Raw genomic sequence first — 243,793 nt, 5'->3', positions numbered from 1 at the left:
TTCCAGGGCTGGAATGTGTGTAAAGGGCCCAGGACTTGGGAGGGTGGTTTGGTCTGGGATATTAGCATCTTTTAAAAAAACAACACTACGCTTATAAATCATCAGTTAAAGGCCTCGCGGGGCAGTGCCGCAGGCTTGTGACTTTTACTTCTGAAGCAAGTGGGTGCGCTGATCTTTGACAACATCTACTAATGAGAATAGTGCAGTGGCCGTGCTGCTAAATGAGAGGGTGGTGATGAGTCCTCCCGCACATCCTGGCTCTCTACCTTCGCGTAAGCTGTTCCCTCTGCCGCGAGGCCCTCACCAGCTGTCGAAATCCTAGTCATCCATTCCGGCTGGCGCGGAACCGCCTCCCCGCAGTGCGAATTGCTCACTCCCTCTTCGGGGCCCTCCTGACATTTTGTCTTTTACAATGTTTACTTTGTTCCTTCTCTCCCGAAATGTAGCTGAATATGTGACCATTCCCTGTCACACGCCCCGGGGAGGACTGTGTCCTGGCTGTCGATGTCTTCCCCACAGCTCCGTTCTCGGTCAATATTTGTCGAATTAAACTTTTTTTTTTTTTTTTTTTAAGAGGATTGGTTTGCAGACAATAAAGACCCTGCACTGGGGTCTTGTTTGGTAAAAGTCATCACACACTCAGATATTTTATTTTATAGTTTTTGAATTTTGCCTCAGAGTCTAGACATAATTGCACTGGATTTAGAATTAATGAAATTGAAAATATAATTTGAAGGACACGTGGTTTTATTTTATTGCAGTTCTGATATATACACGGTAGACATAATGTCTCTCTGGTTAGGAAGTCCTTTGTTTGGGGAGAGCATTTGCAGGGGCCGAGGTGGGCTGTGGGAAATTTGTCTTTCTTGTGAAAATTCCTGGCACCTAATTGATGGAGGGCGGTGGCACTCTAGGAACGACTCCCTGTGGTGGTTTCTGGGGAGGGTATGGTGGCACTCAAAGCTGAGCGTGGAAGGAACACTTGATTCTTATGAATAATTCAAAGGCGTCCGAAATGCAGCCCCTGTAATGGACATGTTCAAGGGCGTGGCGATCTGAGAGTCTAGCTGTGTGTTCAGATAAACAAGCTCTCAAACAGAAATCACACACTCCCGGCTGGTGGGACGCGGCTGGGCGTCGTCCTGTGCACGAAGGTGGCTGCTTCGATTCACGGTCAAAGCACCTGCCCAGGTTGTGAGCTCGATCCCCGTGGGGGGCTGCAGGAGGCAGCCAAGCAATGTTTCTCTCCCTCTCCCTTCCTTTCTCTCTTTAAAAAAATAAATAAATAAATAAATGAAATATATATATATTACACACACACAAAATTACAGACCTTGGCGTGAAATAGGGAGGCTGTGTTGGCACAGAGCCTGGGTGGCTCTCACAGGAAGGTGGGCACTCGTGCCCTTTCCTCCGCCTCCATGCGCCCCAGGAGACACAGGTGCTGAGGCGCGAGGCAGACCAGGGTGTAGATACCAACCTGCAGTGGTCTCGCGTCTGAGTTCCCTCATCTGTAAAGTGTAAGGGGGGCCATGGTGCTCTGGTGAGTTGCTCAGCAACAGCATCTGGCAGGGGTAAGCGTGTTAGTCCTTCCGCGTGGCCTGGGACGTTTCCCCTCCTCTCCCGCCCGCCCATGTGTGCTACCCTTTCTTCCCGTTGAGGCTTATTGGGTTTAGCAAATGAAAATAGGCCATGCTCCGTTGAATTTGAATTCAGATAAACAATGGCTACTTTTGGGGTATGAGTACCTCCTATGCAATACTTGGGACCTATTTCTACTAAAAAGGTAGTTGTTGCTTACCTGAAAGTCCAGTTCAACGGGGAGCGCTGTCGTTGATCTAACCACTCAATGCCAAGTTCTGCTTCCTTCTCAGCTTAGCGGCAGCTCCACCCTCTGACTCTTGCAGCGCTTCAGGACTTGGACACTTGTGTGCCACCCAGGGCACAGCCCCCCTTTCACTTGTGTGAGTACCAGGCACGGGGGAGCGTAGAGGCCTGGACTCACAGGGTCGCCCCAAGGCCGACATCAGTGTCCTCATCGAGGCCCAGGAGGGCCCGTGCCCCCCGGGGGGCGCACAGTGGCATCGGGCTGCGGACTCCCACGTGCGAGACTGGACTCTGAACCCCACGCTGCTGTTCCTGGGGGGCGGGGCCCGGGGCCCGGCCCACGTGGGATCTGCCCGGGTTTGCTGCCCTGGAGAGCGACGTTCCAAAGTCGCGGCACCACCGTGGAAACGGATTTGGGGACCGTGGGGTTGTGATCTGCTTTCTGAGTCCTAAACATTGTGACCAAGACATGGGTCTTCAGACAAGAAAGTTTGTTAGCTCCTAGAACTTTCCAAAGTGCTGCTGGCTTTGATGTGTGGATAACTCCAGCCGTGTTGCTGGAAGTGCTGTGAAACTCCTCCCTGGGCAAAGGGCCCTCTGACATGGCCTGTGACGTGACGGGGTGCGGGGCCTCGGTGTAGGCGCGTGGCGGGTGGCGGAGCGGGCAGGCCAGGCCCACGGACATCCATCCATTTGTGGCCTTTTCCTGCTTTACGTTTGGAAATCAGCTAAAAGCAGCTGTGGTCCATCTTGGAGAACATGTTAGGCACATCTAAGCAGTCCCTTCTGATGGGTCTATGGTCCCCCAGTGAAAATGCAGCTCCTTCTGGTGTTCGGGCCTCAGTTGCTACAGGAATCTTTCTTCCTCGCTGTGCACCGGAGTCAGACAAGTGCATGGTGGGCAAGCACGCTCGTCCCGGGACAGGAGGAAGTGCCCTCGGAGCGGGGATGGGCATCGCTGTGAATGTCCAGGCCTGGGGTGGGCCTTGCCCCTGACCAGCTGGCTGCCTCCTTTCTTCCCACCCGCACCTTCTCGTCTATTTTTATTCCCATCCTAGCGTATGTGCTTTTAGAAGAGGGTGGGGGGTGTGCAGGCAGCGGTCGCTCCTCCTGGTAACCAAGTAGCGGTATCATCTCCACCCCGGAGTGGGCCCGGAGTGGGGATGGGGAGAGGGGGACTAAAGGCCTGTCCAGGCTCCCAAACCTGTAAATAGCAGAGCAGGGACTTGAACTCGGGTCTGTCTGGTTTTGAATCTTTAGCTCTTTCCATGGTGACGCTCAAACCCTATCCTTCCAGAGACTCGGGGAAGCCTGGGGGTTCATTACACGTGTCTGTTTCTCAAAACCGCGTACACATGCCTGTAAAGCATCACAGAAGAGGAGGATGGACCTGGCCGGTTTGGCTCAGTGGATAAAGGCGTCGGCCTGGGGACTGAAGGGTCCCGGGTTCGATTCCGATCAAGGGCATGTACCTTGGTTGCGGGCACCTCCCCAGTAGGGAGTGTCAGGAGGCAGCTGGTCGATGCTTCTCTCTCATCGATGTTTCTAACTCTCTATCCCTCTCCCTTCCTCTCTGTAAAAAATCAATAAAATATATTTTTTTAAAAAAGAGGAGGAGAGCCTCCTAAGGAGGAGAAGAGCCACGTTACGGGAGAGGCTTCGGACAGGTGGAGGCGGGACCGCAGGGGAGGAGTGGCGATGGGTTTCTTCAGAGGAAGAAGCTCTGAGGAGGTGCCCGCAGACGGAAGTCTCGCCAAAAGTCCGTCTGTTGGCTCCCAGGACCCAGGAGGGCTCAGGATTTGGGAAGAGCGAGGTATCTCTCAGGCAGCATGTGCCCAGGACTGGAGTGGGGACAGGACTGGGGAAGGGGGACCCAGAGCAGTTAGGCCCCAGGCCTTCCCTGCACCCCCAGAAGCTAGGCAACTACACCCCTGTCCACTGCCAGGGAGGGCGCCCCCTGTGTGTCCACCTGCACTCCCCCTGCCCCTCCTCAGGTGGTGTTTGCTCGGCCTCCCTGTGGGTTTACTCACAGGAGACTCCCCACCTGCCCGAGTGCCTGAGCCCTGCTGTGAGCACCGTCCGATGAGGACTGGCAGGTGTGTGTCTAGCCTAGGGGTGGGCAAACTTTTTGACTCGAGGGCCACAACGGGTTCTTACACTGGACCGGAGGGCCGGAACAAAAGCATGGATGGAGCGTTTGTGTGAACTAATATAAATTCAAAGTAAACATCATTACATAAAAGGGTACGGTCTTTTTTTTTTTAAGTTTTATTCATTTCAAACGGGCCGGATGGCCCGCGGGCCGTAGTTTGCCCACGGCTGGTCTAGCCCCTGTCTCACCTCATCCACACACTACAGATCCACTGCCCACTGGGCATCCCTGCCAGGAAGCCCCACTGCACCACACTCACCACTGCCCAGCGCACTCTGGATTCCACCCAAAGCCAATCCTCAGGAAATGCCCGACCAAAACAGGAGTCGCCTTGACTGTCCTTCCTCTCCCGCAGCGTCCAAGCCCCATCCTGTATCCCGCTCCCACGTCCGCCTCTCCCCCGGCTGGGCCATCCTCACCTCCCACCTGGGCTGAGCTCCCCGTGTTTTACACAACAGCCAAGAGCTCCTCTTACCTGTAGATGTGACCCTGGGACCCCTTACTGAACGCTCCAGTGGCTCCCGGTCACACTTCCGTCACATTCCGGGGCCGACTGTGCCTTCCAGGCCCTACCTGATCTGGCCCTTCACTCCCCCACCAACCTGACCTCACACTATGTTCTTCTTGCTCACATTCTCCAGCCACACTGGCCTTCGCCATGCTCCTTAACCTCCCAGCTCTGCTCTAGGGTCAGGGAATGTATCCTTCAAGCCTCAGACTGAACCCTCTTCCCCAGGGTACACGCTTGACTCATTCAAATGTCACCTCTATCGAGAAGTCCTTTCTGATGACTAGCACACGCGAGCGAGCTCATACACGCACTCCTGTCCTTCTCAGAAAGCTTCTATTGCTTTATTTTCCTGCAGAGCACTTGTCACTACCTGACATACCAGTATCTCTCTATCTCTCTCTATATCTGTATGTGTGTGTGTATACCTGTATGTATGTGTGTATAGATCTGTATGTGTATGTATGTGTGTGTATATCTGTATGTATGTGTGTGTATATCTGTATGTATGTATGTGTGTATAGATCTGTATGTACGTGTGCAGATATATACAGATATATTTTGTCTATTTTATGTTTCTCTCCAGTAGGTCATAAGCTTCATGGGGCATGGACTGTGTTCCTCGCTGTGGAGAATGGTGCCAGGCACATGGTAGGATTGTGAAAATAGGAAGGGCATGATCCAGCCTCGGAAACACCAAACAAGATAGGGGAGACCCCTGGCCCTTTTTGGGGAGATCCCTGCCTCCTGAAAGCCAGGTTGGCCTCCCACGAAGGAGACTGGAAGACTCTTCTGCGAAAAGTCCCAGAGGATGGCCTCCGAGAACAGGCCAGCATTTAGAATAGAAAAGAGGAAAAAGCCATACGGTGTCCTTTCACGTCTCCCTTCCCTCCTTCCCTCCCTCCCTCCCTCCCTCCCTCCCTCCCTCCTTCCCTCCCTCCCTCCCTCCCTTCCCTCCCTCCCTCCCTTCCTCCCTCCCCTCCCTCCCTCCCTCCTTCCCTCCCTCCCTCCTTCCCTCCCTCCCTCCCTCCCTCCCTTCCCTCCCTCCTTCCCTCCCTCCCTCCCTCCCTCCCTTCCCTCCCTCCCTCCCTCCCTCCCTCCCTCCCTCCTTCCCACAAGTATTTGTTAAGCACCTACTATGGGCCAGACAATATTCCCGGAGCTTGGATTCTGTCTGTGAACAAACTGACAAAGATCTTTGTCTTGAAGAGATGACACTCCAGCGGGTGCAACCACAAGCCCAACCTGTGCATAGTTACCCAACAGCGCCTTTGTGCCTCGTGCCGAAGGATGGCTATAGTCAAGGATCAGCAGGCATTTAGGAAGCTCCCAATGGGAAAAAGACAGAGATAAAGCACCCAGGGGAAAAGAAATCACAAGAAAATAGGAATAATGCAGGGAGTAGAAGGAATCAGGAAAAAAAGTAAAAATGGTAACTGATACAGAAACTTCCTAAGAAGGGAAGGTTTAGAATGAGAGTGATCACGATTTCCATTCAGACAAAGGCTCAGGCATCAGCCGAGTCTTAGATTTCTCAGTAGCAACAGTAGAAGCGAGGAGACCTGAAGAAATAGAGACCTCGAAATCCGAGGGAAAATGTTTCTAACGTAAAATTATACCCCAGCCAAGCTAGCAATGCAGAGTGGGGTTCAGATAAAGAGCATCTGAGTCACTCAGTGACACAATACCCGCCCCCCCCCCCCGCCCCCCTCCGCCTGCGGTGTGTAGTGTTTTTCAGGAAGCTCTTGGAAGTTTGCCTGCAAAAAGGGGAAACAGAAAGAAAGGAGACAGGGCATCCAGGAAACAGGGCTCTGGCACAGGAAAGGGGACGGGAATTCCCAGACGGGTGGGTAAGAAAGCTCCCAGGTAGCAGCTGCGCACCTGAACTAAACACCCACCCAGCCCTGGCCGCTGGGGCTCAGTTGGTTGGAGCTTCCTCTCATGCACCTAAGGGTCTTGGGTTCGAATCCCAGTGGGGGCACATATGAGAGGCAGCTGATCAATGGTGAAACATCGATGTTTCTCTCTCTCTAAAATCAATAAAAACCCATCCTCAGGTGGGATTAAAAAAAAAAAAAATAGACCAACCAACCGAGATTAGAGCAGAGGAGTGAAGGCCTCCAGGAAGAGCCTCCCCGAGAAAAAGGGCCCAGGCCACCCGCTGCGTCTGCCCATGCGGAGAGGGGGGACTGAGCAGAGAGTTCGAGGACAGGTTAGCAATAAGGAAAATAAACGAATAAAATATATTTTATATTTAAATCCGTTTTTGAATAGGTAATACGTTCACATGGTTGAAAAATCAAAATGATATAAAAAGCAAAATAACTGACTCACGCACCCACCCGTCTCCCTCCAGACAGGTAACCATTTCTGTTAGTAGCTTCCAAGGTTTTTTTAAAAAATATATTTTATTGATTTTTTACAGAGAGGAAGGGAGAGGGATAGAGAGTTAGAAACATCGATGAGAAAGAAACACCGATCAGCTGCCTCCTGCACACCCCCTTCTGGTATGTGCCCGCAACCAAGGTACATGCCCTTGACCAGAATCGAACCTGGGACCCTTCAGTCCGCAGGCCCACGCTCTATCCACTGAGCCAAACCGGTCAGGGCTTTTTTTAATAATTGTGATAAAAAGCACATAACATAGAATTTACTATTGCAACCATGTGTACGGGTACAGTTCACGAGTGTCGACCACATTTCACACCGTTGTTTTCCAGTGTTTTCTTAATAAGGTCCACGTACATAGGAATACATTCTCTTATTGTTCTTGCATTCTATACACACTGTTCTATTCGCTGTTTCCTCTTTACATTATATCCTGGGGCTCTTTCCACGGAGGACTTCCCCAGTCTTTTGTCTAGTGGCTTAGTGTTCCATTGTGTGGACGTACAGTAGTTTATTTGACCAGCTCTCTATAGAAAGACACTTGGGTTCATTCCAACACTTTACTACGGTAACAGAATGCCACAATGAGCGGCTGTATACAACATTGTTTCAAATGGGTACAGATACAGCTGCAGGACAGATTCCCAGAAGCGGGATTTCTGGGTTAAAGGGTAAATGCATTTGCAGTTTTGCTTGATGCCTCCAGACCTCCCTTCACCTGAGCTGCTCTTTTCGCCTTCCCACTGCAATATCGGTGAGAACGCCTGCTCCCCGAAGCCCCATCAACAGCCTGGGTTGGAAACGTTGGGAATGTTGCCAAGCTGATAAGTGCAAAATGCCATCTTAATGTAGTTTTGCTTTTCATTTATCTTGTGTGTGAGATTGAGCATGTTTTTTACAAATTTAAAACCATTCCCACCTCTTTTCTTTTCATGAGGCGATGATAAATTATGTATTTCAAGCCTATAGCGGACAATCAAAATGGTCACTTTCTTCCTAATACACTAACAAAATTGTAACAAATTCTGCTCCATGTCCTGGCCAGTGTGGCTCAGTGGTTGAGCATTGACCTATGAATCAGGAGGTCAAAGTTCGATTCCCAGTCGGGGCACATGCCCGGGTGGCGGGCTCGATCCCCAGTGTTCAGGAAGCAGCTGATTGACTGATTCTCTCTCATCATTGATGTTTCTGTCTCTCTCCCCCCTCTCCTTTCCTCTCTAAAATCAATTTTAAAAATATTGCTTGAGGTTGTGTGCACTGTTTTTCCTGTTTTCCTGACATGGTTATAAATTTTAAAAAAGTGCAGATGTTCAGGTTCTCTTTTCTCTCCCATGACTGTGTTTCATCCTTTTGTTAGGTTGTTCTTATTGTTCCTTTTATGCTATTGTGTGTTTTTTAAAAATATATTTTTATTGATTTCAGGGAGGAAGGGAGAGGGAGCGATAGAAACATCAGCGATGAGAGAGAATCATTGACCGGCTGCCTCCTGCATGCTGCCTACTGGGGATCGAGCCCGCACCCCAGGCATGTACCCTGACCAGGAATTGAACCATGACCTCCTGGTTCATAGGTTGACCCTCAACCACTGAGCCACACCGGCTGGGCCCAATTAGGGCTTTTTAAAAAATATATATTTTATTTTACAGAGAGGAAGGGAGAGGGATAGAGAGTTAGAAGCATCGATGAGAGAGAAACATCGATCAGCTGCCTCCTGCACAGCCCCCACTGGGGATGTGCCCGAAACCAACGTACATGCCCTTGACCGGAATCGAACCTGGGACCCTGCAGTCCGCAGGCCAACACTCTAGCCACTGAGCCAAACTGGTCATGGCCAATTAGGGCTTTTTGAAAAGCAAACTAATCATGTTTGCAGAGAAATCTCTTCCAAAATCATAGGCCAACTTTGGATTCTGGCCATGATGGCATATCAGGGACCACCATCCTCTACCCTACTGTATTAAACAACACAAAAAAAGGGCAGACTAGCCCTGGCTGGTTTGGTTCAGTGCATAGAGTGTTGTTCAGTTCTGGTCAAGGGCACATGCCTGGGTTGTGGGCTTGATCCCCAGCAAGGGGTGTGCAGGAGGCAGCCGATCCATGATTCTTTCTCACCATTGATGTTTCTCTCTCTCCCTTCCTCTCTGAAATCAGTAAAAAAAATATATTTTTAAAAAGAAAATTTTATATAAGTGCTTCAAGTGAAGAAAAATGATACCAGATGGAAATCGCCATCTATACAAAAAAACCACAAAGGGCACCAGAAATGGTAAATAAAAGACTTTTTTCTTATCTAAAATTCTCTTTAAACGACAGTTGAGGGATCAAAGCAAAAATAATAATGTGTGTGTGGGATCCATAGAATACATAGAAATAAAATGCAGGACGTCAATCGCACAAAGGCTGGGAGGCGGGACATAGAAGCGAGGGTTTACACTCTAAGTAAAGTGGTGGAATATTGAAGCAGGTCGACTATGATACGTGAAGGTGCATCCTGTACTCCTGGAGGAACCAGTAAGAAAGTTCAAGTCCAGCTTCATCAGCGAATAAAGGAGCTAAAAAGGAGTCCCGGAGCCGAAACCGGTTTGGCTCAGTGGATAGAGCGTCGGCCTGCGGACTGAAAGGTCCCAGGTTCGATTCCGGTCAAGGGCATGTACCTTGGTTGCGGGCACATCCCCAGTAGGAGGTGTGCAGGAGGCAGCTGATCGATGTTTCTCTCTCATCGATGTTTCTAACTCTCTATCTCTCTCCCTTCCTCTCTGTAAAAAATCAATAAAATATATAAAAAAAAATAAAAATAAAAAGGAGTCCCGGAGGCGGGCACTCGCGGGGCCCCACTCTGCAGACAGAGCGCGTGGGTGGGGCCGCCCGGGGCCCTGCAGAGCTCCAGACGTTCGGAGTAAGCAGGGTCCTTACTCAGACTGGACCGGACCGTCGTCAGAAAAAAAGCTTCCTCTCCTGCCACCTTCTGGCAGTAAACACAGCCTATTTTTTTTTTTTTAAAACCATTTAATCACCTTTATTTATTTGTTTGTTGTTTGTTTGTTGTTGTTAATCCTCACCCAAGGATATTTTTCCATTGATTTTTAGAGAATAGAAGAGAGAAGGAGAGACAGAGAAACATCGATGTGAGAGAAACACATCAATTGGTTTGCCTCCTGCAGGAGCCCTGACCAGGGCCCGGGGCCAGGGAGGAGCCTGCAACCAAGGTACATGCCCTTGACCGGAGTCGAACCCGGGACCCTTTGGTCCGCAGGCTGATCCTCTATCCACTGAGCCAAACCGGCTAGGGCCATACAGCCTATTTTTAACTCAGGCCCCTGTTTAAGTGCTTTTGGCTAAAAGAGAACCCGTCCCTTCTGAGCCCCCAGGGCCGCCGCAGTCTCCCCGGCTTCCCTGCTCTCCCAGCCTCGGAAGACTCAGAAGATGCTCCTGGACCAGAAGAAGAGGCCCACTGGCCCCCGACGGTAGCCCTCAGCCCGCGCAGGTGCGCGAGAGAACCGCTAGAGGGCGCCATGCGCGGAGACGCCGTGGGAAGGGTGCCTGCAGGCTTGTGCTGGGAGGACAGGGCGCCGCGGACCGCGCATAAAGGCGCCTGTGTGGACAGGGTGTGAATGTTTGCGTGGCTGCTGATGTTATGAAACATAAACATAACAGCCTCTGACCTTCTGGTCATGCCCGCCCCCCCCCCCCCCAAAGGCCTGTCTACCCTCCCACTCGCCCCAGGCAACACCCACACCCCAGCTGGCAATCTGCCAACCATCGCTTCAGCCTCTCCTCTCTCCAAAAGCCTCCCCGGACAGACTGCTCTGCCCACAGGCCCAGCCAAGTGGCCCTTTTATTCCGGGCGGCACACCGGGGCCTGGGGGGCTGTGCCGCGTGGGGGGAAGGAGATGTGGGGCAGGCCCTGTTGGTCTGTCCCTGGGTCCCTCCCCCAGGCTCAGGGTCTGGCGTCTGTGTGCACATACACACACACACACACACACACACACACGTGTGCAAGCATGCCTGTGGTGTGGCGAGAGGGGTCTCTGGTCCCAAGCTCCCTCCTTCATTGAACCTCCTTCACCAGCACATGGGGGTGGGGGTGGGAGGGGTGCGCAGGGACCTGGGGGGAGCTGGTGGATGGTCTCTAACAGACCCTGGCAGGCAGGGCCCATGTCTCTGTGTCATGTGACATGAGTGAGAAGCCCTGGCTCGCTGTGTTAGTGGCCGTGTCTGGGTACATCCTTGGGGTCCTAGGAGTAGTTTCTGTGTCCCGTGTGGTTGTTGACATGACCTGTAGGTTTCCAGGGGTGTGGGGTGCGGTACTGCTCTCCTCACACCCCTCCCTCTCCCTCCCTAGCCGTTCCTGGACTCCAGACTTTGTCCCTCGGTTGGGCGGCTGCCCTTCCTGGCATGAAACGCAGTCTGTTTCCTTGGGGCTGTCAGCATGGTCTGCGTTGGCGTCTGTTGGTTGCCAGCCCTTAAGTGTATCCTCATCCCGTGTCGCCCTGGATGCCAGTGTGGCTCGGGGTGCCCGCGAGCCCCTCCACTGAGTATGTTAGCTGGTGCGACATTCCTGTGTGTGCCTGAGGCAGGGGAAGGGTGTGAGTGTGGCTTTGAGGTTTGTGGGACACGCATGCCTGAAAGTGTGCAGAAGTGCGGGGAGCATGTGTCAGCGTCCCGGCCTGCGGTGGGGAGTGAAGGTGGCCTGTGTGCCTGAGGCGGCTGCTCCCTCTGGCCTGGGAGGCCCCTCCCCCGTCAGCTGTGTAAACAAAGCCCCTGCCTTCCTTTCTGAGGCCCCTTTAGGGTTGTCTTCCCCTCCCTCTCCCCTCCCCTGCCCTCAGCAGTGGGCTTGATTGACTGTGTGGGGTTGAAAGGTTGTGAGGTTATATAACTGGGTGTGAACTGAAGGGTGCCCGAGGGTCCCTGGCCAACACCAGCCTCTGGGGGGAGGCCGGGGGCCGGTTGGGGACCCCAGGCCCTTGCATAGAGCTCTCCCAGGTGCCTGGGCGGTTCACCCACCCTTTTATAGCCAGGCTTGGCGGCAGCCCTGTAATTAGCCTGGGCCAGACACTGTGGTGAAAGCTAAGAATTTGGCAGCTGACCCTTCAGGGGAGGGGCAGGCTCTGCACCCCCTGCCCTGCCCAAGTCAGAGGTCAGATGCCCCAGGGTCAGACCCCAGGCCGGCCAACCCAACCCGGGTTCTGCCTGAAGCTGCTCCTCCTGCTCCAGGCCCAGGTGTCTCTGGCTGGCCTGGCCCCAGCACATCTGGACCTTTCCCCGCGTCAGCACCACACTTCCCTGCCCCTCGTCCAGGGGCTGAGCTCCCCGCCTGTGTGGCCCCACCACTTCCCACCGGTGTCTTTCATGCCAGCCTGTCCCCCCCGCCGCCCCAGCCCATGTCCTTCATCCCCACCTGTGTCCCTGTGTCCCAGCCTGTCTCCTGGTCCTAGTTCATGTTCCTTCATTCCAAACCGTCTGCTTCCAGCCATGTCGCCATCACATCCAGCCCATGACCATGTCCCTCCAGCCCAGCCCAGGCCTGAGTTTGCCAACTGGGCAGAGAAAAGAGGCTGAGGCTTTGGGGCTGAGTAACTCCAAAGGGCTGGTCAGGTGTGAACTGGGCCCAAGTCCACTCCCAACCCCTTCAGTCTCTAGAACTAGAGGGAGGGCCAGAGGGGGAAGGGGAAGAGAAATGCTAAGATGGGGGGTGGGCTGGGACCTCCCCTTCCTGCCCCAGGCCTGAGAATGGTCTTAGCCTAGCACTTCCTCCAACACAGCCCCCTGCTCCCCTCAAGGGCCAACACCTGCCCCTGTGCACTCCTGTTGACTCAAGAAACATCCAAACCTGTAGATGGTTTTTAAAAATAATTTTATTTTTAATTACAGTTGACATACAATATTATATTAGTTTCAGGTGTACACCCCAGTGATCAGACATTATAAAACGCATTAAGTGATCATCCCAAAGAACCTCATTCCTATCTGACACCATACATAGTTATTAGAATATTACAGACTGTATTCTCTAGCTGTACTTTATACCCCCACGACTACACTATAACTACTAATTTGTACTGCTAAATCCCTTCACCTTTCCACCCATTCCCTCAACCCCCTCCCATCTGGCTACTGTCAAAAAATATTCTCTGTATTTATGAGACTGTTTCTGTTCTGCTTGTTCATTTATTTTGATTTTTAGATTCAATTGTTGACAGGTATGTATTTATTGCCATTTTATTCATATTTTTTATCTTTTTCTTTTTCTTCTTCTTAAAGAAAACCCTTTAACACTTCATGTAATATTGGTTTTGTGGTGATGAATTCCTTTAGATTCTTCTTGTCTGTGAAGCTCTTTATCTGACCTTCAGGTCTAAATGATAGCTTTGCTGGGTAGAGTCATCTTGGTTGTAGGTTCTTGCTATTCATCACTTTGAATATTTCTTGCCTCTCCCTTCTGGCCTGCAAAGTTTCTGTTGAGAAATCAGCTGACAGTCCTAAGGGCGCTCCCTTGTAGGTAACTGACTGCTTTTCTCTTGCTGCTTTTAAGATTCTCTCTTTGTCCTTAACCCTTGGCATTTTAATTATGATGTGTCTTGGTGTGGGCCTCTTTGGATTTATCTTGTTAGGGGCATTCTGCACTTTCTGGACTTGTATGTCTATTTCTTTCATCAGGTAAGGGAAATTTTCTGTCATTCTTTTTTCAGATAGGTTTTTAATTTCTTGTTCCCTCTCTTCTCCTTCCAGCACCTCCCAGATGCAAATTTTGGTACACTTGAAGTTGTCCCAGAGGCTCTGCTTACACTATTTTATATTTTTCATTCTTTTTCCTATTTGCTGTTCTGATTGGGTGTTTTTTGCTCCCAAATCACTGGTAAGATTCTAGCTGTCCTCTACTGTTGTTTCCCTGTAAAATATCATTTCAGATCGTGTACCCTTCATTCCTGACGGGCCCTTGTTTATGTTGCTGATGTACTCACTAAGCTCCTTGAGCATCCTTGTCAGCATTGTTTTGAACTCTGTATCTGGCCGTTTGCTTGCTTCCATTTCATTTAGTTCTTTTTCTTTTCTGGGGATTTCTTCTGTTCTTTCACTTACGACATGTTCCTTTGTCTCCACATTTTGGTTGCTTCTCTGTGTTTGTTTTCTGTAGTAAGTAGAGCTGCTATGTTTCCTGGACTTGGTAGAGTGGTCTAAGGTGGTAGCTGTCCTGTAGGGCCCAGTGGCTCAGCCTCCCCAGTCACTGAGCTGGGCACTCCAGGTGCGCCTCTGTGTGGGCTGTGTGTACTGTCCTGCTGTCGTTGAGCCTTGATTGCTGTTGGTGTCACTGGGAGGGATCGACCTCCAGGCCAATCAGCTGTGAGGACCAGCTGCGACTACAGTGGGAGAGCTGCTGTGCGGGAGCCAGCCCAGGCTCCATGTGGCTTCTTTAATTCCCTGGTGATAGGACTTCCATTCAGCTAGATTCCAGGTGGTTCTGGACGATGGTGGTTCTGTATTTCCATGGTAATTGTGGTGAGGCTGTGGGAGGGGGCGAATACTGCATTTACCTACACCGCCATCTCGACCAATCTTCCAAATCACTGATAAGATTCTCGCTGTCCTCTACTCTACTGTTGTTTCCCTGTAAAATATCATTTCAGATTGTGTACCCTTCATTCCTGACGGGTCCTTGTTTATGTTGCTGATGGTCTCACTAAGCTCCTTGAGAGAATTTTTATAAGAGTTTGCTTGCGTCAAACTGAAGACATATACCAGGGAGCAAGCTCTTGAATGCTCCCGAGAATAATAGTTTTGAAACGTCTTTTATGCGTTTGAGGGTGAGGAGGAAACATGAGAAAGATTACACGGAGGTGGGGAAGGCAAGGTGGGGATTGGATTACAGGATGCTTAACAAGATTATCCACTCTCTTGAGGGTGGTTATGGCTTATTTCAAAGGTGTGTTAACCTAGATACTCGAGAGCAATGGACAGGGCTGGCTTAAGGCAGAGATAAACCATTTACTAAGGAAGTTATATGTGATGGAAACAAATAATTTTTAAAAAAAGAACTTATATGCCTGGGGCATGACTACCTACCGAGAACTGCCCAGTTAGAAGTTTCGATCACATGGCCCCGTGAAGTTACTTCCATGGAACCCCTTTTGCCCGCGCCCCCAGCCCAGGGGACAAGGCTTGAACCCAAACTGAAATGCAGATGTCCCTGCTCTTTTACCCGACCCACGGCAAGGCGAGGGTGGCCTCCCCCGGAAGAGGAGGGCCTGGTGCTGAGCCTGACTCCTCAAGCCAACATCTGTGCTCGGTGTTTGTTGTTGCTGTTTTTAAAAATATATATATTTTTATTGATTTTAGAGAGGAAGGGAGAGAGAGATAGAAACATCAATGAGGAGAATCATTGATTGGCTGCCTCCTACATGCCCCCATTAGGGATCAAGCCCGCAACCTGGGTGTATGCCCTGACCGGGATCGAACCTAGGACCCCTCAGTCCGCAGGCTGACACTCCATCCGCTGAGCCAAACCAGCCAGGGCGTTGCTGTTGTTTTTTACCCTGGGGAGGGCAGCAGGGGGCGGGGTCCCTGTGAAAGCCTCTGGGAGTGCCAGCCTGTGTTGCTCTGAGGCCCTTGTGGAGGCGGCCAGAGGAGACACAACAAGGAGGAGGACAGGCCTGCTCAGGGTGGGCAGGAGGCCCTCCTGGGGCACAGCTCACTGACCTTCCCTTGCCTGAGGGCCCTGGGCTTCCGGGTGGGGACAGCACAACCACACAGTGCCCAGGCGCTGGGATACCACCCGGCATCAGCGGACTCTCAGGGCACCTGGCTCAGGTGTGTGGGAGCAGGAAGGAGGTGGCCGAGCCTGGCCTTTCCCTTCCCTGTCCTGTCCTGTCGCCATCTGCCTCCCTCCCCGCGATATCCCACTCAGCCGCACAGCCAACGCTATTCTATTTTGTTCCGGTCTATCCCCCCTGCCCTGGCCTATCGTCAGTAGGCACTGAGTCTGCACTGTGGGCCCTGCCTTACCCTCCCCCCACCCCCAGGCCCTGCCACTGGTGTTATCTCACGTCTGCCTTGGCCAGGACACCGGGCTGTGCAGACTTTGGTTCCAGGGCTCAAGGTCGCTGGTCTCTGTCTACCTACGGGCTGACCCCTCACCCCAGTCTGTCTATCGAAATGCTCCCCTCACCTCACTTGCCTTCGTGCTCTGAGGCCTGAAGCCTTGTCTGAGGGGAGATCCCAGCAGGACCCGAGCTTCCTGAAGCCCCAGCCTCACAGCAAATGAACAGGGATCTCCGGTAGGTGGTGCCTCCTCCTTAACGGTGAGGTTTCAAACATCAGCCCCTGGTTCCTGGGAAGGTGCATCACAGGATGGAAAAAAAAGGTGGGGGTCACGACCCCGCGTCCCAGTCCTGGCTCTGCCACGAACGTCTGTCCCATCCACACTCGTCTATGAGGTCGACCCCTTCCAACTCTCCCATCCACACTCGTCTATCTGAAACAAGTATACAAGACGAGTGTGGATGGGAGGGTTGGAAGGGGTCAACCTCAGCGAACGTACCTCTATCAGATTGAGGACGTTTTTAGCAAAGGCCAGCTTAGGAATACCCTAATTAAGTTAATAACAGTGTACCTACCTATATAGTTTAAGTTTAAAAAACTTGGCTCTCAAAAGAGATTTCAATCGTTGTACTGTTGATATTTGGCTCTGTTGACTAATGAGTTTGCCGACCACTGGCCTAGGCCCACTGCTGTGGCTCCTTCATGGGACAAACCCCCCTCCTCAGCCTTCAGGCCCTCAAGACTCTACCCTGTGGTGCCCCGGTTGCGTGTGCCGCCTCCTCCCGGCAGCCGCCTCCCTGTGTCCCCAGGTGAGAGTGTCCTGCAGCCTCTGGCGTTTCACCGCGTTGCCCCTGGTTACACGGTCACACGTGTGTTACTCCTCCCATCAGCACACGCTCAATGATGAGCGCACTCGAGGGTGGAGACCCTGTTCTCTGGGTCCCCACCACCCAGCGTAGAGCCTGCGCTCAGCAGGTGCCCCACCAATGCCCACCATCGATTGGACGAATGGGCCTCCCTTTGATGTCTTGTCTCATCTGGTGCACTGGCTGGCCCAGGTTCTTTCCCCATCTGTCCTCCCATCCTCACTCCTCCCTGCTCTGCCCGTGGGAGACCTACTCACCCTCCAGGGTCCGGCTGAAATTTAATTTCCCATGAGTACCGAGGAGGAGAGAGAGGACCTGTGCCCAGGGACTCCCACAGTGCTGCTGGCAAGAGCCCCCGGGGCACCCAGGAGGGCACTCACCCAGGACCCACAGTGACAATTAGAGAGCCTGGCTGGGATGGAGTCCCCAGGGTGCACAGCTTGGCACTGAGGAAAAGGCACCCCCTCTCCCTGGGCCAGCAAAGGCTCGATAGACGTTGGTCCCTATCAGCACGCCCCACGCAGTGCCCACCTGCACACCGGGCCTCACGCAGCCTGGCCAGGGCAGCAGCGCCTCCGAAGCAGCCGTGGGCTTCTTCCCCCTCCCCTCCTGTCCCCACTCACAGGCTGACCGGTGCGTGCGGCCCGAGCACCAGCAAACTCTCAGCCCTTTGGCCACATCTTAAACAAATAAAATAAATTTACAAAGGAAACCAATTATATTGAAACAGTTATCAAAGCATTTACTTGTTTTGGCATAGTAATATATAGGTTTTTATTAACACGGTAAAAACAAGGAAGGTCTAATAACTAACTACCTTGTCATTTCAAAGTAGTGTGGAGAGTAAATGCTATTTTGAGATATCTCCAAAAACTATAATGCAGTCGGAAAACATCTATGATTTCTGTTGGTTATGAAGTCACAGGCACTGTTAACTATTGTGGCTTGTTGCCCGAGCACATAAGAGAAGGTTAAATTTTAGCTACAGGTGAGTAAAAATAAAGATATAATTTCCTTCCTATCTAGGTTCACACCCTGAAGTGGAAAGGAGAAATTCGTCATCGATTGAGCCTTATACTCCTGCATTTAATCCTTACACTAACCCGGAGATAGATGTATTATAACCCAGGTTTTCTTTTTAATTGATTTTTTTTTTCTTGAGAAAGAAACATAGATTTGTTGTTCCACTTATTTATGAATTCATTGGTTGATTCTTGTACGTGCCCTGACGGGGGACTGAACCCGGAAGCGTGGTGTATCTAACAGTGGAGCTCCCCGGCCAGGGCTGTACCCAGGATTTTCTCATGAGATACTCGAGGCTCACAGACGTTGCCCAAAGCCATCCAGGCCCAGCTGGGCAGCCCCTGTTGCTCCTTCCACACAGAGCTGCCTCCTCAAGGTAAGTTACAGAACACGGTGAGCAGTGGTCCCACTGGCCCTCCAATACCCTCCCCCACAAAGGCCCTGTGTCTAGTGTACAGAAGGCTCATGAGCCCTGGAAGCCACACACACGTATTTTTATCTCCAGTTTATTTTTTTAGACTAAGAGCAAGAGTATGAAAGTCACAGCCAAAGCACTTGAAAAAGGCCCAGGAGGGTGGGTGGGGACCACAGAGGATGGACAGAGTAAGGTCCTGGGAGCTGGGTCCTGGCTCAGGGCTGGAGGGGGAGGGCGTTGTTGTCTCACGGTCTCCAAAAGTGTCTGTGCGTTGCATAGGTCTTGTCTTCACAGAAGACACAAGAGGGGCCAGGGGGTCCCCCAGTGGGGGGCCTAGCCTGGTGGGGAAGGGGTCTGAAGTTGGAAGGGGAAGTCAAGGAAGGTCAGGGGGGTGAGGAGGGGAGGGACTCTGTCTGTCTGTACATATATATAGAGATATAGAGCTGTACATGCCTGCCTGGCACCCCAGTGCCCACCCCTTGTCACCCTTTTCCACTGCCCACCCCCCCAGGGGTGTCTACTTGTAAACTTGGATTCCATCCAAACCACAATCCTGGGAGTGGGAGTGGGGGGGGGAGGAGGAGGACGTGCTTATTGCTGTAAACAGGGTAAGGGGGCAGCGGGCGATGCCACCCCCCTCGCCCAGCGAGTCCCCTCCCTGTGTTCTGCCCCTGGGAGAGAGGGGTGGGGTGTCTCCCACGCTTCAATTTGCTCTCTTTGGGGCATATGTGTCTGTCTGGGGGGACAAAAGAGGAGGGCACCAGGGGTCAGGGAGTCCTGAGCACTACCTTTTATGGCCCCCCAGTTTGGTACCAAACCTTACCCAAGCCATAAGGCCACTGGGACCCATGGCCTCCCTGTGCCTGGTCCACTACAGTGACACGTGGAGGGAGGGGGCAGAAGGGATGGGCACAGATGTATGGTGCAGACCCCACTTTCAGCCACTGGAGGAGGGTCTAGGCCTCTGGGCTAGGCTTCCCTTGGAGAGGCCAGCGTCTCCCTATCTGGGCCGCCCCTGCCCCATCGCCCCCCATCAAGGGAGGGAGCAGAGCTAGGAGGCCAAGAGTGTCATGAGGAAGAAGGCGATGCCCACCGCGAGGGGCAGGTGTTCCCGCTTGGGGCTGGTCCCGCTGATGCTCTTCTCAAGCTTGGGCACCTGGGGGTTCTCTCCCTCAAAGTCTTCTGTGGAGAGATGAAGAGACAGACAGATAAGGGCTGGGCTGCGCGCCGAGGCGGGGGCACGCGGCAGCGGCGGCGGCGGCAGCAGCAGCAGGAGGGGAGCAGGGGACGTGACCACCCACGGTGGTAGGAGGGATGGGTGTCCCCAGGGGGAAGTCATGCGAGGTGAGCAGGCACCGGGGAGGGGACTGCGGTTCCAGCAGTGGCCACCAGAGGGCGCTGCGAACTCACCCAGCACGTTGATCTTCACATTGGGGCCCATGGTGAACTGGGGGAGAGTGGGGACCGGCTTCTCCCCGGAATGCGATGCTGCGGGGTAGGGTGTGGGTGGGGAAAGAGGAGGGGAGAGTCAGGGCCAGGGATCCCCTCCCCCTGCTACAGCTGGGGAGCGAGTCCCCCTCTCCTGTGCCCTCCGCCCTCATCCCCAGGAAGCCGGGGGAGCCCCAAAGCAGGGGAGCTGAGGGTGGGGTGGCGGCTGGGAGCCGCTTATACTCACTGGAGGCGCAGCAGACGAACACCTTCATCCTCAGACACTTCCAGTGCAGGTTGTGGGTGGGCGTGGCTGGGGAGGACACGGAGCCTGAGCGGCCTTTCCCGGTTTGCACCAGGGCCCTCACTCAGAAACTCGCCCTCTCGCCCCTCCCGGGGAGTCCCCTCCAGTGGCTCCCGGGCACCATGGACACTGGTCACGAGGCTCAGCTGTCAGCGCCAGCAGCCCCTCGGTTCCGGGACCTCAAGTAACCCAGACCCCTGAGGCCCCACCCCTGGAATGTTGGGCAGAGAAAGTGGCTACGACCCACACTGAGGCCGCACCAAACGCCTCCCCGCCTCACTGCACTGTCTGGGAACTGAGGTCCCGAGGCCCCCGGCCCCGAGCCCCAGATCGGGGGTCACGCCCAGCGACCCGAGGCCAGCCCGCCCGCCCGGACCGGCCGGCACTCACAGATGTAGTAGTACTCGTGGCCGGCGTGGAACTCGTAGCCCAGAGAGAAGGCGCTGTAGCGCTGGAACTTCTCCGAGAACTTGATGGGGCTGTGGGACGCGTGCGGCCGGTTGCACTCCCAGCGCTTGAAGCCCTGGCTGGCGTTGCAGGAGCGGTAGCCGGCGCGGCTCACCATGTACAGCACGTACTGCTCCGCCCCGCCGCCCGGCCCCGAGCTGTTGTAGTGCGGGCAGTAGATGTCCAGGTAGTCGTTCACGTTGACCTGCACCGTGTAGCCCTCTCGCCGCAGGCTGCGGGGAACCGGGGGACCGGCAGCGGGTCAGAGAGAAGCAGCGCCAGGCCACCCGCTCTCTACCGCACCCTTCTCCAGGGTCCTCGAGCTCCCCGGCTCCTCGGAGCCCCCTCCCCGTCCCTGCCTTCCCCAGGACCCGGTGCCGCCAGGGCCCGCGCTGGACTTCCGGCCCGTTTCTGGTTCTGTCCTCCTGTGGCCACCAGAGGGCAGAAAAGGCGCAGGGAAGCCCCGCCGGCCTCCGAGGAAAGGAGGCGGAGAGAAAGGTGGAGGGAAGTAGGGAACGCCGGCTTGGTTACCACAGAAACGGCGCAGGCCCCTGCGATTCCGATTCCCAGACCCAGACCCGGATTTCCTCCTTCCACTCCCCATAATTCACCAGCGGGGCGGGGGGATGGAGGCAGGGAGAATAGTGACCGTGGGAGGAATCCCTTCGGATAGATCAGCGCCCTCCATCCCATCTCCCCACATGCTTTCCCGCGGCTGCCGGTCCCATAGGACCTGCCCTCACACAAGCATGTATGCAGGCTTCATGTATGTACATGCAGAGTTCTAGGGCGCACACACACATGTCTACCACCCACTCGCCGGCGGCAGACACATGGAAAGGCTCGGTTGTATGTGCGCTGAACTTGCACACCAGTATTGGTTGACCTCCGCAACCTCAAACTCTCTCCCTGCTCGCTCGCGCGCGCTCGCTCTCTCTCTCTCTCTCTCTCACACACACACACACACACACACAGGCACATGCTTTCTCTACAGTAACACTGGTCTCTGTACCTTGAGTCCCACTGACCTCCACCCTGAGGCCATGGGCATTCGGTCCCCCATGTGACAATACATCAGGGAGTTAAAGAGCTCAGTATCAAGGCCCCACATGGTATCATACCAACCAGCCCAAACTTTCGTATCTATACGTCTCCCTCCGTCCTCAACCTGGCACCACTGTCCCTTACAGATGCTGGGCAGAACCGTGGGCCTAGCGCCTGGACAAGATGGCTGTTCCTCGTACTTCCCTGAGCCCCCTATGGGACCGAGAAGCAGCTGCTGGGTCCCTTGTAATCCCCACCTGCCTTATTAGCCATCATCAAAGCACTGGTCTTAACACTGTCCATATGGAGATGGGGGAAACATGAGTGGAGAGAAAAACTCAGAAAACGAGGCAGGAATCTCCCCTCCTTTCCTTGGGGTAGGAATCATGCATCTCGGCGGTGAGAGGGAGAGTGGTGGACACGAGAAGGCACAGATCCTTGGCAAAATGTCAAACCACCGGAGTCCCTGAGAACTCCCTGAGGGGAAGGACTGGCTCCCCATGTCGCCAGGCACCTCCCAGTTCCACCAACAGTAATTAGATCTCGTAGGGAAAGGTGTTCGGAGGCTCTGCATGGGGAAGGGCCTGGAGGGTCCCTGCCCAGCTTACCCGACGTCCTCGGCCTTGCCTGTGCCACCCTTTCCCTACACATCCCCTTCCAGGCCTGGCAGTAAGCAGATAGGTGGGCACTGGTGTGCGGGCACCCAGTAAGAATGGGCACAGCTCCCCTGAGTCATCAGGAATGCTACCAGCCCCACTCAGTTCCCACGGAGTGATGGGTCACTCAGGCCACTCCCTGGCTCTCAGGTGGGCTGGAGTACTGGCCTGGGGCACTGGGAGCAGGAAAACGGGTTAGACCTGGCCTGGCTCCCAGCTGCCACCCTAGGTTTGCCTCTATCTCCAGCCCCAAAGTCTTCGAGGAGGAGGCCGCCCGTGGTAGGGGGCCACATCGGGAACAGCTACGTGGCCACACTGGGGCCTCTGTCCTTGAGCCTCACCCGGGTTCCCAGCCCTGCTCTGAAGCGGCCGCTCCCTGGGGGGCCTTCTCGGTTCCCCCTTCCCAGCAGGGAGTAAGCCGAAGCCAGAGCTACTCCTATTGGTACCTCCGTTTCCCAAGTGGGGTTGCTGGGTGACCACAGACGAAGAGAAACCATCTCTTACCTATCCCAGGGTTGGGCTGAAATGCCCCCAAAGCTGGGCACGTGGGAGGAAAAGACCTACTTGTGGAATGGCTGTGCCCAGCCGGAATCTGTCCGGCTGGGGGCAGAAGGGCCGGGTGCCAGCAAGCCCAGCCACACTGCTAGAAGGCCCGGGGGCCTGCTTGGCCTGGGCGCTCTCTTTACCCCTGTCACCCTCCCTGTCTTGAGAGTGAAGAAGAAGGTGACACTAGGCCCGAGAAGCTCACTGCTAACCCCTCCTCCAGGGCTGTACCTCCCCAGCTCAGAGCCCCGCCCCCGGTAGGGGGTGGGGCGAGCTGGGATCTGGGGACTGGGTGGTACCTGCCCCTTCAAACAGTTCTCCATTCTTCCATCATCCCCCACTAGCCTCCCACGTCTCTCAAATAAAGGCGAGTGTCCACTCACCCCACCTGGAGGGGGCGGCGCCTCACCCGTTATTTCGTCTCTCCTGGCCCTCACCGCCTCCGGTGCGCCCTACTCTCAGCGTTCTGTCTGCTGGAACCTGCCGGGTGGGCGGCGGGAGAGCGGGAAGAAGCAAACCTCTACCCCCACCCCGCGGGGCAATTTGGAGGCGTTAACCAGGGTGTCTAAACCATCAGGGAGCAGGGGAAAGACCCTACAGGGCCCTGATCTTGTCCAATCCCCGCCCCCACCCCTAGATGTGGGAATGCCGAGCTGAGGAAGTGGAGGAAGGCTGTGAAGACACCGGCCGGTCTCCTCCCCTCCAGCGCGCGCTCCCGAGGCCTCGTGCAGCTCGCTCCTGCAGGCGAGGCCAGACCACGTGTGCGCAACGTGGGGCCCGCGCGCCCGGCTGGGGGTGGGTGGGTGGGTGGGTGGGTGGCGGGAACGCTCGCGGGTTGGCGGGTGCCCACGGACACCCCAGCGCCCTTCTGGCTCACAGGGCCTTGGAACTCCCGCCCCGCCCGGTCAGGCTCCGAGCTTCACGGCCGGCGTGGAGGGGAGAGGATCCGCGCGCGCCACGCATCCCTGCCCCTCCTCCCTGCGACAGCGGCGGCGGCGAAGGTTTATTGATCTGCAGCGGCGGAGAAGCGCGAGAGCCCCGCGGAAAGCGACGCACGGAAGCCGAGCGAGACGCCCACCACGGGGGAGAGGAACAGAGACTGGGTCCCCGGGAACGGGAGTCAGGCACAGAGACAGAGGGGGCCCTGAAACCGAGAAAGAGAAAGAGGGGAGAGTGAAAACCCAGAGGCCCGGAGAACGGGAGCGACACGGAGGCTGGGCCAGAGGGGCCCCCACACGGCAGAGACTGAGACTGAGACGCGAGGGAGGTTACCAGCGGCAAGGAGGGGGCGCAAGGCACCCTCAGGGACAGGGACAGGGAGGAAAGAGAGACCAACGTGGATGCAGCAGAGCCTCAATAAACACTTGTTAATAAATGTACAGATGAAGGCCGATCAGAACGAAACATGTCAGAGACGGAGAGGCAGGGAGAGAGGGAGACAGGAGAAGGATGTCCCCGGGCTTCTGGCGCAGGGCGGACACCGCACACCTGCTCGCATGTACAGATCGGGGCGCAGGCCAGGGCGCAGACATCCGGCCCCTCGGTTCGCGCCCTCCCCCCGCGCCCATTCAATTCCAGGCTGGGGGCCCCTGAACCTCACACTCATCCTTCTCCCCGGTGCAGCCCTCCCAGCCCCAGTTTCTGGTCTAGGTTGGAACGGGTCTGACTCCTCCAGGGGACCAAGCGGACGGGCTGGGGTTGGGGGGGGCAGCGGGCGGGAGCTCGACCTCACCGAGGGCGCAGCCCCCAGGTCTGTCAAACCAGGCCCCGCACGTGTCCCACCGGCACCCGCCCACGTGACCCCAGGAGGAGGGGTCGCTAGACCCCCTCCACGTGACCCCAGGGGGCAGAGACCCTCCGCCGGTGACGGGGTGGGAGCCGGCAGCCGCGCTCACGTGACCCGGGCAGGGGCGCGGGAGCCTGTGGCTCGGCCCGGCCCCGCCCCCCGCTCCCCGGCCTCTCCGCTCCCGGCCCGGAGCACGTCGCTCTCACGATTTATGGGGCCGCGGCTGCCGCAGTGAGGGAGCCGGGGAGCCCGGGCGCAGCGGCAACAAAGGCCGAGGATGTGAGGCGGGGGTGGCGGCGGCCTCCGGGCCGGGGTGCACCCCTCCCACCGCTGCCGGCCCAGACCTGGGGGGAGCGGGAAAGGCAGAGAGGCGGCTGCCGGAGCCCGGGTCCCCGTCCCCTCCCAGGGCTTTCACCTGAGCCCAGGTGTGTGCGGGGAGGGGAGCCCGATCAACACCACCCCCCGCCCGCACCCTCCCCCCCCCCCCCCCCCCCCCGCCTCCCGCATCCCTCTGGCTCCGGCTTCCGCGGGGAAACTGGGGATGCCCGAGGCGGCGGGGAGCCGGGCCCCTCACCTGAACGCTCTCCGCTCCCTGCCAGACTCCGGCGGGGCAGAGGGCGGACGTGTGGGTCTGGGGGAGGGGGGCACGCTCATGGAACTGGGGAGTGGGCCCCCAGCACCCCCGGAGTTCTCCGAATTCCACGCCGCGGGGGAGGGGCCGCACCCCCACCGGGAGGTTTCCATGGGAAGCGGGAGGGGGGCGCCGTGGGCTCGTCCCTACCCCCAGTCTGACACTCGGGCGCGAGGTGGGAGAGGGGGAGGCGCGGAGCCCCAAACAACAAAGAGCTGAGCGGCGAGCGCAGCCCCTCCCCCGGGAGCCTGGGGTCGCAGCCGCCGGCCCTGCCGGCACCCGCCTCCGGGGTGGGAGCCAGAGGCAGTGCCGCCGCCTGGGCAGGTGTGACAGTGACCCCCGCGTCCCCAGGGGTCTCCCCAACACACAGACACACTCGGGGTGATGCACACAGCAGCTCGGCCGGGAGGAGAAGACAAGGACAGCCAGGACCGAGCAGAGAGAACCTGGCCCCGCACCGGCACCAGCCGGCACCCCGCCGCCGCCGCGCCACACGCCCGGGAAACCACAGGGCCGCCCCGACACCCGCCCCGACCGCGGCGGCGCCGACAGCCCCCGAGCCCAGACGTGGCCGGCCACGCGGACGGCGACCGCAGCCCCCGCCCCGGCCGGCCGCCCGCTCCCACCCTCACCGAACGCCGACGCAGACACACAAATCACACACTCAGACAAACACGCGCCCTGACAGCCGCGCACGCCCGCTCACACTCGGAGCCACACGCCATCCCGGCCCGGGTGTGTGTGCGCGCGCGCGTGTGACAAGCCATCCCCCCGCTGCCTTCCCTCTCACCGCGACCCCGCGTCCCCATCCTCGCCAACCGGCGCCCCGGTGCCCCCCGACGCTGAGACCCAGCCCCAGCTCACCCCGCCGGGCTGATCCACACCACCCGGCCGCCCCTCCGCCTCGGTTCCGGGGAGGTGTCAGCCGGACGCCCTGCCCGGGCTCCGGGCCCCACTTCTCAAAGCAGGAGTCCGAGACAGAACCCCTGAAACGCGCACCGCTGAAAACAGGTCATCCCTGCCCCCCACCAAAAACGGTCGGCCTGCCCCCGGCACACGGGTGCTCCCCAGCCCCAGCCCGGCGAAGGCAGTGACGCTGGGGGCACGGTGGGGTGGGGGGGTGGAGAAAAGCCAAGGTGGGGTGGGGGTCCCCGAGCAGCCTCCTCTGGACGGCCCGAGCCCTCCTTACTCAGACGCCCCCCCGAGTTTCACAGGCGCCCAGAGAGCGTGCCCCCCTCTCCGTCGCCTCCCAGCACCCAGCTGTGCTCCCGCAGGACTCCCACCTCGGCTCCCGCAGGACTCCCGCGCCCACCCGCTTCCCCTCCACCGCCGCGGGACGCACGAGCTCCCGGCCCCGGACTCACTGCTGGTTGGAGCTGTTCCAGTACACCGTGTGCCGGTTTCCCAGCGCCCCCCCGGGGCCCGGGGCCAGCAGCGGCAGCAGCGGCACCGGCACGAGCAGCAACAGCAGCAGCAGCAGCAGCGCAGCCGCCGCCATCCCCCGAGCCGCCGCCGCCGCCCCCCAACTGAGCCCCGCGCTCCGGGCTTCTGGCTTCCCAGCTCCCCGCTGCCGCGGCCGCCGGCCCAGGAGCCGTAGGCCACGCCCCCCGCCTTCCCTCCGCCCGGCGCGCTCCCGAAGCCCCGCCCTGGGCGCGCTCCCGCCGGCCCCGCGCCGTGTGGGCCTGGAGTGCGCGGCGCGTGGGAGGTTGGAGCCGTGCAACCCGCGCGCTCCTCGCCTCTCCCTCCGAGGTTTAATTTGCTACCGCCGGTCCTAGGTTTTCTGCTCCCTAGTCTGGAGTTCCCAAGACAGGGATCGCCATCTGGAGTGAGCACACTAATTTCTGGGATGGGGTAGAGACTTGAAAAGAAGGTGGGGATCCAGGACCTCTTCATCAGTAGCACTAGACCCCCTCCTTTTTGAACGGTCTGGCCCTCTGCTCCTTCCACTGCCCCTCTTCCCCTGTGAATGGAGAGTCGGGGGGGGGGGGGGGCTAGAGGCTGTGGACAAGCCCTCAACTGGCACCAACACCTGACAGCTGTTGACCTGAAGCTCCCACCTGAGCAGGAGGCTTATTTTTCGTGGGGGTGGGGTAGAGGAGCTCAGCCCCCAAGAATGTCAGTCCTGGGTGATGGGAGGGCCCCCGGCATTCCAGGGCCGAGGTGGAGGAGGGACCCAGGAGAGTCAGCTGGAGCAAACCAGGCTTTCCTTTGACACACACACACACACACACATCCTCACATACTCTGGCAGGCCCCCTCCCAGTGCAGGGATGTCCTCAGGTATTCTCAGGCCTACTCTCATCAACACTGACAAGAGGGCAGAGGGCAGAGCACTCTGGGTCCCCGCTCTCACCACAGTCATTGTCCTACAGGGACACCCAAGCTCAACATTACACACACACAGTCAGGAAAAAGCAGACACCCAGAAGCTGACACCAATTTATAGACACACACATGCCCCCTGCACGTGCGCGCATGCACACACACTCACAGGTAAAGGTAATTTCAGATAACTAGAGATCTGTAGAAACACAGACACTTAGATATACAGGGACAGGGGAGCATACATCAGACACATGCACACACGCACCTCATACACAGACCTACATGCACCCTCTACGCACGCGTAGCTCCGTGCTCTCCTTTCTTTTCCTAGGACGGAGAAGTTGAGCGAAAGGGTCTACAATCCTGTTCGCCTCCCATCTCTTCTCTTTTGGAGAGGTTCAGACTGAGTGACCAGGAGAACCAGGCCTCCAACCAGGTTCTCAGAACTCAAGCCAACCACCTGTGTGCAGGGGAACAGGCATAATGTTCCTTCCGTCTTTTCCGCAGGAGAGAGAACACACAGGCACCCTTTATCCACAAGTCCTGACCACAAGCCCACCTTGGTGCTGGGCTTGGGGGAAGGGCAGTGTCATCCAGAACAGGCCCCATGTCTAGTGCTGCTCTGTGCTCCCTCAGCTCCTCTCCACCCCAGGAGATCTCCTCTCCTTTCTCAGGAGCCAGAAAATAAATTGGGCCCCTTGGGCTGGAAAGGGAGACTGCAAACAGCTCTCCCGCCCCCGAGACTCCTATCCCCGAGGAGATGTGTTTCACCTGAGTGATGCTAACCTGCCTACTCCAGGTGCCACAGATCCCAGCCCCTTCCCTGCCTCCCACACGCCCTGCTCTGCAAAGGGAGGCTTCTCTCTGTGGGGCTCACAGTTGTCCATAATCACCGGGAGTCGGAGCTTGTTGGCTGAGGACCTTAGGTTTGATTTTAGAAGCTCTAGATCCCTGTTGGTAGAGTCTGGATCCCACTTACGGCTGGATCCTCACTCTCACATCCACCCTCCAAGAACTGAGCCCCTTTCTCTAGCATCTGGAGCTCTCTTGATAGGATTTAAGCCTCTGGATCTGGATACTCTCTGTAGGACCTAGGCCTGTGTCTATACAAGGCCCAGAAATCAGGATTTTAAAAAGATTCCCAGGTGATTCTAATGTGCAGCCAAGGTTGAGAACCCCTGGTCTAGAGGATCCGGTGCGTTGCCTGTTTGGGCCTCTATCCAAATCAGCTGATGGCTGACCTGACCTTTTGTGTGAATTAGAAACAGCACCCCTCTATGCAGACCCAGTCCTTAGGGGGCATCTCTGGGCAAATGGTGCCTATGTGCAAAAACAAAGGTGCCACTTCCTCCAGCAGAAGGTGGCCCTATGTGTCTCCCTACCTTGGGCTCATGTCAGCCTGGACTCCCGCTGAGGTCGCTTCTTCGTGCCAGGCTCAAACCACACGACTGTACGTATCAGTTCTGACTACAGGGCATACACTTCCAGCTATAATGCCTAGGCTGTCTATAGGCCTCTACTCAAGGGTTCTGGATTCTCTAAGGATTGGCTCTCTGTGTGTAAGATCTGGGCCACTGTCTACATGCCTGGGATCTGACCTGATGCAGGCCTGTTTCCATGGCTTCTGGGCTGCCATCAATGGGGTCTAGGCCTCTGTTTATAACCGTGACTCAAATTTTTCCTGATTGTGTATTTTGCATTTGCAATATAGTAAACACAAACACACACATTCACGTATAACTGGAACAGTAACTTTTATGAAACAACACTTACCTTTACTACTTACCTTTACTACAGAGGATACACTTGGATATTTTTCTTCTATTCTTTAAAAATTTTTTCAAATATGGCCCTGGCTGGTGTGGCTCAGCTGGTTGAGCATCGTCCGAGGCACTAAGATGTCACTCCGGTCAGGGCACATGCCTGGGTCTCGGGCTGATTCCCCCGTACGGGGTGTGCAGGAGGTAGTCAATCAATGTTTCTCTCTCTCCCGCTCCCTCCTTCTCTCTCTAAAATCAATAATAATTAAAAAACACATTAAAATGTTTTAAATAAAAGGCTGATTGAAATCCATAAAATTGATTTCTTGATTTTACCACCTCTAATGGGTTACAAGCTATCGTCTGAAACACTGGTGCCTAAGGCCTGGGCCCAGATCAACACTTCTCTGTAGGGTGAGGGCCTCTGTGGAGCCGGGCTTCTCTCCCAGGACTGGGTCTCTCTCTAGGGCCGTGGTCGGCAAACCGCGGCTCGTGAGCCACATGCAGCTCTTTGGCCCCTTGAGTGTGGCTCTTCCACAAAATAGCACGTGCGGGCACGCACGTACAGTGCTATTGAAACTTCGTGGCCCACGCGCAGAAGTTGGTATTTTGTGGAAGAGCCACACTCAAGGGGCCAAAGAGCTGATGTGGCTCGTGAGCCGCGGTTTGCCGAGCCTCAGTTTGCCGACCACTGCTCTAGGGCAGTGGTTCTCAACCTCGGCTGCACATTAGAATCACCTGGGAATCTTTTTAAAATCCTGATTTCTGGGCCTCATCCTCCGGAAATTCTGTTTCTTTGTTATGGGGTGGGGCCACAACATTAGTAACAAAGAAACAGAATTTCCGGAGGATGAGGCCCAGAAATCAGGATTTTAAGAAGATCCCCAGGTGATTCTAATGTGCAGCCAAGGTTGAGAACCACTGCCCTAGGGTCTCAGGCCTCTTTTTCCTCTCCTGCAGGCTTTGCCTTCATTTCCTTCTGACCCTCAGGCTTTCCAGTACACGGCTAGCTGCCCTGTTCTCTCCAGGAGGCAGGGAACTCAGGCTCTTGGGAGCTCTCCGAGCATGGTACCTCACCCCTCTGCCCCTGAGGCCTAGGAAGCAGGGAGTTGAACAGGTCAAGGGCAGAGCGAGTACTCAGGCTGTGTGGCTCAAGATGGCTCCCAGGACATCGGGTGGTAATCAGGGAGCTCAGCTGAGCTGTGTTCAATAAATCATGGAAGCTCGGGCCTGAGGGAGAGGGAGGCCAGGAGGGAAGGCGGGGGGGGGCATGAATAAATAATTAATTTAAACAATGAAGAAGGAGCCTGGCTGGCACGGCTCAGCACAGTGCACCAAGGGGCTGCGGGTTTGATTTCCAGTCAAGGGCACATACCTGGGTTGCAGGTTCAATTCCCACCTGGGTCAGTGTGGCACATGTGGGAAATGACCAATCAATGTTTCTCTCTCTCTCTCTGTCTCTCTCTCTCCCTCTTTCTCCCTTCCTCCATTCCAGTCTCTCTGAAAATCAAGGGAAAAAATATCACCCAATATTAACACAAATCAATCAATCGATAAAAATAAAAAAATAAATAAACAAGGAGCCTGTGAGAAGGGGGCTCGGACAGGTGTGTGAATGGGAGAAGCAGCTGCCACCCCCAGACATAAAATATTCACAGGTTTTCCACCTAGCACAGGGCCCATGTATGTGCCCAGTGCTGGCAGAGGGTTTGTGTGGTTCTAACATGGGAACCTGGGTGCTAACAAGGAAGGCCATGCATGGGTCTTCTGACTTCCAAATGTATGTGTCAGCACGGTCCTCTAATGTCCATGAGTTGACATGGAGCTATACCCGTGACTGGCAGTAGGGAACACAGTGCTCTGCTGTGTGGTCCAGGACACAGGAAATGAGGATGCAGGGCAGGTAGGTGGGGTCGGGGTGTAACAATCTCTCATCCTAGTCATGCCCTGATCCCTCTAATGAGCCTGGCAAGCTGAGGAGCCTGAATCGGGAGGCGTCTCGGGCGTTAGACTGGGGGTGTGTGACTCTTCTGAGGGCGCTTAAAGCAAGCTGAGAGGGAGGCAGCCTGGCTTAGCAGTTACCAGGATGGACTTGGGGTCGAATTCCAGTCCTACCACTCATTGGCTGTGTTAGTCACTTCACTCCGCTGAGACGGTAAAGTGGGGCTAGTCACACTCTGCCTGGAGGAGCTGGCTGTTGTGAGGATTAAGATTCATGTCTGGGAAGCCCTGAGCACAGGGTTTAGGACCTACAGAGCCTGATTAATGGAGGCCTCCTTGTCATTATTATGACGAGCTTATCTCTTGAGGTCCACCTACCTAGACTAGCCTCAGCCTCCTTTTCCATTTGTTCCTCCCCATCTCCAAGCTTCTCTAATAGCTATCATAGTGGGAGAGGTGGCCTAGGGCTTGGGGAGAAGGGGTGGGTGGGAAAAGATTAGATAGCATCAGGGGGAGGAGAAATTACAGCCAAAAATGGAGGCCCCATCCTTGACAGAGTGGAAGGAGGGCTCCTTGACCTTCTCCTCAGACCCCAGAGCCTCTCCTTAACCCCTCAAATTTCCCTGGAGACTCTCTTCTTTTTCCTGCCACCACAAATATAGCTTTCTAGCAAGTGGCTGCAAGAAGACAGAGGGGATTGGGGTAGAGGCCTCTGAATATAGAGACCATCCCAACTCCCTCTCACTGCCATGCCCGTCCTCACTGCCTGAGCTCTAGCTACCAACCTCCGCCTACAGCAGCCAAAGGCTTCCCTGGCAAAGATGGCTCTGTCTGGGCAAAACCCAGAGAAATGGCATCCCAGAGTGGGTGGGGAGGATCCTGGCTGGAGAGAGCCGGAGAGGGCCAGGGTGGAGGACCTGGGCCTCCCAGTAGGCCCCAGCATTCCCCAGCCCTCTCGTGTACCCTGGAAAGGATCCGTTCCCTTCGGGAGAAAACAGCAGACAGGTCTGAGCTGGCCTGCTCCTCAGAAGACAGAAGAACAGGCTGGGGGAGGGGGCCTGAGATCTTAGTGGAGTGGTGGCTGTAACCCTCATGGCTCCTCTGGGGAGCCAGGAGCAGAGGGAGTATGGCCCAGGCACACCCTACCATAGCCTGGGGCTCAGCCCTTTGCCCCCCTTGGCCAGACTTCTGCCACTTGGAGAGCCGGGTGTCTGGGCCCCTACAGGGGGAAGACGGTGCCTGCTCACCCCTTCCCGAAGAGCCAACATCGGTTCTTCACTTCCCCTCCCCTGGGCTGGGCAGGTTCGGGCTAATCTTCGCAAGAGCTTCACAGCAAACATTGATCTGTAATAAAACCACAACGTGTGTTCAGGAGAAGGGATTCCAGACACAGAGAGATCCAGACAACACACAGACACACTCACACACACAGACACACACACAGCTCTGGGAGGCAGACGCCAGCGGTCCTGAAAACACAGCTAGGCATGGACTCACACTGAGTCGAAGGCACATCCCCTCCCTACCATAAACGTTGTCCTTCAAAACCCAAGCCTGCTCTGACAGCCTATTTCCCTGTGTTATCGTAGCACTTGGTACATAGCTCTGTAATAGACTTGCACTTGGCATTATAATTATTTGTTAGCCAGTTTGTCTTCTCCAGTAATCTGAAGGTTTCCTAAGGGAAGAAATCTTGTCTTGTGCAAGTGTTTTCCTCAGCATCTAAGCATGCAGCTTGGTATTTAGTTAGTAGGAGTAGGGGAGGTGCTTAATGAATAATTGCTGAATTGATGAACAGAGGAATAAATGCATCCAGACGGTGGTATCTCCCCCCCCCCCCCCAGAACCCCTCGGAAGCACAGAGGATACCAAGTGCATGCTACTCAGGCCTCTGGCCCCACCTTCTTGTCTCTTAGTCCCCTGATCTTACTGCCTCTCTGCTTCCTCAAACGCCCCTTCTTTCTCCCTCTGCATTCAATGCAAGACCATGAATTTGAGTTCGGCCGAGGGCTGGCAGGCGAGGTAAGGGTTAATGACACCTCATTAGGGTTTAATTGGAGGAAGGAAGCTGCCCTGGCACCAGACCGGTGGGCAGGCCTGCCCCTGGCTGGAAGCAGGCATCCCCTGTTCCAGCGCCCTGCCAGGTGTGTGCATTATTTGGCCCTGGAGATCCTCAACCCAGTCGGGGGCACCTCCCCCCACCATTTGCTTTGCCAATTTAGTCTCTAGGCAGTACAGACCAGTCCTCCCCATCTGTCACCGAACATTCAGAGGGGGAGTCAGGCTTCTTGTCCTTTCTCCTTTAGCTAGGCTGTGCCCCCTCCCACTTCAGGAGACGCCGGAGGCTGGGAAGAGGGGTCGGGTAAGGAACTGGACAAGTGAGAGAGAACACAGAAGGGGTGGATTTGGGATACAGACAGCGACAGAGAAATACAGCCACGGGGCTCAGAACTCGGAGATGTCTGCCCAATTTGACCTTAAATGAAGAGAATGCAAATGAGATGCAGACGATATGCAGATGAACAGAGGATCTCAGAATTAACATTCCCAGTGGCAGCAGCTCTGCACCCAGGACCCCAGCGCTGTTGCCAGTACCCTCTCCTAATCTCCCTGGCTGAAGGGGCACTGACCATCACTTTGAGTGAGAAAAAGGACCTCCAGGAAGATGAGAGCTTGGTTGGGCTAGAGCCGCAGGACCCGGGAAGCTGGGCTCCACCCCTGTCTCCCCGCCCCCAACCCGAGCACCACCAAGATGCCAATGGAACTCCAGCACTAACCACTCTCCAGGTTGTGCTCGGACGCCCCGTCGGTTGCTATGGGGACCCCTCCCACGTCCAGGCCTGAACCAATGGGCGTCACTGCTGATGACCTCATGCCCCAGGCCCCCGAATTCTATTGGTTATTTGGAAGCCATAGTGCCCCTCTCCAGCTGCGTCAGGGCTGGGGATCCCCCATGACTGGTGTGGCCTACAGAAAGAAGGGCGTGCTGGGAGCTCACAATTTGCCGAATGAATGAAAAACGGGGAAAAAAGGGATGGGTCACAAAAAGGCCTGAAAGGGTTTTGCCTGAGGGAGATTTGCACCCCCCCCCCCCCCCCCATAAAGAATGGAGCGGATCCGGTCGCAGAGACTCGGCTTCCAGGCTATTCCGGGCAGAGAGAGAGTGAGCAATGAGTGGAGTTTTCGCATGTTTGGGAGAGAGTAGGGCAGGCCCAGCAAATTGAGGGCCTCACCCTCTGCCGTCTAGCGCCGCTGAGTTTAGGGGAGATCGGTGACGCCCCAAAACTTGCAGAGCTGCCCAAGCCTCCTGGAACCGCGCCCGGAACACGCCTGGAGGACTTCTCATGGGGAGGGCGGGAGGGTTGTACCGGAAGACCGCCCGCGCCTTCAGCCCCGCTCGGCCCCGGGAGCGGACTTAGCTCTGGCTTTCCGTGGGGACTGGCCCCGGGACTGAATCCGGGCCGGCTGGGCGGACAGTGAGCGGCGGGAGGCTGGCTTGGCTGGAGGCCTGCGGCCGACGGGCCTGAGTTTGCGACTCCGCCCCCCGCACCCCCCACAAGTGCACAGCTGCCGAGGTGTCGCCCTCGCACCTGCAGGGCGTTGGGCGGCCGGCGAGGGCGTGTGTCTGTGTCAAGTGTGAGAGGGAGGGCGGGGAGGAGGGAGGTCAGAGCCGGCTGGGCCGGGGTCTCTCTCGCACCTGCGTCCTTATCGCGAGCCAGCGCGCCCGGCTCGGTCTGCTAAGAGGGGGTGTCCCTCGGCCTGCTAAGAGGGGGTGTCCCTCGGCCTGCTAAGAGGGGGTGTCCGGGACAGTTGGCAGCTGAGCGAGACCCCTCAGTTCTCAGGGCAGGGCAGGGGCTACTAACCAGTTGCCCCGCCTGCCCCACCCATGGTTTCCCCGGAGAGGGTGGAGGTAGTACAGTCAGATGACGTGGCGACATATAGACATACATTCTGGATGACAGTAGACGGAACTCGAACCCAGAATCACAAGACAGCCTTCAGCCCAGATTGCATATCCGCAGGCCCCCCCCCCCCCCAAAAGATGGTTTAAGATGAGGCCCTGACACTGCTTACCCAGGCACTCGCACCCACAGACAGGCATTTTCTGAAAGGGGCCTCCAGTGGGGGAAGGGGTGGACTGGCGTCTGCTCCCAGGCGCTGCCCTCCTCCATCCCAGGCCTCAGCCAGAGCAATGGAATGAACCGAGAGGGACCGGGTCTGACCTAGGTACTCAGGGGGGTGGGGGAGGGATTCGCAATCCCCAGCATTTCAATCTGTCAGTCTCTGGCCCCCCAGCATCCCCACCCCACCCCACCCCACCCCACCCCGGTGTTCACACTCTGCCTCTCGCTGCCGCAGCCTCGGAGCTAATGAGCACAACATCCACCTATCGATCTGGGCTCAGTGCCAGGCGGGCCGGGGAGGCTGTGGGGCAGGGGGCGGTAGAACACAGCTTGGGGGGGTGGTCCTTTCCCCTGGCGCCACCCAGGACATCATTCAGAAAGAGCACCCCGGATGGGTTTGGGGGGACCACAGCCTTGTCTGCAGAGGCAGGAGAGTGTGGGGCTGAGAGCAAAGGGGGCCCTCCCTCCTTGGCCCACCCCCTCCCTCCTTATAAAAGCGAAGAACAAAGAGGCCGCTGGGGATGGAGGCTTTGATCCGACCCCACCTTCCCAGTTCTAGGCCAGGCACCGCCCAGGCTGCCCTTGGGAGGGAGAGAGACGCTCAGCTCTCAGGGACCCAAGCGCTGAAACCCACGGTGCCGGTGCCTCTTCCTGTGGCACGGCCTGGTGCTGCCGCAGTTTGGGCAGTGCCCCAAGTGGGTGGGCTGTCGGGAGCATCCACCCTCTCCTCAGCACAGGAAGCCGGCTCAGGGGGGTGGGCGAGGGTGCCAAGCTCCACAGCTGCTGCTGGCGCCCACTCCACACTGCCCAGAGGGGTGCCCACCGAGGCCTGGCATGGATGGCCTGAGCACAGCTGGCAGGGAGGTCAGGCCAAGCCATGCTGAGAGCAGAGGCCGCAGGGAGTCCTGGTGTCAAGGAAGGGGCCAGGGGGCAGAAGGTTGAGGGGAGCAAAAAAAGGATGGGTGGTTTATTGAGGGTTTGGTCCAGAAACTTATAAAAATACAAACTGGTACGAAATTCAGCCTTGTGGCAAGTCTGTCTTCACGGAAGACGAGTGAGTGGCCCCCTGGAAGGGAAAGGCGCTGCCCTCGGGCAGGGTCCACAGGGCACTGGGCACAGATGGCAGGTCTGGGCGGCTTCCTTGCCCTGGTCCTTCAGTCCGCCTGCCCCAGCTCTTCGTCTTGGCCCCCAGCGGGCCCAAGGCTTCAATCCACCAAATTCCAGTCTTCCTGGGAGATGAAAAGGCCCTCAAAGCAGCTGAGGAGACCTGGGCTCAGCTGGCCTTGGCTCCAGATGCCCAAGGCGGCCGGCAGCTCCCCCGTGGCTCCTCTTCAGCCTGGCACGAGGGGGCCAGCATGCAGGGGTCACCTCGGACCCTCTGGCTTCCCTCCTCACGCCTCCACCTTGTCTGTCGGGTGTGGCACTCCTAGCTCGGGTGGCAGGGCTCCTCCTCCAGGGCGTCTTGGGGGGGGCTCTGGCTCCTGGGGTAGCAGGAAGGGTCCACTTGGCTCAGAGAACTCGAAGGAGACGAAGGATTGGGAGCAGCAGCAGCGGCAAGAGGCAGAGGGGGCTGGGCGTGCCCCCGCCTTGCCACCCCGATGTGCCACTCTCTCCAGGGCTCCCAACAGGATGAGCTGACTCAGGCTCTGTGAGGGGGAGGGTAGCACCGATGTGTCCTCCATTCCAGCAGCCTCCTTTCCCTCTCCCCGTTAGCTGTTCGCTCCCATCCTGTTCTCCAGGACCTTTCCAATCAGCCACTCCCTCCCCATAATGGACCACCTTGTCCTCCCTAAAGCCCAGCTTCCGAGTCTCCCCCAAACTGCCAGTGCAGACCACCAGCTCAGCTAAAGCTTTCGAAGGCCTGGCCCCCGGAGATGTGATTTCTGCTGGCCCAGCACACAGACTGCAGTGGGAGCTCCCACAGGCTGCACAGGGGAGCGGGGCCAGAGCTTACAGCCCTCCCTGGACCCCTCGAAGTCTCCCAGGCTCTCCCCAGGCCTTCCCTCCTTCCCAAGAAGGGCCCCCACCGCGGCCCGGAGGGCTGCTCCCCGTGCCGCAACCCACTTACTGCTCTCCTTGCAGCAGACAGACACCTGGAGCCTCAAACACTGGCCAGAACTCCCGGGCGTCGGCACCGCTGGTTGGTGGGAGGAAAAAGTTAGCACAGGCTGGCTTGCAGACCCTTTCAGACCCTCCCAAGTTCTCTTCTCTGCAGTTCCTGGAAAACGTTACCTTCCCTTTGGGCCCCATCCAGGTGCCAGGCCCCATTCATGGCTGCTCCTCGTCCCCTCAGCCCCTTTCCTAGCTCTTCCTCCTCCTCCTCCTCCTCCTCCTCTCTATAGACTCACTCTAGATGCCCCCTCAGTCCTGGACTCAGGGCCCCTCCAGCCCCCCCCCTGACCACAGCCCCTCCTGCCTCCCCCGTCCCAGGTCTGGTCTTCATTCCGTCCTATCCCTCCTCCACACCTTAGGCTCTCTGCCTTGACTGGTGGCAGTCAGGTACCCCTTCCACCTCCCCCAAGAGGCGGCAGTGTGCCCTTCCTCACTCACAGATGTAGTAGTAGGTCTCTCCAGGCAAAAATTCGAAGCCAAGGGAGAAGGGTGTGAAGCGCTGAATCTTCTCCGAGAATTTAACGGGGCCAAAGGGAGCGAAGGGGAGGGAGCACTCCCAGCGCTTGAAGGCGCCTGGCCCTTGTGCCTGGCAGGCCTCATAGCCCGACCAGTCCACCATGTACAGAGCGAACGTCTCAGGGCCCTCGGGGGGCCCCGGGCCCTCATAGTGAGGGCAGAAGATGTCCAGGTAGTCGTTGAGGCCCAGCTCCACCACAGCGTCTCCTCGAAGCAGCCTGCAGACACAAGGTAGGTGTGGGCTGAGGGGGTCATGGTGGGGCACAGGGGTCAGGTGGGGCACAGGGGTCAGGGACATCCTTTCCAAGGGTCTCTGCCAGCCTCTGCCCTGCCGTCTGGAGAGGCCGGAGCTCTCCAGACTGACAACTTCTGAGGGAAAGAGAGTGCGAGCCATAGATGAGCAACAGGCTCCCAGGTGCAGAGGTTAAGGGCTGCAGTGCTCACAACCATGCGGCTCCAACGTGAGAAGGCCTCTCACCACACCCTGCCTTTGGTGTTGGAGCTGCCACCATCTCTCCAGCCCCGTGCCCAGCCAGGACCTGGCCCAGCACCTGTGCCTCATAACTGTTAGCTGGGTGGCTGCTGCGAAGGAGCTGGAACAGAGGCAAGGGGTAGAGGTCGGGCCCACAGGGCAGCCACAGGGAGGGAGACTGGGGGCAGTATCCCCTTTAAAAGATGCACAGCGAGGAAGACTGTCCTTGAGCTCTCAACCCAATGCCGAGAAGAACGCCATTGGCGGAGTGGATGGTGGGTGCCTCCCTCTTTTTTTTTTTTTTGCCAGGACAAGGAGGTGCCAGACATGGAGGGGAGCCCCCTGCACATATCACCCAATCTTCAGCCTCCTCAGGACTCCCTTCTCCACCTCTTGGGAGCTGCCTGGGGGAGCCAGTGCAGGTGGGAAGGACTGGGACATACCACCCCCCCCCCCCCCCACAGCATCCAATACAGCACGAACCACGCCCCCTCCCGACCACACTGACACACAACCCAGCTTGGTGTAGGAAAGGCCTCCAGCTGCCCCTCAGTGGGTGGTCCAAGCACCTCCAGGACCAGGAGTTCTGACTAGAAATGCAGGTTCCTGGGCTCAGCGCAGACCCACTGGAGCACATCAGGCCTGTGTGTGTTTCCTTTCACCGGGTCCTGAGTGCCTGGAGAAGTGTCCTGCACACGGACGGCGCTCGATAGATATTTGTGAATTGAGTGAAGGAGCCAGAAACCTCAGCGTTGGGGGCTCGGACCCTGGATTTTTAACACGTCCTCTAAGCGGCTCAGAGGCACCGGTCTGGAACCAGAGAGAGGAATTCCGAGTTGGAAGACAACAATAGCGCTTATCATATGGTATTGGCATTAGATGACCTGTCGTGGCGCCTGCCCTCCCCAGGGGGTCTTTGGGCTCTGGGAGGGCAGAGTCTCGGTCTTCTCATCTTCCTAATCCCTGGCCCCCGAGCCCAGGTCCCCGCACACAGTAGGCTCCTAGTAAATGTTAGTGAGTGAATGAATACAGAGTCACAATTTGTCTCAAGCAGACGGAGAGAGCGGAGAGAGGCAGGGGGATCTGGGGAGGGGTATGGACGCAGGGATTCACCCAAAGGCGACTCGGCTAGAAGGGCAGGGCCGAGACTGGAGGGAACTCGGAGGGATAAGGACGGAGATGAAAGCAGAGATGCCACAGGAGAGGTCAGGATTCAGAGAGAGCTGCGGAGGGCAGGCCCAGCGAGCCGGAGAGTAACCCACACTCTCTCTCCAGAGGAAGGAAAGCCCCCTTCCAGGCTGGAGGGGGGCCGGGGAGTCCCCAGAAGAGCAGCGAGGGGGGCGGGGCCCGGAGAACAGGCCAAGGCCCCTCAGCCCGGCCCCAGGAGCCTCCCTACCGTTATTGGGGCCGGGGTTCTCTGCGCGTCCCCCCACACGTGCGGGTCGGGGGAGACCCGGGGCACGCCTCGCCCCTCCCCCCTCCCCCGTCGACTCAAACAAAGGAGTCCCGGCGCGCGGCCGGGTGCGGGCGGCGCGGCGCGGCGCGCAGGGCGAGTCGGGCGGACGCGCGCCCAGCCCCGGAGCGCCCGGCCCGGCGGCGCTGCCCGGGTTCGGCCCGGCTACCTGGGGTTGCTGGAGTTCCAGTAGAAGTCGTGGCGGAGGCCGGAGCCCCCGGGCAGCGGGGAGCCGAGCAGCGCGGCCCAGAGGACAGCCTGCAGCAGGGGCAGCAGCCGCATCGCCCCCCGCGGTCCGGTCTGGTCTGGTTCGGCCCGGCCCACTTCGCTCCGGCCGCCAGAAAGGTACAAAGTGGAGGGGCGGGGGGGATGCGGGCCTCACAGGCCACGCCCCTGCACAACTTTCCACCAATGGGAGCGCGTCTCCGCCTCTGCGCTCAGCGCCAGCTCCGGTTAACCCCCTGCGAGCCCGTTACCAGCGCCAGGTTAGCCGGGCTCCTGCGGAGGCTGGACCGCACGGCGAGGGGGCGGAGGGGCGCCTCCCACCACCCGGGAGGTTATCTAGGAGGCCGGGTCCTTCGGGTCCGCGTTAGTGCCAGGCAGAAGGCGTTATCGGGAGTTTGGAGATTTGAACAGGAGCACACGCCCTCTGCCCAGAAAGTAAAGGGAGGCCTGAGCCAGGACCCGCGAAGCCTGTCCAGCCACCTCACCCATCGCCCCGTGTTCTTTGCACACGTAGGGATAGCGCCGGGGGAAGGGGCAGACCGCCTGCCCCCCACCAGCTTTCAGGGGTGAGCTCGGTGCCCACCTGGGCGTGGGCGCCCGTCCCTTCCCGCCCCACACCTTCCTTCTGGGCCGAGGGCCCACGCAGCCCCGGTCCCCAAGACGAATTAACGAGGTGGTTGCGGCTTGTACAAAGCACCTTTGTTCCCGAGCCCTCAGGTGGGGGCGGGGGAGGAGGCAGGTGCGTGGCCTTGGGATCGTGGGAGCCGGGCTCCACCCCGGCTCCAGGGCGCTGAGCACACCAGCCAGAGCCACTTTTCCCAGCCACCAGTCCGAGGGTGGAGACGGCAGGTTCCGCCGCTTGGCTGGTTGGTCGGATGGTCGCCCCCAGGCGCCGGGGGCAAGGGCTTGGCGACTGGGGATAGCGAAGGGCGTACGGTTCTCTTTGGCAATAGATTGTGCAGAGAGCCGCCCCAGGCTGGGCAGCAACAAGCCGCGGGCACCCGGGGGACGCCAGCTGCTCCAGCCTGGGACTCTCGTCCTCTCCATCCAGTCTTCGTCCGAGGCGACAGCGTCCCCTGGCGGCCAGACGAACCGCAGCGGGGGCGACCCGGACTTCCCTGAGCAGACAAACTCCGAGGCGAGCTCCTAAAATCTTCCGTTTATTACAACCGAGCAGAGACTGTGCGCACCTCCCTCAGCCAGGCCCAGCGCCCAGATCTGCGTAACCCCCATCTGCAACTGCGTGCGCAGGTCCCCAGGGTACAGCTCGACAGCTCGTGGGGTGTCTTAAGAGGCCTGCTCCTTGGCATCCAGGCTCTGGCTCCTTCCATCACCGCAGGGTGTGTGGAGGGTACTGCAGGGGACCGGCCCACGCCTCTTTAAGTCCTAAGCTGGGTTGGAGGCAGGTGGAACTTCAGAAGAGGTCAGAGGTAGAGGGAGGACACAGCTGGGGGCGGCGGTGCAGGCCTGGGGTGCCGGAAGCAGAGAAACAAGGTCAGAGGTCCCCTTTTCCCAGACCACTGGCCCTGCCCACCCCCCCATTTTCAGCGACCCTCCTTGCCCACCTGGAAGGTACCACTAGGGGCGGGATTCCAGCTCCTGGACCAGGCTGGTCACTTGAAGGACACAGGCCCTGGGGGTCTGCAGGGAGTGGCTTCCTCGGGGGTGGGGGCTTGGCAGGCCCCTGAGACTGAGAAAGAGAAGGTAGGACACAGGCTTGGGAGGGGCTGTCGTGTTGGCATCCCCCCCCCCCCCCATGTACTGGTGCTGGGGAACACCAGCTGTTGGGGGGGGGGAGCACCAGAGGTCATCTCTGTTTCCATCCGTCACCATAAGAGTACCAGTGGGGTGTGTGCCTCAGCACAGAGGGGAGATCTCGCCACGGCCACAACCAACACAGCCCGGATGGTGGCAAAGGCTGTGACCTCTCCCCCCACTGTTACCTTCGGGTGCCTCACCACCGGGTCAGCGGGCAGAGGGCGGGTGGGGGGATTAGGTCGGTCAGCCAGCGCAGCCTGAACAGAGAGAGGGGCAGTGACTGTGAGAGCACATCGAGGGGCAGTGAGCATGCAGAGGTGCTCCCATGGGGTTCAGATCGACATGCACAACAGCCAGAGGGCAGGAGCATCGGGACATGCGCACGGGGCTCGGGGCATGCCAGCAGATGTCTGGGGAGGAAGGTATGGTCACCGTGCTGTCCCTGGCCCGCTGCAGTCCCGCCACTAACCACCAGATGGTGGTAGAAACCAAGGCAGGAGGCTCACCCTTTGCTGCTTCTGGGGCTCAGAGTGTCTGAAGGCTGAGGGGCACCCGGGTCCCCTAATGAAGAGCACCACTGGCAGGGAACAGGGAGGAGAACTGCAGTTGGGCACCAAGCCTCCCGCCTGCCCTGAGCCAGGGCAGGGCCTGGCCCAGATTTACCTGGAGTTTCTTGGGCACAGGGTCAGGAGGCAGTGGCCTTGAAGGGGGTGCCGGGAAGCCAAGAGCACTAGCCTGCTGAGATAGCAGGAGGAGCAAACAGGCAGAGTGGGGAGGAGAGGGAGCAGAGAGAGAGAGATGTGGGCAGAGAGGGTTAGTGCCCAGGGAGGGGCAGCTAGGACCCCCGGGACAATGGGGGTTTGCATGCCGTTATTCATTTGCATGCAGAGGGGGTGACCAGTGGTAGAGTGGGCACGGAGACCACCTCCACACACATACTTCTATCATCAGATGCAGAGGGCTCAGGGCAAGGGCACTCACCAGCCCTCTCCACATGGTGGACACTGAAGGCCATCCTGGGTCCCACCCTCCCTTTCCTTCCAGGGACCCCAGCTTGGTCTCAAAGCCACCAGCGTGGTTAGCTCAGAGGTCAGCAGACCCTTCTCTAGGCGACTGCCCACCCCGCTCCAGGCTGGGCTTTGTTTCTCAGCCTGCAACCAGGAGGGAGGAAAGGGCTGGCCCTAACTCCTCTGATGGACTCTTGGGCGCTGTGAGTCTTTCTCTGGGCCCACCCCAGGGCCCAAGCTGGATGCCGGGCCAAAATGGGGCCCTCTCTCCTCTGGCATTCAGGACTCACCTTGACACCTGGCATCAGCAGGGCCCTCTGCGGGGGTCCTGGGCGTTCTGGGGGACCAGGCTGAGCTGCCCTAAGCATGGAGAAAGGGCTCAGCCTCAGACCCTGTTCTCCACCCATACGCCACTCTTGAGTGGGGTTAACCCTTTGCAGCCCCTTGAGAGGAACATGTGTGGGGCTTAGGCCCAATGGGTGGGGGCGGAAGCTGATGAACCCCAATTCCCCAGCACAGGGCCTCCGGGGGGAGGTGATCCTAGCATCCCAGCTCACCCACGCAGTTCTACCCGTCTATGTGGGAGGTGAAGAGTTCCAGGGAACATGGAGGGAAGGGAGGTGCGTGGGGTGTGGCCCAAGGGGCTTGGGGTCAGAGCCAGGTGGCAGGGGCTGCAGAGGGGGTAGGGGCAGGGCTCCAGGCTGTTGTCCTCAAAAGAGCTGTGGAGGGAGCTGGGAGCAGGGAGGCTGGTACCTGTACTGGCAGCTGGGTCCCTTGAGCTGGCAGAGTCGCTGTCGCAGGCGGGCACGGTACCAGTAGCTGGCACCAAGCAGCACCAAGATCAGCAGCAACAGGAGGCTGAGGAGCAGCCCTGTGGTCAGGGACCTGGAGGCTGTGGGGTGAAGGCAGGTTTGAAGGTGAGCAGGGCTGAGAACTCCACACCCAGGAAGGGGTAGGGGGCAGGGAGTAAAGTCAGGTGCTGAGAAAGTGAGGGGGTCAGGGGTCACAGAGAGTCGGGGAGCCAGCAGTGAAGGGGTGGGGAAAAGAGAGGGGTAAAGGATGAGCCACTCTGCCCTCCGGCTGCCCCTGTCCCCAGGCCTTGCTACCTCGGATCCGGGCACGGCAGTCAGGGGGTGCCCAGCCCTCCTCACAGTGGCAGAGCCTGTTGCTGTCGCAGACCTAGGAGGAACAGGTTGAACAATGAGGGGCTCTGCACTCTGGGGCCCTGTGTCCCTGTCCCCAGCTTTTCAAGATCCCAGATATCCACAGCTGGCAGGTGAGCTGGAGGTGAACGGGGGCAGAGAGCCAGCACGCTGGGAGTCTTCATGCTGGAGGACATTAGATCGACTACCACTGTGAGTGCCTTCTAGATGCTGGACACCAAGTCACAAGCTTTCAGACTCCTCTCTTGTCCCTCAGGAAGTGGGTACTATTACTCTGCCCATTGGACAGACGAGGACACTGAGCTCAGAGAGGTGAGTAACCTGCCCCTGGTCATGCAGCTAGGCAGTGGTGGAGCAAGGATTAGAACCAGGGATGTCTGTTGCCAAAGGCCTGGAGGCTCCCTGCTCCCCTTTCTCATTCCCACGCCAGCTCACCCCGTGCCCATTGCACTTGCTTCGGCATTCCTGTGCTCCCAGGAGAGCCAGAGGCTGGCATCGACGGTCAATGCACACCTGCCCAGTGGGGAAGAAGAGCAAGGATCACATTCTTGCAGAACTTACCAGCACTGGAAGCCAACATGGCTAAGGCCGCACCCTGCTTTTTCAGATGGGAAGACCAAGGCTCAGAGGATGACAGGACTTGGCTCAGTCACAAGAATGTGAACTCCCCTCAGATCTGTGCCTTTTACACGGGTGGACGGTGAGGCCTGGGCTGCTCACCATGGTCCAGATATCCCTCCCCACTTAGTGTGGCTCACCCAGGCTGCTCACCAGGCCAGGGCCACAGGCTGTGCCAGGTAGAGTCAGGAGGGGCTGGGCCACGTCGTTGCCCAGGTCCAGGTGTACCCAGCTGCAATTCAGGTGGGTCCCGTTGGCTTCTAGTATCTCCCAGTGCAGATCCCGGGCTGAGCCCAGCAGAGGCTGGGCCACGCCCCCCTGGCACTGGAGCTGCCCGCAAATGGCATCTCTGGAGTGAGGAAGGAGGCACGGGGTGTGGGAGTGGGGCCACGGCTCCCACAAACCTAGGGGAGGAGCTATTGATTTCCTCACTTACCTAGGGTCACAGGACAGGTAGCTGCCAGTAGGACTGCGCCCACAGCTCCCAAAGGCATCCCCCCCGAGTATTGGCAGTGAGGAGGCAAGGGGGTGCGGCGGGCTGGGCCCCAGGCCCCCAGAGAGCCTGGCACTGTTGGGCATAGGAAGCACAACGCCCTCGCATGCACACAGCCTGTCCACCATCGCACGGCTCGCCATCCCCCAGACTGGTATCAGGAGGGCACTGGGAGCTGTCTCCTGGGCAGAATTCGGGCAAGTCACAGTCACCTCTCTTCGGGCGGCACTGCCAGCCAGCCGGGCGCAGCTGTGGAGGGCGAGTGAGTATCAGTGTGGGTGCCGGGCAAATCCAGCCAGGCCCTGGAGGTCAGAATGACTCTCTCCACCCCGGCCCCTGGCAAATGAGCTCTAGAAGACGAGTCCAGTCTGTGCCCACCTGGCAGTTGTGACAACAGGGTCCGTCGGAGGCACACTGTGCCCCTGGCCTCAGCTGGCAGGTGAAGTAATCACAGCAGGGATCGGTGCAGTCCTGTGGGCCAGGGCACAGAGGGGCTGGGCGTCAGAGCAGGCTGGGCTGAGCTACCTCCAGTTCCTCCCAGAGCCTGAACCCAAAGGACGCCCACAGCCAGTGACAGCTACAGCCCAACAATTCACATGCTGCCCTGCAGACAGGGAGGTGGGAGAGGGGTGAGAGGGCCCTTCGGAACCAGAGAGGGCTCAGGAGGCTTGGAGGGAGCCCTTGAGCCAGGGCAAGGGCACCAAAGTGAGTGGGGCAAGGCTTTGGGTGAGGGGCTCACATCTGGGAAGTCACAGTTGTACTGCTTGCTCAGCTCCACAATCTTATTTCCACGGACAGTAGCCATGGAGCGCAGGCGGGGCAGTTGTTCAAAGAGGCAGCTGCCCATCCCATCCAGGAGGGCTTTCTCCAGGGCCTGGCGGCTGCAGTTGCTGAAGTTCAGGCCGGGCAGGAAGCTGGGAAGGGCGGCAAGGAAGGTTGGGGCTGTAGACCACTCCCTGACCCCTGCCCATCCCCTCTTTACATCCTGCAGTTACTCACTCTGTGGAGGCCTCCATGATGCAGCTCTTGGCCGGGGCTGGGCCTGGACAGGGGCAGCTGTTCCCAGGTGGGTCATGGTCCAGGCCCAGGCTGTGGCCCAACTCATGGGCTATGGAGGAGGCAACTCCCAGGATGCTTATGGAGTGGTCCTATGGGGAAGGGGTACCCAGGTCCACCACCAGCCTAAACGTCCTGTTCTCTCCTCAGCTGACCTCTTGGGCACTCAGCAAGCGCTGCCTCTCTCCTTAGTTGCTTCTAAAGTAGGAGGAGTGCCGAAACCGGTTTGGCTCAGTGGATAGAGCGTTGGCCTGCGGACTGAAAGGTCCCAGGTTCGATTCCGGTCAAGGGCATGTACCTGGGTTGCGGGCACATCCCCAGTAGGAGATGTGCAGGAGGCAGCTGATCGATGTTTCTCTCTCATCGATGTTTCTAACTCTCTATCTCTCTCCCTTTCTCTCTGTAAAAAATCAATAAAATATATTTAAAAAAAAAAAAAAAAAAAGTAGGAGGAGAGCCAGGCCAGCGTGGCTCAGTGGTTGAGCACTGACCTATGAACCAGGAGGTCACGGTTCAATTCCCAGTCAGGGCATATGCTCGGGTTGCTGGCTCAGTCCCCAGTGCGGGGTGTGCAGGAGGCAGCCAATCAATGATTCTCTCTCACCATTGATGTTTCTATCTCTCCCACTCCCTTCCTCTCTGAAATCAATAAAAATATGTTACGAATGAATGAATGAATAAGTAAGTAAGTAAGTAAATAAATAAAGTAGTAGGAGAGCCCAGGTCTGGGGGGTGGGAAACATGGGTTCTAGCTCAGCTCTGTTCTCCCTCCCTCACTGTGTGGTCCTGGGAGATCACCTCTGTTCTGTGGGCCTCAGCTACCCCCCCAAAATGGGAAAACCTCCTAGGTGAAGACTGTACACTGATGAGCTGGCCATCAGTGAGGGTGCCCTGACTGCAGAAGCCACATGATGCACCCCTGCTCTCTATACCTATCACTTGGCGTTGGGTAACTTTGTAGTGGGTTTCAGTGAATAAATGGTACCCCCAAGAGGTACTTAATTGGGAATGGGCAAGAGACCTGGGAACAGCTCACCATGTTCACACCTCCCGAGTAGTCAGGAGAACAGATGGAGTTCTGAATGGCCATGCCCACCATGGGCCCAGAGAATGAAGTAGCTCTGTGGAATTGAGAAGCCAAAGGTCAAGGCCAAACACCAGGGGAGGCCAGAGCTTCAGGGCCTCAGGTAGGGAGCTGGGCTGTACAACTGGCCAGGTCAGGGCAGAGCTGGCCCCATGGACTGAGCCTGGGGATCTTACGTCACCAGCTGGGCACTGTCGTGGGGCAAACGAGGCAGTAAGTTGGTCCGGCGCCAGTGGAGGAAGTTGTCTAGCGTGACACCTGGGTCTTGGCTTATCTCTATCAGGTCTTGATGCGTCCAAGCCTCCAGGCCCACTAGCGCCACTCGTACATTCAGGGGCCGGAAGAACTGAAAAAGAGCTGGGGCTCAGGAGAGGGGTTCTCACAATTAGGGGGCCGCAAGGATGCCATCAGCCTGACACTCACCGTGTCCAGGAGGTGGACCGCTTCCAGTGTGCGGTTCAGCAGGTACTGGAAGTCTGGGTACCTCTGGACCTGTGGGTTAAGAGAGGTTCCCGTGAAAGGTGGCAGGGCAGGTGGGGGTCAGGGCAGGACAAGCAGGGGCCAGCAAGCTCACCTCCGAATGATCAGCTACAATCATTAGCTCAATAATCTTGGTCTCTGTCACCACATCCCGCCTCCACTGTAGACAAGAAGGAGCCTCAGGCACACGCTCCGCTCACTGCCAGCAGCTGCAGGGCTGACCACGCTGTGTCCACTCCCACCCGGAGGACAGTGAAGAGCCCCTCTTACAGAGGAACCACTGAGAGCCTGAGAGGCTAGGGACTTGCCCAAGGTAGGCCAGGAAGTAGGTTAGGAAGCTGGGAGCAGAGCCCTGCTTTTCTGGCTCCAAATTCAATGTTTTTTTCCAAATTAAAATAATAATAATAATAATAATAATAGCCAATACCATCAAATACCATATGTCAGGCACAGTTCTAAGCACTTTACTTACATATTGAGTCACTTAATTTTCATAGCAACCCTGTAAGATCCGTAGTTTTATTATCTCCATTTTACAAATTAGGAAACTCAGTTTTGATTGCTTTATTATTGGTAACTATGTATTTTCTATATCCAAGGGAGCTCTCCACATATGGGATCATAAGTCATGAGGAGTTGGAGCCTAGTACATACATCTAAATCCTTGATATACCACTTATTAGTTGAATGGCCTTGGGCAAGTCATTTAATCTCTCACGAAAATAGAGCTATCAACAGCACCCACCTCCCAGGGCTGCCGGGAAGAGTAAAGGAGATAATGTTCATAAAGTGCCTGGCACGTGGAAATTGCTCCATTAGCAGGAGCTGTTGTTACTGTGGACAAATTGCTCTGAGGGTCCCGGGGCCGGCCCTCCTGCCATTCCTCCTTACCCGGCGGATATGACGCTGTCCCAGGGGGCGCTCTGGTGGAGCCTGAGTAGACACCGGTTCACGCCAGCTCAGGGTGCAAGTGTGGCCTGGCACAGGGAGATCCTGGACCCGGGAGACGATGGGAGGACCCTGAAGGTCCCCAGGCCTCAGCTCCAGGGTATAGCTTTTCTCTGGGGACAGGATCACCAAGCCCCTAGGGAAAGAGGCAGGAAGTCAGACAACTTTTCAGCTCCATGCCTCATGCCCTGCCATGTCCCCACCTTTGTGGACTCTACCCACTGTACCTGAGCCCGGAGCAGGTGCAGACGGAGGCCCAGGAGTCTGCATGGCCCTGCACTCCGCCCTGGTAGCAGCAGTTCTCCTACAGCACAGAACAGAGTGCCCGTTTGCTGGGTAGGCCAGGGTTTCAGCCCAGGAGACTTGCCTGTTGGTTAAGATGTAGCATCTTCCCACATCCTCCAGGGATGTCCCCCCCCCCCCCCAACAGGTGCCCCCTCCCTCCTTTCCTCAGGCCAGAAACAGGGCACAAGAGGGCCCAACTCACCAGAGTGTGTCCCTCACTGACTACCCTGGTGCCATCAGGTTGGTACCACACCAGGGTTGGGTGGCCTGGCACTAGCTCCCTGTGAAGACAAAGGAGAGCAGTATCAGCTCTCTCCCAGGGTGCTGCAGGGCCAGCCTGCGGCCTGAAGGCGACAGAGGGTTAACGGGGTGCCAGGCATTGCCCCATCCTTCCTGCTTCCCCCCTGAGGCAGCACAGCATAGTGGTTGGGCCACAAATTCTGCCAGGCTTTCCGGCCTCCAACCTGGATTTCACCACACACTAGCTGTGTGACCCTGGGCAAGTTATGTAACCTCTCTGTGCCTTGACTTTATGTATAAAACGAGGACAGTAATAACACACTACTTGTATCTACTTGTAGGGTGGTTATGAGGATTATATGGATTCAAGCACTTAGTACCTAACACACAGTAAATGCCATAGAAGTTGTTAGCCATGTTATTGTTAATATTATTATTAGTACCCCGGCCTTTACCTATTCTGTAGCAGCTCCAGGATATGACTCTCACCATCCAATTCCAATTTGATCCGTAAAGTCTCAGGCAGGCTGGTCTGTGGGCACCAGAGAGCAGGTCACCGCCCTGGCCCTGCCCCAAATTCCTATTCTCCCTGACCAGAAAGTGCCAGGCCCTTAGGAGAGCACCGATGATTACATCACTGATTGGGGGGGCTGTCCCCAGGGAGGGGTCAGGAAGGCCTGTCTGGCCTGGGGCATTGTTCTGGGGGGTTGTGCTGGGAGGTCAAAGAAGGTATCTTGAGCCGCCCCCTTCTCGGCTTCCTGCCCAGAGAGGAAGCATCGTGGAGGACTCAGTGCAGGCCCCAGCCCTTCCTCTGACTCAGCTTTAGAATTGGGGGTAAGGGGAGGGCATTGGGTGAGGTCCTGACTCTCTTTCCAAATCCCTCCATGGAGAAAACCAACAAATGAGACCAATAAATCAAGTTTGACCTCAGGATTTCCCAGTGGCCATGGATGGGCTGGGTGGGGCTGAGGCAGATGGGTGGAGAAGGGGGAGGGAGCTAAATGAAGCCGGGTGCTGGGGTGTGAGGGGAGAGGCAGCCGGGCCTGGGGTGGCCGAGCCACAGTGAGGTCCACTCACCTGCTCTTCAGCCAAGCTTCATCTTGAGACACCTGACTGGGGGGATGACAGGGTGGTACTTTGTTTGAGGGTACAGAGAGGCTCACCTGAAGCACCTCTGCTAGGCTGAGGGTGAGGTTGTCCTGAAGGATCTGGGGTTCCAAGGGCCCACTCGGGCTCTTCTCTGGAATTGCCTGCTCCTCCTTGGTGCCACCTGCAGGGTCCCCAGAGTACCCCAAGAGCATGCCGAGAGACTCAGCACCAGCTGGTGCCCTCGGACCCCCTGGTTCCCAAGTACTCCAAGGCCCCTTCTCTGCCTGAAGGGCTCCTGAACTGCGTGCTGGGACTTAAAGGAGAATCCTGGGGGTGGGGGCTTCCTCCAACAGTGGGCCTTCATTCCACCAACACCCCCAAATCCCCAAAGAAATTGAGCTAGCCCAGCCTGTGGCTCCTCCCTCTCGCCCTCAGACCAATCCCAGGTTCTCATAGGGGCCCTCTCCCCTCCCACTCCCACCCAATCTCCATCCCCCCCAAGCAACGCCCCCTACGAGGACTGAGGGAAGCCTGGTGGCTGGGTGCCCACTCACCCTCCCCTTTTCTCACGTCGGAGATGCTGGGAACGCCCATTTCTGGGTGAGCAGTGCAAACACCACCATGCCCTCCCCAAACACCCCTCATGCCCAGTTAGGCACACCCGCTCCCCACAGCCTCTGCTTCCTCCCTGGGTCCCCCCCCCTCACACAATGGCCCTCTCTCCGCCGGACACTCCACCCTCGCCTGCCCGCTCGGCCCCCGGCCCAAGACCGCAGCAGGAAGTGAAAGTTCCAAGGAGGAGTTGGTGTCCCAGCCTCTTTCCTGGCCAATTCTCCCCTCTTTTGGCGTCTCCCGGGCCCCCGCCAGCTCAGCCAGGGTTCTGGTGGCATCAGCACCAGAGTGCGAGGTGCCTGGCCGTTCAGGCCTAGAAGGTGGCGGCAAGAATCCTCTTCGCCAACCCTACGAGCGTGTCCACTGGGCACCCTGGCCCGGGTGAAACGGCCGGCCAGGCCCCAAAGGAGCGAGGCCTCAGTCCTGGGGCGCAGTGACCCACTCCCGGAGGGGCGGGGCGCCGCGCCAGGCCCCGGGAGCTGGAACCAGCGCCCGAGAGTGTCCGCGCGGAACCGTGCCGAGGGTGACCCTCCTTTCCTCTCCTCTCCATCGCCCAGTCGCCGGCCCTCGCCCAGGACCGCAGACCAGGGCCGGCCGCGCTCTGGTTCGGGGCTCCCAGGGTCTCCTTCTGACCCCGATGCCTCCCGACTTCCCCGCGCCCCTTTCCAGTCCTGCCCTGGCCCACTCCTGGCCCCGCACTCACTTGTCCCTGGAAGCGACGGGAAGGGCAGGGGGCTGCCGGCGCCCAGGAGCCCCAGGGCCCAGAGCAGCGCCAGCGGCATGACAGCGGCGCCCGGGGCCGGCGAGGGCGGCAGGTGCCGGGCCGCGCGCCGAGTCCAGCGGCGGCCGGGTCTGCTTCGCGCACTGCGCCGCGCGGGGCCGCCGCCAGGCCCCGCCCCTCCCCTCTCACAGGGTCCCGAGCCAGGCCCCGCCCCTCCCCTCCTGCCGCGGCCCCGCCCCTCCCCTCTCACAGGGTCCCGAGCCAGGCCCCGCCCACCCAGGCCCCGCCCCCGGAGAGGCCCCGCCCCGCCGGGCTTGGCTGCGAAGGAGTCGGCCGGGCCCGGGACTCCGCTCGCTCAGCGCAGCGCAGCGCAGCGCCGCCGCTTTCCCCGCTGCTGTGCTGGGTGGGAGCCGAGGCCGGTCCGACCGGCTGGGGCGTCGCTTCTCCACCCGCCGCAGGTCCGGACTTCTTCTAGCAGCGTTGCTGCCTCCCGCCTTCAGTCCGCCGCCCGGCCCTGCGGCGATCCGGGCCAGTTCTCCCCGCTGCCCGCCAGGCAGCGCCCGGCTCGCTCCCCGCCCGCGTACCAGATCCCTGCGGAGCGCGGGCGGCGGGAGTGTGCACGGCATTTTATTAATTAGGAAGGGGCGAAGTGGGAGCGCGCAGGACGCCCCTTCACTCCGCATAGGTAGCGTCATCGTTGCTGTCGCTGTAGGCGGAAGAGGAGAGCTCCTCCCGGGGTGTGCAGACCGGGCAGCGCTGCCGCATGTCGTCCCAGCACGACCGGCAGTACACAGCCTCGCAGTCCGGAGTCGGGCACACGTAGGACTCGGGCGTCTCCGGGGCCTGGCACACCACACAGCGCCGGCGCAGCCAGGGGCGCAGGAAGGGGCATCGGCGGTGCAGGATGTCCGCCAGGTCGTGGCGCTGTTGGGAAGCGAGGAGGGTGGAGAGCTAGAGAGGGAGCGAGGTGGGGAAAGGGCGGAGGGGAACCGGCCAGCGCTTCTCGTCGGAAGTCTCCAGGCATGACAGTGCCCACGAGCTGGAGGAAACTGGATTGGGCAAAGACGACCCCCGGAGGGCAAGGGTGCTATGGAGGCGGGTCCTAGAGAGCTGCCCTCCTGCACTCACTCCATGATGGAGAGTGGGAGGGTCCGGCCTGTGGGACTCAGTGCTTGAGCGTTGACCAATGAACCAGGTGGTCACGGTTGGATTCCCGGTCAAGGGCACATGCCCGGGTTGTGGGCTCAATCCCCAGTGAGAGGCATACAGGAGGCAGCAGATCAATGATTCTCATCATTGATGTTTCTATCTCTCTCTCCCCCTCCCTTCCTCTCTGAAATCAATAAAAATATATTTTAAAAAAATAGAGAGTGGGAGGATGCAGCGTGGACTCTCCCAGCTAGCAACAGCAATAACCATCATTTTCATTTTCCCATCAGTCATGTTATTTGGTTCGCAGGGTGGGGCTGCGAAGTGAGGAGGACAGATAAGACTATCACTGTTGTGTTCCCCAATTTGCAAATGAGGAAGATGGATCTCACAAAGGTGAAGTGACTTTCCCAAAGGCACACAGATCGTAAACAATCAAACCTGGTTGCACCCAGGTGCCCTGATGGGAATCACAAGCCTGGTGCATCATGCGCCCCCTCTCTCCCACCCTCTCTCCGCCGGCCACCTGATCAGGTCACTCCGGCTCCCAAAACTCCAGGAGCTGCACTGCCTGCCAAAGGCAGGGCTCCCGGGGGTGGCTTTCCTAGCCTCCCCCAATCTGGTCCCTTTCCAGCCTCTGCCCCAGCGTACCCCTTCCTGAGCTGTACCTGCCTCCTTAGACTAGCCCTGGCACTCGGCACGCCCTCTGTTTGGATTCTTAGTCTTTGCACATTCTGTTCCCTCCGCTTGGAATGAATGCCCTTCACATTTCTATCTGCCCATCAAAATCCACTTTACTCAGGACCGGGTCATGGGATCACAGTATGTTGTTGCTGTTTTATTTTGTTTTTGTTTTTTTTGTAGCAGCCCATGTTTCATGGGGGGGGGGGGGGAGGGATCTGGGCACAGCAGGAAAAAGTTAAACAGACATTCTCACTTTGATGAGTTTGCTTGGGGCTGATTGAATAAGAACAAGTACTACTTGTTGTTGCTGTCGTTGTTTTTGAATAATGTTGGGCCCTGTACTATACAGAAACTGTGAGTAAATTAGCTCAATTCAAACAATAACCATGTAAGGCAGGTATTGTTTTCATCATCCTCATCACCTCTTTTCCAGGTGAGAAAACTGATGTTGGAGAGGTGGTCACTTGCCTGGTCACCCGATGACAACTAACACATGTTCAGAACTTTCTATGTGCTTGCACCGCAACAGCAAAACTCACTTAATCCTTACCACACCCAAATGGAGTCGGTGACTCCACTTTACAGAAAACCAAGGCACAGCATTTAAGTAAGTGCTCAACACCATATAGTTGTCATAGTAATAAGGACAGGGGCCAGGATTTAAACCCAGGTCCTCTGGCACCGGAGCCCTACACCTGACCATCACTCTGTTACTAGTCTCTAGGGAGCAGGCCTGCACATCTGTCTCCCCCCCCCCCCCCCCCGCCCCCACACCCTCATTCTTCAGCGGGAGACCCAGGTCCAGTGAGGACTATGGCCAGAGTGGCACAGCTTCATGAGGGAGTGTGGACTGGAGCCTGGTTCTTCCGACTCAATGCGCTTTCCATATACCACGCGCCCTTCATGAGGCCTCCCTGGCCCCCAGCCCCGGCCTCCCTGCCTCCTATGGATTGCCCCGAGCTTCTGGTCTGCAGGTCTCTCAGTAGGCCCCGTGGCTTTGCCGTGGTCCCTGGTTTCTGATGAACCCCTCTTGCTTTCCTTCGATCAGCCTATACCACATCTTATTCCTCCTTTCCGCCTGCTTCCTGCTGGTCCTCTGAGTAGCTCAGGCTGGGCTGACGTCTGGGGCTCAGAGACGGACACAGCCCTGACGTCCAGGAGCAGATGACCAGGCCCCTTGGCACGAATCATGTCTGAACTCACTGAGCTCCCAGAGGCCTGGGGCCTAGTGGGGGCTGGGAAGGGGGAAACCCTTCCTTCGCGGTTCTCAGGCCCAGCCGGGAGCCACAGCGCGCAGGCCTGGCCTGACTTACTCGGGCTCTCTGCTCTCGCGCCTGCCTCACGATGGCCGCCCTCCTCAGTTTGGTGAAGGCCGCTCTTTTCCTCAGGAGCTCATTGTAGAAGAACAGGATCCGCTTCTTCTCTCGCTGGGCCAGGAGAAGAGGGTCAGTACCAGCACCGTGGGCGGCTGGTGTGTGTGTGTGAGCGCTGCCAGGAGGGTTGGGAGGCCAGGGGAGAGGCCAGGGTGCACCTTGGGGAAGTAGAAGGCTGCGATGACCCTCCGGAGCCGGTAGCCGAAAGCCTGGAGCAGACAGAGACACACTAGCAGGCCGGTGGGGAGTCCAGTCCTCGCATAGGCTCCGGCGCTCAGGCTCACGGGCTGAGGCAGGCAGGCTGCGGGGCGGGGAGGCCTGTCAAGGGTCTGGCCCCTGAGGGACAGGGCAGCCCTGGCTGAATTCCCACCCCAGTGAGGCCTCGGGTTAGGTCTGAAACCTTGCTGGACTCCTGTTTCCCCCGCCCCCTGAAGAGCTGGGCCATCAAGGGCCCAGGTGGCTATGTGCTCAACACAACGCAGATGTAGACCATTTCCATCGGGGCAGGAAGTTCTGTGGGACAACGCCCTCCAGAGGACGGGACCCTCTGGCCCTAAGGCCCAGCCCCCAGGCTCCTCTGACCCAAGTCTGTCATCCTCCAACTCTTCAAGTCGGACTCGATATTTCCAGCTCTGGTTCCCCAACCCAATCAGTCTCCTCTGACCCCATCTCCCCACCAAGGCCCGGTCCCCACTCTGGGCCTTGGAAAGCCCCTCGCCCCTCAGCCCTCCACTCCTCTGCTCCGAAACCTCAGATCACTCACGCATGTTGTTTGATTCCACCACCGTCTCCGAGGAGGTGTTCAGGGCCCCGATGGTTTTCCGAAGAAGCCGGGCAATCAGGGAGTCCCCCCCAACTTTCACCTCCAGTTTATGACTGCCTGAGGCAAAGATCCGGGGTTGTGGGGTGGGGGGTGAGGGATGATGTAGGGGTTAGGTGAGGAGTCTGAGTTAAGGGGATGAGGAGAGGTCCAAGCTCAGAAACACTTCTCAGGTGCACAGTCCACCCCTTCATGGAGTGCCAAGCCCTTTCTCTTGTGGATGTAAAGGGACAGGAAACCGAGGGCCCCGGGAACAGCTGTCAGGTTGCGGGGCTCAGAAAGGGGCTGAGACCCAGAGGCAGAGACAAAATGGGAAGACTCAGGGTGGGTGGCTGCACAGGGCGGTCTCGGGCGCGCTCACTGCGGAAGGAGTACTGCAGGAAGGAGTGGCTGCGGATGGTGTCGAAGATGGAGTAGAGAGCCCAGTCCAGCCCACACAGCACCAGGAGCAGCAGCAGAACCGGCAGTGTCTCCAGCAGCTCCCTGACCTGCCCAAGAGCAGGAGGGGTGGAGCGGGCACCCACCTGCCCCGGCATGGCGCCCTCTGGATGCCTTGGCCCTCCACTCTCAGATCTGTGCCTCCAGAGCCCCCCTGCCACCCTCACCACATTTCTCATTTCTGAGGCCTGGATCGTGGGGTCATAGGGGAAGATGACCGTCTTCTTCTCAGCTTTGCGGAGCGGCAGCAGAGTCCGTTTGCCCTGGAAAAAGGTGCCCACACAGTGAGGAACACCAAGGACTGTCTCCCCCCTTACTCCCTTGCCCTCCTGGAGCGTGAAGCCACAGGACAGCTAGCGGCGCACCCGCAGTTTGGGCAAGGCTGGGCCCACTCACCAGCTTCTTCCTGCGTTCGTCGATCTGGCGGAAGTAGGTGCTGATGTAGATGTTGTCAAAGCGAATGTCCCCGTTGTAGCTGTCCAAGTAGGAGAAGGACCTGCGGATGAGGACGTCTCCCTCTCTCTCCAGCCCTGGGCTTCCTAAGGCACAGCCACTGCACCAGCCGGCCACTGAGCACCATCTGCTTCCCAGGAGAAGCCTCTGCCCTGCCTCAGTCAGGAGCAGTGAAAGGCACCCGCACCAGCGAGGGGGCAGCGGGGAGGAGCTGTGCACGGTGTGTGGCAGGAGGAGGGAGATGTCCCAGGTGTGGATCTCGCAGGATGAAGATCAAGCAGAGGAACAGCAAGAGCAAAGGCACAGAGCTGGGGTGGGGGGGGTGGGGAGGGGGGACCCCGCAAGGTTTCAGGAGCCACCTGACCCATTATGACTCCCACAGTCACTGCAGGATCTTCGCCCCTCGGCTGAGCCTGAAAAACATCTCCTGGAGGTTCCTTCCCCTCTGACACATCCCTGGGTTCAGCCGTGGTTTCTGTGTGTGAGTTGGGGGGGGGGGGGGTAGGTGTGTGTGTGAATGTGTAACTCTCCTCTGTGTGTCTCCCAAGGCCCCACATAAACCTTCCATTTCTAAGGAAAAAAATGTTAATTGTTGAAAATGTGTTTGAGCCCCAGCCGGTTTGGCTCAGTGGATAGAGCATCGGCCTGCAGACTGAAGCGTCCCGGGTTCAATTTCCGTCAAGGACACATGCCTGGGTTCCATCCCCAGTAGGGGGCCTGCAGGAGGCGGCCGATCAATGATTCTCTCTCATCATTGATGTTTCTATCTCTCCCTCCCTCTCCCTTCCTCTCTGAAATCAATAAAAATACTTTTTAAAAAATAAAATGTGTTTGAAACTATAACATGACAGTAAATAATTTCTGTACGCCGTGAAACATAACTGCCAATGCTATTGGTCCGGGGACCTTGTCATAATCCATACATCTTTCCCTTTCAAGTAGAACTGACTGTAAATGCAAAGAAAGATGGTGAGCGCCCCCTTGTGGAGGAACCTCTCGCTACTGTGCAGAGGCCTCCGGAGCCTGGGCCCCGCCCTGTGCCCAACGCTGCCCCTGCAGGGAGTGACCTCACCCAGGTTGAAAGCCTGCAAGTGCCTTTTGACTCTGTGCCTCCTCCTGCCCCTCCCCTCCCCTCCCCAAGCTCTGAGGCCTGGACACCTTTCCCTTTTAGGGCCTTCTCAGGCCGACTTCCTGCCACGCCCCAGTCCGGCCAGGCTCCCTGACCTCTGACCCACCTTGGACTCCTGCCTTCAGTCTGTCCCCATCCATCCTGCAACCGCCCCCAGGGCTTTCCAGACTGTCTGGCCAAGCCCACTTCAGCCAAGTCCTCTGCCCTCCACATCCCACGGAGGCCAGGATCCTTGCCCAAGAGACACCCTCTCTCTCCTTGACCATGGCTCCCCATCGGCTGCCTTTTGAAGCCCATTAATAGCTCTTGCAGGGGCACCTCCTCGGCTCCCACGCCCGTCCCACAGCCCTCAATCGTCTCTGTCTCTCGGATGCCTCTCTTGTCTGCCCTCCGCCATGAGCTTCTTGAGGGTGGGACTGTGGCTCATTCATCTTTGTCCTCTCACAGGCACACACAGAACCACTCACTGGAGTCACTCTGGGCTCCACAAACAAGGGCAGGCTGAGCAGAAGCCCCTGTGGCTGTCCCTGCCCAGCCCCTGCCCAGCCCCTGCCCATCTCCAGCCTTTGGGGGTGGAGACAGGAAACAGAGGGTCCAGAGGTCAGTAGGGGACGGAGAGCAAGGCCCAGGGCGGCCCGGCTGGACGCCAGGCTGGGTGGGGTTGAGGACTTTGGTCCAAATGGAGGGAAAGTAGCTGCCAACACAGCAGGCGGGAGAAAATGAAAGCAGAATTGGACGATAAAAATGGCACAAAGTCAGAGCCAAGGGGACTATGAAGGGCAAGAAAAAAAACAGAAGTCAAAGCGAAAAGTAAAAACGTCAGCATCGGGATAAAGGCTGGAAGGAGCCGGATAGATGGAGACGGACGCCCTTCTGGGGCGGCAGGAACACGGGCGATGTTCCTTCTGACAAAACGCCCACGTCCCCTTTAACTCTGTGTAAACAACTCACCCCACTCTAGGAACGGCAGAGCTAAGGGCACAAGGACATGCACATCCAGAGTCGGAGGTGGGCCTGATGGTCCGTTCTCCCCCCCCCCCCCCAGCCCCGGGGAAGGCTCCCCTCCAGAGCCAAGGAAGGGGTGTCAGGGGCAGCGGGGGGCCGGGGGGGGGCTCACCCGTGGAGGACGATCAGGAAGGTGCAGGAGAGCAGCAGGTGCAGCAGCCCCAGGGCCCACTCCAGCTGGGCCTCCTGGCGCCTCACGTAGTCCCGCACCTCGGTGCTCACGTGCTCCCAGCTGGTGTTGAGGCCCAGCAGCCCGGCCTGCTTCTCCTCCTGTGGGAGGCACAGGTGCAGGCCCTCCAGCCTTCCCGCCACCTGGAGTCTCTTTCCTCTCTGCTCTCCTGGAATTCTTTTTCCCAGGAACAAGGCCTGATTGCCCCCCACTTTTCACCTGCCTCTACCCGTCCCCACTATTAATGAAGTTAGTCGACATTCATGGAGCCACTCCTCCGTTTGCCAGGCCCAGCCTCCCCGTGGCATCTCTCCCCGGCGCCCCACACATGCCGTGTCCCCTGGCTTGTCGCGGGACCTGTGGGAGCCGCTGCCGCCTTCTGCCCAACACCCTCCTGGACATAGGCTTGCTCCCCTGCGTCTACGTGAGCGGACACGTCTCACACCTGGTTGACCGTCCATCCCAACGTCGGGTCCATGCATAGCACAGGCTCAGCCTGTTTCTCTCCTACCACCCAGCACCAATGCTGTTCCTTTCCTGCCCCCTCCCCACGCCCAGTGACCTCTTTCCTATGCCACCCCCCCCCCCCCGCCCCGCCTGCACTTGCCCTACCTCAGGTCCTCTTCCCTGTGCCCTCCTCCCACTCCCTATCCCCCCCCCCCCATTCCAAAATGCCCCTGCCTCCTACCTTGAGGTTAATCGTGGCTGAAAAGTCCCCTCCCAGCCCATGAATGGACTGGTTGACAGAGTCGTACGTCTGCCCGAAGTTGCCTTCCACTGGGATGCGACTGCGGCACCAAATTTCCATGGCTGGGGGGCGGCGGGGCCAGGTTAGGGGCTGCCTCCCGTGCCCAGCCTCCAGGCTTCCCTTCCGGTGATCCTCCCCATCCCGCTTTCTGCCTCCCTGCCCACGGCTTCCTCCCACCTGGGGTCTATTTCCTCTCTGCTCTCCTTGAATTCTTTTTCCCAGGAGCAAGGTCTGATGGCCCCCTTTTTTCCGTCTATAACCATCCCAACTATTAACAAAGTTAGTCCACATTCACAGAGCAACTGCTCCGTTCGCCAGCTCTGTTACCTTCTTCACAGTGTTATCACCTTAAACCAGCGGTTCTCAACCTGTGGGTCGCGACCCCTTTGGCGGTCGAACGACCCTTTCACAGGGGTCGCCTAAGACCATCCTGCATATCAGATATTGACATGACGATTCATCACAGTAGCAACGTGACAGTTATGAAGTAGCAACGAAAATAATTGTATGGTTGGGTCACCACATGAGGAACTGTATTGAAAGGGCCAGAAGGTTGAGAACTACTGCCTTAAGCCCTCAAAAACCCTGGACGGGAGAAGCACTATTATGATGCCCATCTTTCAGCTGAAAAGACAGCGCAGAGCGTGGCTGTAACTTACCCTGGGGAGGGGAAGGGCTGCTCTGAGGGGGCTGTGTCCTCGGAGCCTAACGCCTCCCGCCTCACTGCTTCCTGCCCCACACCTACCCAACGCACCCCAAGGACTCAGCCCCCTACCCTGGTACTCCCCACCCTCCTGCCCCTGTGCTGACCCTTGGCAATGCCACAGAAGAACTTGAACTTCATGGGCAGGCAGAGCAGGTGGTTGAGGAGCGGGACCCGGATTCGTTGCATGCACTGTTCGTGCTTTTTGTCAAACCAGCGGCGGCAGCTGAGTATGGCCTTGTTCACCACGTCTGTGGGCAGGGGCAAGGGCCGTCTGAGACCCCCACACCCTGACCTGGACCCCCGGCCCCATGGCCTGCCCCACCTGGGGACACCCCTCACAGGAGCAACGAAGCTTGGTCTTCAGCTCGTACATCTTCTGTGTGGAGAGGTGGGGTCCGAAGGCCATGGCTCGGCGGGTCCTCACCCCTCGGGCTGTCTCTTCCAAGCCCATGGCATCCTCGGGTGTGTAGCCAGTCTCACTGTTCACCTGCGCGTCCAGGTCCCCGAAGAAGTTGGAGATGTTTTGAGTCTCGGCTCTCAGTGACTTTTTGCTGCCCTGGGGGGAAGAGGGTTGGAAAGGGTCAGAGACAGGGGCTTAGAGCTTCTGCTGCCCAACAGCCTCTCCTCCCCCCATTCGCCAAGCTTTGGGCTCTTACCGCAGGCCTGTAGGAGCCTCGGCCCTGAGGTAGATTCTCACCTTAACCTCTCCACTGGGTACAGTCCCCTGAGCCCTCTCCTCTCCCCAGATGCCTCTGCCTTGCTCACCTCCCAGGCTCCCAGCTCCTCCTCAGGCCTCCCATCCCAGGTCCTTGGACTTCACCCCACATCACCCAGCTCTCTGCCCTATGCTGTCTCAATGTCCCAACCCCTATCTCCCCAGCTCAACCCCCATCTCCCCAGCTCAACGCTCCAATCCCCCCAAAACCCCAGTCCTCAAAACCCAATGCTCTATCCCCTGGTCTTCAAAGCTTCCAAATCCTCACGGCCAAGGCCCCCAACGCCCTGACACTCTAGTTCAGCTGCCCAACCAACCTCTCACTTCAGCGTTTGGAAATGTGGGGGGGGCAAGGCATGTCCCCATGACTGGGGGCGGGGGGCTCTCTTGGCATTTCGTGCCCAGGGACCGGGGCACAGCCTACAATGTTTGGGGACAGTCCTGGAAAAAACAATGCCAGCAGCACCCCCATGGGGAAAGTGCAAATCCAGGGTCACCGCTCCCAGCTCAAGTCACCTAGGCCCCTGGAAATAGGGGCCCCTCGGCCCTGCCCATGAGGGGTCCTGACCAGCAGGTCCTTGAACACCGCACGCAGCGGGGCAGTGGACACGCGCCAGGCTGCGCGGGTGTTGTTGATCTGCAGCTCCACGGTGCAGCCCCAGCGAGGCGACCACCTCGTTGAGGTTGTATCGCAGGTTGGCCACCGGTCCTGGGGGAAGAAGCCCTGCTGAGTCATTCCCTCTAGCAGCGGTTCTCAACCTGTGGGTCGCGACCCCTTTGGCGGTCGAACGACCCTTTCACAGGGGTCGCCTAAGACCATCCTGCATATCAGATATTGACATGACGATTCATCACAGTAGCAAAACGACAGTTATGAAGTAGCAACGACAGTAATGTTATGGTTGGGTCACCACATGAGGAACTGTATTTAAAGGGCCAGAAGGTTGAGAACCGCTGCTCTGGAGCTAAGTAACTTTCTTAAGCCCCCCCCCCCCCTCGCTCCCTCTCTGCATGCAGTGACCACCTTCCAGAACTGAACCTGACGGGGCCCCGCAGCCCTGAGAGGCCCTCTCATTCCGCCCTGGCTTTTTCACCTGTCAGCCAAGGAGCCCCGAGTGGGAGGAATGCTCTCAGGGACACGCGGCACGTTGCCGCAGCTGGGATTCGGTTCCCACCCTTTCTCCTCCGCCAGGCCTGGCTCCCATGGGTGTCCCACCCACGTCACAGCTTCAGCAGCACTAACTGTACCCAGGGGCCCACTCACCCTCATAGATGGCGGCCAAGGCGTAGCCCAACACAAAGAGCCTGCCCTCTTTGCCCAGCATTTTGGGTATTAGCAGGAGGCTGGCACAACGGATATGAGGGGACGTCCCCCAGCCCACGGCCCCGGAGCCTGTCAGGAGAGCCCAGGAGGTAGTAAGGCAGAGCGAGGAAGCTGGTTAGGCTACCAGGTTTACCAAAGCACCCCCCCCCACCACCACCACCACCAACTCCCTTCTAGAACACCACCATCCCGCTCTTGTCCCCATTTACACGGACTCAGATAGACCTTCCAGGCCACTTATTACTTCACTTATCCCACAGCCATTTACAGAGCTCAGCTGAGTGCCCGTCCCTGGAGGGCTGGGAGAGATGGAAAAGCCATGGCTGGTGATCGACTTCGTGTGTGTACACGGGTGAGTGTCTGTGTTAGGGAAGGAAGGGGTCACTAGTTCTTATTTCCAGGTTGCGTTCTCTCCTACCCTAGGTCCCTAATTGAGCCCTTAAGCATGGACCTCCTGGTATGTTTCAGCAGTTTCCCATGTGTCTCCCTGTGGTCTATGAAAGGAGACAGTGAGTTCCTTGAAGCTCATAATCCAGGGAGAGAGACAGACGAGTAAACAGATGACTACAGTGCGACGTGCTTAGCGCTCAGGGAGGCGCTTATAAAGACCCGTGGGAGCCAAGGAGGGAGTGGGCGCTTCTGCAGGGAGGGGTGGGGCCGAGAAGCTGGACAAAGGAGGTGATGTGTCAGCTGGGCCTGGAAGATGAGTAACTGTTGTTAGAAGGCACAGACGGCATTCCAGGCCACAGGAACAGCACGAGCTGGTCAGGGGACCTAGGAGATTCCTGTGTGGATAGCGTGTTCATCCCGGGGTCGCCAAAGCAAATCCCGAGCCTACGCCTCACTCCCTTTCCACTGCCCCCATAGAGTCCCCGTCATCTCTCGCTGGGACTAACTGGCCTCCTGCTTCCTCTCTTGCTAAGCTACACTTCGATTTCACAAGGCAGCCAGGGTGATCTCGTAAAAGCATAAATCAGATCGCGTCCCCTTTCTGCTTCAAACCGTCCAGTGACTTTCTACCACACTTGGAATCAAATCCAAATCCCTCAACAGGGTCTACAGACTCGTGATCTGGCCTCTGCCTCCCTCCCAACGTGATTTCATGCTACTCAGCCCTTCACCCACCATGTCCACCCTCACAGACCTCGCTGCTGTTTCTAGAACACGCCCAGCTCATCCTTTCTCTCTGGTCTTTGCCCTGGCTGTTCTCCCAGCCAGGCGCACCCCTCCCCCTGGTCTTCACCTGTCTGGCACCGCCTCGTCATACAGGTTTGCTGCAAACCCCATCGGGTGCCACCCCACAGTTTGTTCTGCTTTCTTTCTTGCTAATGTAACTTGAGTTTTGTTCAATGGCCTGTCCATGCCCTGACCCCTGGGAGCGAATCTGGGTTTGTCTAATCCAATTGTGGTAAAACAGAACATTGAAGGGGCTTTTCCTGTGGTCTTGGCCATTTGACCAAAGACTCAAGCTGAGGACAATAGTTGATAGAGTTGAGAGTTGCCCTACATTCTAAAGAGAGCCCCATGGCCTGGCTGGCGTGGCTCAGTGGTTGACTGTTGACCTATGAACCAGGAGGTCACAGTTCGATTCCTGGTCAGGGCACATGCCTGGGTTGTGGGCTCGATCCCCAATGTGGGGCGTGGAGGAGACAGCCAATGATTCTCTCTCACCACTGATGTTTCTATTTCTCTCTCCCTCTCCCTTCCTCTCTGAAATCAATAATAAATACTTAAAAGGGAGAGAGAGCCCAATGGAGGTGCCAACCCCTTCTCTAGACTCCCAAAGAGCAAAGCTAGTCTCTCACCCCTCCACCCCAACCAGCCTGTATAAAGACAAGACCAGAAATGCGAATTTTCTGGAAGTGGAGAGAAACGGTTGGTGTAGGCAGACATTGGAGGCGAGTCTGTGAAGAGAATGGACATTCACTGCCCCATGTTGCGTGAGAGGCTCCAAGAGAACCCTGTAGAGACTGGTGCTTCGAGAAGGGGAGGGAACCTGATCATCTGTCCGGGGGTAGCCTCCTGCTGAGCTGCAGAACCTGGACTGCCCAGAGCCCAGAGCCCAGAGCCCAGAGCCCAGAGCCCAGGGAGCGTTCATGGAGTGAGAGTGGCACGCGCTCCATGGCAGGAGAGAGCCACTGCAAGGTGCCCTACTTTCCCAGTCTGGCAGGGCTCGCAGTGGGCATTTCCTCTGGGACAAGAGGCCGTGCTGGGAGGGAGCAGGCCGCCAGTCACCTGTGAGGCTCCCATCAGAAAGGGCGCCTGCCTGTGGGAGGCATCACAAGCGGAGGCTGTGGGCCGCCCGCGGGAGCTGTGGGCAGCTTCACCGGAGGTCAGCCAAGTGGAACTGCCCTCAGCAGTGACCTGGGCTCTGCAAGGTCCACTCAGAGCCTCCAAGGAGACAATAAACGTGAGGGCCTGTCACACAGAGGAATTATAACAGTCCCGGTGACTCCAGACTTTTGTCCCTTTTCCTCTAATGCAACGGTTCTCAACCTGTGGGTCGCCAACCTGTGGGTTGCGACCCCTTTCGGGGTCGAACGACCCTTTCACAGGGGTCGCCTAAGACCATCGGAAAACACATATATAATTACATATTGTTTTTGTGATTAATCACTATGCTTTCATTATGTTCAATTTGTAACAATGAAAAGACACCCTGCATATCAGATATTTACATTACGATTCATAACAGTAGCAAAATTACAGTTATGAAGTAGCCACGAAAATAATTTTATGGTTGGGGGTCACCACAACATGAGGAACTGTATTAAAGGGTCGCGGCATGAGGAAGGTTGAGAACCACTGTAATCCCTTTCTGACATCAGAACAACCAGAGGGGAAGAAAGCGGAGAAAAAAGTCAAGGATTGGCCGTGCCCCCTTCTCCACTACAGGACCCCCACCAGGGGTCAGGCCTGAGCTGAGCAGGCAGGGTGGGAAGGAGGGAGCAGGCTGGAGCAGGAACCGAGATGGAAATGTTGATATAGTAGACACAATGGGTCTCTTAAAAATAGTCATCATTACTGAAGCAGGACTAGGGCTTCTACATGAAAGGGGCCAGAAAGCTAAGGGTCGTCAGCCACAGAACGGGTTTGAATGCAGTGATTAGAGAAAAGCAGCTTCCTGTTGGTGTCCCATAGAGAGGCGTTCATTCAGCAAACTGTGGGGATGCCAGTTCCGTGAGAGGGCCTGTGCTGCTCAGTGCTGACCAATGAGACGAGAGGGGAGCTGGCTTGGGTGGCGGGGCGGGGGGTGGGGGGGGGGCGGGTGGTTACAGGAAAGCTCTCCTTGTTCTTAAGGGCATGTACCTCTCTTGCAAGCTTGATCCCCAGCCCCTGGTTGGAGCACATGTGAGAGGCAACCAACTGATGTGTCTCTCTCACATCAATGTTTCTCTCTCTCTCTCTCTCTCTCTCTCTCTCTCTCTCCCTCTCCCCCCCCCCCCTTTTCTTCCACTCTCTCTACAAATTAATGGAAAAATATCCTTGGGTGAGGATTAAAAAAAAGAGAGATATGAAAGGAATCTGGGTCTTTGGTGGGTTTACTAAGCTGCTGAATTATACAAACTCCAAATTCCACTGTAACTTGAAACTTATTATCTATATATATAAAAGGCTAATATGCAAAGTGTCCCCTCGGGAGTTCGATCAGAGACCAGGAGTTTGATTGCTCACTGACCACCAGGGGGCGGTGCGGAACAAAGGAAGGCCCTGGTCCACAGCCAGCAGCCGGGGAAGGAAGGCCCCGGCTGGCAGCTGGAAGGCCCCAATCGGCCCTGATGCCGGCCAGGCCTAGGGACCCTACCCATGCACAAATTTCGTGCACCGGGCCTCAAGTATGAGATAATAAACTTTCTTTATGGTCAAATCACTTTTAGGTGGGCTTTCTTTTCTCACAGCCCAACAGCTCCTGATATTACAATGTCACCTTCTCTGAGAAACCTTCCCTGACTACTCCAAGCTAGGGTAGCTCCCCAGCCCCTTTCCGTCATATTCCCCTGGTTAACTTTTTTTTTTTAAATATGCGTTTTAAAATTGATTTTATTGATTTTTTACAGAGAGGAAGGGAGAGAGATAGAGAGTCAGAAACATCGATGAGAGAGAAACATCGATCAGCTGCCTCCTGCACATCTCCCACTGGGGATGTGCCCACAACCAAGGTACATGCCCTTGACCGGAATCGAACCTGGGACCCTTCAGTCCGCAGGCTGACGCTCTATCCAATGAGCCAAATCGGTTTCGGCTAAAATTGATTTTAGAGAGATAGAGAGAGAGAAACATCAATGAGAGAGAAACATTGATCTGCTGCCTCCTGCACACCCCCTACTGGGGATCGAGTCCGAAACCTGAGCATGTGCCCTAACAGGGAATCCAACCGGTGACCTCTTTTCATGGGTCAACACTCACCCATCGAGCCACACCTGGGCCTGGCGAACTGTTTTTCATACCACTTGTCACTATCAGAAATGCTCTTGCTTATTTCTTGTCCATTTAATGCCTAACTCTCTCCACCAGAATGTAAACTCCCAAAAAGCTGCTTGCCAACCTTGTTCATTGCTGAATTCTCAGCAGGTGCACGGTTAGTGCGGAATGAATGACCTGAACTTATCCAGAGGAGCAAGACACAAGGCCAGAGAGGTGAGGAGAGATGGGGCTTAGGAAGGGCCGTGGGGTTGGGACTGTAGCATGAGGGTCATGGGGAGTCCTTCCGATTTCGGAGACCCCTAAAGGGAAAGGACTGTGTCTCCTACAGACTGGGGCCTCCTCCCTCTGGGTCTCCCCTCACAGGCCAAGGCAAGGCTGAGGCCACAGCCTTTGGGTACAGAAGGAACAAGCTCAGGCTCCTTCCTGGGGACCCCGGACGGGGCCGTGTCCCCCAGGCCTCTCGGGTGCCCTGCCCTTGGCCCCCACACTAACCCGCCAGGCCGTACAGGATCATCATCTTCTGTTCTTCATAGATGTTCATAGGGCTCACCAGGAGCTGAAAGAGACCTGAAGGGACAGAGTCAAAACCAAGATCAAAAGATGGGCCCCAGCCCTCCCCTCTGCTCCACACTCACCTATGGCCAGGAGCCCCCCAGTGCCTGCCCCCAGCAGGACAGCGGTGACCGGAAACTCGCCGGGCTGGCGCCACAGGAATCGGCTACAGCAGGTGGGCAGTGCCCAGCTCAGGAGCCTCTGCACCGCTGAGGGGCCAAAGAGTTGAGCCCATCAGAGCCAACACCTGGCTCTTCTGACCAGGTTGCGGTTCATTAGGGTGAGGGCTTGCAGGGGGCTAGAGCAGCGGTTCTCAACCTGTGGGTCACCAACCTGTGGGTCACGACCCCTTTGGGGGTCGAACAACCCTTTCACAGGGGTCGCCTAAGACCATTGGAAAACACATATATAATTACATATTGTTTTTGTGATTAATCACTATGCTTTCATTATGTTCAATTTGTAACAATGAAAAGACACCCTGCATATCAGATATTTACATGACGATTCATAACCGTAGCAAAATTACAGTTATGAAGTAGCAACGAAAATAATTTTATGGTTGGGGGTCACCACAACATGAGGAACTGCATTAAAGGGTCGCAGCATGAGGAAGGTTGAGAACCACTGGGCTAGAGGCTGGGGGAGCCTGGAGGAGGGTGGCAGGGACTGGAGGGGTCCTGAAGGAAGTGGGGCAGACATGGGGGGGGAAGAAGGAAGGACTTGCCCGAAGGAAGGGCACTGAATGAGAGGTGTAGGGACCCCAAAGCGCAGGGGAGGGGGTCCTGGAGGAGAGACTGGATGAGAGGATTGGGGGCTGGAGGCGCCAGGAGGGGTGGTGCCCGATGACGGACTCACTGGTGTGGGGCTGTCTCCTCTGCTGCCCTTTCGGTCGGTCCTGGTGGACTCCGGTGTCCATGTCCGCTCTGGGGAGCCCTCTCTCACTCAGCAATCTCCTCAAGGATGCTCTGGGTGTGAGGTTCTGCTCCCGTCCCCTCGGCCTCCCCCACACCTGCCTGAGGTCTGTCTCCCAGTGCCCCCTCTGCCCTGAGACGTGGGGATTAGAGACCCCAACACCCACAGTGACAGCCCCGGAACCTCAGAACACGCGAGGAATTCCGTGACTCTCCACGAGCCACAGAACCTGGTGGGCGTCTCCTGGAGACGGGCAGACACTGGGGCTCAGCCGCCATGCCCACAGGCCTGCAGGACGCTGTGCGCCGCGCGGGGGCAGAGGAGCCGAGCCTGGCCCGGGCCGTGGTCCGCAGCCTGGGGGGCTTCAGCCTGGGCTTGTCCTTGGCCACGGTCTATGGACTCCTGGAGCTGCTGGTGGAAGGGCAGAGCCCCTGGGGCTGCCTGGTGGGCACGCTGACCTTGGCCGGCTTCCTCGGCCTGGGCATGGCGTTCTCTCGGCAGGTCCGCGTCACTGTCCTCCTGCTGCTGCCCCAGGCCTTCTCCAGTGAGCGTGGCACCCGGTGGGAGGGCAGGTCCTGGGACAGGGGCTGGGCAGGGGCACCTGGGGGGGGGGATGTGGAGGGAAACACTCTGAAGGCTTCTGGGAGGGATTGGATGTGCTGCCACCTGCAAGGCTGGGGTCCTGCTTCTGATGGAGCTCTCCCCCCCCCCCCCCCCCCCGCCCGCCCCAGAGCAGAGCCGGGCACTGCTGCTGTTGGCTGTCTTTGGGTTGGTGCTGCAAGGGCCTTGTGCCAACACTCTGCGCAACTTCACCCAAGCCAGTGAGGCCGTGGCCTGCGGGGCGGAGCTGGCCCTGAACCAGACGGCTGCGTTGCTGGAGCGAGCGAAGCAGCCCCTTGTCAGTAAGGCCTCCAGCCTCATCCCTCTGCTGGCACTGCCCCACCTCCCTGCGCCAGGCAGGCCCCTCCTCCGTGCTCTCCGGCTGCTCCACTGCCAGGGCAGCTGCTCCCAGACCCAGGCATCCAGGCTCCCTACCTCCCGGGCAGCCCCCCTCCCCTCCCCCCCTCCCCCCTCCCCCCCTCCCCCAGGGACAGCGTGGGAAGGAGGAGTCCCCAGAGGAAGAGACTCCACAGTGCCCCTGCCCTGCCCCTCAGGTGCCCTGAACAAGATTAAGGCCATTGCCCAAAAGGCCAAAGAAGTGGCTGACCGGATCCGCAAGTTCTTTCGGTCCATCATGGATGGAGTGAAGCACATAGGTCAGCGCCTCAGCATGTCTGTGTTTGGGAGGGGGTGGTGGTGTCACAGTTCACCCCGTCTCCTCCGCCTCACCCTTGTCCGGAACCCCGTGGGCCCTTCCTGGCTGCCGAGGAGCCCCCAGTGACACACAGCCAGGCCCCTGAACGCAGGCCTCCCCCGGTGCTCCCCAAACCCCTGGAAAGACGCTGCCGGCCTCCGGCCCCGGGAACCAGCCCCACGGCTGTCCACAGCCAGGGCCCTGCGCAACGTGTGGTACTGGCTCCTGCATATCGGAGACGTGTGCAACTCAGAGCTGGGCAACCCTTACCTGAAGTGTGCGCGGGTCTTCGATGACGCCAAGGACAGCTGCATGAAGGTCGTCCCACACGCCTATCACCTGTGCTACGTGCTCATGCCCTTCAAGCTGGTGCTCTGTGGACTTGCCAGCCGTGAGAGAGCCAGGGGCTCGGGGGTGGGATGGGGGGGGGTCAGTTGGGAGGGCGGCCCCCGGGGACCGGTAGGGGGTGATGACTGTGGGGCCAATAAGGATGTCGGCCCTGCATGGGGTGGATTGTGAGAAACCAGCGTGGGAGGGTGAGGTGATAGGGAGAAGCCAGAAGGTGTTGAGCCAAAGGTTTTGAGGCCAGTAGGACAAGCCAAAGGTCAAGAGGACCCTGTGAGAACCAGGTCCCCGGAGGTCGGCGAGGCCGGCCGCATCTCGCTGCCCTCCTGACACTCGGCCTCTGGCTCTCAGTGGTCCAGGTGTTCTGCATCATCCCCAAGTACATCCAGCCCTTCCTGCGCACGACCATCGGCATCCGTGAGTGACCCCTCCGAGCCCTGCCCTCTGTGGTGCTCCTGGGAGCTCTCCCCCCTCCCTCATCCTAGTGGGGCCATCGCCAGCCTGGAACGCTCCCAGCCCCTGGGTGCGAAGGCGAGAGCAGGAAGGGATCTCAGTGGGTTGCCCGGAGCAATATCTGTGCTGTGCAGATGAGGAAATTGAGGGCCCCGCGACGGGGAGGAGCCTCACCAAAGCCTGACTTCCTGTAGAGCACGGCTTGTGGGGGCGTTGTCCCTTCCTCAGTCCACGTGGGTGCAGACACTGGGGGTCCCTGGGCTGTGCCAGGCCCCTCCCTCTGGTGAGGCTGTGTCTCCCCCTCACTGTCCTCGCTCACCTCTCCCCCGACCTGCGGGCCCCAGCTGTGCAGAAGTTGATTAACCGGGTGCGTCAAGAGTTTGAGTTCAACGTGACAGCCACCCACTACTTCTCCGTGGATCTCGACGCCTCTCGGAGCCTGTCCCAGGTGGCCCTGGACCTCTACGAAGCTGTCAGCATGAAGCTGTACCGCGCCCGCGAGGCCCTGGCCCTGATGGGCTACGCCACGCCGCTGCTGCTTGTGCTTCTCTACCTCCAGTGAGGGGCTGGGGGGCTGGGGTGGGGCTGCTGGCGCTAGGTGGTCCCCTGGCATTCTGGGAGGCGGGGGTTCCCGTGTGGGTGTGGTGCTCTGTGGGGTCAGATCGGGGGGGGGGGGGGGGGGGGGCTGAGGAGCCTCGTGCCTTCCGCCAGGGCCCTGTTTTACCGGTACTGTTACCTGAACCTGGACAGCCATGACAATATCTACATCACCAGCCGGTTCCTGCACATGGAGGCCGTGCGCTCCCGGGCGGGGCTGCCCACCGTGCTGCCCCTCAGTGCCCACGAGGCCAGACACTATATCCGGCCAGGTGAGTGCCTTGAGGACCGGGGCCAGGGGCCTGACAAAGGCCAGGGCTTCCCCGACCCCACTGCCCTGACCTTGAACCCCACACACAGGCTGGGCGTGGGGCAGGGCCCGAGTGAGGAGGGACAACCCAGAGCTTAAGGCAATTTCAGGCTCGGAGGAGACACCGCTCTGTCCTTGGGGAGCCCTCAGTGTGGAGGGGGAAGGAGGGCTCCTCATAGCAGACAGAGGAGGGGCAGAAGATGCTTCTAGGAGCACCTGGACGTCAGGACAGAGGAAGGGGTGGAGGGCGGACATGGACCAAGAAAAGTGGCGGGGGGGTGGCGAGGCTTTGGGGGTGGGCAGGAAGTGTCAGTGTGGTAATAAGGAGGAGATGCAACTTGGGGGCCCCCTGTGACGCAGGGAGTTGAGTATGGGGGTCAGGGGTTCCCCAGGAAGGAGGGTTCCCGGAGACTGGAAATGGGCCACCAGGCCCAGGTGTAGCATCTAGGCCTCCACTCCTGACCTTGAAGAGGGCTCCCCCCTCTGCCCAGGGGTCCTGGCAGCGACCACACTTTCCAGATGAGCACACAGGCTCCAGCCCCCTCCAGGGCAGGAGGCCCCCCCAGGAGAGAGGTCACTGCAGGTCTGGAGTCTGTGGGGTGAGGGATCTGGGGGCAGCCTCCAGACCCACCCTCCCCTCCCCAGGCTCCCTCTACCTGTCCCGGTGGGAGCAGCTTTTTTACCTCCTGGCGATCTCCCACCTTCTCCGGCAACTCCTCATCACGCTGCTCCTCATCTTCCTGGACTACGCGGTCTTCTGGGTGCTGGACCTGGCCCGGCACCACCTGCAGGGGGAGATGGTGGCCCGCAGTGAGCGCCTGAACCTCCCCGTCCCCCCTCAGCCCCCTCGGCGGGCTCCTGCATCCTCCCCACCATCCTGGGGGTTTGCCTGAGCCCCGCCAACCCCGCACCCCACCCCGTCATCACTGTTACTCACCAGCCTCTGACTTTGCTCCTCTTCCAACTCTACCCTCTGCCGGGTAAACCCTGTGTCCAGGTCAAGGTTACACCATGACCGAGTAGTTAAACTCACACGTTCCCGAGTCACATGGCCTGGGTTCGAATCCTAGCTCCGCTCTTTACGAGGTGGGGACCTTGAGCAAGTTGCTTAACTTCCCAGAGCGTCAGCCTCCTCACCTGCACAGCAGGGCAGTAATGCAGCAACCTGGCTGGGTCCCTCTAAGGAGGAAATGAGACCATGAGCGTTGGCTGCTGGCAGATGGCTGACTGGGTGTGTGGAGAGCCATGGCGCACAAGGAATCTAATGCTGTGACCAGAGGGCCAACAACGAGAGTAAAAACACCCAACAGTCAATACGAGCTTAGTCCGCGCCCACGACATGGCCAGCACTTAGCGGGCGCTTTAACTCAAATGCATCGGCAGCAGTGGGGGTGGGGGGTGGACTCACTGACCGTTAAGGTCACCTCAGATCTGGTGGCCTGGGCGGGCAGACCAGGCACCAGTGCCAGCCAGCTCTGCACCGGGGAGCCAGTGCCAGGTGCCAGGTGCATCAAAGACCAGGTGCTGAGGGCGCTGGGCCGTCCCTAAGACCTGCCCCGCTCTGCCCTCGGGAAGGTGTGGCCTTCCTGTGTGGGGAGCAGGCGGCTGCCACAGCGCACCTCACACAGGGTCTCTGTGCCAGGCCCCGTGCTGGTATCCATCACTGTGGAAGGCAGTGGCTATACCGGGAACATTTACCGCGACCTGGTGTCGGCCTTCGATGTCCTGCAGCAAGGCAACGTTACGGTCCTGTCACGGCGCTGCGCCCTGCACCCCTCGGAGCCCAACACCACTGGCTACATCGTCATCGGTAACACCTGCCCCCCTGAGCACGGGGTGTGACGTAGGCCCCACGCGGGGCATGAGGGGTGCAGACTGCGGAGGGGGTGTGTCTGGCACCTGCACCCGCCGGCAGTGGCTGCTGTGCCCACTGTGCCCCCAGGCATCATGTACGGCCTCTGCTTCTTCGTCACCCTGTTTGGAAGCTACGTCAGCCGGCTGCGGCGGGTCATCTGTGCTTCTTACTACCCATCCCGGGAGCAGGTGAGGGGCCCCAGCCAGCCCCTGTCCCCCTCCCCAGGGGGCGAATCCAGCTGTCTGAGTTTTGGGGAGCTTGGAGTCCTTCAGCAGCCCCAGTCCTCGCTCTTCCGGTTGAACCCCAAAGCAAATTACTAGACTGAAGGTCTCCCGACGCCGTAGGGCCTGGGAGAAATAGGGCCTCTTGGGGCAGGGCTTCCCGAGACAGCTTGCCTCCCAAGTACTGTTTTGTGTGTGTTTTTAAATATATTTTTTATTGATTTCAGAGAGGAAGGGAGAGGGAGGGATAGAAATATCAATGATGAGAGAGAATCACTGATCGGCTGCCTTCTGCATGCCCTTACTGGGGATCGAGCCCACAACTTGGGCATGTGCCCTTGACCGGAATTGAACCTGGGACCCTTCAGTCCACAGGCCGATGCTCTATCCACTGAGCCAAACCAGCCAGGGCCCAAGTATTGTTGAAACGGTGGGGGGAGGGGACGTGCTGGCCTGTTGAGGTGTGAGTGGAAACTCACCATTTGCTCATTCGTTTACGCCTCATTTACTGAGCATCTATGGATGCCAGTCCCTGTGCTGGCATCGAGGATGCCAGGGCGAACGGACACAGTCTGGGGCTCCCAGACTCCAGGCAGGCGAGACAGGCTCCTAACAAGACATCACAAGTAAACAAGGGTTCTTATTAAGGAGTGAACACAGTGCTATGGAAACCAGGGGAGGGATGGGCGACTGCCTGGGGGAGCCCAGAGGCTTCCAGAGGAAAGGGCGTTGGAGCCAAACCGAGAGGCACTCATGGGAGTCGGAGGGAAGGCAAAGGGAGGGAGTGGGGGTGGGTGCAGAGGGCAGGCCAGGCAGGTGAAACTGGATAAAGGGGACCCCATCCCTGACCTGCCTCCACCAGGAGAGGATCTCCTACCTCTACAACTTACTTCTGAGCCGCCGAACCTCCCTGCTGGCTGCCCTGCACCGGTCAGTGAGGCGGCGGGCAGCGGACCAGGGCCAGCTGAGCCTCCTGCAGGTGCTGGCCAGGCGGTGAGCCACTGCCCTCCCTATAGACGCGGGGAAGAGAGGGACAGAACAAAAGCCGGAAGTCCGAACGGACCCTGTCCTCCCGCAGTGTCCGGAGGGTTGGTTGAAGAGGATGCCCGCCCCATGCCATTCTCGCACTGAGAGGGAGAATTAGGGGTGCACGTCCTTAGAGGTGGGGAGCGAAGGGAGGAGGAGGACAGGAAACAGGTTGTTGCTACAGCCAGCGGGATGGAGGTTAGACTGCAGGAAGGCCTGCCCTTGGTTCCGGGGGTGGTGCTGGGGGGGACGGCTAGGCTGGCGGGCTGGCCTGCTGAGGGTCTGGGACCCCTCTCCTCAGGTGCTTCTGTCTGGCTCCATTGATGAAGCACGTTGGGCAGCACCAGGCCTACTGCCTGGGCTGTGGGCAGCCCCAGGACGAGGGGGACACGGAGAACTTTGTGTCCTGCAGTACCCCAGGCTGCCGAGGTGAGCTCCTGGGCTCGGCCTCGCCTGGCCTCGCGCTGCTGGGACTCGCTACATTTGCATACGACAATCAACTGTGGTCCTTCACTTAGGGACGCCTGTCCCTCACTTTTTGTATCCCTCCCTTCATTACCATGCATGTTCTTCTCATTTACACAGAACCCGCAGGTAGCAGCTCACCTTCTCCACGTTTGCCTTAAATCTCCCACGTGGGAGCAGGATTTATATGCAAGAGGCATCACTGTAATTCCCTAGTGTGCGCGCTTGACAAGGCCTCTCCCCCGCCCCCAAACCCCGCCCCCCAGTGGTGGGGCAGGGAGGAAGCCAGGAGCAGGGTGGGTGAGCGGTCAACTCAAGTTTACCTCCCCTCCTGGCCCCTCCAGGTCTCTTCTGCACCACCTGCTTCCGCCTCTTGGACAACACCTGCTCCGTGTGCGCATCTCCCCTCTCCTACCAGGGAGAGCTGGACCTGGAGCTGTGAGTCCCCCGCGCGATGGGGCGGCGGGAGTCTGTGGGGCAGTGGGAGCAGCCACCCCTCCCCCAGGACCTCTGTGGGCTACTGACATGGGAGGCTCCCCCAGGGACTCCAGTGACGAGGAAGGCCCCCGGCTGTGGCTGGCTGCAGCTCGAAGACAGAACCCCGCGCAGGAGGGGTTACTGAGGCAGCGGCTCCAAGAAGCGCTGGGCAGGACCCTCCCACCGGGGTCCAGCTCTGAGCTCAGGTGAGCAGGAAGCAGGATTGGGGCCTGGGAGGCCTGAGCGTGTTTACAGGTGGCTTCTCGGGTGCCTGGTCCTCTGTTGGAGCTGGAGACAGAGGTGAAAAGAGGGGAGGGATGGAGGTTTGCGGAGTACTTGTTCCGTGTCAGCACCCCTGCCCCGGAGGAGCCCACTGAATGGGGGGAGGGGAGTGAATCTAATAGGTAAGTGACAGCGGTGTGGAGAGTGGCCATGCAAGGAGTGAAGCAGGCGCTGGGCAGTACAGAGAACAACCCGTCTGGAATAGGGGTGCATTAGTGACGGCTTCTGGGAAGAGATGAAGAAAGAGGTGGGACTGGGAGCACCTTGGCGGTTTGTTAGGCTGAAGAGCGGAGGGAAGCATTCCGGGGCTGGGGGCCTGTGTGAGCCTGGAGACTCTGAGGCACTTGGGAGGGGACAGCCTAAGGGAGGGCGGGAGCGTGTCTGGGTGGAAACCTCAGAGAATGCTGGGAGATGAGGCGGGAAGTCAAGGTGGGGACAGACGGGAGAAGGCATGACTTGCCATCGGAAGATTGTGGGTCAGGAAGTGACATGTCCGTAATTTGTCTTTTGGGACAATAAGCTAAGAAGGCAGAGAGGAGGCTGTCTTAGTTCAGGAGAAGTCGGTGGTGGCCTCAGGACTGGGCTGCCAAATGAGATGGGGGTTTATGCCTGGGACAGGGCAGGTGCCAGGGGGAGAGGCGGGGCAGGCCTGGGGTAATACCAACAAAATACCAACTTCTGTGCATGGGCCACGAAGTTTCAATCGCACTGTATGTGTGTGCCCGCACGTGGTATTTTGTGGAAGAGCCACAATCAAGGGGCCAAAGAACTGCGTGTGGCTCGAGAGCCGCAGTTTGCTGACCACTGAGCTAGACCATCCTGGCAGAGGCCATGGCAGGAGAGGAGAAGGGGACAGGGACAGAACCCCAAGGGGCTCAATCACAAACCAAGGAGGAGAAAGGCTCAAGAGTATAAGAACCAAGCACATCAAACGCTGAGATGGTCACGTAGGATGAGGACTAGAGACCGGCCAGGGAATTTGGTGGTTGAAGGATCGTTGGAGTGGCTGGTGGAAACGTTTTTAATGGCCCCAGGAAGACCCAAACCGGATCAGAGTGAGTTGAGGGGTGACTGGTATAGAAGACTCAGACACAGGGTTCAAGGCCTCGCACCATTGTTGCAAGAAGTTTGAGAATTCTTTTTAAAAATATCACTGCTGTCGTTTAAAAAGGGAAGCTTGATGGTGAAGAGGGGGGAGTCGGCCTCACACGGTGAAAGAGTAGCCTGAAAGGGACCCACACTACAGGAGTCTTCTTTCCCCAAGGACAGGGAGACCTGCGTATTTAGGAGGTGAAGGGAGAGGGCTGCCGGAGATGGGATGGGGTGGCCTCAAATAGGCTGTGCCCTGGTGGTCTGGCTTTTCTCTGGGGAGGAGGAGGCAAGGGTGCCTGCTGAGAGCCAAGGAGTGGAATAGAGGCTTTAAGGTGGTGGAGGGTGAAATACCTGCCTACGGGAGTGTGCAAAGAAGCTGAGAGGGGAGTTAAGGGACTTCCAGGCAGCATTCAAGGCCCAGATGACTGACCTGTGCTCTGGTTGTGGTTTTTTGTTTTTTTAACTTATTGATAGATTTGAGAGAGAGAGCACGAGAGAGAGAGAGAGAGAGAGAGAGAGAGAGAGAGAGAGAGAGACATCAATCTGCTGTCCCACTTATTTACGCATTCATTGGTGGATTCTTGTGTTTGCCCTGACCAGGGATTGACCCTGTAACCTTGACGCACCAGGATGACACTAACACATTGAGCTCCCGGGTCAGGGCGGTTGTGTGGGCTCCCCCGGCACATGCTGTAGTCACACACAGGATTCAAGGGCTTTTTCTGGGCGGGTCCGGGGAAGTACTAGGTGGGGAGAGAATTCAGGCCTCTTCAGTAAGTGTCTGAGATGACTGGCCTCGGGGAAGAGGAGGCCGGTGACCTCAGGGGGAAGTCCAGGGTCTAAGTCAGGATGTGTTAGAGCAGGGACAGTGGCCCGGAGGGACAGAGAGAATGAGCCACAGCTAGGGAAGAAATCGGGGATCGTTCCAGTGAGTGGCCAGAGTTGAGGGGGATGCCTGAGTGGGAGCAGAGGGGAAGGTCATGAGGGCAAGGATTGAAAGGCCAGAGTTGGGTGAGTCCTCCAATGAGGAGGCTGCTGGGCCACAGGTCTGAGACAGGACCCTGGAAAGGTGTGGCAGAACCTCTGGGAGGCCTGGGGAGACAGCCAAGGCCCAGTGGTGTGGCTGCCATGGCAACCAGGAACGCCATTGGCCAGTGGGATTTGAGAGGCCAGCAGCCTCCACTGGGGAGGAATGTCCAGCAGGCATGTTCTGGGTGAAGGGGGCTGGGAGCCGTGTGGAGAGGAGAGGTTGAAGGGGAAGGGAAGTTCAGGGAACATAAAAGCTGAGTCACCAGAGGGGGCCGCTTGAGCCTGAGCAGGTATTATCACCAAGTCCTTCCTGGTTCTGGCCTCACTGACATGTGACCTTGGGCAAGTCACTGCCCGCCGGCCTGTCATCATCAGCCTGCAGTCAGATGTCCACAGCCCTGGGCCGATGTGCCTGGGGGCCTGTGAGCACAGCCAGGCCTGCTGCCTAACAAGAGGCCCATCTGAACAGATGGGACAGGGACAGGAATGACCCTGTGAGAATGCTGGTGGCCGACGGGGCCCTTCCTTGCCTCGATAGTGACCTGGATGAGAAGGGACCTTGACGGAGGCCGCACAGGCCACAGCCCCCACCTGCGGCCCCATCGCCAGCATTCCCGAGCCCTCAGCCCCAGCGACCACCTCCGAGGTCCTGTCTCCACAGCAGCCACTCCCCAGCGCTGGAGCTCCGGCCCTGCCTCTCCTCCCCGTCACCTCCTGATCCTCCCTCCTGCCCCCAAAATAAAGGAACCAAAGGTGAACGATGTGAATCTTAAATTATTATTATTTCTTCCTGTCACTTACACCAGAGGTGGGGGGCACGGGGAGGGGAAGGGAACAGGAGAGGGGGGTTGCCTCCCCCCCTAAGGCACTGAGTGGAGAAGCAGCAAGGAGGGAGGGTGGAGGCCACACTGTCCTCACTCCCTAGGGATGGGCCCCAGGTCTCCCCAACCTTGGGCTCCCCTATCACCTGAAATGCTAAGATGAGGCCCAGAGCAACCCGACCTCCCCCTACCCCAATATATTACAACATTACTTTTTAAATAGATTCAGGGACTGGTCCCACTACCCTCCTCCCCGTGACCCTCCCCCCCACGATTGGGGGGTACCTGGGCAGCTGTGCAAATGGGCATAGGGGTGCATGGGAGGGAGAGCACCGGGCCCCTGAACCTGCCCCTTTTAAGGACGGGGAGGGGCCGCGAGGTGGGGGGTGGGGGTTATAGTGCAAGGCAGAGCCCAGGCCACAACGGGGGGTCCAGCACCCAGCGAGGAAGGGGAGGGGGCGGAATTGGGTCGATAAAAATCTGAAACTAGATCTGGACAAGACCAACAGAAGAGGCTATGTACAGAAGAGGGCGGGGTGGACCTCAGCAGAGCCTGGCTGGCAAGGTTCGGGGACATGGACTCCTTCCCCGCTCCCGGGGCCCAGCGAGAAGCGCTCTGCCGGCCTCCAAGAAGGGGACCGGCTCCCCAGCCGCGGGTGGAGGTGAGGCGGCCGAGTGGCCGCTGGGGGCGCCCGCCCGCGAGGGGCGCGGCCGCCAGGTGGCGCCGGCGGGCCCGCTCTCCGCCCGGCTCCCCAGCCCCTCGCCGGCCCACACCCAGCGCCGCGCCAGCCCGGGGGCGGCGTGAGTCAGGGGCGGCCGCGGCCCGCACCTGGGCGGGGAGGAGGCGGGGAGGAGCAGAGGGTAGGACACGGCCCGGCCCGCCCTGCCCTCTGGCCCCGGGGAGGGAGCGGCGGGAACAAGACATTCCCTGCCCGGGGACGCGGGAGGGGAGGGGAGGACGGAGCAGAACTGCGGAGCAGCACCCCTGGCTGGGCGGGGCCCCTCCCGCTGCCCCCAGGGGCAGGCGAGCCAATCGGGCCACCCCGCCCCCTGCTTCTCCAGGACCCCATGACTCAGCGCTGGGAGCTGGGCGGAGGGGGACTGGGATGGCTCCTTCCTTACAGGCCCAGGCCCCCCCCCCCCGCCCCCGGTCGGTCATTCAAGCTTCTACCTTGCTTTCCCCCACCTACCCTGCTTTTGCCGCCCCCCCTTGCACTGCCAGGAAAAGGGAACAGAAACCAGGAAGGAGGGGTCTAGGAAGGGAGGGGCTGTCCTTCACCCCCTGACACAGCCAAAGCCCCAAGGGGCATGGGGGCAGGGCAAGGCTTTGGTCCCAAGCCCCCCACCCCCTAGAAACCCGCATAGCCGAAGAGGGACCCCATAAATCAGAAATACATTATTGCTTCTACTCCCCAGGCACAGCTGGAGACAGGGACCCCACCTTTACAAGAGAGCTGTAAGTATATACATAAGATCATATGGATCACTCCTTGGGAGATCTCCCCAATCTGGGGAGCCTTCGCCCCAAAACCTTCTCAGCTTGGAACTGGAATCAGGGCTCTGGGGAGAAGGGGATGATTTCTGACGCCAGGGCGGTCCTGTGCTCTGACCCCAGCTCTGTCTGTCCTGCAGGCTCCCACTGCTTGGCATGGGTGGCCTGCGTGTGCTGCTCCAGCCGGCCGCTCCTCCCTCTTTAAGAGGTCTCCATGGCACCTTCAGCCTGCGGAGTGGTGGGTGCCCCCTCCTCCTCCTCCTCGTCATCAGGGGGCCCTGGAGTGGAGACGGGGGGCCCGGTGGGGGCTGACTGCTCCCAGAATCGAGACAGAGAGAGGCGGAAGGTGTCCAAGTGGCCGTTGGAGAGGTCGAGGCCCGCGGGGGACGGCGTGGCGGCCGAGGGCGGTGGGTAGTGGGGCGGTGCATCGTCCTTGCGGCGCCGCCGGGTGCGCACCTCCAGGCAGTTCTGGCCCTTGAGGTGGCGCTGCAGGTGGTCCTCCTTGGCGAAAGCCTTGTGGCACAGGTGGCACTCGTAGGGCCGGTCCCCTGTGTGCAGGTGCATGTGGTTCTTGAGGTCGTAGCTGTGCAGGAAGCGGGCTGGGCAGTGCGGGCACGAGTAGGGGCGCTCTCCAGTGTGCTTCCGCATGTGGATCTTCAACTTGTCATTCCTGGCACAGGCAGGAGCGAGGAGAAAGGGGGGATGTTCAGGTTAGGGTCCTGGCCAGGTTCCCAGACCCTGTCCCACTCCCAGCCCTCATCATTTGCTCCCCCATTATTGCCCCAGCATCCCCTTGCGGACTTCGTCTCAGCTTGGCTGGGCCCAGCCACCTCATCTCTCACGCCCCACACCCATCCCTCTTGACTGGTCTTCCTATCCGGTCTCTCTCCTCATTCTGGTCACCCCCACCCCCACCCCGACCCTCCAGGATCACCCACTTCCCCACTTCAGGTCTCAGGACTCCTTTCTCCCGCCCCCATGGCATGGCCCCCGCTGGACCCTCTCCCCACGGGTGCTCACCGGGTGAAACGGACGCCGCAGACCTCACAGGCAAAGGGCTTCTCGCCCGTGTGGGTCCTCATGTGGCGCGGCAGTTTGCCGGCCCCGTGGATGATCTTGTGGCAGACGGGGCACTCCTGGGGCATCTGGGAGCGGCGCTTGCGTACTCCCAGTTTGTCTTGGCCATCCAGGCCTGGCGCCAGGGCGTCCTGGTGCAGGGAGCTGAGGTAGGCCATCAGGTCGGGATCGATGGCGTCCTCATCCGAGCCCAGCTCCTCTGGGGAGAGCGGGGGCCCACCGACCTGTCCCAGCCTGTAGGCCGGGGGGTACACCAGCTCCTCCTCCTCTTCTTCTCCTTCAAAGGGCTCATAGTTCATGGGCCCCTCCGGGGGTGAGGCAGTCCCTGTGGGAGGACTGTAACTGTCCCCCAGCCCACTGCCCCCACTGCTGCCCACTCTGCCGGCCACCTCCTCCTCCTCATAGGTCAACGGATGGGTGGGTACTGCGGGCACCTCAGGTACTAGGTGGTTCGCCCGGGACCCCTTGGTCTGCAGGAAAGCTTTGCGGGGCTTGCGGCTACGGCGGGCGACAGGCCGAGGGGGCGGTGGTGGAGGCGCCTGTGCAGGGCTGTCTCCACCATTGGGAACTCCCGAGGCTGAGGCCGTGGCAGTGGCAAAGGCCTCCAGGTACTGGCGGGCTCGCTCGCAGTCGTCCTCGTCCGGGCTCGGAGCTTCTAGCCCGCTGCCCTGCAGGATCTCCATGCAGGCGGCGATGACACAGGGGATCTCCAGCAGCTGGGCGGCCTGCAGCACGGCTGGCATGTTGGCGCTGCTGGTGGTCAGTGTGGCTGTATAGGCAAACTCGAGCAGGGCTCCCAGAGCCTCGGGCCCCACGAAGTCCAGCTCGCACACACCTGCCCCTGCTCCCCCCACGGCTGTCCCGCCGCCACCCCCAGCCCCCATGACGGCGCCACCGCCCTCGGTGAAGAGCTTCTTGAAGTAGTGGCTGCAGGCAGCCAGCACGGCCCGGTGGGTGCGGTACTCAAGGCCCTGCGTCCGGATGGTGAGGTCGCACAGGTGGCCCAGCTGGCGCTGCTCGTTGAGGCAGCTCAGGAGCTCACTGCTGTGGTCGGGGAACGGAATCCCAATGAGGTCGTCCTCGGGGCTCCCCATCTTCTCCTGCAGGGTCAAGGAGAGGGCAGGTTAAGAGCGCTCAGCCCTGCCGGGGGACCCCGGGAAGGAGACCCAACACCAGCCAAGGCTTATTGGCGGGTACTACGTGCCAGATACCCTTCCACAATCCCTGGAGGGACAACGGGCCATTTCACAGACAAGGAACCTGAGGCACAGGCAGGGGAAGTGACTTCCCAGGTGAAGCAGGACAGGGTCCAAGCAGAGGCGGAGGGCTCAGAGTCTGTGTTGCTCACGGTTCAGCCTCCGTGGGAGCAGCGGCCTGACTTTCAGGCCCCTGCCTGGGACCCATCCACGTCACCTGCCCCACTCCCCAGCCCTGGGAAAAAGCACTGGGTGCGAGAGAGGGGGCCTGGGGCCTGATTCGGGCTTCATGAAGAAGTGGCTGAAGGACGCTGGGTGGCTATGGCGCCGGCCTCAGTCATCTGAAAAGTGTGATGGAGCCTGTCAGCAGCCTAGAGAGATTCACATTGGACCCAGGCCTGCTGGAGGCCCGTCAGTTGTTTTAACTGGTTATCTCCCTGAAGCAGGAGTGGGGAACCTTTTTTCTGCCAAGGGCCATTTGGATATTTATAACATCATTCTCAGGGCCACACAAAATGACCAACCTAAAAAGTAGCCTGCTATATTTGGTCAAACATTTAATTAACTCACCCCTCATGCCTTGGTAGGGTCAGACCCAACGATTTTGCGATTTTGCAGGCCTTATGCGGCCCAAGGGCCCCCCACCCTGCCCTAAAGCATTTGGTGCACAGTAAAGCTTCCCAACACCCCCCTCCCCCTCCCCTCCCCCTCCACTAAAAATGCATCTCCCCTTCTATGTCCCCTCTTCTAAAGGCCAAAAGGAAAACAGCTCCCAGCATCCCGTGCTCCCCCCACACACACACACACATCCTTCCCTCCCCCATGGGGCCAAGGAGCAGCAGTGCTTTGCTGGGGTGTCGCTGGCTCGGGTGCTTCCTGCCCCGCAGATAAGCATCGTCCCCGCCCCTCCCCCACTGCCAATAGGCCAAGTTCCAGTCCCACCCCTCTCCACCTCTGCTACCACCACCACCATCACCACCACCTCTCCCTCTCCATTCTGGCCAGTCAGGAGAGCCTCCCCCCACCTAGAGGGCCATCTCCCAACCTCTAGGCTTTCCCCCACCAGGTACGGCCACAGAAGACAGAGTCAGCTGCCAGCAATCCCAAGGCTGGGGCAGGTAGGGGAACGGGTGGTGGAGAGTCTGGCCTGGAAGTGTGGAGATCCGCTTCAGGTCTTGGCTCCGCTACTGGCTGCGGAATGAGCTTGGGCAAGTCATTTCTCCCCGTGCACTAATCTCCTTAGCTATACCGGGAGGGGGTGGGAGGGGGAGCCCTGAGGGCTCAGCCCTTCAGCCCGAGCGACTGAAGACAGAGTTGGGGCCTAGAAAGAGCTGGGCTCTGGAGTCAGCCAGGCTTGAGTTTGAATCCTCACTCCGCACTGATTAGCTCTGTGACCTTCAACAAGTGATTTCATCTCTGAATCTCCTTCCTCATCTATAATGTGGCTCCGAGGATGGTGGCGACTAGGTTAGCTGAGACCAAGTGTGGCGCAGTGCCTGACACACAGCAGGGGCTCAATAAAAGCTCTGGCCTTGGGAGGGAGAAGCCAGGCCTCGCCTGAGGGCAGATTCCACTGCGCAGCCGGCCTCCCTGGGAAAGCTACTTGGAGACAGGTCTGGCTCCCTCCCTCAGTCACCCCCAGGGAGTCAAGTTACTACCAGCGACATGACCTTGGACAAGTCACTTCCCTTCCCGGGGAGGCCTGCTTCCTGGGCTGCATGAAGGACTTGCCTAGATGATCTTTTTCCTATGTCACTCCCAATAGCTGCTCAGCCCGGGCCAGGGATGGGGAAAGGTGTTTGGGGGGGAGGAGTTGGTGGAGTCAAGGGCCACCCGTTTCCTCTCTAAGACATAAGAACTGCATTGTCTGTGCCTGCCTCCCTGCCTGGCACCTTCATGGCGATGCCAAAACTGCACCGAAGCTTTGAGTGGGTAGCACCCACGTGTCTATCTTGGCTCCTTAGCCACACCTAAGTGGCCTTAGAACAGTCCACCCATTCCCACCCTAAATCCCCAAATCACTTCTCTCCCTCGAGGCCAAACCGTGTGGGAGCTCTCCCAGTTCCCTTGGGTTCTCCTGCCTGAACATTACAAACAGTACAAGTGACGAATGGCTCCAGGACTCAGGAACAAACAAAAACCCAGTGGGCAGAAGCAGCCGCAGCCACTTAAGCAGTAGTGGCCACCCTCCTGGGCCCAAGCAGATCCTGTCCTTCCAGAGGGGGATGGGTGTGGCTGTCCTCCTTGTCCATTGGCCGGGAGCTGGACACCCACAGGCACGTGGCTCATCCCATCCCTCCCCCTCCCTCCCCACCCTCCCACCCCACCCCACCCCACCCATTCCTGCTGCTAACTAAGCCCGCCTCCTTTCTCCCACCCCAAGGCCAGTCGCCATGGCAGCTCGGTGTGGCGGGGGCATTGACTGGCTGACCCTGCTGTCAGGTCAGAAGCTCAGGCTGGTACACTATACAGTTCGCACCAGGCTTGGGCAAGGGTGGGAAGGGTGGGTATTTAACCCCTTAGGTCCAACTCCAATGCCCATGCCACCAGGTAGCAATGAAGGAGGGCAGAGGCAGAGGACACAAGACACACGTGGGAAGGGCAGGTATTCATATGGTTCTCCAGCTTCTGGGAAACTCCCCCAGCCCTTACCCAGGGCTCTGGCAGCCATGCCAACTTCGGTGCCACCTGGAACTATGCTGGTGCCAACCAGGCCAAGGGGGCACTCCTAGCCCCATCATCTGGGAGGGGTAGATGGGGTGGAGGCCTCCCCCTTCTTTCTGCCAGGGTGGGGCACTGGTGCCAGGATGCCCACCCCACCTTGGGCACCCTTCCCACCTCTGCATCCCAGAGGGCCCAGCCCCCTGACGCCCCATGAGGGCGGCCCATCCCCACCCAGCCTGGCATGCCCCCTCTTGCTAAGACCTTGTGGGCATGGGCGTGTGGTGGTTGGGGGGGCAGCTGTGCCAGGGAACCAGGCGAGGTCTGTTTGGTCTGTTTGCCTGGTAGGGGGAAGAACTGGGGGCCCCGCCCCATCACTCCCCCCTTTCCTGCCACCCCTCCAGGCTCCCCTCACTGTCAGGCCTGCTAGACCGGCCAAGCCAGTGGGCAGCTCTCTTGAAACTGGGCCCTGAGTCAAGCCTGCCCCATCATTGGTGGGGGGAAGACTTTGGGGCAAGAAAGGTAGGAACCCCTATGGCCTACCCCTCAGTGCCCAGGGGCAGCTGCCAGGGCGTGTCCACCACCAAGAACCACGAGGTAGAGGGCAGTGGAAAGGAAAGGGCCTGGGAAGGAAAGGAGGCCAGAGCTCTTTCCAGGGCCGACCTCGGGCAGTGGCCAGTGCAGGGATGGGGGCACCAGGGCCAGCACTGCTGGCTCGCGCAGCTGAAGGGCTGGGATACGAGGCCCTGAACAGGGCAGCTGAGTAAAGCTGGCCCCCCTTCGCCGCACCCTGGGGATTAGGGGAGTGAGGCTTAGTGTGGGGGGCAGCAGGCGGAACCAGGATTAGCAGCAGAGAAAATAGATATGGGCCCGAGACACAGGCACACCGAGCCCCCCCTCCGCGGGCTCCACGGCCCCCACCTCCCAGCTCTGCCAGGGAGCCCGAAGGAGCCCGGCCAGCCTCTCCAGGTGCCGCGGCCGGGGGCGCGAGGGAGGAGGAGGACCAGGCTGTGACACCCTCCTGTCGGGGGTGATGGGGAGACCTACGGCTCTTCCCGGGGCCTTGGCACCTTGGCCGGCCACCCCTCCCCCTGACTTCTTTCTCCTTGCAATCCCTCAACTCCCACCCCAACTCCAGCCTCGGGTTCTCTTCCTGTTTTTTTTTCTTTTTTCTTTTTTGGAACTAAGTTTGCACGAAGCCCAGGGCTTTGGCCTGTGGCTGGACCGGAGGGTTGGGGAAATAGGACAGCCAGTCCAAAGTCCTCAGGGACCCAGGAATCCTCGTTTCCCCAGCGTCTCCCACCCCCTCCCAGGGCCTCTGGGGCCCAGGGCTGAAGCCATCTGGACCGCCTAGTTGGGAAGGCAGGGTGAGGGACGGAGGTGAGTGCCCGATGGGTTCGAAGGGCTTCGCCCAGGGATGCCCAAGGCCTGTCTGGAGCCCTTCTTTCGCCACCCCAGCCCCTCCAAAGCGAGTGCAAGACTTCCCCATCCCCCATAGGCTGCTTCCCCCTCCTAACCTCACCACCCCCAGCACTCACACTTCCTGGGGGCCTAGGCGGGGAAGGGAGACCGCAAGCCAAGCCACGAAGGGGGAAGGAGGCAAGGGGAGCCGGCTTCCCGGTGCTGTTGGGGTTAAGCTTCTCCTCCCTCAAAATCCCCAATTCCTGGGGCTTCAACTCCTGTCTCGAGGGAGACCTCAGTGTTCCCTCCCATTTTCTTGTCCGTGACACCAGCCCTAGCCCACCGCCTCTCCGCCCGCATCAGGGTACTATGAGGAAGATAAAAGATGGCGGAGGGAGATGGGGGTACCTCCCTCTTCCCCAGCCTTCCCCACTTTATCTTGGGGGTCCCCTGCCCATCAGCCACTCTCCACTCTTGGCCCCTTGGCTTCCTGTTCTTTCCCCTTCGTGCCTTCTCCGACCCTTGTCCTCTCTCGGCCACGCATTCTCCTGTCTTCCTTCAGCCCATGCCCGGCTCCTGCCTCCACTGCCACCGCTGAGTCTGGAGGCCTCTGGAACCACTCGGCCTCTCCCTTCCCCTCCCAGTTCTCTCTCCCAGGTCTCTCCCACTTTCTCTATTTCGCCCTCTCCAAGGATCCCTCCCCTTCTCCCCAGGCAGGCTCAGCAGAGAGAGGGACAGAGGAACTCAATCAAGGCCTGGTCTTGCCACCGGATGGCCGCGTTAGGGCACCCATGCCTCCCTTCTGGATGAAGCACAGGACCAAAATCGGGGGGCCAGTTGGGGAGCATGGGTGGGGGGGTACAGTGAAAGCGGATGTGGGGGGCGGGTAGGACAACCTAGGCTTCTCTGCCCGTCAGAGTTTCCAGCCCTGAAGCTGCTGGACTTTCCCCAGAGGGTGCCCACCCTGAGCCAGGCAACCGCCCTTGGACAGACCGTGGCCATCAGGGTTCCCAGCAGGGTCCGCCTGAGACTGCCAGCTCCTCTTAGGGCCTGAGGAGATGGCACAAGGTGCCAGGGTCTGCCCGGTGCCCACCCCCTCCCCCCAGCCTAGAGTCTCTGGCTGGGTAACTGAGCCGACTGGTAATCGCACACCCGCCAAGCCGACAGCAGAAACCTGAGCCCCCCAGCCCCAGAGGACACCCCAGCTCGATCCCCGGAGCCCGGCTCCCTGCCAGCCTGTCCAACCTCCCGTCCTGGCACCGCACTGCAATCCCGGGCTCCCGCAGGCCCCTGCTTTTGCTCTGTGGTGCTGCTGGGTCCCCAACACACGGAAGCTTCCCCCAACGCCAGCTCCTCAGAACCTCAGCTCCCTAACCCCCCAGAGAAGTTCGGACACCCTCTTCCAAACCTGTTTTTCAGTCCCTCTCTGACCCTTGTCCAATTCTAGGCCTCCGAGCCTCCCCTAGGGCCTGATCTCCCAAGCCAGCGCGGGCCTACTCACCTGAACGCTGAGGGGCCTTGCCGGCAACTCCTCTTGGCCCCTGGGGGGAGCAGGTTGGGAGGGGTGGGGGAGGGCCGGGCTGGGGGGTAGGTAGGGTGGCTGTTCCCCGCTCCAGCTCCCTCCTTCAAAAGGGCCGCCCACGACCTGGTCCAGCCCCTCCCCCCTACAGCCTTAACTCTCTGGGTGCTCCCCCCTCCCCCCAGCTTGGAGGGAGGGGTTACCAGAGGGCTGGCAGCGTGGGAGAGGGCCTAGAGTCTCTGCCTGTGGTGCCCCAAGCCCCAGCTGTACCCACCCCCGCCTGCCCTTAGTCCTAAAAGGGAAAAAGGTGAGCAGGAGGAAAGGTAGGAGCTAGGACAGTCCAGGAGGACAGAGGTGAAGAGGAGCAATGGGAGAGGCGGCTGGAGGTGGGACCAGGAGAAGGAAGAAGGGAGGGGAGGGGACAGGAGGTGGCTGTGGCTAGAAGAGGGAGGAGGGGAACCTTGGACAGTCAGTGCCAGGGTGACAGGTGCCCAGGTCCCAGCCCCTAGGGGCATGTGGTGGGATAGGGGACCACAAGGAGGTCCTCCAGACCCCAGTAGGGCCCTCAGCCCCCTTGGGAGGTGGCCGAATTCTCTCCACCCTATACTGGGCTGGGGCCCTTAGGGGCTGGGCAAGGCGGCACCCCCGCCCTCCCCATGCCTCACCCCAAACCCACTCACATACCACAGTTCCTTGCTCGGGCGCCAGCCCCTGCCAACCAGGCCAGGGGGCAGCACTTGTGCCAGCCCCCAATGGCCAGGGGGACCACGGGGAGAGAACTGGCCGGTGGGGGGTGGACAGATGGGGGGAGCTGTGGGCACCGAAAGAGGAAGGAGCTGCGAGGGGGCATCTGCTGGGAAGGGCGCCTAGCCCCACCCCTTGCGCAAGCAAGCTGCTGCCACCCTGGCCGGTTGGGTGGGACCCGCCTGGGCCTGAGGGGCAACTCAGGAGGGCTCTGAGCCCAGACATGGGTGGGCCACAAGGTCCCACTTAAACAACACCAGTGGTCTCTTATTCCTGGAATGAGGGGCACCCTAGTGTCCCCCACACGCTAGGCCATCCCAAGTCCTGTGGGGCTGGGGGGACCACAGAAATGCCCCCCAAAAATATCCCTTCCCCTTTCCCCCCAACAGCTGCTGGCTCAATGCCGCTGGCCTGTTGCCCCTCACCAGCTCCCGTCCCGGTTGGCACCTACCCACCAGGATGCTGGCAGTCGTGCCCTCTCTCCCTCCTACCCCCCTGCTCCCAGCGCCCCATGCCAACTGTGGGCCTGGGGTGGGGGAGGGTCACCCCTGTGCCTTGGTGCCAGCCAGGCGGGCCCAGGCCCCTAGGTCCTACAGATAAAACCCAAGACCCTGTTCTCAAACAACCTCGAGGCAGCACATGGGTTAGGCCTGCAGAGAACCCAGGAGGACGGCCTGATGAACAGTTATTGAAGGCTCCGCTCCCCAAGGTGGGGGCCTGCCACCAGGCGCCAGCCTCCCGGCATTCCCCCTGCCCAGGCATTTGCTTGGGCACCAAAGTCCCTGCAATTCCCGAGAGCCTTAATGCCAGAAACCGAAGAGGGCGCGGGGTGGGGCTGCTGTCTGCCCTTTGATCCCCATAAAGGAGGGAGCCAGCCTAGAGGGCAGGGGATAGGGAGGGAGTCCATGGGGCCCCTCCATTCCACCCCTGCCAGGGGCAGCAGGGCAGGGTGTGGGCATCTCTTGGGTGGAGTCCTAAGGTGACAATGGGTAGCATGTCTCAGCAGGGGAGATGGATGTCAGTCATGGGAACATGGTGTCACAGGGGAACAGGGTGACGAGAACCAGGTAGGGGGAATGCAGAGGGTGCCCATGTCCCAGTTCATCCCAATCCCGGCATGTATTTCCATCCAGAAACATTTCCAGATTTAACCAAATTGAGAGATCAAGGACTACAACTCCCAGTATGCACTACAATTGTTTTGCATACACCTTGGGAGTTGTAGTTCCCTTGAGAAGCCCTGTGCTCTTTCTTCTCTTCCCCAGAGTCCTGCTGATGGGGTGGGGAGGGCAGAGCAGAAGACCTGGTCACTAATCTCCAAGGGGACTGTGTTTAGGAGAGATAAAAGGCTGGGAGGTCCATGATGGGGGGGGGGGGGGGGGGGGGGAGAGAACCCCTGCTCCCAGGCAAAGGGGGAGGAAAGGAGGAAGGAAGGAAGAGAGGATGTCTGTTGAAAGGGGCATATGGGTGGGGAGGAGTGGGGGGGCAATGGAAACAGGAAGGAAACCAAAGCCAGAGACATGAGGTCGAAAGCAAGGCTTGGTGGAGCCCCACTCGGAGGCCTGGCAGGGACAGGGACGGCATTTCCCCATGCCAATCTGGTGGCCTGGGGAGGCATAAGGGGAATTAGTAATGTCAAGTGACAGCAAACTGGTGTGTTTGCAAGGGGGTCACTGGCTAAGTTTGCCTGTCACCAGCGCTCTCTCGTTTGGGGGACCCCAATCCCTGGATCTGGCACAGGTATTTGGTGGCTGGGAAGCTCTGAAGGCTGATTTGGTTCTGGAATACTAACAGGCTGAGAAAGGGGCCAGGGGACATAGGGGACAGGCCTGAGGGGAGTTCGGTGGAGTGGGGACAGGCCCAGGTGTGAAGTCAAGGCATTGTGCTGGCAAATGAGGATGCTGTTTGTCCTCCAGGGCCTACCCCTCAGGGCCGAGGCCATGCAGCTGGGAGGCTTCATGGAGGAGAGGGCTGAGATGCCAAGGCCACCGGCCTCCCACCCACCTCGAGAACGAAGAGGGCAGCCCTCTCTGGTCTGTCTCCCTGTGGTCTTTGCTAAGGGGAGTTTCCCCCTGTGCCAGGAAGCCTGTGAGCATTAATGGTGCCTTTCCTCGGTGGGAGTGGAGGTCAGAGGCTCTGCTTTGAGACCACTTTGCTTGGCTCCCCAAGGCTCTAGGACAAATGCTTCCAGGCCCCAGCCAAGACTCGCCAAGACCTGGGTCTGGCTGGGTGGGGGTGGGGGTAGGGGGGTCTTCCATGCCCTTCGGAAGCCCTTGATGGTGGACTACAGTAGTCCTCACCCCTTCCCCCCAGTCCCCCAGGCCCGCCTTGGCGCCTGGCCGCCTGTGTGTTGGCAGGACTGGGGGTGGGGGGGCGGCGAGGCAACTTCAAACTGTCCGGGCAAAACGTCAAGTTTACTCACGAGTTTACTCAGCAGAAGGAGGGGGAAGAGGCCAGGGCAGGCACACCCCATGCCAGGGTCCTATCTGTCCCCACCTTCCTCCCTCACCCTCCTCTTCAGCCCTAGGCCAAAACAGGCATGGGCTCCAAGGCCTGGTGCGGAGCGGAGCAGTCCTACCTCTCAGAAGGTCAGGGAACCGAGCAGGCCAGAGGCAGGAAGCCCTGAAGCAGGCCCGGAGGCTTCTATCAGAGGGCAGTGCCCGGCCTGGAGTCCACTCACTACCCATCTTGGGGCTTCGGCGCTGGGCTAGAATTGGGTCTCTTAGACACCAAGGAGGAAGCAGCACCAGGCCAGGCCTCCTCTCTCTGAGCAGTCCCCTAGGCAGTGACTTCTGACCCCAGATGCCCAGTCCGTGGCTGTGCCTCAGGCAGCATAATGCCATCTGGGCAGCCATAGAAGCAGGGGCTGCTGCTCTCAGCCGCGGCTGGGAATGGGGGACTAGCACCCTATATGACCTACTTCCCCTTCCTCTCCACCTGCTTTCATTCTCTGCTTCTCTGCCCCAGCCATCACTGTCCCCTCAGAGGCACCCGGTCCCCCATGCCCCTGCTCGCCGGGCCCCCCTCCCCCATCCTTCCCCAGGGTGCCAAGTGCAAGCACACAAAGGGCCCGATGGTGCATTGTTAGCCCAGCCCCCGCTGCCCGCCGCGCCCTCCTGGGGCAGGCACTAGGCCAAGGAGGAGTTGAAGGCCCTGGGTGCCAGGGGGCACCACAGGGAAGGGGGACGAGGTCAGCACCTGTCTCCCGGACACTGGGGTGCACATCAGCCGGAGCCCAGTGGTGATGAGCGCCTCCTCAGAGCAGGCCTCTCTCCTTGACACCTGAGCCCAGTGGGCACTGCCTTCTTTCTTCCCCAGAGCCCCTTTCCAGTGGCATTAACCCCTTCCTGACCCCTGTGCTCAGGCTGGGGGAGGTGTGGTACCCAAGGGAGGGGACAGTGTCTGGGGGTGTCATCTGGCTGCATGGTGCCCACAGCAACCATGTAACAGAGGCACGCTGGGGGAGCTGGGTCCCGGGGGCCAAGGACAGGAGGCACTGACAGCGATTTCTTCTTGTTTCATCAGCTGCCCCGGAGGGACCCCCCCTGCCCTTCGCAGTCACCACGGAGGAGGAACACGAACTACCACCCAAACTCGGTCACAAGCATGTCCCTCTCCAGACCAGCACAGCACTCCCCGTGCCCACTCTCCACTCCCAACCTGATGCCCACTCCATGCCAGCTCTCCCAGCAGTGCCAGGCAGGTACAGGGGTGACCAAACCAGTTGGTGTGTGTGTGGAGGGGGGTGGGAGCAGGAGGCCACCCCATAATCCTCCAGGCCTCACCCCCACACACACATACATCCCCAGGGAACAGAGAGTTCCTATCCTGGTTTAACCCCTCGATGCCCAGCCTGGCTCCCCCTGCCTCCGATGAACTGTCTCCCTCCTCCAGAAATAAGTCGGGGGAAGGGGAAATAGCTGCGCTGACTCATTCCCATTCTCAGCTGCAGCTAAGGGTCTCTCGGGCATCAGGGTGGGGGTCAATTCAAGAATGCCCTCCACCTGGCCCGGAAGCCAGGACAGCCTGCTGGTCTCCCCCTCTCCCCAGCACCCACTTCCGGTGTCCCAAACTAGGTCAGCAGCGCTCGTTTCCTGTGGGTCAGCTCGCACCAGCTCCTCTGCCCCTCCCCTGCTCCGGACCCAGGCTCCCCCCTCCCAGGGCGCCCCGAGGTCTCACCACGTCTCAGCCGCCCTTTGATACGTGGGGGTTGTGCGGGGCGGGGGGCAGGGACCCGCCCTCTCTCCAAACACCGGCTGGGCCGGGGCGCCAGGGCAGGCACGTGTCCGGGCACAACCCGCTGCCCACGCCGCCCCCCCCTCCGGCCCCCCCGGCTCTGGCCGGGACACGTCGCTCGCTGACTTGGGGTGGGGTGGGAGGAGGGAAGGCTGGGAATGGGAAGCGGCGCCCCCCGCCCCTGGCAGCCCGCTTCCCGGCGGCGCGCACTGTGGGCTCCGCCACGCCGTGGCGACCCCCACTCCAGGCAGGGCAGGTGCGCCGGCGGCGGGGTGCGGGCGACAGAACCCCTCCTCGGCACCCGCCCTCGCTCCGGGTCGGGTCGAGGGACCCGAGCGGGCTTTGAAAGGTGGCGGCGGGACTGCAGCGGGCGGGGGGAGTGGGACGGGGGACGGCGGAGAGAGGGGTCGATGGAGGCCGGCGCTGCGCCCCCCTCCCGGGGCCGGAGCGCGGCTCTGGAAGCGCAAGAAACCGAATAGTCCGGCTGGTAACTTTCCCCGGGCCGGGCCGCCGCTCTCCGGCGCTGCCCCCACCCCGCATGCAACTGGCCCGGGGCCAACCCACAGCGCCAGGGGGCGCGGGGGGCGGGGAGGTGTTGTCCTAGTTAGAGTCCGTCAGCCTTTCCATTCCCTCCGCTCCGCCGGGACGGGGGTCTCCCCCTCGAGTCGCCAAGGGGACGGGGGGCGCGCTCGGCACCGCCTCGCCCTCTCGGCATCCCGGGGCCGCCAGGCTTTCTGATCCCCGAAGTGCAGAGAAAGTTTCTGGGGTCCCTCCGCCGCGGGTGGGGAGCGGCCGGAGTGCCTTCTCTACCTTTCCTCCCAGTGAAAACCCATTCCGAAGAGCCGAGGTCCGGGGAAGGCGCTGGGAAGGGGAGTGGTGGGGATCTAGCCGGCATGCGTGTGCGTGGGGGGGTCCCACTCACAGGACGGACGAAGGACACTGCAGTCGTTTGGAATCCGGGGGACCCCGGGCCGGGAGACAAAAGTGGGGTCCACTCACCTCTCCGCCGTGGGGACCGCTGGCTGGAGCTGCCGAGGCACAGTGCGTGGGGAGAAGCGCGTCCCCCGCCAGGCCCGGGGGCTCGGGGCCCTGCTCCGGTCCTGGTCAGAAGGCCGCGGTCAGTCGCGCGCCGCGCTCTGCTGGGGGGCTCCTCCTCCGCAGCCCTCGGCCTCCTCCTGCCGCCCGCCCCCCCCTCGGTCGCGAGAACCGTACATTCACCTGGCTCCCACCCGCCCCCCCTCAGGGCCCGCCTCACCTGTCCTGCTGTCTCACCTGTCCTCCAGCTTGCTTTCCCCCCATCCCTCCCCTCCCTCCCCCCGCCCCCTGCCACCCCCCAAACTCCCCCCCCAACCCTTAGCAACACCCTCTGTCACTTCCTGGTTTTTCACCCGCCCCCCAGGCCCCCCTCCCTCCACCCAATAAGGACATAAACTTCAACCCCTTGGTCCAGCCAGTCCCTGCAGGGCGCAGATGGGTCCCTCCCTCCCCGCTCCCTCCCACCCAGCTCTTCCTTTGCTCCCCGGGCCTTTCCCACCCTCCTCTTTTCCCACCCGCTTTCCTCTCTATCTCTTTCCCCCTTCACCTGCCACGGTCCCTTTCCCTCTCTCTCTTTCTCCCTCTCTCTCCCTCTCCCCTCTAGCCCCTATCTCGCGCAGTCCACCTTAACGCGAGCTCCGCCCCGGGCCCCTAGCCAGCCCTCCGCAGCGGCTCCGCCCCGCCCGGGCCCTCCACCGCCCCGCCGGCCCATTGGCCCGAACACCCGCCCATCCCCACTGGGTCCCGCCCTGCGTGCGGCCAGGAACGGGGCGGAGCCGAGGGGCTGGCCTGAAAGCTGGAGGAGGAGGGGCAGGGGCGGGGGGCGGGGGTGTCCGCAGCGGCCGGAGAAACGAGCACCCCCTTCCAGGGCTCCCATTCCTCCAAGAGGGGTTTTCTGTAGGGTCAGCACCTCGGAAGGGAAGGGTACAAGAGCTTACAGATCGGCCAGGTGGGGGCGAGGCGGGGACTCAGGGGATGGAGGGGGTCCCGGGAGGGGCTGTAATCAGGTCAGGGCCCCGGGAAGCGGGGGGAGGGGAAGCCACCCGGCCCTCGGCTCCAGCTCCTACGCCCCATCCCTCCTCCCCCAAAGGGAGCGGGGGAGTAGAGGCTGCGAGCACCCTGCGTCCCTCCCCACGCGTGACGGCGCCCCGTGGGGAGGGATCGGCGCCCTGGGCAAGCATCCTCTGCGCTCCAGCCGCTGCCACTGCGGCCTTGGCATTGTCAGAGGGGAGGAGCCGGGATCGCGAAGATGGGGGGGTGGGGGTGGGGGTGGGGGGGAGAGGCTCGCTCTCGCTCCAGCTCCCGGCCTCCAGTCCGCGGCTTCCCGAAATGGAGAAACTGAGTCTCCGAGCAGGAGGGACCTCTAGATGGGGATTCGCGGAGAAGCAGGTGGGGAGGGGGCTGCCCGGGCATTTTAGGACGTGTGGGTTTGGAGGGGGCCAGGCTGCGACTTTCAGGGCCCCCCGATGGAGGAAGGTAGCCGGTGAGGGACACTTCCAGCTGGGCCTGCGGTGCTGTGTACCCCAAAGAGCCCCTCCCGCTAGTGTCAAACGGAATCCAATTCGGACACCGTGGGCCACGTTCTGCTCCGCGCGGCCGGCCTGGCCGAACTGGGTGGGACTCGCTTTCTCCTCCCCAACCCCCTCCGCAGGGGGCCTCCCTCCCTTTCCAGCAGGTGGCTCCGCCGGGCACCAGCTCAACCTGTTGGACCACAATGGGCGGTGCCAGTGTGGCCCTGGCCCTCACCCGGGCTGACCCGAGATCCCCGCGCAGGGGAGGGACAGAGTCCCGGCCCCTCCCTCCTCTTTCGGCCGTGACTCAGCCTCGGAGCTGCTGCCGTGTCCCAGCCAGGGGCGGAAAGTGTGAGGCGCCCCTGCGGGCCCAGGCCAAACCAAACAGCCCCCCACCCCAGACATTATCTCACTGGAGAATTAGGGGGGCTCTAGGAAGGAGGGGGGCAGCGGCAGGCATGGGGCGCTCCCGCTAGGGCAATCCGCTCCGGGTTTTCCTCTCGTCCCTGTCCCCCTTGGGTCCCGAGGCTGGTCACTACTCCGGGTTTTCTTCTGGGCCCCGCCGGTCAGATTCCGGTTGTCGAGGGCCCGGCCCGGCGGGGTCCAGGCCAGGCTTTCCCCCTCCCTCCTCCAGCCGTCGGGGTCGCGCTGGTCTGCGGAGCGGCTGTGCCAGGGCCGTGGCGGCCGTGCCAGATGCCCCAGTGCCAGATGCGCCCGTGCAATGCAGAGGGGGCTGCTTCGGGGAGGAAGGGGCACGGCCGAGGGGACGGAGGGCGGGAGCGTGTCACCGGGAGGGCAGAACCAGGCCTCCGCGGGCAGTGGAAGGGCGGGCGCCTCGCTTGGCACCAGCCCGTCGGTACAGATAAGCGGACGGCGCCCGGCGCCTCGGGCTCGCCCCGTCCTCCTCTCTGCGGGTTGTGCCCGACGTCGTGCTGGACCCAATTGGATCTTTCCGGGCCTACATGCCATTCCGCGCTTGATTCTCGACCGTCCCGGGACCTCCCGAGAGTCCCTCGGTGACCCTCCCACGTTTCTCTTCGTCTGGTCCACGCATCTCCCTTCCTCGCCCAGAAGTCGTGGGGGGAATCCCGACTTGAAATTCCCGCCTACTCCCCAACTCCGGGCCCTCAACGCCCCGAACCACCGAGACGGCTGCGGCCGGGAAACGCGGCCGGGGCCGGGCCCCGCTCCCTCCCCCGACAGCGGGCCGGGCCCCTGGGGCCTCCGCCACCCCCGCCCCGCCCCCAGCCCTGACTGGAACTGGGAACCCGAGGGCAGGTGTTGGGCCTCCTGGGGATAGGGGGCGTCCCGGAGACGCCCGTTCTAACTTAAATCTCCAGCTAGGTATTTATTTGGGGGGGGGGGGGAAGCAGCAGGAGGTGGGTGAATACCCGGAGAATGAAGTGCTTGACCACAGAGAGGGGGGGGCCCGGCTGGAGGTGCCCCCCCCCCCCCCCCCCCCCCCCCCAGGGAGCCTGCTACCTGCGCTGCAAGCGGCTGCGGAGCCGAGTGACGGCTGCTGGGCCACGTGCTCCAAAGGGCATCCGCCGAGGAACGCGATGCCTTAGAGCATGGAGGAGGGAGGTTCTGCGGGGGGGGGGGGGGGGGGGCTCCTGAGTGAGTGGGTCTGGGGGCCTGTTCTGGAATGTGGGGGGCCGAGCTGGAAGTGGAGCGTCGATCTGCGCCAGGCGCCCACCTCTTCCCTGCTGCCCCCCTTCCCCCCGCTGCCTCCGCTTCCCTCGAAAAACCCGCCGCCCAGGAAACCGCTGGGGGCGCTCAGACCGCAGCACCCCCAGCTCGCCGCCCCCCGGCGCCCCACCGCGACCGCCCAACCCACCTGAAGGGGCCGTGGCTGCGAGGGTTGCCCCCCTCCCGCCAACTCCCCCCGACTCCCCCCACACCTGCGGGCGGCGCTATTTATAACTCGGCGCCTATTCCGCGCCTCCCTCAGGGCGGGCGCCGGCTGCCTCGCAAGGCTAATCGTCGCGGGGATCTCTGCGCCCCCCGGGGCCGGGGGAGATAAATTTAGCTTCAGGAAGTTCGGGGGAACATTTTCCAAAACTCCACGTCCCAGGGAAGGCGAATCAGAGAACCCCTCTGCTCTCAGCCTCCCTCCAGCCAGCCGCCAGGCGGCGCAGGTCCCCAAGTCCCTGGAACCCAGCTAAGAGTTTGGGGCGCTGCCTGGGAGCTGGGATAGGTAGAGGTGCAGGCGAAATATGGAAGGGTGCTGAGGGCTGGAGGTCAGAGCGTCCAGAGAATGGCGGGAAAAATGGGTGTGGGTGCGCCCGGGCAGCCTGGCGTGCGCAAAGCCTCAGCTGGGAGTAACTGAGAAAGGGGCTGCGACTTCTGCCTTTTGAAGGGGAAATATGTAACTCATATGCAAACGAGATGCAAATAGGGATGCAAATAAGAGCCTTGGCCCTTGGGGGTCTGCGCTCTGGAGCTGGTGAAACGACCACCACACACCCCATTCCAACGGCCTTACTGGGAAAATGTGGGACCCTCCCAAGATCATCACTATAATAATCCAGTTTATGGCGTGTGGCTCCCCAGAACACTCCGCTATGACCTCTCTCGTCCACCGGTCTTTCCTACACCACCGAGGGCCTTATATCCTAGGAAATCCTCTGGGAATTCTGGTGTCATGCCGCTCCTCCTCCTCAGGCGCGTGTCCTGTGGCCTGAGAGGGTCCCAGGGCGCAGAGGGGCAGGTGAGATCTTACCCATCCCGCCCTATTTTGGCACTTTACTTCCCTTTACCCCTCCCCCGCCAACCCTCTAGGACAGCGTTTCTCAACCTTCCTAATGCCGCGACCCTTTAATACAGTTCCTCATGTTGTGGTGACCCCCAACCATAAAATTATTTTCGTTGCTACTTCATAACTGTAATGTTGCTACTGTTATGAATCGTCATGTAAATATCTGATAGGCAGGATGTATTGTCATTGTTACAAATCGAACATCATTAAAGCATAGTGATTAATCACAAAAACAATATGTAATTATATATGTGTTTTCCAATGGTCTTAGGCGACCCCTGTGAAAGGGTCGTTGGATCCCCAAAGGGGTCGCGACCCACAGGTTGAGAACCGCTGATCTAGAACAACCTCCTTCCCTCCCTGCTCCGCCCCCGGCTCCAAGTCCCTTGCAGTGCGGACTTTTTCTGACAGGGAGAACTTTTAGCCACAAGGCCTATTTATTATATCTATAGCACAGGGATTCTCAAACAGAGATATTAGCGGGCAGCCCCTTCCTGGCACTAAGAGGATACGGCAAGATCAGCCATCTGGGCTGGTGGGCTCGCTGTGCCAGGCTTGGAGAAATGCCAGGTCCTGCTGCAGGCGTGTTAGGGTCCTAGCCAGCAGGCCAAGGTCCCGCGCACCAGGGCTCCACCAGAGGTCGGGGCTGGAAAAGGAGGCCCAGAGATGAGGCAGGTCTGAGACAGACGGCACGGACCCAAAGCGGGATCCACACTTCACTCCTTGTTTGTGGCCCTTCCTTGGTCAATGCAGCCGGCCCAGGAGTCTTGGTGGGGGTAGAGCTGGGCACTAAAGAGAATAGAAAGCTGGGAGACAGTCTCTGCCACAGCAGCAGCAGCAGCCATGCCTCCTGTCTGCTTGTCCTGCCTTGCTCACCTGCACGAGGCCAGTTTCCTGCTGCCATTAATCCAGCAGCTCCTTGACACACCAGCAGCAGAAGAGGACGTAGAGGACCTCCCTCAGGATGCGCTGCAGGCCCTCCCACCTGGTGCCCATCTTTACAACAGGCGCCCGGAGCCCAGCGTCTGGCAGGGCCCCTCTGAGGGAGAAAGGTAGGGCTTGGGCTAGGGGCTGTGTCTGGGCCTGCATGTGGGCAGCAGCTCTGCGGAAGGGTGTGGGAGCTGCCCTGGTATCTTTTATTAACACTGCCCCCTCCCCGCCCCCCCAGGCTCATGACTACAGGGACAAAGGCCCCAGGGTCTGACACAGGGAAGGTTCTGGGCCTGAGAATGGGCTGAGTCAGCCCCCATGAAGGAGGGGTGGGGTTAGGAGGAGGAGGATCTGGCCACTCCATCTTTCATCCTCCACAGCCAGGCCAGCTCAGCTTCCCTCCCTCCAGCCTGAGCCTAGAAACCTTGGGTGCCCTGCCTGGTTGCTGGTACCCCCAGTGGTTGGCACCACTCCCTGCTTCTGCCCCCTGGTGGTTGGCATTCAGTCAGGATCACCCACGAGAGCTCCTTCCCAGCCCCTCAGGGGCCTGGCCCACTCTGCCTTCCCCATCCCCGTGGGAGCAGGAAGACACAGGCACGTGAGAGGAGAGGCACTGTTTATTGAGGTGACACCCCGGGGCGGCCTCCTTCTTTCTCTTCTGGAGTGGGCAGGGGTGGCGGTCACAGGCGCGAGTTCCGTTCTTCGTCTTCATTCTCAAGTAGGTAGGCCGGCCGGTAGGTGGGCTGTCCTCCCGGGCCCAGGTACTTCAGAGCTGGGTTCTGCACCGTGTTCTCCCGGCTCCCCAGCGACGTGTAGCTGGAGGCGGGAGAACAGAGGGCGGACGTGTGGTGAGGTGGCTCTCGCTATCTCAGCACCTACATGTTTCCCCACACCCGTTCTCTTCCCACACCCTTACCCTCGGTCGTACAGGATACAGTAGGGGACGAACAGCTGACGCAGGAAGTCCCAGATGTCTCTGTAGGTCCAGTCCTGGGAGGTCAGAGTCGGAGAAGAGTCACAAACACTGCCCTCTCCCACTCCACCCTCTGCTGCCTGGGAAGGGGCCCACTCAGGGTTCGTCTGCTCCCTTGGCCTCGGGGGGCCTGCTATCTGATTGGCTGGTACATCTGGCTCTGTGTAGGCCAAGCAATGAGAAAGAGAGGCCTTCATCCTGTCCCTCTCCACTTCCAACCCACCCTCCCCTGCCAGGTCAGCTCCGGAGGACAGGAAGGGCTCTGTCTGTGTCAGCCAGCTGTCCAGCAGAACTTTCTGGGACGATGAAATGTTCTCTTGCTGTGCTAGAGTGGTGGGCACTTCAACTGTGGCTGGTGCAACTAAAGAACTACTTTTGAATTGTGTTTTAATTTTTGAAACTGAGATACAATTCACACGCCACCGAAATCCATCCTTTTAAGCTGTGCAGTGCAGTCATTTGTACTTTATGCTTTGAGTGTACGTAAATGGCTAACGGTTACCATAGTGGACAGCACGGGTTTAAGTCATTGTTCCGTCCATAGCCGAAAGCAGTGCCTGCCACCGAATGAGTGCTCGGTAAATAGTGGTCCAAAGGCGGAATGAACAAATAGCACAGCCTTCCTTGGATGGTGGGGCCCCTTCCTCCAAGCCCCAGGCTCCAATGTCCCTACCTCAGGAAGCCAGGGCGCAATGACTGACGGGGCATGGACTGACGGCAGTCAGGCCTCCCTCTGCATTACCAGCAGCGGGTTGATGCGCATGAACGAGGGCCAGCCGGGGTCGGTGGGGCTGAAGGGACAGAGGCTGCAGGAGGAGGGGTCCGTGCGGCGGGTGCCCATCAGGGCAGCCTCCAGCTGGGGGTGCTGTGCCCGCAGCTGGCTCAGGGCCTTCTTCATCTCGCCCTCAGCCTCCAGCACCCGCAGATTGTACCTGAGGAAGGAAGAGGGCTGGGAGGTCATAAATGGGCTTCTCCAAACCCCTCTTCGAGCCCAAACCTTCAGGCCCCTAGTACCTCTTGATGGTGTCCTGTAGAAACTGCTCCAGCTCAGGGAAAGGGGAGATGCTGCGGATGTATAGGATCTGGAGGGGCTCTTGAGTGCCAGGGCATTGCCTAGTGGGGGAGGGGGAGAAAACCACAGGCTGGCCAGCACGGGCAGGGGAATGCTCTCCAGGGAGCTTGCACTGTTCTCCTTGGCTCCTGGGATGCACACCCTTTCCTTGTCTTTCCCATCCATCGCAACCTGCTTCCTCCAGGAAGCCCACTCTGATCTCTCACCTCTCAAACCTGGAGCACACATCTCTGTTTCAGGTGGGCAAATCTCACCTCCTCAACAGGACCAGGACCTTCCACATGCAGGGCCAGGCATGTGTCAGATGCTCAATAAATAGGGTGGGGGAATGGAACTGAGCGGTCCCTATGACTAACTCCCACCCAAACGCCACCCAGACGCCACTTTTCCCTTCTGCTTCCTAGGACAGGGGACCAGAAAACGGGGCAGATCACGTATCTCGGTGTCTCGGGGCCTTGTCTCCAGCGGAGAGGCTCACCTCTGCACAGCTGCATGGACGAGGTGCAGGAGGGCAGTGCAGTCCTTGCCCCCGTTGAAGCCCACGCAGAGCTGGGTGAGCCTGTACCGAGCCAGGGCGGTCTCAATGGTCTGCAGGGCACTTGCCACCTTTTTCCCTAGAGAGGACCCTGCCAGGCAGGTAGGGAAGAGGCCATCACCAATCCCATGTGACACATGCAGCCATGATGCTGTTGCTTAAAACCCTTCAATATTTTCTAGGATAAAGTCCAGATTCCTTCATGCTGCCTACGAGGCCGGCAGAGTCTGCTCCCCGCCCGCCATTCAGCCGCTTCTCCTCTCAGTGTCTCCCCCTCCAGGGTCCTGGTTTCTTTCCATTCTCCTAAGCCTCCTGCTGCTTCCTCTGTGCCTCTCTCATACTGTGGGCTCTTGCCCCACTCCTGGTCTGGCCGAAGGCTGCTCAACATGCAGCTTCTACATCACTCGTCCAGAGAAGCCGTCTCTGACCCCAGAGCGAGGCCGAGCTCCTGGCTGTGCCGTCCCCCTCACACTGACGTCTCATGCATCATTATCTGTTCGAAGTTTACCTTTCCTATTACACTACTTGTCCATGGAGTGGGTGTACATCTGTCCTACTGAGCTATCTCCCCAACACCCAGCACAGTGCTGGTGAAAGTGGGTACTCAGTATTTATCGGGAGAGCCCTGACCGGTTTGGCTCAGTGGATGGAGCGTTGGCCTGCGGAATGAAAGGTCCCAGGTTCGATTCCGGTCCAGGGCATGTACCTTGGTTGCGGGCACATCCCCAGTGGGGGGTGTGCAGGAGGCAGCTGATCGATGTTTCTAACTCTCTACCTCTCTCCCTTCCTCTCTGTAAAGAATCAATAAAATATATTTAAAAAAATTTATCGGGAGAATGAATGAATCAATTGTCGTCATCTTCTACCTTCTCCTAGACCTAGGGGGGCACCTGTGGGTTGGTACCTCTGCCCTCCCCGCCGGAGGCCCCTACCTGACTTGGCGAGTTTGTATACAGCCTCACTGGCCTGCTCCATGGCGTTGGGTACGTAGGGAACCAGCGATCCCCGAGGAAGACGTGCGGTCAGGTAGGCCAGGCATTCCTCCAGCGGCCCTTCTTCCTGTGAGTCCAGTGTCACCTTCACCTGATAGTAGTTGCTGCCCCAGTCAGGGTAGGAACCCAGGCCAAGCCTGTGTCCAAAGTGGGCCTGGGCCTCAGCCAGGATGGGGGCGATGGAGGCCTCGTCAGCGGCCACATACAGCTCCCGCAGGTGGAACTGAACAGCTGTGTTTTGAAACAGTCCCTTCAGCCCCTCCAGCACCCGCCGCAGCAGCTCTGGGATGCCTGGGAAGAGGTAGACGTTGCGGACCGAGACCAGTGGGAATTTGAAGGGGCGGCCAGTGTGAGGGTCGGTGCCGTAATGCAGGCGGGCAGAGGAGGGCACCAGTGACAGCTTCTCCCAGCCCTGCCTGCCTAGGCCCTGGATGGCGGCCTGCAGCTCAGGGTGTGGCTTGAGCTCATCCCCAAAGGCCTGTGCTACTGCCTCAAAGGTCACATCATCATGAGTGGGACCGATGCCCCCCGCCGTGAGGACATGAGTGAAGCGGCTGGAGAAAGAGGTAATCTCGGCAGCGATGGTGGCTACCTCATCAGGGACGACAGAGACTCGGCACACCTGGACCCCCAGGGAGCGCAGTGTCCGGCACAGGAAGTAGGTGTTGGTGTCCTGAGTGTGTCCCTGGGAGATTGGAGATGGGGAAGATGAGCATCAGTGCTGTGGGAGGAAGGGCAAAGGGGGCAGGGATGGAAGCCGCATCTGCGTGATGGTGGGGCACTCTGCTCTCTGGGGGATGCCACCTCAGGCTGCCAAGAATTCTGGACTGGGCACCAGAGCGAAACGATCCATGTGAATGGAGTCAGGGATGATGTGATATATCTGGGGCCTCCTTCTCTGCACTGTGACCTTGACCTCATCCAGGTTGATGAATTCGGTGATCAATCCCATGTGACAACTTCTCTACTTCCTCACCAACCCGGACAGTCTCAGTCCGCTGGCGTCAAATGCTGACTGGGCATCTTCACCCTAGCCCTGGCTGTTAATGGCATCCCCAGACACTGTCCACAGCCAGTCAGGCCCTTTATGCTGTCAGCTCCACTTCTGAAATACGTCCCCATCTGCTCTCTTCTCTCTGTCCCAACTGCCACCAAGCAGGTCTTTGGCACCTTTCACCTGAATAGTTGCAACAGCCTCTTGGCCAGGCTCCCAGCTCCAGCCGCAGGGCTCTGCTTGGTGCCTCCTGAATACCCTTCCTAATGTGTTACTGTGATTGCATCACTCTTGGACTCAAAAGCCATTTGTTGTTTCCAACCATATACAGAATAAAGTTCAAATTCTTTTGCAGAATATTTGAGGCTGTCTATGGTATGTATACAATCTTCTTGCCCAGCCCCATCTCCACTATTGTTCTCCAGAGGTTAGTGGTTAAGTGGTTGCTCTGGAGTGAGAATCAAGTCCATCTAGCACTTCCTAGCTGTGTTACTTGGGGCAAGTTTCTTAACCTCTCTGAGCCTTAGTCTCATAATATATTAATTAAGACTTATAGCCCTGGCTGGTTTGGCTTAGTGAATAGAGCATTGGCCTGTGGACTCAGGGGTCCTAGGTTTGATTCTGGTCAAGGGCACATGCCCGGGTTGCGGGCTCGGTCCCCATAGGGGGTATGCAGGAGGCAGCTGGTTGGTGATTCTCTCTCATCATTGATGTTTCTATCTCTCTCACTTTTATATGAGTGTGTGTGTGTATATATATATATATACACACACACACACATATAAAAGTACCAATGTCATGGGGTTGTTGTGAGGATTAGTAAAATCATATATATGATGTAATAATCTCACTGCCAGGTCCTAGTAAGCATTAAAAAAATAAGGATCACTATTACTATTACAAAACTGATGCCTACCATGACTTCCCTGATTATTCAGAAGGGATCTCTCTCTTCTGGTACTTTCCTTCTATCCCACCCACTCTGCTGCATGCCTTGGATCATTCCTCAATTAGGTTGGATTTAACTTTTAAGTAATACATGCACCTATACCTCCTTCGCATGCTGACTCCTTGTCATTTCTGTAAAGTTCCTCATCCCCATACCATACTGCCTGGCAAACTGTAGAAACTTTGCTGTAAGCTTTTCAACGGAATAACAGAATGAGGGTCACTTTTCCTCCACCACTCTGGACTCACCCCAGAATCCTAGGGCAGCAAGGGGACCCCCACCCTGGTTCACCCTCCTTCAACACAATGTGGAGCAGACTCTTTAAGGACAGGAGAACGCCCCGCCCGCCCCCCTCTTCTGTCCCAGACACACCTTGAGGATCTCATCTCCAACAATGATGATGCCCGCCGTCACGCTGCGCCCTGGGGGAGGGGCAGAGGCCCTAGATGCCATGGTCCTGCCTTCTCTGCCCCTCTGCAAGGCCCTCCGGTAGCCACCCAGACCCCCAAATAGGGGGCGCAAGCACGGGAGTCCCGCCAGATCTAAAGGGCACTGGGGGCCATAGCCTGGGAACAGGGGGTCCGGGGTCGAGGCAACCTGGAGGAGCCAGAAAGGAAAATGGGGGAGAGCAGGAGGGCATGGTCTTCCTCACCAGGCCCTTGACAACTGACGCCTTTATCCCTGCCTCGTTAGTAAACATGTTCTCAAAATCCAGCCCATGCCTCTTTTAAATGTTTTCTAAGCTTGGCTCTAGTCTTAAAATGTCCTGCTCCAGCTACCACTTTAAAAGGTCTAGTGTCCGCCGAGCTCGGCTCCTCGGGTCTGCTCTATCTTGGGCAACTACACCTTTAAATGTCTCTTCTCTTTGGGGCACCTGTCCCTTTAAATGTCTACCTGCTCCTGGGACTTGGGCCCTTTAAATACGTTCCCTTCCTCCACCCAGACCAGAACTCAGCCGCCTTCTTCTGCAGGCTTCCACACCCTTTCTAGCCCGAATCCCACCTCTTCCCACCACTCTCCTGACAACTGAGTTCTCTCAGGTTCTCACCTGCTTCAGCCCCTTCACCAGGTCTTTCCCTCTCTCCTTTCCTCTTGTCCCAGGACAGCTTCCGTACTCACAGTCCCACCTCAGAGCCACACTTACCGCATATTCATTGGTTATTTGGGCTGTCGCTCAGACTACCTTCACGTGTTCATTGGTGAAGTCGACTGTCACTCGCGAGCCTTAGCCAGCGGGCGGGAGCAGTGCCGGGTTGTCATTAGCGACAACCACGTGGTCGCCCTTTGCCCGGAAATGTGGAGGCCGGGCTCAGGGGTTGGTGGTGCGGACGAGGAGGAGGGGCCTGGCAGGGGGGTTGGGGCGCGAAAGGAGCGGTGGTGGGAGACGCTCTAAGGATTTTGGGGTGCTTTCTGCTGTTAGAAATAAAGGGAGGCTTGACTTTAACCTTTGTTTTGTATTCAGATTCTCGCGTGCACGGCTGTTTTCATTAGCCATAACCCTGTTATTGGCCAAGGGGTCAGGAGTTGCTACTGGTGTCTGAAGGGATTTATTATAGCAGATGGAGGGACACCAATAATTGTCAGCATTGCCTGTGAGGTAGGGAGATCTTGGAGGTGAGCTTTGAGTGTGTAGACTTTCATTTGTCTCTGATATGAACAATAAAGCTAGTTATTTAAGCCTCAGTGACAGGACAGAGCTTTGCCCCACCTTGCTCCAGATGTGCTTAGTTTAAGCATCCATCACCTGTTACTGCTTTGCAAGTGCAAGTGATGGCAGCGCCTAGGGAGTGCCACGTGCCCACTTTGTACTACTCTCCTTACTCTCATTCAATTGCCTGTGGTCTAAAAGTGCCCATCAAACCTTAATGTTCTTACTATTCATCTGGGGATCTTGGGTGGGGCCTGAGATCTGCATTTAACAAGTTCTCAGTCATGATGATGCTACTGGTCTGTGGACTTTGTTTTTTTGTAGTAAAGGTTTAGAATCCATTCATCATTTGGAAGACTGCTGAACCACACCTAGTCGGCCTCATATGACTCCTAAAAACCCTTTAAGATAGATAGATATGATGTCTGCGTTACAGATAGGCAACAGGCTCAGAAAGGTGAAGGGATGCCACACAAAATAAAGTGAATGGTAGAACCAAGCTTCTACACCATTCTTTCTCAAGCTCTAAAAAAATAAAACCCTACTTGCCTAATGACATAAGCCACGTGCTTTATTATCTTGATGATTAATAAAGGTGATATTTTGGAGGTAACCCCCCCAAAAAAAACAAAACAAAACACACACACCCATTCAAACATCACCTCTGGTCCAATCCTTTATCAGTGGCTTCTCAAGCTAAGCATGCACCAGAATCACCTGGAAAGCTTGTTAAAATGTTGCTGGGTCCAACCACGTTGTTTCTGATTCAGTTAGTCTAGGGTGGAGCCCAAGAATATCTTTCTAATGAGTTTCTAAATGATATTGATGCTTCCGGTCCAGGAACTACACTTGTACTGCTCTTGGGAAGACAGGGAAAGGTGGTAGATTAATCTCCCTTACTTAGCACTACTGTTATTTTTAAAAGTAGAGGGTAAGCTATGATTTAGTGAAGTGTTTCCTTGAACAGCTAGTTTCCTGTTTTCTCAAAAGTTAGTGCTGTATCTACCTGCATAGGAATGCTTGAAATCCCCACATCCAGGCCACACTCCCGGCCAATTAAGTCAACACCTTTAGGAATGACTTACAAATCAGTACTTTTAAAGCTACTCCGAGGATCCCAATGCTCAGCCAAAGTGAGAACTACTGAAAACTCCCAACCGATGTGCAGTGAAGAGGCCATAGGTGTGCTGGAGCCTTAGGCCAGGCAGGAACGGAGCACACTACCAGCCCCTGGCTGATGGCCTCCCCACTTACCCTCGTGTGCCCTTCAAATACTGGGACTATATTAAAGGCAGCATCCCTGACTGTGGGAAACAGTTCACCTGTTTTGATGAGATGATGTTATCCCTATATAACCTCTACCTTTGGCCAGTAGTTAGATCAAAATATATTTCAGCCATGTTTGACAGCATGTCAGCTTTTAAGATTAAAGACCAGTTACCTGACTGTTGAAATAAACCTCATTATCAGCAAAGCTGAGCTTCATTATCTAGGTGAAGGGCGTATAATTAGAACCATATATTGAATGTGATGCTCACCCTGAGAGGGGGAAAAACCTTTACAAGCAGAGAATTAGATTATAAAAAAAATTCCTCTTTAATCAAGACTTTTAACATGAAATAGAGTTCTTGAATAAAATGGAAAGTTTCCAATACATTGAAACACAAATCCCCATACATACACCTGGCAGGAAAACAAAACAAAACAGCAAATTTACACAATCCCTGTTACAGCCATGGTCTCATTCTCAGATGCTTCCTCCATCTGCCACGTGTGTTCTGCTGGACATAGAACTCATCATGGCTTCAGGGGTCACACAGCTGAGGCTGCAGTCCACAGAGCACTCCTCGGCTGGCAGTGCTGCTGGTGGCTCTGCTCTGCTTAAGAAGCAAAGCAGTCACCAGCACATTTCAAACAGTGTATTTTAAACATCCTTTAAATAGCAAAGTGAGAAACAAGAAGGCACCATGTTATCAGAAAGCTGTTAGCAAGTGAGGAAGGCTGAGTAAAGCTAGAGGCTGGAAAGTGGTTCCCCAGCTTCATTACTTTGGCTTCTTGGGCAGCGGCCTCCGGAACAGCAAGATGTGAGGTTCTGAAAGAGTGAGTGAAATCTAAGAGACAAACGAACACCATTCTACGCGCAATCTATAGGGTACCCCACTCCCATTTCCCAGCTATCCCCCACTCGGACCTTGATAAGTAAATTAAGGTTTATTTAAGCATATGGCTTTAGAAGCAGACCCATAAACCTGGCCTGTCTGCCAAGTTTAGATTTGTTAATATCAGGTTTTTTTGCTATGTTTGTGAAGCCCCAGGGTGTCCTTTATTAGTTTTGCTTGACAGCTTGGTGTCTGGTGTCTTATCAGGAAATATACTTTCCTTGGCTTATTTGAAACACATCCAAGAATTCTTTCTGATGGACAATGAAGTAGGGACCATAATCTCTCCCAGAGTATTATGTGGCCTTAGAAAGAGAGTGAATTAGACACTAACGGTTTTTCAGTAACAGCTGGTCTCTGAACTTCCCATATATTTCACTCTATTTTTGGTCCAGTTTTTCTAGATGACGGGTGGGGTAAGAAACCGGCGAACCACCCCCACCTTCCCCTTGTTTCGTTGGGTTATGTGACCATCATTTCCTCAGTGAAACAGCCCTCCATGGTTCTTTCAGCCATTGCACTGACCTGGTTCATGGATCATATAATGGACCCATCCCTGACTCTGCTGAACACCGAGATTCCTCCATTCAGATTCAGACATCAAATGGGTTTTAGGGACCAGCTTGGCTATGTCCTTGGGCAACATGACATGCCTGTAAATAGAAACATGGGAAGGTAGGAAATTTGTCAGTACTGGGTACAGTCTGTTAGGCAAGTGCCTGCATACAAAGCCAAGAGACAAAAGAAAAGAGAAACCAGTTTCTGATGGCAGGGAGTTAATCTTATTGTGGGATACAGGCAGCTAGAAATAAAGGCCAACTTATGTGAATGCTCACAAAAGTATATTTAAAAGTACTAATTAATAACTCAAGTGAACGAGCACCTAAATTTCAGGCGCTGTTGATACACTGCCTTCCTGGAGCTCAGTCTTCTAGTTGATGATTCTAAAACAATACAATGGGGGCCCCACAGTACACAGGGTACTAATAATTAAGGCGGTTTTGAACAGGATTGGTACGGAAGAGAAGTGATTCTTGTGAAGAAGAAAGGCCTAATATGTAGTGCTACGTGGAAGAGCCAGCACAAAGGATGAAATAATGTCAATGCCGAAGCCTTTAAAGTCTATTCTTCATTTCATTTTCCTAACTCTGAAGGGTTGTGCCATGAGACTTCTTTTGGGAAACTTCATGCTTTCCTAACCAAGGATAAGTCTCTTTTCATGGCCAAGAAATTATTACTCTAACTTGAATTGGGCTAACCCAGATAGACTTTATCATGCTAAATGAAAATGTACTAGTAACAGATTTTTTCCCTAAAGAATCTGTTCTAGTCTAACTGTCTGAAAATAGCTAACAGTCTAACAAGCCCCTGGCACAAAGACTAGCTTCAATAACTGATTAGACAAAAAACAAAACCCCAAACCAAAAACCCCACCAAAACACCAAAGCTTTTCTCTTAACCCTAAATACCACTGCCAAGCTTACACCTTCAAGGGTGGGCCTGGTGACCTCTCCTCCCTGGCCCTGCCATGTGTTACTAGCACAGTTTCAGTTAGCTCAGTTCAGGTGCAGAAGAAAACAGCTGAGGAAAAGGAAGTTAACTGGGTCCAGCATGGCCTGGGCCTTTTCCCACGGGCCTGGCATCAAGATGATTAATGTATTTATTTGTCAGCACGGGCGGAGCTCTCCAGCCAGAGGGTCCAGAGCCCCATGCTAGACTGGAGAAGAAACACAAGCAAGTTTCCATTTTACGGTCGTCAATTGAGAAGACAAGGTACACACCAGAAGGTGTTAAGTATCACACTCAATACAATTAGTGGAATGCCAACATTTGTAGAACCCCTTCCGATTTCCTACTCTAGAACTGTGAATTTAGGGTGTATCCAATGCAGACCCTGTAGGGGTTCCTTTCCTCACCGTCCATGGCAAGTCGTATGTGCTCCCATCACAATCCCTACGTATCAATATCACACCAATTACCACCTTCTTCCTGACGTCTGTATTCCCACAGATTATTTTAGGTTTGCTGGAAGCAGAAACCATGCTCACCCTTGTACTTTAGTAGAATCTATAAACACTCCACGATTGTTTCCTAGACGAATCCCCTTCAAATATTTGAAGGGTATCGACTGGGTCCATGTTAAGCCTTTTCTCAATGTTCCTGGCTAGTTTTACTACATCCCAGGTCCTCGAAGGCCCCCTCCTAATCCAAGCCGGACAACCACGCCCCTTTTTCATGAATTAATGAGGGACACTCGCTCGGTAACTCCCCGGGCATTGAAGACGCGAGGGAAATTCGAGCTCCGCCTTTGCCCCTGTTTCCCAGTGGGTTCCGTGTTTTATGGTGTTGCCGTGATACAAGCAGTCTTAAAAAGGCAAGTTCAACGTGCTCAATGCGGTTGAGAATGATCCAGAACCCCAAGGGGCGAAGGTGGTCTGCAGGCTAACACTCACCACGCCCACCTACACCCCCCGCAAGAGGGCTTACACGGAATTCCGTGCTGTTATGTACTTTTACACGCGTCGCTTACCCTTCGCGCATGCGCTTTACGCTCTCAACCACCCCCACCCCGTCCCGTTAACCTGCTGCGCACGCGCCCATTCTGCCTCTTCAGTCCTAGTTACTAACTCCTCGTGCCCTCACTTGTCAAAGCTCACCCCCTCGTTACGGCCCCCACGCCGGCACTAACCGGTACTCGAACTCCTCATCGTCGTATTTGTCCGAATAGTAAATCTGTTTGTGCGACATGATCGCTCTGCCTGAGATCGTCAGCCCCGCGCCGCCAACCTCCAAACAACTCCCAGCAGCACGCGCTCCCACCCACTTTGGCCTCACTTTCAAACACGCCGCCTGCACTTCCTATTGGTCCCTTCGATGTAAGGCGGGACAACTCCATCTCCAAGCCTCCTATTGGCTTACATTTGCTTCTCGTCGAGTCCTGATTGGAGCGCACTTGTTACGTTTCTCAAGGACGAGCTTAGGTAAAAAATAGGCCTCTTATTGGCTAGAACTGCTTCTGTGAGCGTTCCCGCACTGCCATTGGCTGATCCCGGAAAGTGGGACGGGTGAAGGAGGGACGGTGGGGTAGAGGGTCAGGGGTTAGCGAGGCCGGAAGTGAGTGCAATAAAGTTTCTCCAGGGAGGCCTTCCCGAGGAGAAAGTTGGAGCAGCGACCCAAGGAGGCACTGGCGTGATCCAGAACCAAATCATCCCGCGGCGCGGTGCGGAGACTCCATGAGGCCCTGGTGAGTGGGAACTTTTTTTCCTCCTTAGGTGACCCACTCCTCCACCCCGGAACCCCTCTCCCGGGACCCTACTTCCGGTCTTCATTCATAAGCCCCGCCCCCTAAGACCCCCTCCCCGGAAGTCCCACCTCCCAGCCTCGGGGGGCTTTTTATCCCTGAACCCTGTCTGGTTTTCTACTTATTGTCCCCGACCCACCCTGTCGCCCAGCTTTCCTGGAAGTCCCACCCCTAGACGTGCTTTCCAGCCCCACTCCACGAAACTCCACGTTAGTCCTTCCGATTCCCCGAAACTCCGCCTCAGCGCGACGGTTCCCTGCTGGCTCACAGCTGCCCACCAAAAAGCCTCTCTCCCGAAAGGGCAGAACCCTGCCCAAAGCACCACAGTCTTCGAATTGGCGGAACCACGCCTTCCTAGAGGCTCGGCCCTTCTAGGAGCCCCGCCCCTTCCTTAGTCCACGTCGGATCGATCGCCAAAGAGCCTGGCCTCCTAGAAGTCTCCAAAGCACGGGCCGTAGGACTGCCCTCCCTCGGGAGATTTATCCTTGTGGAACCCAGGTCTTCACCTCAGAAGCTTTGCCTTCAACCCCAGAAACTCCATCTGCTCATGTTTCCCTGTTCCTTTTCTCTCTCGGGCTTTGGGCTCAGTTTTCCTCCCACCCACCAGGTGGGAAGTCAGAGTTAACACCTCTGGGTCTGAGGAGTGTGCGTAGAGACAGCCCTTTTCCTTTCCAGAACCCCCTTCCAAGGGTGGCTCCCCGAAGGGGGCTGGGCTTGGGGTTTGGCAGGAGCGGGGGAGGGAGGCTTGCTCAGACCTCTGGCCCCGCTCCCTGAGTTTCCCTCCCCAGGACCCACCCATCCCAGGACCAGCTGTTCTGTCTCATACCTGTTCCAGGGGGTTTGGGTAGGGCACTGATTTGACTGTGAAAGGAGAGAACGTTTTCCACCATCAGAAAACGGTGTCTTGGGGGGGGGGGGGTGTAGGGAGCAGTGACCTTTTTGCTGTTTGATTTTTTTTTTTAAGGGTTCTGCTCAGCCTCCACCACTGCTCTGGCTCTGACCCTCCCCCTAACCAGAGTTCTTGTCTGGGCATTCCTTCTGGTCCCGCTTGCCCAGCCTTCCTTTCTGGAAACATTCCTGAGGCTTTCCACATTTCCTGCTACTTCCCGCTCTTGCCTCCTCCTCCTCCCCGCTGGGCTGGGAAGGCGCATGCCGCTTCTCCCCACACCCAGTCGCCCGCCCGTGGACAATCTCCTTGCTTTCTATGCAGAAGGAGCCCCACCTCCTCGTACTTTGCCCCCAGATGCCCACACCTGTTGGTCACTCCCTGCCTGTGGGTGCTGCAGGCTTCTGCAGGATGCCCGTCTCTAAAGATGAAGACACCCCGGTGTGTGTTTGCGTGTGTGAGGTGGTGGCAGAACCCTTTCCTCGTGCTCTGGATGCCCGGGCGCTGAGCCTCGGGAAGCAGACGGAGAGGATCCCTCTTCCGGAGTGGGGGATGCCACGACAGCTCTCCTCTGCTGAGGGCCGGGGGAGGTGACCGAGCTTAGCACATCACATGGTTATTTGCATACTTTTATCTGCTGAAGTAATTTAAGGATAGGTAATTCCGAGGTGAGCTCAGGGGGTATATGTATTTTACTACTTCCTCTTGGGTCACTTTCCAACTTCCTCTATGGCCCCCTCACGCAGAGCTGTGGCAGGAAGCTGTGGGTGGGAAGCGTGGGTTTGGGATGGGTTCCCCGTGTCCAGCCTCGGCCCGTCTTCTCTTGGCACTCCTTTCTCCTGTACTTGGCATAGTTTGTCTCCTGCCCCCCTGTCCCTTCATCGTCTCCGTGTCACGCTCCCACCTCCTCCAGCCAGACTGTGCCCTGGGTATGAGAGGAACTGTGTCCCCTGGTGGACACATGGGCCCTCACCAGTCATCCCCGCAAATGGAGGGGGAGCTGACCTTGGAGTCAGTGCCCTGCCCCCCTTTCTACCCTGGACAGCTGGCTTTGCTAACCAGGCCTGTGGAAAGGGGGCAGGACAGTGCTTGTCTGTGGGCTACTGTTCCTGGCATCGTAGGTACCACCAGCCCGCCCTCGGCTCCAGCTCCTCTCCCGGTGCCTCACCAGCTGTGCCCTTCCTCTTGGCCCTTCTCCTTATCCTCTGGGACCACTTTCTTCCTTTCCCCATTTCTTTTTTCTTTTTAAAAAATTTATTGATTTAGAGAGAGAAAGGGAGGAAAGGAGGGGGGGCGGAAAGAGAGAGAGAGAGAGAGCATCGTGTTTTTTTGTTCCACTATTTATGCATTCGTTGGTTGCTGCTTGTATGTGTCCTGACCAAAACCTTGGTGTATTGGGACGATGCGCTAACCAACTCAGCTACCCAGCGGGCTCCTCTTCCCATTTCATCACATTTTTATTGATTTTAGAGAAGAAGGGAGGGAGAGAGAAAAACGTCGATGTTAGAGAGAAACATTGACCGGTCGTCTCCTGTATGTGCCCGGCCTGGGTCTGTGCCCTGACTGGGATGATGCTCCAACCAACATATCCACCCAGCCAGGGCTCCTCTCCCCGTTTCTTTACTCCTGTTCACAGCTGTCTAGCAGAGGGTGCTAATGGCCCAGGCTCCCTGGGGCTACCACCCACTGTGTGATGGGGGTGGGGGTGGGGGTTTGTGTTCCATCTAACAGGAAGGGAAATGCTGAGCTCTGGGATCGCCTCCCTTTTCCAACCCAGCTGCCTCTGTTTCCTCCCTCATTCCCCCCCTACCCTCCCTCAGCTTCCTGCTCCCTCTGGCCTGCCCTTGTCCGGTTTGGACTGAGCCAGACCTCCTCTTCTTCCCCTCCTTTCCTTCTCCCCCTTCCCTCCCACCCCCACTTTACTCTTCCCCAGATACTAGTTGTTTGTGTGGGGGTGGGGTGGGGGAGGGCGAGGGTGGCTCGGCCTCTGCACGAGTTCTGGATGGGGGCCGTGGTGGGGGCTCTGCCCCTCCGAGCCTGTGAGTCAGCACTGTCTTCGGGATTGGCCTCTCCCCTTAGTCCCCGCCCTTGGGGAGGAGCCTGGGAGCTCTCGGTCCAGCCTGCTCCTCTCTCAGCCAGAGAAGAGGCTCCACGCTGGGCGGGGATGGGGCTTGAGACTGTTTGTGTCTGAACTGGGGGAGCCAGAGGCATTGGAGCCACTGTCCCTCTTCCTTCCCAGGACCCTTGAGATCCCGGGGCCATAAAGGGCCACTCAGGCTAAGGGCCTGGGGATGCCCCCTGCCTGGCCCCCTTGCCCTGACTGGCAGGGGGGCCAGGCTGGGCTGCAGCCTCCCTCTCACTCCAGCCATGGATCTCCTGCCCCCCAAGCCCAAGTACAACCCACTCCGGAATGAGTCTCTGTCATCGCTGGAGGAGGGGGCCTCAGGGTCCAGCCCACCGGAGGAGCTGCCGTCCCCATCAGCCTCTTCCCTGGGGCCCATCCTGCCACCTCAGGCTGGGGACGATAGTCCCACTACCCTGTGCTCCTTCTTCCCCCGGATGAGCAACCTGAAGCTGGCCAACCCGGCTGGGGCACGCCCGGGGCCCAAGGGGGAGCCAGGCAGGGTGGCCGAGGATGGGGAGGGGATCGCCGGGGCAGCCGTGCCAGACTCAGGCCCCCTGCCCCTCCTCCAGGACATGAACAAGCTGAGTGGAGGCGGCGGGCGCAGGACTCGGGTGGAAGGGGGCCAGCTGGGGGGCGAGGAGTGGACCCGCCACGGGAGCTTTGTCAATAAGCCCACACGGGGCTGGCTGCATCCTAACGACAAAGTCATGGGACCCGGGGTTTCCTACTTGGTTCGGGTGAGTGAACGTCCTCCCTCCCAGGCCTCTCCAGCTCCTCTGCCCCCTCTAGCTTTGCTGGAATCTCTCTCTTCCTGCTCTTCCCCAGCAACTCGCTTGGTTTCAGCGTCCTTTTTCCTAAACCTGTCTTGCTCTTCCTCTGATTCTGCAGCCCCTTCCAGCTCCGCCTGGGTCCCCCTTCCTTCTGGTGGCACCCCCCACCCCACCCCCACCCGCACCCCCTGCCATGCCTAGCACAATGCCCAGCCCCTGGGAGGCCCTTAGTAAGTGTTGGAATGAGTGGCTCTTGATTGTTCCCTCCAGTCTCCTCCCCCTTTTCTAGAGATGTCACTTCATCCCACCCAGCGCCCATCACTCCCAGTTCTCTCCCCAGCGGTGTGAGGTCCTCCCAGCTTGCCCTTTCCTCCTCTGCTCGTTCCCTGTTGTCTTGCATGGTGTGGGCTGTGGCAGAACGTATTCATCTTTACTTCCCTTAGGGACCCCGTAGAGAAAAATCCTAGGGCCCTTTGGGAAGGGGATGGGGGCGGCTGACTGATAACCCTCCCGTTCCTCCCCTCAGTACATGGGCTGTGTGGAGGTCCTGCAATCCATGCGTGCCCTGGACTTCAACACCCGGACTCAGGTCACCAGGTCAGTGGGGAGGGGGCAGGATGTGGGCCTCCTGGGGCTGGTGCGGGGAGGTGGGCGTGGGTCCCTGGCTGATGGTTTATCTTTGGGTGGTAAAGGGGATTGAGAGAAAAGTTAGGGGAATGAGTCCACGTCTGAATGAAAAGAGGCAACTCTGGCCTGGATCCTTCTTACTCATCCAGCCTTGGGAGTTGTGGGAGGAGGTGGCAGGGGCAGCTGGCAGCTGGGGCTCGGGTAGAAAATGGGGGTAGATGAAAGGTTGCTGCTGCCTTTGGGAAGGGAATGGGACATTGGGTGGCTGGAAGGGGGTGGGGCCAGCCTATCGAGGCCCTAACCCAATCAGCCAGGAAGCGGCCTCTCAGTGTCATCAAATATTAAAGGCCCTTAATTCAATCCACCATGACAAAGAGCCTGGAGTGCCCCTGGAGTCTGGTCTGGCCCTCCCCTCCCCCTCCCCCTCCCCGGCCCCATGGCAGCCCCAGCCGAGGGAGAGGCCGGCTCCGGGTCTGAGCACCCCTCTTTCCCCAGGGAGGCCATCAGTCTGGTGTGTGAGGCTGTGCCAGGTGCTAAGGGGGCTTCGAGAAGGAGAAAGGTACGAGGGGTCAAGGGGGTGAGGGATGCTTCTGGGAGCTGTGGAGGGGCAGGGTGACGGCAAGGATGGGACCTGCGGGGAGAAAGCCGAAAGGCAGGAGTGTGGGGGTTTCTGGGGGTTGGGAATCCCTGTCTTCTGAGACCCTTGGGTACTTCCTTAGCCCTGTAGCCGCCCACTCAGTTCCATTCTGGGGAGGAGTAACCTGAAATTTGCTGGAATGCCAATCACTCTCACCGTCTCCACCAGCAGCCTCAACCTCATGGCCGCAGACTGCAAACAGGTTGGTGGGGCTGGGCAGAGGGACCAGAGACGCTGATGGGAGGGCTGAGTGGGGGCCTGGCTGTGAGGGTGAGAAAGGAGGAGAGAAGGCTTGGGAGCAGCAGGACAGTCGGGAAGGAGGTGATTAGGAGGACACAGGGCAAGAAGTCAAAAGGATGAGAATGAGTCTCCGAGGTTCTGGGCCAGGGGTGGGGGGCGCTCAGGTGAGCCCCGAGGCTGCCTGACACCTCATTCCCTTCCTTCTCCATCCCCTGCCCTAACCCTCAGATCATCGCCAACCATCACATGCAGTCTATCTCATTTGCGTCCGGCGGGGACCCGGTGAGTTGGGGAGCAGAGCAACAGTGGTGGGAGAAGAGGAAGGGACAGGGATTGGGAAGGTACTGGCCAGAGAAACGGGCATGCTAGATGGAGGCGATATCTGAAAAGGACTGGTATCTAGGGGCCAGGAGTGGGGTGGGGCTGTCAGATTTAGCTAACTGGCCTCTTCTGCCACTCTCTCCACTCCAGGACACAGCTGAGTATGTCGCCTATGTTGCCAAAGACCCGGTGAATCAGAGAGGTGAGGCATGGTGGGGAGCACTGGGTGGGGCCAGCTCTTATGAGGCAGGTGAGCAGGATCAGGGGGAGCTAAGCCAGGGCTCCAGAGGAGGAGGAGGAGGAGGAGGAGGAGGAGGAAGGCTCTTGTCTGCACCTCCTCCCAGCAACCCCTCCTCAGAGCTCACTGACAGTCTCTGCTGTGCCCCCAGCCTGCCACATCCTGGAGTGTCCGGAAGGGCTCGCTCAGGACGTCATCAGCACCATTGGCCAGGCCTTCGAGTTACGATTCAAACAATACCTCAGGAACCCGCCCAAGCTGGTCACCCCCCATGACAGGTGAGCGGGGGAGGAGGGTGCGGCGCCGGCAGCTTTTGGGCCCCAGACCAGGATTGGGAAAGTAGGTCCGCTATTCCCACACTGGAGCTCAGAGTGTGGTTCAGGGAAGGAAATAACCTGTGTGCCCCCCGCTTCCCACTTCCTGCTATTCTTCAGCTTCCTGTGGCTCTCAGCAAAGTCTTTTGAGGCCCTGCCTGCTGCAGGGCCAGCTCTCCCCTCCTTTCCCCCAGGGCTTCGTGTTGTAGCCGGTCCCTGGCTGGATGGGCTTTTCATTGCCAGCAGCCTTGTACCTGGCCTGCCTCTCTTTCTTGCTGTTTCCCCATCCTTAGTTCTTTGTTTTCCTTCCCTAGAAGCCTCTGAAAGTTTGAGTGAGGGAGGGTGGCTCTTTCCTGAGTTCCTCGCCTTTCCTCCGGCCAGCTGGTATTTAGCAGAGGAGATTAAAATATTCTGGAGCACCCGCCCCCCCTTGCTGCTTAGTGTTTCTCCTCCCTCTTAGGAGACAGTGTAATGATCAAAGGCATGAACTTTAAAGTCAAATCTGAATTTGCATCTCAGGTGAACCACCTTTCATTGGGAGACCTTGAGCAAATCTTTTCTCCTCTGACCCTCGTTTTCCTCATCTATAAATGAGGCGTGGCTCAGTGGTTGAGCATCAGCCTATGAACCAAGAGATCACATGCTAGGTTGTGGGCTCTCTCCCTGGTGTGGGCGTGCAGGAGGCAGCCATTCAATGATTCTCTCTTATCATTGATGTTTCTATCTCTCTCTCCCTCTCTGAAGTCAATAAAAGAATATGTTTTTTAAAAACTGGGAAAGGAAATCCTACCTTATAGAGGTGCGATGAGGATGAAATGATCACATAAAACACTCAGCCTAGGGCCTACCTCAAAGGAAGTCCTAATACATGGCCATTGTTTCTTTCCCCTCCCTCCATCCCCCCACCCACATTCCTCACTCCCTCCTGTTCCTCCTCTCAGGATGGCTGGCTTTGATGGCTCAGCTTGGGATGAGGAGGAGGAAGAGCCACCTGATCATCAATACTATAATGACTTCCCGGGGAAGGAACCCCCTCTTGGGGGGGTGGTGGACATGAGGCTTCGGGAAGGAGCCCCCCAGGGGCCTGCTCGACCCACTCTGCCCAGTGCCCAGAACCCCAGCCACCTGGGAGCTACGCTGGTAAGTTGCTTTGATAGAGGTGGGCTGGGCCTGGGATAGGAGTGGCTGGTTAGGGCCTCTGGTTTCACCTTATTTTTGTTCCTTCAGCCTGTGGGGCAGCCTGCAGGGGGAGACCCAGAAGTCCACAAGCAGATGCCACCTCTGCCACCCTGCCCAGGTATGGAAGGGGCTGAGAGAGCCAGAGCCAGGGGTGCAGGAGGCAGGGCTGAGGTCCCTGAAAACCTCCCTTTCCTCAGCAGGCAGAGAGCTCTTTGATGACCCCTCCTATGTCAACATCCAGAACCTGGACAAGGCCCGGCAAGCAGGGGGCGGGGCTGGGCCCCCCAATCTCGCTGTCAATGGCAGTGCGCCCCGAGACCTCTTTGACATGAGTGAGTGCTTCTCCATTCCATATCCTGTCTTTCTACTTGGTTCCTCTTCTGCTCTTTCCTTCCTGGCCTCCCCTCCCTGAGGGTTCTGGTCCTGGACATGTGTTGTGCCAGCTGCCTCTCCTAGTCCTCTCTCTGCACCCCCAGAGCCTTTTGAAGATGCCCTTCGGGTGCCTCCACCTCCCCAGTCAGTGGCCATGGCTGAGCAGCTCCGAGGGGAGCCCTGGTTCCATGGAAAGCTGAACCGGCGGGAGGCCGAGGCCCTGCTGCAGCTCAACGGGGACTTCCTGGTGCGGGAAAGCACGACCACCCCTGGCCAGTACGTGCTCACTGGCCTGCAGAGCGGGCAGCCCAAGCACCTGCTGCTGGTGGACCCTGAGGGTGTGGTGAGTGTGGCAGGGGTATGGGTGGTGGTGCCCTCCTGTGTAGCCCTATTCCTTCCCTTATTACGTCCTAGATTTTCCCCTCGGGGCACCTCTGTGTGGTCCTCCCCGCTCTCAACATGCCTGGCATCCCCCGTCCAGTGGCTGAGGGTTCCTTCTCCTCCACATTCCTGAGCATGAGCTGTGTTCCCTTCAGTCCTGGCCAGTCCTCAAATCTGTAAACTATAAACTATGCCCAGGGGAGTTATAAGGTGCTCATCTCACTTGAGCCCCCCTTTTTTTGACAAATGAGGTAACCATCCTGGAGAGGTTGTGCTCAGTGTCAATGGCTACAGGCGCTAGACACTCCATGTCTCCTCTTACAAGTGGGGCCAGGGGCTCCTTCCCTCCTCGACTTGGGGCTCAGACCAGGGTGCTGCCTGTTTTCTGCTGCTCCCCCGCCCCCCATAACTTGGTCTCTCTTCTACAGCATTCTCGGCCTCCTTTCCACATCCTCTTTCGTGCTGTGTATTCTCCACTGAGACTTGCCGCCTTCCTCCCAGTCACGGGAGCAGTAGCTATCCCTCCTAATTTCTGATGTCCTCTCGGCCTTTTCCCAGTTCATGACCTTCTCTAACTTCTTTTTCTAGAAAAGCCTCAATGATCAGGAGGGACAGCCCTCCCACCCCTGCCATCTTTTTCTCCTCAACCTTCCTGAATATTGCAGCTTCTTCAGGCTCGGGGGCCGAGTTCTTAATTTGACTCTTCACCTGAACGGACTCTCTTCCTTCCCAGGTTCGGACAAAGGATCACCGCTTCGAGAGCGTCAGTCACCTCATCAGTTACCACATGGACAATCACTTGCCCATCATCTCTGCGGGCAGCGAACTGTGTCTACAGCAACCGGTGGAACGGAAATTGTGATCCGTCCCAGGTGCTTGCCGGAAGACTCCCTTCAACCCGCCCACTATCCCCTGACTTCAGGACCTCACTGTGGAGTGTTCTGTGAGCTTGGCCTTGTGTAGGAGCTGTGGGTAGTGTGGACACTGGGTTTAGCATCCAGCTCAGGGAGAGGGTTGGAGTCAGGAGCCTGGGGTAGAATCCTACTTCTCCCCAAACCTCACCAAAGTATTAACCTAGAGTGGCCCCTTCCCAGGGCCTTTCCTGTGCCAACCTGATAGCCCCTTCCTCAGGAAGGTGGGTGCTCAAGGCCTGGGCCGTGTGCCTCGTAATGGAAAATGTCCTGTGATGACAGGCAGTCACCCTTCCAGGAAACGAGCAACAAATCACACCTCCGGTCTGCCCCTGGGCTCAGGGTACTCCAGCCCAACAGCCCTCCCTTCCCAGTGTTTCAACTTTGTGCCTTTGACCATCTCCTAGTTCTGAAGATATTTTATGCAAAGAGTTCTTGGGCCCCTGAGGCCAAGGATAGGGGTGCTGATCCCCTGGCTTCTGGGACCCTGTCCTCTCCTTGCTTAGCATCCCTCCAGTTTAGGTTGGGAGAACAAGCAGGAATGGCAGCTGTTCCCTCTCCCTGGGCATATGCCACCTTTACAGATTGCCTCAGAGCTCCCCTCCCCGCCAGGGGGGAGATGGACCCCTTCTTTGCTCAGTGCCTCCTGGCCGGGGCCTTTGTCCCCAGGGGTTTGTATATACATATTGTTCACCCCACCCCTTCCATGTTGCATGCATGTTATATTCTACAGCCAAAGTGTAGCCCTTCCGTAGCCTCCACGCTGCCTCCCTGTGCTAGGGTGGTGGGGTGATGACAATTTGGGCTCCCGAACTGTTAGCTCTCGGAGGTAGATTTTGTGGAGGCAGGAATGGGCATTGAGACTCAAAAGCAGTAGACAATCCCCAAATACCATCTGTAGATTTGGATCTGCATTTATTTTTTATGCATATATTTTAGGGCTGTAGATTTACTTTCCTAATTTGTTTTCTATGGCTTATTCTTGAGCACAAAAGGTTGGTAACCGATGACATTCATACATCACCTCCTGGACTTTTCAAAGCCCTTTTCCAACTATTGGCATTTCCTCAGCCCAGCCTGTGCGGCATTTGGGGTCGACAGCATTGCCTTTTCTAGGAGACCCAGGTCGGAAGTCCGTGGGGAGCTCTCACCGAGGCTGCCGGCTGCCGGCTGCCGGGACGTTCGGCCGAATGGCCTGATTCAGGGTCGGTGGGTGGGGGGACTTGACGCCTGCAGTTACTGAAGACCTTCTAGGGCGACTCTGGGAGGCCACTCCGACCTAGAAGCCTCCAGCCCGTCCCAAGGGAGAGCTGGCTGTCCGGACCCGCGCCTCCTTTTTGTTGTTTAGCTGTTTTCACCGGCCTCACTTATACCAAAGGGAAGGAATCTTCATTAAAGTCCGTATTTCTTCTACCTCGGTCTCAGTCACTGTCGCTACCTGTAGTTCGCCGGGGGCCCTCCGTGGCGGAGAGTTGGGGCGGCGAGACCCGCCTGGCCTCGCTTGAGCTGGCGATCGCTCAAGCGAGGCCTTGGGGACCCCGGGCGGCACCTTGGGGACCATCGTCCGGGGCGACGTGCGAGTTTGCAGTGGGCACCGCGGTCCCGGGCGTGCGCCCTTTGGCGGCGGTCGTGGGAGGGGGGCGGTGGCCCGCTCGGGTCGAGCAGTGGTACTGCGCCCCCCTCCACCCCCGCGGGGCGCTGGGCGGGACTAGCCCAGGCCCCGCCTCCCCAGCCCGCTCATAGGAGGCGGCCGGGCCGACTTCCGGTTCCGGTGGCTGCGGCCGCGGGCGGGCAGGGAGGCCGGGAGGAAGGCGAGTGGGCGCTCCGGCTCGGCGCCTGCCCCTCGCCGCCCTCTGGGTGGCCACCGCGCGGGGGCCTGGGCTGCCCCCGACACCCCTTCCGGGCGATGGTGCGACCCGAGGGCGCGTCCGTCTCCCGCCGCCGCTGACCCGGGTCCCCCGCTCCATGGCCGCCTCGGCGCCGCCCCCACCGGACAAGCTGGAGGGAGGCGGTGGTCCCGCGCCGCCCCCCGCGCCGCCCAGCACCGGGAGGAAGCAGGGCAAGGCCGGTGAGAGCGCGGAGGAGGGCCGGGGGCTGGGGAAGCCCGGGACGTGGGGGCCTCGGAGGAAGGCTGGGCGGGTGGGGAGATGGGGGTCCTCAGGCCGAGGGGCCTGAGAAGATGGGGGGTGAAGCCCTCCAGGGGTCGGGGCAGGTGTCAGATCGAGGGCCCTAGGGTTTGGAATTCTGGAGCCGCTTGGAAATCGGAGGCTTTCGAGAGCGAGGACGTCTCGTGTAAAGGAAGAAGCAGCTGAGAATGGGGACGCGATTTACTTTTCATGTTACACCTTTGTTAGTGTTTACTTGTTGAGTAAATAAGCCCATATGAAGTTGGGGAGTTCCTCCGAGCATGGCTGGGAGAAGGGAGGTCGGGAGCCTCAGGGAAACCTGTTTGTGTTTGCCTTGTGCTGCTCGTCCAGGTTTGCAAATGAAGAGCCCAGAAAAGAAGCGAAGGAAGTCCAATACTCAGGTGCGTGGTGGTTGGTGGGCGGGAGGGTTCCCGGCAGCCCTGCCCTGCCCTCTGTCACTCCAACGTCTGTGTCGTGGTCTGGTCCGGGGAGAAGAGAAAGTTCTCTCTCTCGCTCTGTGTCTGGTCCTTTCCTTCAGCTTCATAACATTTGTCAGGGGCGGAGGATGAGATGATTTGCCCGAAGACCCTATCAGCCAGGATCAGAATTTTCTCCCATTTTTCCTGTCCTGGTGCCCTCACGGTCACACCGGCCACTTACCCTCTCTGAGCGCCAGGGCTCGTGCTGGAGCGCTCCAGCAGTGTGGGGAGGTGGGAAGTTGTTGTACAGATGAGGAGTGTGAGGCTTAAGAAAGTTAAATGCTTGCTCCAGGGTCTTGAGGTTATTCAGTGTCAGAGCTGCGATTCCAGCCTCGTTCTGCCCGTTTTCAAAATACAGTTAGCACAGTGGGCTGTGCCTTCTGCGTCTCTGTTGTATTCTAAGGTCCATCTTGATTTTTAGAGCTGGGCTGGCTGGAGCCAGCCTCCAAAATGTGGAGTGTGTTTTTGGTGTTCTGGTTTAGCTCTGCACTTCCCTCCATGACCCCCGACCTCCTCTGTTCCACCAGGGCCCTGCGTACTCACATCTGACGGAGTTTGCGCCGCCCCCGACTCCTATGGTGGATCACCTGGTTGCATCCAACCCCTTTGAGGATGACTTCGGAGCCCCTAAGGTGGGGGGCGCAGCCCCTCCATTCCTTGGCAGTCCTGTCCCCTTTGGAGGCTTCCGTGTGCAAGGGGGCATGGCAGGCCAAGTACCCCCAGGCTATGGCGCCGGAGGTGGAGGGGGTCCCCAGCCTCTTCGTCGACAGCACCCCCCTTTCCCTCCCAACCCTATGGGCCCTGCTTTCAACATGCCCCCCCAGGGCCCTGGCTACCCACCCCCAGGCAACATGAACTTTTCTAGCCAACCCTTCAACCAGCCTCTGGGTCAAAACTTTAGCCCTCCTGGTGGCCAGATGATGCCCGGCCCGGTGGGGGGGTTTGGCCCCATGATCTCGCCCACCATGGGACAGCCTTCTCGAGGGGAGCTGGGCCCTCCTCTCCCCCAACGCTTTGCCCAGCCAGGGGCGCCGTTTGGCCCCTCTCCTCTTCAGAGACCTGGTCAGGGGCTCCCCAGCCTGCCCCCCAACACAAGTCCCTTCCCTGGTCCGGACCCTGGCTTTTCTGGCCCTGGTGTGGAGGATGGGGGGAAGCCCCTGAATCCACCTGCGCCCACTGCTTTTCCCCAGGAGCCCCACACGGGCTCCCCAGCTGCTGCCGTTAATGGGAGTCAGCCCAGCTTCCCCCCAAACAGCAGTGGGCGGGGTGGGGGCACTCCAGATGCCAACAGCCTAGCACCCCCTGGCAAGGCAGGTGGGGGCTCAGGGCCCCAGCCTCCTCCGGGCCTGGTGTACCCGTGTGGTGCGTGTCGGAGTGAGGTGAATGATGACCAGGATGCCATTCTGTGTGAGGCCTCCTGCCAGAAGTGGTTCCACCGAGAGTGCACGGGCATGACCGAGAGCGCCTACGGACTGCTGACCACCGAGGCCTCTGCCGTCTGGGCCTGTGACCTCTGCCTCAAGACCAAGGAGATCCAGTCTGTTTACATCCGCGAGGGCATGGGACAGCTGGTGGCTGCCAACGATGGGTGATGCTGGTGCGGTGACCCAGGGAAGCGCATACGTTCCTCCCTGCTCTCCCAGGGTGGCTGTTTCCGTGTCTGGCTCTTGGTCCTTGTTTCCACCGGCTTTCCATCCCCCGGAGCAGAAGTGCGGTGTCTCCTGAGGGCAGAAGAGGAACTGAGGTTGGACCGGCAGGAGCCTGGATCGCTCACTGTTCTGGGAACTTTCACGCTGAGATCTACAGAGATCCAGGAAACCAAAGCCTGCCGAGCAGAGCCATTGTTTGGTGGATGTTTCTGGAGGCCGAGGGGCATGGCTGCAAGAGAAAAGAGGCTGGAGGAAGATCTGGAAGGCAGGGGTATCCCTCTAGGCGATGGGTGCCCCCAGCACCTGTGCCTAACACGCCTATCTAGCCCCGCAGCTGTAGCCTTAGTTTTTGGAGTCACGTGTTCACGGTTTCTCACCAGAGGAGTTTGGGTCTCTTCCCATCCCTGCAGTAGCCCTTCCCTGGGCTCTGGGAGAGAGCTGTGGGGAATAAAAAGGATTTTCCTCTTTTCCTGCTCTCTCCTGCCTCCTCTAAAACCTGCTTAACTCTTCCCCCCTTCAAAGAACCAAATAGCTTGAAGAAACAGGAGAGTTCTTGGCCACGGCAGTTTCTTGGTGATTTGGGGCTTCAAGACAGTAGGTAAGAGATGCTGTCGGGACAGATCTCCCTGGTACCAAAGTTACTGGTCCTTTCTCAGCTTCTCTTGGGCTTTTCTCCTCATGACCATATTTTTTTTGCCAAAAATTGGGATATGTGGTCTGACCAGAATATTTGAAGTTTGGACAGTCCTGGAAGCCTGGACTCTGTTGTACCGCCTTCCCCCGCCCTGCCCATCCGTTGCACATTATTCGCGTTGGTCTTCAACTTCTGGTGCCCTTATTCCCCCGCCTCCCTGGCTTGATTGAAGGAAAGCTTGAAAGGGCACCGAGCCCTTATACCTCATTTCTTCTGAGAAAAGGATCCCCGTCACAGCCTGTGGCTGGGGAGAGGCAGCAGGACCCTCATTGCCGAGGTCCTGACGTGCCGCTCAGAGCCCGGGTGTTGCTTCTCTTTCCCCTGCTATTGGTTGCATCTTCTCGGGCCTGGCGTTCTAGCAGTTGTCATTCCTCTCGGCCGTAGTTTTGGGCTTTATTTGTTTTTATTTTTAAAGCACTGCCTGCCAGAGGTGGACCTGGGGCCTGCACACATGACCCAGGGGGTGGGGAAGGCGGGCCCGAGGAGTTGGTGGCCGCCTGGACCCCAGCACGTGCAGAGGAGACAGGTTTACTGCAGAACTCACTGCCTGCCCAGGTGGAGCCAGCGGCCTCTGTGTCCGCCTCTCGGTGTCCCCTGACTCTAAAGCCGCAGAGAGCAGCCCCCCCCCCCCCCAACTTTGTGTTGTGTTTGTGGTTCTGTTTGCCCCTCTTTTATCTGTTGCTATTTTTGTGCTGCCTCCCCCCATCTCAGCATTTTGTAAAGTGGCTCCTGGGGAAATATCTGCTTAGTCCCTCATTCCATTGTTTGGAAGAAAGTAGGGGTGGCAGAAATGTGATGGGGGGAGGGGTCTTTTGTACGGTTGGATTAATAAAACGACGTGAAAATCCAGACTAGGACTCCTTGCTGTTTGTGTGCACAAAGGTTGGGATGAGCTGAGGTCACCACTGGGAAGGGTACTGGGGGGATGTATGCCTTGAGGGGCCCAGGTGGTGGGAATGGCCGGAAGGGCTCCTGGAGCGAACCCTGGTTCTGCTGAGCCTGAGCGGAGAGAGTCCTGTGTGCCCCACCCCGGGCCCTGCGTCCCGCTAAGAGAAAGTTTCTTTTCTGAGCACATTCCTGGGCCGGGCCTCGAGCCAAGAGAGCTGCGGCTCCGAGGCCTCGGGAAGCGCGTGCCTTGTGCCTTCAGCGTTTCTGGGTTTAGCGCCCACCCTGCAACCCCAGTTGTTGGGTGAGGAGTCGAGTGTAGCATCAAGGGTGGGGAAAGGGCTACCCCTGGCTCAGCAGATGCTTTGGGTGCTTTTCAGGCCCCTCCCCTTTTAGAGGAGCCCAGTGGGGAGGGCGGCCGGCCGGAGGGCTATTTCCAACCCACCACTCGCCACTCCCCCCTCCCCCATCCCGCAGCTGCCTGTGTCTGTCCTGGGACCAGCCTGGCTCCTGTCCCTGTGGTCTCGGAGACGCCGCCGTTTGCCTTTCAGTTTTGGGTCTCCCTCCAGTAACTGGGCACTGGGAGAGGAGGGGTAGGTGCCCAAAAGTCAGTTTGTTGGGATTCCAGCCTCCCACCGGGAGGTAAGCCCAGCTTTCTGGGCCGTACTGGCCTCCTGTTGTCCCCCGCCTCCCCGCTCTCAACTCCAGCTCCTATTGGCCAAAAGTTTCCGCCCCCTCAGGGAAACTGACTTCCCATTGGCCGGTGCCTGATCACATGACTCCCCTCCCTTCTGGGTCTGGGAACCAGGGGAGGCCGCACCAAGTTCAGCTGAAGGCTGAAGTGAAAGCCGGATCAGGTAATGCCCGGCGGGAGAGGGCCCGCAGGTCTGCGTGGGACGGAGGGTGGCGCAGAGGAAGGCGGAACTCAAAGGGTGGGCCCCGCCGGGGACCTGCAGAGCTGCTGGTCACTGCTGGTCACTGCTGGACGGGGAGAAGGAAGACCATGGAGACCAAAACAGGAACTTGCTCTGGGTCCCCCAGCAAATACTGGTGGCCCTGGGTCCTTTGCTAGAGGTTTGGGGGAACCACTCTTAGAGGAGTTGAAATGCGCTAGACCAGGCTTCCCAGCTTTGTACAGAGCGGGAGAGCTCCCCCTTTAGCTGTCTTTTGGCAATAGCAGAGGTCTCTGTCAGTCCTTAAAGGACGGTTTTGTTGACTCCTGCCTGAATGAAAAGGGAGGGGGTGGGGGGGATGGTAAGAAAGAGATCTGAAAACATCGAGGGGAAGGGTGGAGTTAGACCGCAGAAGGAACCTCCTAATAAGGCAGTGAGATGCTGGCCTGGAGAACAGGGGCATCTTTTGGAATCTTGGGTGAACCCAACCAAGAGAGGTGCCAGGGCTTAGAACCCTGAGTGCAGGGGTCCCAGAAAGGTCTCCTGTTTGAGTCTTAGAAGTGTTTGTCTTGTTGACCCAAATACCAGTTGCTGGTTTCCATGAGACAGTGGGTCTGACATCACCCTCGTTGCCATGGTGCTTGGTTCTGGAGGACCTGAGCAGGCGGTACACAGCCAGGGATAAACAGGGACTTCAGCCCAAGCTGCTGCCACTTCCTTCCTGCCACCACCTGTTAGTAGGCACACACAGCAGCTGGGGATGGGGAGTGATGACAGAACAGCGGAGGAGGGGCCCGAGAGCAGAAGGCTGCACAGCAGGGGCTCGCGGACGCCTGTGTAAGCTGGTCAGGAGTGTCCTTTGGACTTGGTATCATGGCAGCTGTTCTCCTGTCTCCTGGTGGGATGGTTTGTGTGTCTGGAGGCCTAGGCATTGGGGAAGACATCTGTCCTGGGCTTGGATCTTGGAGGGCCACGAGAGGGTGTTAGGGCACTGTGCACCTTACACCTGCTCAGATGGCAGGGGCAGCGGTGGTTTCCGAGGAGGACTGCCATCCATCTCCCCCAGCCTCCCTTTCCTCCCGGGGTTTCCTCACAGAGTCCTTTTCCACTTGCCACTCTTCTGGCCCCTCAGTAAGGAGTTATTTATCCTCCTCTGAAGGGTCACAGGTCAAGACTGGGGAGGGGTCAGCCTTTCTCTTCCTTCACCTTTATGCCGAGTTCCAGTTGCAGCTGGCCAGCCTGTGGGGACAGTCTGAGCTTTGGATGAAGGGATAGGCTTTGTTTTAGGCTTTGGAAACTGGGGGGACTTCCTACTCCCACCCTAGGTCAGAGAGATCAGCAGGGGTAGGACCACAGCCCTGATTTTTGCAAACTGTAAAGTCTTTATACATGAGAGGGGCCATGAAGCCTTTTTCCTAGTCACCTTCAAGTTCCCTAAGATGAAACTGGGGGTTACTAATAAGGGAACAGAATTTAGAATGGAGAGTGAGGATGACAGAAGATTTACTAACGGTACATTCAGATGGATCTAAGCTATACCAGTTATAGTCTCAACGCTGCCTGTAGGTGAGAATCTTCCAGGAGATTTTAAAAAAGGTCCATGTTGCCCTGGCTAGTGTGGCTCAGGTGGTTGAGTATCACTCCATGCACTGACAGGTCGCTAGTTCGATTCCCAGTCAGGGTACATGCTGGGGTTGCCAGCTTGATCCCGCAGTGGGTGTGCAGGAGGCAGCCGATGGATGCTTCTCATTGTTTCTCTCTCTCTCTTCCATCAATAAAAACACATATATATATATTTTAAATGCCTGAACCTGACTCTATTATCAATTGAATCAGATCAGAATCTTAGGTGATTCCAGTGTGCAGCCAGTGTTGTTTTAATTTATTAATGTAAGAGAGAGAGAGAGAGAGAAACTCCATTTATTGTTCCATTTATTTATATGTTCATTGCTTGCTTCTTGTATGTGCCCTGACTGGGGATGGAACCCACAGCCTTGGTGTATCAGGATGATGCTCTAACCAACTGAGCTACGCGGCCAGGGGTTCCCAACACTGGCTTATGGTGGGTGGGTGAGTGGGAGACTTAGGGCTGAATGAGGCTTTAGAGCAGCGGTTCTCAACCTGTGGGCCGAGACCCCTCTGGGGGTCGAACGACCCTTTCACAGGGGTTGCCTAAGACCATGGGAAAACACATATGTAATTACATACTGTTTTTGTGATTAATCACTATGCTTTAATTATGTTCAACTTGTAACAATGAAAATACATCCTGAATATCAGATATTTACATTACGATTCATAACAGTAGCAAAATTACAGTTATGAAGTAGCAACAAAAATAATTTTATGGTTAGGGGTCACCACAACATGAGGAACTGTATTAAAGGGTCGCGGCATTAGGAAGGTTGAGAACCACTGCTCTAGAGCTTTCTCTTTCTAGCCCTGGGAGAAAAGGTAATGACTATGGGAGAGTCTGGCGGGGGAGAAGGGAGGGCTGGCCTGTCTTCCTCACTCGTCTTAGCTGTTTGTCTTTGCAAATCAGATCAGTCACTTTTTGGCCTTCATCTGCCCTGACCACAGCATGAGCGAGTTGGCTGCGTTATTCCCCAAAGCCTTTCCAGGCCTCTGCTTCATTGACCTTTCAAGGTCAGTTCAGTTTCCCAAGACCCTGTTGGAGCCTGGGAGAGGCAGGCTTCTTCGTGGCTGTCCACAGGTTCTGATTTGCAAGGCAAATCCTGTCCAGAAGAGCTGGGACCAGGCTGGTTCTGGAAGCTGCTGCCCAGTCGTTAAACCTGGGAGCCCAGCCAAGGCTGCTCCCTCCATCCCGCCTCCCCTGAGGGAGCAGGGCTGATGAAGCTCTTCTCTGCAGGTGACCACCTCAAGGCCCTCAGCGACTATGGCCTCCTGCCCGGATTCGGACAATAGCTGGGTGCTTGCCGGCTCAGAGGTAGGAAAAGCAGGCCTGGGAAGCACACCGGGGGTAGGGGTGGGGGAGGTCCTGCAGGATCAGGCTGCTTCTGGGTCTGTTCCTTCCTTGTCCCGATGGTCACCTGCATCACCTCCTGCGGCTGCGAGAGGAACTGGTGGCCGGGGAAGGAAACCGGGCCCAGGAGTCAGGTGTGGGCCTTGGGCCGTGCCCGGAAAGAGGGGTGGCGCCGTGATGAGCTGTGAGAAGGCAGGAAGAGTGCTGGTGGGGAGACCAGCATGAGCAGAGGGTCTGAGCCGTTCTGGGGAGACTCTGAGGAGGCCCAGTGGATAAGGTTGCGACCTAGGTCAGTGTTGGAGGGAGGTTAGGGGCAGAGCTGGAAGAGAACCTATGAAGGGCCTGGCTCGGGCACTCAGGCCTCATGGGAAATCGCTGAAGGACTCGGAGTCTGAAGGAGTCGGGACGCGCTGCCTGGGCAGAGGTTGAAGCCACTGCGTGGCTGGGTAGCGATAGCGGGAGAGTGTTTGAAAAATCCTGTGATGCAGGCAGGTGGTGGGGCAAGGACCCAGTGGACTCCTGTGCTCCTCAAGCCACTGAGAAGGATGAAGGGTCCAGCCGGACGGAGGACTGAGTGGCTGGAGAAAGTTTGTAAAGGGATCCGAACCCAGAGGCTTGGTGTGTCAGAAGTGCCGGGAGGAGAGAAGGCGAGGAGTCCCTGGAGGAGTCAGTTGGGGGTGAGGAAGCCGAGCTCGGATGCAGCCGGAGCAGGATACACGGCCAAGCTCGCCAGTAAAGAGGGCGGACACTCTGCTCTCAGTCAGCCAGACTCCTGCGTGCCTTTGCTGACAGCTGGGCATTTCACCGCGCTGTCCTCCCCTGTAAGAGGGGGGTTGTGGTTCTTGCCTTGTAGAGGTGGCCATGAGAAAAAGTGATTTGAAAGTTGCAAAGAAACATACCAAGGCCAGGCGTTGTGGCGGGAGGGATGGCGGGAGCCATGGATGGGGTACTCGGGCGATGGGCCCGCTGAGAAGGAGTGTGCAGAGAGAAGAGGCTGACAGCTCCGTGGAGGACAGGCAGGCTGGGTGGGGGGTGGGGTGGATGGGCTTCTGCAAGCAGCTGCTGGGAGAGGGGTGTGTGGGCGAGGCGCAAAGGCCAGAAAAGCTTAGAAGGTGTAAGTGAAGTGGGCGGCCTGTCGTGTGGGCCGCTGCAGGGAAGCGTGGGGGACATGGCGGTGACCCTTAGGCACCCAGGGGACTTTGTTCTCTCGCTACCCTCCTCCCACCTGCCAACCAAGAACTGGTCCTTTGTGGGGAGGGAGGGAAGTGCTGGTGGCCCGGGCTCGCTCTAGCCAGCTTCTGGGTGGGGGCAGTTCGTATAGTGTCCAGTGCTTGGGTCCAGTGGTGCTTCTTCGTGTAACAGACACTGAGCCTCTGGAAGTTCTCAGGGCACAAGTGAGGTTAAGGAAGGGCCCCACACGACGTCGAGCTGTGATGCTGCAGTGCCAGCCGGCCCCTCCCGGCCCTCCCCTCGGACCAGCTCGTTACTCCGTCTTCTATTCCTGTGCCATGTGGGCTGGGTCCCGGGGCAGTGCAGCTGGTCCCGGGGGCCTGGCAAAGGCCCTGTGCTCGGGGGTTTGTCCTGTCGTCCCTCCTCTGCAGCACCTCCTGCTTTCACTCGTTCCCCCAGAGCCTGCCCGTGGAGACCCTGGGCCCAGGGTCCAAGGTGGACCCAGAACCTCCGAGAGCTCCCCCGGCCCCTTGGAGCCCCTCCCAGGCAGATGGTGAAGAATTAGCTGGGACCTTGGATGGAGAAGGTAAAGGGCCTTGCTGAGGGTGGGGTGCAGCTGTCTCCCCTCCGTGTTCTCGGGTTCCCATTTCACCAGGGAAAGGGAGCTGGTTAGTCTTACTTCCCACGTTAACCTCCGTGTGGGATACTCTTTCCTCGCTCCATCCTGGCTCTGTCCTGCCTCTCCCAGCCTGGCTGGGGCCTGCAGGGGCCACGGGGCTGCAGAGGAGGTTGCGTTGAGAGGCTGCGGTGTTTTTTCTGGGCCTTTTCCTCCCACTACAGAGACCCTCGCCCAGAGCGAAAGCGCCCATCCTGGTCCCATGCCGCTAGAGGACACGGAGGCCCAGGTGAGGACCTTCACTGGGGGAGGGAAGGAAGCGAGAAGGGCCAGGAGATGCTCACGGCTGTGTCCCCATCAGGGCGTCCTGGAAGGTAATGGCCATGACACGGAGCTCCCTGGCTCCGGAGACACAGTGGTCCGGGAAGACGTGGAGGAGCCCCCCGTGGTGGCAGACCTGGGACCCGACACACAGGACCCGGAGGATCAGAGCTTCCAGCAGAGCCTGCCCTCCTCCCCCAATGCAGGTGCGGGGCCTCCTTGTCTCCCATTGGCGCTGTCCTTCTAGAAGGGATGGCTGTGGGAGTAGCCATCACTATGAGCATCGCTCTGGTCCAGGCCGTAGGACGCAGTAGCTTGGCGCCTCCTTAACTTATGTCAGTGAGTCCTCAGCACCACCCCTGAGGCTCAGAGAGGTTAAGTGACTTGGCCAAGGTCACACAGCTGATCAGTGGCAGGGCTGAGATCTGGTTGACTCTTTCCGCTCTGCCGTTGGGCCTCCTCTTTTCTTGCTTCTGGATTCAGCTCATCCCCTGAGTCCCTTCCATGTGTTAGCTCTTCGCTTGGTGCGTGGCTCATGGCCTGTGTAAGAGACAGACTAGACTGAGCCCAGATGGAAATCAGACCTATGAGGGGTGCAAAAGGAGCTATTATTAAGTTGCTGTCACAGGAGGAGGAAGCTGGTTCAGTCGGGACAGGCTGAGGGGAAGGAGAAGCAGGAATCGTTGGGGAGAGGTTGACATAGGCAGTGCCATCTGAGTGCAGCCTGGAACAAAAAGTAGGCTTGTTGGTAGGTGGGGGAGGAGGAGGAGCCACCCGTCCTGTACTGAGGAGGCTGCGTCAAGGTGTGCGGCAGAGGAGCGTGAGTCCATCGCCGTTGGAGGTGACAGGGTGGAGGTAGAGGCCAGGGCCTCGGCCACTTAGGAGGTTCCTGAACCGAGGCAGATGCAGGTGTGCGATGAGAAGATGTTTACGTGTCGACCTGTCTGGGTGGGGGGTGAAGGTGGGCAGGCAGACATCCGTACCTGGAGCTCCAGGGATTCATCTGCTCTGGGGGGGCGTCAGCAAGTGGGGGAGACCCTGGGTGACTGTGTGCACAGCAAGGAGAGCCGAGAGCAGAGGGTGTCAGGAGACCACACCTTTAGGACCGGGAAGAGCCGGGGGCCTGAGCAGACGTGGGCAGTTAGAACTGGCCTGGGAGGGTGGGAGTGGCTGTGGGTTGAACGGAGGCGCATGAGGGAGGACAGTGCTTTTAGGATGGAGCTGCTCGTGTAGTTGGCAGACTGAGGGACCGGCCTCCCACTTCCTGGCTGGGCAGGGGCTGCCATCGATGCCAGGCAGACAGGGGCAGGGTCTCCACGTGCCCTGCTGCGTGTCAGGGCTCATGGCCCCCCGTGCCTCCCGTCACGTCCCCTCTCCCTATGTCCCGTCCCTCCCGTGGCCTCACTGCCATGTCCCCGTCCCTTCCTCCAGCGTGGACCAGGGAGGCGGCCCGCTGCACCAGCAGCGAGGAGGACACCGACGCGGACGTGGAGGGTCTGCGGCGCCGGCGGCGCGGGTGGGAGCCCAGTGCTCCTCAGCCGGTGGGCCCCCTGGGTGTGGAGGACCAGGCCAGAGGCGAGGGTGTCAGCGGGGAGCTGGGCGTCTCCCTCAACATGTGCCTCCTCGGGGCCCTGGTTCTGCTGGGCCTGGGGATCCTCCTCTTCTCAGGTGAGTGGTGCCTCCCCCTGGGCCCCTGAGTCTCTACCCGGGCCCCTACTGTCCTCCTGCCCTTCACCTCAGCCCACCCCGCCCCTGAGGCCTCACCAGCTGCTCTGTCTCCATTCCCAGGTGGCCTCTCGGAGTCGGAGAGTGGTGAGTGGGGAGGGCCCTGGCTCGTTCGGTCTGTCCCCTCCCAGCCCCGAGGGAGGCTGATGGGGGCGGCTCTTCGGGTCAGAAGTAGGGGTGCTGGGAGCTGGACATTGATTGCTCAGTTATGCCTTGTCAGCTGTTCAGAGTAGCCCATGGCCCTTGACCTGGCTGGACCTCAGGCCTGGGTGGGTCCAGGGCAGGAGGTGGTTGTGTGTGGGAGGCGTGCTCTCTGTGTGCCCTGGGGCCAGTCTCAGGACTTGCTGTCCCTCAGGGGCCCTGGAGGAAGTGGAACTGCAGGTCTTTCCAGATGCCAGGGTGGACGACGAGATGGGGGATGGGCAGGTATGTGACTGTGTCCATCGCGTGTGGGCCTGTGGGGGAGTTCCGGGCTGCGGGGCAGGGTGGGTCACCGGCTCCTTTGCCCTCAGGATGGGCGAAGGCAGCAGCTGCAGGCCTCAGCGCCCCCGGACAGTGTCCCCAGCCTGCAGAACATGGCCCTGCTGCTGGATAAGCTGGCCAAGGAGAACCAGGACATCCGGCTGCTGCAGGCCCAGCTGCAGGTGGGCACCAGTAGGAAGGGGTGGGGGAGGCCAGCCCTCCTAGGCCAGGTGTCTGTCCTAGTGTCCTCCCCCACATGAAGTGTCCTCTGTTTACCCTTACACCTGGGCCCGCTCCCTTCCCACCGCCACAGGCCATCTGCCTAGTTCTCTGATGTCCCTCATGCTCAAGTTTAGGCCAGGGCTGGTCTACCCGTCTCATGTGATACGCTGCCTCCGGTGATTGCTCTGGTCAGCCTGGAGAATGTGTGGCGGAGGACTTAAGAACATGCCACGGGCAGTGAAAGCCACATGTTGGCTCTTCTTGGGTGATTGGGAGAAGTGTGTGCTTCTATAAGGATGCAGAAGCTCAGGCCTGTGATGGGATCTGGGGACTCCAAGGTCTGGGGCAGGTGGCAAATGGGGAGGAGGACGAGGACCAAATCCTCGGAGTGTCCCTGGCCATAAAAGGGTCATCTGCCCACTAGACTGAATAGAATCGGGCTGGAAGCCATGGGACCCACCCTGAAAAGAGCCTCCTGTGGTACCCTCCCTCTACCCATCCCAGGCCCAGAAGGAAGAGCTCCAGAGCCTGATGCACCGGCCCAAAGTGCTGGAAGCAGAGAATGCGCAGCTCCGAGGGGCCCTGCAGCATGGCGAGGCCTCGCAGCGGGCCCTGGAGTCGGAGCTGCAGCAGCTGCGGGCCCGCCTCCAGGGCCTGGAGGCTGCCTGCGTCCGGGGAACAGACGGGGTGTGCCTCAGCTGGGGCAGAGGCCCGCAGGGTGGCAAGGTCACCAAGGAGCCAGGCGCTCAGGGGCAGGAGCCGGGCACTGGCTTCCTAGAGCAGAAGGAACGGCTAGAGGCCGAGGCCCAGGCATTGAGGCAAGAGTTGGAGAGGCAGCAGCGGCTCCTGGGGTCGGTGCAGCGGGACCTGGAGCAGAGCTTGAGGGATGCAGGCCAAGGGGACGCAGCTCATGCCGGCCTGGCCGAGCTGGGCCACAGGCTGGCTCGGGAGCTGCAGGGCCTGGGGAGCTGGGGCCCGCACCCTAGGGTCCCTGGCAACGCCTCAGAAGCCGGGAGTCAGGAGCCCCACTTCCAGAGTCCCAGAGAGCGCGGTGGGAAGGAAAAGTGGCGGGGCGGGCACGGGGACCGGCAGGCTGAGCACGGGAAGCCTGGGAAGGAGGAGTCCGGCTGGGAAAGGAAGAAGAGCTGGGGGGGCAAGGAGGACAGGGAGCTGGCCGGGAGGTGGAAGGAGGGCAAGCCAAGAGCGGAGGAGCGGGGCAAGGATGGGAAGCGGCAGGGCCCCAAGGAGCCCCCCAGGAAAAATGGGAGCCCCCACTCCTCTGGAGAAAGGCAGAAGCACCCTCAGTGGAAGGAGGGGGCTAAAGACCAGCATGACCCTCTGCCACCCTGGGCAGAGCTCTCCAGGCACAAGTACCGGGCGCCCCAGGGCTGCTCGGGCGTGCATGAGTGTGCCCGCCAGGAGGGCCTGGCCTTCTTTGGCGTGGAGCTGGCCCCGGTGCGGCAGCAGGAGCTGGCCTCTCTGCTCAGGACCTACCTGGCGCGGCTGCCCTGGGCCGGGCAGCTGACCACGGAGCTGCCCCTCTCGCCTGCTTACTTTGGTGAGGATGGCATCTTCCGCCATGACCGCCTGCGCTTTCGGGACTTTGTGGATGCCTTGGAGGACAGCCTGGAGGAGGTGGCGGTGAGGCAGACAGGTGATGACGATGAGGTGGATGACTTTGAGGACTTCATCTTCAGCCACTTCTTTGGGGACAAAGCACTGAAGAAGAGGTGGGCAGCTGTGGGGAGAAGGGGCGAGTGGGTCTGTGTGTGAAGGAGGGAGGGTCCCGAGTCCAGGGCCTTCCAGTTGGAGTCCTTATCTCCACCTTTAGTCCCTGCCACTGGCTTCTCTTACGAAGGCATCCATCTACTTTCCTGTCTGCCTTGGGGGGCAGGACACTGCCATGTGCACCAGAGGGATCCCCCTTGGGCTGGGGATTCTCTTCCTCAGTTGTCCTGTCCGACTTACACTTGCCTGGCTCGGTGGGGGAGCGGGGGATGAGGAGGGGCTTGAGGGAGATGGCTCCCGCCTTCCTGTCTCCCCAGCCGCCTTCCTGCCTGTCCAGCCGGGGCCTGCATCCTGGAGACCGGGTCTGGCCCCCATTATGATCGGTGGGGCTGCCTGTGTTGGCTGCCTTAGGCGGAATGGGGTCCCCCTTCTCCTCAGGGGACCCCTTCTCATCACATGGCCTTGTCCTCTAAAGGCCTCTTCCTGCCCCGCCCCCTCTCCCCACAGGTCAGGAAAGAAGGACAAGCACCCCCAGAGCCCCAGACTCATGGGGCCCAGGGAGGAGCACAGCCACCGCCGCAGAGGCTGAGCTGCTGCTGGCGGCTCCCGGGGACTCCTCAGCCACCGTCCGCCTGGCTCCTGGGTGTCCTTGGGCGTCCTCCCCAGAGGGGAGCGCAGTCACCCAGCCCTGCACTGATGCCACTTCTGCTAGAAAAAGGCCTTCGTTGGGCTGCCTTGCTACCTATGCAAATGTACACAAATGCTCAGGGCCCTGGGCCGCCGCCCTTGGCAGTCCGGTTGTCAGGCAAATGTGAAAGGGGGTGGGAGAGAAGCCTGGTTTTGGGGGTGGGGTGGGCGGGTGGTGGGGTGGCATTCTGATTCTGAAGCCGAAGAGCTTTCCTCTCGTGTGTGTGCTGCTCCAGCGTGGGCCTGGGTGCCACCCCCTGACCGCACCCCCTGAGTTGGAGGTTGCTGGCTGGAGGCCCACGATCAGGGCTTTCCCAGGGGTTCTGGTCAATTCGGAAGCAGCTCTCCCCAGAGGGTGAAGTCCCCTTTCTGCCCAGCTTCTCACACGGCCTCACCGCCCCGTTTGAACTGTAGACTCCGATCACAATAAAGAGCTGCTGGAGCCTGGCGCGTGGCTCGGTGGCTGAGTGTTGACCTATGAACCAGGAGTCACGCTTCGATTCCCGGTCAGGGCACATGCCCGGGGTTGCTATCTTGAAAGCCAGTGTGGGGCGTGGAGGAGGCAGCCGATCAATGATTCTCTCTCATCACTGATGTTTCTATCTCTCTCCCTCTCCCTTCCTCTCTCTGAAATCAGTAATATTTTTAAAAAAAGAGCTGTTGGAGCCCTGGCTGGTGTGGCTCGGTTGTCTGAGCATCGTCCAGTGCACCAAAAGGCTGCTGTTTCCATTCCGGGTTCGATTCCAGTCAGGGCACATGCCCGGGTTTCAGGCTCAATCTCTAGTGGGGGTGTGAGGAGGCAGCCAGTCATGTTTGCTTTCTCCCTCCCTCCCTCCCTCTCTGAAAATCAACAAAAAACAAAACAAAAAAGAGCTGCCGGAGCGGAGCTGTGCCGTTGGAGGGGGCGCTGCCACTTGGGAGGTTTCTAAGTGCAGGGACACATGCCCCCTTACACTCCCCCCCCCGCCCCCCAGCGACTTCAGGCGCTCTGGGCTGGAGCACCCCATTTGCTTACAGCTGCCTCGCCCGCCCCCCTGGGAGATGGGAAAAAATGAGCATGGGTTCAAATCCAGGCTGAGTGTGATCTTGGGCAAGTTCATCTCCAGGAGCCTTGTGTTTCTTACCCTCATTAAAGGGGTTTGGGGGGCTGGGGGAGAGATTAAATAAAGCAATGGAAGCACAATGCCCAGTATTCGGCGCTCAAAAGTTATTTCAAGCTAAAGTACATACAGGTATAACCCATGGACACAAACAACAGTGTGGTGATGGGGGGGGGGGGGGGGCGGGGGGATAGGCCAAAGCGGGGAGAATGGAGACATCTATTATCTGTAATAGTGTCAACAATGAAAATAAAGAAAAAAAGTTTTTCATTCCCCCTTTTAAAAAAAATATATATGTTTTTACTGATTTTTTTAGAGAGAGAGGAAGGGAGAGGGAGAGAGAGAAACATTGATCTACGTGTCACCCATCGGCTGCCTCCTGCACGCCCCCTACTGGGGACCAAGCACCCAACCTAGGCATGTGCCCTGACTGGGAGTCGCACCCAGGATCTCTTGGTCTGTGGGACCACACTCCATCCACTGAGCCACACCAGCTGGGCTCTCATTCCCTTTTGAGGGAGGAAAGGACCCCCCTCCCCCCAAGCAGGCTTCTGGGTTGGGGAGGTGATGGAGCCACTAGGTGGCGCCCTGGCCCCACATTTGCTCCAGACCTGGCTCCAGGACTGCTTAGCACCCCAACTCTCGGGTCCACCCCACTGACCGGGCCTGCCCACTGGCTTTCCCAAGAAGACCCCGTTCCCTTAGGCTGGGCTTTAGGAAGTCCATCCGGAGGGGGTTTCTTGATACCCTGGGGATCCCCTAGGGGGCAGGATGAGGTGCGACTTCAGGCCCGGCCAGGTGAGAATGTTAGTAGAGGGGAGAGGGCCGGCAATGGATAGCCAGTGCTGATGTAACACTATGTAGCATCGTCAGGGGCCACTCACTGTGAGGGGCTGTGTGTCAGCTCAGAGAATTCAGCTGTGGGGTCGGGTGGGGCGGGGCTGGCTGAGGATGGAGCAGGGACCACACATTCCACAAATGTTCACAAGGCCTATTGTGTGCTTGCTTTCTGCAGCAAGAGGGCCCGCAGGGAGACTTTCCTCCTAGGCAGAGTCAGTGATAGGGCTGAGGTGCTCTGGGAAGGGGTTTGCTGCTTCTGGAGAGGGGCTGGGAGGAGCAAGTTCGGGTGGGGGGAGGGCCAGGGTCTGGGGTTGGCGTCCCAACTCTGTGGACTGTTGTCCCTCCCGAGGAAGCCCTGCCACCCTGTTCGCCTTGCTCAGCATGTGCGCTGACGGTACGCTTGGGTTTCCAGGGGAGGGGTTCGGGCCGGGAGGCAGGTGGGATCTGTGCCTTGGGGAGGGCGGGCTGGGTTTAGGGGAGCGACACACCTGGCCGCCCTGGGTTCCCAGCGGGCGTTGATCTGGGGCTTCTCGGTTTCATTTCTAGGGCCCATTTCCTTCGTTTGCATAACGGACTCTCAGGGAGGCTAGGAAGTCCCCCCAAACACCCCCTCTTCCTTTCCCACTCAGGAAGTAGATACGCTGACATGGAGGTTTCTCAAAGGGCTGAATCAGAGAGAGAAAGAGCCAGGAGCCGAGGGGGTGCTATGGGGAGGGCCAGGACAGGGGGCCTTGGCCGCGCCGATGACCCTCTCTGGGCGCCCTGGCAGGTAATCCTCACACCCAGCATAGGTCTTCTGGCCTCTCTCTCCACCCACCCACTCACCCACCTTAGCACTGGGGCCCCAGGTCCCAGGTCCCAGGATGCTCCCTCGCTTACGGGCACTGGGCAGAGATGAGCCAGGGGAGGCTAGAACTGGGCTCGGGGACAGCTCCTGGGAAGCAGGAAGCCTACGGGGAGACCTGCTTGGCCTCCCAGGTCTGCTCTGGGCCCTTCCGGGGGGTCAGCTCTTGGCATGCTGAGCACGTGGCTTTTCAGCCCTTTCCTCTGGGAAACCCCCAGCTAAGAGCAAAGCTCCGGTGCCTCTGGGGAATCCCTGGAGTCGGGGTGGCCCTCTGGTGCCTTCACCTCTCAAATGGAAAAGTTCTGCTTCCTTGGCCAGTTCCCAACACCCATTTCCCTGCTGCTGCCCAAGTTGCCACCCCTCCCTCATTCTCTAGCTGCACCCCCTTCCTCAGCTCCTCGGCCGTCCTTCCCATTGCCCTCAGTCAGCCTTCTCACCCTGCCCCCTCCAGCCCGTAACTCCCCAGCTCCCCCTGTCTCCCCTGCCCCCCAGGTCTCCAGGCCCCAGCCTTTGCCCACTGCTTCCATTCCCATCCATCCGGGGTGACGGGTTGGGTGGTGGCTAGGATTTGGGTGGTGGGTCACCTCCAGGCTTGTTCCACTCCCATAAGTTCCTTAAGGGTCAGGGGCATGTGTTCCTTTCGAGAACTGCTCCCCAGTGCCACTCGCCCTCCCCGGCCCGAGGAGGACAGACGCCGGACTGTCCGGCTGTTGCCAGGGGACCCTCCCAAGGCCTCCCTCATGCAGGGACATCTCATTCTGTCTTGTCCCAGGACAGATGTTCCGGATCCTTCACACTTCACAGGCTCATGGCAGGTCCAGCAGGGACACTGCAGGGTGGGGGTGGGGGTGTGATTGTCCTAAATCCAGACCACAGGTCCCTCCCGCCCATTTCACTCAGCCTCCTGAGCACAGAAGCCCCTCGTCGCCAATTCGTGTTGTGTTGTCAGTTCCTGATCCCGCCCCTGTGGGCCTTAAGGTTGCCGCCCATCTCATTGGCAGTCCTTGGCTTCTACAGTAGGCCCTGCCCATTAGGACAAAAGTGGGCGGGCCCCTTCCACACTCCCCTGTTCTTTAATCTTTTTAAAAAAATATATCTTACTGATTTTTTACAGAGAGGAAGGGAGAGGGATAGAGAGTTAGAAACATTGATCAGCTGCCTCCTGCACACTCCCTACTGGGGATGTGCCCGCAACCCAGGTACATGCCCTTGACCGGAATCGAACCTGGGACCCCTCAGTCTGCAGGCCGGCGCTCTATCCACTGAGCCAAACCGGTCAGGGCTCCTGTTCTTTATTCTTAATCTGGGCCAGATGGAGGCCCAGCCCAGCTCTCCTTTAACTAGACCTTTGGCCCTGGCAGGCGCTGAGATCAGAAAACCCCGTCTCAGGGCCTCCACCAGTACCTACCTAGGGGTTTGGACAAGACCCCCCTCCTCGCTTTCTCTTCCTTGAAGTGGAAACTGTAGGTAGCCCCCTCACAGGTTGTTGTGAGGATAAAGTAAGTCTCTAGAAGATGAACGGAAAGGTTTTTCAAATTGTAGAGTGCAGTTAAAAATAGCAGCTATTTTCATGTTATTAAGCTCCAAGGGGGAAGCCGGGGCCTCTGTGAGCTACTGATAGGGGGTGGAGCGTGTTGGTTTCCAAACCTGTGGCAGGAGTTGGCAGGGAGAAAATACTAACTAGCAAGTCCCAGCACAAGGTGCTGTGGGGACCCCAACCCCTGAGGCTAACTGGATTAGTTTCACACAAAGCAGAATTTTAAAAGGATTCTCTTAATGGGCCAGGGAGGAGTTAGCGGAGGAAGTAAAGAGACAGGAAGAGATGGCCTTTGAATTGGGCCTTAAAGCAGTGGTTCTCAACCTGTGGGTCGCGACCCCTTTGGGGGGTCGAACGACCCTTTCACAGGGGTCGCCTAAGACCATCGGAAAACACATATATAATTACATATTGTTTTTGTGATTAACCACTATGCTTTAATTATGTTCAATTTGTGACAATGAAATTGGGGGCCACCTCAACATGAGGAACTGTGTTAAAGGGTCTCGGCATTAGGAAGGTTGAGAACCGCTGCTAAAGGATAATAGGATTTGTGACGGAGGAGGGGATTTCAGAGGGGCCAAAGGTGTGGCCAGAGGGTTACGTTCCTGCTCAGGAGGGAGTAGATTCTCCCCCGGGACTGCCTGCGTTTCTAAGGGGGAGTTTCATTGTAGGAAATGGGGAGGGTGCCACCGAAGGCCTTGGCGGGCCATGGGGACACTGTGTGAGGAACATACCCGTGGTGCCGTGTGGCTGGCGGTCAGAAGGACGGACTGGACGGATGAGAACTGCAGGTGGTCAGGGAGGTGTCAGCCAACAGCCCAGGAGGGAGTGACAGGCCTGTTTATTTATTTACTGATTTATTTTGCATTGAGAGCACGTGTATTGAAGCTGGAACAATGAAACAGGAAGTGCTTAGGATAGTTTAAGAAGCGAAAGGAGAGAGCCCAGGCGGCGGCTCTGGCTCACTGGGAAGTCAGAGAGAAGGGGCCTTGAAAAAAGGTTCAGGGGTGAGCCATTGCTCCCCTGGTTGCAAGTCTCCTGGGGACCTTAGAGTTTAGGAGATGCACGCCTGAGAGGGAAGAAAGGTGTGGTCGGTGTGGCTCAGTGGTTGAGCCTCAACCTATGACCCAGGAGGTCACGGTACAATTCCCGGTCAGGGCATGTGCCCGGGTTGCAGGCCTAATCCCCAGTGTGAGGCCTGCAGGAGGCAGCCGATCAATGATTCTCTCTCATCATTGATGTTTTTGTCTCTCTCCCCCTCTCCCTTCCTCTCTGAAATCAATAGAAATATATATTTTTTAAAAAAATTTATATAAAAGAAAAAGAAAGGTGTGGGCAGGGCCTGATCTAGGGTTAGCGAATTAGAATGGACTGGCCTTGGGCGGGGCCAGGACATGGAGAGGGAGGAGTCAAGGACACCTGGCTCCCAGCCTCTGGCCGGATGACTACACCCTCCTGCGATGCTGGGAAAGGAGGAAAGGCCGCGCTGGTCCGGCAGGGGGTGGGTGGGGAAGCTGCTGGGCTGGATTTACAGGATATGAGAGGAGACGAGCAACCCTCCCAGCAGATCGCCTCTCTGCTCCACCAAGTTGCGTGTCTCATCACGCCCCCAATTCCTCTCCAGGGCAGGGCCCCCTTGGAGAGATCCTTACCAGCACCAGACACTTCCCTTGACTCAGCCCGAGGGGAGGCACCCAGCAAAGGGGAGTGACCCTTTCCCTGTCAAAGGGACAGGTCATGGGACTGTGGCAGGACAGGCAGGAACCTGAAGCCCAGAGCCGCAGAGAGGAAAATGTTACAACAGCGCCCCCCCCACCCCCCCATCCCCCCAAGGTCACTACCCATAGGCCAAACAGACCCGCCATCAAGGCCTGCTGTCTGGAGTGCGGCCTTGGGCCCTTGCTGATGCAGTTGTGTAGGGAGGGACCAGGGCAGAAACACCGAGGCTCCAAGAAGCAGGCCACCCACTCGTCTACGCAGGCCATGAACTTTTCAGAACAATTCTGTGCCTCGAAGGTATGACCATGAATACCTCTATTTTACAGATGAGGAACCTGAGATGGAGAGGTGAGGTGACTTGCCTAAGGTCCCGTCATAGCCGAATAGTGACAGTGTGGGAAGACTGGCCCCCGGCAGCCCTCAGGACACCAGCGGGCATTTGAAGTGTCCGGTACTGCTGTCCCCCCCCCCCCCCCCCCCCCCCCCCCGCCCTCCCTGCCGGCTGACTGGAGGTTGGAAGCAATATCTACATTCCCATTCCCATCTGTGTGTCTCTTGAGCCGACTCCTCCTCCCCGACCTGTGTGCCCCCCACTTCAGCTACCTGGGCACCTGGCCCTGAGCGTTTCCTCTCTGGTCACCAGCTGCCACCGATGGGCCCCAGCTTGTGGTAGGAAAAGGCCACCCTGGAAATCCCTTCATGAGCATCACATCCACCTCTTCTGTTGTCCAGCGGTGGAAACTGAGGCCCAGATAGGGAAGTGACTTGTCCACGGTCACAAAGCTCGCTAGTGGAGGCCAGAGCCCATGTGCTGACCCCTGAGTAAGAGTCCCTATTGACCCTCTCCTTCCTCTTCCTTCCCCTCCCCTCCTCTCCCTCCCCTTCCGTCCCCTCCCCTCTCCTCTCTGGCTTTTCAGGTGGGCATTTGGGCTCGGAGCTGAGGGCTGCAGGAGCTACGCGCTACAAGCAGGCTCCTTCTCTTGTGGTCCCTGATATAACTGTACGTGTGGCTCCTTCTGCGGAGACGTCTGGTGGTGGCCACAGTGCGGCAGCCACTCAGTGATTCTTCTCATCATTGATGTTTCCATCTCTCCCTCTCCCTTCCTCTCTGAAATCAATAAATATATATTTTTTATTTGTTATTTTTTAAAAGGTCTCACACATTTATTACTGAACCAACCAACCTACTATTGCAGGGGAAAAAAATCAATAGAGCAAAATCACAAGTCCATTAATCTTCCAATTAAAATGCCCCAACTGTCCAGACAGTAGCATCTTGTCAATCATTTAAGGGTGTAGGCAACCTGGATACAGCATAAATACGTGAGTCATCTCTCACGTGTGATTTCTCACAGGCCCAGTTTGTTTCTTCTCCAATGTCTCCTCTCCGAGTTGTACCTGATTTTATTATCAGTTTTCATCTGAATCCATTGGGGACGGGCCGATTCTGCTTTTGTGTCTTGGCCAGGAACCTCTTGATCCTGAAAGTCTTGTGGGAAGACATGGTGAAGGAGGAGGGAACGCACACACCTCGATGGCGGAGAAAAAGCAAAATATATATTTTTAAAATAAATAAACATCAACCTCTATCACTAAGATTGTTAAAAAACAGTCAAATGAAACCAGCAAATGACTCTTTAAAAAATATATATATATTTATTGATTTCAGAGAGGAAGGGAGAGGGAGAGATAGAAACATCAATGATGAGAGAGGATCACTGAGTGGCTGCTTCCTGCACACCCCACACTGGGGATGGAGCCCGCACGCAACCTGGGCATGTGCCCTGACTGGGAATTGAACCATGACCTCCAGTTCATAGGTCGATGCTCAACTGTGGAGCCATGCCAGCCAGGCATATGTACAATAATTTTTAAGTATATATATATAGTTGATTTTTTGCAGAGAGGAAGGGAGAGGGATAGAGAGTTGGAAACATCGATGAGAGAGAAACATCAATCAGCTGCCTCCTGCACACACCCTACTGGGGTTGTGCCCGCAACCAAGGTACATGCCCTTGACAGGAATCGAACCTGGGACCCTTCAGTCCGCAGGCCGACACTCTATCCACTGAGCCAAACCTGTTAGGGCTGTGCAATAATTTTTGATAAATACTAGGGCAAATCTCTTAACTAGAATGAGCTTCCGTTGTCCCATTTTTAAGTAGGGGTAGTAGTGTTTATGTCATATGATTGAGAAAAGGCCTGGCACATAGTAACTGCTGAATCAATATCATCTATTAGCCATCTGGAGGGAGAGACATGAATGGATAATTATAGTGTAGGGTAAGATGCTGTGATATCGTGGGTACAGGGTGTATCAGGAGCAAAGAAAACAGAGATCTAAGTCAGACGGGGTGGGGAGTCAGGGCAGGCTCACAGGCGGAGACTCGACAGGCAAGGTGTTACAGTGCAAGCTGGAGCTTGTTTCACAGGCGAATGCTGGGTGGGAGTCTCAGGCAGGGGAACAACAGGTGGGTGCATAGGTAGAGCCAGTGACAGCTCACACCCGAGCCTCCTGCAGGAGTTCATGTATTTCATGTTCTCGCTTCAGTTTTGGGACGAAGTCGCTCGTGCTCGACTTGTTAGCTGTCTTGTCTCATTGCCTGTCTCCCAGGAGAATGAATGCTCTTTGAGAGCAGGCTCTGTTTTGTTTACTGTTGCATCTCTAGCAGCACCTGGCGCATTTTGGACATTAAATACATGTTGATTGAATGCATGAATGCATGAACAAATAAATAGGCTTCATGCCCATTAGCTCCCCAAAGATTCCCCCTCTTCTCTTTCCCTGTTGTGCTTCTTCCTTACCACCCCCACTCCCTTCTGTCCCTTATCTGCCAGGCTCCATTGCCCCAGAAGCATTTATACTTACAAGCCTAGCAGAGGGCCCGCGTGGGTCAGCTGGACAATGCCTATGGGAAGATAGACTGGGACCCGGAGCATGGAGCTGAAGCAAGGGTAGTTGGTGGTGTCAGGAGCCAGGATGACACCTGGTTCCACGGTGGGACAGGCCTGCCTTGGAACGGCAGACCCTGGGACCCTCCACTCGGGGCTGCCTCGCTCGGGCTGAGTGGGAGGGGCATGGACAAAGCCCAGCTTCTCTGGGCTCTGCGAGCTGCGGGACCTGGTCCCCTGCAGGCTCAGACTGTCCCGGGAGTGTTACAACTAGTACAGTGAGCAGGTTTCCTTCAAACGCTTAGATTTGACTTTGAGCTGTCCCCTGGGTTGGTGAGGCAAACCTCTCTTTAAATGGTCTTCCCCTGGCTCTGGCTGGTGGTTCAGTGGTTAGAGCATCACCCATGAACCGAAGGGTCTCGGGTTCAATTCCCGGTCAGAGGTACGTATTTGGGTTGCAGGTTTGTTCCCTAGCCCCTGTTGGGCGTGTGTGGAAGGCAACCAATCGATGTGTTTCTCTCACATTGATGTTTCTCTCCTTCTCTCTCTTTCCCCTCCCTCACTTCTACTCTATCTAAAAGCAATGGAGTCCAGCTCATGTGGCTCAGTGGTTGAGCGTCGACCTAGGAACCGGGAGGTCACGGTTCGATTCCCGGTCAGGGCACATGCCCGGGTTGCAGGCTTGATCCCCAGTGTGGGGTACACAGGAGGCAGCTGATCAGTGATTCTCTCTCATCATTGATGTTTCTATCTCTCTCTCCCTCTCCCTTCCTCTCTGAAATCAATAACATATTTTTATAAAAATAAAAGCAATGGAAAAATATCCTCAGATGAGGATTTTAAAAAAACGGTCTGCCCCAGTGGTGAGAGGTGATTCTTAGGGGTGATTGTGTGCCTCACTTCGGGGGCACTTCTCTTGACTGAGGCCAGCACGGGCTTCCTTAGGCATCGTCTTCTGGACGCTCCATCTGGCAAGGGTGCAAGGCATCTCTGGTTTCTGATCTCAGTCCCCAGGCACCTGGCCGCTCCCTACCTGGGCTGTCTCTATCCCATCCTGCTGCCCCCTGCTTTCCTGTCTCACCCCAACCTTCAGACCAGCAGTTCTACCCCCCAGATGGCGCCTCACATCTGTGCAGCCCGGTACAGCTTACAAAGGCTTCCCACGCATCTTACTTGATGTTCTCGTTGGGCGTGGAAGGAAGGAGAGCAGATGTACAATGTGAAGAGTTCCCTGGGCTCGGGGTGCCCTGGGAAGGAAGCCCTGCTCCAGGCAGCATTTGAGCAGGTGACCTTGCAGGGTGAATGGCCTGGAGGATGACAAGGCCCAGGGTGTGTCCGTGGGAGCTGGTGTCTGAGAAAGAGGGCAGGAAAGGCCTTTGGACATCCGAGGCCAAGGCACCGAGCGGTCAGAGTGCTGGATGGGCTGACCGTTTGGGGAGTGAAGTCACTGAAGGGCTGGCAGGAGCTGGTGGAGAGACCAGGAGCCGGTGGCCACGTCTCAGTGCATGAGGATAAGGCTCAGGATTGGCGGCTGTCACATTGAGGAGGGGAAAGGGTAGGTCCGCCAGGGGGGATGAGCCGAGTTTCCCCAGAGGCCGGAGTGATGGTCTGGGAGCAGAACCGGGGAGGGAGAGAGGCCGCAGACAGACAGAGTCTGTGCTGAGCTCGGAGGCTGGGGGGAGGGGGAGTTCCAGGGAGCTCTGCTCAGCGGAAGAGGAAGGGCAGGGCTGTGGTTTGGCTCAGGTTGGGGAACAGACTCTGGAAAGGAGTTCGAGTCGGTCCTCGTCCTCGTGGAGACGCAGGGAAGAGGAGTGTGAGTGAAATCTGGGGAAGTGCCCTGACCAGCAACTGAACCTGCCGTCTGAACGGCCAGGGGCGGCGTCCAGGCCCCTGTAACCTCTGCTCTTGGTGTCACCACGTCATTCCACGCGCCCTCGCTTCCCAACACCTTTGGAGCGGAGGCTGCGGCTAGACAAGCGATGTGAGCTTCTTCGCTGGGCTAAAAGGGCCCAACTGCCAAGGCCTCTCCAGTTTAAAAAAAACCGGTTTAACAATAAAGTAGCGTGTGTGCGGTTAAGCCCCCTCCCCCGGAATGACGCCATCGGGCCACCCTCTGACGTCATCGCCTCGGTTCAGAGAAAGACCCAGTTGCACCGTGGGCACCGTGTGGACGCGCTTCCGCACATGCACTGTAACGCGCACACGCAGAGGCGGTTTGGGAAGCTGCTCCCAGCGAGCACGCTCGCTCTTGGTCGGCAATACTCGCAGGGCTGCAGGAAGGGAGGGTGAGGTTCGCGTCGGGACCTGTTAAGACGCCGTCCCCCCAAGAGGAAAATGGTCGCACCCAGTCCCCGCCCCCGCCCGTCAGCTCAGGAGGCGGGGCCGTGGCGCCAGGTCTGGGCGGGGCCGGGCTGTCCTAAGTGAGCGGGGAGGGGGGCGTCTGCCGCGGGGAGGCCGCCCTGGGATCAGCCTTCTTTGCCTCCACATTGAACTTCTTCGACGTTAATTGAAACGCACGGAAGTGCAGGTGCGGGCGGCCGGGGAGGACGCGCGGAGCCCTCCCTGCGGCCGCTCCACCCGGTGGCCGCCTCCGTTCCGCGCCCGTGGCCCAATTGAAGGGTGGGGAGTCGTGCCATTTTTAGGGATCGCCCAAGTGTGGGGGCCCCATGGCCCCGCGGGGAGGAGCCCCCCGGCTGGTGCTGCTGTTCAGCGGGAAGAGGAAATCCGGGAAGGACTTCGTGACCGAGGCGCTGCAGAGCAGGTGGGGGGTGGGGGGGAGGAGGGGTGGGAAACCCCGCGCCACGTGACGCGGGGTGCGCTGCAGTGGGCGTGAGCTTTGGAGTAGGGGTCCTCGGGGCACAGGTGGGAGGAAGTGGGGGGATGGTCAGCAGCACCTAAAACAGCAGCCTGCACACATCTGCCTGGAAGAACCGAGCGACCCCCTCTCCGAAGACTGTGGGCGGCAGGTCTCCCTCGCCCAGAAGCAGTGATGACAGTTGCCATAAGGCACTTCTTACACCCCATTCCTACCCGCGGGACAGTGCTGGGAGCGAACCTTTACAGAGAGGGAAACTGAGTCACGGGGAGAGGGTTTGCCCAAGACCACACTCCGATGGTGTCTGACGCCAGAGACGTGTAAACCCTTGCCCAGCACACCCCCTACTAGTTGGGGTTGGTTGAGCCTTGATTATGAGCCTGGCACTGAGTGTTTCTATTAGTGTATTATCTCATTTAATCCTCCAAACCTCTTGGTTAGGTGCTGTGTGGTATTATTAGTGTCTCCATTTCACAGATGAAGAGACCGAGTCTTTGACAAGTAAAAAAACAAAACAAACCCCAAACTTGCCAGGTTACAAAGTCATAGTCAGATCGAGGACTGAAATTATACTTTAAACTCGCTGCAAGGAACGGGTTCTTTCTGCTTCGCCTCACTGTCTCCCCAGCAGTAGCTTTCTCTCCGTGTTTTCTCTCTAAGAGAGATGTTTCTTGTGGGAGCGTTTTTGTTGGGGTGGCATGGGCTGAGGGGGCGGGGGGCAGAGGAGCAGGGAGAAGCAGGGCAGGCTTCGCTGTGTGGGTGGAGTGGGGTGGGGGGGTACCTAGAGGTTGCTTTTGGGCACAACAGGGGTTGGTTCTAAGAGTCCGTGGGGGAGGCCAGGGCAGAGATCACCACCTGCATTTTCCCCATGGAGCCTCCACCAGCTTTCCCTAAGCTGCATTTCTCCTTCCCTGCAAACACAGGAGTCAAACAGCGTGAGAAGCACCGGTTCTGGGATTAGACGGCTGAGATTCAGATCCGGACTCACCACCTTTGAGTGTGTGATCTTGTCTACGTTTCTCATCCATCCTGTGCCTCAGTTTTGTTATTTGTGGGACGTAATAACAGGTCGTTGTCAGGACTAAATGAAGTAACGCACATGAAGGCCTTCGAACAATTCCTGACACCTCGTAAAGGTGAAGGAGCTAGATGTTGGCTCTTAGTTTTCTTTTGCCAGCGCTGGCTTCCTTACTGGCAACTCTGCTTTGGGCGAGGCGGTTCTTCTCCCTCGACCTTCGTTTTCTCATCGGAAATGCGGAAACAAGAACACCTATGTCACCATGTCAGTGTTCAAGAGAACCTGTGACATATAGTTCAGTACAAGAAACGGTTGGTTGGGTAAACTGACCTGAATGAATGAATGATTGATGCTGTGGTGACCAAGTCAGTTGAGGCTGAGATGCCCTGGCTGGGAGACTAGTTCAGGGGTCCAGCAGTAAACGCATCAAGCCAGAATATCACCGTCATTGTAGTTTTATTTGTTTTACCTGTGACTCCCCTGGGGCCCGGAAGATCCAGGCTAACTGGGCTTGGGTCTCTGTCCCGCAGACTCGGCGCGGACGTCTGTGCTGTCCTCCGGCTCTCCGGTCCCCTCAAGGAGCAGTATGCCCAGGTAGGAGGTGGCTCTTGGGGACATCTCGTGGGCGGGAAGGAGCCAGCCCCCTGGCATCGGTGGCTGTGGCTGTCTGAGTCACTAGTAGGGTCCCTGTGACCACTGCTGGCAGGGTGGTGGCCAGCTCTCAGTTTTCTGTGGGTGGACTTTTTGGGGGCATTTTCAGCTTACACTTCTTTCCCATTGGCCTCACTCACTTCAGGCCCCTCCCCAGAGCAGGTTCAAGAAAGCGAGTCCAGCCCTGGCCGGTTTGGCTCAGTGGATAGAGCATCGGCCTGTGGACTGAAAGGTCCCAGGTTCGATTCCGGTCAAGGGTATGTACCTTGGTTGTGGGCACATCCCCAGTGGGGGGTGTGCAGGAGGCAGCTGATCGATGTTTCTCTCTCATTGATGTTTCTAACTCTCTATCTCTCTCCCTTCCTCTCTGTAAAAAATCAATAAAAATATATTTTTTAAAAAAGAAGAAAAAAAAAGAAAGCGCGTCCAGCCCTGGCCGGTTTGGCTCAGTGGATAGAGCATCAGCCTGCGTACCGAAGGGTCCCAGGTTTGATTTCGGCCAAGGGCACATGCCCAGGTTATGGGCTCGATCCCCAGTAGGGGGAGTGCAGGAGGCAGCCAATCGATAATTCTCTCACATCATTGATGCTTCTCTCTCTCTCCCTCTCCCTTCCTCTCTGAAGTCAATAAACAAATAAAAAATAAAAAGCGCTTCCAGGAAAGGCTGGAGTGGGGAGGTGGCAGCGCTGATGCTGTGGATTAGTGAGCGCCTGTGCACACTCTTCCTCAGAGAGTGTGACACCGCGTCACTGCCTCAGCTGGTGCCACACCCCGGGCTCTCCCCTCAGAAACTTAGTTGCATGAATTGCTGAGCTATATTATTAAGTCAAACAAACAAGATTTGGAATAGTGTATAGAGGATGCTGTATAATAATGGGGAAAAATTGTAAATATATCTACTCACATTTCCAACCATACAGCAAATATTTAGGGTGCCTGCATTGTGTTAAACACTGTTCAGATGTGTTAGAAGCTGGGACCGACACATGAGAGACGGTGCCATTGGTGGCCTTCAGGGAGGGCGCTGTGGGCTGGGGACAGTGGTGGGAGAGAGATTTTTCACTGTAAATGCATGTATATCTATCTTTTGAATTTTAAACCATGGGGGCTTTTATAAAAATGAATAGGATTGTGCCCGGCCGGCGTGGCTTCTGTCCGTGTTTGGGATTTCTCCATTTCCAGAGCCTGCTCCCTTGCAGGCCTCTGTCCTGGCGGAAACCTCGAGGGTCCTGGCCTTGTCCTGGGGGAGGTGGGCGAGAGAAGGGAGGGCGAGGCCATGGCGGGTGGCGAGGCTGGGCACAGAACAGACATCGTGTGCTCTGGGCAGGAACACGGCCTGAACTTCCAGAGACTCCTGGATGCCAGCGCCTACAAGGAGGCCTATCGGCGGGACATGATCCTCTGGGGAGAGACGCAGCGCCAGGCTGACCCCGGCTTCTTCTGCAGGAAGGTCGTGGAGGGCGTCTGCCAGCCGGTCTGGGTAAGGGTGCCGAGGGGCAGCATTGAGAAAACTCCGTGTCTCCAGTCCTCGCCTTTCCCCGAATGAGACTCAGATGTGCCCATTTCTCTCTTCTCACTGCCGCCTCCCATGGTCCAAGCCCTCAGCATCTCTCCCCTGGACAGCCTCGTAGCCCACACTGGTCTGGGCATCAGCTCTTGTCCCCTGTGAGTCATTCACCACCTAGCAGCCAGAGCGACTATCTATCTATCTATCTATCTATCTATCTATCTATCTATCTATCTATCCATCCCTCATCCGAGGATATTTTTCCATTGATTTGAAGGGAGAGTGGAGATAAATTCTAAGGGGCAAAATAAAGGCAGCCTGGGCCGTGAGGAAGGCTGGGTTGCTGCTTTTTTGAGGGGTAGGAAGGCCTCTGAAATGACATTTGAGCAGACCCGAAGGAGGTAGGGGTGAGCCAGACAGGTGTTTGTGGGTGAGGGGTGAGTGGCAGGAGGTGCAGTCAGATGGGGCAGCGTCTTTGGGAAGAGCCTGGATCTTTCTCTGGGTGAGATGGTGACTCCGTGGAGGGCTTTGAACATGGGACATGACGTGATCTGAGGTTGGAGGGCCCACCCTGGCTGCCGGGGGAAGGGCAGGCGTAGGAGCGGAGAGCCGGGGCCAGGATCTCTCTGCCAGAAAGGCAAAGTGGCCGTGGCCCGGCTCAGAACGGGGTGGGGAGGAGAGAGGGTGGATTCGGCACAGATTTCGAAGATCGAACCAATGGCGTGTTGGCTGTGGGTGTGAGGACAGAAGACAGTGCCAAGGGTTTTGTTCTGAGCAGCTGGAAAAACAGAGTTGTCGTTTTCTGAGACAGGAAAGGTGTGGGAGGGACAGGTTTGGGGAGCAAATCAGGAGTCCAGTTGGGGCAGCGGTGAGGTCAAGACGCTTGCTGATCTGCACGGTGATTGCAGTTATTAGTGAAGCTGCTGGCTCAGCGTCTGTCTCACCTACGACGACAAGCTCTGAGGGGGCAAGCACTCGGTCCCCGGCGCCTGGCACACAGTAGGCACTTGCGACCGTACCTGTTGATCCATTCATCCATTGGATGTACGCCCCTGCGTGTTCATGTGTCAGACAGTGCACTCGGGGCCAGGGGTAGTGATGAAGCAGAGTCCTTTCCCTCCTGGAGCGGCCTCTGGGTAGGGCAGACAGACAACAAACATGCAAACAAGCACATAGCGATGGTTTTAAGAGTTCTTAGTGCTCAGAGGAAAGTAAGTATCAGCATCAAGAGGGGCAGGAAGGACACCAGGGTGGCAGGGACAGCCTCTCTGAGGAGGAGACATTTGAGAAGAGACTTCCATGAAGTGAGAGAGCCTGCCTTGTATCTCTCCAGGCAGAGGGCGGAGGATGTGCAAAGGCCCCGAGAAACAGCAAGGAGGTCAGTTGGCCGCAGTGGAACGAGTGGGGGGAGGATGCCAGATGTTGTAGGGCCTCGTAAGTTGGGGTGAGAACTTTGGGTTCTGTTGGAATGATGGGAAGCCTTTGGGAGGTTTAGAGCAGGGAGCTGACAAAAATCACATGTATGTTTTAAAAGGTGCTGGGGGGTTTGGGGGTGGGCAGGGACTTGTTAGAGTAACTCTTTCTGGCCCAGTTTGTTCATCTGTAAAATGAGTATGTTGGAGTAGCTGAACTGATTTCAAAGCCTGAGGCCTCTTCTTTAGCACAGCGATGACCAGCATGAGTCCCGAACACAAGTGTGACAATGACAGAGTGTGGGCAGCGTGGGCTGCAGGCTGCAGCAATCAGGGAGGGCTGCCTGGAGGAGGAGGAGATGTCTGTCCCAGCTGGTTGGGTGATAATGGCGGTACACTTGTCTGGGTTCTTTAGTCCCCCCACTGACCTCATTGTGCTCCTGCTTATTCTAAGTAGGGCTGAGTTTTCCCCTACCTGCAGTGCCCTTTCCCGCTGCTCCCTGCACCATATCCTGTTGGTCACCTGTCTGTGTCCCTTTCCTGCAGCTGGTGAGTGACACACGGAGGCTGTCTGATATCCAGTGGTTCCAGGAGGCCTATGGGGCTGTGACGCAGACAGTCCACGTGGTGGCCTCAGAGCAGAGCCGACAGCAGCGGGGCTGGGTGTTCACACCAGGTGAGCTGCTCACAACCTTTGCCCCCAAGGCTCAGAACACAGCTGACCACCCACCTGCAGGCGCCTTTCCCCAGGTTCTAGGTCATCTGCTCTCTCCCTGGAAGGGTGTGGGAGAGCGAGCGAGGGGTTAGCAAAGGGAATCTGAGACTCAGGAGTGCCCCAGGTGAGAAAGTGGAGTGTGGTGGGGGCAGCGTCCTGGGGGCGTAGAGGTTCCCTATGATTTTGGGGGTACTCTTTCTGGGGCTGTCCTTTCTAGGCCAGTGGGTTCTGGAGGAGTGGTGGGGACCCACCCCAGCCCAGTCGGGGCTGACAGTGGGCCGGGGCAGGCCTGGCAACTCCCTCCTGTTTGGTTCACAGACTTGGGGGCGGGAGCGAGAGGAAGCTGTGCTAGGCAGCCTCAGCGGTGCGAGCCTCCTGCCCTAGGTCACTGTGACTCGGGGAAGTTCAAATCCAGTGGGTGCAACCCCTCCTGATGGCTGTTCCTCTCTCTGGCACTCACCACAGGCCGGGTCTGCGCTAAACACTTTGCCACTCACTTTACAGACACAATAGATCTGCCAGGTGATGCCGACATTACTCTTCTCACTGTCCAATGAGGATGGCACCCAGAGGCTTAGGGATAGAAAGCAAGCAGCGCACCGAGCTTCACGTCAAGTGGAAAATCCCTTTTGGGTGGTCTGTGGCTTAGATGACCCAGTTCACCCTCTGTAGGAAGTGGCAGGTGAAGAGTTCAGTCAGCAGAACCCTCTGAGGGCTCAGGTGGCTGTGGGCTCCTGAACCTGCTCTTGGGGTGTTTCAGGGGGTCAGGAAGTACCCTCCGTGGGGTGGGGGGAGCTTGGCTCTGGAGTGGAAGGAGAGAGGCCGAGAGCGGCGCTCCGCCTGGGGCCAGCAGGCCTCCACGCCCGCGCTTGTCCGGAAGGAGCGGCTTGACCTCGCCCTGCCCCCTCTGCAGGAGTGGACGACGGCGAGTCCGAATGCGGCCTGGACAACTTTGGGGACTTCGACTGGGTCATCGAGAACGACGGAGACGAGCAGCGCCTGGAGGAGCAGTTGGGGAACCTGACAGAGTTTGTCCGCTCCAGACTTTAGTTATTTCTAGGAGCACAGAAGCTGCCGGGTGAGGGTGGGCTCACTGCCAGACGTGGTCGCTGATGCTGGCCAAGCGGGGAGCACACGGAGGGTCTGGGCCCAGCAGATGTCAGACAGGACAAGAAACCTCCAGGAACTATAACTTTTCTTTAATACATTTTATTGATTTCAGAGAGGAAGGGAGAGGGAAAGAGAGACAGAAACACCAGTGTTGAGAGAGAATCACTGATTGGCGGCCTCCTGCGTGCCCCACACCGGGGATCGAGCCCGCAACCAGGGCATGTGCCCTGACCGGGAATTTAACCGTGACCTCTTGGTTCATAGGTCGATGCTCAACCACTGAGCCACGCCAGTGGGGCCAGGACCTCATTTCTCTATGGACTGGGCTGCCCTGCCTCTGAGGAGGAGACTTACAGGGCAAAGGGCTGTGCTTGGAGCAGGAACATCGCCGTCTCCCTGGGCGCCTGGCGGGCAGCCTGTGGTTGCCTTGCTTCTCCATCAGGATGCTTTCGGCCCCTTGTTCTGGGCAAGAGTGTGGACACGAATAAACCTCCTTGGAGCACATGCTGCGAACTGTGCATCTCTCATTTCCCAGGTGCCAGCCCAGCCTGCATGGGCTCGGAGGGCTCAGGTGGTCCAGGCGGCTGTGGGTTCCTGCTCTGCCTGCCACCTGGGCTGGGACTTATCCTCAGAGGCGTCCTGACCTTGGCCTGGGCCAGGCAGGCAAGAGGTCGTTTGTGTCAGAGACAGCAGTGGGGTCTTAGGGTCTCATCTTCTGGGATGGCCCCCAAAGAGGCTCATGCAGCAGGTACCCTGAGGGACAGGGTGTCACAGAGGGGCAGAGAGCCATGGCTCCGGGTAGCCACTGAGCGGCTCTGGGCAGGAACATCGCCACAAGCCTCAGCTGTCCGTGGAGGACCTTGGACTGGCGCCTTTCATTAGACAGCCTCATGCAATTTGTAAATGTCGTTTAGGTTCTTCAAAGCCAGCCTGTGGAATGGACTCGTCAATGGACGAGTTAGCAGATGCCAGTAACTCAGAGCAGGGAAACAGCTCGTCTGGGGTTAGACCAGCCGTGGGCAAATTACAGCCCGCTTGAAATGAATAAAACTAAAAAAAAAAAAAAAAAGACCGTACCCTTTTATGTAATGATGTTTACTTTGAATTTATATTAGTTCACACAAACACTCCATCCATGCTCTTGTTCCGGCCCTCCGGTCCAGTTTAAGAACCCATTGTGGCCCTCGAGTCAAAAAGTTTGCCCACCCCTGGGTTAGAGGGTAGTACAGTGGGGCCTTGACTTACGAGTTTAATTTGTTCCGAGACTGAGCTCGTTAAGGAGCTCGTTAACTCAAATTACTCTATCAACTCAATGCAAAAAATTGGCCAAGAGACTGCTGGTATCTCAAAAAACTCGTTAATCAGGACACTTGTAAGTCAAGGCCCCACTGTAAGTGTCAGTGCTCAGACTAGACCACAGGCGGCTGCCTGACTCCTGCCCAGGTCCCCTCTGCCACAAAGGGGTACAGTACAAAGTCCCGGGGCTCCTTGCCAATCTCAGGCCTTGGCCAGGCACCCCGCTCTCTGGCCCTGGCGTTGTTTTCCTCCCACAAAATCTGTTGGTTCTCAGGGGCCAACCAAAGAAATTACATCCGTCTCGACGTGACCCGAACTAAACTTCACACTCCTGCCCAGCTCTCCCTTCGATCCCCTGTGCCTGACTCTGGTTCCTGGCTCTTCCAGTCAGCCAGCCCTGAAAGCCGGACCGTGGTCACGGACTCCTGTGTCCCCCGACCCCTAGGGCTAATTGGTCACCAGGTTCTGTTCACCTGCCCTGCCTGCGTCTCCTTCTGGGATTCTCACAGGAAGATAAGCAACTCTGATGGCCGGGGCCATGTCTTTCTTGGAGCCCACAGTGGGTGCTCAGGAAATGGATGCAGTCGAATGCATGCTGAGAGGACTCTAGAGGGCATGCTGGAATCTAGTAGGTGACCATTTCACGCAGTCCACGTTTCCTCCCACCCAGGAGGCCGGCCCCAGCTCCAGGGCCTGGACCCTCTGCTCCCCTTCCGGTTGGAGCCAGGACTGGCTTACATACTGCCGGGCCCTTTGCACTGCGGAGCGCTGGCCCTCGGGGCTCCTCTCACAGGTGCCGCAGAGGCTGTGTGGGAGCCCGACCCTCCTCTGAGCACTTCATATTGGTCCCAGGTTTCTGACCCAAGAGTTTATCTCCCCGATTCCCCAGATGTGGCCCAGCGACGGTTGGTCCTTTCTGTCACTGGATTGTTCGCAAGCATCTGCAGTGGGTTCCAGAGGGGCATCGCCACAGGCCACCGGTGATCAGCTTTCTGCCTCTGTAGAATCGTTTTCATTTTCAATAATTTCACATAAGCGGACCATATAGAATATGTTATTTTGGGGGGTCTTATTTCTTTCACTCAGCATAATTATTTTGAGACCCATCCACATTATTTCAGGTATCGATAGTTTATTTTTTTTATTGTGGTGTCTGGTATGAATATTGCACAGATGTCTATCCATTCACCTGCTGGTGACCATCTGGGTTGTTTCCAGTGTTTGGATATGACAAATAAAGCAACTATGAACCTTCAGGCACGAGCCTTTGTGTGGACCTGTGCTTCATTTCTTCTGATAGATACCTTCTTACATTTTATTTTTATTTTATTTTATTTTATTGATTTCAGAGAGGAAGGGGGAGGGACAGAGAGTTAGAAACATCAATGATGAGAGAGAATCATTGATTGGCTGCCTTCTGCACGCCTCTTACTGGGAAAACGAGTCCGCAACCTGGGCATGTGCCCTTGACCGGAATTGAACCCGGGACCCTTCAGTCTGCAGGCCAACGCTCTATCCACTGAGCCAAACCAGCTAGGGTCCTTCTTAACTTTAAAGAAACTGTCAAACTGATGTTCAGAATGGTTGTACCACACGCCCAATAGGACTGAATAAGAGTTCCAATTGCTTCCCATCGTCACCAGTACTGGTATGGTTAGTCTTTTTTATTTTAGTCATTCCAGTAGGTAAGTAGTGGTATCTCATCAGCATTTTATTTGCATTTCCCTAGTTATTTATTGGACATGAATCCCACATTCAGTTTTGATAAAAACCTCTCAGCAAACTAGGAATAGAATGGAACATCATCTACCTGAGAAAGAGCATCTACGAAAACCCTACAGCTAATCGCATACTCCACAGTGAAATGCAAAATGCGTTTTCCCTAAGGTTGGGTGTGAGGCAAAGGCGTCCATTTCATCACCTGCCCAACATTATACCGGAGGTTCTAGGCAGGGCAACAAGACAGGAAAACTAAAAGGCATTGAGGTTGGGAAAGAAGTAAAATCCTCCTAGAAACAATGACTGTTTTGTCTTCTTTCACCAGAGACTGGTTTTACCTATTCTAGAATTTCACATAAATGGTTACCATTCAATTTTAAACCAAATTTACAACAATAACTTACTTTTTAGACTTAACTGGTTTGCCGCTCACCTTCAATCCTTATATAATACCTCAACTTCTCCACCTTTAAATTTTGTATTTTTAAAAAAAAATATATTTTATTGATTTTTTACAGAGAGATGAAGGGAGAGAGATAGAGAGTGAGAAACATCGACCAGCTGCCTCTTGCACACCTCCCACTGGGGATGTGCCCGCAACCCAGGTACATGCCCTTGACCGGAATCGAACCTGGGACCCTTGAGTCCGCAGGCCGACGCTCTATCCACTGAGCCAAACTGGTTCCGGCAAATTTTGTATTTTTTTAAAAAATATATTCTTATTGATTTTAGAGAGGAAGGGAGAGGGAGAGATAGAAATATCAATAATGAGAGAGAATCATTGGCTGGCTGCCTCCTGCACGCCTCTCACTGGGCACTGAGCCCGCAACCTGGGCATGTGCCCTTGGCTGGAATCGAACCCAGGACCCTTCAGTCCACTGGCCGACGCTCTATCCACTGAGCCAAACCAGCTAGGGCTAAACTTTGTATTTTAATTTCTCTCTAGACAGTTGATATACCTTCAAATATATATATATACATATAAACAATTTTTATTTATATGTTTATATGTAATATATAAATACATATATATATATACATACATATATATATATATATATATGTATATATATATAACATTTTTTTCCCCCAAAAGGGCGTGTGGGTGATGTATGTGCCGAACGCCTGTGAATGAGTGAACGACATTCTGTTGCCTCTATGATGACTTGGCCGGCTTGGGATTCGTGACCTGGTTTCACTGTCTGTGTTTAATGTTGCAGAGTCTCAGGTCACCTTGACTTTAGTTCCTTTGAAGGCAACCTCCTTTTCTCTGTCTGGAAGCTTTTGGATTCCCCCCCCCTCCCCTCCCTTCATTTTTGAAATTAAAATGTTGGCATTCCGCGAGGCAGAACGTGCACATGTCTTAGGAGAGGAGAGCTGGTGCTCCGTGTTTCCTGTAAAGCGTCCTTGAGCAATAAGATGGGAGTTAAATGGCCTCGAACACCACCGTGCCTGCTGCAGCCGGAAGTCGTCAGCTCGGGAGTTCGGGCTCAGACACGTCAGGGATGCTGCCGCTATCAGATGTCTCTTGGAGATCCTCTTTGTTTTGAGGAGCTGGTCTCAGGGATGGCAAATTCCCCTCCTGAAAGTAGATTTGGGTTTTGGAAATAGAGGAAATTTGGTGCTAAATTCTGGTGACGGGGACAGGGTGAGGGATGTTCTTGTCTTTTTTTTTTTTTTTTTTTTTTTTGCTAGAATAAGTGGTGCCTGTAATGTAACAACTCTAAAACTTCCTCAAAGCCAGTTCTTAGAGAGGAATTTTAAAAACTTGTCTTGTCATCCACGCCTCTGTGCCTTAGCCATTCCCTCCGCCCATGGTGCCATGCCCAGTGGCGCGGGCTTGGACCCCACACCTGGGGCTTCGACCTGCCCCCTTCAGAGCATCTCACGGTGTGCGCTTTCTCACACCTCCACCACCTGGGGCCTGGCACGTCGTAAGTCTCAATAAATGTAGAAATGGAAACGTTTTGTAAGTGTTAGGAAGCTCTAGGGCCTCCCAAGCTAACTGTCTTAAAGTAGTCAACCTGGGTGTGTGCAGTGATGGTGTGTTCGAAGCAACAACAAACTGACTTTTGCTGTGTTATTGATAGGCAGTGGTGTGCTGGTAAATGCTAAATGATCGGCTCTCTGGGAAAGAAAAATCGCTGATAGTGTTCGACTACGTCTAGTGTCAATACTCCCACTGTAGGTCATTTCAAGCTACCGATGTGACGTCACTGGCTAGCAAAATCACTGAGCTCTTAAAAACCGGCTCTCGCAAGCTGGCTCCCTTACTGCTGCAAAAATTCTACACTCCTTGTTTTTCCACTGTTACCGCCTCATTTGAGTGGCCCTTTTGCTGTTTTTTTTACAGCACGTGTCTACGTATTGGACGTTTTCTCCCCTCATTACTCTTATCCCCATTTTACAGCCGTAAAAAGAAGCCCAGAGACGGAGGGCCTTCTCCAAGGCGGCCCAGCTTTCCTGCCTGTTCCTGGGTTCATTCTCTCTGGAGCTCACTGCCTGGACCCCGAGGGGCTAGAGAGCTGTGTGCTTCGCCCCGTTCTGTCTGCTGGTGTGGAGGTGAGGCTGCCGGCCCCCAAGGACCCTGAGCTTGGCCTGCAGCGGAGCTGTGATGAATGGCGGCCTTTGTCATGGTCCCTTGTGACCTGATGAACAGGGGACAGGGAATGGAGCAACTTTTATTATGTGGGCCTCAGCGGCTATCGTTTTCACGGCCTAATTCAGGTTCTGGACAGTGCCTGGCCTGACAGCCAGGTGAAGTGCTGAGTCCCTCCGCACGGTTCCGGGGTTAACCTTTCTTTCAGGTGAGTCCCTTGAGCAGCCAGCCAAAGCTGCGTCCTTGGGGAGCCCTAGGGGAGGGCAGGGAGGGCTCCCTCCAGAGGTGAGAGGTGGATCTGCTTTTGCTGGTGGTTTTGTCTTCATCGGCTTCCCGTTTCGGGGCTCCTGGGAGGCCTGTGTCAGGGACTTTGCAAGGCTTTCTGAGAGGTCATGTGATGCCACAGAAAGCAAGTATTGTAACGGGCCTCAGGGATGGAGCTCCAAATCCTTCCCGTATAGATGAGGAGACCGAGGCTCAAGGCCACACAGCAATGGGTGGGTGGCAATGCCAGGACCGGGCCCCAGGGCTCTCGACCCCCACCCGGCTCACCCCCTGCCTTCTGCATCCCTGAGGGAGCAGCACCCTGGTATCCTTTATTGGAGGGTGGCAGAGAAGGCCCAGCTTGAGCCCTCGGGACCCTGGCCTGGTTTTCTGCTTCCTGGGTTTTTCCAGGCTTCCCCAAGGAGGCCGGGCACCTGTCAATGCCGCCTGGCATGTCTTGTTTAGGTGACTCGAGCTGCACCCGGATGAGGCCACAGAGGCCACTTCCCAGGGGGAACCCTCCTGGTGTGCAGGGCGACGAGGAGGTGACGGGCGTGGGCTTAGACCTGCTGCTTCTGCGAAGCTGGGCTGGGGCTCTGCAGGTGGAGGGCCTGCCTGCTCCCCGGCCGTTTCCATCTGGGCATTGACAGCGGCTGCTGAGTGGAGACACTCCCAGCAAGGTCCCTCCGTCATGACAGCTCTCGTGAATTTCCAGGCACGTCCAGACCTGGGTGAGGGGGGGTGTTGGCACCCCGGGTCTCCTGCAGCAGCAGCTGGCTGTCCCGCAGGACGGTTGGAGGCCTCGGGACAGCTGGCCTGGGTGGCCTTGTTCTAGCAGCTCCGGATGTTCCAGGAACCATGCGGTCCATCCTGTGGGGTATTGGCCCCACCCCATAACAAAGAAACAGAATTTCCGGAGGATGAGGCCCAGAAATCAGGATTTTAAAAAGATTCCCAGGTGATTCTAATGTGCAGCCAAGGTTGAGAACCACTGCTCTAGTCTCTTTTTAGTGTCGTCCTCCCCACCCCTTACCCTTTGGTGTGTTTGAGATTAACTTAGCATTTTTGGAAAAGGAGTTCTTATTAAGAAATGATTCTCTCTCATCATTGATGTTTCCATCTCTCTATCTCTCTCCCTTCCTCTCTGAAATCAATAAAAATATATTAAAAAAAGAGAAAGAAAGCAAGCTCCTCCCGCCTGCTCTGAGAGTGGCTTTGAAGAGGCTCCCTGAGGGCAGCTCAGCCCACCTGGACCTGGGCGGGCGTGGCCAACCGGAACCAGCCCTGAGGGCAGCTCAGCCCACCTGGACCTGGGGGGGCGTGGCCAACCGGAACCAGCCCTGGAGGGGGCTCAGCCCACCTGGACCTGGGGGGGCGTGGCCAACCGGAACCAGCCCTGGAGGGGGCTCAGCCCACCTGGACCTGGGCGGGCGTGGCCAACCGGAACCAGCCCTGGAGGGGGCTCAGCTGCGCCCTTGGGCGGCTCAGAGCAGCGTCTCAGCGCAGCTCAAGATGGAACCCCTTCCCTCCAGGGCGCGAGGTTTTTAAATCGATAACGGTGGTGCATCTGGAGGCCCACACGCGGGATGGTCCTGGACATGCAAGCGCGAGTCAGGTACAATTCAGGGCTCTGTTCATACCCGGTTTCCTGCTGTCAATCATTCTTCATAGGGCCTCCCTTTCATGACATCTGGTGGGAGCGGATTTGACCAGCCCCCCCCCGCCCCCCCCCCTCAAATAGTATGGTCAATTATGTTCAGCTCCCGTTAAGCCAGTCCAGTATGGACGCCCTCCCTTCCTTCCTTCCTTCCTTCCTTCCTTCCTTCCTTCCTTCCTTCCTTCCTTCCTTCCTTCCGCTGTCACTGACGTAGCCACTGCAGCAAGTCCCCTCTGAAGGGGACTTTTTGTTTAGTTGTGGAGGATTTCTGGCACTGGGACCCTGGGCTGGGGGCCTGGTGTGGGACTGGGAACTCGCTCCCCCGGGGCAGGGGCGGGGGGTGGGGGGCTCTGAAACCGAGATAGCCCTCCCGATTTATCCGTCACACGTGGATGTGGGACGAGTCTGGATGTGGCTTCTTTAATTCTGTGGTTGTGGGACTTGCATTCAGCTCGATTCCAGGAGGTTCCGAATGGTGGTTATTCCGTGGTTCAGTTGTAACGCTGATGAGGATGTGGGAGGAGGCGGCTACCGTGTTTACCTACGGCGATCTTGACTGGAAGCTCGAGGTATTATATATATATTTTTCCTTTCTTTTCCCTCCCCACTTTATTAGGAAGATGAAACAGAATCTATGTACAGGACACGTCGGTGTCAGGGTGAGGGGGTCTCTGGGACAGTTCCAAGGGGCCACCGCTGGGAGGGGCTGCTCTGTTCCACTCGGCGGGGAAGGCGGTGCAGGGTGGGGACTGGCCAGGCAAGGCTGGCTGGTCTTTGGTGGCCTCCGGATTCGCTCTTCCAGCGGGAGAGCTCGCTGCTGAGGCCTGTGACGGCCTTGGCGAAGGCCTGGGGCTGCCGTCTGTGTGTCTGCACACGGAAGATGCTCCCGTGCTCCAAGGGGCGGGGAACTTTGTAGCCAGCACACGGCACCCGGGGGCCGTCACAGCTGTGACTTGGTAATGCTTCCGAGTCTGATCCTCTTCGTTGGTGGGGAGCAAACAGGCACTGGGCACTTCGGTGTCCTTGTTAACGGTGAGCCCGGGAAGAGGCAGAGGCAAGAGATGCGGGGCAGAGCCCCTCGGGAGACATTGTCTTGAAATCTTCACAAGTGTTGCTCACTGAACTCGCTGGCGAACAGCGGCTGACCCTGCCTCACCCAGTCTCAGCCTGAGTCAGGCCCTGGGGCGAGGGGGTTGGGGTGGGGGGGGGTGGGGGGATGGGGTGGGGGGGAGTGCACGGCACCGTCCTTGGTGGCTTTTCCCTTTTCTCCGTCAGAAACTGGGGTGAGGCTGACGGCAGTGTCCCACACGGGTAGGTGTGGGTCCCCATGACCTGGGCAGTGGAGGGGCAGCCACCTCTTTACTTCTTCATTATATTTTATTTTATTTTATTTTATTTTATTTTATTTTATTTATCCCCTCTATGCCCTGCCCCCTCCCCTCCCCTCCCCCCCTCCTTCACTTAACACTTCCACATTTGACTTCTGTTCCCATCTCCACGGAAACTGGGGGAAGAGGAGCGCCGGCAGGACCCACGGGGGCGCTCACACCTCCCGGGAGGAGAGACTGAGGCCAGAGCAATAGCACCTGGCTTACCCGTCAGGCCAGGTGGGCTCTGGGTGGCTGATCCGTGTGGTCCTATTGTCGCCTCCCCCACTAGACCGAAGGCAGCATGAGGTCAGGGACGAGCATCTGTCAGGGTCCCTCCAGGAACAGATGGATCAATGTCGGTGGGCTGTGCCTGCGGTCGTAGAGCAAGAGCGCCCTCTCTTGGCAGGGCCCGTCATTCTGGGGAAAGGAGCCTAGGACCTAGGTCCAGGAGGCCGGGTCTCAGCAGGTTACAGGCCCCCTTTCTTCCTCGGTGGGTGGGCTGGGGTCAGGGCCCCCCTTTCTTCCTCGGCAGGTGGGCTGGGGTCAGGGCCCCCCTTTCTTCCTCGGCAGGTGGGCTGGGGTACGGCCCGAAGGGCTGATGGGCCCAGGAGAGGCCCCCCTCCACAGCCGGGTGGGTTCCCTCTGTTCTGCTTCCCTCTGTCGCCCTCAGTGAGTCGGGAGCACAGCCGGTGGGCCTGCCCACAGGTGTGGGGCTGGGCGGGAGGCCTGCATACTCCATGCCTAGATATTTAAAAGTTAAAAGTGAAACCAGCAAACTAGCCTCCTGCTTCGACAAATATGCCTTTATAATGACAAAAGTGGGAAATAATATCACTCAGCGTTAGCAAAATATCCTTATTGATTGAATTTAATTATCATGGTGAGTGTCTGGGTGTTCTGTTAATGGGGCAAGATGATTGGATAAGCAATAAAGACAAATATCGCTCTTTAATTACTATATAATTTTCCAAAAAACTTTTTGTTGTTTTTATTTTAGTAAAATCACAACTTATATTGATTTGGTTAAGATGTTACCCAATTTGTGCACCGGGGATACCAACGATCTGAAAGATAAAAGTACAAAGTACAGTGCAAAAAACACAGAATTTGAATGTTTTTCATTAAAATGTAAATTGAAGTAAATTTACATAAAACATTAAAAAATTAAAATTGATTTTTAATAGGTTATATTTTATGAAAATTTAATTAAATCCTATAACATGCTTTTATAAAGTAAAACTAGCCCTGGCTGGTGTGGCTCGGTTGGTTGGAGCGTAGTCTCATGTGCCAAAAGTTGCCAATTCAATTCCCGGTCAGGGCACATAGCTAGGTTTTGGGTTTGATCTCCAGTGGGGATCGATGTAACCAATCAATGTTTCTCTCATACATCCATCTTTCTCCCTCCCTCTCTCTCTCTCAAATCAGTAAAACGTATCCTCAGGTGAGAATTAAAAAAACAACAACAACACAACTATTTCTTTTTGTTGTTGCTAATCCTCACTCGAGGATATTTTTTTCCATTGATTTTTAGAGAGAGTGGAAAAGAGAGAGAGAGAGAGAGAGAGAAACATCGATGTAAGAGAAACACATTGATGGGTTGCCTCCTGCATGCACCGGGCGGGGATTGAACTTCACAACCCAGGTACGTGCCTTTGACTGAGAATCGAACTCGCAACCCTCTGTGCGTGGGCTGAAGCTCTAACCGCTGAGCACACCAGCCAGGGCAAAAAACACAACTATTTTTAAAAAATATACATATTTTTAATTTATTTCAGAGAGCAAGGGAGAGAGAGAGAGAAAGATAGAAACATCAATGTTGAGAGAGAATCATTGATCGGCTGCCTCTTGCATGATCGAGCCCGCAACCCAGTCATGTGCCCTTGACTGGAATCGAACCTGGGACCCTTCAGTAGGCTGAGCCAAACCAGCCAGGGCTATTTTTAATGATAGTATTCAACAGCCATCTGATGGCCAATGTAAATAATAAGTACCAAGCTCTATGCATTTAGCATCTAGACCTACACATTTACACATATAAGGGTTCTGTGAATGATTTAATATTGAAAATATTTCTCAACAATCACGTGCAACAGTAACAAATACTCTGCTAACACATGAATACGTCCACAGTATTTCATGTTCCCTGATTGAAAAAGGAAGGGGAGCTAGAAAATGAGCGATCGGCCTGCTGGGGAAGGATATTTGGTGGTTGTGTCTGGAAGGAAGGATTTGACAAATGAATTAATTTGCCTCTTCTTTTTCCTGAGCACTCCTCCACCGAAATCGTCCCTGCTCTCTAAATAAAGCAGGTTCGTCTCCAACGCTGGCTGTGCCCCGGTCCACACAATGTCTTGGCATTTGGCTTAGCTGCCTTCGTCTGGAAGCCACAGGGGCGGGAGGTGCAGAAATGTCAGTCACGTGTTTGGAGTGGTGCGTCTCCTGTGCTCCTGAGAGAGGAAGGTGCTCTGTGTGAATATTTTATTAGAACAGCTTTATGGTGACAGTTCACTCATTTTAAAAAATCCTCACCTGAGGATGTATTTCTATGTGTTCAGTGAAGGGAGTGCAAATGGAGAGAAGTGAACAGATTTTGGATGGAGTAACTAGGTTGATGGTGGTATTATTCACTGAGATGGGGAAGACGGCAGGAGGAAGGGATTCAGGAATAGGATATCAGAGCTCTATTCTGCCCAAGGCAAAGTTTGAGATGCTTATTAAATTTTCACATGGAGGTGTCTTGTCGGCAGTGCGCATTGGAGTCTAGAATTCCAGGGAGACCCGGGGTTCACGGCTATCAATGTAGGTTTGGGAGCCATAAACATACAGATGAAACTTAAAACCTTAGGACGGGAAGCAGTCACCTAGGAAGGGTATATAGACAGAAGGAGGAGGGGTCCTGGGACCAAGCCCAGAGGTCCTCCCGCATGAAAAGGTCAAGGAAGGAGGAAGAACTTACAAAGGAGGAGCCTTGGGGACGGGAGGGAAGCCGAATCAGGAACAGATGGAGTAGAAAACGAAGAGGCTAATGTGACACGAGGAGGAAACGGTCAGCCGTGTAAAATACTGATGGAGGTGACCATTGGGTTTGGCGACACGGGAGCCATGAGTCTCCTGACCTGAGCAGTCTCAGTGGGGGCTGTTGTAGAGAGAATGAGGGCTGAGTGGGTGGGGTCCGGGCCTGCAGAAGGGGGTGAGGGGAGGGGGGAGGAGGGTGCAATGGGGAGTACCTGGAAGGGAATATGAGATTGCAGGAGGATTTGTAAAGATAGGGGATACAAGAGCATCTTTATCTAGTGATGAGTGGATGTGTTGTAGGCGGGTGTTAGGCTGGTGGGAAGGGCCCTTGGAGCTTGGGAGTGAGGAAGCGGATGGTAAAGTGCCTGGAGGCGGGAGGAAGGGAGGAGGCGGAGGAGGAAGGGGGAGGTGAAGGAGGGAGGGAGGAGGTGTGGGTTCTAAGGGTGGAGATTTCAGGGGCGGTCCCAGGGGAGGATCTCAGTAGACTACTCAGCAGCTTTCAGTTGTATCCTTCCAGGGTCCAGGTTTCCATCGATGGGCTGGTGCCGGGCAGGCATCATTATCCAATGCCCTGGTCCTCACGTCAGCCATGGGGTCACTGGTCTGGTTTTGCTGCTTTTCTGGGCCTGGAGCTGAAATACAACTGAGCTTAGATGTTATCTCCAGGGAGGAAAGGTCAGGGGATCCAAACTGCGTGCCCAGCGATGTGCTGGGGGAGGCAAGGTCACCCTGGGGGCGAGGGCCCACCCACACCTCCCATTGCGAGGCGCCCAGGCCTGTCCACCTGGTGACCTTCTGTACTTGGCCCATGGCCCTTGCTCAGCTCATGTCTAACTGCCGGCCACAGATTCAGTAGAAAAGAAGTGACTGATGCGGGAGAGAGGCTATGTGCCGGGGCCTGTTCCTTCAGGAGGATGGAACTGGGACACATGAATGGAGCAGGGACCCTCCCTCCTCACAGGAGGGAAGCGGGGGGTGGTCGTGGTCTGGGTAAGGGGGTGGTTTGGTGGCAGACAGATGAGGGGGTCCAGGAGGTCAGGTTGCACCAGGTTTCTCCCCAGGAAGGATGAAGCAACGTCCTTGTGGTGAGAATGTAGGTGGTCCAAGGAGTGCAGGGAGGGGGAGGGATGAGCTTGTCACCTTGGAGACGGGGAATGTCCATTCCAGGACAGTGTGCTGGGCGTGCTGGGCCTGCAGACACCCGTTCCAGATGGACTTATCACTGTCTCCAGCCGCTTTCTCAGAGGGAAGCCTCCTATCTTTTTTCCAGGCCCAGCTTTCCCACGCCCATAGCTTTGTTCATTCGCTTCCTCAGTGGCATCTGAACCAGAGGGATGGAAGGAGGAGGTTGGGAGGAGGGTGGGCATGCAGAGCGGAATAAAACCACGCTGGCTCCTCCTCCCCCGTCAGGAAGTCCCACCGTGACCCTGAGCAGTGGCTGGACCCCCCAGGGCAGGGCTGGAGGCAGAGCTGGCTAATGTTAGGAGGCCTCCTGGTTCCATTGTTCGGGGTGAGGCCAGGCAGTGGAGAGGGGGCGGTTTCAGGCGTAGGGTGCCCGTGTGGGAAAGGAAGTGTGGCTGCCATGTGAGAAGGATGGAAACTCTGAGCGTGTGTGCAGGTTTCGGCCCTGGGGAGGTTCTGCTCTGGTTCCCACGGAGCAGGTAGGAAGTTGCCCTTCCCCTGATCCCTTTCCGTCAGAAGTGGCTTTTTCATCTTTTTTGCTGAGCACGCTGTTCGGTCAGCGTGACCCCTCAGCTCCCACGCCTGCCCCGGCCCTGCCCCGGCCGGTGTGTGTGTGTGTGTCAGGGGCTGTCTCCATGCCGGCTGGCCGCGGTGAATGCCGCCTGTCAGAGGAACACGGTGACCCCGGTTGATCTCCCTGCTGCCAGGGAGGCAGCTGATCTCCACAGCACATGGAGGGATTTGAGGCTCAGACACAGCGAATGATTGCCCCAGGCCTCCCGCTGGCATCTGAGCCCTGTCATGGCCCACCAGGGGATTCCCAGGGTTCTGGGAGGACAGAGCACTTGATTATTCTGTGAGGTTTGCTGCTGTGTGCATGGCAGGCTGGGTAGGCACCGTGAAGATGCTTTTCTGAGAATTTTTATGTCAGACGAGAGGCAGTACAGGGGTCCAGAAACAGGCCCCAAAGGCCTGTGTTCAAATGCTGCCCCACCAGAGGGTAGCCTCGTGACCTTTGACAGGACATTTAGTCTCTGGGAGCTCTGGGTCCTCATCTGCTGCCGGGGGCCGGTAGTCCTCACCTGGTTCTCGGGTTGCCATGGAGCTCCCAGGAGATAATGTGCCAGACAGCCCTGCCCAGGGAGAAACTTATCAATGCAAAGCTCACAGGCCACTCAAGGGCTGGATTTTAATCTCAGCCCAAGGGGAAAGGATTGCTTTTCGAAAGGAAAGAGGATTCATTGCAGGGGGAGTGGGGGGAGAGGGGGTGCGGGTTATGACTATATGGATTTTGTTGTTAAAGTCTGTGGCTGGTGAGAGAAAGGCACGCGGGGGAGATGGATGAGGTGTGCTCAGGCTGGGAGCATTTCAGACCCCGCACATCTCCAAGGCCCTCTTGAGATGGAGAGCCCTTGCAGGCTGGGAAGCCACTCAGAAGGCAAGTTGCATGATTTAAAATTCTTAAGATGACTCGACAGCTGGGTATGTTCTTTGTGGCTTAATAGGTTTTCTCCAGCGAATTCTCCTTGGTTCTTTCCATTTCCTGGGCAGAAGGAGTCGGCTTTAATATCTCCTCTCACTGGCGATAAGCTGCTGCCTGGTGAATGGAGATGAGAATGTACAGATTCGCGGGGAGGGAGAACCGAGTGGAAGGATTTCAGCAGCAGGGCTAGAGGGAAGTCAGGCTGCCCTCAAGGTCGCCTGGAGGTCACGTGGGAACTGACCCAGCCACCTGACAGATTCGACCCCAGTTTTCTTACCTTTCTTGTTTCCTGGTAAACTCCTACTCATCTTAGAAATCAGCCCTAGCTGGTTTGGCTCAGTGGATAGAGCGTCGGCCTGCGAACTGAGAGGTCCCAGGTTCAATTCCGGTCAAGGGCACAGGCCTGGGTTGTGGGCTCGATCCCCAGTGGGGTGCTTGCAGGAGGCAGCCGATCCATGATCCTCTCTCATCATTGATGTTTCTATCTCTCTCTCCCTCTCCCTTTCTCTCTGAAAGCAATAAAAAATAAATAAATAAAAAGAAGAAATCAAAGCTCAAGTGATCTCCCCTCTGGGAAGACTTCCCCCAGTGTCGCCAGGCACAAGTGATGGCCCTCTTCCATGCACCTATATCAGTAAGGATGCCTTTGGTTGCAAGTGACAGAGGAAAATCAGTTCAAATGGACTCAAGCAATAAAGAGAATCTATCATCTTCGATGACTGAGAGTTTCAGAAGCAATTTCGCTGCAGGTAACGGTGTGACCAGGACTCTGGCGCTGTTTATCATTAGTTCTCTAGACTCCATTCTCCTCTGATAAGTTGGCTTTGTTCTCAGATTGGCCTCTCCTAAGGGGGCGGGATGGCTTCTAGCATCTTGGTGGCATAGAGCCCTCTCTTTCGGCAGAAAGAATGTCTTCTCCCCCAGCCATAGAGCAGAGCCCTAAGCCTCACTGTGGTTGGACTAACCTGAACTGGACAAGAGAATTCAAGCGTTGATTGACTTAGGTTGGCGTCACCTCCTCTTCCTGAAAGTCACTGTGTGGTACAAAAGATGAAATTATGCCAGGCAGGGACCACCGTGGAACAAGGGTGGGATCAATCTGCTACACAGTATGACTGGGGTGGTTCCCAAAGGGAAGCTTTTAGGAAAGAGTATGGGTGTGCAACCAACGAACAGCCACTCTACTCCCATGGGACTCTTAAGCTGTCCGAAAATCATGTGCACTTATGTTAGGTTCTCTAATTCCTCTTAATTTAAAAAATATATTTTTTATTAATTGCAGAGAGGAAGGGAGAGGGAGAGAGAGATAGAAACATCAATGATGAGAGAGAATCATTGATCGGCTGCATCCTGCATGCCCCCTATTGGGGATCAAGCCCACAACCCAGGCATGTGCCCTGACTGGGAATCGAACTGTGATCTCCTGGTTTATAGGTCGATGCTCAACCTCTGAGCCACGCTGGCCGGGCCAATTCCTCTTAATTTTGATGAAGTCCGAATTATCATTTTTTCTCTTATGGATTGCGCTTTCAGTATAAATCCAAGGCAACCCCAGGAAAAACCCCAGTCTAACCCATGGTCACAAATATTTTCTCCTATGTTCTCTTCTAGAAGTCCTATAGATTGAAGTTTTACATTTTAAGTCTGTGATCTATTTTAAGTCAATTTTTGTCTATGGATCAAATTTAATATTTTATGCAGCTATATATCCAGTTGTTCTAGCATCATTTGTTGAAAAGGCTACGCTTTCTCTACTATATCGCCTCCGCACACTTGTTGCAAAGCAGTAGTCCGCATATGTATAGGCCCATTTCTACCAGTAGAGTCTCCATTCTGTTCCACTGATCTCGGAAGGACCGGCCTTCGGTCAGGGTATACGAGTAGCTGCACATCTGACCCCGTTAAACCTTTCAATGGCTACACAATAACGTCTACTAAATTCCAAGTTCCTAGCGTGCCATTCTAGGCTTCCACAACCTGACCATTATCTCCTGCTACAGCCAGGCCTACCCCCCTAGTCCCCACCTTCCTTCAAAAGCACGCCATGGCCCCTCAGGGCTCAGGCCAGGCATCACTGCCCCAGGAAGCGTCCTGGCACTTGCAGATGGTCCGAGAGCCTCTCTGTGGTCCATAGAGCACCGCACACTCCTCTCTGAGGCCTCTGTGATATGGACATTTCTGAGCACCAACCTTTCATTTCAAGGGCGCGACGAATCTTTTTTGGACCTGAACGACAGCCCCTTCTGGCTTCTCTCCTGAGCTCCAGGCCTGTTTAGCAAGTGCGTTCGGCTTGCCCCACAGACACTTGAATCTCAACGTGTCAAAAAGTGGTGTATCACCATCGTGCCCTGATCTCGTCTTCCTCCTGCAACCCTCAACTCAGAAAATGTTCCTTCATTGAGCTGCTCGAGGCAGGAATTTGGGGATGACCCTTTCTCTTGACCCCATATATAGCTTGTCACCAAGCCCTGCCAACCCTGTCTTCAAATGCCTCTCTGATATCCGTCTTTCCCTCCTCTCTCGCCTTACTGCCTTAGTTCAGGCTCTTATTAGTTCCCTGGACTCCGCAGCAGCCTCCAAATTGATTTCCTTATCTCCAACCTGTAGACACACCGTAGCTCTCCTTTCTCCGCACTGTAGCCAGAGAGCGCTGTGTAAGGCCACTCTCCTGCCTCAATCCTTCAAGGCGCTCCATTCCTTTATCAACGACCTTGGTCGGTTGTCAGACCCTTCACGCCTGCCTCCTATTTACTTCTTCAGCCGTATCTCTTAAAGTGCTCTTATGTGAACTCGAGCCGGGTGGGATTATTTCCAATTTCTTCAAAGCAGCTCTCCGAAGCTCTCTCTCTCTGCCTCGAGTGAAAATCTCATGTTTGGCCCCTGTTTGCTGATGAATCATTCTTCACCACTCAGCTCAAGCTGACCGTGGGAAACATCCCCATCCCCACCTGCTCTCCCGGCTTGATGCCGCCCTGGCTCCTCACTCTAGACCAGCGGTTCTCAACCTTCCTAAGGCCGCGACCCTTTAACACAGTTCCTCATATTGTGGTGACCCCCGATTTCATTGTTACAAATTGAACATAATTAAAGCATAGTGATTAATCACAAAAACCAATATGTGATTATATATGTGTTTTCCGATGGTCTCAGGCGACCCCTGTGAAAGGGTCGTTCGATCCCCAAAGGGGTCGCGGCTCACAGGTTGAGAACCGCTGCTCTAGACGGTAATTGTCACTTCACAATGTTTTGTAGCCACGTCCGTGACCCAGGCCCTGGGATAACCGGCTCCCACTCTTCGGAGCTTCTGTGTTAGTGGGAGTCGGGGTGGAGGGCTCCACGCTAAGCACATGCTATTGGTTACACCTGAGACGGTGCCAGGGGAGGAAGGCCCAGGACATGAGTGGAGTAAATGACAGAGGGCCTGACTAGGCTGAGTGAGGGACGGCTTTACTGGGGAAGTCAGGGATGGCCACGTGGGAACGCTCGGCATGAGGAAGAGGTGGAGGTCAGATAAAGAAGATGGTGGGAGGGCGTGCTGGTGGCAGTCCAGGCAGAGGGCTACCGCCGTGGGAGGGCCCTGAGCGGTGAGGTCACCCGGTTCTTCGAGAACTGGAGGGAGCTGGTGTGGCTGGTGTGCAAAAGTGGGCAGGGAGTGGTTCCTGTGACACAGGGGAGGAGGGCGAGGTTGGCTTGGCAGCGCTGTGGAGCTCCACGAAGGAGGACCTCAGCTTTTATCCCGAGAGCTCTAGGAAGCCGTCACAGGAGCAGATTTGCATTCTCCAAAGACCTTTCTGCTGCCACGTGGAGGGTGGGTCTGAGGGCTGGAGGGGGCAGGGGGCCGGTTAGGAGGTGTTAGTGTCATGACTTGGACTAGAGGAGCGGAGGGGAAAGGAGGGCGATGTTGCAGGCTGTTTATGAGGCTGGGCCAACCGGATGAGGGAGAAGCAGATACTAGGATGGCTCTTCTCATCTGGGGGTGCCGGGCTCTGGCTGGGGGTGGGGGACACCGGCCAAGGGGATGGTTTTGGAAGCAAACCCAGAGGCCTTTGCGACATAAGGGTGAACTCCTTGAGGATAGACACACCTACTATTCACCTCTAATTCTTGGGTGCTAGGCCCAGCAAGGGCCCAAGTACTGTTTGTGAACAACTGGACAGACACTCTCAGGCTTGCTGACCTGCTTTGTCGGTTGAATGGCCAGCACATGGTGCTGCTCCTGTTATGTTCTTTCTCACTCAGCGGGTTATCTGCCCAAGCAGACGCCTCTGGCAGGTACCCCAGACGAGAGCAGAGAGGCAGCCATGGGTAGGAGTATGAGAGAGGAACACAACACTGGGAGTTGGGGGAATGCTGTACTCAGCATCTCATCACCACTCATCGCCATTTACTGCTCGGCTGGGGCCATGGTCTGGCTGCAGGGCAGCCTGTTTCGTCCAAGGACTTGGAACACTTTCCTCCACTAGCATACTACTCCCAGCTTTCCCCAGAGGCTCGGGGCTCCATTTCACAGTCAGGGAGGCCAGAGACACTGCCCAGGCATCTGAGCACAGTTCATCCATCCACCTAGCCATGCACCATTCATTCATTCATCATTCATTCGTTCATTCACTCACTCACCTGTCATGTGTCAGGCCCTGTGCTTGGCTCCAGGTACATCATGGCAATAAGACAGGCCTGGCCTTGGCCCCCTCAAGCTCATACACTTCACATGCATCCAGACACCTGGGGTGCCACTGCCACCACAGCTACCTATAGTCTGCCAGCGCATGTCATCCTCACTTCCGTTGGAGCTGGCTGAGATACAGCACTTCCAGGGTCCATGGATGATGCTGTTCCCAGAAGCCTTAGCACCAACCACACACACCTACTTGCTGGAGGTTCGGAGCAGTGATGCCAACAATGGCCAGAAACTGACACGTGATCAAGAATAGTGAATGGCTGCGCATGAGGTTGTCTAATTAAAATGTCAAGTAGGTGGGCTCATGTTGTTGTATTAATAAGCTGGGATTTAATGTACCTGTGAGAATTCCTTTAATGAAATAAGCAGAACCTAAAACACCAGGTACACACTAATTATAACTACTGTAAAATCTATGCATATGTGCTGTAATCTCAATAGTAGGGAAAACAATGCATAGCAAAAGACTGAAATATGACAAATATTAACAATGTTTATTGGTTTTTAGCCTTTCCTAACTTTTTTTTTAAGCTTCACCCCAGGATATTTTTTCTATTGATTTTTAGACAGAGTGGAAGGGAGCGGGGAAGAGAGAGAAAAAGAAACACCGATGTGAGAGAGACACATTGTCTCCCGCACCTGTTGGGGTGCGGGATCGAACCTACACCTCAGGTATGTGCCCTTGATCAGGAATCGAACCCGTGACCCTTTGGTGCATGGGACAGCACTCTTAACTACTGAGCCACACCAGCTAGCGCTCTTTCCTATCTTTTTATAATGAGCAGGTATTTACTATGAAAATTCAGGAAAGTAAATAGATTAAAACACTGAAAGCCTTCTACTAGGTGTACCGGTTAATAATGCGGATTTTTTTCAATAGACGGAGTTACACACATGTTGATATATATGTGATCTGATATGTATGCTATTTTGTTGTATTGACAACAAGCTTCAAAACTTCATATGTCAAATTTTCTGAAGCTGTTAACATCATAGATATCTTTACGCTTAAAAATGTCAAATTTCGTGCCAAAAAAAGAGCATTTGCAGGAAGTTTTAATTCATTATTTTGAAGAAAAGTGCTGCTGAAAGTTATCGTATACTTCAGGAAGGTTATGGTGAACATGCTCCATCTCAAGATACTTGTGAACTCTGGTTTAAACGGTTTAAAAGTGATGATTTCAATGTGAAAGACAAAGAACGTCCAGGTCAACCAGAAAAGTTTGAAGACCAACAAGTACAGGCATTATTGGATGAAGATGCGTGTCAAACTCAAAAACAACTTGCAGAAAGATTAAACGTTTCTCAGCAAACAACTTCCAATGGTTTACAAGCAATGGGAGAGATTTTTAAAGGGAGGAAAATGGGTGCCGCATCAACTGAACAAAAGACAAATGGAAAAACAGAAAAGTCATCAGTAAAATGTTGCTTCAACAGCATGAAAGAAAGTCTTTTTTTGCATCCAATTGTGACTGATAATGAAAAGTGGATTTATTTTGAGAATCCCAAACGCACAAAATCATGGGTTGATCCAGGTCAACCATCAACATTGACTGCAAGGCCAAATGGCTTTGGGAAGAAGACAATGCTCTGTGTTTGGTGGGATCAGGAAGGTGTGGTGTATTATGAGCTTCTAAAACCAGGTGAAACTGTTAATACTGATCGTTACCAATAACAAATAATCAATTTGAATCATGCTTTGATCATGAAACGACCAGAATGGGCCAGAAGACACGGCAAAGTAATTTTGCTTCATGATGATGACGCACCATCACACACTTCAAAACCAGTTAAAGACACGTTAAAAGATCTTGCCTGGGAAGTATTAACCCACCCGCCGTATTCTCCAGACCTTGCTCCTTCAGATTACCACTTGTTCTGATCAATGGCACATGCACTTTCTGAGCAGCACTTAAAAACGTACGAAGAAATGGAAAATTGGGTCTCTGAATGGTTTGCCTCAAAACAAGAAAAGTTCTATTGGGACGGTATCCACAAATTACCTGAAAGATGGGGGAAATGTGTAGCTAGCGATGGACATTACTTTGAATAAAGCACTTTTGATGTTTCTCTTGAAATTATCGTGTTTTCTTTGATTACAAAATCTGCATTATTAACCGGTAAATGGTCAGTCCGCATTTTTAACCGGTAAAGGGTCAATCTGAATTTTAACCGGTATCCGCATTATTAACCGTACACCTCGTATGTTTACGGATTGGCATAGATCAGGAAAGTGTGCCCAGGGATGTGAGAAGACTTGGCAATCACTAGATTCTAATCACACTGATGCCTGAGAGCTGGACTAGGTGGGTGCGAATTGCCCTTTGGCTCCAAAGGTCTGTGATTCAGTTTAATTCCATACAAGTCGAGAAGCTCATCATCTAGCCAGGGAAGCGGATTTTTAAAATTTACTCATTCATTAATTCAACAAATGCTTATGGAGTCCCTGCCCAGTTCCTGGCATTGTCCCAGACCCTGGGGAATATAAACTCATAATTATAATACCGCGTAACAAGTGCCGCAGCGGGAGTTCCTACACCGTGTTGGAGATCAAACAGCAGAGAAAGCAGCTGACCCTGTTTGGGATTGTGGGAGTCAGGGAAGTGGTTCATCAGAACCGGGTCTTGACGGATGGGTGTGTTCTCTAGGCAGCAAATGCAGGGAAATGGAGCTTATGCTATGTTGGGCATTATTTTTGGAGTTGCCTACGTATGCTAGGAGGTAGATAGAATAGTGGGTTGTTTATGGACAGATGTCCTCATCCCAGCCAGGGAAGTCAGGAAGTGAGTTCAGAAGTGAGTCAGAAGTGAGTTCAAAGGTCTAAACTCACAAAGTTAGAATAACTTCTTTGAGTCCTGGTTGTTTCTTCCCTCACCTTGAACTAAAAGTCATGCCTATTCAAGGCCTCTTGGAATAATGAACCCTTGACCCATCAGCACTGCTTGGTCCAGGAACTGGAAACATCTGGATCCTGCTGGGCTGGAAAAACAGTGCGTGGCCCCTGGATTTCTGTCCTCATGCAGAAAGCAAGTGGCAGCTGCAAGAAGATTACCCAGGAAATCCCGTGGTAAATATTAGTGTTAACAAGAAGCCTTGAAAAAGTGACTGTTGGACTCCTCTTGTCTGTCTAGTTCTTTCTCCCTTCCTTTTCTCAGCGTTCCTCTATCTCCCATTTCTCCTTCTTTGCCACATCAATCAATCTTCCTTCTTTTCTCTTCCTCTCTCTCTAGTCCCCTTCTGTTTCTCTGACGGGGTCCCTGCCTCTCTTGCTTTTCACACCTTTCTCTGTCTTTCTCTTTCTCATCTCTCTTGCCTATCTTCAGGTCAATCCCTTGGTTTTCTCCATTTAAGGGAGCTCCAGCTTGCCTTTGAGGGTATGTGGAGAGGGCAGAGGTAGTGGGACACCGTGAACTTGGTTGGCCTCCCGCGACAAGCATCTGTGTTTAAGGAGTCTGAGTTTATAGCACGAAAGTAGAAAGAGCTTTTTCATTCTGGCTCTCACAGATCCCTCCTCAAACAGAAACATTTCCAGACAGATAATCATCGGGCTTCCTACAGGAAATTAAAGACCTCGGCGCTGTATAGCTGCTCCACCACCTGCGTGGCCTGTTGAGTTTTGTGAAAGGCTTTGCCTGCCCGGTAGGTGAGAGAGGACATCTTTAATGAGATTTCTTCCCTAGATCTCGCTAATGAAGTCGGTCATGTGTGTCTTCTAGATAAGCAAGCTCACAATGAGGCTGGTGGTTCTCATTTTGGTGCAAGCTGGTGCTTTGCTCCTTCTTATCTGAGTTCCAAGGACACCGCACTGGCAGGTTTCCTCAGGGTCCGCATGCAGAGCGGCCCTGGGGGCAAGAATCCTTACGACCAGGTGCACCTGGGCCTCTGGCTGGCGTGGCAGATGCAGCATTTGCCTCACTGCTTCCTGGAGTCCCCACTTTGTCCCCATTCCTCTGGTCAACATCTGCTTCCTAGGAAGACCCGCCTCCATCTAGTCATCATGGTGATCCCACCCACCCTTTGCCAGTGACGGGCTTAGGTCTGAGCATGTCACTCATTTCTGACCAGTCAATGTAGTGAAAAGTGACTTTTGGGACAGGTTTCTCATCCTATATAATAAAAGGGTAATATGCAAATTGACTAAACAGTGCAACAACCGGTTGCTATGAAGCACACTGACCACCAGGGGGCACACACTCCTGGGAGCGGGCCTAAGCTGTCAGTCGGACATCCCCCAAGGGCTCCCAGACTGTGAGAGGGTGCAGGCCAGTCTGAGGAACCCCCCACCCCAGTGCATGAATGTCATGCACTGGGCCTCTAGTAATTAATAAGAGATCTAAGACAGGAGTGCTTCCCTTATGGTCTCTGGACTGTGAAGGGTGAGGATGGGATGCCTGGAGGTGATTATGAGGGAGTGGCCAACATGCTGAAGATGGCAGCGTAGAAAGTCAGAAAGAACCTTTGTGCCAACAAATTGATGGCCCCTGGAACTGTCCTACCTCCCAAGTGCTCAGTGTGTGGGGTGATGAATGCCCTTGTCTGTGAAACTCTCTAGAGTTGCGTTCTCCGCTGGCCACTGAAAGCACCTTAGCAGATACAGACGGGGGGACCTAGCCGGGCCCCGAATTTGTAAGGGAAGCGTGAGTTCACCAAGAGAGGGCTAAGGTGGGTCCCCGCTCTGTTGTTCTGCGTTGTAACAAGTCATGGGCAAGTCACTTAACCCCTCTGAGCTGAAGTTCCTTTGGCCAAAAATGAATATCGAGTACCACACACATGCCCGTCTGTTCTCTTCTCCCTAGGTCTGCTTCTCTCCCAGCTATTGTTCTTTTTTTAATCCTTACCCGGGGACATGCTCATTGAATTTTTAGAGAAAGAGGAAGGGAGAGCGAGAGCGAGAGTGAGACATTAGAGAGAAACATTGATTGGTTGCCTCCTGCATGCACCCCAACCGGGGATCGAACCTGCAACTTGGGTATGTGCCCTGGCTGTGAATCGAACCCACACCTTTTGGAGTACGGGATGATGCACCAACCGGCTTAGCTACGCCAGCCAAGGCCCAGCTATTTTTAAAGGGACCCAGAGGAGCCAGGTGCAGAGTTATGTAGTGACATTTCAGTGCCGGGGAGAATTGTAGAGAGAGACCATTCTGAGTCCTTTCCCCACAGTCGCTCCAAGTGCAGATCACATTTCCCGTGCCAGCAACAGCATGGAGGGGGAGGCAAATACACCCAATTCTCAATTCTCCATGGTGATGAGGGATGTGGATAATTGAAAACAGCAGATAATCCCCGAACCTGCGTTGAGTCACTACCTTCCACTGCCTCCCCCTCCATCGCTTTTTTGGTGCAGCTGACAAACTGCCACACGGATGCACGGCTCTCCTTGCCTCTCTTCTGGGGCGACACTTGGCAAAGCTGCTTCAAAACACAGCCACGGCCAGGGCGACGGGGGAGAGGTAAGGGGGCTGACCACCTCCCAGCCGAGAACAGCCTGGAGGCTGCGTGACTGAGCCTGGCCTGGGGCTGGGCTTTGTCCACCCATTGGACATTTTCTCCGGGCTCTTCGGGGGTCAAAGAGGAGAAGGTGCAGGGGTCCTACAGGTGGAAGTGAGCACCAGCTCCTTCCCGCAGGTGGACCCCGCGCCGGCCCCCCGGGCACAGCTGACCTCTGTGCTCACAGCGCCTTCCCACGTGGCACCCTCTTTCCTCTCCTGAACAGCACCACAAGCTGAAATTAATGGTAGTCACTGAACCGAGAGCTTTTGGGTTCTTGATCCGGGTAATAGATCCTCCCTATTTGCCAAAGCGCCCCGGTCAGTCAGGGAAACACCTTCTTACAAAAGGGATGAAAAATGAAGCGAGAAGGAAATGAACATGGATGGGGTACCTACTGCGTGCCAGCACTGTGCTAAGCACTTCACCTCTATTATTTCATGGGGGTGGCGGGGGGGAGGAGGGGGGCGCGGATCTTTCTAGTTAGAACCTGTCTAGCCTGAAGTCGGAGAGACTGGCTGCTTGCTTGTTTCTGGTGATCTATTCTTCTGGAAAATTCCTGCCTTGATACCAATGACAGAAATCAAGTTCCTACCAGCCTAGACGCAGGTCTCCGGTCTCTCAGGATCTCTTGCCGTCTTGTCCTTTCTTTCTGTCCTAGATGTTCCCTCAGCCGAGCACTGGACAGCGTGGAGCTCGGCTGGGCCAGGGCGAGTTGATAGCTTTCTTGAGCTGCACTGGGAGACGCAGAAGTGCCCCACAGTCAAGCATCACAGTGCCAGAAGCAGCTGTAATAAGGTCGGGGGACACCTGGCCCGTGTGCTCAGTTGGTTGAAACCAAGGGTGGCGGTTCAATTCCCCGTCAGGACACATACCAGGTTGTGGGTTCCATCCCCAGTCCAGCAGTTGGGGTGGGTATGGGAGGCAACCAATCGATGTTTCTCTCTCATTGATGTTTCTCTTCCTCTCTCTCTCCCTTCCTTTCTTTACAATCAATAATAATAATAATAACAATAATAATAATAAAGATCTGGGGGCTGCCAGGGCAGGTTCTCATCCCTTTCCCCCCTTTTCTCTGCGCTCCTCGCTGGTTCAGAAGCTGCTCTGATGAAAGTGATAGGAAGAAAGTAGGAAGCCACGGCCTTGCCTACCCTCGGGGGCTCACATCGGCCAGTCCCTGGGGCCGTCCGGAGGCTTCCTCACTGGGTTTGCAGGAGGAAAACGGTATTGCTTTAGGAAAAGGGGATTAGCGCTGACCAGGCCTCCCAGGGGCCACAGGGATTGCTGGTGCCACGATCGGTCATAAAATCAACTCTGGGCACGCAATTTCGGAAACAATCAGAGGCAAGGTTTCCTAAATGGTAGGAAAAACTCCCTGGTTGGAATAATGGCTTGTTTTTGGCATCCTATCTGAGCTGCGCAGCCTCATCCCATTCGCATTCTGATGCGTGGCTTTCACATGCCAGACGGGAAAAGAGCCAAGATGACGGTGCTGCGCTTTGCGTCTGAAGCTCAGTTATTTAATGTCGGGCAAGTCCCTCGGCCTCTCCGGGTCCCAGTTTCTCTTTGTAACCCGGGGACAACATAACCGCCTCCCCGCGCGTCGTACGATGAATGAAAAGCCGTTGCCCGATGCTTGGAGCTTGGTAGGTGCTCTGAGCTACAGTCTAGGCCTGGTTCCGGGGCAATGGAGGGAGAGCTCCTCACCTTGGCCAGTGACACGCAGCCTGGAAACACAGAGTAACACGCTCTCTCTTCTCCTGACCCTCCAGAGCTCCTGGGCTCCTGAGCAGGAGGAGCCGTTCCCACATTGGAGGGAAGAGGCTAAGTCAGGAAGGGGGGGCCGGCAGCTCCCCTGGTCTTGTGGAGGCCCCATGCCCTCCAAGCTGCCGCTCACAGCATTTTTTAAAAAATGGAGCGCTCCCCACTTCTGCAGTGTCTCTCTTTTATTGGCAAAACTTGCCAGACGCCGAAACCGGTTTGGCTCAGTGGATAGAGCGTCGGCCTGCGGACTGAAGGGTCGCAGGTTCGATTCCGGTCAAGGGCATGTACCTGGGTTGCGGGCACATCCCCAGTGGGGGGTGTGCAGGAGGCAGCTGATCGATGTTTCTCTCTCATCGATGTTTCTAACTCTCTATCTCTCTCCCTTCCTCTCTGTAAAAAATCAATAAAAAAAAAAAAAAACTTGCCAGAGGCTCCGGAGTGGAAGGTGGAGTCCCAGGCTGGGCTGTGGCTCTCCCCAAAGGCGATTTCCTCGCTGCGATAAATGTTAGGCCGGCAGTGGCCTGGGATCCTCCTGTCTAGTCCAGCAGACCCTCAGCATCCTGGGCCCCCGTGTCGGTGATAAGGACTTTCTTTGATGCCCATGGTGCAGGATGGGTAGCGGTTGGTGGTGTCGCTGAGGCGTGGGCTGGAGTTCCACCTGTTCCAGTGGGTGTTGGAGTGAGCTCAGCTGACTGCCCTGTACCCACTTCCTGGGTGACTTTGTGGCCCCCTTTCCAGGCTAAACCTTGGAGTTTCCATGGCAGGGTCTTGGAATTTTCTGTTCTGCTTCATTATATTTAATGGTAGAAATTAGAAATAAGAGCCATATTGGTAAATGTGGGGTTTTTATCACCTCTCTCCACCTTTCTTTCTCAATCTCTTTATACATGTATACATGTATATACACATATAGACACATGGCATGCGTAGTGTGTATGTATGTCTACATCAACATCTATGTCCAGTGACTAGTAGGGCCCACACACGTTCCTGTAGGCCAGTGGTTCTCAACCTTCAGTTCCTCATGTTGTGACCCAACCATGAAATTATTTTCGTTGCTACTTCATAACTGTAATGTTGCTACTGTTATGGATTGTAATGTAAATATCTGATATGCAGGATGGTCTTAGGCGACCCCTGTGAAAGGATTGTTTGACCGCCAAAGGGGTCGCGACCCACAGGTTGAGAACCGCTGCTTTAAAGGTTCATTGTGGCCACTGGGGGCTCTGGAGTGTCCGCCCCAGAGAAAAGAGAGAGAGGACGTTTCACATGGGACCTCGCTGTCCCTTTGGCCCTGAGTCCGCGGGTGTGTGGCGTCTGTGGTCTTGGTCGTGGGGACCTGCTCTGATGTGCAGGCGGGCAGCGGTGGGACGTGTGTAGAGGCGACAATGTTCTGACTTCATGGTGAAGAGCCCAGGGTTGGAAAACAAGCTCTGGTCTCTAAGGGAGTAAGCATGGCAGTGACAGTGCCCCACCTGGTCCCTCAGAGGGGACGTTCAGAGAGGTGATTGGCTTTGGTCCTCATGAGTGGGTTAGGATTAGTGGTGACAGTTCTATGGTCATTTGGTGGTAGCCTGACAGGGGAGGGAGGACTGTGCTGTTTTCACGTTGGGGATACTAGTAGTGGGGATAATGGTCTAATCCCCTGTGAGGATAAATGGGGGGCTGTGTCACAGTGGGGAGTGGGGGTGCTTCTGCCCACAGGGCAGCAGAGTGGCCAGGAGTCCAGCTCAGAAAAGTCCCCGGACGCATGGTTGTCCTTATATAACAGCAGAAGGCCAGCCAAGGTCTTTCCTGTGGGCACTGCTCATATCCACAGCGGTGGGCCTCTCCCCTCCCCTCCCCTCAGCATCCTGCCGGAGAGAGGCTGGCCACAGTGATGGAGTGTCTGATGAGACACTATTGCTTTTCCAATTCTGGCTAAATCGACATTGGTTTTGTCAACCTACCTACACAGGTCGAGCTTGCTGCTTCCAATTCTGGGTGATTTCCATCTTGTCACTCTCTCCTTCCCCTGAGCCCATCTCATCCCTGTTTTTTTCCGGCGGCCTGGTCCCTCCTGTGAGGCATCCTGCTGCCTCCAAGGCTTGGCAATTAGAGACGGGGACTCCAGCAGGGCGGGCAGCGTGGATTATCGCTGAGCAGGGAGAGCCCCAGAGCAGTGTCCATAGCAACCCGCACGTTGCCCTTCACCGGGAGAGAGGAAGACAAAGCAAGGAAGGGAGGTGAGCCCTTTTGCATTATTCGCCTCAAAGTGCGGGGCACCAGGGCCTTGGGCGCTGGGTGTGCCTGTGGGCGAGGCAAAGAGAGGAGCACCTGCCATGGAGTGGAGATGCAGCGGGGGCTTTGGACTGGACGATGTGGGGAGGTGGCAGGAGGAGACGGTGTGGTGAGCTGTGCTGTTGGGTGCACAACAGCAACTGAGAGATGCTAGGCCCCTTGAAAGGGTACCAGCTTTGTCCTTCACTCATGTGAGAGTTTAGGCAGGTCACCTGCCATTCTTGCTAATAAGAATGGGTCCCGCCCTGGCTGGTTTGGCTCAGTGGATTGAGCGTCGGCCTGTAGACTGAAGGGTCCCAGGTTCAATTCCAGTCAAGGGCACATGCCTGGGTGACAGGCTCGATCCCCAGGTGGGGGCGTGCAGGAGGCAGCCGATTCATGATTCTCTCTCATCATTGATGTCCCTCTCTCTCCCTCTCTGAAATCAATAAAAATATATTTTAAAAAAAAGAATGGGTCCCGAGGCATCTCTGTGTTCCCTTTGAGCCTTCACTTTCAAAGCCTAGGCTGCCTCACTAGGGCTGCTGGCGGGGGTAGTCTCTTCTTCCCCGATGGCGGAAAAACTCAAGGAAGCTGCCAAATAGGAGCTACCTTTGCAAAATGTTAACAAAGGTGAGTCCCACCACCAGATGTGGTCCCTGGGCCTCCAGAGAAGGAGGCAGAAAGTTGAGGCTGGCGCAGACTCTGATCTCCCTCCGCGCCCCCCAAGGTGCCTGGAGTGCAGAGCTATGTGCATGTACCACCAGCAGAGGTCGCCACACTCCTCACAAACCCACCACAGGTTGCTGCGTCAGGTGGGTGAGTGGTGGGCGGTGGGCGGTGGGCAAGCACCAGCTGGGCAGGAGCCGCCAGGACCTTCCCGCGGGAGCTGTCATGGGCCAACCGCCGTTGGGGAAGGGCTGGCAGCGCAGGGCTGGCTCAGGGGGCTGGGGCCCAGGCCACCAGCCAGGCGCTGGGACTATGTCGGTCACCTGCGGCCCTCACTGTAGGAGGGTGGGTCACCCAGGGCCACAGAGCGATCTCTGCTTCTCTCTTGGCTGCCCAGGTTCTGAGCCCTTCCTTGGGCAGCTCAGAATTGTTAGATGTCATTCTGTTTTTCCCCCTCTGACTGGGGCCAGGACGCTGATTGATTCAGTAACTCTGGAGTGAGAGCATGCGCTGTGCCAGGCACTCTTTTAGGCACCAGGAATTCAGAAGTGAACAAAAAAGACAAAATCGCATCCTCATGAGGCTGACTCCCTGGTTGGGGGAGGGTGCCATTGTCTACACTACCGTGTGGGGCTGGGAGTGGGCAGGCCCCTGACCCAGGACAAGCAGGCGAGGGGCTCTCTCCACCGACTCAGCCCTGAGCAGACAGCGTGAGGTCAGGCTCAGATGCTGAGCTCTGGCCGAGCAGGTGTCCACGGGGCCCTCCCTCAGCCACCGAGATCCACTGAGGTTCTTGCACTTGCCCAGCGATATGGGCAGCACTTGACAGTTTGCAGTGTGTGCACCTCGACCAGCCTCTTGTGAGCCCGGAGAACGTCGTGGTGACAGAATGTTAGCATCTTGGGCCCATTTCCCAAGCCTTCTTTTCAGTCATGGTTTCAGCACCTTTCATTTCAACCTTGACCCCTCAAATAAATAAACATTCCCATCTGCTAGGTGTACTGGTTAATAATGCGGATTTTTTTCACTTGGTGAAGTTACACATATGAGATATATATGCGATCTGATGTGTATGCTATTTTGTTGTATTGACAACAAGCTTCAAAACTTCAAATGTCAAATTTTCTGAAGGTGTTAACATCATAGATATTTTTATGCTTAAAAATGTCGAATTTTGTGCCAAAAAAAGAGCATTTGTGGGAAGTTTTAATTCATTACTTTATTTTGAAGAAAAGTGCTGCTGAAAGTTATCGTATACTTCAGGAAGGTTATGGTGAACATGCTCCATCTCAAGATACTTGTGAACTCTGGTTTAAACGCTTTAAAAGTGATGATTTCGATGTGAAAGACAAAGAACGTCCAGGTCAACCGGAAAAGTTTGAAGACCAACAAGTACAGGCATTATTGGATGAAGATGCGTGTCAAACTCAAAAACAACTTGCAGAAATATTAAACGTTGCTCAGCAAACAATTCCCGATCGTTTACAAGCAATGGGAGAGATTTTTTTTTAAAAATTAAATCTTTATTGTTCAGATTATTACATTTGTTCCTCTTTTTCCCCCCATAACTCCCCTCCTTCCAGCTCCCACCCCACCCTCTGCCCTCACTCCCCACCCACTGTGTTCATCCATAGGTGCACGATTTTTGTCCAGTCTCTTCCCGCATCTCCCACACCCCTTTTCCCCCCAAGGATAGTCAGTCCATTCCCTTTCTATGTCCCTGATTCTATTATAATCACCAGTTCATTCTGTACATCAGATTATTTATTCACTTGATTCTTAGATTCATTTGTTGATAGATGCATATTTGTTGTTCATAATTTGTATCTTTACCTTTTTCTTCTTCTTCCTCTTCTTAAAGGATACCTTTCAGCATTTCATATAATACTGGTTTGGTGGTGATGAACTCCTTTAGCTTTTCCTTATCTGTGAAGCTCTTTATCTGACCTTCAATTCTGAATGATAGCTTTGCTGGATAAAGTAATCTTGGTTGTAGGTTCTTGGCATTCATCACTTTGAATATTTCTTGCCACTCCCTTCTGGCCTGCAAAGTTTCTGTTGAGAAATCAGCTGACAGTCGTATGGGTATTCCCTTGTAGGTAACTGAGTTTCTTTCTCTTGCTGCTTTTAAGATTCTCTCTTTGTCTTTTGCTCTTGGCATTTTAATGATGATGTGTCTTGGTGTGGTCCTCTTTGGATTCCTTTTGTTTGGGGTTCTCTGCGCTTCCTGGACTTGGAAGTCTATTTCTTTCACCAGGTGGGGGAAGTTTTCTGTCATTATTTCTTCAAATAGGTTTCCAATATCTTGCTCTCTCTCATCTTCTGGTACCCCTATAATTCTGATGTTGGTACGTTTGAAGCTGTCCCAGAGGCTCCTTACACTATCTTCATATTTTTGGGTTCTTTTTTCATTTTGCTTTTCCGGTTGGGTGTTTCTCTCGCTTCTTCGCATTTCAAATCTTTGACTTGATTCTTGCGCTCTTCTGGTTTGCTGTTGGGAGTCTGTATAATATTCTTTATTTCAGTCAGTGTATGCTTAATTTCTAGTTGGTCCTTTATCACACCATCGAGGGTCTCATTAGATTTCCTGTACAACTCATCAAGTTTATCGACAGACTCTAGAAGCCTCTTGAGAGACCTCAAAAGTGTGGTTCTGAACTCAGTATCCTCCCTTGATAGTTTTGTCCTGTTTCTTTGTCTCCGCATTTTTTACGCTTTCTTGGTACACCCCCTAGTGGTCTTTGTGCGCAGTCTTGTTGTAGTTAAGCCTTGATTGTTATAGTTAATACTAGAGGGATTTGACCTCCAGGCCGACTGGCTGTGCTAATCTAGCCTTTGCCTGAGGCTATCTGGCAAATGGCTCTGTGCAGGGCTTGGGCGGGGTGGGTCCCACGGGATCAACAGTGTGGAGGAGGGAGCAGTTATGGCTGCTCTCAGTCCGTCCCCTGTCTGCCTCTCTGTCCCAGCAACAGCTGCAAACCTTGGAGGGACCGTAGCCAGACAGTCCTGCTTCTCCCGTTTGAGTCTGGGTCCCTAGAGACTCGCCCGGATCTGGAGCTCTGAGTCTGAGGCTCCCTCCGGATTGAAACAGACAACCGCGCCCTCAGCCACCAGCCCTTACCGCGCATACTCCGCACCTTAGTATTTTACTTCAGCACTGTGCCTCCTCTGATTCTCGGTTCCTCCTAGTTGTAGAACTTCCATTCAGCCAGCCTTCCTGTGGTTCTGGATGATGTCTGTTCCGTCTTTTAGTTGTATTTTTGAAGTGGTTGTTCGAGGCAGCAAACTCCCGCGTTAACCTATGCCGCCATCTTGGTTTCTCTTGGGAGAGATTTTAAAGGAGGGAAAATGGGTGCCACATCAACTGAACGAAAGACAAATGGAAAAACGAAAAGTCATCAGTAAAATGTTGCTTCAATGGCACAAAAGAAAGTCTTTTTTTGCATCCAATTGTGACTGGCGATGAAAAGTGGATTTATTTTGAGAATCCCAAACGCACAAAATCATAGGTTGATCCAGGTCAACCATCAACATCAACTGCAAGGCCAAATCGCTTTGGAAAGAAGACAGTGCTCTGCGTTTGGTGGGATCAGGAAGGTGTGGTGGATTATGCGCTTCTAAAACCAGGTGAAACCGTTAATACTGATCACTACCGACAACAAATAATCAGTTTGAACCATGCTTTGATCATAAAACCACCAGAATGGGCCAGAAGACATGGCAAAGTAGTTTTGCTTCGTGATGATGCACCATCACACACTTCAAACCAGTTAAAGACACATTAAAAGATCTTGCCTGGGAACCCATCCGCGGTATTCCCCAGACCCTGCTCCTTCAGGTTACGTTCTGATCGATGGCACATGCACTTTCTGAGCAGCACTTCAAAACGTATGAAGAAGTGGAAAATTGGGTCTCTGAATGGTTTGCCTCAAAACAAGAAAAGTTCTATTGGGACAGTGTCCACAAGTTACCTGAAAGATGGGGGAAATGTGTAGCTAGCTATGGGCATTACTTTGAATAAAGCACTTTTGATGTTTCTCATGAAATTATCGTGTTTTCTTTGATTATGAAATCTGCTCAATCCGCATTTTTTTTTTTCAATCCGCATTTTTAACCGGTATCTGCATTATTAACCATTACCAGTTAAAAATGTGGATTGACCATTTACCGGTTAATAATAGTAGACGGACTCATCTGGTTCGAATAGCAAGTTCTCTCACCAAAGCCATGGAGAAGGGGTCAGGAGAAGCATTTACAGATGTATCTTGATTTTTACAAACAGCACGAATAGGTCCAGTTCGATAGGCTCAGAGTGGTCACTGGCAGGAAAATGGCAACTCGAAACCAGATGGTCCAGATTCCTAGCCCAAGGCACTCCCGGGCCCCCTGCCTGGCTGCTCCACTCCGTCTTCTCTCCATGCCCAGAGCCTGCCACGGAGTCTTAGGAGCAGAATCATCACCCTTCTTCCAGACAGTTCTCCATCGAGCTGTTCTTGCGATATCTCACCCATTCCCTTTGCCCGAGGGGGTTTATGGAGAATCTGGACAGGAATGGCGGGCAGGAGGGACTCTTTTTCCCAGAGGCGGTGGCTGAGTGGAGAGGGTGGCCCGTGTGTGAGTGGACAGACCTGTTTAGTGTGGCCTCTTACCTCCCCTGAGAACAAGCCAGTTATCTTCTCTGGAGCTGAACTCAGTTTCCTCATCCATAGAATGGGGCTACTCACCTTAGCCCACTGGCTCGTTGGAACCACATGTGCACAGAGCAGTCCCTCAGGGAAAGTGCCCGGGTGTAGGATGTTGGCTATATGCCCCCTTTACAGAAAGGCCCGGATAAGACACCAGGATTTTGTTTTTCCTCCAGCAAAGCAGGTACCGGCGGTGATAGGGTGAAGCTCGGGAAGGCTCGGCACCTGGCGGTGGCTCCGAGTTGAGGGTGTGTGGCCTGGAAGCAGATGGGAGGTGCTGTAGTCCTGCCTCACTCGTTCTATTGTGGTTTGGGGGAGGGTGGGTGGGCTTTACTAGTAGTTATGCAAGGCCTCAAACCAGGGTCTGGACATTCAGGGAGTCAGACAAAAGAAGTATGGCCCAGAGACCCACACTTACCCACTGGCGCTCCTTGTGGCCAGCGGTGTAGGTGAGGGTCAGTCAAGGTGCCCGGTCAAAGTGCCCTGAACTCTTCACTCACCCACTCACTCACTGATTCAGTGCCCAGTTCAGGTGCAGGAGGAGGTGCAGCGCTGTGTGTGTGTGTTTTACAATTTACACCATACGCTCCGGTCATCAAGGAGCTTGTGGTGTAAATTAAAAGCAGGAGAGAAAGACATATGCACAGACAACTCCCATACAAGGCGAGAGGTGAAAATCGTCCCCGGAGAGATCCAGGGCTAAGGGGACTCAGAAGAGAGAGACAGCGTCGAACTGGGGAGAAAGAGCAGGGGAAGGGTGGCTGGGAGGCTCTGGCGGCGGCAGCAGTAACTCTAGTGGCTTGAACATGAGCGAGGGGTGAGGTGGCGCTCTAGGCGGCACAAGTGGGAAAGAGCGCAAGTCTGGAGGTCAGACAGATCCAGGCTTAAATTTACAACTAATTGGGGACATTGAGCGAGTTACTTAAACCTTTTTAAACTTTCATTTATTGGGGGTGAGAGTGTAAGGGCTGGAGAGATAGAACCTTCCTGGCTTCCAATCCTGGCTGCCATGAGGGGAAAATGGAGAATTTTATGTGGAAGTAGTTGGAAAACTATAGAGTGCTTTGCAAGCATGGGGCTTGCTTTTATCATTAAAGAATTACTTACAAATTAATTCACCCACCCATGCACTCATCCACTCATCTATCCATCCATCCATCCATCCATCCTTCCTTCCATCCATCCATCCATCCATCCACCCACTTACCCACCCACCCATATACCCCCACACTCATCCACTGATCCATTCATCCACCCACTCATCATGTACTGATCCATCCATTTACCCATTTGCCCATCTACTTATCTACCCATTCACTCACCCACCCATCCATCTACATATTTATCCATCCATCCATCCACCTACCCACTTACCCACCTGCCCACTTATACACCCACACATGCATACCTGATCCATCCATTCACCCACTCTTCTATCCATCCACTCATCCATCCATCCATCCATCCATCATCCACTTACCCACCCACCCATATACCCGCATACTCATCCACTGATCCATTCATCCACCCACTCATCCACCCATCCATCCATCCACCCAATAAGCCTTTCATGAGTGTTTCCATGACCTGGCACCCTGCTCAGTTCTGGGGATACAGAGTTCATAGCCTAGTGGGAAAAAGAGCCATGTAAACCACAGATCATTACTTTTCTTAAACCATTACTTTTCAGTCAGTTCTATCTTTGGGGGCAACAAGGTCTACAGATCACAGATTATGGGATTTTATTTTTTAAAAGGCTTGGTTTTCCTTAGGCCTATTTCTTTCTTTTCTTTCTTTGTTTTGTTAATCCTCACTCGAGGATATTTTTCCATTGATTTTTAGGGAGAGCGGAAGAGAGAGGGCAAGACAGAGAGAAACACATTGATTGGTTGCCTCCAGCACAAGCCTTGACCAGGCCCTGGGCCAGGGAGAAGCCTGCAACCAAGGTACATGCCCTTGACCGGGATTGAACCTGGGACCCTTTGGTCCGCAGGCCGAAGCTCTATCCACTGAACCAAACTGGTTAGGGCAGATTATGGGATTTTAAAGCTGAGTGATTCTAGGAATCATCTTTTCTATATCATTCATTTTACTGATGAGGAAATTGTGGTTATTATTTGTTGTGGAAAGTACTACTACTTCCTCTTATTTGCTTCTAAATAACCACTCCTAGGTTTCAACTTCAGTTCAGTTCAATTAGTCTTTATTAAGCATCTATTAGATGCCAGGCTCTCTGCAAGAACTGGAGATACAGCGACGGAGCAGACATCATTCCTGCTCTCAAGTTGGTTATGGTCCAGGGCCCTAGACTCTAGGGGAAAAGGACACACAGATAACAGCCATACTGTTTGATAAAGATAGGGATAGGGGTGAGCATCAAGTACTGAAAACATAGAAGAAGCACCCCTAATCGGGACTTGAGGAACTTGAGGAAGGCTTCCCAGAAAGGGAACCCACGAGATATATCTTGAAGGGCAAAAAAGAAATGTGTAGGTGGAGATGCAGGGGAAGGGCGTGCCTGGCAGAGGAGCAGCATGAGCAGAAGCATGGCGGTATGAGGTAGCTGGTTTATTGGAGGAACGATAAGAAGCGGGTGTTTTGGAGCTTAAAGAAGGATGTGGTGAGGAATGAGTGTGGAAAGGGGGGCAGGGGCCCAGTTGGCTGATACGGAGCTGGTATGGCCAAAGGCCCCCTTCGCCTTTCTGGGTCTGGTGAGCATGCCCTTGTTCCCCTTCCCTGTGCTCTCTGAGCTAAGAAACTCCACCACACTCCTTAGCCTTCATCTTTTTTTTTTTTTTTTTTTTTTTTAAATTAAATCTTTATTGTTCAGATTATTACATTTGTTCCTCTTTTTTCCCCCCATAACTCCCCTCCTTCCAGCTCCCACCCCACCCTCCACCCTCTCTCCCCACCCACTGTGTTCATCCATAGGTGCATGATTTTTGTCCAGTCACTTCCCGCATCTCCCACACCCCTTTTCCCCCCAAGAATAGTCAGTCTATTCCCTTTCTATGTCCCTGATTCTATTATAATCACCAGTTCATTCTGTACATCAGGTTATTTATTCACTTGATTCTTAGATTCATTTGTTGATAGATGCATGTTTGTTGTTCATAATTTGTATCTTTACCTTTTTCTTCTTCTTCCTCTTCTTAAAGGATACCTTTCAGCATTTCATATAATACTGGTTTGGCGGTGATGAACTCCTTTAGCTTTTCCTTATCTGTGAAGCTCTTTATCTGACCTTCAATTCTGAATGATAGCTTTGCTGGATAAAGTAATCTTGGTTGTAGGTTCTTGGTATTCAGCACTTTGAATATTTCTTGCCATTCCCTTCTGGCCTGCAAAGTTTCTGTTGAGAAATCAGCTGACAGTCGTATGGGTATTCCCTTGTAGGTAATTGAGCCTCTTTCTCTTGCTGCTTTTAAGATTTTCTCTTTGTCTTTTGCTCTTGGCATTTTAATGATGATGTGTCTTGGTGTGGTCCTCTTTGGATTCCTTTTGTTTGGGGTTCTCTGCGCTTCTTGGACCTGTAAGTCCATTTCTTTCTCCAGATGGGGGAAGTTTTCTGCCATTATTTCTTGAAATAGGTTTTCAATATCTTGCTGTCTCTCATCTTCTGGCACTCCAATAATTCTGATATTAGACCGCTTAAAGCTGTCCCAGAGGCTCCTTACACTATCTTCACACTTTCGGATTCTTTTTTCATTTTGCTTTTCCAATTGGGTGTTTTTTGTCGAATCTTTGGTTTGATTATTGTACTCCTCTGTTCTGCTATTGGGTATAATATTCTTTATTTCAGTCCGTGTATGCTTACTTTCTAATTTCTTTATCGTAGCATCGAGGGTCTCATTAGTTTTCGTGAGGCTCTGCACAAATTTATGGCAAGCCCTCAAAATTGCGATTCTTAGCTCCATATCCTCCATTTCTGTCATGTTTTTTTGTCTCCGCATCTTTTATGCTTTCTTGGTGCACCCCCTTGTGGTCTCTGTGCGCAATCTTGTTCTAGCCAAGCCTTAATTGTTGTAGTTAACACTAGAGGGATTTGACCCCCAGGCCGACTGGCTATAGGAATCAGCTGTATGGAAAACGTCTGCCTTCTGGGGAGGCGCTAATCCAGCCTTTGCCTGAGGCGATCGGCAAATGGCTGTGCGCAGGGTTTGGGCGGGGCGGGATCAACAGGGCGGGCGGAGGGAGCAGTTATGGCCACGCTCAGTCCCGTTCCCAGAGGCTCTGCTTCTCAGAACCCCGGCAGCCGCTGCAAACCTCAGAGAGAAAGCTGCCCTCAGGTTCCAACTGATGCCGGATAATCCCGCTTCTCCCGTTTGAGTCTGGGTCCCTAGAGACTCGCCCGGATCTGGAGCCCAGAGTCTGAGACTCACTCCCGACAGAAAACGACAACCGCGCCCTCAGCCACCAGCCCGCTTTGCGCGCGCACCTCGGTACCTTTGTATTTTCCACACTGCGCCGCCTCTGAGCCTCGATTTGCTGTTCTCTTTCCTTCTAGTTGTAGAGTCTCTCTTCAGCCAGCCTTCCTGTGGTTCTGGGTGATGTCCGTTCAGTCTTTTAGTTGTATTTTTGAAATGGTTGTTTGCGGCAGCGGTCTCCGGTGTTTACCTACGCCGCCATCTTGGTCTCCCTCAGCCTTCATCTTTATAGACGGCAGAGGCCTGATTCGTGGGAAGAGCCCATCCTTCAAGGTGTGGCTCCAATTCCACCACCTCCATGAAGCCTTCATTAACTACCCTCTGCATTCAATGAACTCTGTTGTCTATACCGCACTTCGGGAATCTCTGGTGTGGTTCTTTATCACCCCATGTGAGCATAGCTTGTCTCCACAGTGAGCTCATAAGCTCCTGAGGGCTGGCTGTGTGAGTCACATGGCAATGTTAATAAGTACCAATAAGCCTGAATCCTATTGGTCTGCATTTCAGAAAAGTGCTTGGGCCTGGGGGTCAGACAGACCTGGATTTGATTCTTGCTATGCCACTAGTTACTAGTTAGTACCTGTGGGGAAGTTTTTAATCTGTCTAATGTCTCAGTTTCCTCATCTATAAAATGGGTGATGACTCCAATTCATGGGTGTTTTGAAGCCAAGATTTTAGCTCCTAGGGGCTAGGGAGAGCATTGGGGGCTTCCCCACAGTGAGGATTGGGCCTGCAGCAATAGTGGGCAGAGACGTGAGAGCAGTGGGTCTGTACGGCAGGATGGGAAACCTGACATGATCAGGCCTGTGGTTGAGTGGCTCCCAGTTGACTTACTAACCCGTTAAGCACTTTACGGTGACAAAGTACTTGGTTTGTGCTAGTTCATCAGAGCTGAGGAAGTTAAAATCCTGAGAGATGAAGCAATTGGCCCAAGGTCACAGAGCAAACACGTGGCAAAGCTTGTGCTGGTGAGAGGGAGGGAGGAGAGGAAGTGCTTGGACAGTGGAGGGAGGAGGATGGAGTGACGTTTTGTGTATGATGATATGGGATAAGAGGCAGACGTGTGTGATAAATGTCTAACAGCCAATAAGTGTTTAACAACTGGCTCACCAGGAAAGGTCAGCCCTGCTGGGAAGTGTTTGCCAATTCCCGTGATGTCAATACTCCCACCACCACTGATTTCAAGCTATCATTGTGACGTCAGTGGATCTGGGACTTGGAAGAGATCTGCACAGCTGGCTTGTATGAGCCAGGACCAGCCAGCTCCAGCACACCCCTGAGGCTTCAAGGTCATCATGTATGGGCCTGAGGGAGAGTCCACGCACACTGACATGCTTCTAATCCTCCCGGACCCCTCGAGGTAGGGAGCCTATTGCTCCCATTTCATAGAGTGGGAGGCGGAGGATCCTGCCTGTGGTCACACAGCTATTGCGTAGCAGAGAGGGGCTCCAGGTTGGGCAGTCTGACTCTAGAGCAGCGGTTCTCAACCTGTGGGTCGCGACCCCTTTGGCGGTTGAACGACCCTTTCATGGGGTCGCCTAAGACCATCCTGCATATCAGATATTTACATGACGATTCATAAACAGTAGCAACATGACAGTTATGAAGTAGCAACGAAAATAATTTTATGGTTGGGTCACAACATGAGGAACTGTATTTAAAGGGCCAGAAGGTTGAGAACCACAGCTCTAGAGCCCAAGTTCTAACCATGACATCGTTCTCTTCCCACTCCAACGGGGCGGCTCTGTCCAGGGGCATGCGCTGCTTCAGTGGCATTAGCCGCCAAGCTCCAGCCCATTTCCAGGCGAATCTCCAGTTGATCTTTGGCTCTGGCATAGTCTGCTCCCTCGCCCTCCATCCCCAGCTGTTTCCCATCCCCATCCATGGGACTTGCTCTAACATTCCCCGTTGGGATCAGCTGGCACAGCCATGAGACCTGGAGGCAGAGGCTGGCCCCGCAAGGCCAGTGGAGGCTGAGGCAGGTTATGGTGGTGGAGTGGGCACAGGAATGTCCAGGCCTGGAGTCTGTCACAGCCCAGATGCTGCCCTGGCACCCAGAACCAATACTAACAGCACACGTCTGCTATTAACAGTATAGGAGCAATAATTTATGAAGAAATCATGAAGCCTAAGTATGGGATATGGAGCACTGAAACCAAACAATTGACTCTGTTTGGGAATGGAGGGAGGGAAACCAAGAAGACCGAAGGGAAGGGGAGGAAAGGCAGGGCATGCTGGAGGGTGTGTGTGTGTGTGTGGGGGGGGGGTACATGGTCATTGGAAAATACATAGAACCCAGGCTTGTGTCTAAGCCCCAGCGCTGTGACTTGCAGGGGGAGAAGGAATGATCATATCATTGATAATAATAATAGTCATCAAGATTATAATGTGTGAGTTATTGCAATTATTCAGGTTCCTGGGGTTGTGCTTCTGTAATTTACTTCTCTATCATCGGGGCTGCTAGGGGGTTGAAGAGGTGAGAACTGGTACTAGGGGCTGATTTGAGGGGAGCTCTGTCCCTTCCTGGTGTGGCCATTTGCTGCTCACCATTCAGGAGAGCCTTTTTAGAAGCTCACTGAGTGTGTGCATGTCCATGTACGTGGGCCGATGTATGTTTGAGGGCCAGTGTATGCACACCTATGTACATGCATGTGCCTGCATGCATCTCTCTCTCTCTCTCTCTCTCTCTCTCTTTCTGTATGGCTCTCCTACTCTTCCCCTTTCTTACCCAGGGAGCAGCTGGCCAGAGGCTTAGGGGTGATGGAGAAGCAGGACTGCTACAGATAGAAATGGAAATGAATTCAGCTCCGGCCCCATCTCTTTCAAGCTCCCTTGCACACAGTGGGAGCTTAATAAATACTTGATGATGGTTCTGCACCTGGGAAGCCAGCAGCTGTTCCCAACTCTGACTCAGAGCCCCGCGGGGCAGATGAGTTGGGGAGTGACCACGGGGGTCTTCAGTCTTCCTGCCAGACCCTCTGGGGACGCCCCGCCCAGCTGGAGCCGTGGTCCACTTCACACATCCTGCCTTTTCTCTGGCTTTTCCACCCATCATCTGAGCGACATTTACAGAGCAACCACTTGGTGCTGAGCGCCATCGTGGGAAGGCACCCTGGGAGATGATATAGGAGGTGCAGGGTCAGACTGACCGGGGTTCAAGCCGTAGCACCCTTAAGGACAAGCTGGGTGACCTCGGGCAGGTTACTTATCTGTGCCTGAGTGATTTCCTGTTTTGTTTTCACAGTTTTTGTCTGCAAAAGGAGGATGGCATTTTCATAGCGCCGATGTGAGGTTAGACATAACAGAGGCAGGTGCACAGCTACCGTAGGGGTTCAGGAGGTGAGCCTCTCCGCCTGGAGGCAGGAGGGCGTGGGCCCCCTCTGCTCTTTGACCTCGTAGTTGTTACTCAGCGTCTCTGAGCACCGGCGTGTAAAGTAGGAGCATAATGCTCACCTCCGAGGGTGTCTGGAGGATGTAAGTGATAATACGTGTGAGACAACCTAAGGCAGATCCTGGCCACTAATAACTGTTTGTCTTCCCTGCTTCCTGCCCGCGAAACAGGGGGCACAGCTTCCCCGCGCAGGAGGCTCTCTGCCCCTCCCCACTGCCCGCGTCCGGGGCTCCCGGTTTCCACCTGCGGGAGGAAAGGGGACAGCGGCTCCGCTCCCCGGCCGGGAGCGCAAACTACAGTTCCCAGCTGGCCCCGTGCGGCCGCGGGGCTGGGAGCCGGGCGGCAGGCCCCGCCTCCTGGGAGGAGCGTACCAGGGGGGCGGGGCTAGGAGGTGGTGGGAGGGTTAAGCCCAGCCAATGAGACCAGCTGCTAATAGGTGGGTTGGGCTTGCCATTTAACAGTGGCAGGAGGAGGAGAGCAAAGCTCTGGAGCCAGCGAGGAGTGGAGCTGAGCCTGGCCTCGCATGCTGCCAGAGGACCACCTCCCGAGACAGAGTTCTTCCCCTCTTCTGCTCGCTCCCAGCGCCCCTGCCGCCCTCCCTTCCTGCCCAGTACAATGCATTCTTGACTGGCAGCGCCTGGACTCCTAGCAGCCCCGAGAGCCGGAGCAAGCCACAGGGAGGACGGGAGCCAGACACTCTGGTGGGAGCTCGGATGCCTGGCACTCTTTGAGGACATCTCTGGAGCAACGGTGGCTTTGGGGTGGGGGGTGGTGCTGCAGGCAACCCAGCCAGGCCCCAAGATGGACACTTCTGGGCACTTCCATGACTCGGGGGTGGGGGACCTGGATGAAGACCCCAAGTGCCCCTGTCCATCCTCCGGGGATGAGCAGCAGCAGCAGCAGCAGCAGCCGCCACCAGCGCCAGCACCCCCGACAGCCCCCCAGCAGCCCCCGGGACCCCTGTTGCAGCCTCAGCCTCAGCCTCTGCAGCAACAGCAGCAGCAGCAGCAGCAGCAGCAGCAGCAGCAGCAGCAGCAGCCACCGCATCCCTTGTCTCAGCTCGCCCAACTCCAGAGCCAGCCCGTGCACCCCGGCCTGCTCCACTCCTCTCCCACGGCTTTCAGGGCCCCCCCCTTGTCCAACTCCACCGCCATCCTCCACCCTTCCTCCAGGCAAGGCAGCCAGCTCAATCTCAATGACCACTTGCTTGGCCACTCTCCAAGTTCCACAGCCACAAGTGGGCCCGGTGGAGGCAGCCGGCACCGGCAGGCCAGCCCCCTGGTGCACCGGCGGGACAGCAACCCCTTCACGGAGATCGCCATGAGCTCCTGCAAGTACAGTGGTGGGGTCATGAAGCCCCTCAGCCGCCTCAGCGCCTCCCGGAGGAACCTCATCGAGGCTGAGCCTGAGGGCCAACCCCTCCAGCTCTTCAGCCCCGGCAACCCCCCTGAGATCGTCGTCTCCTCCCGGGAGGACAACCATGCCCACCAGACTCTGCTCCATCACCCCAATGCCACCCACAACCACCAGCACGCCGGCACCACCCCCAGCGGCACCACCTTCCCCAAAGCCAACAAGCGGAAAAACCAAAACATTGGCTATAAGCTGGGACACAGGAGGGCCCTGTTTGAAAAGAGAAAGCGGCTGAGTGACTATGCTCTGATTTTTGGGATGTTTGGAATTGTTGTTATGGTGATAGAGACCGAGCTCTCTTGGGGTTTGTACTCAAAGGTAGGGGCTGCAGTTTCTCTTTATACCTTGAACAAAAGGAATATATAGGTAGAGAGAGAGAGAGAGAGAGAATGATTGAGAGATTGATTGGGGAGAGCGGTGGTGGTGGTGGGGAGAGGCGGTTGCTCAATTATATTGAACACCCTAACTTCCCGTGGTTTTCCTTCTTAATCCAGGGAGAATTCATTCCTGGTTTTCTTGGTGGGAGGACATCCCCATGCACTGTGTCTAATTTGCAGACTCCGTGTTGGGGAGGATTAAAGAATCCCTTCTGAGAAATCTGCCCCCCCACCCCCACCCCCACCCCCACCCCGCCCGGCTCACCGGCACTAACGCATAACCCAGCAGCTTAACGCACCAATTAATTACACTCTGCCTGGGTGTGCTTGCCAGCTCCTGCGACTTCCCTCCTCTCCTCCCCTCCTTGCTCCACTCCATTTTCCCGAGGATAAAAAAGAAATAAATGCCTGGGTGGGGGGTAGGGGTGCCATGCCCATCCCTTCTCCCTCTCTGTCTGCTCCCTCTCTCCCCAAGTTTCTGTTTCCCTCCTCATCCCCGAGAGACTTAGGGCGAAATCCAAAAGCACCCGTGGCCCACGTCTCCTGGGGGCCTGGGATAAAAATACAGGTGGAGGAAATGAGCGGCTCTTCCCTCAGGAAAGAGGACTCAGAATAAACCTGCTGCTGCTTCTAAGCAGCCCCTGATAAAATGGCTACAGGTGTTCCCTGGGCAGAGCAGATGGGCACCGCCTTGGCACCAGCCTGGGGGTGGGGGGGAGCGCCTCTCCTTCGGATGGGATGACAAGGCTTCCCAGGCATCCCTGAGAGCCAGCTTCCCGCTCAGCCCCTTCCTCCCCTCCCGCCCCAGCGTCTTCTCTCGGGGGTAAATGAGGTGGAGTGTGTGTGTGTGTGTGTGTGTGTGTGTGAGTGAGTGCGCGCTGATGGAGCCGGCAGCGCCCACTTTAGTGGGGGAGCTGGCCCTGCCGCTCCAGCCTCGGTCCGGCTGGAGATGGAGGATGGGGTTCCCTCACAGGGGGGCTTGGAAACTGCGTCCTCCAAGGCGGTGGGCGTTGAGGAAGGTGGGTTTGTTCATGCTCCGCCTGCTGTGGGCTCAAAGGCTTGGAGACCCGGGGAGTCGTGGGCAGGTGGATTTTTCCCATTTACCCCTCACCCCAATTTGTTGGTGTGTGTGTGTGTGTGTGTGTGTGTGTGCGCGCGTGCATGTGTGTGTGCGCCTCCTTGTTGCTGCATTTCTCACTTATTTGTCATTTTGGGCAGGGGGTGGCTGGGCAGGCTGCCTGTAGCTGGGAGGGGCTCAGCTGTTGGAGGTTTCAAATAGAGCTTGTTTCAGGCTGAGCACAGCTGCTGCGAGACTGTCACATTCCTTGTTGAAATCCAGCCGCTAAAACCTGGGAGGTGCTGATCGGATTTCCCATTCCCAGCCTGGAGCTCTAACCGGGGACGGGCAGACGGGGCCGTTCTGGAAAGGGCTGGGGCAGAGCCAAGACTCCCAGGTGGAGGGTTCCCCCCAGGAACCTGGCCGCTCGCAGGGGCTCCCAGCTGAGCAGCTCCTAGAAGCTGCCTCCATCTAAATGCTCCAGGATTTGAATCCCTCAGCGCGCAGAAGCGAGTGGGGTTTCCCCTGGAATCGCAGTCACTTAGTCATTCCCTGTAATGAGCCTCTGAGTCTGCAGGTCCTTCTGCTCGCTGCCGACTTCCCTTCCGAGCCGCAGGGAGAGGGGGCTGCCACCCCCAGCGGGCTCGGCAGCCACCCTGAGCACAGCCCTGGCTCCCTCCAGTCACCCCCTGGGGACCAGGAGCCCCTCCTGGGAAACGAATGCAGGCCCAAGTGCTGGGGGTGAGGGGAAGACAGCACCTCCTCTTTCAATGACCCCCGTGGTCAGCTCTTCCTAGAGACGGCCCCCCAGTGGGATCCGGGTGTGCACATTTGTTTTTTCATGCAATGGGGGGGAGGGGGTGGCCGCTGCGCAGCCAAGGGCTGGGAGCAGGTGCCATGCCCACGGAGTGTTCAGGGAGAGGGGCTTCCCCAGAGTCGGAGAAAGCGGGCTCTGGGGCGAAGGAAGGGTGAAGTGACCCACGGGGGCAGGCTGTACCCTTTCGAAGACGGGGAGCCCCTGGTTGATGGCAGCACAGAGCGGGCAGCAACTGGGAAGGCCTTGCTCGCCTCCGCTGGTGAGACGGCCACTTCCTGTGCACCTGGGGTCGGCACTGGTTATGAGTAGCAGGGCTCACTCATTCCTCAGCCCCTCTGTCTGTCCGCCCGTACATTGCGTCATTATGAAAGGAGGACGCTCTGGGTGTCTCCTCTGTCAGGCCTTGTGGGCCCAGGAGGGGGTGAGGTGGCTACCCCTCTCTTCTCCTGTGGGCCAGTAAGGTTGTTTGAAAGACTCAGACGGAAGTGTGAGTCCCAGCTCTGCCACTCCTGGTTGTGTGATTTTGGACAAGCCATGTAGCTTCTGCAAGCCTGTCTCCCCAGCCGTCAAGTGGGGAGAAGGGAGTTAGACTAGGTGTGGGGCCCTCCGTGCAGTGCCTGCTCGCTAGCCAGGGCCTATTGTTGTTGTTAATAATGATGATACTGACGAGAGGGAAAGGAATGTCTTTTTCCTGTTTTCTCCTTCTGGCTCCAGAATTAGTTGGGGCCTTCAAGGATTGGGAGGGAAGGCTTGTCGATGGAGTCGAGAAGTTGTATCTCGGAGGGAGAAGTTCTGAGAAGGGGCCAGGTCTTCTCACTAGCACCCTCTCTCCACGTGGGTCTGTTGTAGGGGAGGTGGACGTCTGTTCCCTGGCCTCGTGGGGGAACCGGCTCTGTTGTGACAGGGGGTTTGGGTGAGAATGAAGAACCACCAACAAGAGGAACTCAGAGTTGGTAGTGGGCCCGGGGGTGGGGTGGGTGATGGTTTCTTTTGCTGGAGAACTTGTGCGTCTGTTTGGCTCCGCGTGTCTGGAAGCAGGAGGATGGGTAATTCTCACCAGGTTTGGTAATTCTGCACTGATGGGGGCAGTTCCCACCCAGAGGGCCCTGGGGAGAGGGACACCTCCCCCCCCCCCCCCCCCATGTCACTAAAGACTACCAACCCTGGGCCTGAGCTGCTTTCAGAAGTTCTCCGCTTTTATCCATGGAGCCGTGGCCTTCCTGTGTGTCTGTGTTTGACTGATAGCTGTTCCTGGTGGAGAAATCCGCCCTGAGGCCAGGCTCTCTTGAGATGAACATGGCATGTCCCTGAGCGCATCCAAAGTTAGTGCAGAAGGGAGCCAGGGAGAGGAGGAAAGACATAGGGACAGAGCCGTCCTGGTCCCCCTTCACCAGCCCTCCGTGAAGTCGGGGAAGGAAGATGGGCTGAGGTGGGGCTCAGATAGCAGGAGAGCGGTTCATTCTTGTGAGGTCACACTCACAACATGGCCCGACCTGGATGCTAGTGGCTCTGGACCCCTGAGCTGAATGAGGCGGCCAGGTTTGTTTGTTTGTTTGTGGGTTATCGGTGAGTTCACCCGAGGGCTTACACACCATGACGTGGCCAGGTTTGTTTGTTGTTTGTTGGTCATCGGTGAGTTCACCCGAGGGCTCACACCTCATGACGCGGCCAGGTCGAGAGAGCCTGTTGAGAAATCGTGGTGACAGTGTCTCTAGCACGTTGGTGTCAGTTGGAGGAGGCAGTGAGGACTCGGGGAGTCCTTCCTGGCATTCTGTGTTTTCTCCCGGAGCTGGTTGGAGGCACACCCACTCTGTCACCTCACTCTGCCTGCTGTGTTTTCTCTACGGGATCGGGAGAGAGTTGGGGCTGGGCCCGGCTCGGCCTGCCCTTCCCTCCTCCCCAGGCTCTGGCCTCCTGCACCTCCCCCTGCCGTCCTGCTGGTGGCTGGGCTGGTACCTCTCTTCAGTCTGTCCAGCTGGCCAGTCCCAGGCGGACCCTGTTTCTCAGGGGCCTCATGAGTCATCTCAGAGGCGGCTGGGAAATGCTGGTGCAGCAGGTGGCTCTGTTTCCAATTTTCACAACCTCAAACCGCTCTCCACCCCTGGCCTCACAATTTATCTGAGTTTCACTTCCTCGGCCCCACCCTGTACCCACCCCTGCCCGCTCCACCAACTTCCTGCCCCTCTGCTCTGCCCGCTCCCCCTGCCTGGCCTTGTTACCCAGGCCACGGCACAGGAGCTGGTGTGGCAGGCCTGCCTGGCTGTCCTGTGTCTCCCATGCATGGCTGTCTTTCTCACCTCCAGTTACACCTCCATCTTCAGACCACCGAGTGGGAAGCTCCCCTGAAAAGGACTGGCTTTTCTGCATGCCCAGGGGAGCATGGCTCCGGCCATTCACTCTTCAAGGAGGGGTGGGGGCCCTTCAGGGCCAGCTCATAGGGGTCCGTGATCCATCCCAGCCTGTAGCCTGCGGTGGAGTAGGATCCATGGTTCCAGCTCTCCTGACCCCTGCCCTGCTGGCCACGGAGGCCTTGTCGGCAGAGCAGGAGCTGGGCTTAGCTGGGCGCATGGCCTCACCTACCAGACCCAGGAGCCATGTGGGGCCGGTGCGTGGCTGCAGGGCATGTCCCGATGTCTGTGGTGTCAGGCATGTTGGGAAAGTAAGAATAGGCCAGACCCCTTTTCATGGACCCTCCACGTGGGAGGACCTGTAGGACAGGGTTACAGAAGGCAGGAGCAGAGAGCCAGGGACCATGCCCCCCACTTCTCCCCCAAACATTGTATCTTCACGGGTCACAATGAGTGTCTTGGCCTAAGGAGGCAAGTGTAGCTCTGGGAAGGTGAGAACAAGGCCCGTCCAGGGTGCTGGCCACTTTATTTATAACCTAGTGGACAGTCTGCCATGAATGAACCAATTGTAACCCACAGAGGGGACAGCTAACTTTTATATATGCTTCTCCTTTGCCTGTCATCCCACTACTTATAACTGTCCCGGGGAAAGGCTTCATAATGTGCCTGACTTCCCTTCCCCGCAGGCGGCGTGGCCTGCCTGGGCGCTGGCGTCCCCGCGGGGCCTGTATCTGCTGCCCGGGCTAGTGAGCGAGCTGGGGTTGCCTGCCCCCCTGGGAGGCCGTGGTCCAAGGACCTGCTCTGCATAACACGAGGCAAAGCGAACACAGTGAGACGCGATTTGAGTCACCTCTGTGGGGAGGCTGAGGCCCGGATGGAAACGTAAGATCAGAACAGAAAGCTTTGGTTTTGTTGCCGTTGTTTGTAACGCACATTTGGAGGAGAAACCGAGAGTGAGAGGAGGGGTGGCGAGGGGGCGGCTGTGTGTGGTGGAACCCGCCTTACTCTACTCAGTGGCAGGCAGACCGGGCTGTTCATTCGTGGCTGTTTTTCTTCTTTCTTTCAAAACCCCCAAGGGAGAGAGAGAAAAAGAAGAAAGCACCCATTTCTCTTTAAATAACGAGGGTGGGGAATTCGAGGACCGTGCTGTTCCAGGAGCTGCGGGGAGGAGCATTCTGCTGCCTTTTTTCTGCTCAGGAGAGTCCCGGGAGGCGAGTGGGTTGGGGTGCCCTCTCCCACCCTGTCACTCCACCCAGGAGCTCAGCCGAGGAAGGAGGGAGGAAGGGTGGGCCTGGGGCAGGGCCGGCTCTGCCCGGGGGCCCAGGAAGGCTGCCGGGTGACAGGAGGGGAAGGCAGGGACCCTTAGAGAAGTTCTGCACCAGCTTCACCCTTGAGAGTGTATGGGCCAGAGCCCAGTGCTGGGAAGTGTTGGGACAGAAGGAACTTTCCCGAGAGAGAGAGCTTGGTAGGAGGTGGGGGAGACCAGTTCAGGGACCCAGGAAAGACAATGTCCTGGGGGGTGGCCAGGGCCAGGGCCACTCTGGGGGCAACCTGGTTCCAGGGGAGATTGTGGACAGGCCCCACGCCCAGCGGGACACTTCTGCACACAGCTGGGGGCCTCTCCCCAGCACTGGCTGCAGGAATGCTTATGGGGGTGACCCCGCAGGCTCGGCATTTCCATCCCACGAGGTATCTTCATGCTGTTCCTCAGGACCCCACCATGGTCCTGGGAGTCCATGCAATCAGCAGCATCTCACAGATGAGGAAGCTGAGCCGCAAAGGGGTTGAGTCGCTCGCTCCAGCTGCCCCTCTCAGGAGAGACGGTTCTAGAGCCAGAGCTCAAGTCTCCAGCGCAGGGCTTGCCTCCCTGTTCCAACCCCCACCAGGGACCTCTGCTGGCATCCGAGTGAGGGAACCTCCAAGGGCTTTTCCATCCCCGGTTCTCGAATTTTCTTCTTCATCCTTGAGTCCCAGTTTCCCGCTGCCCTGGCGTGAGGCTTTGTTGAGCTCGGTCACGGGCGGGCGGTGCTAAAGAACAGCCTGTCTCTGCTCCGCAGGAGCTCCAAGGAGGTGCTCCACCTCTTGCTTCTGACGTGTGGTGGGGCCTTTGTCAAGCCTCTCCAGGCCTCTGTTTCTCCAGCTTAAAAATGAGGCCAGGCTCTGGTGCTGAGCTCCGTTTCCGCTCCTAAGCATCCTGACTCAGCCGAGCGTCCATAGTCCTCAAACTCATGTTCGTGAGGCGCGTCAGGCCTGCACCTGGGGACCACCCACCCCGGTGGGCTGCGGCTCCTGGGGTTGGTGCTGGGAGCACTGAGGAAGGAGTCCACGATTTGGAACGTTGGGGAGGCTCCCTGAAGGAGGGAGGGTGGCCCCTGAAGACTAGACAGACCAAGATGGGAAGGTCCCTGTCAGGGGGCCTTACCGAGTATGAGACTGTTGGAAGCCTGGGCAGGGGGCAGGGTGGGTAGGGAATGGAGCTGGGCTGTTCCTGTCATGTGCACAGGGGCAGGATGGGAGGGAGGAGGAGCCTGGGAAAGTTATTACTGGGGAAGGGGGGTGTCATCCCAGGAGGTTCTGAGCAGGGAGCAAGCCACTCTGCCCAGGGTGAGGGCACGGGGTGATTTCGTAGTTAGTTGACATCCGTAATTGTTGGGGGCTCAGAGTTCTGCACCCTCGGGCCCTGGAGACCTGCTTCCGTTCTTCTGTAATTGGTCATCTTAGTTGGCGCAGACAGTCTGCCGTGGTGGTTGAGGACTTGGGCTCTGGGTTCAAATCCGGCCTTGGTTGCATACCAGTGGTAGGTCCTCAAGGGAGTGGGCTGAATTTGAAGCCCATTTCCCAGATGTTCAGAGAGAATCGTAGCCCCTGTCTATGGCACAGCACCCAGTCCAGAGGTGGTGACCCTTGAGGTCTGCCAGCTGTTGCTTTTATGGGACCAGTGCTTAGAAGATGCCCCCCAGCCACCCCGAGGAACACAGAGGGCACGCATGCACAGGCCAGCCCTCCACTCAGGTGGTCAGAAGGGGATCTGGAAGAGGAAGCACATGTGTTACGTGCCCCCTTTCTCATAACATCCAGTGGCCTCACCTGGGCAAGGCACCCAGTCATGTTTCCGGGTGGGGCCCGCGGGTGAGTCAGCACATTGAGAGGGAGACAGGCTGTGCTTTGGAGGGCAGGGCTGTCTGGCCTGGGCTTCTGGAGCCTCCTTACCTCATGGGACCCAGTTATTCTACACTCGGAGCCAGCGATCTATGGCCTGGGCACAGCTCATTGGGTGTGGACATGGGACTGGGACAGGTGGAGGGAGAACAGAAATAAGCCCCTGAAGCCAGGCCAGAGGCAGCGAGACCTTGAGGACGGTCAGGGGACACGTGATGACCAGGCAGAGAGGCTGGGAGTCCGGGACCATGGGGCGGGGCCACCAGGAAGCAGTCCCTGGACGGACCAGGGAGGACAAGAAATGCCAGGACTTTTCCTCTGTCTTCAGGAGAACACGTTCCCTCCAAGGCTTGCCAAAGGGCACCTTCTTGAATGCCAAAGGCGGTGGGGGGTGTGAATCCAGGTTCTCTCTATCCTTCCTTCGGCAGGTGGTCACCCGCTAAGGGGCACGGCGAGCCGTGGGTGGGAGAGGGACGTGCCCGGGGATCAGGGCTGGCCTGGCGTGGAGGCCATTTATTTTCTTTTGCCCAAGACCTGGCCGCCAGGTAACCAGAGCTGTATTCTCAGTAGAGCCCAGGTTGACACTAATGAACAACATGCAAATGATGTGTGAAATAATATGCAAATTGGCATCTGTGATTTCTGAGCCAGCTTGCTGGGCATCTTTCTTAAAGGACAGGCACGGTGCTCAGTGTCAAATGAACGGAGGCTGCCTCAAAGGACACTCCCTCAGGGACTGAGTGGGCTGTGCCTGCGGGAGCTGTTGTTTGGTGTTTTGCTTGAGGCAGGTGATCTGCCGGAGGGAGAGACTGCCCTGGGGCTAATCCTGGCCCCGCCTCTTGATGCCGGGTGGCTGCAAGGTCACCGTCTCAAACTCTCCGAGCCTCAGTTTCCCCATTTGTACACGGAGATAGCGGGGTTCCCCAGTCTGGTGAGAATGAAACGGATAGTGGTTGGGCAAGTGGCCAGCCCGGTGGCTGGCGTGTTCCAGACTGCCACCAAATGGCATTCCTCCCTGCACCTTGGCAGAGCTGGCACCTGCCTGTACCCTCACAAGGCTCCTCCGCAAGGACTTTTGCAGAGCCTTCTCTTCTTTTTAAGGAGATTTCTGATTTGACAAATTGGGGCTTAGCCATTTTCTCTCTTTCCTGGCTCCCACTGGATAGGACGTTGGCTTGCTCAGCGCGTCCCCGAATAGCTCCCACATGTGGGAGTGCCCAGCGCCGCCGACAGGTGACGGTACCTGCCGAGGGCTGGGAGTGAGCGTGCTGCTCTGGGTTCTTACACCGCCTTGGGAGGGGCTCAGGGCTGGATGGCGCTGGTGGGATGACCCAGAGGAGGCCTCCTCTGAGGGCAGCTGGGGGCATAGCTGGCCCAGTGTGGCACCAGACCTTCTTGAATGTCCAAACAGGACAGGTCCACCAGTTGTGCCAGCTGGGTGGGCAGGCCCCTGTGTACGCCTCCCAGCTCTGAGGAAGGCAGGGTAGGAGCCATCCTCCGCGTATAGAACCCCAAGGCCCAGAGAGGTTAGGTGAGTTGTCCAAAGCCACTCAGCATTGTGAGTGGCAAGGGTGCAGCTGGCATCCAGGAATTCTAGGCCCCATCCTACCTCCCAGGAAGGCAAAGGTCTGAGCCCTTGAGGGTCAAGCCAGCTCCAGGGGCCTGTCCTCAACAATATGTTTACTCTCCACCCACCCTTCCTTAAAGAGCTCCGGCTTTCAGCACAGACCTGGGTTCAAGTCCCAGTTGTGCACTACTGAGCTGTGTGGCCCTTTTTATTGGAAAAGGAGGTTCCTAACTCCTTTTGCTGAGGGGGGAGGTGGAGGATTCACCCAGTGCCGACAGCCCCAGGGCTCTCTGGTCCAGGCTGGCCCCTGGCAGGTGTGGCCTTGGTGGCTGTTTGCGAGCTCAGTGGCCATGGGGTCAGACGAAGTCCCCCATAGCTGGACCCATGCTCCCCTGGCCCCTGCTCCAGGCTGGACCTGGCATTGCCCTGCTCCGGGGGGAGTAATGGTGCTGAGCCAGGGGGAGGGCCTTTTGGCATCAGATGCCAGACTGGGCCCACCCTGTGTGCCAGCGATGGGAAGATTAGGGTTCCCAGAGTGGCACGAAGTGGATTTGAGCCAAGAGCGAGCCCAGGATGGAGGTTGAGTTATGAGGGTTTCCTCGTGGGTAGATGGGATCGTCTATAATTCTGCCACCAGCCGCTCAGAGACCGTGCCGCACGCTCAGACCACGAAACTTCTTTCCCTTTCCATAAAAATGACCCCAGGCAACTCGGAGCCTTATTCAGGACTGAAAAGAGGGATAGATAGGGGAGGGGAAGAACATGACATTTAATAAGCGCCTACTGTGCGCACATCTCATCTCAACTCTCACAACAATCTCCCTTCCACTTGCCCCGGGTCTCACAGCCAGGAAACGGCAGAGTTGGGATTCGAACCCAGGAGTGTCCTCAAAGCCCCACGCCCTGTGCGACAGACATGCTTTTGCAGATCACCTCCTGACCTGGGCTCTTTTGAGCCAAAAGGCTGTTCTTGCTCTCTCCACCTTGGCCCCCTCCCGGCCTGGCCCCTTACTGTGCCACCCTCGCTGCCTGCCAGCCTCACCGGCCTCTGTAGATGATTCGAGCCCTGGAGGGAGCGGGGAGACCGTCAGTTTAGACACAGAGGGTTGACCCTCCAGGAGTCCTGGGTGCGGTGACAGGGAGGACTGGGCCCTGGGGCCGAGGCTGGTCTCCGGAGGGCTCTGCAGGGTCAGCCGAGCAGCCAGCGGCGTGCGCTTTGGTGTCCGTGTCCCAGGTGTGTGGCTTCCTGGCTGTGCAAGGAGAGTTAGAAGAGAGGAAGCTGAGCTCTGTGAGCCTCAGTCTCCAGGTCTGTGACTAGGATGGTGGTTTCACCCTCATGGGGATTGTGTTGTGAAGAGCAAAGGAGACAAGACTCAGCACTGAACTCCTGGAAAAGGGCTTGGTTAACAAGGGCTTTGGTTAATTTTCTCATTGTCTGACTGTAAACTCCTCGCCCGGAAGGCTAGATTGAGCTCCCTGACCATCTGTTTGCTGGTCTGGCCAGCAGGCGTCTCCGGGGCCCATATGGCCCGCATTTCTGCCCCCAGTCTAGTTTCATGCAAACTCCAGTGCCTTACTGTCCCCCTCTCCGCTGTTGGTGCCTTTCCATGTCTTTCCCAGGACCCCCCGGCCCCCCTCCACCCCCAACCCACCTCTGTTTCCCAACAGGTGTTCTGGTTGGCTCTTGGGTTCAACACTGAGCAGGACATGGCGCCCACAGGCGGATGGGGAGGCAGGTGTTGAACAAGAATGACGGGCATGATGCGTTTTATAGGAGACAGAACCACAGGCAACAGGGCCTGGTTTCAGCCCACAAACCTGAGATGGTCTCCCATTCCTCTGCCTGTCCCTGCCCTGGATTCCGGCCGGTCCATCTCGCCTTCACTTCTTTCCTCGTCCCTCAGATCTGTCTCCCAGCCCCCCTGCCGCTTACACACGCGCAGTAGAGCCGGGTATTAGGAGAACTGGCCTTAACAGATCTAGGCTTACTGCCTGTGTGGCTTTGGACAAGTTGCTTCAACACTTTGATTCTGTTTTCTTGGGGTGGGGGTGGGGGGGCGATAAATCCTACCTCTCTCTGGGGGCCAGTTCTGAGGGTTAAATGAGACACCACTGTATGTCAAGCATGGACATAGTTTGGGGCTCATGTTGAGCACCAGGAAGATCGTGGTGAAGAGAATGGCCATGGGCTAGGAGTGGGGAACCTCGGTGTCTGGGCCTCTGTTTTGTCATCTGGAAAATGGGAACAAGTGAGGTTGAGGATGAGGGTGATTCCTCCACTGGCCATCTTGCAGGGGGGTCGAGAGGATCGGCTGGAATTCAGGAGTGACGGGAAGAAAGCTGTGACACCCACGCTGAACTGCACTTTGCTGTTCGTTGGGTGCATTTCAGAGCGGTGGGCTGGGGGAGGTGGGCGAAACCTGTAAAGAGGCTCTGTGTGTGGCTAAGGGGATTTCTCACTATCAGGAGAGAGAGAGAGAGAGAGAGAGAGAGAGAGAGAGAGAGAGAGATGGCTCCTCTGGCCAGCATCCCTGCCTGCTTTGCTGCCTCCTCCCTGCAGGCCAGCCCTTGGCATGAGGCCTGTCTGCTCCTGAACCCTCGTATCAGCGGGGAGTTAATTACTCTAATGTAAGGAGTGTGGCTCAGGGCCTTCTGGCGGATGGGAAACAGGTTTGTCCTCTCACTAGGAGAATAAAAATTGATGGGAAGGAAAGGAAATGTACCTTCCCCTGCAGTACCCGCCGCTGTGGGGTAGCTTTCCTGGGGCTGGGGAGAGAGGAGCCAGGGGAGCGGGGAGGAGACACAGTGACAATCCAAGGACCCTGGTGGTTGCCTTTGCCTTCGGTAGGATGACTCAGCTAAGCGGCCTCGATTTCCCCAGCGATCCCGGTGGCCGGTCAGCCTGCCACTCAACAGCCACCCAGCAAACACCTCCTATGTGCCGGGCACTGCTCTTGAGAAATTTCCAGCCCTGCGGGGAGCCCAGGCAGGAAACAGATAGATAACTTTGTTCACTCAACTAATAGTGATCGAGCGCCCATTATGTGTGAGGACTGTTCTAGGCACCGCAGACACAGCAGAACAAAACCCCACAAAAGATAGAAATCCGGGGCCTCCGGGAGCTTACATTTTAGTAGGTAGAGCTGACAATGAACTATGTACGTTAATTATATGTTGTTAGATGGTGATCAATGCTGTGATGAAAAATAAAACTTGGATAGGAGGGCAGTGATTTAAAATGTGTCCAGGGAAGGCCTCACTGAGGAGGGGATATTTGAGGAAAGATCTTTGCGGGGGGACTATGTCTGGCAAAGTCTGGTCAGCTCTGGGCAATAGAAATGGAATGTGAGTTGCATCTGGAATTTTATTTTTATTGAAGATTTTTAATTGATTTTTTTAGAGAGGAAGAGAGAGGGAGAGAGAGAGAGAAAGAGAGAGAGAAACATTGGTGTGAGCGCTAACATCAATTGGCTGCCTCCTGCAAGCCCTCTACTGGGGGTCAAGCCCACCATCTGGGGTTGCACCCCGACTGGGAATCCAACCAGTAATCTTTAGGTGCACAGGACGAAGCCCACCCAACTGAGCTACACCATCCAGGGCTGCACCTGGAATTTAAAATTGCCCGCTAGTAATGAAAGAAAGTAAAAAGAGAAATGCGAAATTAATGTTCATGTTTTTTATTTAATCCAAACGAGCACAAACATTACCATTTCAACATCGAATCCACGTAAAACACTCCTGAGATCGTTCGCCTTGTTCCTCACACTGCGCCTCCGTAGACCGGCGTGTACCTTCCAGCAGAGTTGGAGAGTAAGTCTCCATTGGAGACACCGGGTCTGCATTTGGAATTCACAAAGCTGACGGGTGGGAGCAGTGAGAGGGTGCGAGGTGGCTGGTCCCTGGGATGTTCCGAAGGGAAGGCCTTCCTGATGAACTGGACCTGGGATGTGGTGGTGATGGGGGTGGGGAAGGGGGAGCGGAAGGGGAAGTCAAGGATGAGGCCTTGGCCCAAGCAAATGGAAGGATGGAGTTAACTGGGCTGAAGGAGACTGTGGGAGGAGCCGTTTTGGGGAGAAGATGGGAGTTTAAGGTCGGACTGGCCACGTGTGAGGGGGTGTCAGTTGCAATGCATTGTGGGTAGCTCATGCCCCAGAGATCATGGCGGGTCAAAGGCCTGGGCATGGAAAGTTTCTGCCTGGGCCCCGGATGGCTCCCCTCCCTGTCCAGAGTCCGTGGCATAGCTGCCACGTTTAAAAAAAGTATCCTAATAAGTTCTCTGTGTCTCCAGCACCAAAGGTGCCCCCTCTCCAAAGGTCACCGGAGATCCCTAGGGTCTTTCCGGGTCAGTTCACATTTCAGGGCCCACCTCGGAGCAGCTTGGTGACTAGAAAGAGTTACACGGGGTGAGAAGCTCCCCAAGCAAGGCTGGTTCCTGGCTGATTGTCTGGGAAGTTACTGAAACAATGGAAAACTAGAAGATGTGCATTGTGAGTTTTCCAGCTCGCCAGCTCTGCAGGGGGGTGTGTGGTGGGGAGAGGGGTGATTGCTGCACCCTGGAGAGGATGCAGAGACCTTCTCCCAGCTTCACAGTGGGGAGCAGGAGAGGACCAGCCCCCCAGGACCCCCCGCCTCCGGTCACCAGGCCAGGGCTGTCGGGGACCATCCAGGGAGCCACTGCACCTGTTTCCTGTGTGGCCGGAGGAGAGTGGGGCAAGGGTGCAGGCATGGCCTTGAAGGTCTCCTCCCTCTCGGTGTGCGGTGCTGGGACCTGGGCCTGGAGGGTGAGGGTCAAGGTCTCCTGCTTGGGCAGCCTGGGCCTTCTGACTTGGCTCCAGATCTGGACCCTGCGCCTGATTGGCTGTGGGACTCCGTGACCTCATCTTTGAGTCCATGTGCCCATCTGCTGAGCCGGGGGTGGTGGTGCCTGCCTTGCGGGACTTTTGTGAAGTGATGTGCATGTGAACCTCAGCTCAAATACTGCTTCCCTCCCCCTCCCGCGGCGAAGGCAGGGGATGCCTGTGGGCGGCGGTTCTGCCCGCAAGTGGAGGGGCCGGTGCAGAGGCAGCGTCTGAGCTGCATTGGGGTGTGGGTGCCTGTGAGCGGCATCAGTCGGAGAGAAAGAAGGACGGAGGGGAAGTAGGAGGGCTCCCCCACTTTTCACGAGACCTGGGAATCTAACTGTGCTTTTGATTGGGGGCCGAGATTGGGGTGATCTTGATCCCAGGGTGATGGTTAGCAATGTCTGCAGACGTGTTTGGCTGCCACAGCTCGGGGAAGCCTGTTTCAGGCGTCCAGTGGGTAGGGGCTGGGCAGGGGTCGGCCCAGCCTCTGGGAGGGAGGCCCCTGAGGACCAAGCCTGGGCCGGGCCTGCTGACCGGGCTGCTGAGCACCGCACTGAGGTCACCCTAGTGAGGCTGGGGTTTGGAAGTTCATTACCAGGTAGCGGGTAAGGGTGGATTCCAGGTGCTGCTGAACTCTGCGGCTCACAGGACAGTCCCCACAGCAAAGAATTACCCGCCCGAGTGTCATTAGCACTGAACTTGGAAAACCCTGCTTTCGGTGACTCATTCTCACTGGCTCCTGCTGGGGACAAACAAGAACACAGCGAGGCTGGTTATCAGCTTCGATGTGCGTTCTAATCCCTTCCTCCCCCACCCTCAGCGCAGGGGCAGCCCTGTGTGCGAGTCCAGGGCTCGGGCCAGAGTCAGGAGACCTGCGTTCAAGTCCTGCCTCAGGGGAGTGCTCCCTTGCTTCTAGTCCCTGCGTCTTTCCTCCCGGCGGTGTCACCCGCATATGGGACAGGGGTGGTCCAGAGGCGGGCTGTGGTGCACACGGAGCCGGAGCCACGTGGGGAGGATGCTTGTCAGCTGTGATGTGCTGTCCATGGGAGGCGGCCGAGGGTGCGTTCTGCCAGGCGCTGCAAGGTGACTGTGGGGGAGGGAGACCCTGTGAGGCCACGTGCCTGTTCCCAGGCCTCTCCATCTTCTGGTTTTGTGTTCCCTGGATCCCGTGGAGCGAGCGTCTCCACTGGGGAAGATGGAATTTGCAGGAAACGAGGGTTATTATTTCTGTGCCGTGAGAGTGGGAGACAGCTGGGTGCGGGGCAGGTTTCCCCGCAGGGAGAGACGGCTGGGCAGTCAGCCTGGGCCTCGCTGGGGTCCTTTTAGGGTGAGGGACTCCCTGTGGCCACCTCAGGGAGCACATTGTTGTTCTGAGCTCAAGACTAGCTGTCGGGAAGGGTCTCACCCATGTGCTGAAGCGCCAAGTTCATGCTACAGGCAAACCTTCACCCACACCCATTCCGTGCCAGGCGCTGGCCTCGGAAATGATGGGGGGGGCACAGGGATGGGCAATACCTGGCAGAGGGGGTGGCAGGCTGCCACCACTTGCGGCGAGGCGGACGCGACCAGCGCGCTGACTAGGGGCAGCGTCACACGAAGGGCACCTCTGTGACCTTCAGGTCCAGAGTCTTCGGAGAGGAGCTGGGGTTGAGCTGGGCCTCGTGGAAGGCGGGGTTTCATGAGGCAAAAGGGAAGGACTCCAGGCCGAAGGGACAGTCTGGGCAGAGGCCCAAGGCTGGAAGGTGACAGGCGTTCCCAGGGAGGGACAGGGGAGCGAGGGTTTCCTGGAAGTGCTGGAGGAAAAGCTGGCATCGACGGGCTTTGCTCACAGGCCGAGGACTTCGTATTTCTGGGTCTGTGCAGCGCTGCTGTGGGGCCAGGTCGCTGCGGAGGATGGATTCTCACAGGAGGAGCTTGGAGCAGGGGGGCTGGGCGGGAGGTTCCTGCAGTGGCTCCAGAGCAGGGAAGGCTTGGCCAGGCTGGACGCAACGGGGAGGGAAGCTGAGGGGGCAGCTGGGGCTCCGGGAAGCAGGTGATGTGTTGGGTCTCGCACATCTCTGCCCTGGATAGCTAGGTTGTGTGTGAAGGTCAAAGCGAGTGCGTGGCCTCATCCCCTTACTGCTCAGCTGGAAGGAAACCCCCAAAGCAGCCCTTGCTGGGAGGATGGGGGGCTGTGAGCGCCCACGCGGCCTGCCAGTCCCCGAGAGCGGATGGCACAGCGCCCGCACCAGCCGCCCTGGCGGGGGGCTTTCCTTCTGGAACCCACGGGGCTCAGCGCTGGCCTCCTGCCAGGCCTGCGGGAGCTGGAATACACCCTCTTCCTGCTCGTTTCCAAAGATCTGGGAGGGGCGGCAGCAGCGGGCGGGAGCCAGCGATGCTTGGGCTCGCAGCACAGCTCTGCTGTGACAGGCTGTGCAGCCGGGCAAGCTGCCTGGTCTCCCAGACCATGGTCTCTGCGTGTGTGAGATGGGGTCATGGTGCTTAGCTCACCGAGTGGTTGTGAGAGAGGATCGAATAAGAACACGGTGTCATGTTCTTAGCTCAGCGAATGGCCACTATCTTCTCTCAATTTTTATTGACTTTCAGAGAGGGAGGAAGGGAGAGAGAGAAACGTGGAGAGGTTGCTGCCTGCACGCACCCCAGTCGGGGATCAAACCCCGCAACCTAGGTGCGTGCCTGCCCAGGAACCAAACCCGCAGTCTTTGGTGTACAGATGACCGTCCAACCAACTGTGCCCCGGCCAGCGCTGGCCCCTACTTTTAATTGACAAGACATGGGGCAGACTGGCCATGGCGGGGCGGGGTGCCGCCTTTAGAGGAGGTGGAGACCTGGGAAACGGTCGAGGTGGGGAGCTTGGCCTAGATTTGAGGAGCTCGGGGAGTCCCAGGAGGCTGTCCGAGGCCCCTGGTGGTGCTGGGGGTCTTCTGTGTGTGTGGAGCACGTGAGCAATCCTCACTCGCTAACTGGGAGTGAACGTCTCAAAACACAGCCTCCTGCAGGCCACACCAGGGTGGTGCTCAGGACTTGGTCGGCATGGCCAGCCCAGCCCTGGTCCTCGGCGGCCTCCCTCCCGGAGCCTGGGCGATGTGTGCCCAGGGCTCTGGCCGGGACCTGGCCCAGCGCAGGCTCCAGAGGGGACAGGGCCCTGGAGGTGGGACCTGGCACCTGATGTCACCCTGGCTCCGCCCCTTCCCCATCAGATGTGTGGGCTCTCACAACAGGGCGAAGGGTCTAGATGGATGGACGGCGTGCGAGGACTTGGTTTAGTGGGTCCGGTAGGCGGTGAGAGCCAATCGCCCTCAAGGGCAGTCCCAGGCCTGCACTTGCCCAGCTGTGGTCGTGCGGAGAAGTGGTGCTTTGGCCCGCGCTCTTCCCTGGCTGCACGTCCTCTATCCCGTTGCTCCCTCCTCTCCCGAGCATGACCCAGCCACAGCCGTGGGGACTGGCTGCAGCAGGAAGCGGGGGCTCCCAGGCAGGGGCGGGGAGCGGTCTGCCCGGTGGGGTCACTGAGGGGAGACACTGTCTGGAGAGGGTGAAAATAAGTAAAACCGACTAAACGTTGGTCTGCGTTTCGTTATCATGGTTCACTGGCTCTTATGAATAAGTCAGTGGTAAAACCCTCCTCCGCTTGGGATAGATGCACCCCCCCCCCTTGCCCCTGGCGTGGCCCTGTCTTTGGCGTGGCCCTGCCCCTGGTGTGGCCCTGCCCCTGGCGTGGCCCTGCCCAATGTCATCTGGAAAAGAGCCAGGAGGGCAGCGCCCTGGGCCCTGAGCGGAAGCAGAGGTGACCCGAGCGGGACCTTTGTGACTGCAGTGGAGCGTGATGGGCCCAGGAGACCGCCTGGGAAGTGGGTGCATGGAGTGGTGTGAGCAGATGCAGGCAGTGGAAGGGAGGGCTGGGAGCGCGGGCTGGGAGGCACGGTCCAGGCCCTTCAGACGTGGGCAGGAAGAGGGTGGTGTGGTCCATCTCCCTCAGGCTCGGCAGGAGGCCAGCACCGAGCCCTGTGAGTTCCAGAAAGAAAGCCCCCCACAGCCAGGGCGCTGGTGCCAGCTGGTGTGGGCGCGGTGCCACCCTGCTCCTCCTCAACTGGGGAAACGGAGCCAGGGCTTCCCTGGGGCTCAGGAGCTGGGAGGGGCTGGGGAAGGCGGTGATCTGTGGGGGTCACACTTCTCCACCGTGCGTACAAGGATGTGCATGAGGCCGCCATGAGCATCTTAGGGCTTTGTTACCGTGATTTAAAAGGTTTCCTGGCAGGGTTGTGGAATGGGACCATGTGGAAAGGCTGTGGGAGCATCTCTCCCTAGACTGGACGGCTCAGTGGGTGCAGAGGGAGGAGAGGGGCCCTGGGGCTGGCAGGGCACTGGGCCCAGGGCAGTGTGGGATGGGGGGCTGGTGGTGTTTGGCCCCTTTTCTTCCTGAAGCCCTGGGCGGGCTCCTTGCCAGGTAGCAGCGGGCCTGGGTCTGCAGCACACGCCCGGGGCCCCCGCTCTGTCAGACGCGGACGTGGTCTGGTGAAGGTGGGCCTCAGTGGTGGGGCCCTGCAGTGCGGAGAGCAGGCCTTTGGGGCTGAGGGGAGTCGGGGGCTCTTTGGGATCTGCTCCCAGAAGCAGGTGTGTCTGGTTCTATTTGGAGCCCATTTGGGGCCAGCGAGTGGGCTGACGTGTGGCTCCTGCAGCTCCTGGGCTGAGCGGCCCGGCCACACTTAGCCTAGAGGCACTTCCCAGAAACTCCTGGCCCCGCCAGTGTTGGCTGGACGGTGAGGAGCTGGCAGGATGTAGCGCAGGAACAGCAAACCGGTTTTATCTGGGTGCCCATTCTGGACAGTCGGTCGGAGCTGCTGGGCGGGCTGCGTGGAGAAGGATTCTGAGGTCACTCTGAGCGTGGAGGGAGGAGTTCTGTGATTGACGTGTGATGTCTGTCCTGGGCAGGGAAGGGTGGAGACGTGGCTGGGCATTGGCCATCCCCGGGGTATGGAAAGAATAAGGAGAGCCTATGTTTGATCTCAGGTGAGGGGCTTGTACCTCTCTGGGACCCGGTTTCCTGCTCTCTAAAATGGGGGTAAAACTGTTGCTTTCCCCACCGGATAGGCTTGCTGTGGGGACGGAGTAAGAGAGCGGAGTGAAAGCACTTTGTAAAATACAGGAAAGTGACGCAAGCACAGAGTGGGGGATTTCGCTGTTACCGACTCACTCGGGACCCCCATGACCTAAAACATAATGTCCGCTGTCTCCCCTTTCTTTGCCTCACTGAGGCCCAGACCACCCCACGGTCTGAGCGTGCAAAAGGCACGGCTGATGCAATGTGTGATCACCCAGTGTCCGGCACCCGGGCCCTTTATATTCTCTTAGCCAAAGTGTCTGATTGGAAGTCCCTTTGTTTCTTTTTCTTTTTAAAAAAAATTCATTTCAGAGAGGAAGGGAGAGGAAGAGAGAGAGAGACACATCAGTGATGAGAGAGAGTCATTGATTGGCTGCCTCCTGCAGGCCTCCTACTAGGGATCGAGTCCACAACCCAGGCATGTGCTTTTGACTGGAATCCAACCTGGGACCTGTCAGCCCACAGGCGGATGCTCTATCCACTGAGCCACACCAGCTAGGGCCCCTTTGTTTCCTTAATGACCCTCTCCTCAACTTGAGATTTAGACTGTTTTTGTGTTTAATGAGAAAAGAACAGAAAATCTCTCCCATTGACTCCTATTCTCCGTTAAAGATAGCAAAATTGCTTTATGTAGTCTAAAAGCCTGCCAAGAGCACATACTAATAACGCATGAATTATGCAAATCTGTGTAGTCCCTTCATTTGCATAATGAGGGGGCTGGAGCGGGGTTGGGAAGGGAAGGCGAGGGGATGAGGATGCCTGCCCAGATCTGTGTAATGGGGACACCCATTCCCTCCTCCTTCCCCACCCTCTGCTGGTCCTGAGGGGGTCCACCCTCAGCCTTTCCCTGCTGGCCCTGCGTCCCCTGGCAGGGGCACAGCGCCCTGTGCTCGCCTCTCACGTGGAACTGGCTTCATTAAATCTCCCAGCCGCCCCTCCGTGTACAGCAGCTTTTCCTGAGAAGCCTCCTGGGTCATTATTTCTCCACTGTCCGTCTCACCTCGATGGTGGACTTTGTTAAGTGCCGTCTGGGATTGTAACGATGGCCAGGTGCCGTTTCCTCTGGCTAATGGGCAGGGAGGGTGCGGAGTGACGGCAGCAGGAGGAGAGGGCGCCTCACCTGACCTGGTGTCTCTCTGGGCAGTTCTCGTGGTTGCTTTGAAGGGTTCTAGCCTCTGGCTGGGAAGCGGGCTCTATCTCTGTCTTTCCCTCCCGCCTTCCCGGGCCCTGGCTAATCTTAGGATGACATTTGATGAGGGCGCTTGAGGCCTGACCCTGGTGGGTGCTGCCTGGAGGCCTGGGCAGGTTGGCTCAGGAGGCAGCTGTGGAGGTGGGCTGGTCTGGGAGTGGGGGCGGCCCCTGGCTGCTCCAGGAGGCTCTGGATGGGGCAGCTTCCCGTTTGGGGAAGGGGACATTCCGGTTGGCTGATGCAGGGACCAGCCCTGGTGGAGGGTGCACAGGGATATTTAGCTTCTGGAAAAGCTGAGCGGACTGTCGAGGCTGCACACAGCCTGGGGTTCAGCTCAGTTCAGTGCACTTAGGAACGCTTAGCTCTGTGGGCCATGGTTCGCTCTAGGTGCTGGGACCGTGGAGATGAAAGCCTCAGAGCTCTTTACTGAGGTCCTCCCTAAATGTCAGGCCCTGTACTAGGCCCCTTGTTTACATGTGTCATCTCAATGTTTACTACAACTTTATGAAGTCACGATTTCTCTCTTTTATAGATGAATACGTAGTTGGTCACATGGCCAGTAAGTGGCAAAACAGGTCATTAGCCAGGTCTTCTGGCTCCAAAATCCATTTTCCCATGATGCTTTGCTGCCTCTGTTGACTCCAGCCCAGCCCCTTCCCTCGAGGGTCTTATGGTAGCAGAGGTAGAAGCAGATGGAGGAGGGCTGCGTGAGGTGGAGCTGACAGACCTTAGCTCCAGGCCTGCTCAGGGGGTCTTGGCCAGGACGGGCAGGCTGGGCAGTTGTGGGGTGCGGCCCCTGGGGCAGCTCTCCTCGGCCCATATGTTCAGTGGGTGCATGGGCCTCCCTGGCCCAGCCAGGCCTCCCTGAGAGCAGGAGTCTGTGGGTGCCTGAACTGCGAGTGGACTCTGAGGCCTGGGATCAGACCACAGCTGTTCCCACACTCACACCTTCCAGACCCAAGAATGGGGCCACCCTCAGAGCAGCCCTGGGGGTTCTTTGCATGGTGGAGGGCAGGGCTGGGAGGGGCGGGATCAGAGGTTCAGAGAGGGGAAGTGACTTGCCCCAAGTCACACAGCCCGTGAGAAGCGGATCATCACCTTCCTCACCCAGCACCCATGGCGAGCGCTCACCCACCCACTCAGGGACACACTTGCTGTGTTTCCTCCACACCCGGCCAGCCTTCAGGATCCTCTTAGGCCAGAGCTTCTTCCCAGAGAGAATGGGAATGGAATTGTCAGACGAGGAAGGAGCAGATCCTGCCAGCCGTTCACACATGCTCCCCCTACTCCCTCCAGCCCTGCCCACCAGCACAAGTGCCCTAGGTCACTCTGACTGGGGAGTGGGGGTGGCCGGGAGAGCAGCCCCTGGGGGGTCTGACTTTCTGCAGGAAGCTGGGAGTGAGGGGGCTGCATGGTGGAGCCACAGAGGTGGGAACTGAAACGCTGACTGACTCCATGGCTCCTGAGCTGTGTGACTGCAGGCAAGTGACTTAACCTCTCTGAGTGCCACTGTCCTCATTAGTAAAATGGGGTAAAAATACCCCGACCTCAGTGGTTCCCAAGCTTTGCTGCCCTTTGGAAACACCTGGGATCTTAAAAAAAAATGCTCGTGTTTGGCTTCCGGTTTCTACCTTCCGATCTCACGATCAGAAGTTTTAGACTCGCAGGCGCAGGAGCGTTGGAGATCTTGCTTCCCAGCATGTCATTTGTTCGGTTCATTTAAACTCAAACTCATAAAATTCTCAAAAAAACCCCACCTCCCCTGGAGATACTAATGAGAGCGAAGTTGGGGGCTTATAGGGCTTATCGGGGAGGAGAGGGGTAATGCAGACGCCTGGGAGGACTCCGAGACTGGAGAGGGTTGTTTTTATTTGTTTCCCGCCTCTCACTCCACTTATTGTGGGGTCTGGAGGGAGTGGGAGCGTTTTCATCTTGCTCCCTGGCAGGTTTGCTGGGTGCTGACCCCGCAGTGGTTGCCAGTGGCCCATCTTTTTACTAGAAGAGCCTCTTCCTCACCCCCCAGCCCTAGGGTGGGCCCCAGGGAGCCGGCTCAGGATTAGAGGGGGCTTCTGAGAGGGGAACCCCATGGTCGGCTCCCACGAGGCTCCTCTTGGTGGCTTTGGGGTTGGGAGATTGGTCTCTGCAAAGGCCTCAGGGAGGCAGAGGCCCAAGATGCTGGCCCATGGTACACTCAGTCTGGGTTTGGTGGCCGGATTTTGGGGGGCTCACGGGAGGGCGTTGGTGGGGACAGAGTGAGGGAGGGGCTCCTTCTTTGGCTCCGTTTGAGGCAGAGGCTGAGGCAGAGGCTGCCCTGACAGGAAGCTGTGCGTCTCGGGCTGACAGCACGGAAATGACTCCGCCGCGTGGAGAGACGAGCATCCTGGCTGGACCGAGGGAGAGGGGCCGGCTCGCGGGAGCCCCGAGTTCCCGGGGAGGCCTCTCCCTCAGGCGGGCGCCCTGCTCCTATCCCTGTGAACGACCACGGACCACGGCGGAGTTTGGCGAATGGGGAGCCTGAGAGGGAGTGAGAAGGCTGCTGTGGGATGTCAGGAGGTGGGAGCCTCCTGCTTTCAGCCGGCATCTTTCTTGCCCAGCTCCCGCCCAGCCGCGGGGAGAGGGAAGGCGACGGAGCATGTTGTGATTTCACACGCCGCGGTCTCCTCCATCTCGGAGAATGCCTTTGGCTTCTATTTCTCTCGCCACCCAAAAACACACAATGAATCTTTTAATAGCACAAGGCCTTTGGGACGCTAACCAAATCCCATCCAAAGTGCACTCAGAATAGATGCTTTTAATAAAAGATACGCTCTCTAAGCCGTCATAAACCTGTGGAATTTGTACATTTCTTTTAGAGCATCTTGACAAATTTTACAATATTGAAATCACCACCCGGTGACCTTTCAGGAAATACTAGATAAATTGCAAGAGGCACATAGACAAACCAAACCGAGAAGTATAATTCCCAGCACCTTCCCTGCCAGGTTCTCAGGCCGAGGCTTTGAAATCCCTGTCTCCCCTGCGGCCCTCCCAGCCGGGACCACCCCTGTGCCCTGCTCCTGCAGGAGCTGGTGGTGCCCGCAGAGGGCCACGCCCAGCTTGGAGAGGCAGCTCTGGTATGTGGCTCCCGGCACCTTGTCCCGTCTGTGTTTGTCTCTGCACTTCGTCGTTCAAAACACTCCCACGGGTGGCCAGGGCCCCCGGAATGCTCTGGGGGTGGCTGGGGGCCGCCTGGGAAAGGCTCAGTGCTCTGCCGGCCAGGTCTGCCTCAGGCACGGGGCCATACCGGGGTCCGAGCCTGGGGACCCTCCCTGGGGAGCAGTCCCCGTGTTCGGGCCAGCCCTTGGTCACCCCTCTAGCCTCCACCAGGCCAAGGCCCTGCTGTAGTCTCGCCGCATTAGGCACCTTTACCCTCCCTGCTAGTTGGTGATGCTCAGCAGTTCTCGGCGGGTGTAATAGCCTGCCCGGACTTTGTGTAGGGAAACAGAAGGCGGAAGGCAAGTGGTCTGGAGCGTCACATGGCTTAGTCGCCAAGGGGTCTTGCGGGGACCGGCTGCTCCCCTTCCAGGGAGCAGTGAGGGTTGGTGTGCACGACCATCCCTGCTTGGTAGAGGCTGTTAATTGCAGTTTAGTAGACGCGGTGGCCTGTGGACAGGCTCATTTCATGGATGAGTGAACTCGGTTACCGGCCTGGCCGCTCCGCCGTCCCCATGCAGTGGCCTGCGTCCGGGTCAGCGGGAGGCGTTGCTGTTCAGGGCCCCTGGGTCTCGCTGCTGTTCTCCTGGGAGGGACACCACCTCAGTGACTCTGGTGGTGGCTTGTGACCCCGCTTTTCCCCCCCACCCCCAGGGAAGGGGGAGATGAGGAAGAAAAGGGAAGGTCAGGCGTGTTCTGGGTGCTGCTGGCCCTTCCGCAGGTTAGGTAGCTCCACGAGGGACATGAGCAGGCACTGTCAGTGCCGCCCGGGGTTCACTTACTTCTCAATTTGCTAATTAATTCTGCAAACGTTAATGGGGTTTTTGCACTATGCTGGGTGCTGGGGGTGGGGAAACCCCAAAGATGAAAAAGACCTGGTTCCCGCCCTCAAAGAAACAGATACTTCATGCTGCTACATTGTCCTCCCGGGACGCTTGGCGTGCCCGGTGGAGGAAGCACAGAGGAGGTGACGCTGGAGGGGCAGCGAGAGTAGTGAGAGCGCATTTGGGTCTTGAAGGTTGACGGGGAAGGTGACAGACCCAGAGAGGAAGGCCACGGCTTCCCACTGAGCACGTGCAAAGGCCCAGCGACGTCAGAGCACCGTGCATGTTGGAGGGTGTGATGTAACTCAATTGTGGCTGGACTCTATGGTTTGAGTGGGCCTGGAGAAGTGGGCAGGGGCCCTAGCTGGTTTGGCTCAGTGGTTAGAGTGTCAGCCTTCGGACTGAAGGGTCCCGGGTTCAATTCCGGTCAAGGGCTCCCGGTCCTGCAACCAATTGCCGCGTCTCTCTCATATCAGTGTTTCTCTCTGTCTCTCCCTCTCCCTTCCACTCTCTCTAAAAATCAATGGAAAAAAATATCCTTGTGTGTGGATTAAAAAAAAAAAAGAAAAAGAAGTGGGCAGGGGTCAGATCATGCAGGTGCCTTGCTTAGGGGTCCACCTTTATCCCAGAGGCCGCAGAAGCCATAGAGAGGCTTCAGGCAGAGGCGGCACCGTCGGAGTCTCGCAGCAGCCAGTGTGCAGTCCCCGTGGCATAGCACCGGAGCAGGGGTCTGGGAGCTTGATTGTGGCTCTGGGTTCTAGATCCGGACCTAGCAGCTGGGTCCAGAGAAGATTCCAGGCCTGTCTCAGCCCGGACGATCTCCATACCCACGGCTGCCCCCACACCCTTTGTTCTGTACTCGTCCATCCACCTCCGCCGCCTGACACATGCCTCCAGCTGTCCCCCCACACTCAGCAGCTGGTGGCAGCTGGAGCAGAGGATGCGTCCTCAGGAGGAACGTGCACTCCTGACCCCTGTAGCTCCGGCAGGAACACCGTCCCCCTGGCCGCCGCTCCCCTGGCCACCGCTCCATGGCTCACAGCCCTGGCCTAGTGGCATCTGCAGTGAAACAATTCGTTCCCCTGGGCCCCACCCCCCATCTACCCGGCCCCCGGTGAAAGGAGGCAGCTCATTTGGAGTCACTGCCTGGGAGCAGGGGCGTCTGTGTGGAGAGATGTCAGTGGCTCTGGGTCATCAGGGGTTTTCCTGAGCTCTGACCGGGTTTTCAGAGCTCAGCGTGTCATCCTCTGCCGTGGTTGCCTGGGACGCGAAGGAGCCACTTCTGCAGGAGGCCTTGGCGATGCTGTGGGAGGAAGCAGGCTTGTTCTGCTACCTGTTCAGCGCTGGTGCTTGGTCCTAGAGCTGCTGCTGGCTGAGGGGTCCAGGGGAGGAGTGGCCTGGGGCTTCTGTTTCCTAGGAAAATGGCTGTTCCATTGAAATGCTCCAACGACGGGTTCTAAACCAGCCGTCACCAACCGCTGGCCCGCGGGCCACTGGCGGTCCGTGAGGTCCGAAAGGTCGGCGACCGAGGTCCTAAACAAATACGTATCTGCTTAGTCAGTGGCATGAGGAAATTAAAGGTGGCTCAGATTTCCCCCCTTAATTCTAGGTGCTATTTACCACATTCTGTGATCAGTGCAGGGCCCAGCAGATATGGGGCAGGAGCCCACATAAAGAAGGCCCTCCCAGTAGAAACCACGGTCCCTCTGGCTTCTCCGGTCTCAACACCGAGACACCCAGCTGGGGCCCGGGGGAGGCCGGCCATCGCCTCACTAGCAAGCGGTGCCTCCCGCTGCTCTCCCAGCTGAATGCGGAAGAAGGAAGGTTCTGGGTCTTCATGTTATGGACATACGTCCAGATGTGGACACGCTCTCTTGGGGTTTCTTTCTTTTTCGTTCTGTCGGAATGTCACTTGAAATGTTCAAAGCATAGGACTGCCTGCAGGCAAACATGCATCACGGATGCATTGCACTAGCAGGCCTGCCTGCAGTCCCCTCGGATACCGTCCCCTATGCCTGGCCGTGGGCTGTGTTAGGCTCCTGTGCCGGTCACACTTAGCGACCTATAAAGAAGACAATGTTTTGTCAACACAGTGTTAGAAGAATTGGGGTTCCTAGCTGTGTGACCTTGGATCGTTGCTTAACTACACCGAGCCTCAGTTTTTCCATCCGCCAAATGGGAGTGGCTCTCCCTGCCTCCAAGCGATCAAACAGGAAACGGCACAAGAAAATGCTTCATAAACAGGAAAACTCAAAACCGACAGCCGGGACACGATGATTCAGTACCCAATATATTGTGGTATTTGATCTTCTTCGTGGTGATAGCCTGCTTTGTGCAGAGAAATTCTAGCCACCGAGTATTAAGGCAGGCGAGGCACAGGGCTGGGATGGTCCGTAATTGATGGAATAGCCCTTAAAGGAGTGAAGTATAATTGCAATTAATCCAGGCCCTGCGACACTGCCCTGCTAAAAATAGTGTCTGCTAGTAATCGCTTGGATCCGGCAAAAAGATGCCTGTCCGTGAGCCTGGGAGCACGGAGCCCCACCCCTCCCGCTAGACAAGGGGGTGTGGACGCCGGGAGACTTGGGGCCGGAAGGGCCGGGAGAGGCCTCAGCTCCCTCACCCCACGGCGGCAGATGCTGTGTGTAGAGGGTGAGCATGTGACTCGTTGCTTGAACTGGGGTACTTTTGAGAGTATGACATGAATAATTACTGCTCAGATTCATAATGACACCAGACAGCAGGCAGAGCTGGACCCCCCAGGCAAACCAGGTGCGCGGCCCCTCCACGCAGAGACCCTCCCAAGCTCCTGGGAACGCTTGGTGGGAGAGCATTTCCCCATTCGTTGCCTGGTCTTCCTCCCAAGAACTCTGGGAGGAAGAGTTTCTACTCTCGTCAGATGGACGTGAAAGACGGAGATGAAGCCACCCAGTCCCGCTGTGGTCTGGGGCCTGGTGGCTGACCCGGTGCGGGCAGGGGACCGTGGCCAGGACCAGGAAGCTCTGTGTCTGGGGAGACAAGTGCAGCTCAGAGGGCGAGAACCTGCAGCTCCTGCTCCAGGGGAGCGGCAGCCCAGGCACCACACCCGCAGGGAGCACAGGGCTCAGGTCCAGCAGGACGTCGCCCGGTCCCTTCCGACCCTGGGCTCGGAATCCGACAACTCCTGCACGTACCAGCTATGGGATCTCAGCAAACTGCACAATCACTCCGTGCCTCAGTTTCCTCGTTTGCCAGAGGGGACAGTAGCCCCTTGCTGTGAGGCTCGAGTGCGACCCTATAGGAAACGGGCAGGCTCAGGGTCTGACCTGCCCCGGGTCCTCAGGAGATCCGAGGAGAGTTTGAATCTGAGAGAATTCCCAGAGGCATCCTCCCTCAGGGGAGGACGGGGGTCCTCCTGCCTTGAAATAGCTCTAACGGGCCCGGCCGGCGTGGCTCAGTGGTTGACTGTTGACCTATGAACCAGGAGGTCACGGTTCAATTCCCAGTCGGGGCACATGCCTGGGTTGCGGGCTCGATTCCCAGTAGGGGGCATGCAGGAGGCAGCCGATCCATGATTCTCTCTCATCATTGATGTGTTTATCTCCCTCTCCCTCTCCCTCTCTCTCTGAAATCAATAATAAATGATAGATAGATAGATAGATAGATAGATAGAAATAGCTCTAATTTGCGCTGTTGGGTGGACAACTCCTGCCTTGAGATGGGAGCTGCTCCAGGTCCTTGGAGGAAGGAAGTGGATAAAACAAACTCATGGAGAAGGAGAGATTCCCGACTCCCCTGGGCGGAGGGTAACCGATGGATGGACGGTGGGAGGCACCGCCAGGCCTGTGACTCCCTTGAGGCTCTGCTCCCTGGGGCCTGGGCCTTCGTCTGGGCTCAGGGATGAGCTTGCTTGGACGTGGGCAGGAGACGGGCTTGCCTGGTGCCTCGTTGCTGGAACTGAGGGCACCTCAGAGCACAAGGTAGGCAGGTTTGCAGCGGTTCGGTGCCAGAGAGCCAGTGAAGGAAAGAGACATAAAAGTGCCAGGTTTGTCCTATTAATAGCCCGTGTTTGGGCTCCTCCACTTCTGTCAACATCGTCCATCACATCCAAACAATTGAACAGCCTGTGCCAAATGTCTAGGAGTTAACAACTCGGGCTGTGCCGAGTTTCTGAAAAAAACAAAACAAAAACAACAACAAAAAAAACCACACAAAGAAAACACGGTATTTCCACTTCTCATGCAGCTCTGAAATGCCAGTTGTTCCATGCCAACTGGTTATTTTTTCCAGACCATTTCCCTTTATTTATGTTGAAGCTTTTATGTTTTTAAGCAAAAAGAAGACAGAGAACCGGGAGCAGGTAACTATTATTTCTGACTTGCCCTTGAATGAGCCGTATCAGAGATGCTCGTTCCCCAAACCTGGACCGAGTGTTTGCAAAGGGGCTGGGAAGCAATCGGGCAGGGTCCCGCCCCTTTCAGGACCGTCAGGCCGTGATCAGGCAGAATGGGGACAGGGGACCAACCCCGGCCCCGCCCCCGACGAGGCAGGCAGGCAGGCAGCATCGGCCCTTGCTGCTCCTGCCCGTGGCCTTGGGTAGGACAGAGCCCCTCTGGCCCTCGATGTCCTTGCCTGCAGCACGGGGGAGTTGGACTAGACAGCCTAGAAGGCCCCTCCAGCGGGGCCCATGTGTTGGGTGGGGCACTTGCTGGCTCAGGTTTATTGGCAAGAGCGTGGGTGTGGAAGCCGAAGGACGGGGAAGCTGTCTGCAGAACGCCGCTCCAGGAAGCCCGGGAAGGTGGCAGGGGAAACACAGACAGGGCTGTTCTTTATCCGGGAGGCTCCCATGCAGCCTTCGGCGGTGTCTGTGGGGCCGCCCAGGCGACGGTTTTTCTCACCAGATGGGATTTCGGTGCAACTTAAAATTTTCACTTGCCCCAGGCACTGCCCGGCTCGGGGGATGGTTTTGCCCCGTGTGGGGATGAAGGTGGGTGTGCCTCCAGGCCGCAGGCGGGGAGTGGAAAGAGAGGCCCCCCCTGGAATTCTCCGAGGAGGTTGGGAGGTACAGGTGAGGCCACGGTGCTGCTTCTGCCCCAGCAGCAGCCCTCGGTGCAGACAGGGGCAGGGGCTGCAGGGAGAAAGAGGGAGGACCAATTGGAGGCGGTGATGAGGCTGAGATGGAGGGTGGGGGTCATCTGTAGGCCTCACCTTGTGTCTTTAAAACCAACACCGGGTTCCCTGTGGCTATCCGGCGATCGAATCGGCGCTCTTATTTCACGTTTCCCCACCCGAAGGGGCCTTTACCCAGCCCGCTGCCGTTGGGCGACCACAGCTCCTGCAGAGACGCTGGGAGGCCGGCTGCTGGGTGTCGGGGGCAGGAAGTGGGGAGAGGGGTCCGGGCCTGCGCTGCTGCAGTTCTAGCCAGAGGCCCGCGGGCACACGCAGCTTTCTGCAGCGCTAAAAACGACTTCCTGTGGTTTTATCGGTTTGGGGTCAGGTGGGTTTTAATAAGAGAAAATAAAGTGACTTCAAAGTAGGCCACCAGAAAGCACAGTGATTTGTTTAAAACATTCCAGAAGATTTAGGAGGATGGAGGCTTCTGCGAGCTGAGGAAATACGGGGCCATGGTCTTGGCGAGGGAAGCAGTGGATCCTTGTAAGGGGACCCCTCGTGGTGATGGCACAGGGAGCAGCCTCTGGCAGGGCTCTGCCACACCAGCGTGGGGCCGAGTTAAGGTGAGGTGGCTCCTGGTCGCTCAGGACCCCCAGCTGCCAGGAGGATCCTGGGGCCGGGATGAGGGACCTCCGGTTGGTGCCTCTCCCGAGATGCAGGTGTGGGCTGGGGCCTTCGGAAGGCGATGCGTAGTGACAGGCGTCTGTTCATCGAAGCTGGAGAAGGCGGCAGAGCGATGTGATTGCCGACTGGCCATGATTAGAAAGCTCTTAAGTTTCCTTCTGGCTCCAAGATTCCGGGGCTCCGCGGCTCATGCTTGACTGCCTGGTCAGCAGCATCTCGCAAGGCTGGGACGGCGGATGGTGGCCCCAACCTCTGGCTTCTCTCTCGTGCCCCTAGAGCAGCAGTTCTCCTCACTCTGGCCTGCGCATGAGAATCACTGACGTGTTTTGAAAGGTCAGTGCTCAGGCCTCACCTGCAGAGGTTCTGACCTCATTGCTCTGGGATGAGGACATGGCCCCTCAGGTCTAGAGTGGCCTGGGCTGTGGGTGCCTCGTCAGCTTCCATCCCACCCTCATGCTCCCCGGCGGGAGGGAGGGGGGACGGGGGGCGGGAGGGATAACCCCTTCTGGTTTCATTCTGTCTTGGGACAGAGCTCGGAAGCCTGAGGCTATGTTTATCCGTCCATGTCATTCACCCAGTAAGCCTTTGTTAAGTGCTTGCTTTGCGTCCGGAAGCGTCTCAGGGGGCCACTTTCACTACCCGAGGAGCAGCAAGCACCCAGCGGCCTTCAGAAAGACCTCATCTTGTCTCTGTCTCTGTCCCACGCTTAGCACAGTGCCTGGCACATGGCAAGCACGTATTACAACATTTGACGGAGTCCCATGGGACCTTTGGCCATGTTGTAAGTGGGGGCAGGAAAATAAGTTATAAGCAAGCATGCAGCAGAGCATTCGTGGGACACCAGCTCCTCTCTGCTCAGACCTTGTCAAGGGAACCATCGTTTTAACTGGAGTTATGTGTGTGGCCAGAGGGGCGGCCCGTCTGGCTTGACATTTTGGTAGCCTGGTCTCCCGATGACCTTTTTTCCTTCCTTGAGGCATCACGCAATGGGAGAGCCGGGGCCTACGCAGGATCGTTTCCTCTTGGTTGACGTCCTGGTCATCATGCTGGCTTCACTAAACATCACCGGACGCACATGCCCTGGCTAGTAGCTGCGTGAGGGCCCTCACCCCTCAGGCTCCATCTCCTCTGGGAGTGACAGAGTAGAGGGCGGCAGAGCAGTGCCCCAGGCCAACTTGACTGTGAGTTTTATTTTGGGAACATCGGCTTCCTTGGCTCCACAGCATTTCCTGCCTGTTCCCCACACCAGGCCTGGCCAGGCCACACGCACAGTTCTGATGCAGACCCCAGGCCCGACCTCAGCTTTAATGGGGACGCCGTTGGGGCCTCGTCAGGGAGCAGGCGAGATGGGCGTTCGTGGAGCCCTGGAAGGCTGGGCCTGCAGAGCTGCAGTTCCGATGACTGACATCCCATGTGCCGTGAGGCTTGCCGGGTGGCGAGGGCACGGACCTGGGGTCTGAGTTGCCTGGGTTCAGATCTGGCTCCGCCTCTTCCTTGCTCGGGGCAGCGGGCCAGTGACTGGTGCTCCCTGGGCCTCTATGGGGTTGTTCGGAGGACAAAACAATGACAGCAGCGCCGGGCCCGCGGTGACCACTCAGTGAGCTGTTATTTCCACCAGGTCCCGTTAGTCTTCACACATTTGGAATTTCAGGATGGAAGTGTCTACCTGCCTGACACATCTCAAAACTTCACCCCCTTCACCCAAATATTCAATCTCCAGCTAATACTTCTGGGCCTGCTCTGCCCTGGGCAGTTCTGGGCGCGGGAATGTAGAGGTGAGCAAGTGAAATGGAAGAATCCTGCCCGCGGGGGCTTCCATCTTGGTGGGTGAGTGGCAGCGAACATCAGGGGTAAATGGGGCTTCGATGGTGATAAATGCTGTGGTCACCCCAGCAGGGAGCATGGCTGACACAGTGACACCAGGCGCGGTCTGTTGCGGGGGGCGGGGGCTGGGTAAGGGGGCAGGGCCCAGGCCAGAAGAGTGGGGTTCTTGGTGCTGAGGTCACCCTGTGTAGCATCTCGGCGAGGAACAGAGCTCCCAGCTTAGATGGGGGGGCGGGGAGGGGGCTGAGGATGGGGCTCTGAGAAGCATTCTCCCATGGGCAGAGGTCAGCATCCCTCCTGGTCCCTGTTCTCTGGCTCAGAATGTCCCAGGCGGCGTCTGGGACCCAGCGGATGGTGTGGGTGGTTTCACCGTGGCTCCCCGCACTGGGAACATGCCTCATGCATTCCCCAGCTGTGGGTGGGGCGGGAGCCGTGCAGAAGCTCCTGTAAGGTGACTCAGATGTAGGAGAGGCAGCAGGGATGTTCAGCCCCCTCCCCAGCCCCTGGGACCTGGTGAAGGCGTGCCCTCACTCACACGGGCGGGAGCAGCCAGGCATGGCGCTCACTCTGGTGGGTACTGAGCAGGAGAAGGCCTTCGACCCCTCCTCTGTCCAGCTCGTGCGGAGAGCCCGTGGCCTCCGTGAGTAGCATCTCGGGTTAGTGACTGACCCAAGAGGTAGGGTCAGGCCCGGCCAGTGTGGCTCAGTGGTTGAGCGTCAACCTATGAACCAGGAGGTCACGGTTTGATTCCCAGTCAGGACACATGCCCGGGTTGTGGGCTCGATCCCGTGTGGGGCATTCAGGAGGCAGCTGATCAATGATTCTCTCTCATCATTGATGTTTCTCTCTCTCTGTGTCTCTGTGTCTCTGTCTCTCCCTCTTCCTCTCTCTTCATCTCTCAAAAAAAGAAAAGATATAGAGTCAAGTTCAGCTTCAGCGACTTCTCTAGGGTCACCTCTTCTGGTCACGTGCTGGTCACTCAGGAGCCACCTGCAGGTCTTTTCTCTCGGCCTGGGCTTCCCGCCCATTTCTAACTGTCCCAGCCCAATCCCCCCCCCAGGCCCTGCTCACCCGCCCCTTCGCCCGCCTGGTGGGACTCAGGCTCGGTAGGCGGGGATGGGGGCTGAGGGAAATCCCTGGCATTTTGCAAGCACCCAGCACAGGGCCTGGGCAGAGTAGGTGCTCAGTAAATGTTTATATGGAAATGGGTGCTCGGCCCCCTGAAGGCTGCCCAAGGTGTCCTTCCGAAAGGCTGGGGGCGCCTTTGTAAATTGTCGCAACCCTAAAATGCTGACACGGGGGGCGCATTCAGCCCCCACTGCTCACCTGCACTGACATCTGTGCAGCAAGAGGAAGGGTGATAGGCTACAAAGGAATGTGGGGTTTTCTTTGTGCGAAGAAGAGTAAGTTTTTTTTCACGTGCATTGTTCTAGCTCATTCTCCAGCACCCGTGAGGGACGGGAGGCTGCCCCGCTAGACCTGCCTGCAGAGAAGGAAGCAGGCCCAGAGAGGGCAAGGGACAGCCCAGTGTCACACAGCTGGTGAGCAGCAAAGATGTGGAGTTCTGACTCGGATTTCGGTGCTCAGACCTTAAATCCCACGTTGTTTAGGAAGGGACAACGGCAATCGAGTGAGCCGATTGTTCTGTTTGAGGAGTGAGTTTTGCTGCTGACCGCTCCGCACTCACAAGTTCGTCATGCGCAGAAGCGCTTAGGAAGAAAAGACAGGAAAGGGAAGGGAGGTGTGCGTGTGTGTGTCATGGCCAGTGTGTGCCAGCGCTATCGGCTTAGCTAACTTCATAGACTATTTGTCCCAAGAGTCGAATTTTACTGGGGGACCAAGGCCTAGGAGGGTGAAGGGACTTATCCAAAGCCAGGCATTTTCCGTGGAGGGCCCAGGGCCGAACTCCAGAGCCCTCTTGGTTACGAAGCTTCCTGGGTTCTTGGAGCTCGTCCCTTCCCAGGCCTTTGGGAGATCCTTCTGAGCCCCCCAGACCCTGTCTCCCATCCACTGTGGCAGCTTCACCTGTGTCCGCTGCTCTCAGGCTGCACAGTCCAAGGATGCAGAGGGTCTGAGTCAGGGGTCCTCAAACTTTTTAAACAGGGGGCCAGTTCACTGTCCCTCAGACCGTTGGAGGGCCGGACTATAGTTTTAAAAAAAACTATGAACAAATTCCTATGCACACAGCGGCGGCAAAAACACCTGGCGGGCCGGATAAATGTTTTCGGAGGGCCGCATGTGGCCCTCGGGCCATAGTTTGAGGACCCCTGGGAGTGATTCCCCTCGGGACCACGAGTGACCGAAATAGGATTCTGGTGACCGACTCTGGTAAGAGCCGGGCTGGGCAGTCCTCTGAGGATGCCAGTAGGTGCCACAGCTGTACTTACACCAGGCAGCTGATTTTGAGGGGCTGAGGCTGAGTAAGAGATCAGCAGGAGGGTGAAGGGTGCAGAGAGCGGCTGCGGAGGAGCCATCGTGAGAGAGGCAGCGTGAGAGGGGAGCGGGGGAGGAGGCCCAGGTGGAGGGAGGAGCCCCCTGTCCACAGGGAGCAGCAACCAGGGTTGCTGTCTGAACTGACAGGGGCCGAGGGGCTGGTTTTAATTTGCATAACATTAATTAGCAAGAGTGTCTAATTAGGACAACCGTTACCAAGTCACAGTATTAAGCTGGTGCTGAGTATCAATCCATGTTGGAGCCTCTCCATGAAATTGAAGGAAAGGCTGACCTCACTAAACAGAAAAGATTTCTAAATCAAGTTTGTCCCAGCTGAATGCACAACACGTAGCTCTTAATTCAGTCAATACAGACTTTAGTGGTATCACCTTTCTCCCTTTCGGGGTTCCAGCCAGCGACAAAAATCATGAACGGACCACATATGTGCGCGCGCACACACACACACACACACACACACACTTTGGGGGTATCAGGGTGGTTGGGGAAGGCACCTGCACGTGCTTCCCTCGGCTAAGATGCGATTTCACTTCTGTTCAGTGCCTCTCAGGCTGCTGCCTGCAAGCGTAGTTTTCTGTTCTTTTCAAATGTTCCAAGCAATAAAACACATTTAAGACTTCAGTGTCTCTGGGAAGATCTACCGTAATCATTACGGTTCTGGCCTGTCTTTGGAAGCCACAGGCAGGCAGGAGAGCAATTTATACGGCTGGCTCCGAAGCCGGGAACACACTCCGTCATTCTGCGCAGCTTCAGGGGAGGAAGGCCTGGGGCAGTCTGAGGGCCTCCCTGCAGACACGGGGGGCCAAGGGGCATGGTGGGGTGTTGGTGGGGGTGTTGGTGTGTGCAGCATGGAACCGGGAGGCAGACAGATCTGGAGTCATCCCAGCGTCATCCGTCCCGTCTTTGTCATTTGTTGGCACATCCTTGGACAAATTAATTTCTCGGAGCCTCAGTTTCCTCCTCTGTAAGAGTGGATTGGTGATGCCCGCCTTGCATGGAAAGCCCGACAGTAGTTCTTTATCACAGATCTGTGAAGGGCTGGCTGATGGCTGGAGCAGAACAGGGACCACGTGAATGGGGGTGTCTTAGGGTTCACCCTCCCACTCGGTGGCACCCCTGATGGCTATAGCCAGCCTCCACCAGCATGCCAGGAATGCGCTATGTCACAGGGAAGCCTAGTTCATTTGAAGGAAGGGGAGAAGCATGGGATATAGAAAAAAATCTGGCCTAGAGCTAAAATCTGGGCTAGTTATGTGACCTTGGAAAAGTCTTGTTATTTATTTCTTTATTAGTAAAATGGAGACTGTGACCTCGTCTGTAGGGTGTGGACGGAAGTTAAATTGTGTAGTAGGCATAGTCTGGGACTTGGTACACAGTCAGTACTCAATAAACGTTAGGTAAAAATGAAAGTACTATTAAGTAATTTCAGGAAGTACTTCTTTATTTTTTTTTAAAGATATCTTTATTGATTTCAGAGAGGAAGAGAGAGATAGAAACATCAATGATGAGAGGGAATCACTGATTGGCTGCCTCCTGCAGGCCCCCTACTGGGGTTTGACCCTTGACTGGAATCAAACCCGGGACCCTTCAGTCCGCAGGCCAACGCTCTATCCACTGAGCCAAACCAGCCAGGGTGCAGGAAGCACTTAGTAAGCAGCTCCTGTACTCAAGCATCAGAGGTGATACGGTATCAGCGTGCTTCCTAGAATCTCCACAGACGTGTGCTGTGAACTGAGCACCCTGCCTGCCACTTGAGAGCAGGATACTGTATTTTCACCATCTTTTTTTTTTTTTTTTACATTAAAAGTAAAAACTTGAAAACTAATTGGAAATATACCATATATTCAGTTCTGGGGCCTGGGTTTTTCACTTGCTATCACACCCTGAACCTTTCCTCATATCTTCAAATATTCTCTATAGAAATGCTTTTAAGTGGCTGCATAGTGTTCTGTCACTGGCTGTTCTCGAATTTACCTACCCACCCTACTGTTTTTGGGCATTGAGGAATAAATGGCTTCAAAATGACTCTTAGCTGCTGAGATAGAATTCCTAAGCATTCATGTGTATTAAGGGTTATTATTCTGTGGTTGAAAAGTTCTGAGCTGCAGGGGACAGGGGTTGACCAGTTGGCCATAGGACTCCCTTCCAGCTCCGTCCGTCTCTTTTGGCCCTGGGACAGGCGTGAGTGGGGCAGAGCAGGTGCGCCAGGTGCCACCAGGGCCTGGTGTCTGCAAACTAATTAGCCAGCCCCGAGTCGCTGTCATCACCCAAGAACCATATCAATTTCAAGCTTCATTGGTGTTCAGGCAGCAAAGAAAAGATGGTAATTAAACATTTATCCAAATAGAAAACATTTCGAGTTCAGCCAGAATTATTTGACATGTTTTCCAGCTATTAAGAATGGTTGATGGTCTGTGTTTATTGACATGTGATAGAGAACGCAAGCAAATCTGTAAAGTAGCGAGTGTTGCGGCCGATCCACTGCACAGCTCATCTCCCTGCGGGGCTGGAGCTGGCCAGGGAGGTTGCACCATTCAAAACCACGGAGCAGGTAGGAGGTGCCTCTTACGTAAAGGCTTCAAGTTGTAGAACAAAAGGAAGAAGCTGAAAGGAGAGGAGACAACAGCTGGCCCCCTTCACCTCTTCCTCTAACGATGATAGAAATAGACTTGGATAATGGTTTCGGTTAATTTCTGCCAAAAGAAATAAATTAGAGGTTGAAATGTGCGGCTGATCCCACACCCCTCCCTGGGGAGGCTTGATGCTCCCCAGACGCCTTCAGGCTCCTTTGAGAAGAAAGTTATGGTCGTTTCTGGCTCAGGAACGTTGCGAGCTGCTCCCAGTTGCTTCCTGTAGGGAGGTTTGTCTCACCCTGAAACAGCCCGCGTGTCCCTGAACTCCCTGCCTGATCTTCCAGTCCCACCCAGGCCTGTGGCTTGGGTCATGTTTCGGTCACCAAGTGGTGCTTTCGAAGACCAGAACCTTCTCCAGGACTGGGACTGTGATCTGTTTTTGCTTTGTGCCCGTAATGGGAGCAGCACACCACCAGCCCCCGTACACGTGTGCTGAGTGCATGACTGCAGGCTGCTCTTCATTAAATTGTGGGCCATGGCAGCAGCTTATGTTTCAGCGGTTCTCAACCTTCCTAATGCCGCGACCCTTTAATACAGTTCCTCATGTTGCGGTGACCCCCGATTTCATTGTTACAAATTGAACATAATTAAAGCATAGTGATTAATCACAAAAACAATATGTAATTATACATGTGTTTTCCGATGGTCGTTCGACCCCCAAAGGGGTCGCAACCCACAGGTTGAGAACCGCTGGTTTAGATCATTGTCTGGGCAGCGCACAATGGAGACCGCTCCCCAGAGCTGGACAGCTCCACACGGTGTAGGAAGTTAGCGTTCGTGTATAAGCCACATGGGTAGCTTCTGGAGGGCAGGGCCTCTCTGTAAATATCTTGGAGCATCTAGTACACGGTTGGGCATCTAGTAGTTGCTCAAGAAATGAGAAGTGGTTGAAAAGGTCACGAATGAAAGAAACAATGAATGAATGAGCTACCTCCTTAGTTCTCCCTGGGATTCCCAAGTGCTAGCTCTTGCCTGGCGTGACGTGGGCCCCAGGAACTGTATCTGATAAATGACTGGTAGATGGACAGACACGAGGGAGGGTCGTTTCATTCCGTCTCGGCCTGCAGAGGGCGGTGGGAGCGTGGGTTTGGGCGTGACTCTAGTGGTTGCCCTATTGGACAACACTACCCAACCCTGCACCCCCAGCCCCCTGTCACTCTGTCTCTGAAAGCTTTCTTAAAATTTTTTTTTAAAATTATTGATTTCAGAGCAGAAGGGAAAGGGGGGGGGGGAGAGAGAGAGAGAGAGAGAGAGAGAGAGAGAGAGAGAGAGAGAGACATCAACGATGAGAGAGAATCATTGATTGGCTGCCTCCTGCATGCCCCACACTGGGGATCGAGCCTGCAACACGGGCATGTGCACTGGCCAGGAATTGAACCTTGACCTGCTGGTTCATAGGTTGACGCTCAACCCCTGAGCCACGCCAGCCAGCCTCTCTGAAAGGTTTCTTAACAGTGATGTCTCCCTCTCTTGATTCCCCCACCCACCCTGGGTTTACTGTAGGTTTCACCAGGCAGTTAATCATATCCTACCTTTGAAATACCTTCCGTTGTCGTAAGCGGTCCTGGGGGACACTTCTCAGAGAGCGTTTCTGCTGTTTCCCATTGGAGAGAGGGCTGGTGGGAGTGCTCCCCTGGGAGTCGGGGGCCTCGGCTTTGAACTCGGGCACCAGCCTCTCTGAGCGGTTGTCGGGGTGTCTGATGAGTTGGGACAGAGGCCAGGGGCTGTCGCGAGGATGGATGAGAACCGGCATGTGAAGCACCTTGTAAACTGTGAGGTGCTTTATGAAATAGGCGCTGCTCTGACCCCAGCCCCGGGAGCACGGGGGCTGTTTCCTGTGCGCGTCCATCTCTCAGGAGCCCGGGCACGGGCCTCTCATCTGCTACCTTCGCTCAGGCTGTGCTCCTGTCTTCCTTTGGGCTTGGAAGCCACCTCTGCTCCCAGGCGTTCAAATGCCCAGGAAGGCATGGAGTCGCCCTGCATTTGTAAGGAAGCAAAGCAGATGACAGTGGTAGCTGGCCTTTACACGGCCAGGCACTGGTCTAGCCCTTTACACACACATGTCCATTCGTTTTCACAGCAGCCGCACGAGGTAGGTGATCCCCAGGTGGGCCATGAGGCAGCCGAGCAGCTGACGTCACTTGTCACAGCCAGTGGCTGTGTCAGGGTTTGGACCAGTGGGCTGTCCCCAGAGCTTGTGCTCCCAACCACGGGGTCCTCTAAGCTGCCCCGGGGCTGGAAGGCTGCAGGGAAGGTCCCGTAGCCCACCTGCCTCCCCCATCCTCCGCAGGGAGGCCCCGCAGGGCCTTTCTCCTGCCCGGCACCCCTTGTGGCTCATGTGCGCAGCCCCCTTCTCTCTTCAGTCGCTCTTCTGCCACCCTTGCCTCCCTCCCTGCCCTTGACCTAAAACAGGAGATGAGAGCAGCTGCCAAGACGTTCTCATTCATTCCTGAGAAAATTCTGCACGGTCAGAGATCAGAGGACCGCAGGAAACCTCTAGCTCAGGTTGTTACGAGAAAAGAGAGGCCTAAACTGGCACAGTATTGATGCCCACACCATATCATAGCAGCACCAAAAAAAAATGTTGTTCAGATGACTTATGAGTATGGAGGCAAACATTCTAAACAACACGTCAAACCGACTCTGGTCACATATAACACAGGTCGTGCATCACCCCCAGCAGCGTTCATCCCAGGGATGCAGCGGGGATTTAACCCTGAGAACAGGGGCCGGGCTGGGGAGCAGCTGCTGAGGTGGAGCGGCTCAGGGCCCAGCCCAAGGCACTTTCTGCTGACAGTCCCGCCTCTGCCCAGGGCTCCCCTTCCCATGGCCTCAGAGTGAGACGAGCTGTCCCCTTCCGGGCCCTCCGTAATTCTCTCTCCGTTTCTCCCGCAGGATTCCATGTTTTCGTTGGCCCTGAAATGCCTTATCAGTCTGTCCACCATCATCCTCTTGGGTTTGATCATCGCCTATCACACACGTGAAGTCCAGGTAGGTGCCCTGGGCCCTCACCCGTCAGGCAGTGGCCACTTCTTTCGGCGGCTGAGCCTGTCCTCGCCCCAAATCACCCCCTAAGCAGCTACTCGGGTGATTCCGTAAGATGGTGTCCAAGAGCGTGGCTCTTCTGTTGGTTTGGACCCTCAAGGCAGAGGGGCCTGTGGCTTTAGAACAACGGTGACGTCATCTTCATTGGGGGGTCCCAGAGGCAAGCGTGGCCCTATGATTTAGGGGGCAGTCTGCTCGGAATACGCATTTAGTGCCACTGCATTGCTGGGACACGTGAGCCTTTCTTCATCTGAGAAGCCCTACGAGTTGCTTTGACTTTTCACTCTTGCTGGATCCTTTCTGAACTTGAGTCACAGAATCCCCCCAGTGAGATAGGTCTCATATCCTCCTACACACACACACACACACACACACACACGCACACACGCACACTCACACTGCATCGAATACCACCAGGAACCTGCATTTCCATGTGCTGTAGACTTTTCCCTGTCCAGGGGGTGACTTGGCACCCAGAGAAATATTAGCTGGGCCTCTGGGGTGCACTCCCAGCTGGGAACACTGTTTGACATGGGCTGGAGAGGGCAGGCAGGAGCGAGCAGATCTGTGGCATCTTCTGTGACAGTGGGTCTCCCCCTCACGGCCCTTCAGGGTGACCTGCTCTGCGGGCCCCGGGTGTCCAGGTGTTCTTTGTCCCACATGTGGATCTGGGTGTAACCCTGGTCCTTTGGCCGGAGGAGCACAGATAGATCCACATCTGGCAGCAGCAAGAGGTCGACAAAGACCAGAACTCAGAGTCAGAACATCTGGGGTCAGGGCCCAGCCGTGACCTCTTCTCACGGTGTGTGTGGCCAGGCCCGTGGCCTTTCTGGGTTGGAACATGTGAATCTTTCTTCCTCTGGGACACGAGGGTTCGGTTCTGCCTATTACAGGCTGCCGTGAGGATAGAGTGAGGAGCGTATGCGAGACGCTCAGGAACCTGAGTAACCTCTTGTTGCTCATCGTTGTGGGGGCAGATGGGCTGCACAGACAGATGGGGGTGTGCGCGCCTCACCCCAGGGAGCGGGGCCGCTTTCCCGCTGGACGGCGGGGCTGCTGTGCTGGCCTGGGCGCAGAGGCCTCGGCTCCGGCCCGCTGGGCAGGGCTCCAGCTGTCGCTGACCAGATGACACTGATTCAGAGGCTGGGCCTGTTTAGTCTCTGGAGGTCACAGCTGCTCAGAGAGATGCTGTGCTCTGAGGGCTGACGGTCCCAGAGGCCACCGAGCAGCTTCCCTCATGGAGCCTGAAGGACAAAGCGTGTGGCCTTTAACCCAGACCACTGTCCAGTCGGCCCCAGGAAGTTGCCGGGAGTGTAGGCAGGAGAGACAGGGGCAGGAACCAAGGCAGGACTGGGAGTCAGTCTGGGCTTCCCCAAACCAACCACGGAGCTGGGAGCCCCTCAGCCCCCACGCCCTCACCTGCAGGGAGTCTGTCTTACTATAGGTCACCCTGACCTGTGCGGAAGGTGTCACACAGGCCAAAGAAAATGGCAGAACCGTAGAGATCAGCGAACCATGCAGCTTGAGGGAGGGGGAAGAAGAGCGGTTCCCAGCCACAACCCCCACGATGGTCCCCGAGCCTGACTGCTTCCTCTCCGCTCCAGGCCTTGGGCTTGGAAGAGCCGGTGTCCTTCCCCTGACTCTCTCGGGGTCCTTGTTCCCAGCTCAGGGCCTGCAGCTTAGCTCTCAGCCCCGATCTGGCCCAGTGGCAGCTGGGACCTCCGCTGTGGCCGGTGGCAGGCCAGCCCCTCGCTCCCACCCGCTGCTCACGGCCAGTCTTTGCTTTGTCCTGATGTTGGCCGGTAGAAGATGCCATTTCAGGTGCTCGCCGTGGCCTGGCACTCACAGTTGGGAGAAGCAAAGTGAAATCAGTGGCTGGGACTCCAGGCTCAGACGCTTCAGTCTGAATGACCGGGGGCCAGTCACACCTTCTCTGGGCCGCGGTGACCCCCTCTGAAGTGTGGGAGCCCTGTCGCCCACTGTGCTGATCCCTGAAGAGCCTTGGTAACAGCAGAGAGTACAGAGGGGTCTTTCACGAAATGAAACCTCAGTCCCTTCTCTGCCCCACTGCTTCCAGCTGGGCCTGCTCATGTGCAAGCTGGGCCCACCAGATGGTCACCGTCACGTCTGCTGGCGCTGGCAGGTGGCTGGGCTTGCTCTCCACTCTGGCCCAAGCCTGCCTGCACCCAGCGCCTCCGCCCAGCCCCGCATCCGACGTGACCCGCAGTATCACGGGAAGTCTCCAGTCTGGGGCTCCCTCGGGGCCTCTGACCTTCCAGTCAAGTCCTTTCTGGAGGGAAATGGGAGAGGCTTGGGCCCAGGTTGTCCTGGGGGGTGTGGTGGGGGCAGGGAGGGCTTGCTCCTACACCTACACCACTGCACACCTCAGGGACTGGGCAGCGGTTCTCAACCTGTGGGTCGCGAACAATGACAATACATCCTGCGTATCAGATATTTACATGACGATTCATAACAGTAACAAAATTACAGTTATGAAGTAGCAACGAGAATAATTTTATGGTTGGGGGCCACCACAACATGAGGAACTGTATTAAAGGGTTGCGGCATGAGGAAGGTTGAGAACCACCGGACTAGGGCGCCATTAATCCTTTCATTTCTCGGGACTCACGGTGTCTGACAAAGAGCTGGTGTTTGCAGGGCTTGTGTTGAACGAAAGGGTCCTGGGTTCAAGACACCTGGTTTCAAAAGCAGTTTAGACCGTTATTTAGCTCAGTTTCCTCATCTGTTCACTGGGGCTCCTAAGTGCCCCCCCCCCGCCCCCCCCCCCCCCCCCCCCCCCCCCGATTCTGTAATTCTCTGAATGAGGTGTGGTGTGCGGCCAGCGGGGGGACCGGCTTCCGGGGAGAGGGCGGAGCCCCCGGAAAGCCCCTTCCGTGGGGCAAGGCCCGCTGCTGCCCCTCAGGTGTGAAGCGGGGCGGGCAGGGCTGCTCCCTGCCTCGTGGGTGCGGGCGGGGGCTGTGCTAAGGATCTGCTCGTCGCTCTCTCAGCCTTACCAGCTGCTGGTCACTTGGCTGCACGTTAGCAGGGACCGGATGACCACCTCTCCACCTCCCCCAGCTCCGCCCCAGATGCCCACTCCACTCCCAGGCCTGGCCCTGCACACACTTGACACTGGGGCACCGTCTAGAACAGTATTCCTCTTTGTTAGTTTGGACAACTCGTGTTTTTTTTTGAGGAAGAAGAGTTCTGAGACAGTACTGGGTAACTCCCAACCAAACTCCGGCTTTAAGTCGGAGAGCCTGGGCTTGGCCGGTCTCAGAGGGGACGGGGGGGTGCCCCTCCCCAGTGCATCACGAACCCCTTCTGCCTCTGCGGGCCCGCCCGAGACAGGGAGTCGCTGTCTCCCGGGGGAGGCTGTCCCTCGGTGGGTAGCACGAGGTTTTAGAAGCTCTGTCCTCCCACTCGGAGGAAACGGGCTTCCCCGGAGCTCTCAGCCCGGCCCTGGAACAGGGAAAAGGGGCCCATGGTCCCGCGAGGCAGCTTCTGGTGTTGGAAGATGAGGGCCGGGCTTTGCTCAGTCTCCTCTTATCTCGCTGGTGTGGGGCACGGAGCATGCAGCATGGAGCTTTCAAAGGCTCAGGCATCTGTTTTTCTCCTGCCAGTGTGTCCTGGAAAGAAATGAAAACACACAAAAATACGCATTTTTAATTTTTAAAATTTATTTCAGAGAGGAAGGGAGAGGGAGAGAGAGAGATAGAAACATCCATGATGAGAGAGAATCATTGCGCGCTCCACACTGGGGATCAAGCCCGCAACCCGGGCATGTGCCCTGACCGGGAATTGAACCTGGTGACCTCCTGGTTCATAGGTTGATGCTCAGCCACTGAGCCACGCCAGTCAGGCAACAAGGCATTTTTTTTGTAAATTTACCAAAACGTTGAAAACCTTACTCTCTCTCGGAGAGCCCATGTGTTCCTGTGGCTTGGCCATCATCAACTCCCAGATGGGCAGTGGCAGCCTCCCAGGCTGCAGGCTCACGTCTTCGATGCCGTTGGCACATCCCTGGCCCAACTCGTAAAACACGGAGCTCTCTTTGCTCCCCAGTGTCCTCCCTCCCCCTGCTCTCTGAGTCCCCATCTGGCTCCTTCACTCCATGTCTACTTACGAGGGTCTCCTCTGCGCAGAGCAGCGACAGGAGCCGGGTCTCGGTGCTAGAAACCCTGACAGCGCTTTGCTTCTCCAAGGGGTCGTCAACCTTCTGTGAATCTCTGGCTCTGGTGATGCCTCCGGTGCCACCCTGGAGGGCAGGAGAGCAGGTGGCTCAGAACATGGACTTTAGAGGAGTCTGGCTTGGGTTCAAATCCTGCTCTTTGACACATTGTAGTGTGTTATGGCGTGACCTTTAGCAAGTTTCTTAATCCCTCTTAGTCTATTTCCTTCCTGCAACATGGGGCTAATAATAGTACCCATCACAAAGGGGTGTTGTGCAGATCCAATGAGATAATATATGCAAAACACCTTCGCTTAAATGAGGCGTGTTTGCCTGGCAGGCCGGGCGGGAGGGGTATCCCGGCAGAAGTCTCGAAATAAACAAAGGCCCTGAGGTGGGAGCGGTGGCAGGCTTTGGGGGCACCTCTGGGACCAGGTCCTGAGCAGGGGAGGGGGCTGGAGACTTCAGAAGCCACTCACACCCAGCCCCTGCCTTTGGAAGCTGCCTGTCCGAGACCTTGATCCGCTGAGACCCAGGCTAATCCGTGCCATGATGTGAGGTGTCTGTTTGGGAGACTCTGAGAGGAGAGGAGAGAAAACAGAAGGGAAGTGTGTGTGTCCTCAGGGGAGGTGGCCGCCGCCCAAACCGCGTGAGGCTGGGGTCTCCATCC

At 56.8% G+C, this 243,793-nt stretch overlaps 13 protein-coding genes, 1 long non-coding RNA gene and 1 pseudogene across 32 annotated transcripts in view; 5 read left to right on the top strand and 10 right to left on the bottom strand.

Moving 5' to 3' along the window:
- Positions 1 to 750: 750 nt before the first annotated feature.
- On the bottom strand, positions 751 to 2,017 carry LOC138996058 (uncharacterized). Its single transcript, XR_011468723.1, has 3 exons — positions 1,802 to 2,017; positions 1,481 to 1,565; positions 751 to 1,024 (listed from the first exon to the last, which is right to left on the bottom strand). It is a non-coding gene; the product is annotated as an uncharacterized lncRNA (long non-coding RNA).
- A 16,273-nt stretch (positions 2,018 to 18,290) lies between these two features.
- EFNA3 (ephrin A3) lies at positions 18,291 to 26,601 on the bottom strand. Of its 2 annotated transcripts, XM_070396281.1 has the most exons (5): positions 26,419 to 26,601; positions 20,338 to 20,627; positions 19,891 to 19,956; positions 19,626 to 19,703; positions 18,291 to 19,397 (listed from the first exon to the last, which is right to left on the bottom strand). In XM_070396281.1, the coding sequence occupies exons 1-5, from the start codon at positions 26,550 to 26,552 to the stop codon at positions 19,267 to 19,269; spliced, it is 699 nt and encodes a 232-aa protein (XP_070252382.1). In that variant the 5' UTR covers positions 26,553 to 26,601; the 3' UTR covers positions 18,291 to 19,266. The 2 variants fall into 2 exon arrangements, with proteins under 2 accessions (XP_070252382.1, XP_070252383.1); XM_070396282.1 differs by lacking the exon at positions 19,626 to 19,703.
- A 9,541-nt stretch (positions 26,602 to 36,142) lies between these two features.
- On the bottom strand, positions 36,143 to 40,085 carry EFNA4 (ephrin A4). 5 transcript variants are annotated; one of them, XM_070396277.1, is made up of 4 exons: positions 39,927 to 40,085; positions 37,755 to 38,050; positions 37,273 to 37,341; positions 36,143 to 36,685 (listed from the first exon to the last, which is right to left on the bottom strand). In XM_070396277.1, exons 1-4 carry the CDS (start codon positions 40,037 to 40,039, stop codon positions 36,453 to 36,455), a joined length of 711 nt encoding a protein of 236 aa, XP_070252378.1. In that variant the 5' UTR covers positions 40,040 to 40,085; the 3' UTR covers positions 36,143 to 36,452. The 5 variants fall into 5 exon arrangements, with proteins under 5 accessions (XP_070252378.1, XP_070252380.1, XP_070252377.1 ...); XM_070396279.1 differs by lacking the exon at positions 39,927 to 40,085 and adding an exon at positions 38,874 to 39,009; XM_070396280.1 differs by having other exon boundaries at positions 36,593 to 36,850.
- A 1,041-nt stretch (positions 40,086 to 41,126) lies between these two features.
- ADAM15 (ADAM metallopeptidase domain 15) lies at positions 41,127 to 51,666 on the bottom strand. Its single transcript, XM_070396026.1, is given in 24 exon segments — positions 41,127 to 41,449; positions 41,548 to 41,672; positions 41,926 to 41,997; positions 42,404 to 42,478; positions 43,038 to 43,107; positions 43,501 to 43,639; positions 43,854 to 43,926; positions 44,346 to 44,423; positions 44,682 to 44,877; positions 44,965 to 45,026; positions 45,028 to 45,270; positions 45,400 to 45,492; positions 45,761 to 45,935; positions 46,021 to 46,169; positions 47,114 to 47,198; positions 47,338 to 47,507; positions 47,585 to 47,653; positions 47,736 to 47,801; positions 48,533 to 48,725; positions 48,817 to 48,893; positions 49,077 to 49,155; positions 49,570 to 49,646; positions 50,278 to 50,384; positions 51,519 to 51,666. Coding segments are annotated over 24 exon segments (2,595 nt in total). The 5' UTR covers positions 51,598 to 51,666; the 3' UTR covers positions 41,127 to 41,406.
- Positions 51,667 to 51,907: 241 nt separating this feature from the next.
- On the bottom strand, positions 51,908 to 68,220 carry DCST1 (DC-STAMP domain containing 1). Its single transcript, XM_070397310.1, is given in 17 exon segments — positions 51,908 to 52,460; positions 54,683 to 54,796; positions 54,901 to 55,043; positions 55,506 to 55,622; positions 55,924 to 56,050; positions 56,168 to 56,263; positions 56,397 to 56,496; positions 58,700 to 58,857; positions 59,445 to 59,566; positions 60,315 to 60,458; positions 60,550 to 60,766; positions 61,494 to 61,583; positions 61,585 to 61,634; positions 62,190 to 62,318; positions 67,167 to 67,241; positions 67,310 to 67,435; positions 68,085 to 68,220. Coding segments are annotated over 17 exon segments (2,121 nt in total). The 5' UTR covers positions 68,146 to 68,220; the 3' UTR covers positions 51,908 to 52,208.
- Positions 68,221 to 68,417: 197 nt separating this feature from the next.
- DCST2 (DC-STAMP domain containing 2) lies at positions 68,418 to 79,213 on the top strand. The gene is given in 16 exon segments (XM_070397096.1): positions 68,418 to 68,685; positions 68,873 to 69,043; positions 69,296 to 69,397; positions 69,629 to 69,826; positions 70,132 to 70,197; positions 70,578 to 70,791; positions 70,945 to 71,102; positions 71,786 to 71,950; positions 72,783 to 72,950; positions 73,083 to 73,183; positions 74,079 to 74,209; positions 74,544 to 74,671; positions 75,052 to 75,145; positions 75,250 to 75,390; positions 78,126 to 78,340; positions 79,014 to 79,213. Coding segments are annotated over 16 exon segments (2,520 nt in total).
- ZBTB7B (zinc finger and BTB domain containing 7B) lies at positions 78,351 to 94,032 on the bottom strand. 6 transcript variants are annotated; one of them, XM_070397311.1, is made up of 4 exons: positions 93,990 to 94,032; positions 93,734 to 93,834; positions 80,921 to 82,077; positions 78,351 to 80,570 (listed from the first exon to the last, which is right to left on the bottom strand). In XM_070397311.1, exons 3-4 carry the CDS (start codon positions 82,069 to 82,071, stop codon positions 80,102 to 80,104), a joined length of 1,620 nt encoding a protein of 539 aa, XP_070253412.1. In that variant the 5' UTR covers positions 82,072 to 82,077; positions 93,734 to 93,834; positions 93,990 to 94,032; the 3' UTR covers positions 78,351 to 80,101. The 6 variants fall into 6 exon arrangements, with proteins under 6 accessions (XP_070253412.1, XP_070253413.1, XP_070253414.1 ...); XM_070397312.1 differs by having other exon boundaries at positions 94,007 to 94,021; XM_070397313.1 differs by lacking the exon at positions 93,734 to 93,834 and having other exon boundaries at positions 93,990 to 94,027.
- Positions 94,033 to 98,683: 4,651 nt separating this feature from the next.
- LENEP (lens epithelial protein) lies at positions 98,684 to 99,127 on the bottom strand. Its single transcript, XM_070397335.1, has 2 exons — positions 98,915 to 99,127; positions 98,684 to 98,827 (listed from the first exon to the last, which is right to left on the bottom strand). The coding sequence occupies exon 1, from the start codon at positions 99,125 to 99,127 to the stop codon at positions 98,942 to 98,944; it is 186 nt and encodes a 61-aa protein (XP_070253436.1). The 3' UTR covers positions 98,684 to 98,827; positions 98,915 to 98,941.
- A 440-nt stretch (positions 99,128 to 99,567) lies between these two features.
- On the bottom strand, positions 99,568 to 105,603 carry FLAD1 (flavin adenine dinucleotide synthetase 1). Its single transcript, XM_070396397.1, has 8 exons — positions 105,532 to 105,603; positions 104,856 to 105,080; positions 102,481 to 103,225; positions 101,492 to 101,639; positions 100,956 to 101,054; positions 100,684 to 100,873; positions 99,885 to 99,958; positions 99,568 to 99,784 (listed from the first exon to the last, which is right to left on the bottom strand). Exons 2-8 carry the CDS (start codon positions 104,934 to 104,936, stop codon positions 99,649 to 99,651), a joined length of 1,473 nt encoding a protein of 490 aa, XP_070252498.1. The 5' UTR covers positions 104,937 to 105,080; positions 105,532 to 105,603; the 3' UTR covers positions 99,568 to 99,648.
- Positions 105,604 to 107,708: 2,105 nt separating this feature from the next.
- Positions 107,709 to 111,089, bottom strand: CKS1B (CDC28 protein kinase regulatory subunit 1B). The gene is made up of 3 exons (XM_070396099.1): positions 110,980 to 111,089; positions 108,816 to 108,943; positions 107,709 to 108,223 (listed from the first exon to the last, which is right to left on the bottom strand). The coding sequence occupies exons 1-3, from the start codon at positions 111,036 to 111,038 to the stop codon at positions 108,174 to 108,176; spliced, it is 237 nt and encodes a 78-aa protein (XP_070252200.1). The 5' UTR covers positions 111,039 to 111,089; the 3' UTR covers positions 107,709 to 108,173.
- Positions 111,090 to 111,391: 302 nt separating this feature from the next.
- Positions 111,392 to 122,005, top strand: SHC1 (SHC adaptor protein 1). 4 transcript variants are annotated; one of them, XM_070395779.1, is made up of 14 exons: positions 111,392 to 111,534; positions 111,743 to 112,089; positions 115,172 to 115,339; positions 115,899 to 115,969; positions 116,495 to 116,558; positions 116,719 to 116,838; positions 117,105 to 117,158; positions 117,348 to 117,399; positions 117,587 to 117,713; positions 118,691 to 118,889; positions 118,977 to 119,046; positions 119,126 to 119,260; positions 119,405 to 119,643; positions 120,415 to 122,005. In XM_070395779.1, exons 3-14 carry the CDS (start codon positions 115,175 to 115,177, stop codon positions 120,541 to 120,543), a joined length of 1,425 nt encoding a protein of 474 aa, XP_070251880.1. In that variant the 5' UTR covers positions 111,392 to 111,534; positions 111,743 to 112,089; positions 115,172 to 115,174; the 3' UTR covers positions 120,544 to 122,005. The 4 variants fall into 4 exon arrangements, with proteins under 4 accessions (XP_070251880.1, XP_070251879.1, XP_070251878.1 ...); XM_070395778.1 differs by lacking the exon at positions 111,743 to 112,089; XM_070395777.1 differs by lacking the exons at positions 111,392 to 111,534; positions 111,743 to 112,089 and having other exon boundaries at positions 114,759 to 115,339; positions 119,129 to 119,260.
- A 384-nt stretch (positions 122,006 to 122,389) lies between these two features.
- On the top strand, positions 122,390 to 138,415 carry PYGO2 (pygopus family PHD finger 2). Of its 3 annotated transcripts, XM_070397390.1 has the most exons (12): positions 122,390 to 122,660; positions 123,070 to 123,119; positions 130,188 to 130,265; positions 131,931 to 132,057; positions 132,312 to 132,376; positions 132,449 to 132,614; positions 133,840 to 134,076; positions 134,197 to 134,220; positions 134,489 to 134,559; positions 134,646 to 134,777; positions 135,322 to 136,547; positions 137,053 to 138,415. In XM_070397390.1, exons 1-12 carry the CDS (start codon positions 122,558 to 122,560, stop codon positions 137,132 to 137,134), a joined length of 2,361 nt encoding a protein of 786 aa, XP_070253491.1. In that variant the 5' UTR covers positions 122,390 to 122,557; the 3' UTR covers positions 137,135 to 138,415. The 3 variants fall into 3 exon arrangements, with proteins under 3 accessions (XP_070253491.1, XP_070253493.1, XP_070253492.1); XM_070397391.1 differs by lacking the exons at positions 122,390 to 122,660; positions 123,070 to 123,119 and adding an exon at positions 127,209 to 127,282; XM_070397392.1 differs by lacking the exons at positions 130,188 to 130,265; positions 131,931 to 132,057; positions 132,312 to 132,376; ... (5 more) ...; positions 135,322 to 136,547; positions 137,053 to 138,415 and adding an exon at positions 123,725 to 125,314.
- A 6,092-nt stretch (positions 138,416 to 144,507) lies between these two features.
- LOC138995944 (large ribosomal subunit protein eL39-like) lies at positions 144,508 to 147,395 on the bottom strand (annotated as a pseudogene).
- Positions 147,396 to 148,483: 1,088 nt separating this feature from the next.
- Positions 148,484 to 157,954, top strand: PMVK (phosphomevalonate kinase). 4 transcript variants are annotated; one of them, XM_070396520.1, is made up of 6 exons: positions 148,484 to 148,561; positions 149,906 to 149,979; positions 150,531 to 150,594; positions 151,979 to 152,131; positions 154,117 to 154,246; positions 155,199 to 157,954. In XM_070396520.1, exons 1-6 carry the CDS (start codon positions 148,502 to 148,504, stop codon positions 155,333 to 155,335), a joined length of 618 nt encoding a protein of 205 aa, XP_070252621.1. In that variant the 5' UTR covers positions 148,484 to 148,501; the 3' UTR covers positions 155,336 to 157,954. The 4 variants fall into 4 exon arrangements, with proteins under 4 accessions (XP_070252621.1, XP_070252622.1, XP_070252624.1 ...); XM_070396521.1 differs by lacking the exons at positions 148,484 to 148,561; positions 149,906 to 149,979 and adding an exon at positions 148,588 to 148,928; XM_070396523.1 differs by lacking the exons at positions 148,484 to 148,561; positions 149,906 to 149,979 and adding an exon at positions 148,596 to 148,694.
- Positions 157,955 to 198,143: 40,189 nt separating this feature from the next.
- Positions 198,144 to 243,793, top strand: part of KCNN3 (potassium calcium-activated channel subfamily N member 3) — a 141,354-nt gene continuing 95,704 nt past the window's right edge. The window contains exons 1-2 of the mRNA XM_070397095.1: positions 198,144 to 199,073; positions 238,803 to 238,898. Of these exons, the coding sequence (XP_070253196.1) occupies positions 198,144 to 199,073; positions 238,803 to 238,898 (1,026 nt within the window). The remainder of the gene's footprint in view (positions 199,074 to 238,802; positions 238,899 to 243,793) is intronic.

The sequence above is a fragment of the Myotis yumanensis genome, unplaced genomic scaffold, assembly GCF_028538775.1.
Source record: "Myotis yumanensis isolate MYYU_CA2020_CCGP unplaced genomic scaffold, mMyoYum1.0.hap1 SCAF_17, whole genome shotgun sequence".
NCBI classification, from domain to species: Eukaryota; Metazoa; Chordata; class Mammalia; order Chiroptera; family Vespertilionidae; genus Myotis; species Myotis yumanensis.
This window is presented reverse-complemented; position numbering and strand designations above follow the sequence as displayed.

Coding starts and splice junctions, on each gene's coding strand:
- EFNA3 (XM_070396281.1), bottom strand. CDS start 26,552: ATGGCGGCGGCTGCGCTGCTGCTGCTGCTGCTGTTGCTGCTCGTGCCG. Junction 19,704..19,890: donor GTTCGTCTGCTGCGCCTCCA/GTGAGTATAAGC, acceptor CCTACCCCGCAG/CATCGCATTCCGGGGAGAAG. Junction 19,398..19,625: donor TGTGAAGATCAACGTGCTGG/GTGAGTTCGCAG, acceptor ATCTCTCCACAG/AAGACTTTGAGGGAGAGAAC.
- EFNA4 (XM_070396276.1), bottom strand. CDS start 38,226: ATGGCTCGCACTCTCTTTCCCTCAGAAGTTGTCAGTCTGGAGAGCTCC. Junction 37,342..37,754: donor AGAGACCTACTACTACATCT/GTGAGTGAGGAA, acceptor CCCACCAACCAG/CGGTGCCGACGCCCGGGAGT. Junction 36,686..37,272: donor TGTCTGCTGCAAGGAGAGCA/GTAAGTGGGTTG, acceptor CTGCTACCCCAG/GAGCCAGAGCCCCCCCCAAG.
- ZBTB7B (XM_070397311.1), bottom strand. CDS start 82,071: ATGGGGAGCCCCGAGGACGACCTCATTGGGATTCCGTTCCCCGACCAC. Junction 80,571..80,920: donor TGCGGCGTCCGTTTCACCCG/GTGAGCACCCGT, acceptor TGCCTGTGCCAG/GAATGACAAGTTGAAGATCC.
- LENEP (XM_070397335.1), bottom strand. CDS start 99,127: ATGCAGGCCCAGACACAGCCCCTAGCCCAAGCCCTACCTTTCTCCCTC.
- FLAD1 (XM_070396397.1), bottom strand. CDS start 104,936: ATGGCATCTAGGGCCTCTGCCCCTCCCCCAGGGCGCAGCGTGACGGCG. Junction 103,226..104,855: donor TTGGAGATGAGATCCTCAAG/GTGTGTCTGGGA, acceptor CCAATCTCCCAG/GGACACACTCAGGACACCAA. Junction 99,785..99,884: donor TGTATCCTGTACGACCGAGG/GTAAGGGTGTGG, acceptor TCCCGCCTCCAG/CTACACGTCGCTGGGGAGCC.
- CKS1B (XM_070396099.1), bottom strand. CDS start 111,038: ATGTCGCACAAACAGATTTACTATTCGGACAAATACGACGATGAGGAG. Junction 108,944..110,979: donor GATGAGGAGTTCGAGTACCG/GTTAGTGCCGGC, acceptor TTCTATTTACAG/GCATGTCATGTTGCCCAAGG. Junction 108,224..108,815: donor TTATATGATCCATGAACCAG/GTCAGTGCAATG, acceptor TCACTCTTTCAG/AACCTCACATCTTGCTGTTC.
- SHC1 (XM_070395776.1), top strand. CDS start 114,845: ATGGATCTCCTGCCCCCCAAGCCCAAGTACAACCCACTCCGGAATGAG. Junction 115,340..115,898: donor GGGTTTCCTACTTGGTTCGG/GTGAGTGAACGT, acceptor TCCTCCCCTCAG/TACATGGGCTGTGTGGAGGT. Junction 116,839..117,104: donor TGGCCGCAGACTGCAAACAG/GTTGGTGGGGCT, acceptor CCTAACCCTCAG/ATCATCGCCAACCATCACAT.
- PYGO2 (XM_070397390.1), top strand. CDS start 122,558: ATGGCCGCCTCGGCGCCGCCCCCACCGGACAAGCTGGAGGGAGGCGGT. Junction 122,661..123,069: donor GAGGAAGCAGGGCAAGGCCG/GTGAGAGCGCGG, acceptor CTGCTCGTCCAG/GTTTGCAAATGAAGAGCCCA. Junction 132,058..132,311: donor TGGGACCTTGGATGGAGAAG/GTAAAGGGCCTT, acceptor CTCCCACTACAG/AGACCCTCGCCCAGAGCGAA.
- PMVK (XM_070396520.1), top strand. CDS start 148,502: ATGGTCGCACCCAGTCCCCGCCCCCGCCCGTCAGCTCAGGAGGCGGGG. Junction 148,562..149,905: donor AGGCGGGGCCGTGGCGCCAG/GTCTGGGCGGGG, acceptor CTGCAAACACAG/GAGTCAAACAGCGTGAGAAG. Junction 154,247..155,198: donor GGGCTGGGTGTTCACACCAG/GTGAGCTGCTCA, acceptor CCCCCTCTGCAG/GAGTGGACGACGGCGAGTCC.